We start from the raw sequence: 288,358 nt of genomic DNA on the forward strand, positions 1-288,358 counted from the left end.
AGAGTTCCGGGGCCTGGGTCGCAACTTTCAAGACATTTGTTCAGTGGGTCAACAGGTGCACGTGCCATCCCAGACGGCCAAGGCTGCCACGGGCCCTGGCCACCGACCAGAGCCCCCGGAGCTCACAGAGGCAGGGGGACTCGAGGCACAACGCCGTCCCTTCCCCACCAGGTTCAGATGGCAGCGGCCGGGCCGCCCGCTCTGATGTGACCTCCCGCCCACAGGATGAGACCTCAGCCTGGGGGTCACACGAGCCAGGCCTGTTGGGAGCTTTGCCTCTGTCTGCGCCCAGGCTGAGGCAGACGGCCGTGGCCACGGGTCCCACATGGCTCCTGCTGAACAAGCCCAAGGAACAAGCCCTGGAGTCGGCCATTGTCTACCCGACACCTCCGACTGAGAAGCCGCAGCCCGACTCGTCTGTCTGTATGAACCCGCGGAACGCCGCTACCAACAGGCTGCGCGTCTCGTCCTCCTATCCACAGGGAGCCTTCAGAAGGCTGCAGGCGTGGAAGAGATGAATGAAGGGAGAGCCGCTCTGCGCAGAGCGGAGCCTTTTGTTGTAAACTCCCCCATTCGATCCACAGAATTATCCTGGAGGGAACAAAGTGGAGGGAGATTTGGGTACCCATTTTGGGGGAGGAGGGTACCAGGGATTGAACTCAGGGGCACTCCATCACGGAGACACATCCCCAGCCCGGTTTTCGTATTTTATTTTATGGGATTACAGGTGAGTACATTTTATAGATGAGGATACAGAGGTTCAGAGAATGAACCAGGCCCAAGGTCATGCAGTCAGAAGCCAGAAGCCAAGGCCAAATCTGCAGGCCGTGGGCCCGTGGGTGCATTTACCTGATCTGCTGTTGATGAAGACACAGATTTCCCCTGCTTCACTCCGAGGAGTCAGTGAGAAGGGCACCACACCTGTTCCGTGGCCACATCTGACACCAGAACTAGTTCATTCGGCTCGGGGCCTCAACCAGCACTGGGCCTCCGGGAGGCCAGGGCCGGGGCGGCTGTGCTGTTTGCCACCGGGTCCCGTCTTGGGGAGGCTGGTGAACATTCTGAGCTCCCCGCCACCTTCTCTGACTTTTGGTTTCCTAAACATAACAGGGGTCTAAGGATGGGGGTTAAACGGGAGGCACCCAGGGCCCCCCAATCCCCTGCCCCCACTGACCTCAAGCATGGGTCAGCAGGCACTTGCCTTGTGCCACATTGCCCTCAGGACACCTGTCCCTAGGATGAGTCCTACCTTTCCAGGCCAATTTCAGGAGACAGATGTGCCAGCTCCTCTGCAGCGGGGCAGAATGACCCCAGCAGGCGCCTGGCGATCAGACCTGCCCACGAGGAACAGGACCAGAGCGGAGCCACGTGCTCTGGCTGCCCCTGAGGGTCTGAACTTCTGGAAAACACCGTGGCAAGGACGTTGGTTCCCTCGGGGCACAGCGAGAGCCATGGGCATCCGTCCAGCTCCAGAGGGCTTGTGTTGCCGGAGCAGCCGGCCACGGGCAGCGGTCTTCCTGTGTGCCTGCTGGAGTCCAACCCCCCTTCGGCTTAGGAACCGCTTTGAACAAACCCTTGTCCCGCTCCAAGCAGCCAGGTATGTCTGTGGTGGGCAGCCCATTCCTGGCACACAGGGCAGCAGCTGCCACACATCCTGCTCTCCAAGGCCAGGGGCACCGGGGGACGGCCTGGCTCATCCCACAGGCCTCGGCCGCCGTCTTGGTGGGCAGCCCAGCCCTGTGGGCACCAGCGCCTACCAGCGCGCAGACGACCGGATCTAAGCACAAAAGATGAGTCACCCGTGAGGAAGCACAGGGCGAGGGTGGGCCTGGGTGCCAAGCAGGGGACAGGTCTGTGACGGACAGACGGGAGGCCACCTGCAGGCCCGTCCTGCACGGCAAGGCAAGGCCACATTGCAAGGACGACGGGAACTGACTCTGGGGCCCAGCAGGCCAGCCTAGGATCCGACAGGACCCGTCAGCCCAGCCTCCCCATCGGCTCAGGGCTAGAGCCTGGGCGCCTGGTCTGCTCTTTCTGCCTCCCTGGATGACCTCAGGCCTGGTGCTCCGCCACTCTGAGAAGTGACCCCTGGTGCCTGGCTCTGGGCCATGCCAGGGTCATGCTGGATGTGGGCTGGGAAGGCCCAGGGCTCCTGCCGCAGGTGGAAATGGGGACCGTGCCCCCCCCACTCCCCCCTCTAGAACTCTCCATAGCTGGATGGGCTCTGGAGGCCGGGCCTGGGCCCCCTCCCCACCACACCTGCATGCCCTGGGCGTGTACTCCAGGGCCAGCGAGGTCCTCAGCCCCCCTGGGCACCCGGATGCCCCTCTCCTGCTTCCCTCCCACGCAGCAGCCAGGTGGTCTGCGGAGCGCCTTATACAGGCAATGACCCCCGACTGAATTGCAGTGGTGCTGGCCCCACTTGGGGACTCTAAATATCAGTTGATGGTGCATCTAAAGTGGGAGACGTGGTTCTATTTTACATACCTTATTCCTCAATCAAATTTTTGTTTTGTTTTGTTAACTACCCACGCCAGACCCACGGTTGACCCACGAAATCAGAATCTCTAGTTTGGATCCAGGCTGAGGGCCTGGCTCTGCTCTGTCTCTTTCCACCTCCACCATCGACCAAGGGAAGAGGAAGGACCCCTGCTGGGTGCATGGGTTTCCTAGGGCTGTCATGACAATACAGCAAATGGTGGCTTGAAGCAACAGCAATGGCTTCTCTGGTTTCTGGCCATCTGAAGGCCCCACACCTCTTCCAGCTGGCGAGGGCTGCCGGGAGCCCGTGGCAATCCATGGCCTGTGGCCACGCGACTCTGGTCTCTGCCTCCAACACCACGGGCCCTTCCCCACGGGCCTCCGTGGCCCTTGTTTTGTCTTCCTCTAAGGGCACCAGCCCTCGGCTCAGGGCCCACTCTAACCCAAGTGTCACCTCGTCCGAATCCCTTCCTTCTGCAAAGACCCTCCTTCCAAATGAGCTCACACCCCACCTCTCTGGGTTGACATGAATTTGAATCTGGGGCCCAGCAGTCCCCCCAGCATGGTGGGAGTGGGAACTGGGGGGTCTCCTAAGACCCAGCTGAGAGACACAGCCTCCTCCCGTGGGCCCCGGGGTTGCCACCCTCCAGGGGCCACCAGGAGGCCGAGCAGGTGGGCGAGGCTGACCTGTCGACTGCCTAGGGTAAGTACCAGCTTTGGAGACTCCCCGGGCACCCAGGCTGGGGGTGGAGGGTGGGGACCAGGAGAAGCCCGAGGTCCAGTCCTGTCCCCTAGCCAGCTTCCCAGGAAAGAACCCCGCATTGCTACTCTTCACCTGACAGCCCCCCAAGACTGCTCCTAGCTTGGTTCCAAATTTGCAAGACAGGCGGAGAGAACGGGGATTAATGATCCTCTCTAAAAATAAGGACTCACAGCCCAACTCAGGGCCACCAAGGGCAGCACTGTGTATCAATCCACCCATTTCCACCATGACCTCCTGGGGACCCCCTTTTACGGGTAAGGAAACTGGGGGTTGGGGAAGTAAAGGACTTGCCCAGGGTTCCTGTGGTGACGGCTGGGGGCCTGACACTTGAGCACCAGGCTCTGGCCCCCATCGGTGCCCTGAGCCAGGGCTCAGCCAAACGCCGCCCACGAGCCAGACCCAAACCACCTGGTCTGCTTGCGCTCAGTCCCTGAGCTAAGAATGGCTCTTCCGTTGCTAAAGGGTTGTTAAAAACAGAAGAAGATGCAGCAAAGACCATATGTGCCCAGAATGCTAAACCTAGTCACTCCCTGCCAACCTCCACCCAGATCCTGACACTAGGCAGCCAGTCACCCCCCAACGGCCCCCGCCAGACGTGCTGGGGGATGCGGAGGCCAGAGGCAAGTCTGCACCCCCAGAGGTGTAAGACGGACGACAGGACGGCAAACCACACAAGTCCCCGCTCGGGCTGTGACCCTGCCAAAGCCAAACACAGTACCAGGTGACATGTCCCCAGGCTCAGCAAATAGGACAGGGACAGACCTGTGAAATAAGCCAGTTGAGGGGACGCTATTCTGAGAGCCCTGCTTAAAAAAAAAAAGAAAAAAGAAAAAAGCTTAAGAGAAAAAGGAGAGGGGAGATTTCTTTGGCTCACATAACTGGAAAATTTATTAACTGTCTGGCTTCAGGTACAGCTTGAACTAGGTGTTCACACGTGTTCCTGTTTCTGTGCTACAGAATAAGTTCCCTCAAATTTAGCAGATTAAATCAACCCGAGGTACTACCTCACAGGTCCCAAGGGTCTGTCCATGGGCCCTCTGCTCAGGTCATAGCAGGCGGAAATCAAGGCCTTGGCTGGAAGTGGCCGTGGTTGTAATTGTGGCTGAGACTCAGGACACTTTTCCAAGCTTGCTGGCGGTTGAAAGAATTCTGTTCCTATGGCTGTAGGACAAAGATTCTGCCTGTTGGCTCTCAGTCAGGCAAGGGCTGCTCCCTGCTAATGTGGCCTTCGTCCTAAGACGGCTGTTGGCCCTCATAAAGCCAGCTGGAGAATCTGATTCTAAGCTGAGTCAGCCCGTCTGGGGCCCTCTGCCTGATTAGGTCAGGCCCAACGAAGACAAACCTCCCTCTGGATGAATTCACAGTTAACTGATTCAGGGCCTCAGAATCCCTTATCATGGGAGTGAACTCAGAGCCTCACAGTCCTGCCCTCACCCAGGGGAAGGGGCTTTGCAAGGGAGGCTGGGTGCCATCTGGAATCTTTCCGGGCCCAGCGTGGCCTCTGGAGTCTTCTCAATCATCACCAAGTTCAAGCCCTGGAAGGAAAGCTGCTCTGAATCAATAGCTTAAATGAAAATCCTAGGCCTGATCCTCATTGGCCCCCAAGGGTCATGTGCCCATGCCCCACCAATCACCGGTCAGAGTGCAGAATGCGTGGGCTGGCCCGGCCTGAGTCCCATGCCCAAACCTTGAGCAGGGGGTCAAAGCTATCCACCAGCAGCGCCAGGACTGAAAATAGGGTCCAGACTGTTTCCCAAAGGAAAGGGGATGCCTGCCATGAACACTGGCCCCCCAACTCCTGACCCCCCAACAAGTATGTAAATCACACCACGCACAAGCCTGAGCTCTGGGTAGAGGCATGGTTTTATTTGCAGTTAAATGCGATTTTCACGTCCAAATCTCCAACGCTGTTCTTGGTTCCCTGACTCATTTTTATTTGCAACTTTAGCTGAGAAGCCCCTGCTCCTGTGTCCTTATCTACGGACACCAGTGCTGGTCACGCTTCACTTAAACACACACAGGCTGGCGCTGCGATCGCGGGTACCTGCCAGCGCAGCCCGAGAGGAGCTCGCCGGGGCTGTGCCGGGGCTGGGCCCATGCTCCTCCACAGGGAGGAGTGTGTCTGTCAACCAAGGCAGCTGCCAGGGCTCGGCCCTTTGTGAGCCTCCCAGGACTGGTCTCCGGGGAGAGAAGCAAAACATCGAACCACAAGCCTCTGCCCATCGGCCCAGATGCCTGCTGTAAACAGCCCAAATCTTTTCCAGGCCAAACGCTGACCTGGCTGGTCCCTCCCAAGGCAGCGTGTGGCCGTGGTCTGGCCGCACCAGCACTCCCAAGAAGATCTCTGGGGCATTCTGCATGGAGACGAGCTCAACGGGGGCCTGTGAGCGGCCAGTGGTGCTTAAAAGCCACAGGCCTCGAGCCAGCTGCTGCCACAGTCATCGCAAGTGCCCCAGGAAGGCTGGTGGGAGGGACCGGGCACTGCGCTAGGCACTCTGTGCACAGAACCATTAAGGGGAGAGGGGCCCTAACACTGGTGTCCTGATATCTCAGACGCGGGGTGCGTGGCCTTTTTCTATGTCCTAGAAACAGCCATAGGAGATGGGGACTATCGTCCTCGGCCCCATTTGTCGGGGAGTTTGAGGGACATAGGCCCACGGCGACACACAGTTGTGTTTGGCCCCAGGCAGCGCTGGGGCTAAACTGTGTGGGTTTGTCTCTAAACACTGGGGACCAAGCCACGCCCCTCCACCACCTCTTCTGCTTGAAAACATCACCAACAGGCTGAGCACGCGTCCACTCCACACGCGTCTGTGGAACGCCGTGTGCCGGACAGTGTCCTGGGCACTGAAGTCACAGTGATAACAGCCGCAGCCCCTGTCCTCCTGCAGCGAGTGGTGGACAGGGGAAATAGACAGTTTAGGCCGCAGACATAAATAAAAATGGATCCCAGCCAGCAGCCTGTCTGAGGAGGACCCTAAGGTGGGGAAGAAGGTGGATCCAGGAAACATCTCTAGGCACCACAACATTGAGCTGAAACCTAAAGGACGACAAGGTAAAACCTGGAGAAAGAGTCTTCCAGGGAGAGGGCATGGCGAGGGCAAAGGCCCTGAGGCAGGAAGAGGTTTGAAGAACAAAGAGAAGGATCCCTCCGTGGCTCTATTAGTGGAGCCCACTGAGGGGTGATTATGGAATCCGTTAATTTCCTGAGGTGCAACGGTGATGGAGAGGTCATCTGGGGAAGCAACGTATCCTCAGGAGATGCCCGCCCAGGGCCTCGGGGGTGATGCGTCATAATGTCTGCAACCTCCTCTCAAGTGGCTCAGTGACAGGAGGCCACGCGGCGGCACATCAACACCTGCAGACCCCGGTGGAGAGCAGCCGTGTGGCCCCTGGGCTGCCCTCTCAACCTCTCCACTGGGGATTTTCAAAATGAAAAGAGAAGCAAGTGGGCAGGGAGAGGAGCCGGGCAGCAGCTGGGGCGGGCCCACGCTGGTGCCCAGAGTCCAGATTTCCACGCGCCAGAGCGGGGTTGGAGCCCAGGGGCACGTGGCCTGGTTTGCTTTGGCTTCGGAGGGCCACCTGCCCTGGCTCCGTCCTCCAGCTTCACGGGCCTCGGGAGAGTCTCCCTGGGCCGGGCACGCTCTTCCGGTTCTGACCTAATGAATGCTCCCCGGGCACCTTCCGTAGCCTGGCACGCTCTCCGTGCCCATTTCACCTTCCTTAATCTCACCTCATGCACATGACAACATATAATGTCCTTGTCACCATCTCCATCCTTAAGGTGAGGAAACCGAGGCCCGGGAGGTCAGTGGGGTCTCCAGCCGGTGCTGGCCGAGCTCAGGTGGGTTAGCTTGGCCCTGGAGCGGCACCTGTCATCCTTTGACTCTCACCAAGTCGCCACCGTCATGAATCATAATCGATGAATTCTAACCAAAGCTCAGAAAGCCACTGTGGAACCGGACGTGCTGTCCCCGAGAGAGCCCTAGACTGAGTCACACTCTTGGTCAGTGGATCCCGGTCTACCCTTTGAGAAAACACAGGTCTGCCCGCTCCACCTTGTCACGGTGGCCTGGCCGTGCTGCCCAGGGGCCGTTACTCATCTGAATACCCGGGCAGCACCCGGCTCCTGGGCATCCCGTTGGTCACAAGGTCACAGATGGAAACCTTCCTGCCTGTTTATCCAAAAGAGAACCACTGGTCTATCATTCAGCAAGAGGACAAATAGCCACGGTCATCAGCGGTCTTTGAACTGTGTCTTCACTGGTGACAACCACAGTCTGTCCTGGTAGGAAGTCAGAATGAACACCCCGCCCCTGGAGACGGCTCATAGCAGCCCCAGGAGATGGCAATTATATCCGTTTATAATTCCCCTCCCTCACGAACCAACCCTTGATTCATAAATGTGCACTCTTAGGAGTCAGGCGTTAGAATAAATTAGACTATACAATTATGTGTAATTAAAGGGGAAAATGGGTACCGCGCTGCAGAGATGAGCCGTGCTTTGCCCAAGTAAATCACGTGCGTGTCCGCAAGCTGGCCCCACGGAGGCGGCGTGAAACACAATTAGTGTTCTATTTAATGGGGGTTTACGGAGCTGGTTTTCATTATCACAGTATCTCAGGACACACAAACAGTCTTCCTCTACTGACATTGCATTCCCACTGACAGGACAGCTTGGGTCTAACCGAAAATTCTGCAGGACTAACCACAAATTTATGTCATCATGGATGAGACTGGAATTTGTATTTTAAAACCCGTGCAAAACCGTCTGTGCTCAGGAGCTGGGGAGTTTGACACCACGCCCCCGAGAGTGACTGCGGGCCCCTCTGCTCTGGGAGAAGCACGTTCTAGCCAAGCCCTGTGCATTATTAAAGCCACCTGTGCCCCAGTCCTGAGGCTTGCCTGCCCAAGCCTCCCGCCTGCAGCTCTGGTCCGACTTTTAACGTTCCTCCTTGACACGCCAATTTGTTTAAGACATGTTAAAAGGTTGCATTTTACGACCCCATAAAATCCCGACCATGCCAGCCCAGATCCAGCCAGAGGAACACACAACCAGACAGCTTCAGCCTCGGGCTGGAGACGCAGAAACACACCAGGAGTTGTGTTTCACGGTCCCGTGGAGCCACGGAAGACACAGCCACTGGCTCTGCAAGGTAGGTGGGACCCCAGGGCTCCCGCTCACGGCCGCCAGGGGACACACAGAGGGGAGGCCAGGCGTGGAGGTGTTGGGAGAAAGGCCCCCACCACCTAAGCCAGCAGTGGGGACATTAGGCCGAGGAGCTCGGAAGGCCTGACTGGGTAGTCCAGAGAGGACAATGCGGGGGGGGGTCAGCGACACAAGGGACTCCGGGAAAGCCACCCCAGACAGTGTGGTTGGAGGCAGAGGGACTGGAGACTCAGGGTCCTCAGCACTGTGCTCAGCCCACCCAGGCCAGGCGGGGACATCCAGCCCCCAGGCCCCCACATCTCCAGGAAGACCCCGAGTGGGGCCAGCTGTCCCCAACTGACTGAAAGGGATGGCAACATCAGGCTGAGGCCCGGACCCCAAGGACTATGGGGTCTTGGGGAATTGTGGAAAGGTACGTGGCCAGAGGACACATTGCAGGTCCTCTGACCCCATGGGTGTCTGAGCTGGTGACGGCCCCTGCCTGCAACAAACCCGCCTACGGGAAGGCCCACACCTTCCAGACCTGTCCCCTCCTCCCAAGGAAGGACAAGGGGCAAAACCCGGACGTCACTTCAGGTCTTTTCATAGCAACAGGGAAGCCATGCACATCTAAGGAGGAGCAAGACACCATCAGGCACACACACAGCCCACGGGCACTGTTATTAATAGTCTGATAAAGCAGGAAGGATCCGGTAGAAACCCACCAGCAGGACCTTCGCAGGGACAGGAGAGCCTGTTCACCTCCCCGGAGTCGGGAAGCATGGCCAGGCTGGTTCTGAACTTCTTGGTGGTGGAAATCCCCCCACCTCTAGAACAGTCTCCAGAGCAGGGCAGCCCTACCCCAGCGCCTCCCCTCCCACCCTGGGGCCCCTGGAGCTCTGAGGACTTGTTAGAAATGACCGCTCCTGTTGGGTTCCAAAGCCAGGCTCAGCCTCCAAAGGGCTGAGATCCACATGTCAACTCTGTGCCTGGGGACAAGACCCATTACCTTTCTGGCTGCTCGAACGGACATGTGCCACAAAGAGAAAACACCCCCGGGGATTTACCAGAATAAGAAAAAAATGCAAAATATCTCATGATTTTTTTTTTACATTGAATACGTGTTGAAGACCCCTGGACACTCAAGGTTAAAGAAACTACATGATTAAAACCCATTTCACCGGTTTCTTTTGATTTTCTAATGCCATTAGTAGAGATTTCCAAATTACATAGGAGGCCTGCCACATACATCTCCTGGACAGCACTGCGGCCAAGGTGTCCCCTTCTGCAGAGATGAGGCAGAAGGGGAGGGGTCTCCATAGGTTTGGGTCCACGGAAGTGAAGAAGCTCAGCCAGGCATCTTCCCAGGCTGGCAGTGGACAGGTCAGCGGCCTCTGTGGCAAGTTCAAGATTTTTCTGATTTATTTAGACTCGAGATTAAACTGGAATGACCAAGGGACACTCTGGGAAGGGGACTAGAGCCCCTAAGCTAGTCAGGATACCTGTTTGAATTTCAGATAAACTTAAGAGAACTTGTCAGCATTAATAGGCCCCCACAGTGGTCATTTATTCGTATTGCTTAATCTGAAAACACTAACTCAAAAGATAATACCAGGGCAAGGAGGTGTTCAGTGGGAAGAAAACAATAGCCAAGGGTTTAAGCACGTAATTCTGGGTTCAAATTCTGGGTCCACGGCTAGTATGCCTTGGGCCAGTCACCCAACCTCTGTGATTTGGTTTGCACGGCTGTGAAATGGGTATAACCACACTGAAGAAGACCACGGGGTGCAGGCACGTTCCTCCTGCCTACAAGTGCTGTTTCCCCACCAGGGTCGGTTTCCCCCTCGCAGCTCAGCCCTAAGTCCTGGGGCTACTGGTTGGGTGGGCTGCTCTTCGCCCACCCTGCAGCCCCTTGCCCCTCTTGCCCGGCGTGACCGTGGGGACGGGAAAGCGCGGCCGACAGCGCCACCTTGAGTGGAGTTCCCGGCTTTCGCGGGAAGCCCGTTTCTTCTTTCTTTTCTATTCTCGGGCCATCTCTGGGCAACGCTGCTGTGTTCACTTGGGCTCAAGTTAATTTCCGGGAGACCTTCCGAGGCGCGTGGGAAGGTCCGGGCGCGTGGGTAGTTCTCCCTGCGATCCCGCTTGGGGCTCGGCCTGGAGCCGGCTTCTCCAATGGCACATGTGGGTAGTTAGAGGCGAGCGCAGGGCTTTGAGCAAAAGCAGTCGGGTGTTTGCAGACCGGGGTGAGCCCTTGTGAAAACAGATAAAAGAAAACATTTATTAACGTGTCATTACGAGGGGAGCGCCTGGCCGGGCTGCCGCACGCCCCGAGGACACTTGGCTCCTTCCAGCTCGGAGGGAGGAGAAAAAGGAAGCAGAAAGGGGGCAAGGATCTCTCCGTTCCCAGCCAAGTGGCCTGATCGATGGCCCTCCGACTTGATTACGATGTTTGATTTATTAGAAATGCCCCTCGTCTGTGTGGCTGGCGCGTACACACACACACACACACACACACACACACACACACACACACACACCACACACGCACACACGCACGGCTCTGGCTCGCGTCCCTCCCTCGTTTCCAGCTCCTGAGCGAATCCCACATCTGTTTCAACTCTCCGCCGAGGGCGAGCAGGAGCGAGTGTGTGTCGGTGAGTGTGCGTCTGTGTCCCAGCGAGGGTGCGCGCTCGGTGGCGGGAGCGCGGCCAGCCGAGTCCGGAGGCAGCGGAGGCCGGGAGCCGCGGGACCCCCGCTCCGCGCCGGCTGCCCGGTCCGAAGCCGGACTTCGCGGCGAGGGCCGTGCGCGGGGGGCCGCAGGGCCGGATCGGCGGGCCGTGCGTCCCCGAGCTAGAGGTAAAGCGCTCGCTCTCCAGGGGCGTGGGGAGGCCGCCGCGTGTCCCCCGGCCCCGCCGCTCCCGCTCCGGCCTGGAGCCCCCGCCCCGGCGCGCGCCCGCCTCCCCCGCGCCGCGGCCGGCAGGCGGGCAGGCGGGGGCCGGCCGTGCCGTGCCCAGGGCGGGCTCGGGCCGCGCGGTCGGCCGGGCCGGGGCGATTCGGAGCGGCCGGGCGGGGCGCGGAGACGGACTTTGGCGAGGGCGGTGCGCCGGGCGGGGGCCGGGGCGGGGAGAGGCGGAGGAGGAGCGCGGCTCTCGCCGGGGATGCAGCAGCGGCGGCGGCGGCAGCGGCGCGGAGTCCCCTGCGCCCCGCGGCCCGGCTGGGCTGCAGCAGAGGCGGAGCGCCCCACTCCGGGTGAGGCCCCGGCCGAGCGCGCGGGTGAGTGAGCGGGCGCGGGGCAGGGCGGGCTGGGCTGCGGGCGGCGCGGGCTTCTGCAGCCGGAGCCTCACCCGGGCGAGCATGGCCGCGAGCGCCGCCCAGGTGAGCCGCGCCGGCCCCGGCCTCCCTGCTCCGGCCCCAGCGCAGCGCGGAGGTGGGACCCGGCGGGCTGGCGGGAGGCTCCGGCGCCGGCGGGCCGCAGGGGGGTGACCTGGTTGACCCCGCCGGCGGGCTGGGCGTGCAGGCCAGGATTTCCCGCCGCGCCCCTGACCCGTGGACGCGCCACTCCGAGCCCTGGTGGCCGGGGGGGAAAGCGCGCTGGGGCCCACCGGCCGCTGGGGCACGGCCTCGTTGACCCCTCTGGGTTTAGACCCAAAGGATCGACTAGAAGCCAGCGCACATGGGGCTTGTCCGGGCAGGACCCGAAAAAGCAGTGGACGGGATCTTCAGAGTGAGTCGCAGATACCGAAAGGACAAACAAGACTGAAAAGGCAAACTTCCTCCTTAGACCAGGTCAGAACCCGTTTCCACGCCCTGTAGAGAGATGCGCCCCTCCTGGGTCTCCAGAAGTCTACGGTGAAGCTGCAGCGATACTAGGAGTGCATTTTATAAAAATATTCCTATAGTAGTTCATTCATTCCTTCTACAAACATTTTATGGGGCATCTCTGGTGCCTGGAGCTGAGCTTTTCCCAGGGAAAGGGGATGAAGGAAGGTACCAGCCCGTGCACAGAAGCCCCGGTCTCTTGGAGGCAGCTGGGGAGATGTAGCCTCGGGGGGAGCGTAGGGAGACACCCCCAAGCCTGGCTGGGCACTGTGGCCCTCTGCCCACTCTTCCCTCCCTGCGGGACCCTGAGGACCACGCCCCCTGCACACAGTAGGGCGAGCTGCAAAGCCTTCTGGCCACAGCCCTCCCCCTCCCCCTTCTTAAAAGTTCTGGCTGGCCCCGCCCCCTTGCTGGACAGTCTTTCCTGCAGCTTGTTCTAATCACTTTTTGAGTTAAAAGTCAATATTTAATTAACCAAGTAATTACATTCAGCTGACGTCTGAATCTGGGTATTTGCTCATCTGTGCTTGTGGGGACACCGTGCTCTCCCCCTCCATCTGTCCCCTGCTCCCCCCCCCCCCAGGAGGCTCTAGAGCCAAGTCTCTGGGGTGACAGGGAGCTGTGGAGAAGGGCTTTCTCTGGAGGACACCCCAGATTTGTTCTCCCCTGAATTGTTCTTGCAGTTGGTAGTAAGGGGGGCTCCTCACTGTGACTCACCTCCCCCTACACAAGGAGTGGGGTTAATTAAAGCCATTTGTGAAAGACGGAAAGGGGGAGGGCACCGAACACCCCTCCCCCTAAGCCTTGCAGGTCCAGTTATAGAGGGGGAGAGCTCAGGGCCACCAGCCCCGGGGAACTTAGTCCCAGAACGGGCAGTTTGGGGACATGCATCTTGGCCGAGGCACATGGGTGTCTGCTCAGGAGGACACCGTCTTCCTCCGGCAATCGTGTGTGCAGAAAGGCACAGTGCTGGTATCTCTGCCACGGCTGAGGGTCAGTGTGCTTTGGGCTTTGTGTTTACTTCTTGGGTTTTTTATTTGAATTTATGGCTTTTTCTGAAACCCCTAATAACATGTTAAGTTTTCTGACTTAAGGGTTGACTGATGATTTGATTGAAAAAACCTGGGCTTGGGAGGCACTGCGCTCTCTGTGGCTGTGTGACCATGAATACGCCAGACCTGCCTCAGCAGCCATCCCGAGGCCGGTTCACAGCCTGCCCTGTGAAGTCCGCCTTCCACTTGGGATCGTGTTTCCCCTTCTGTTGTCCTGGCTTGAGTGGACTCCTCTGCCCAGGCCTGCCTCAAGGGGGCAGCTTCTAGGCTCCTGGGTCAGCCAGAGGGGACAATCATGCTCTCCTCAAGCCTGTGTCTGTTCTGAGAGTTTCCCCTCCCCCCACCAGAAGCCCTGACCTGCGGAAGGCTCTCCATCCTGGCCAGCTTGTAGTCACAAGAAGGGTTTGTTGTGAGCTCGGTGGACAGCGCTTGGCTAGTGTTAGTGGCCAAGTACATTCAGAGCGCTTCGATGTGATATAAGAAACTCTGAGGGGCGGGTGCTGGACCATTGTCATGGTAAAGACGAGGCTGCTGGGGCGTGGGGCGTAGAGAGTGTGACTTGCTGGCAGGGTCAGTGGTGAAGCCCTGGGGCTATAGGTTCCACTCAGAACCTCTGGGTCCTCCTCCTCCACGACCTTGGCCTTTTTATCCAACTGGAGGAAAAAGAAAAATCCATGCTCAGTGAAGAGTTAGTAAAACTGCTCTTTCTCCCTCAGAAGCCTCCGCTGACTAGGGAGTCTCGAGTTTGCCTTGGGGTGTTTTTTGGTTTGGGTGGGGTGGAGTTTTTTGCCCCAAGGAAAGCAAGCAGCTGTGAGATGCTTTTTCCTTCCGCTGTGCATGTGTGCACCCCCCCACACCCGCATCAAAATGCAAAGTGAAACACCAAATGGGGCTCAGGAAAAAAGCTACCAGGATCTGAAGTCATGACTTTAGTCCTTAAAAGCACCATGGCCAGAGGATGGACAGCCTCCTGGAGGAGAGGCCCCCTGTGGCTGGTGATGGAGTCCGGGGTCCTGGGTGGCTGGGCTCAGCCCGGCCACGGGTGTGGAAGGTGGAGCTCAGCACCGACGGCAGGTGAGGGGCCTCCCTGGGGTCTGCCTCTGCAGGCCGCCTTGCCACGGGCCCTGGTGGGCATCCTGCAGATGCCCCTGCTCCAGCCAGACCCAAGGCTGTACCTAATTGGGAGATCATTAAGATCATTATAATTAATTGGCATCCTGATAAATGGCATGATTGCCTAATGGGGTGGTTGCTAGGGAACTAGGCCTCACTTGGAGCCTCTGGGGGGAAGATGCGCTGGGCTGGCTGCAGTTGGTGTTGGGGTTACAGACCCGGCGGTTGGTGGGCAGGAAGCCAGGGCTCACCCGCCTCTGCTGGTGTTCACTGAGCAGCTGCTGTGTGCAAGTTGCGAATGGAATTGGAGGGGTATTTTCCTAGAAGGACTGTAGAGCAATCAGGATCCTTTCTCTTGGAAGCAACAGAAAGAAAAAAAAAAAAATCAAACCAGCTTAAAAAGCAGCAGCCTGTGGGTTTTCATAACCCCACATCTAAGGTGACTCTGGCCCGAGAGCAGCTGGACCCAGGGCTCGGGTTTCGTGTGAGAACCGTTCCTCTCGTCTCTGTGCTGTGTTCCAGCCTCTCCAGCTCCGAGGGCGGCAGGCTCTGGCAGCCACGGGCACGGTGGTTAGGACAGCCGGTCCTCCTGGCCACCTGCCCAGCAGTGAGACGGGGGCGTGTGACCAAGCCTCTCTGGGCTCCAGCGTTCTCCCACAGATGATGCTGATCCTAGCACCCAGCCCCCGGTGTGTGGTGAAGGGTGACATGAGATCATCAACGTCAAGGGCTGAGCACGGCGTCTGACAGGTGACCGCTGGCCGTGGTCATAATGAGGGGCAAGGCTGCTGCCAAGGAGCTGCCCTCTCATCCCCTCTGGCGGATCCCAAAAGGAAAGAACAAACCTCTTTCCAGGTAGATCCCCCGAGCCCCAGGTACCCCCTCTTGTGCTACTGTGCTGTGCTCAGGCAAACCAGTGCCCACCCAAGGAAAGCCTGACGGGCATTTGGCTGAGGCCAGCCTCAGGCTCCACCCTGGGAAGCTCACTGCCGGGCCCCCCAAAGCCTCAGGAACACAAGCGGGGGTCCTCGGTGGAAGGGAGCCCTGGTTTGGGGGGAAGCAAGTGACCACACTGACGTGAGCAGCCACGGCCAGAGGCACCTGTCTCCACCCCTGGCCCAGGTGAGGGCCCAGGAGCCCCTCCTTCCCCTCCACGAGGGTCCTCAGGCAGCAGGGGCCTGGCTCAGCTCTTCCACACATGAGGGATGCAGCCTGGCCTTGACCCTGGGCCTGCTGGGGGCCAGGCCTGCCCAAACTCCCGCCACGAGAAGCATCTTGACCTATTTGCTTAAAAAATGCAGACTCCAGGCCCGTGGCCAGTCCCTGCTGAATCAGGCTCCGGGGAGTGCTGGGCACACCACCTGCCTCAGGAGGTCTGGGAAAGGGGCCCCGGAACAGGGTTTGCCTTCTGCTGCCGAGAGCCAGGAGCTGAGATGAGATGGGGGGTGCTCGATGGGCATCCGTCACCTTGAACCTGACGGCAGCCCAGGACCCGCAGAACCCGAGAGGGCATTGCAGCTACCCACGTGCTGGCGGACATCTGCCGCGAGCCAGGCCCCGTGTCAGGCCCTGGGACCGTCAAGGGGGCCAGAAACAGAGAGGTCCCAAGGAGACATGCCCACGGACCTGGTGGCCTCAGCGAAAGGCCCTACTGTGGAAATAGGATGTGATGAACCATGATGGCACTGGGGGGACAGTGGCTGGGGACTCTCTGAGGAAGGTGACCTTTGGGCTGTGCCCTGAAGTCTAGGAAGGAGCTGACCTTGGGGGAGTCTGGGGGAGAGCTCTCCAGGTGGAGTGCAGCCAGTGTCCGGCCCAGAGGTAGGAGGGGTGCATCTGGGCCGCTCAGAGGGGTTCTGGCAGGGAGTGGCAGGAAGGGGGAGGTGAGACGGTTAACTTTGTTTAAATGAAAGGGAAAGCCTTGGGGACTTAAGTCCAGGGTGGCATGATGGGAGTTTCAAGGAGATCCTGTGGCTGCTGCCAGGCGGGTGCTTCTAGGCAGAGCTGGGACCGGGCCAGGCGTGTCAGCAGTGCACTGGGAGCCGACCGAGACCTGGTGGTGACAGTGGACACCCTGTGAATGGGTCCACTACTCTTTGCCAAGGGTGGTTTGTCCCGCGGGGCACGTGGAGCGGGGTCCCGAGGTGTTTTTGCCTGTCTGCTGTGGGGGGCGCTGCTGGCCCCTGATGGGTGAAACCCGGGTTGAGCACCCTGCAGTGCCCAGGAGGGGCCGCCCCCCCACAGGAGTGGTCCAGTCCCCAGCCCGTCCCACAGCGACGAGGCATCGGGTGATTGGCAGCCTGGTTGCTCGGGGCCCTAATGGGGAAACCAGGAAAGGGGGCTTGGGGGAGGGGGCGAGCTAGCCTGAGCCTGGGAAGGGTGGGCTCCGACTCTCCACGGTCCTGGGGAAGCTGTGGGTGGTGGATCTGGGGCCGCCGTCTGCTGGTGACCTGGATTTGGGAGTCGGTGCATATCCGTGTTATTTTAAGCCCCGGCTGGACACGCTGGTCGGGGAGAATGGTCCGGGAGAATGCCTCGTGTTCCCAGAGTGGCGTTCTCCCTCCACCCCTGGCCTCCCGGCATCTATGATGAATATTTTTGGCACGCCACCTGCTCCCCTCGGGCCGTGCTCCCCGCCGACGGTCGAGAAGTCACGGGGGCTCAGGCTGAGCCTCCCCTTGTCCGCAGCCCCTCCGCCCCATGATTAGCAGAGAGAACCCAACAGTGGGCACTCCACAGGGCCCTGGGAAATTGCCTGGGGTAGGGTGGGCTCCCAGCCCGGAGGGTAGCGGGAAGCCGCCTTGGTGGGGCAGCGGTGGCCCGGAGATGCTCCTCCACCCGACCAGGCCTCAGGATCCTCTCCAGCCGGAGGCTTTGATTCCCCACAGTCTCTTAATGCGTTTCCAAAACACACGGTGCCCGGTGGCGCTGGCCTCTGACCTGCAGCCTCGTCTTATGAAAGGCCTCCCCTCTGCCCCGCGTGCACCTGGCCGAGATGGAGATGGATTCCACCCCAGACTCGGGAGTTCTTAGGAGCAGGTCTGGAGGGGGGTGGGGGCAGGGCCGTCCCTGGGGACCAGCAGTAGCCGAGGTATGTTTGGCCAGGTGGGTGCCAGATGTGTCCGGGAGGGATGTGGCCGACAGCTTTCTTACTGGCTTGTGGTCCAGACCCCAGTGGGCGGGTCTTTAAGGGAACCGTCCGCCTTCGGGAGTCCCGGAGACACTCGCGCTCGGTTAAAGTTGGACTGCACAAGATCTGCGGACAAAAATGCTGTCCACAGGCCTGACCAGAGACCAGAAACGCCTCCTGGGGTTCTTATTGACTTGGAGTCTTAGGTATTTGCTTGTGGATCTAGGTGTATTCACTTGGAGTAGCAGACTACTGGCCCCGAGTGGCTTACGCAGTAGAGACATTTATTTCTTGCATAGCAAAATCAGGGGAGTCCAGGGCTTAGTCATCAGTACATCCCTGTCGTCCAAAGCCCAGACTCCTCCTAGCCTTTGTCCCTGTGTTCTCTTCTGTCTTCAACTTTGTTGTCTCATGGGGTCAGTGTGGCTGCCACAATCCCAGCATCACATCCCCCAGCAAAGTGGGAACAGAGAGGAGTACTCCTGGCTGACTCCCTTTTACTCAGAGAAGAAAATCCTTCTAGAAGCACCCACTGTCCGGCACACTTTGTTTTATGTCTCATTGGCCTGGGGTTGGGTTCTATGCTCACCTCCAAACCAAACATGGGAGGTGTTTGGTTTGCTGCTTGACTTAGCCCAGTATTTCCCAGATCAGCAAACCGAACACTGTCTTCTTCCAGCAAATACTTTCCCCAGGTTTGCCTGAAGCAGACTCATAGATCACACGAGCCACCTCCACACCTCACCAGAGAGGTGCCCGTGACCCACAGGGAGTTCCTAAGTGCCCGGCTCTGCACCAGCAGGCCTGACAGCTGCCAGTCAGCTGGACGCCGGTGGGCAGTTTGGGCAGCTCAGGTGCTGTAGGCAGGATGGCCATGAACAAGGGGGGCTCCAGAAGTCCCAAGTGGAACCAACCCGTCTTCCCGCGGTTCACTCCGGGGTAGGGTAAAGCCAGGCCAAATGTTGTCTACCTGAGAGTCAGAGCCATGTCTCGGCTCAGAGACCACATGTGGCTTTTCCACCTGCAAGAGGGTCCCCTGGGAACTTCGAGGGCTGTCTTGGAGGTGGGGGTTCTCCACGGTGAAGCCTCAAACTATCCAACATGCCTGTGCCCCCCACCAGATGCGTCCCATCAGGTGATGACCAGAACGATGACCATCAGCCTGTCCCGAGGGGCTCAGAGCCGGGGCTCCGTGACCTGGGTTCAAGGCCAAGCCCACCCTCGAGGGGGCTGTGTGGGGCTGGGCAAGTCACCTACCCTCTCTGAGCTGCACTCCCCTCTGTAAGCTGGGGAGGGGCTGGCAGCTTCCTCTGGAGTTGGGGACCCTGGAACAAGGCCAGTCACATGGAAGCCGCGTTGTCACGGTGGTCGTCACTGTCACATTTGTAGGTCCTTTCGGAGCTTTTTGAAGTGCTCTGGCACCTGGCCAAAGCCCCTGGTCTTTCGGCCACTCTGCCTGCAAGGAAAGCCATTGATCTCCCTGTGACAGACAGGGAAAGCCAGCTGGAGAGGTGGCAGCCATCGGAGGTGACCTGGGCCTCGAGCTGGATTCTGCAGCTTCTGGCCGGTGTGCTCTGGAGCCACCCGGCCGCAGCCATCCCTTCTTTGGGGCCAAGTCAGAGAAGACGCAAAGCCCCGGGCCTGACCTCCAGCCAGGACCCTGCGCCCCCTGGGGGCCCGAGGAGGCCGGTCACCATGTGCGTGGGAAGGTGCTTGGGAGTGGCGCAGGCGTCCCCCGCAGTCTCCAGAGGAACTCTGCGCCCAGGCCACACCCAGGCAGGCTGACCCGGTGCCTTGGGGTTGGAGTCGGGGCCCAGCAGCTGCCCGGCAACTCAACGTCCAGGGAAGGTCCTGGCGGGGTCCTTCTGCAGGGCATTTCCGCCAGGTCCCAAGAGGGCTCCTGGAGGGAGGGAGCGGTCCCGAGAGGCTCCTTCCAAGGGCCCGTTGGACCTAGTAAAGCCCAGACCCCTGGCTCGGAGAGGTGGCTCTCCCCGCTCCTGTGCCTGTCGCGCCTGCTCCTCTGGTCCCTCTGGTCCTCGACACAGCCAAGCTCCTTCCAGCCTCGGGGCCTTTGTACCTGCTGCTCCTCTGCCTGGACTGTGCCCCCCACAGCTCCCAAGTCTGCCTCCTGTGATCCTTCCAGTGTCACCTCCTCAGAGTGCTAGGATGGCACTTTGTTGACGTGCAAGACACTTGTCACACTCAAAGGGCTTATCCTTGTCCTCTCCCTTGCTGGACAGTAAGCTCTGGGGCTGGGGGGCTTTGCCGTCTTGTCCCCTGCTGACCCTCAGCACCTGGGGCAGGCCTGGCACTCCGCAGGGGCGCGGAGTCTGAGTCGGCGTCATGGGGTGCCCTTGCTTCAAGGTGACTGCTGGGGCGAGGGAGTCCGAGCCCGTCCGTCATTGGTAGAGCCAAGGTGGGGACAGGAGGCTGTTTCTCACACTCCCCAGCCGCTCTCGGGGACCGTACGCTTATGCCACCGCAGGGACTGTGGGGTCCGCTGCCAGGCCCCCTGGGCGTGACAGTTCATCTTGGGGGGCTCCAGGCCAGCTTCCTTCCGCCTCCTCCCTGACCCCACGCCCACGGCTCACTCGGGTCCAGCGGAAGGCGTTCCTGGCCGGGCGCTTGCTCCTGTGCAGCTGAACAGCTCAGCTGAACAGGTCCGAGCTGACTCCGCCCAGACGGCCGGCAGCTCGGCTGGTCACCAGTCAGGAGCTCACTCGGGGTCAGCGGCCACCTGGCCCCTCCTCGCGGCTGCCTGGCTTCCTCCCCCCGTGGTGGCTGCAGGGAGCTCAGAAGTGAAGGCTTCAGGCCTTGGCCCCAACCTGGCCTCACTTCTGCCACCTCTGGTCCCACCTGGCCACAGAGCCAGCCAGGCTGCAGGGGTGGGCCTGCCGGGCGTGAACGCCGGACAGTGGGGCCTTCAGGGTCTGCTGAAGTCACCGGGCACCACAGGCTACGAATGGCCTTGGCTGGCCTCCCACCCACGCTGAAGCAGGACTCGGCGGCAGGAGCTGGGAGACCCAGGACGAGGCTGGGAAGGCCAGGGCCAGGCTGGGGGAAGGACCGGGCAGGAGCGCCAGCTACACAGGGCCCTGGACACCTCGCCCTGGAGGCCGGGGCACAGCGAGTCCCATGGACCGGGCTTGGTCACAGGGTCACCCTTGGCAGGAGAGGGAGGCCCCCTTGCAGGAGGCCAGATGCTGGACAGAGGAGGGGAGCTGGAGGTTTCTGCATGGCCCCTGCCGAGTGCCCCCCCCCAGAGAAGAGCTGGCAAAGTGGACCACGTCCTGGAGGCTGAGCAGGCGCCCACGTCTGCGTCGCGGCCCTTCTGGTCAGGGTCCCTGTCGTCCAGGTGCCGCTGGGACCCCGGACCCCTTCTCTCTGTGGGTGATGCCGACGCCCAGTGGCACCCCAGCGTCCTCATCTGGAAAATGGGGGACTTGCTGCTGGCCCCTGCGGGGGACACCTTGACCTGGCTGACGCCAGCTGGGTGCCCCCACCTCCGGACCCACTCTGCGGGGCATGCAGCCTCTCCATCCCCTGCTTCTGGAGGCCGTGGCGGGGACGACGGGGACTGCGCGGGGACGGCCGGGTGACTGGATTATTGATACTGGGGCTCCGAATGTCCTTTTACCCTCTCTGTGCTCTTCCGGGGGGGAAGTGGCAATCCCGGGGACACACGCATGTTCCGTGGGGTGCACACAGGCCAGGGGCAGGTGGGGTTGAAACACAGGGGCGAGGTGGGGCTCCGGTGGCGGGCGGCTCTGGCAGTCCTGCTGAGCGCCAGCCCACAGTGAGGCATGAGTAAAGACTGAGCCCAAGTTCACTGTTTTTGGCCAAAGGCCTTTTGTAGAAGTAACTTTGTGACTAACCAGGAGCTTTGTCCTCAGTGAGACAAAGAAACAAAGAGCGGAGGTGGGAATGCCTGTATCTGACTCCCATTTCCTCTAGGGCCCAGGGAGGACAGAGGGTGTGGCCTGCCCGCAATCCTGGGCTGGGGAAAGCCACCCCTCACCATGCCAGCTTGTCACTCTTGCTCCCTGCTTCTGCCATGTCTGGCTTCGTTCTGCTCATTCCCACCACAGGGCCTTTGCATGTGCTTTTTCTTTGCTTAGGAAGCACTTTGTCCGTAAGCAGCTTCTCACCCACCTTCTGGTCTCAGCTCCAGGGTTTCCTCCTCCAAGAGGCCTCTCCCAGATTCCTCTCTCCTGTCACTGTGACAGCGTCCTTCAAGCTCACAGGACAATCCAAATCTCCGCTTTGCAGTTTGTCTTCCCCCCAGAATGCCGGGACCTGAGGACAAGGGCCTGCCCCACGCCCACTGCCTGGCACACACAGCCCCCGGCACATAGTAAGTGCTCAGGAAAGACAGAGGGCGCTGAAGGTCTGCAGGGAGCTCCTTGGCCACCTTCCGAGGCTTTGCTCTCCCGGAGTTTAACACGGACTTGAAGTTCTCACTGTGAATCGGGGTCTGCCGTGTGGTCCAGGGCTCACCTCCCTCCTGCCCCAAATCTGAACCCTCCACCCCCCAGGCCTCCGCCTGGCCCCTGTGGGCCTGTGTCCCCACTCCACCCAAAGGCCACTGCAGACAGGGGTCTCCCTCCTCAGGCTGCCTGCAGGACCCCCCATCGAGTCCCACGGGGTGGGGACGTGGCTCCCAGAGGGGGACACAGCAGTCCTCAGCTCTCGTCAGACATGGACAGGACGGTGGCCGTGACCGTGAACAGGCTGCTCCTTTCTGAGGAGCAGTGGGGGCCTTACATGTCAGACGGGAGGGTACGTCTGACTCTCCCGGTGGAACCAGGAAGCTAGGTCCGCAGGTGGACGGAGAGGTCACCGTGGCCACCCCTGGGGCCAGCCCCTCCCTTCCTGTCCACCCAGGACCCGCTGGACCCCAGCACCCTGGCTTTGACCCCCCGGGTCCTGAGATGAAGAGCGGGGCTGGGCCTCACATCAGCCCACGACCCGCGAGGCCCAGGAGGTCGCTAGAGGTGTGACACCAGCTCCGGCCCCGGCAGACGCAGCGCGGGTCCCCGGACCCCTCGCTCCCAGAAGGGCCAGGTGCTGCGGGTCGGCCTGGGCTCCTGCCCTGCCTGGCCATGGCCCCAGACCCCCTCTGCGGGTCTCCAGGGCGACCCCTCTTCTGCTCCGTGGAAATCTGGGTCCCCTCCCGGGTTCTGGCCGGGCCCCACTCAGGAGGACGTCTGGGAGGACCTCCGCGGGACGGTGGGGGGGACAGCAGCATTGCCGGGGGCTAGGATCCAGGGTCAAGGAACTCAGACCCCACCCTGGGGCCAGCAGGGTCAACACGCTGGTCCATGCCAGCCCATGCCCACCACAGCCTCCAGGTGACCCAAGGGACCCCGGAGACTCTCCAGTGGCCCAGACATTACCAGGCGGAGCCCTGTGTTCCGTGGGTCCTGCTCAGTTTTTGTCACGGTTTTGGGAACGTTGTGACACAGGGCTGGTGACTGCAGCGTCTGGCAAGTGTAGTCTCTCCGCCACCCAGAGCTGTCCACCCCTGGCCCTGCACTGCTGCCGCCTGGCCCCAGCCCTGCCCCCCCGTGGACTGTGGCGGACATCCCTCAGGCCCTGGGGTCACCTGTCCCAGGTCACCTCACCTGGTGAACACCTCCAGGCCCTCGTCCACCTCCCAGCCCACTTGCCCATTCAGCCCTCAGACACGCAGATTGTGCCTACCAGGGCCCTGGCACCTGCTGGTCCCCTAAGTCCCCACAAAGCAATGTCCTCAGAGTCCTGGCTGAGGGTCACCTCGGAGAGTCCTTGGTTGGCCACCTATTCAGAGTTCCCCACCAGCTGTCCCCTCCCTGTTCCGTCCAGGGGATCATGGCCATCGGCTTTGAGTCTGAGCCTTGTAGGTGCTCAGGACGTAGGTGCCGACTGGCTGCAAGAATCGGGGCTGCGCCAGAGGTGGGTGTGAGTAAGACAGCGCCCTGCCTCGGAGCTGCCAGGGGACCAAGGGCCCTGCAGTAAGACCAAGCAGAAGGCCCAGGTGGAGGGTCCGCGGTGCCAAGGGGAGGCCAGGCAGGAAGGCCACCCACCCCACCAGGCTCCACCCCCCAGCACCAGCGTGGAGCCCCAAAGCCACGCTCCGGATGGTCAGATGGGGAAACCGAGACCCAAATTGCACTTGGCCCCACGAGCTGCCTTCCTCGCGCTCTGCCCTGGGGGCTCCTCTGGTCGCAAGCGATGGGAACAGCAGCTCAGTAAGACCGAGGGAAAAAGGGATCTGAATCGGGTCTCTTGTGAGTCCCAAAGGGAGGAAGTTGACCTAAAAAGAAAGAAAAGAGCTCACCCTCAAGGAAGGAGAAAGAGGAGCCAGAGGTGAGCTTCCTCCTTCAGGCTCCGCGGGATCCAGGTCTCAGATGTCGTCCCAGGCCCACCCTCTTGTGTCGGCTTCCCTGTCCTCTCCACGGGAGGCAAGGGGGCACGGGGCCTACCCATGGTCACTCTGGGATGATATGGAGCTGGTCGGCCAGTAGGAAAACAGTGGGAGCTTCTTCCTGATGTCGGGCCAAAGCGCCCCCCCCCCCCCGCTGCTCTGATTGGCTCAGGTCTGATCACATGGTCGGGCCTTGGGCCTCCCGAACCTGGTTCTGACCTCAACCTCATGGACCAAGGATGGGGAGAAGGGGTCCCCAAGGGGACATTGGGAGCTGTGGGTGCTGGGTGGCTTAAACCCAGCAAATAACACTAGCCAGCATTTATTGGGTGCCTATTGTATACCAATTTGTTCTAAAGACGCCTGGAGGAATAAGCCATCTTGCCTTCACACCTGTACTGGGTGATGCTGTACGTCCCCCCTGTGCAGATGAGGCCACAGAAGTGACTTTCCCAGGTCCAGTGAGCACAGAGCCCGTTCAAACCCAGGCCCTGGGCTGGGGACCCTGCCCTGCCCCTCCAGTGCCCTGGGGCCTCTCCGGGTGGGCTTTGGTTTCCTGCTGCTCTGTGGCTCTTGACTGAACCGGACACCCTGCGGCCAGGGAGTGTTGAGAGCCACAACCAAGTCCAGATGGCGCCTGGCATTTTGCCAGAAGGAGTGGTTGCCAGGTAACGCTGGGAGCCATTGGGATGATGGTAATTGGTTAAGCTGTGTGTGATTATTGGGGTAATCTGATGGCTGGGACTGATGATGCTAGATTGAAGCCAGCTGTGTATTCAGTTGTGTATATAAACCTCTGCTGTCCGGCAATAAGGCGGCTCCTGCTCCTCAGGTGCCCACTACTTTTGAGTTCTCGCGGAGTTCCCGTTGAGTTCCGTGGAGTTCTGGAGAGTTCCCGTGGGGTTCGGGCAATAAAGTAGTTCCTGTTTGAACCTACAAGTGGCTCGTGACCTCCTGGTTATTTGTGCCCAACCAGACTGCGGCAAGGGAGCAGATGCTCAGGTGTCTGAGAGAGTGAACTCCAGCCTTTCCACCGTCTGCTCGCTGGACGCGCGGAGCATGTTGTTTCCAAACTCGCCGTGCGCTCTGGTGAGCCACCCGCTCCGTGCACGGGTCCGCCAGGCCCGTGTCTCACCCTTCCCGCCCCTGCTGGAGGCTTTCCAGCTTCTGATACGTGGACGCTGTGTGGGCGCTGTACAGTGTCCATGCCGCGAGGTCAGGGCTTGCTTTCCTGCTGTCCCGCGAGCCCTGCGTGGCTCGCGGAGCCTTGGGGACTTCCTTGTTGCATCGTAACTTCTGCGGGCAGCGGGTGGCGGGCCCTGGGGCTGGGCTGCTTTCCACCGACTCTAAGCCCCTTTCCTTTCCAGATCCTGAGCCCCGTCCTGAAACCTCACCTTCTCCCCTCTCTCTGAAGGACCCTTGTCCCCTGTCCTGCCCTAGGGAGCGGCTGGGTCCTCTGCCTCACCTGGGTTCCAGGGGCAGGTGGAGAGCCTGCCCGTGGGCTGGGCTAGGAGGCTGGGCTGGGAGGGACTGTCCTTTCTCTGTCTGCCCCAGAGAGGGGAGGAGGCTGGGGAAAGCCTGCAGCCAGGAAGAGGGGACGGCCGGACAGATGTGTGTGTGTCCCCTCTGCCCAGACAGCCTCTGGGCCTGTGAGGTTCAGGACCGCCCCTCATGGATGTGCAGAACTGCATCCTGTGAGACTTCTGGCCTTGACTCTGAGGCCTCCTCCGGGCAGCCCTCCCTGACTGCCCTCAGTCCCGTCTCCTCCTTGGTTTCTACGTGAGCGTGTGGGCCCCGGGGCCGGGACATCCAGGTGCCTTGTGAGTCGGGACTGCGGGGGCAGATGCTGCCCTCCAGGAAAGGGAGAGCAAAGTGGAAGGGCGTGAGTGGCCCACGTCCCTGGGCAGGTGACATCGGGGAGCCTGGAGAGGGCTGCCTCCTGGAGCTGTGAGTCCCCAGCAAGCTGCCAGGGACGGTGCCTGGCAGCCACCACCTGGGCCCCTCCTCCCGCCCCCTGGGTGTCTCCTGGGCCAGCCCAACCAGGGAGCCGGACCCGGCCGTTGACCTGCTGCATGGGGGGCCTCCCGGGCCACCGGGCAGAGACAGCCGACAGGGGAGTGCTTGGCAGCCGGAAGGTTCCAGAACCCCCCCCTCCACCTCTGCTTCCTCCCGTGAGCAGAGCGTCTGAACTCAGGGTGTTGTTAGGGGGGCGCCGCCAACACAGGAGGGGCCTGGGGATTGGGGCGAGGTCGGCTCCTCACGTTGGTGGTGGCCCTGGCGCCTCCCACTGTAAACTGCCGCCGCGTGGACCAGGTGGCTCCAGGGGACCCTCCCCGAGGCCTTGGATTGGCTCCAGGGTACACCCTGGGTTCTGCCAAGGGTCTTCCGCTTCTTCTCTTGGGCGCCACGTACCTGGGGTGTCTGACCGTCTCCCTCCCTCTGTCCCTCTGCCCGTCTCCGACTGCTCTTGGACACCCGGTTGGCAGCCATCTGCCTCCAGAGTAGGCCTCTGCAGGCTCCGGGACTCTGTCCCCTTGGCCAGACCCGGTGCCAGGTCCCACATCTGTCCTGGGCCAGTTGCTGGAGCCCGAGAGATGGGAGGTGCTGCTGGCTGCCCTGGCCCACGGGGTCCACCCCACAGTCGGGGTGAGAGGGGGAGGGGACACAATGACGGGGTGGGGCGAGGGCGGGGACCGTGGCCAGAGGAGGGGGACCTTTCTCTGCTAAGTCAGTCCCTGTGCCGGTGCCTGCTGGGAGCCAAGCCCTGTTTTAGGTGCTGGGACACGGAAATAAACCACGTTGGCAAAACCCCGCGTCCAGGAAGGTGACATTCTGCAGGGAGACGGACAGTGAGATAGCTAGTTGCCAGAGGTGACGAACGTGCCTGGGGATGCAGAGACTGCACTGCCAGGGGGGGAGCCGGGCTATCGGGCAACCTGGATGAAGCTGCAGGCGGAGGGAAGAGCACGCAGAGGTCCTGCGGCAGGGCTGGCCGGCTCCACAGAGGCCCTGTGGCTGGAACCCAGGAGAGAGGGAGGGCATGGAGCCGGCGGTGGTGGGGCAGGCGGTGGAGGGACCAGGCTGCGGGCAGAGGCCCCACTGATGTGTTCAGGAGCCTCTGGCTGCAGTGAGAGCCAAGGTGGAGGAAGGAACCTAAGGAGACTGTGGTCACCACCCGGGGGTCATCCTGCCCCCTGTGCTGTGCTCACACGCAGGAGGCCCTGGCTGGACGTCCCCAGAGCACAAGAGGGAAGGGGCCACAGGTGGGCCAGGCCAGGGGGCCACCTGGGAGGCCCTGGCCCCGCTCCCAGGGCACCTCTGCACACCCCAGGGCCCCCCACCTCGGGCCATGTCCCTGATCTGTCCCAGCCCCCCTCCGCTCCTCTCATTGGACTTGGGGGTCTCTGAGGACACAGCCACCTGGGTCCCCTGGGGGCCTGGATGGCCGGGCATCTCCCCACAGTGGGGGGCACCTGAGCTCGCCCTGCAGGCAGGCAGGTGGATCCAGAGGCGGGGGCTGTCTGGACGCCAGGGCGGTGGGTGTCCCCCGAGCCGTGCTGCTCGCTGGACAGAGGGGACCAGGGGGCCTTGGTGAGGAGCCTGGGTGAGTGGCGGCGGCCGCGGGCTGGAGGCCTGCGGTCAGGGGGCCGAGGGGTGGCCAGAGACCCCGCAGGTTCAGCTTCTTGGAGTGCTTTACCAAGAAGGGGAAACGGAGGCGAAACCTCGTGTCACCTTTGGCTGGTTTCTTTGGCAGAGGCCAGGAGGGGCCGAGCCGGGGTTCGCCAGGGATGGATGGGGACGGGCGCCAAGGGAGAAATCAGCCCGTTCTCCGCAGCCTCCATCCAGGTCCCCTGCCCGGGAGGAGGGGCTCCAAGACCAAGGGGCGGGACCAGAGTCCAGCGGACCTTGTCCTGGACACAGCCCCACCAGCCCAGAGCCCCCGCTCCCTCCTGCACCCCCTTACGGCCTCGCTGCAGAGGCGGAGGCTGGCTCTGGGGACCTGCTGGCGGGGCTGCCTCCAGGGGGACTGTCCAGCACCCTGGGTTTGGGCTCTTCCCTCCACATGACCTTGGAGAGTGGCCTTGCCTCCCCGTGCCGGCTTTGCCATCCACACCGCGGGCACAAGAGCATGAGTGGCTGCGCGGGTTACGCGGGTGGCACCTGCGAGGTGCTCGGGGCAGGGCCAGGGCGGAGCGGGCCTGGGGCCCTGCGAACATGGACCCTTCACTGCGCTGAGCCCCCTAGGAGCCCGGGCAGGCATCGCGCTCAGGGGCTTGGCGGGGCCTCCCTGTGCCCTGCTTCGCGGTGTGAGCGGCTCCGCGGGGAAGGGACGTCGTCTCCACTGGTGCCTGGACACAGTCCTCCTTCAGAAACGTGTCTTGTAGTTTCAGTTTAAAATGAGGCCATCTGAAGAGGTGCCTGGGGACGTTGCCACCGAGGGCCCGGGGATGGCCCTGCGCTGTGTGATGCGAGGAGCTGGGAGGGGGCCGGGGGAGCTGGCGCCGGGCAGTCGGGGGACCCGTGCAGACTCCCTGTGGCGCTGGTGGGGCCGTGAGGAGCCTCGTTTTCTGGTGAAATGGGGACGGTAGCGCCTGTAGCGGGGGTCCTGCACTGAGGGAGGCTGCAGGGTGGCCACGCGGCCTGGTGACGCTATGCTGACCCTCCCTGTGCCGTCCAGCCTCAGCAGCGAGGGGCGGGTCTCATCCTTCACACCCAGTTGGCTGATGAGGAAACTGAGGCACAGAGGTGTTGAGTTCCTAGCCAGAGTCCCCAGCAGGGCACATGCTCTCCGCCGTCACACGGGGTGGCACAGACCGTCCTGCAGGGCTGGCAGAGACCCGGGTTTCAGGTGAGGAGGCTGAGGCCAGAGTCCGTCCCCCCACCAGGAGCCCTGGCTCAGGTCGGATTCTGCCGTCCAAGTCCCCAGCTCTGCGTGTCAGGACGGAGCAGGTGGCCATTACAGGAGGGCAGAGTGCCCAGCCCTGGACCCTGCCTGGGGCCGTCCCGTGAGAGCCCTGCCCGGGGACCCAGAGCGGCTGGCTGGAGGGTGGTGGGGCAGGGCGACCGTGACTGGCCCCTGAGCCTCGGAGGCCCAGCTCCTGGGTGGCCCTGCCCAGCTCAGCAGCCACCGCAGCTGCAGAACCCACAGGACTCCAGCAGCATCGTGGCAGGCACTACCCAGGGGCCGGGGCCGGGGACCACCACAGACCATCTCTGCCCTCACGGGGCTGCCCCTCCCGGGGGTGATTGAGGGAAATCAATGGATGATAAATACAGAGAGAGCCTGGGACACCGCCTTAGACGGGCCTGTTCAAGGAGCTGACATGAGTCTCTTAACTTGGCAGAGGAGACTGAGTCCATCGTGCAAACCCTAAGAAACCCTTAACAGTTATATGAAAGCGGGGAGTGCAAAGGCCCTGGGGTGGAAATGAGAAGTGGGTGTGCTAGAGAGCAGTACGGGTCAGGGAGAGGTTCCCCAGGCCCTGCAGGGAGTTCACTTTTATTCTGTAAGCCATGGGGGGGCGGGGCTTGGGCAGGTAGACACAGGAGGGCTCTTGTAGGTGAAAAGCACCTTCAACTTGCACAGCCTGGGAGCACACGCCCCTTCTGATTTGGGGCCCTGTGGCTCTCACCCCAGTCCAGTCACTGTAGGAGGATCCCCCGCTGCCCTGGGGGTGTATGCAGGACGGGGCGGGGGCTGGTGGTGGAGAGACCCCCCCAGCCACATCGCAGTCCCCAGGAGAGGGTGCAGGCAGAATCCTGAAGCCTTGCTGGGTGCCCAAGCTGGGGTTCTGGGGTGGTGGCCAGGCTTTCCCCATGGACAGGAGGGACAGACAGTCTCCTTCAAGGTCATGCCCCATGGTGCAGCTCAACTCCCAGGTGCTTGGTGTCTTCCCTCTAGTAAGTGAGACCCTGGTCCGTGTCTGGATGGGAGTAACACGCCCGTATTCCCTCTAGTAAGTGAGACCCTGGTCCATATCTGGATGGGAGTAACACACCCGTATTCCCTCTAGTAAGTGAGACCCTGGTCCATATCTGGATGGGAGTAACACGCCCGTATTCCCTCTAGTAAGTGAGACCCTGGCCTGTATCTGGATGGGACCTGAAGGATCATTTCCCCAAGAAGGAAAAAGAAAACTGTGGCTGCGAGCCAGAGAGGCCAGAGACCACGCAGCCCAGACTGCTGCCCCCCCCCAGCTCTGCTGTGACCATGACCTGGGGTCAAGGGGAGAGGTCACGGTGGGAGGTGAAAGTTCACTCCTCCCTCGGCAGCCCCCCAGCTCCTCTTTCCTGTTGTCACCCGGCCACTTCATCCTGAGGCCCCTGTGCCCACCTGGAGGTGCCAGGGTCGGGCCCACGGATGGGTTCTGGATGGCCGCTCACCTGCTGGCTGGGGGGACTGAGGGGAGGGCAGGTCTGGGACAGGGACACCAGCTGCGTCTAGGAAGCCTGGTGATCGTCCCGTCCAGCCCCGTGGAGCCCCCTGCAGCCTGCACCTGGTGGTCCTTTCCCTGTGCCGGGCAGAGGCCAGGTGGCCTGCTCGTCCCCTTGGGCAGGGCCACCACTGCCCTTCTCTGTGCCGGGTCTGTGGGTTGAATCAGAGTAGCTGGCTGTCCACCTTGGGCCAGGGCTGTCCCCACACAGCCCAGTGGCCCTGGAGTCCGGGGGGCCCACGGGCTCTGCTCCAGGACAGTGGCCCATGCCTGCCCACCCAGGCCACCAGGCAGAGGACAGCAGCACCAGGTGGCACGGGGCTGACCCGGTTCCTGCCTCCTCCCCAGGTCGTGAGTGAAGAGGGAGCAGAACCCGTCCGCAGAGCACGTCAGCCTCGCCCGGGGAGGGTCGCGGGGGCCCTCTGAGATGGCCCCGCCCCGCCTGCTGCTCTGCCTGCTGTCCGCCACCGTCCTGCCGCTCCTGGACGGCAGCGCCGCCTTCCTGTCACCCCACCGCCTGAAGGGCCGGTTCCAGAGGGACCGCAGGAACATCCGCCCCAACATCATCCTGGTGCTGACCGACGACCAGGACGTGGAGCTGGGTAAGCTGCAGGCGCGGGAAGGGCGCCCCGGGTCCTCGCGCGGCGGGGAGCTGGGTCACGTCCAAGTGCATTCGACCCCCGCGTCGGGGAGCAGCGCCCGGCAGAGCCTGGGGTCGGGGTCCACTCCGCAGAGCCGCTCCTGGGGGCCTGCGCAGGCCAGGACCAGGGCCTCACCCCACCTCTTTCCCCACCCCATCTACCTGGGCTGCGTCCACGGCCACCACAGACGGTCCCCCACTCCTCCCTCTCCCAGGCAAGGTCCCGGGCTTCTGCACCCGAGCTGTGCCCTTCTTTATTTGTATGAGGAAGAAATTCCAGAAATGAGGCCCCCAAGAGCCGGCCTCAGCCAAGGTCAGCCAGACCTGTGTTCCCGGGGCCAGACTCCGCCTTCGGGTCTCACTGACCTCTGCCCTCTCCCCCTGGAGTCCACTGTCCCTGCGGGTGTCCTTTCTCCAGGGCAAACCCCGCTGTCCAGCCCACCCCCATCCACAGGTCCACTCACAGATGCCGCCCCGTCCACCAGAAGTACGGGAGGGGGGTTGGCTTTGTACTGAGTACACACAGACCTGGACGTTGTTCCCAAACGGTACAGCCCAGCAACTGGTGACCCCGCGGTGACACCGAGTCAGGCATCCCAAGTGATCTGGGTTATACAGACGACAGCCCTGGGCCTTCCAGGGGTTTGGGTACCAAGGAGGGAGCTAGACCCCATCCCCCACCCCAGAGGAAAGGTCAGCTGTGAAATGCAGGCCACAGATGCAAATAGGATGCAAATAAGAAAGGTCATTCCACGGGTTCTAAGAGCCACATTTTTAAAAAGTGAAAGGATACTGTTGAGCCCAGTGGGTGGCGCACGCCTTTAATCCCAGCTGCTCTGGAGGCTGAGGCAGGAGGATCACAAATTGGAGGCCAGCCTGGGCACTTAGCAAGACCCTCTCTCAAAACAAAAATAGGCTAAGGATGTAGCTCAGTGGTAAAGGGCCCCTACGACAAATCAGTGAAGATAACAGTGAAGTTGACAATGTTCTGTTTAACTCAGTGTACCCCGACTACTGTCACTTCCACAGGCAGCGAATATGGAAACTCAGGACACATTTGCATCCTTTAAGCTGGTTTTGATGATGTATGTGTCTCAGCACAGCCACTCTCAGGTGCTCATGGCTGCAGTGGCTTGAGGCCACTACACTGGTCAGTGCTGGCCTTATCGTTCCCTGCTCATCATCAGCACCACCCTGTGTTGTGAAAATGTGGGACACGTGTTCCAGCCAGTGGGAATAGCATGTGCAAAGGCCCCGAGGCAGGACCAGGAAGGCAGAGGTGGCTGAGTCTGGAAAAGGGGGGTAAAACATGAAGATCGCGGTGCCATCCTGGAAAGGACTGCCCGTCAAGTGGTCACTGGCCAGGTGAGGGCCGAACCCTTACCTCTGGCCACCGTCAAACGTCACAGCATATTGTTTGCCAGGTAAACCTTCACAAGCCAAATCAGTCTTTTTGCTGCCAAAGAAATTCTCAGGGTAAAACTCAGCGGCTCCCTGGTCCGTACGAGGGTCAAGTGCAGACGTTTCTCAGGAGCTTCTCTGAGCAAGAGGAACTGGCAGGAGGCAGCAGTCAGGACCCGAGCTTGTGCTGACCGCTGGACACAGACGCTGCCCGGCTCCGGCAGTGGTCAGAAGGAGCTGCTGCTGGTGATCAGGGCATCTGGGGACCAGGGCCACGAGGGGGGGTCCAGCAGAATTTGGCACAGAGGACTTGCGGGCACACCTGGACCTCAGGGCCCCTGGTCTCCCTGCGCGTGGCCCTCGGGGCTGTTCTGATGGGACGTTGGGGACTTTGAGAGGCCCTGGAGGTCCCTTCTCTCACCCAGCACAGACTCGGCGGCCTCCGTCCTGCGCAGCCCACTATGTCAGGGCTGGGGACTGGGCAGTGTCCTTGCAGGACAGGGGGGGCTCTGGGCGGGAGTGGAGGGCAGGAGCTGCCTGGCCAGGCCGCCGAGGCCTGGTGGACACGGGGAGGGCTGGCGAGTCGGTCTCAGTGAAGTGGACAGCGCGGAGGACGAGGACCTCACCGTGTGCCCCGAGATCCCTGGGATTGCAGGAGCAGACTCTCCAGGAAGCCGGGCAGTGACCGGGCAGGTGACCGCGGACCCAGAGGGGACAGAGGCAATGGCTGGTGAGACCGGGTCCCTCTCGGTGTGAGCTTGGGAGATAGAGGCAGGGATGGATTGGAGGTGAGGAAAGAGAAGAGTCGAGGTCGACGTCTGCATGTGGGGGTGGGAGCCGACAGGTGAGTGACTGAGCAGCCAGCCAAGCCGACTCGCGCCAGGATCCAATTTGAATCTTGCATCTGCGACTCTTAATAAAACCATCGGAATGAGCCAACCTGAGGACAGGAGCTGTGGGTGCACGGGGAGGGTAAGAAGGAGAACTAACTCAACCATGGCTGACTCAAGGTACAGATCCACTCTGTCCATTTTGCCCATGGAGAAACAGAGAAGTTAAGCCCCTCGTCCAAGGTTGCACAGCTAGAATGCAGTTCAACAGAATTTGAACCCACAAGTCTGAAGCCCTGCTCTGCTTCACCAGATTCCTGGGACGGGTAGTGAGTCGCTTCCAGATCTGGGGCATGTTGGTTAGATAGCTGCACACGCGAGTGAGCATTGCTGAAGGCTGAATCCTTGGTCGCGTGTTCTGTGGCGTGTCTGTCCCCTCCAGCGACACGGACGGCACAGCCCTGTGCCTCCCGGCCTTCCCCGCCACGGGCAAGCCAGGCCTCCTCCACGGCAGACCTGGCTTTGGAACCAGGCTGAGCTCTCGGGAGGTGAGGGGTGGGGAGGTGGCAGCCGGGCCGCTGGCTTTTCATAAGCCCTGAGACAGAACGGGATCAATAATGCATGTTCCCAGCAGCCGCCCATCATCTCACAGTCGGCACAACTGCCGCGCGGAGGGGGGTCCTAAAAAATTCATCACCTGCTATTTTCTGCTCACCCATGCGGCAGCTCTGCCGGGCGACTTCCCCACAGAGACGGGCCCAGGCTTCCTTCCAGCCCCGGGGCGGAGAAGAGCCGTCCACCCTGATTAGGGTCCGGCCGAGAGGCCAGCAAGAAAAGAAGGGCCCCATCCCTGTCCTTGATTGAAGGCCGGGGCGGCCGCCTGGCGTCCCGGGCCTTGGGGCGTGCATCTTAACCTGAGCTGGGCCTCGGCGGTGTCGCGTGCCGGGAGCTGGCTCCAGGGGCGTATGAATTAGTAAGGGACCCAAGTCACCCTCTGGTTCCAGGGCATTTGGGAAGAGCCGCGTTTCCAGGGTCGCCCTGGGGACCATGGGCTGGTGGCCGTCCCCCCCCCCCCGGGAGAGTCCAGGGCAGCAGCCACCGTGTTGCTTCGTGGGGGCCTCCGGTCAGGGAGGCCCGGAACCAGGGCCTTTGCCGGGTTCACTGGTTTAATTCGGCCAAGACCAAACCCAGGGGCCCAGGCCAGGCGGCACGGCTCGGCAGACCCGCGGTCCTTACGCAGAGCGGCCACCCTCCTGCATCCGTCCTGCACTCGGGATCCTCTCCACCTGGACTTGGTTTTTGAAGCTGGAATATCACTGTGAAGGGAAGCGGGAAATTCTGACCTCAGAGAAAGACCCGTGTCCACAGAGTCGCCGCAAAACCCAGGGCCTCGGGGACGGCACAGCCGGTGTTTAGGGCCCCCAGGAAGCTGCCCCCCTCCCCCCTGGAGCCGTGCGCCTGCATCACGAGGACAGGGCGGTGGCGGGCAGCTCCCCTTGCGGGCAGGAGCGGGTGAGGGAAGCCGTGAGCCCAATGACCGGGGCTTCCCGTCCGGCCCCACTCAGGCCACGTCACTGCTGCGGTGCGTCTGCCCCAAGGTCAAGGACATCAGGCGTGGACTGTCCTGCTCACGCTCCCAGGTCCAGGCCAGGCAGGAAGAGACTGCCTTTCGGGGCTCCCTGAGGCTGGTAGACTCCAATCAGGCCCCCCAAAGCCGGGTGAAGCATGGAGAGAAGCTTGAAGCACCTCTGAAGGACTCTCTGCCTTTTCAGAACATCTCGAAGCACTCCAGCATCGGGCGAGGCTGGGCTGTCTAGCCAGATGGCTGGGCTCCATCACCACTCCGCCACTGGCTGTGCGGCTTTGGGAAAGTTACTTGACTGCTCTGTGCCCTGGCTCCCCCGGGTGTAAAATGGAGATGCCATCCGCCTGTTGTCCTGTGGTGGCTGAGCCCAGGCAGGCTGTGCCTGTGTGGTGGCTGGCTCACATTCCAAGTCCAAAGCCGTCCTCCGTCGGTGCCACCTGGGCCGGAGCCCGGGTGCTGCTTGTCCATGACCCTGCTAGGTTTAGGAGTCATTGCCAGCGTGAGTCTCTTGTGGCACCACGTAGCAGGATACCATGGGCTCCTCCCAGCCCACCCTGGGGTGAGCCTGCCGCTTGGGCACGGTGCACACTGCCAGGTATGTGAGCCGGGCACGTGATGTCCCCGGGCTTGAGTGATACCTGTCAATCAGGTCGACTGTAGCTGCTTCCTCTGCCGATGCTGCGTGTGCTGGGGACAGAGTCACGCATCATGGGTGCAGAGAACAGCCGAGTGGAGGGTCAGAGGAGCTGCCAAGGAGCCGTGGGAAGGAGATGCCATTGGATGTAAAGTCACATGAGTCACAACCCCTATGTCAGGGACTTAGCAGAGCTGAGCCAGTTTAAAAAGGGCATTTATTTGACTCATGGGAATAAAGAGTCTGAGTCTACTTTGAGCTTCAGGTGCCGTTGGATCCAGCAGCACTATCCTGGGTGCCATTTGCCTCTCTGTCTCCCGGATCTCTGTTTTCCTGCAAGTCGGCTTCCTTCTCAGGCCTGCCCACCACAGGGCACTCCTGACCATTGCAGACCCGGGTGGCACTCTAGCAAGCCATCTCTGTACTAAGGGAGCTTTCCCACAAGTGCAATGAAGTCCCCAGATTGAGTCTCTCGGGCCTGGATTCCTGGGACATCTGGTCAACCGTGAACCACCCTGCAGCCCGGGAACCACGCGGAGTGGAGTGGACAGGCGCGGTTCTGCACAGGAGAACCCAGAGCCAGCGCCAGAAGAGGAGAGGGGCGGGTGTGGAGTCGAATCAGGGAGGGAGACCCCCTTCCTGCCCGCACATGGCGTCTGCAGCGGGGCTCAACCCAGGCCAGACTGGTTCATCCATCAGGGTGTGCAGGTGCCCACTGTGTGCCAGAGGGGACCCAGCAGCACGAGGAGTGACAAAATCTCTGCTTGTTTACATCCTGGTGGCAAAGCCAATGAACAAGACACATAAATACAGAGCCCACGGGACAGTGCGAAGTGGCGAGGATAAACCAAGGAGAGGGATGTGGCTTCATACAGGGTGGCCTCCTTGAGAAGGGACATCCGAGCAGAGAAGGTACGAACACCACCAAAGGGATCCCTGGGAAGAGGTTCCAGGCAGAGGGAACAGGATGTGCAAAGGCCCCGGGGCAGGAACTTTCCCACAGGTTAGCAGAGCTGCAGAGAGGCCAGGTGGAGTGTGAGCCGCTGGGGGACAGGAGGAGAAGGTTGGGGGATGAAGGGGCAGTGTTCGGGTCCATCATGCAGGGCATGAGCCTTGAACCAAGGGGAGGACTTGGGCGTTCTGGGTGAGATGGAAGGCACCGGTTCTCTGCACATTAGCAGAGAAGGACGTAGCCTGACTACTCTGACCCTCTGGCTACTCCATGAAGAATGGATAAGAAGGGCGTCCATTAAGGAGGCTGCTGCCAAGGTCCAGGTGCAAGGTGAACCCAGCAGGGAGTCTGCTGGCCAGGTCCAGGCACATACGGTCAGACCACAGAGAGGAAGACGGACACCGCCGTCCCACAGGCCCAGCGGACGAGACGTGCTGGCGGGTGTGCCGTGCGGGAGAGAGGACCAACAGTCATTTCAGGGTGTGGACTGGAGACTGCGAGGGTGGACCCCCTCACAGAGCTGGGGAGCCTCCCCCCCCACAGAGCTGGGGAGCCGCGGGAGGCGCTGAGGTGGCAGGGGCCTGTGAGGAGCAGCCTGTCACCACAGGGGACCATCTTGGTGTGGGGACAAGGAACCACCGTGTGCAGCCCTGTGGTCTGGCCTTCACGGGTCGGAGGCCCTGGCCAGCCTCAGGGGGAAACAGGCTTTAGAAAGAAAGGTGTGGGGTTGGGCAGCCCCTGTGTCGCGCCCTGCAGAGCGGCCCTCCTTGTGACTTGCAGTGACTTGCAGCCACCTCCCGACGTTCCTGCCGCCACTCGACTCAGGAAGCAGAGCCTGTGGCCACAGGTGAGCTGAGGAGGAGGCCCACCGCCCGTGCCTCGCGGAGCTCATTCCTGCAGGACTTTTTGGTTTTCAGTCCAGGAACACTTGGGGAATCTCTTGGATTCTGGAAGCGACTTTGGCAGCACGTGAAAGAAAATGGAAGTGTAGCTGCTCACCCAGCACGGAGCTGCCTCCTGCTGACAGGGAAGGGTCTGGGCCACCGGGGTCTGTCTCGCGGGGAGCGCTCACACGGCTCCCAGCGCTCCAGGCCTCAGAGTGGGAGGCGGACATGAGCCCCTCCACCCAGCGGTGGCAGACGGGGGTGCTGGGAACCTTGAAGGGCCCGGCACCTGCTCTGACCCAGGCCTTTAGAAAAGGGCTGCAGCCCTGAGGCCGGTGCCTGCGCAGCCCCTGTGAGCCCTGGGGCCCAAGGCTGCGAGAGACGGGACTTAAACTCAGAGGCAGCTGCCTCAGCTTTCCTGGGCCGTCCGCCCTGCAGGACTCAGGCCTGTGGGCAGGCCAGCAGCACCGCTGTCACCACCCGCCAGCGTACTGTGCCCTGCGTCAACAGGTGGAACTTGCACGTTACACCCATGGTCTCACGGCTACTTGGAATCGAAGGGGTTTTTTTACATCACTTTAAAGAAAAATAACGAATAAGGGCGTAGCTGGTTCATGGGGAGCCCCCCAGGCTGTCAGGGGTCGGTTGGCATTGAGCGTCCCCGAGACTGGCTTGGGGCAGTGTGTGGTCTGGGGCTGGATTTAAGTCCCGTGGGTGGGGGAGGGGCCCCAGGCCATCCGTCACAGAGAGAGGTGTCAGGGTGACCTCACCCCTGGCCCAGCGCGTGGGACGGCTCAGTCATGGAAAGAAGCCGGGTCCCCGGGTTTGTGTTGGAGAGTCCGTTGGGGCTGGCGGCCCGGCCTCGGTGAAACATGAAGAGCTGGCCTTTTGAGCTCTGTGGCCACGTCCCCCAGGTCTCTCCCTGCCACCCGCTGGCCATCCGCATGGGGATCAGATCAGGTTTGTGTGTGGCAGATGTGGCCTCGGAGGGCCTGGTGGCTGAGGGACTTTGAGTAAAGCAGATGACGTTCCTGGGCGAGGCCCAGCACGGGGCGCTTCTCAGGTGCAGATACCAGGGTCCCTCGGGCACTGCTGAATGTGCCTTCATCCCGGTGACAGGCCCCTCTTTCCGCAGGGCTGGCTCGGGCAGGGGGAGTGTGGGAGGGGGCACAGCCTGCCAGGCACGAAGGGGACGGAAGCCAGTGGACCAGGGTTCCGGGTCCACTAAAATAAGCAGCAGGCCCACCGCGTGGGGCCCCACCAGGGCAGCACCCAGTGCCACCTCCCTGGGCCCTTCAGTGGGGCCTCGCCAGCGTCTCCGCAGGAGGGTCTGGTGGGTGGTGGGACCATCTTCTGTCCCCGTGTGGTCTCCGGGGGGTGAGAGGCTGAGCGCCCGCTGCCAGCGGCTCCATCCTTTTCCCTGAGCTCGTGAACCAGGCGCACAAAATCCGTGCACCCAAGGAATAGTCACTGAGTAGCCACTGAGCTCCCAGCACCTCCAGCTGGGGGCCAGAGCCGTGGAACCGCCCACGACCCTGGCTCTGACGTTCCAGCCCTTTCCAGGCAACAAACAAGGTGAACAGGTTAATCTGGGAAAGCAGGGTACTTGACTGTAAGGAAAGGTCTGTCTCGGGGCCACAGGTCCTCCCAGGGATCCCGAGGGGCCCAGCTGTGCCTGAGGGCCACTAGGAGTCACCCCAGGGGCAGGGGGAGTGGCTTCCCCAGGCTCCTGTCACCCGCTGGTGCTGCTCAGCACAAGCAAATAAGCCTCCCTGCTGGGGTACGCAGAGCCCTGGGCCTCGCCAGCCTCAGCCCCACACAGGCTGCAGAGTAGCACCAGGGGCTCAGGTGGCCCTCTGCAAGCCCCCTCCTCCAGCCCCTGCAGCCGGAGGCTCCACACCTAGAGCAGTCAGAGCTGGAGGGCACCAACAGTTTGAGACCTGAATGATGGGCTTGGCCAACTGAAGCCGAGTCTTGGAAAGAGAACCCTGGACAGAGGTGACGGCCAGTGCAAAGATCCTGGGGCAGGATGGAGCCTGCAGCACTTAAGAAATGTCCAGGTGGCCAATGCAGGCAAAGCAAGGTGAACAAGAGGGGGCCAGAGAAAGAGGAAGGCAGGTGGGGTCACCAGGGGTCTTCCAGGCCCCAGGAGGGGATCTGGGCCATCTGGGTGCAGTGGCAAACCACCGGAGGGTTGGCAGGCCGAGCTCTGGGGAGCAGCGATATTATCTGTTGGCCTGGGGGAGGCCTGGCTCTGATCCTTCCCCATCTGGCAGAGAGACAGGGCAAAGAGGCCTAAATCTCCTCCCACTCCAGCCCTGAGGGAGGCCTCACACCTGTTGTCCCATCTCTAAGGAGGTGCTGGGTTCAGCTCTCTCTAGGGCCCTAGGCTCCAATGCTGTCCTAAGGAATGGCCGGCACTTAGAGCAGCAGACATTCACTGTCCCCAGCCCCCAGGGCCCCAAGTCCAAAACGGGCCGCGCCTCCAGGCTGGGGGGGGGGATGGGGGATGGGGGGTCCTCCCAGCTCCGTGCTTTAGGCCGCCCCTCCCCCGTCAGAGCCTGCCCTGTCTGTGACTTTGACTTCTGTCTCCTACGTGGACACCTGGGTTGGACTTGGCACCCCCCTGGGGGAGCCAGATCAGCTCACCTCCAGGCCTGGGACTTTTTCCAAATGCGATCACACAGATTCCAGGACTTAGGTTTGACCTGGTCCTTTCGGGGGTCACCGTTCAACCCACCATAGACCTAAGAGCTTCAAGGAAAGGGGGAAGCCCAGGGGTGGCAGTAGGAGGAGAAAAGGGATTTGTGCGGACTGTTCCCTCCAGGTCTGCTCCGTGGGTGTAGCCATAGCGTCCCCTCATCATGCAGCTGTTGAGCACCTGCTGTGTCCCCCGACGGTGGCTGTGCTGGGGACCCAGCCATGGGCAGAGCAATGGCTTTTGCCCACGTTCATCCCCTCCTTCCTAAGTGCCTAGCTCTGCTCCCAGCCTCGTGGAGAAACGGGAGTAGAGAAACGGGAGTAGAGAAACGGGAGTAGGCACGGGCATCCACTGCCTGGGGTATGCGTGCTCCGGATGAGCGCTCAGAGGACAGAAGGCTGCGGCTCCAGAGGAGGTGCAGCCGGACAGATGGGTTAGATCTGGGCAGAGAAGGAGGGTGAGTTCCAAGTGGACCAGGGAGGAGTCAGCGCCACTACTGCTGAGCATTTTGGCGGAGACACACTCAGGGAGTTTGGCCAAGGGTTGGCAGGACCGGATTTCAATAAGTGTGAACAATTCTTGGGGAAATTCCAAGCCAAGCAAAATACCATCTTTCCCCTGTTTACATGGTGGTTGCTTTCAAAAAAATAGTCAGTATATACCAATGCCCTGAAAAACAGCCACCAAAAAGAAAAGCTCCTATGTAACACATTGCGATTCTGAGATCTTTTAAAACGGGTTTCCACTTAGCCGACGTAGGTCTGGGGACAGAGACTTTGGTTTGCTTGTTCATTTGCAGTCCTGGGGGTGAACCCTGGGCCTTGCACAGGTGAGCAAGCTCCACCACTGAGCGACACCCCCCCAGCTTTTTATTCTGAGGCCGGGTCTTGCTAAGCTGCCCACGCTGGCAGGGCCCCTGGGGTCCTCCTGCCTCAGCCTCCAGAGTAGCTGGGATCACAGGTGCGCCCAGCTGCACCCAGGGTATCTCCCCACTGGGCCGCACCATCCTCCTGCCCCTGTGGATTCCCTGTGGTGCCCTTGGAGCATGGGGCGGGGTGGCCGTCCCCCCAGCGGTCTCTCTGTGCCCTCTGCAGGCTCCATGCAGGTGATGAACAAGACCCGGCGCCTCATGGAGCAGGGCGGCGCGCACTTCGTCAACGCCTTCGTGACGACGCCCATGTGCTGCCCGTCGCGCTCCTCCATCCTCACGGGCAAGTACGTGCACAACCACAACACCTACACCAACAACGAGAACTGCTCCTCGCCCTCCTGGCAGGCGCAGCACGAGGGCCGCACCTTCGCCGTGTACCTCAACAGCACGGGCTACCGGACAGGTGAGCGCGGGTCGTCCCGGGTCGCACACCCGACCGCTTTCCTTCCATTTCAAAGTGGAGCGTTTATTTCTGTGTGTGGAAATCAGAAACGTGCAGGCCTGTCAGAGTAGGGATAAAGGGACCTTTTCAAAAAGTTGAGTTCTTAAAAAAAAAACCAAAAAAAACCCGGCTGCAGACAGAGCTCAGTTGGTGGAGTGGTCACCTCGCATGCACAAGGCCCTGGGGCCGGGAAGAACATCCGTTTAAAATATTGTATTCCAGGGAGACCACAGAGTCCCAGGCACGAGTTTGTTTTCTGGTAACTTTTTAAAGCCATCGGGTGGGGGAACAGCTTGACACGGGGAGATTTGAAGAGATGTAGGATCTGGGGCTCTGTATGGGGGCGACCCGGATGGCTCAGGTTCCCCTGGTGCTGGGCCTTTCATCCACCGCTCCCCAGGGAGGGCCCCCCTTTCAGCAGGGCAGAGTGCCCCGGGCCACCACCAGGATCCTGTTGATCTTGCTGGAGGGACTGTGAGTTCCAGAGGCGCCTCTGCTGGGCGGCTGCCGAGATAGGGGTGTTCTTAAGCACAGCCGCTCGCTCCAGCCCCCTTGCAAAATCCTCCAAACTCTATTAATTTTACTCGCTTTAAAAAAATAAATAAATACACCCCACCATGGGCCAAGGGCCAAGGCAGCTGTGAAACCAGATGTGGTGGCCCAAGTGTTGCAACCCGGGAGAGCTGCATCCAAGTGGCTAGAGGTTGGTTTGGGTGGGAGGGAAGGGAGGGAAGGACAGCCTGAGGTGGGGCAGCGTCTTCTGATCCACAGTGTGGGCTGGCGGCAGCGGAGCAGCCAGGAAGCCGGGGTCGTTTCCTGCACGCTCAGCCCGCCACCAGAATCACCTAGAAAATGGGGCAGCTGCAGAACCAAGAAGGCCCGCTCCCTCCTCCGGCCGTGCATCATGGGTGCCAGTGTGTGAGCAGAACCCCTTTGGTTTCTGGGTCTCTGCAGAAGGCTGTGCATGGCCAAGGTCACCTGGGCTACCCCTTCAGATAATGAGGGGCCTGGCCTTGCTGGTGGAGGCAGGTAGGTGGGCCACCGCAAGGCCTCAGGCCCTTAGGAAAGGAGGCATCTGCCACTCAGGTCCACAAATTATAGCTATTTCTGTGCAGAGTCACTGAACTGCAAATATTTTTACATTGAATTTTTAGCAAAAATCTCCTGATTAAAAAAAAAATGTTGGCAAAACTCAGTGTTTTAAGAATGCATACCGTGAGCCAAGGAAAACGGGGACAGGTGCGGCCCACGGCCCCCTTTCATGACCCCTGGCTGCACAAGGCGGGTGAGACCGTTAGCTTTGTGGATGCCAAAAGAACAGTAAAGACCCTGAAAGTGTTCTCTGAGCCCCTCACGTGCGGACCAGGACAGCCGCAGCCCAGAGAGGGATTTGTCCAGAGCTACACCGTGAGGTGCTTGTGCGCGATCAGGGTGGAGACCAGGGGCGTGGAAAGCCAGTGGTGCAGGCGCGGGATCTGACCCACGGAAAGGAAGCTCGCTTTTCTCCTGGCATTTGGGGGCTGATGCCAGGGGGAGCTAAAGGCTGGGGGTCAAAATCACCCAGGTGACCCTAAACATGCCTTAAAGCTGAGGCTGCAAACTCCATCCTTGAACTTACACGAATCACCAAGAATCTGCCTCCCAGAGGACTGACTGGGCCCAGCTGTACTTTGTGGGTACCTGTGTGGTCCTGGGAATGGGACCCAGGGCGCTCTACCACTGAGCCTCCCCCCTGGCCCTTTTTATTTTTTTATTTTGAAACAGGGTATCTCACTAAGTTGCTGAGCCTCGTCTTGAACTTGTGATCCTCTGCCTCAGCCTCCCAAGTGTCTGGGATTACAGGTGTGCGCCCCTGCACCTGGCTACCCAGCTCTACCTAATTATTATATCCTCAGTGAAGACAGGAACATGTCAAATATGAATAATAGCCACCCACATAGAACAACGGGAATTTTCAATGGCAGTGTTACAAAGTATTCATTTTATTTAGAATGTCCCCGTGTACAGAGTTAGAACTCAGAACCCGGAAAACCCCTGTTCACTTTGAACGGATGTGCTCCTGATTACTAATAAGCAAGGGCTTCCTGTATATTTTTTCCTCTTCACCCTGGCACTAGGGAGTTCAGATTTGAGTTTTATGTTGCTGTTTAAGGTAGAAACATTTTAACTGCATGATACTAAGTTACACTGTTGATTGAGAAAATGACAAGAACAAATTGTAACGAATTCAGAATCCCTTCAATGTGATTCATGGTACACATTCAGATTTTAATCCCCAAGGACAGAAGGTCAATTGTCCCTGCAGGGTCTTGATCCATATTAAACTGTACATCTCTGCGGGTGCCTAGGGATTGATTGAGTGGGATTTAAGATGATATCTCAATGTAGAATCCTTGCTGCTCTGGGGGACCCAGCTTGGTCTATAGGTCCAAGACTCAGATTCCTTCCTTCCCATTGGTGAGAGCCAGTCACATGGGCACATGTGGCTGCAAAGGCATCTGGGAAACACAGTCCTCATTCTGGGTGAAACTTCGTTTACTTTGAGAGAAAAATAAAATGGATACTGAGGGAAAATGAAGTGTGAACCATAGTCATGTTGTTGATGGACCTTTATTTTATTTGCTTATTTATATGTGGTGCTGGGAATCGAACCCGGTGCCTCACACGTACGAGGCAAATGCTCTATCACTGAGCTACAACTCCAGCCCCTAGGTGTTTTATTTTAAGAAATGAAACAACAAGACTTTGAAAATAACTTTGTTATATCTTATAATACAGAGGCTGGGCTCTAATTAAACTAATGGGATTTTTTTTGGGGGGGGGTTGTACTGGGGATTGAACTCAGGGGCTCTTGACCACTGAGCCACATCCCCAGCCCTTTTTTGTGTTTTATCTAGAGATGGGGTCTCACTGAATTTCTTAGTGCCTCGCCATTGCTGAGGCTGGCTTTGAACACCCAATCCTCCTGCCTCAGCCTCCCAAGCTACTGGGATTACAGGCGTGCACCATGGTGCCCAGCCTTATTTTTTTTATTTTGGGAAAGGGCGCTAAGTTCCTTAGGACCTTGATAAGTTGCTGTAGCTGGTCTCAAACTTATGATCCTCCTGCCTCAGCCTCCCTAGTTGCTGAGATTGTGGGTGTGCACCACCACACCCTGGGATGGTTGTTTAAGGAAATGAGTTGGTGAAGTGTCTATTGGGAGGAGTGTAATTAGTCCAACAAATTTAAATGGTAGCACAGTGACATCCTTTCCTCCATCTTCCGTTTTCACAGTGGATTCAAAGAAGGTCACCTTTGCCAGAGTATTTGAGGGTCTTATCCGTGTTTCCTGGGGCTTCTCTTAATCCTTTGACATTTGGATTTTCCCCAGTGGAGAGCTTATTACCTCATCACCCCTCTCAATAGTCTCCTCTTCACTTATCTCCCAGGCCAGATTATTATTTGTCAGTGGATTTACCTGTGTTTCAAGCTGTCCTCCGGCATCACTTTAATTAATTTCACAAAACCCTGCATCTTTTAAAAGATGAGCAATTTCATCTTGCAATCATCTTGCTTCATGTTTCCCGTGTTTGCAGTAGAGATTGACACAGGATGAAGTGAGGGATGCTAAGTTTAAGCAGGATAAATATCAATTTGTTAATGGATCTTTCTAGATGTGGCTTCCTGTAACTTCAGTGACTTGAATCTTGGAAGGATAAATGACATGCTCCAGTTTTACAGAACGTATGTAGTCACCCCTCATCACATTTCAGCAGGTGACCACCTGCTGCCCTGACTGTACTCATGGGTAGGTCCTGCAGGATTCTCAGGGTGTGGATACCTCCCTGTTCTTTACAGAGTGGTTGAGAGCAGGTATTTGGCTCCCGTTCAGGTCTGAACTCTGCCACTTCAGGCTCTACAAACTTGGATGCGTTATTTAGCTTCCACGTCTCGGTTACCTCAATCACAGATGATGTTACTTGGCTCAGAGGGTTTTGTGAATTCTTAAGACAGTGACTGGCATGTGGTAAGCACTTGAGAAGTGTCGTGATGACAATGACGATTCACACAAGTACCCCAGCATCACACAGACTGCCTCGGCCGTGTTTAGTAAATGTCACAATAATTGCACATGGGGAACGAAACGTGGCAACGTGCCCCACCTCTAGCGACCAGTAAATCGCTTCAGATCAAGAGACAGAAACCTCAACTGCGACTGTTTGGACAAGCTATGGAATTTTTCTTTTCTTTTTTTTTACCTCCCTCAACTAAAGAGACTTAGGTGCTTCAGGCAGAATCTGGACCCGTGGTTCAGTGCGTGGTGATGTGGGCTGGGGATGTTACTTGGTGGTAGAGCACGTGCACAGCATGCCTGAGGCCCTCTGTGCAATCCCTGCATTGCAGAAAAAGGGAAAAAGAAGTGTCGTGACTTCATAGTAAGGCCCAAGGCCTTCCTTGCAAAGCTCTTGGCCGGTGTGTCCAGGAGGAGCCTAGGTCTGGAGACAGTGGCTGGCTCCCGCCCGGGGCCCCTTCCATCATATCCTGCAGGAGCAAGACGAGGCTTTCCCCAGATTGCAGAAGTCGTGAGATTCTGATTGGACCAGCTCCAGTCACGTGCCAGCCTCTGAGCCAATCACCGTGGAGAGCGCCTGGGTGAGCGCATTAGCTGAGCTGCCTGTCCCGGCTCAGCCCGTAGAGCCGGTTCGCCCCGGGCCCGGGATCCCTGAGCGGAGGGAAGGATGAGGAGGACGGGCCTGCTGGGCTGCCAGTCTCAGGCTGGAGGAAAAGCTCATTTTCTGGTACTTTCTGGCAAATAGGCCAGAGAACCCAGTTACCCCTCCGGGGGGCGCCGCATTACCATCTGAGCCGGCAGCTCCCAGGTGGTTTCCCGTCCCCGCTTCTGTGGCCAGTGCTGACCTCGACCCCTCCCCCATGTGTTCTAGAATGTTCCTGGGGAGCGAGGGGAGCTCATCCCTCATTACAAGCCTGGGCTTTGCCAGTTGGAGCCTGTTTTCAGATTTGGCCCTGAGCACCCAATTATTTTCACTCTTCTCCTCCCACAGAGCTGGAGTGGGGGGAGGTCAGCCGAGGACCTGGACTTGGCCAGCAGCCATGGTGGCCACCTCACTGCACCCTGACACCTGCCCCTGCAGGATGTTGGGACATTGGTGAAGCTGGTGCACCAGTCACCCCCTACACACACACACACACACACACACACACACACACACACACACACACAGGGCACCGGGCATCTACTGCACCTGAAGGCAGGCGCGTGTGACTCGTTTGCTGTGCTGGCTTCAGGGTGTGAGAGCTCAGGTGTCTTCCTCTGCTGTTTCTGTGATACTGTCCTCACACCACCTCTGTACCTCCCACCCCCTGTGTCTCCTATTTGCTTTCTTTCCCTTCAGAGCCCTTGACCCCACCTGAACACATTTGTGGATTTGTTTATTGTCCGTTCTCCCATGATAAATGACGTCTGACACTTCCCGTGCTCCCTACCCGGTTCCCCCGGGCTCTTCCCAGAACTGATTTTATATTCTACCTATTCATCTTTTTGACTGTTTTGATTTTAAAATTCTGGCTCCTGGAAGGAGAGACTGTCCGTTTCTGCCTGTGCTCCTGTGCCCAGGAGAGTGCTGGTCTGTAGTAGGTGCTCAGTAAGCCTTGGTAGGGTGGGTGGAGGTGTGCGCATGCTCCTGGTGGGGCCGACAGCCCCTGCCCCGTCTGTCCTGTGCTCCTTTCTCCTCTCGGTTTCTCTCCACCCCCACTCCCCCCCCCCCAGCCTTCCTCCTTTCTCTTCGGCCCTTCTGCACACACACAGAAGAGAGGACTGAACCGTCCCTGGGCGCCCGGTGCAGCTGCCTCTGTGCTCACAATGACGGCCTTCTCTTTGCTTGGCTCCTCTCGGCCTTTGTGCCCTGCACACTTCCTTCCCCTCAAGTGCACACAGTGCCCACCCCGCACACACGGCTCTCTTCTTCCTTCTGTTCAGCTGCCCCGTCCGCCACTGCCTCCCCTCCAGCCCATTGATGTGAGGGCAGAGCTCCCCATCTGCCCAAGGAGCCCATGCTCCTCCGGCAGCGGGGTCCTCCCAGGACCCCAGCCTCCCCCTACCCCGTGGCCATCTGGTCTCAGCTGGGGTCCCACAGCCCTCGCAGGGCCCAGGCTGGCCCGGGCATCTTCAGGAGACCCAGGTTGGCCATGTTTCCTACACACATCTTCCTCCTAAGCGTCTTGAAACTCTGGGGACCGTGCCCTCCTCAGACCCCCAGGTCTCTAAGCAAGTGAGGCAGCAGCAGGAGTCCAGAGAACTCAGCTCAGCCTGGGGCTGCCTTGCAAGCTTGGATGAGACCCACCCTGTCTGGGCCTCAGTGTCCTCTGTACCCCCGTGTTGCCACATGCAGTAAGGGTCATGTGACCAGTGGTGCCCACAAACCTGGTGGGAGGAAGAGGAAGTGGCCTCTGGGAAAGGGAAGCGGCCGTGAGCCTCCGCCTTCCAAACCGGGCTGTGAGGCTGGGGCGAGGTTCTGTCTGAGTCCAGCCAATGCCTTCTTGTCCACTGTGGCTTTCCTGAGGCTGCAGAAACAAAGTGCCACCAACTGAAGTCTCAAAGCAAAAGTCATTCCTTCTCCGACAGCTTTGGAAGCCAGAGGGCAGAGTCGAGTGTCCGCAGGCCTCGCTGGCTCTGGGGAGAATCTGATCCTGACTCCTCCAGCCCCTGGTGGCCCAGGTGTCCTTGGCTTGTGGCTGCTTCACTGCAGACCTTGCCTCCACTTCCCATGGCCCTCTCCTCTCCCTGTCTCCTCCTCTTCATGTGGCCATTTCAGTGTGTGTCTGAATTTTCGTTTTCTCATAGGGACCCCGGCCACTGCCTTAGTGCCCACCCTAATCCTGCATGGTTACAAAGGCCATGGTTCAAATAGGTCACTCTGCAGGTCCCTGGGCTGAGGACTTGTTCATGTATTTGGTGGGGGGTGCAGTTCGGGCCAGCGCAGCTGGTTCTGACCCACGCCAACCTTCATTGAGGCCTCGGAGCCTTGGTGTTGAGCTAGAGCTGACCCTGCAGGCCAGCAGCTGCTCAGGGCTGGGTCAAGGCCCAGTTTCAGTCCTCGGTGTGGCCACCCAGCTGCCAGCTCCACACACTCTGTTCCCTTCCCACTGTTGGTCTCCTCAGGACCCTGCTTCTCTGGGCACTAGAATGGCTGTGGAGGCCAAAGTGAAGGGCAGGACCACCGTGGTGGGTGGACACACCGACCGACCCTTCTGCCAGGCCTCCAGAGGGCACATGACCTTCCACTGTGGCTCCCGGGGAATCAAAGAGTTGCACTAGAGCCCCGCGACCCAGCTCGACTGCTGGCCACAGGGAGCTACTTAACTTTAATTAAAATGAAATCAAATTAAAATTTCAATTTCCCAGGCGCAGAAGGCACGTTCAAGTGTTCAGTAGACGTGGGGACCATGCTAGATGGTGCAGACAGGAGCTTCTGTCACTGTAGAAAGGTCTGTGGGAGAGCCGAAGAGCCTAATTCGAGCAGAATCTCTTTTGGCTGGGATGTGCCCTCCTACGTCTCTGAGAATATAACGACATCAACATGATAAAGATGCTTCTGCGGCCCTCACTGCGCTCCAGGCTGTGTGCCAAGCCTGACTCACACGCCCGCCGGCAGATCTGTTCCCCTTCACCGGCCCTGATCTGCCCTCCCTCGCCTTCCCAAGCCATCCTGCGACTGGGGGCAGGGGTAGCACCTGGGGACCCCATCGGGCCGCCCCGTGTCATCCAGCGCACACAGCAGACCTTCTCTAATCCATCACCAGGGATGCAGGGAGGTGTGGTGAGGTGCAGGGAGGCAGGAGCAGCCCAGGGATGCATCAAGGCAGGGAGGGAGGAGCAGCCCAGGCGGGAAACGCCCGGCCCGCCAGGAAGGGCTGGGCTCTGCCTTGTCTGTGCCCAGCTCAGATGCCAACAGGGCAGGGGGGCTAGATTTCATAGGTGGAGGATTAACTCTGCTTTTTGAAAACTAATAGCTGAAAGCGCCGGGCAGGCTGCGGCAGGCACCTGGGGATGGATTAAATCACCGAAGGCGCTCACCTGCAGGTTCTCAGGCGGCACAGCGCCCCCTAGGGGTTGGCATCAGTGAAGGCGGCGACAAGGCCAGGGGGGTGTGGGGGTGGGGGTGTCCCCAGGGCAGGGACCAAGGACTTGGATGCCTGCTTGGCACAGAGAGCCCATTTGTCCCCACATTGCCCAGCATCCCACATGGCTTCTGAATTTCCTCCCAGATTATTCATCAAGTGGGGTTTTTGTTTACTGTTACCTGAGTCTATTTTGTATACAAATACTGAGAGTTTTCGTGGTTTTAATATATCCTGGATTTCCCAGGAATTGTTATGTGGTAAGAAAATGGAGGGAATATTATAAGTGAATGCGGAACTTTCCAAGAGTCTTTATTTCTGAAAATCCCATCCCTAATGGCAGTGGCACCCAAAGCATCTGAATTGCAAATGCCACCCGCCCACCGCATTTGTAGCTGTCACCCTCCCAGGGAACCGTGTCAAGGTGCAGGCATCTGGCTGCTGCAGCGTCTCCTTGATGGATGTGCTCCAGAAATTTCATGTTGAAATCTCCCTTTATTAAAAATTGCTTTCCCTTTATTTTTCTTGTGGATTGTGGTCAGAGCCTTATGTCGATCGTTTGAAAGTGATGCGCACAGGTCGCTTTTGTCACCTATAAATTTCCTTTCAGGGAAACGAGGGAGCCTTATAAAATGCTTGTCACAGATGTGGGACAGGTTGAGAAGGCTCTGGAAGGATCAAGTTAGTGTCAGATTCCTCCAGAGCGGTAATTACACACCCTCTGATTGACAGCGCCTCAGGCCTTGTTCTGGAGGGCTCCTGTGTTCCCCCACCTCCTGCATCCTGTCCTTCTGGACAAAGCCGCACATCAAAGGGGACAAAGGAGATGTTAAGACACAGCAAGGCCAGCATAAACCTGTGGCCGAGCTGGGGAGCCCTCCCTGCCCAGCTAATTGAGTTCACAGGAAATGAATGTCTGGGCCCTGCCCTCATTTGCTGGAGCTGCGTGACCCTCACAGGGAGTGGTGGAGAGCTAAGGCCAGCATTTAATTAGAGGCCCGTGCACCCCACCCTCCATGGCACCTTGACTGACCGCTGTGCCGGGGCTTGCTGCTACCGGTTGGCCTGGGCCACGTGGTCCCCTGCAGCCCAGCTTTGCCCTCTACAAGCAGCCTCTCCAGGAATAGGCAGGCAGGAAACAGCTTGTTAAGGGACCGGACAAGCCCTTGCCCTGGTTATCTGCTGGTCCCTGCCTCTCCCCAGCAGTTAACCATCCTTCCTCTCCACCTAGAAGCCAGGCAGTGCTTCAAAAAATGGATTTCTAACTCAGTCGCTCTCTGTTTAAAACCCTCTGCTCATCAAATAAGCTCACCTCTGTGCCTAGCCTGCTCACCTCCGTCCACATCTTGCCTCTGTCTTTCTGACGACACTCTGGCCTCTTAGCTGTTTCTCTAACATTTCAAGGTCATTCCTGCCACAGGGCCTTTGCACTTTGCCACTGTTTAAACACTGTTCTTACAGCTTTTTCCTTGTCCTCATTCACCTTCCGTGGAGAACTTCCCTGACCCATCTGCTCCTCTGGCCTGGCCTGCCTGCTTCAGTTAGCACCCACCCCTGCCGTTCTCTGCCCAAGACACCTGTCCCCCTTCTTAGGACTTATCTTCTCAAAACCATCCTACATATTTGTGAACTTATTTCGCACCATTTTTGTTTGCTGCTCATCTGTGAACGGTGCCTGGTGGGTACTGAGTGCTCAGTAAAGAGTGGAATGAGTGGCTGACTCTTAGGCTGGAAATCAGCAGAAAATGGGGACGGAATGAAATCTAGATTTCTGTGTCACTTGTCCCAGGTCAAGAAATGTGATTGATTCAGGCAAACTGCAGGTCCCGTGCTGAACACCGCCAGGAACCCCTTTCTGCCTCATGGATCTCTTTCCTTAGAATTGGCCTTCTTCTCAGGAAGGGTCCGTCCCTGGTGGCAGGATGGCCTGCACAGGTGGCATCTCCTGGGTGACCCTCGCTGAAAGAGAGGCCTCCTCCCAATGACTCCAACAAAAGTCCCCAGAGGCTGTCATTGGCCCAGGGCTGGTCACATTTCTCCATAACCTGATCACAAAGGTTGGATCTTGTGCCAGGCGGGCGGGGAGGGGAAGCCGGAGTCAGCCTGCAGAGCAGGTGAGGCTGAGAAAGAGGACATGATTCCCTGGACAGCAGAAGGGTGCTGGGCCACCGTCCACTGCAGAAACCCAGCCAGCCCGGGAGGAGGCGCCTCTGCAGCCGCAGCCTGTCCTGCAGCCGCAGCCTGTCCTGCAGCCCGGGCCTCCTGGCAGCCAGGTCCGCCGTCCCCCCACTCCCCTTCGAGTTTCACTTCTCAGTGCAGCAGGATCCTGTCACTGGCATCAGAACCACATTGATATATCAGGGCAATTTTCATTTGGTGTCTTTTCAAAAACAGGAGAGAAGCCATGCTGTGACCTTGCAAGGCCCCAAGTGAAAAGGATCGGTCCTGCTCCCCACGGTCCCCGCTCCCCATGTCCCCGCTTCCCACGTCCCGCTCCCCAAGGTCCCTGCTCTCCACCTTCCCCACTCTCCCTGGGCCCTGGCCCTGCGCCCTGGGGCCCAAGCTGTGTTTAACTCATTCCTCTCCAGCCCTGACTCCTCTGTCAATTTGTCTGCCCCAAATCACCAGGACTCCGCCCGCGGTGTTGCGCGTCTGGTGTCTGTGGGGCTCTGGGTTTGCAGAAGAGCCTCTTCCCGTTCACCACTGTTGCTCAGGGGACCCGGCTCCCCCAGGGTCATGGGGGTGTTTCTTCTCTGCTGCCCGAACGAGGAGCCCCCAAGAAACCCAGTGGCAGGTGGTGAAAATCGCCCAGTTCAGGCTCCTTCTACTAGTGGCACGAGAGGGACCACTTGTCGGGGACCAGCTCAGCCAATATGTCCCCTGCGGGACCAAGTTTGGATCTTGCAAAATGGCAGCTGACAGCGAGTCCCCACTTCTGTCCCAAGGATGTTCTGACTTAACGAGGGTTTTTTTTGTTGTTGTTTTGCGTTGGTTTGGTTTGGTACTGAGAATTGGACCAGCAGCGTGTTACCACTGAGCCACATCCTCGGGCCTCCCAAGTGACTGGCATCACAGGTGTGTGCCACTGCGCCCAGCTACAAAGTGCTGTTTAAAATCTGAAAATGACTAGCTCTATTCTATTTAATATGGAATTAATAAATTTTCACTGGAATTTGGGGGAAAGTTCTGATAAGTACCTCAAAAAGATCCAGATTCCAAGCTTCTCTTTCCAACAAGAAGCTGATGGCCGTGGTGGTCTCACCAGTATTGACAGTATCCCTACCTGTCGGGGTCGGTGGGCTGCAGCCCGTGGGATCCAGCTCTGTTCTTACAAACAAAATTCTATGAAAATGCCCATTAGTTCAGATGTTTTCTGTGGTGCTCTCTCTCTCTCTGGTGGCAGAGTTGAATAATTGCTAGAGAGACCTCATTCCAACCGCAGCAGCTGAAACGGTTACAGTCTGGCCCTTTCCGGAAGATTCCTAACCCCTCCTAGGTGACGTTAGCCAGCTGGTCTTACGTCACTGCCACCCCATGACTTGTTGGATGGAGGTAGAGCCGCTGTCACCGTGTCCACATCCTGATCCAGACGGCAGGACGCAGGAGACAGACACACCCACTTCCTTCCCTACCAGAAGCGCCTCCCTGGCTCGCAGACAGAAAGGCACGGAGCGCACAGGAAGCCCGTGACGGCAAGGCACAGCCACCGTGTTCTGCAAACTGTGATGTGTGTGCTTCTGTGCACAGGAAATGATGCCCCGCGGCGGTCACCCTGACGGTTGATGGGGTCCGATGGCCTCCGTGACCATGGTGTCACCCCCGTGTAAAGGGTCTTTCAAAATGGTTCCTGGAAGGTGATCTGGAAGTGCTGGCCGAGCCTCGGGTTCTGCTGGGGTTCCTTGTTGGCAGGATGCTCATTGGGACTTACCAGGAGTGTTCTCTCCCACCCGCCTCACGGGCTGTCTGAACCCCTCTCTGGGCGGCAGATAGAGACCCCCATCCCGTGGCCTTGGATGCCGTCACGCTGCTTAACACCCCAGACGTCTGCCCACCCCACCGTGCCCTGAACCTGGTCCTCTGCCTCCAGCTGCCCACCCAGGTCCCCTGGACGGCTGACCGGCTTCTCAGGGTGAGCACGTCTGACCTCTTCGCCGTCCCACACCCCAAACTGCCCCTGCCGCAGCCCCTTCCTAGATTTGGCCACAGATGCCACAAAACCCCTCGGCCACCCCAGCACGCTCCCCCGCAGAAAGGCCCTCGGGTGGACTCGGGGCTCCTTCTACAGCCTGAGGTGCTGGCGAGGGCCGCGAGGCCTGGCCCTCGTCCAGGCCTTTTGGCGTCCCCTCTCCTGACAGGTCCCGGTAGGGCCACAGTGCCCAGGCAAGGGCCCTGTCCCCGGGGCCCAACATCCACGTAGAGATAAGGGGGCGAGTAGGAGAGTCTCCGAGAGGACTGGCTGCTAGGGAAAGAAGGGTCATCTGGTAGTGCACAGGGACAGTCGGGTCCGCGGCGCAGGGAGCCAGTTCAGGAGTGTGTGTGGGTCCCCACACACAGGGACGTGGCCAGGTCCAGTGACTGCAGTGACCTGTCAGCCGCGTCCAGCAGGACGCAGTGAGCCGGCCCGATTGCCCCAGCTCCTCCTGGTTTATCAGTTGCACTTAATGCTAGGTGTGGGTGGAGACGGCGTGGGATGACCATGAACCAAGTCACCAGTGTCCCTAAAACAGCCCTGTCCACAGCTCTACCCAGATGGCCCAGGATGGGGGAGAGGCTCTCCTCAGGCAGGGCCCAGGACCTGTCACTGCTGCCAGCCCAGGCATGGGGTGACGTCACTAGCGTGGAGCCCCACCACAAAGGGTGGCAGATCCAGCACCTTGGCCACTGTGCCCTGCGTTGCTGGGGGGGGACGAGATGCTGGGAGGGACCAGGAAGAAGTCCCAGCCTGGCCCGGCCGCCCTCTGGCTCTGAAAGGACCGAGATTCCGGCTCACCTCCCCCGGCTCCCCCGGCCTTCAGCTCGCCTGGCCTCCGCCCGACGCCTCCCGTGCCCTCTGCACCAGGCTCACCGCCAACTAATCTCAGTCCCCCGTCACCGCAAGACACGGCTCTTAACAGACCACAGATGCAATTTGCTACGAGGCAATTTCAGCTGGATTCGGGGCCGGGAGAGGGAACAGGAGGGCTGAGTCCCCTGGCAGACTCTGAAAGGTCCCCGCAGCACTTAACTCAAAGTGAGGGACACAGCGGCCAGGAGGCGAAGCGGCCCCGGTCCTTCCTGCATGGGAGCGGCGGCCTGTGGGGCAGGAACAAGGGGGGACAGGGGCCAGCACCCTCGCAGCGGGAGGGGAGAGCGTGGTTCTGACCTAGGACTCGCAGGGAATCTGAGACCAGGTGCTAATGGAGGAGAAGCCGGGAGAGCAGAGGACCAACCCTGGTGACAATGGAAACACCACCCTCGGTGACCCTGGGTGTGCTTATGCTTGGTCACATACGTGTGCAGTCGGACCTGTGCCTCCGTGGCTTCCACGTCCACAGATTCAACGCAGAACCCGAAATACTAAAAAACAAAACAAAACGAAGCCCTCTGTGCTGACCGTGCCCGGACTGTTTCCTCGCCATCGTCCCCAGCCACGTGGCGTGGCCGGGAGGTCCTGGAGGGCGTTCACACACCTGTGCATCCCACAAGGAACTGAGCCCCCGGGGATTCGGGTCGGCACTCGGGTGCGCTGGCAGGTCACGGAGCCAGTCACCTGCAGGTACCGAGGGACGACGGTCAGTTACCACGGAGCCCCACGAGGGGGACGGTGGTCATCCCCAGCTGAGCGCCCAGGAGGCCCAAGACGTGCCAAGGACACACAGCGTTCCCAAGTGTCTGAGCTCTGATGTGACGGGTCGGGGTGTGTCTCCGTCAGCGTCCCCTGCTCTGGGACACTTCTTTCCCGACAGCCTCTCGTCTTCTCTGAGGTCACTGGGGTTGGCCCAGTTTCCCGGCTGTGGAGCCGCCTCTGGAGCAGGGCCGCTGGCAGCACCGCCCTGCAGCCCCCGCACCTCTGTGGCTCTGTGGCCTTGGAGCCTCCGTTTTAGTGTCGTGACTCTCACGTCCTTGCTGTGATGTGACCCCTCGCGGCCAGCCCCCTCCTGCGATGTCCAATTTTATACAAAACCTTGTCGGAGGTGTCCCTGGGAGACCAGGTGACCACCCAGCTACCAGCTTTGCTGTCCGTGCGTGAACTGAAGAAGGTGCACAGTGACCCGGCTGCATGAAGGGACGGACTTGGCCATCGGTCCTGGTGTGCTTCTGTCACTGACAGGTGGTGCCCTGCGGAGTTTGCAGCAAAGCACCTCCTGGTGCAGCGACGAGCGGGCAGGGGACTTACTGGTTTATGTCACTCTTTGTGTTTCGGCTTCGGTGCCTTCGATGCCCTGGGCTGGGGCGTGTGTCCAGCCTCCCTGCCTTGGCTCCCTGGAGGCCAGCCCTGTGCGATCGTGACACCCACCCTGTGTGTCCTGCCAGTGTTCTCCTTGATTGGAAAACTCTGGCCTGTTTGAAAATGGCTCAAGATGGCTCCAGGTGAAGGTGGACACCGGGACCCACCGTCTATCTCTTCGCTGTGTCTCCCGCCTCCCAACTCAGCTCTTTCCACGCAGCTTCACACGCAGCTTCACACACAGGTAGACGCTCAGTGGCAAGATGGCTGCCGGCAGCCCCGAGCTCCCAGCCCCAGGATGAATAGCTCCTCTTTCCCAGCAGCTGCCTCAAACTCACAGGGCTGACCCTCTCCGACTGGCCCAGCCTGGGTCACGGGGCTCCCTGAGCCAGCCTTGGTGGCAGGACGTGCCGCGCTGCTTGGTCAGTAGGAGACTGTGCACCCGCCCTGGGCCAGGACTTGAGGTCAGCCCCGTGTGCTTAACGAAGTGGCCGTGCCCAGAGGACCACAGTCAGGACCTGACGGGACAGCGGGTCTCCACTGCAGGCGGGAAGCCCCAGGGCCTGTCAGAGGCCCCCGAGCTCTGTCCTGTCGGTGGATGCCAGCCTGCTTCCTAGGGACAGTGACAACCAGCACATAGTTAGTGGCCTGGCCTGGCCCAGGATCAAGCCTGTCAATCTGCCTGGCAGGTGGCTCTGCCTGCACTGGCCAGCCTGGGGTCCCCTCCCCGGCCGCAGCTTGGAGAAGCCGGCTCCCCAGCCGCAGCCAGGCCCTGGGCTGAGCTGCTCATCTTGGTTTGAATTCCAGCTCACTCTCTGGCTGTGTGTCCCGGGCCCTGGGCTCATGCTAATCGGGTTCTCCACCTCGACTGGCGCTGGAGTGGCCGTCTGAAATCTGCCCTGGGGAAATCTCTTCAAATGGGAGCAGAATCTAATTTGGCACTAAAAGCTCCTGACTGAAGCCCTGTTTTCTAAGGTCTGACGGCGGAACCTGAATAATAAACTGTTCCTGGATTCCGTGAGGATTGGAGTCGGAGAGCAGAGAGGGGTGGAGGGGGCCATCCCGTGGAGGAGGCAGCTGGGGGCTCTGACACCCACGGGGGGGGGGTCTCCCTCAGGAGGGACAGGCCCTGCCCACCACGCCCAAGAAACACCAGCAACACTCCCCGGCGTCCCAGGCCGCACCTGGTCAGAGTGGCCTTGGCCCGGGGATCTCCCTGGACAAGCAGGGGATGACCGGCCAGTGACAGGAGCCCTGGGAGAGGGCGCGGCGCCCTGTGGAGCTGGGAGCCTGTCTCTCCGGGCTCTTGTTTGCTTTTCTGAAAACCCAGGGGAGAACTCCCTGCGTCTTGAGTGACCCGTGACCCTGGGTTTCTTTCAGAAGGTGTCAAAAGCGGCGAACCCGTTTCCGGGAAGATGTCTATAAAATATAAAATCCGACATGTCACGTTTCAGGACACGTGGGGCCCCGTAGGGCTCCCTGTCCCAGTTCGTGACTTCTCACCGTAGCCTCCAGGACCCAGAGCGCCTCAGCCTGTCCCCACACGTCGTCACCTCTGTCCCCCTCTGTGGGCCTCAGGTCCCCCCATGGGCCTTTGTCCACTGGGGTCCCCTCTGCCTGACACCGTCTGCCTGGTGTCCCCTATTTCCTTTAGGCTCCCCCTCAGGCCCCAGAGAAGCCCCCCCTGACCACTCAGTCCAGTGGCCAGTGTCGGGATGCCTCATGGTGCCGCGTGTCACGTCACTGTCCTTTATTTTCTTTGTCCCTGTTACCACCAACGTCACCACTTCATGCGTCACAGTCCCTGCTGGAACGTCATTCCCGGGAGGGAGGGATCCTCAAGGTCTGGGCACTGCGGCCTCCAGTGGTCAGGCTAGCTCCTGCCAAAATACAGTCACGCGTCATTTACCAACAGGGACACGTTCTGAGAAACGCGTCATTAGGCTGTTTGTGGTCGTACAGTCACCACGGGGCGCACACCTAGACTATGGCGTACACATTCGTAGGCACAGTGTGTCCTTGAGATGTCCTTGGGGGCGGTGACTGGAGCTGTGGGTGGACACGTGACACACACACACCCTGGGGCTGTGACCCCCACTCAGCAAGGCTCGTGCCGCCCCCCCGGGTTTGGGATTCGTGCCTCGCCGGGCCGGGTCGCGATTCTCTTGTTGACTTCACGGTTTTCTTGTTTCCCTCCTTTGACTTCAGTTATTTCAAAAGGAAATTCTCCCGTCACCACTGACCATAATTCAGGACCAGAAAGTGCCGGGCCCCTGCGGGGGGCTGCTGGACCCCACCCCCTTCCTTGCCGAGGTCGTGAGCCCATAGAGAAAGGGGACAACCAGGTGGCAGAGGGATGGCGAGGCTGGGGACGGCTTCCTTCTGAGGACACAGGTTTCCTGACCAAACTGCAGAGCTAGAGGCCGAAGCAGCCAGTGGCCCTCGCTCCCCGCCCAGGGAGAGCAGGCCCCCCGAGGCCAGGTCCCCTGCAGGCAGTGCCCTGCACACCCTGCCTGTCCCTGCAGCCCTGGTAGCCACCGGTGCCGTGGTCACAGACTAGTGACGGCACACACTCGGCCCTCGTCTGTCTCTAAAAGTAAAGTTTTATTGGAACAGAGCCGCGCCCATTTGTTCACGGCCAGTCCAGGGATAGTTCTGCAAGGACAGCGTCCCCTGAGCAGGTGCCACAGAGACTGTCCGGCCTGTGGAGCTGAACATACGTGCCCTTCACAGGAAGGGCCACCGGCTGCCCTGTCCTCCTCTCGCCAGGGCCGAGAGCAGCAGGAGGGCCTGGAGGGGCCGGGGTGCTGGGGAGAGCTTTGGACGGAAGGCAGCGCTGGGGTGGGGACAGTCACAGGCCTCAGCCTTGCTCCCTGGCCAGACGTGCTCTCTCAGGTCTCTTGGCTCACAGAGGAGAGCCGCCAGGAGGGCTGCGGTGGAGTTTTGAAACAAGATCAGGGTTTCTCTCGACCTCAGCATTGACATCTTGTTCTGGATCATTCTTCGCAGTGAGGGGGCCGCCCTGTGCCTTGGAGGAGAGTTAGCCGCTCCCTGGCCCCCGCCCCCTGGACACCAGCGGCTCCCCGTGTTGTGACAGCCCAGCAGTGTCTCCCTGCAGACATGGCCAGGGGTCTCCTGAGGACCAGGTGGGCCTGGCCTGCCGAGAAGGGGAGCCCTTGACCCCCCGCCTTCCGGAGGACGAGACGGGCAGGGCTGCTGCTCCGGGGACCTGGTCAGTGCTCACCGCCTGACGTGGGCCAGGGACGCAGCCGTGTTTAATCAGCCACCCCCACCCCCGACTGCATCTTCAACACGCTGGAAACCACGCAGGTCCCATGGCACGGCCATCCTCTGCCACCTCCCCGGAGGCCGGTCCTTGCATTTCTTTCGGCTCCGCCTCCCAGGTGGAGGAGGCTGCTCCTCCCTGGGGCTGCTGGGGGGCCTTCCCTTCCTGACCACCCCCCCGGCCCCCTGCGGCAGGCCAGCACTCGGCAGAGCGCCCCTTTGCCCTGTTTCCTGGGACTCCAGCATCCAGCTCCCTGAACTACGGAAGGGTCTCTGCTTTGGGGCAGCACCTGCCAGGCCCCAGGGAGACCCCACAGAGGGACCCCGCTCCGTCACAGCCTCTGGGCCACAGGCTGCCCCAGCTCCTGGTGTGTCCTCCAAGGTCCCAGGCAGACCTCTCCCCTGGGCCCCTCGGGAGCCAGCCTGGCCCTCTCTCCCCTGCTCTGGACAGCCCGGCCCTGCCTCTTGCCGTCTCGGGTGATGGGAAGCTCCCTGCTACCCAGGGCCAAGGGTCCCACCCACCATCCTCCCTACAGCTGCCTGGAACCCTGGAGTCTTGAAGCATCTTGGGCACTCACTGGTCCTTGTGGTGCCTTGGCACCCCAGCGTCCCCCTCTGGAAAGGGGCGCTAGAACAGGACTGTGTCTCTGCTTCACGTTTCTGTAAGATGTCTTTACAGGTGATGATTTTTTAAAGGGTCCATTATCACTGAGCTAAAAAGATTAAATGGGACAGCAGAGGCTCGCTCAGAAGAGCTTGTCTGTGTCCCTACTCCACAAAGGGTTAGGTGTCCCCTTCCTGATGAAGCAGGGTCTCTAATAAGCTCTGCTGTGACATGAAGCACACACAGAAGCACACCATGTCCCGGTCCTTGGTTCACCAACAGAGCCACCCATGTTCCGCAGGAGAGAGAACACGATCGTCCCCCGAGAAGCCCGCCCTTCTCTGCTCCTCTCGCACCCTGAGATCACCACGGTCCCCGTGTCCAGCACCACAGATTCTCTGGCCTGTTTTTGAGACCCATGGGGCTCGCGTCCTACCTCTGGTGTAGTTCTCTGGCCTGTCTGAGGCTGCCGAGCTGCGTCCATCTTGCGGGAGCACCAGGGCCTCCCCGTGGCTGAATGCACGCGCAGGAGTCTCGTTCCCCCGTCCTTTGGTCGATGGACATTTTGCTTTTAGTTATCTGTTATGGCAGATGTGCTGCCGTGAACGTGTCCGCGTGAGACTCCTGGTGAACGTGTGAGTGCGTTTCTGTTGGGTAAATACCCAAGATTCTAATCCCTGGCTCAGAAGTGGTGTGTTCAAGTTTAGCAGAGATGGAGCGGGGTCCCTCTGCGGGGTTTCCCTGGGGGTCTGGCAGGTGCTTGGTTACCCCAAAGCAGAGACCCTTCGGTAGCTCAGGGAGCTGGATGCTGGAGTCCCCAGGAAACAGGGCAGAGCTAAACTTCTGTGGTGGTGGGAACAGTTGGCCCATTTGGCAGCACCAGGCAGGAGTTCCGTTGCCCCGTCCCTGTCGGCTCTTGGCATTCTCCACTTTTTGTTAGCCATTCTGGTCACTGCAGCACACAGTGTTTCAGGCCTCCACAAACTTGAAGGGGGAGAGAGATGCTCTTATTTCTCACTAGTGTGCAGTTAACACTCAGCTTTTGCATACAGGCCACAGAACACTGTATGCTGGCAGAATCTAAGATTCTGTCATCCATGGAAATCGCCGATATCATTTCCTATCCCATCGCAGCAGTTCTTGCAGATATTGAGAAGTCTGATATGATCACTCTCTGCAAGTCTTGCTTTTAATGTGTGTGTGTTTTAGTGTGGGGGTTGGAACCAGGGCCTCACGCGTGCTAGGCAAGTGCTCCACCACTGAGTCGCCTCCCTGACCAGATGTGCTCATTTTTAAGTGATGTGTTACTGTGTGGCAAACTCTTTTAATATTCGGATAACCGTATTTCAAATAGTTGATTTTCTCGACGACCTATATACTTAGTGCATGTGGAACGCTAGAGATGGCGTCCCTGGCCCGCAGCCACAAGGTGAGCGTGGTGGGGGACGCCCAGAGGCTCTGCTGGCCCGTTTGCTCACCGCCCTCTGATCTGTCCCCTGCAGCTTTCTTCGGGAAGTACCTCAATGAGTACAACGGCTCCTACGTGCCGCCCGGCTGGAAGGAGTGGGTCGGACTCCTTAAAAATTCCCGCTTTTATAACTACACACTGTGCCGCAACGGGGTGAAGGAGAAGCACGGCTTCGACTACTCCAAGGTAAGCGCCTCCCCGGCCCGCCATGCTGCATAGCCACGGCCAGCGCAGGCCCAGGACCGGCGCCCAGGGTCCCCTCGGCTCTGACCTACTCAGTGCTCGACTGCAAGCCTTTGAGCCGTTCACCGAACACCCTCTGCGTCTCGGGTCGTCTCCAGTCTGGCTCTGAGCGTTCGGTCGTCTGTCTGTCGGTCTGGCTCTGAGCGTTCGGTCGTCTGTCTGTCGGTCTGGCTCTGAGCGTTCGGTCGTCTGTCTGTCGGTCTGGCTCTGAACGTTCCGTCTTCTGTCTGTCGCCTGGCTCTGAGCGTTCGGTCTTCTGCCTGTTGGTCTGGCTGGCCTCCTGTCTGTAGGTCTGGCTCTGAGCGCTCGGTCTTCTGCCTGTTGGTCTGGCTGGCCTCCTGTCTGTAGGTCTGGCTCTGAGCGCTCGGTCTTCTGCCTGTTGGTCTGGCTGGCCTCCTGTCTGTAGGTCTGGCTCTGAGCGCTCGGTCGTCTGTCTGTCAGTCTGGCTGGTCTCCTGTCTGTCAGTCTGGCTCTGAGCGTTGGGGTCTGAGCATTGGGCTGAGGCAGGATGATCCACAGACGGCGCCCGCAGAGGACGAGGGATCACTGATGGCCACACATGGCGCCCGTCCAAGCTGCTGATTCCAGGGCACAGAACATATTTGTTCTCCTGTTACTGGGCCCTTCCACTGGGGGCTCTTGAACTAGAGCTGTGGAGAACAGTCTGCTGTGTTTCTTGACGTTTCCAGGAGCAGAGCCGCTGGGTGTCACGGGTGGGCACGTTGGGTTGGCGGGTGCTGCCTGAGAGTGGCCGACGTGGCCTCCCTCGGACGCTGTGTCTGTTGAGCTGGCGCAGTGCGCGGTGTGGAGCGGCTGCTTCGGGGAGCTTCTCACCCACGTGCCTCTGTGTAAGCCCGACCCAGATCAAGGCTGCGGCCTTCCCAGCCCCAGAGGCCCCCAGGACCCCTCCTGTCCCAGCCTGCACACCCGAGGTGACCCCTGACCTGCAGGCCGCGGGCTGCTCCCGCCTGATCTGGAGCCTTGCAGGAAGGGAACCCACGGCGCACCCCCCTCCACTTCTGGTTTTCTGCACCCAGCGTGAGGCCGGGAGGCTCACCACCCTGTGAGTGTCGGCAGTGGTGCTCTCTGTCCCCGCTGCAGACGGCCAGCTGTCCATCCCTCCAGAGGCCCAGGGGCCCTAGGGTTGTCTCCAGTTTGAATCTATGATGAATCAAGCTGCAGTGAACACTGACCTGGACATTTGCACCATTTCTCTCCATGGCCTTCCAGGGGTCGAGTCCCCGGGACACGCTGGGCCAGCTGGCAGCCCACTCACTGGCCCCACGGTCCTCCCCAGCACTTGGTAGTGTCTCCCTTATCAGAGGGGCTTTGCTGGGGGAGGGACGGTCATCGTGGCTTGACCACCGTGTTTGGGGATCTATTAAGGGGCCCCTGGTGTGCAGCGTGCACTCCGCATCAATAGCGCAGACCGTGGGCTCACCAGCCACTGTCTGAGGATGCCCTGAGTTGGTCGTGGGAGGACCGCGGAGGTAAAACGGGTCGGCGCGGCCGCTGTGTTCCCCGGCTCTGTCACTGTAACAAAATACCTGACAGAACCCAGAAGAAAGAAGGTTCTTTAGGCTCACGTTTCAGGCCCTGGTTGTCTGACCCTGTGACCATGTGGTCACATCATGGTAGCAGCCGGTGTCAAAGGAGGTCTGTTACTCTATGGCAGCCAGGAAGCAAAGAGAGTAAGGGGCCTGTGTGTCACCACCAGTGTCCCTTTCAAGGACACTTCCCCAGAGACCCACTGCTTTCACCAGTTCTCGCCCCCTATGCCTTGGCACTCCATGGGCACACAGACTGGGGACCCTGTCTCCAACACAGTGGCCCTTCATCTGCCAACCGTGACAGCGGTGTCCCCTGAAACTTCCTGAACAAAAACAGACAGTGGGCCTGGTGTGGCCCTGGGGTGGGAGTCCCCTGGCTTAGACAGTGACGCTGGTATGGGGATGTGGCTCAGTGGTAAAACGCCTCTGGGTTCAGTTCCCCATCCTGGGGGGACACGGATAAGCCTGGAGGACATTGTGCTGAGGGCAATAATGCAGACAGGAGACACTCAGGCTCCCCGCGTTCGTGCAGAGAATCCAGATCTGTAGGAGCAGGCGGGGCTGGCAGCGGGGCTGGCAGCGGGGCTGGAGCCGCTGGTCAGCAGACGGAAGTTCACGTTCTGCCAGGCAAAGAAGTTCTCCAGATCCGCTGCACCCTTAAAAATTTAAAGGGCAGATCTCATGTTTTATTTTTAATCACAATAAATTTTTAAAGGACTAATTTTCATGACGTGAAAAATATATGAAATTAAAATTTTAGCGCCCACGTAAAAGCTTTCCTGGAGCAGTCGCGCTGGTTCCTTTCCTGGCGGCCACTCCGTGCTGCCTGAAGAGGGTCACTAGTAGTTGCAACTGGGACGGCGCCTGCAGGGCGGACACCTTACCACCTGGGCGCGTTGCTTATCAACTTGGTGGCCTCGGTTTCCTCACCTGTAAAGTGGGTCACCGGTCACTACCTCCCTGGCCGTGCACAGGGAGCCTGGCACCTGGGACACAGTTTGTTCAGCGAGCACACAGCGCCTTCAGCGGCTCGGAGGAGCCCAGGCTTCGCGCAGGCAGGAGGTTGCCGTCTTGGCCCTTGCAGGCTCCGCCCCCAGCGCGCATGCGCGGCCTGGCCTGCCCCTGCAAGTGCCTCCTGGGGGAGAGGGCGGTGGAGCCAAGTGACTGCTGGGGAACCAAGTGACTGCTGGGGGAGGCACACTTCCACCCAGAGCCACCGATCAGCAGCCTCGCCAAAGGCTCTGTGTTACGTTGATGGAGTTTGCAGGGCCCCCCAGGAAGACCCTGGAGGCTCGCACACTGTGGGCAAGAGGAGGTGTCCCAGCCGGGCCCTGGCCCTGGCTCAGCTGTGACTTCCAAAGGGGAAGTAGAGTCCTAAATCCCTCAACAGCACCTGCCCACACGGGCCTGGTGGGGTGTGCCAGGGCAGTCGGGCCCTCGGCTTGCTGTTCTGCCCCAGGTGTGGGGAGGAGCTGGCTCTGGCTGCTAGGGAGACAGAGGGCCACCTCCTGAAGGGTGACGGTGGCCAGTTGGGCTTCCCACCCTCCCACCTGCCTGTTCCCAGCTCAGAACCTTGAAACCTTCCCCGTGGCCCCAGGCACCCAGCTCAGCTTGCCCCTGTCTGAACTAAGCATTTCCTCCCGGTCCTTTTTCTCCTGGGCTCCCATCTCTGCCCCTTCCCCAAACCGCCCAGACCACAAACCAACAGGGGTGGGGAGCTGCCTGCCCCTCTCGTACCCCTCCACCAGTCAGCAGCCAGTCCCTGTTTGTCCCCTGTATCCCACGTGTCTCTGCCTGCTGCCCACCCCAGCCCGGACCCCTCCACCCCGTCACCTGATCTTGGCTCTGGTGCTGTGCAGAGGGGCAGCCCTTCTCCCAGGCCAGCCCCGCACTCACCGCCCACAGTGGAGCATGGGTGGTGCCGCCACCCAGTCGAGGGACGTGGAGGGAGCTGTGTGTCGGCTGTCACTGCAGTGTCCCAGGGAGCAGTCGGAGATCTGGGAAGACTTCACTTAGCAAAGGAGTGGCCTTGGGGGAGTACTGATAAGGACGAGTTGCTCTCAGCCACCAGGCCAGCTGTAATTACAGACTGATCTTATCAAGAGCCGGCTACGTGCAGGGCACCCGTGGCAAGAGCTTAACATCTATTAGCACGTTAAAGCCCTGTGCCAGCCCTGAGAGGCAGGCACAGCCATCTCCCCACACACACCACCAGGTGTAAGGCCAGGACGTCACACGGCCCAGAGGAGCCCGATTCGCTTGGCGATCCCACGCCCGGCCTGGCCTGCCCCCTCTCCTGGAGGCACCTGGCTTCTGAATTCCATCCTTCTCCTTCCCACACACCTTTATCCTTTATCTCAGGCGCAGCCATTGCCAGCTTTGGAGAATGTGATGTGTGGTCCTAGACTTTGATCTAAGTGACCTTGCCTCATCCATACCCTCCCACAGCCTGGTTTCCCACCCAGGACCTGCAGGATGGCCCCTGCTGCAGCGTCAGCCACGTGGGGTCCATGTCGGTCTTGGCTGCTCTCATTTATTCTTTTTTGTGTTTCATTACCCTGATGTCCCTCCCTTCCTGGGAATGGAGGTTGACGGTCACTGGGTGAAACTGTTTCCCAGCAGCCAAGCCGACACCTAGTTCTAATAGGTGACTTTATTATGAAGGGCAGTGTTTCTCTCCCAGCCATCCCGCTGGCCACAGGTTGCCAGCGGCTCCCGCCACATCCTCCCCCAACTCCCAGTTCTCCCACCAGGACACTGCTGACTTCCACAGGGCAGGCTCTCCTCTCACCCCAGGGGGCTCTGCACTGGCTTTAGATCCACTGTCAGATTCTGTTGTCACTTTAAGAATTTTTCTAACACCTTAAGCTCCTGTCTCCCAACTACAGCAGGAGCTCTTTGATTTTATGTAATATTTTATACAATGGGTTCCGCAGAGCCCCCTTATGAAGCCTTTTCTTACCTCTCAAGGTTTTTCTACAAAAATCATTCAAGGATAAGTATGGCAAGTAGCAAGTGACCTTCTTTCTGCCCTTCTCTCCCCTTTTCCCAATCCTCAGGCAGCAGCTTAATATCCATCCTTCCAAATTTTTCCTTGATGTTCATAAACATGAGATTAGTGATTTAGCTTTTCCTCTCCACCTTGATCATCCCCTGCCCCAATGTAAAAAAAAAAAAACAAATACATTTAGGGGGATATTGGTGATTAAACTCGGGGGCACTTGACCACTGAGCCACATCCCCAGCTCTATTTTGTATTTTATTTAGAGACAGGGTCTCACTGAGTTGCTTAGGGCCTTGCTTTTGCTGAGGCTGGCTTTGAATGCACAATCCTCCTGCCTCAGCCTCCCAAGCCCTTGGGATTATAGGCGTGCACCATTGTGCCTGGAAATACATATTTTTAAAAAGGAGTCCTCCTGAAGTTGAGTCCATCACTTGCTTTTTCTCTTCAGTGGACCTTGGACAACTTTCCACATCAGGAACCACACATCTGCCTTGTTAATCCCTGTAGGTGTTGCATGGTTGACAGCAGCAGAAGTTAGTGGGTGGCTGCAGTGTGCTTGTGCGTTGGGAGCAGTGTTGCTGCAGCCACCTGCCTGCTATGGACGGGCTGGAGAGTACCTGAAGGAGCACATTTCAGGCTCGTGACTCTTCATAGTGTGTACAGTGGTGTGCCCTCAGTTCAGGATGGATCCTACAGCCCCTTCACCTTTTTTCTCTGATCTCTTCTTGAAAGTGACAGTTTGGGCAGAGCTGCTTTCTAGGAAGCAGGGTATATTTTAAGAACTCAGTGTCGTTAAGAGGAACTAGCAGCTTAAGATTGACCAAGTGTGAATTTAAGTCTCCACTTCCAGGATGAGCTTTTAAAGCCCCAGCTTCTGGCCACGTTCTTACCTCCTGCCCAGGAGACAAGCTGCCGTCTGGTTTTCTGGAGACACCTCTGCAGGCCTTTGTTTGTGCTGCTCCCTGTGTCACCTCTGCATTTGGACTGTGACATTGACCCTCTTAGGAGCCAGTTGCCACCCTGCCCTCCTTTCTCTGCCTGGAAGACGTGGCACGCGCGCTCCACCTCCAAGCCCTTGTATTTGCTGCCCTCCACCTGGACTCTTCCTCTAGATCAGTAATTTTCAATCCCGGCTGCCTGCTGGCGTCCTCTGGGGAACTCTGATACCTGGGCTTAGGAACAGTCTAATCACATGGAATCTCTGGGTGAGCTCAGGCATCGGTAAAGCCCCCAGGGATCCCAGCAGGCAGCAGAGTTGGAAACCCAGTGATACAGAGCTTCATACCCGCCCCTTCCGTCACTCTGTCTCACCTGAAAAGCCACCTCTTCAGAGAGGCCCCCCACTGTCCCAGCTAAATCATGTCTCCACCCCAGCTCCCAGTCACCCTTTGTTACATCTCCGTATTTCCTTCAACTGTCATACCTTGTAACTACCTGGTTTACCTGGTTCTTTATTTATACTTTTTTCTGCTTCTGCCCCACACCACGGGCACTCCAGGGACACAGAGATGTACCTCAGTACAGTCCTAAGGCTTCAGACTCAGGAATCCTGGCTTCCACCTTTACCAGCTATGTGACGTTGAACAATTCACTTAACTTCTCTGTGCCTAAATTTCCTGTTCTGAAAAGTAAGGATTGCCATCAGACCTGTTTTCTGTGACTATGTAAAACTTACATGAGCTAAGACGAGGACACACAGGTGAGTTCTTGGCACATCCCAAGTACTCAATGGTCTTAGCTGTTATTCTTTTAATATCTGTCACAGGGAATGACAAATTGCAGTCCCCCATGCTCCCTAACCTCATCTGTGCTTTATTTTTGGCCACTGAGCTTCACGCCATCCTGTGAATTTTGCTTCTCCATTGTCTCTCTGCCCCAGCAGCAGCTGGACCAGGGCAGGGACAGTGTGTCCTGTTCACGGCTGGATCCCCGATGCGTAGCAGGGTGCCTGGCCGGGCACTCAGCACAGTGCCTGCCCCTCACCTGTTGTCCTCTCTGTCCCCAGGATTACCTCACAGACCTCATCACCAACGACAGCGTGAGCTTCTTCCGCACGTCCAAGAAGATGTACCCACACAGGCCGGTGCTAATGGTCATCAGCCACGCAGCCCCCCACGGCCCCGAGGACTCGGCCCCCCAGTACTCACGCCTCTTCCCCAACGCGTCCCAGCACATGTAAGCCTCAGTCCCTGTAGGAGCCACCGGGTAGCACAGAGGCCAGGCTCTGGGGACAGTAGTATGGCAGCAATGACACAGCTGCCCCTTTAAGTGTACTGGCTAAAGAACCCAGGAACACGCTGCTTGTGGGTGGTGACAGGGGGATCCCAACCCAGCCAGCGAGGCCACAGACGGGAGTGGGGCAGTTCTTGACTGGGATCCCCGTCATCGTCACACCGCGAGGCCTGTGGACGGGACGTGCTGGGTGGGTTTCCTGTGCACTCCTGTGTGTTCTATTTCCTGCATTTAAAACACACTTCTGAGAGGGCAGACCTGGGCCCACCTAGGTCACAGCCAGTCCCTTGGTACTCAGTGACCTGCTGCTGCTGCTGCTGCCGCCGCCACACAACTAATCACCGAGACATTTAGCAGGTGGAGCGGCAGATGCTCGAGACCTCACTGTGTCCGTGTGTCGGGCACCTGGGAGATGTGTGTCTGAAGTCCGGGTCTCCCGGGGTAGAGGTCACCACCAGGTGTCATCGGGGCTGTAGTTACCTGGCACTTACCTGGGACGCGCCCACCGAGCTGGTTCTGGCCACGTGGGCCTCTCAGAGGAAGCCGAGGTTCCGCCCAACATGGTAGCTGGAGAGACAGAGGCCAAGTGAAGGAAGCCACCGCCTTCTGTAATCTCCCAGGGACACGCCGTCACTCTGCTGTGGTCACCTGTGTGACACGGCGTGAAGACCAGGAAGTGGGCATCATCCAGGCCTTCCTCGAGGCAGCCTGCCGCCCCACTTTAGAGATGGGGAAACCGAGGCACAGGGAGGCGAGGGAACGGGGATCTGAGGTCACCCGTCTGCTAAACGGCAGAGCAGGGTTCAAATCCAGCCCCACCCAAGCTTCCCATCTCCCTGCCTGTCCCCCAAGTCCTCCTCCATCCAGCTGACTGGCATGTGTTTCTAGAAAGTTCTCTGGCTTCTCTGCCTCCTGCCATCTCCTGTTGAGGAGCAGTACTCTGCAGTCCTTGCTGTGACATTCCAGGGCGACAAGGACAGGGCGGCTTGGAATCTGAGTGTCCAGGTGTTTAATTTTCATTACAGTCAGACGCACTGTCCTCCTCGGCCCCTGGCTGTGATCACCTCTGACCGCACTGGAGAGGCTGGGAGGAGGGTAACCTGCTGAGCCCTGGTCTTTGGGGAGGGGAGTTGACAGAAGATGACCAGCTGAGATCCGGTCAGTGCTCGCCCCCAGCTGGAGCTTGGCCTCTGCACATCTGGCTGCCCAGTTCCCACACACCTATCCACCCAGGACCCGGTCCCCCAGCCCCACCTGCCCGTGGCTTCTGTGGCCAGCTGTGTCCCCTTGAGAAGGTGGGACGCGTCCCTGCTGCCGCGGAGGTGCTGGCTGCTCCCAGGCGGCCGGGTTGCTGGGAGGGGTTCAGGTCCCCTGCTCCTTTATTGAGTTGAAAATTCCAGAAGTTGAGAGTGAGCAGCGCCCTCTGTTGGAGCAGAGAACCCCCTGCACCCCATCAGAGGTGCGTTTAGAAGGCTCTTTGGGCTCTGGGGTGTGATCATTTCCAAAACAAAACCAAAAAAAGAAAGTCTCTTTGCAGCTGGGTGTTCAACCTTGGGTGGAGGGGGACCAGAGACAGTCCTGCCTGGGCCGCGGGCAGCTCTTTCCACCTGAGTCTCCGCACCTCGGCCCCCCTGCAGGTCGGCCTCATCCCTGTTCCTGGGGCAGGCTGTGCGGGTTCTGTCCCTGTCCCCTCCACTCCACCAGCCCAGGGCCCCAGTCACCATCCCTACCCCACACACAACACACCAACACGTTCAAACATAGACACAGAAACACGCGTGCTGACCCACCAGTGCATGCGAGTACACACACGTGCAGACACCACACACACAAATACGTACAAAGACGTGCAGACACACACAAAGACACAGATAAACACAAACAGACACGCTGACAAAAACAGTGTACACACACAGACACAGCCACCAAAGCACAGGCCTGCAGACACACTCAGATACACACACAAACAGACAAACCTACAAATGCCCAACGCCAGACACACAGACCCACACCCAGCAGCCCTCGGCCTCCTCCTGAGCTGTGGCCTCCCACGGGGCTCGGGCTGCCCTTCCCAACCCCAGGGGTGGCCAGGTTGAGATGACCAGGTGTCGGGCCTCCAGTCACAGGGCACGAGGGGCCAGGTGCAGAGGTTGTGAGGGTGAAGTCACCCTTCTCTGCACCCCCCAAAGGCAAGGGATGTCCTTTGGGTTCTTTAGGGGACACCAGGTTCCTGGGATGCTTGAGGAGGTGAGGGCTTCACTCCCGTCTTCCATCTCCAGGCGCCTGGGGCCATGTGGAGCCCAGCTTGATGCAGGTGGCCAGCAGCTGGCTGGGCCCCACGTGGGGCCTGGCTCTGCAGCCTCTGGCCTCAGAATCCTCCCCAAGAGTCCCCCGCTGCAGACCCTCCAGGGCAGGCTCCAGCCTAGCCCCAGGCCGACTAGGGAGTGGTGGCCCCTTGGCCTGCGGGTGGTCTTCCCACAGGCCACAGGCCCCACCCCGGGACCCCCCACCTCTCATCTGCTCAGCCCAGGAGGGGGCCTTGTTCTGGAAGTGTTCTACACGGGGTCAGGCCAGCTACAGGGGACAGCAGCTTCTCGCAATCAGAGGAAGCTGGGGAGGAGGATTTAGCGGCGGGAGGCTGCGGATCAGCCTGCGGGGTCCAGGCGGGTCGGGGCTGGGGACCTCCGCTGGGCGCTTAGCAACCGTCTCCATGGCTGTCAGGAGCACTGAGCGGCAGCGTCTCTACCCAAGCCCTTTTGGAGATGGCCCTGAGATGTGGCAGGTGGGGGACGGAGGGCGCGCCCCGCTCCTGCAGCCCTCCTCTCCCGCGCTGTCCTCTCCGCCTGTGTCAGCTCTGACTGGGGTGGGGTGGGGTCAGGGGACCCAGGAGGGTTCCACCTCTGGGCCGTGGCGTGCCCTACCAGGACACCCTCCGGCAGCCCGAGCTGAGGTGACCGGAGGCGCTCTGGGTTGGGGTGGAATATGTCACCATCTAGAAGGTGTGGAGGCCCTGAACCGAGGTGACCTGTGTGCCTTTGCCACCTGACCCTCCACAGGAGTGTCCCAGGGGAGATTCAGCCCCAGCACTTAGGATGCGAGGACTCCAGGCCCAGGGCCAGGGCGGCTTTGGTCACAAGGTGGCAGCAGAGGCCATTCAGCTGCTGGGCTTTCCAGCAAGTTAGCTGCCCGCCCTGGGGCCCAGTGCCCTCATTTGTCACCCATGGAAAATGAAGACAGCGCCCGCTCCTAGAACTGTGTATGAAGGAGATGACAGAAGGTGGCTTCAGACGGTGCCTAGCCTGCGGTCACAGCCCGGTGAAGGTCACCATTTATCTGTTCATTTGTCATCAGTAGTCACAGTTGGCCACACAGCAGAAGGCCCAGGACTCCCCACTCACTCGGGAGGAGCCCGGGCAGGTCCTGAACCTCTCTGTTTCCTCTTTAGTAAACGGGAGATTGAACCACAGTTGGAAGAGTAATTGTGACAATTGTCAGTGGTGTATCCAGATGTGGACATTTGGGTATTAGCCTCCCGTAACTGTATGTACTTAATTTCTAAATCAGTTTCCTATTTTTTTAAACCAAAATCTAATGCAAAAGAATATTTTGTAGCTGGGCGCAGTGGCACACACCTGTAATCCCAGCAACTCAGGAGGCTGAGGCAGGAGGATTGCAAGCTCAAAGCCAGACTCGGCAAAAGCAAGGCCCTAAGCAGTTCAGTGAGACCCTGTCTCTAAATAAAATACAAAATAGGGTTGGGGATGTGGCTCAGTGGTTGAGTGCCCCTGAGTTCAATCCCTGGTACAAAGATTTTGTAGTTCCACTTTGCCACAGTGACTGCCACTTGCCATTCCTTGAAGGTGACTAAAAAAATCCAGCACACGCACAGCAACAGGGCTCAATCAGAGTCATCTGCTGGGATCTGCTAGAAGCTCTAAACTGGAGCTTCTCTGGATTTTTTGTTTGTTTGGGTTTTTTTCCTAAAATATTTATTTCTTAGATTTAGGTGAACACAATATCTTCATTTTACATTTATGAGGTGCTGAGGATCGAACCCAGTGCCTTGTGCATGCTAGGCAAGTGCTCTACCACTGAGCCACAACTTCAGCCCGTTTGTTTGTTTGTTTGTTTTAATTTATTTTTTAGTTATTGGCGGACACAACATCTTTGTTTGTATGTGGTGCTGAGGATCGAACCCGGGCTACACACATGCCAGGCGAGCGCGCTACCAATTGAGCCACATCCCCAGCCCCAAGCCCATTTGTTTTTTAAGACAGGGTCTCATAAGTTGCTTAGGGCCTTGCTAAATTGCTGAGACTGGCCTCAAACTTGAATCCTCCTGTCTCAGCCATCCAAGGGGCCGTACAGGCCTGTGCTACTGTGCCTGGCTACTTCTTCATTCTTTTAAAAGGAGAGGAGCAAACACCAGACAAGAGGCAAAGAAAAACTAGCTCCTAGTTGAGACTTTGGCCTGAGAGACAAAAGGGGCCTGTGTTTCGCAGTTCTGGCTCAATGTGACTTAACACTGGGCCTCCCAGAGGCGCCCCTCTCATGCGGAGGAGGCCAGGCCGGTGATTAGCAGAGCCCCTGACCTGCCGGTGTTCACTTGCCCCCAAGTGGAGCAGGCAGCCCCCCACACCGGGTGGGGCACACCCAAGGCAACTCCGGGGCCTGGGCCAGGGGCCTGACGCTATCTGTCTGTCTGCCCCCAGCACGCCGAGCTACAACTACGCACCCAACCCAGACAAGCACTGGATCATGCGCTACACGGGGCCCATGAAGCCCATCCACATGGAGTTCACCAACATGCTGCAGCGCAAACGCCTCCAGACCCTCATGTCTGTGGACGACTCCATGGAGACGGTAGGCCTCCCGCCAGGTGTGGCCAGACCCCCAGCCAGGCCAGGGCTGGGCCTTCCTGCCTTCAGGGTTCTCTTGAAGGTCACTAGACAGAGGGGGACCAGAAGCCAAAGGCAGAGTGCGAGGCACTGCCCAGACTAGGAAGAGGGCTTGGAGCCGCCCAGACGCCAGCTCCGCCTTCCTGAGACTTGAACCTGGGCTCTGGGCTCTGGGCTCTGGGCTACTTTTTCTTTCTTCTTCTTCTTCTTTCTTTATTTTTTGTTTTGTTTTTCCTTCATTGCATTTTTACCAGCTTTGAGAGGTGACTCACACGCCATTCAGTTCACCCAACTAAAGGGCAGAGTTCAGTGGTTTAGCACATTTGCACCACTCCAAGAAGAAACCCCATTGTGACCCTCTGCCATCTCCCCCCAGCCCCTACCACCACCCCCAGCGCCCGCTCAGCCCTATCTCTGTGGCCGTGGTGTTCTGGACACTCATAAACGGAGTCACTGTCCCTGGGCTTGCGTGCCTGGCTTCTTCACTTCGGGTCTGCGAGGCGCCGGGGTCTGGCCTGTTAGAATTCATTGGTTTTTGGTTTGGGTTTTTCCTGCTGAATCTCAGCTGTGTGTCTCACATTTTGTTTATCTGTGGCTCTTTGAGTTAAATGCAATAAAATGTAAGTTCCCCGGTCACACGGGCCACCCTCAGTGTGCTCAGCCCTGTCAGCAAGCAGCCACATCACCGGGGACCGCTCAGACCTGTGGCTGCCGTCACCACAGCCTCGACTGGACAGCACTGTCCTAGACCCTGCCATGGGCCACGTCCGGCCCCTTCCACTCATTCACTCATTCAGGAGCATATGTTGCAGGTCAGGGTTCATGAGATACAGCAGGTAGGGGACAAATGTCCGTCTCTGCCCCAGTAAGCGGCCAGAGCATACAGGGGGTCAGCAGGCCCAAGTTAAGGAAGAGACAGAGTGGGGCGTGCTGGAGGACCAGGGGGCGGGGCTGCAGTTATCAATGGGACAGTCCCAGGGGCCTGGCTTAGGTGACCTGAAGCAGGAGAGGAAAGGGCCCTGGGATCTCCAGCACCTTGTCACCCTGGGCCGGGGCAGCCAGGCACAGGGCCCCATGCCTCAGCTCCCGTCCCGCGTCGCAGATCTACAACATGCTCGTGGAGACGGGCGAGCTGGACAACACCTACATCCTGTACACCGCTGACCACGGCTACCACATCGGCCAGTTCGGCCTGGTCAAGGGGAAGTCCATGCCGTACGAGTTTGATATCAGGGTTCCGTTCTACGTGAGAGGCCCCAACGTGGAAGCTGGCTCCCTGTAAGTGCATCAGCCCACGGCCCCAGGTCCCGGGGCCTCCAGGTTTAGCTCGGAGCTTACAGCCAGAGCCGCACCCCTGGTGGCATGGACAGCTCAACCCCGTCCAGCTCCTGGTAGCTGGCATATCTACCACCTGTGGCCACAGCTGTCTCCAGCTCCATCCCCAGCCTTCAGGCCCACCTCCTGTGGCTTCAGCCATTTCCCCGGCCTCACCACCAGACCCCCGACACACTTGGTGACCTGTCCAGTACTCACCCAGCATGGGCCTGGGGAAGAGAAGGGGCAAAGATGACTGAAGCCCCAGGCCCCAGACCCACCTCCCATCCTGGGAGAACCAGGTGGGAGGGAGAAGGCATCCTCCGTTCACTCAGCAGGAGCTGGCCCTGTGCCAGGCACAGCCCTGATGCCACTTGTCCCCAGGCAGGAACACCATGGTGGAATCAGGACGGAGAAATGGGGCGCATGGGGATTAGATCTCGTGGGCCTCTGGGAAGGAGCTCACACCGGGCCTCTGTGCTCAGAACAGGGGCCACCTGCACAGTGGCCCGAAGCAGCACGTGTCCTGCCCACCACACTGCAGACAGACGTCTGGGTCCCGCTTCCTGGCAGGGCCTCTGATTGGGCTCGTGGGGTTGGACAAGTTCAGTGTGGAGGACGCGGCCCATGTAGCCTGCCACCCTGGCTGTGCCCAGGGGTCCTCGCTGGGGCAGAATTATGACATCTTTGCTTCTTCAAAGCAAGCATGGGGCGAGCGGGAGACGGAGCAAGATGGCTAGACAGAATTGAAGACCCGCACCTAACCACCAGGGTGACAGCCGGGTCCCACCGCTGGTTAGCAGCAAGTCCAGACTGGGCCACACTCAAGTGGCCAGTGGCTAAGATGGAGCCCAGGGTTGTGCCCTGGGGGCAGTTGGGGTCTGTCACAGGCCTCCTTAGTAATAGTTGAGCCAAGACCTACAGGGTGGGGGGGGCGGGGAGGAAGAAGGTTCTAGAGGGGAACAGCAAGGACTCGGCTGGGCTCGGAGGTGGGGTTGGTAAAGTGGGGTTGGCTTGGCCTCTGCCTGGAGGCCCAGGGCAGGACCCTGGCTTTGGGGTGGCTCCTAAAGTGAGAGGGGAGGGGTGGGAGGCGTTCCTGCGGGAGGCGGGCTGCCAGCCCACAGCGCTCTGCTGCATCAGGAAGCTCTGAAGGGAAATGGGGGGCACTGAATCTGGGGAGATGCTGGAGTTAAAGCAGCACAAACCCCTCAAACCCTACCCCCTGCCCCTGTTCCAAGTGAGGCAGGTACCAGTGACCAGTGGTGAGTCCCCACTCTCCCTTTCCCCCAGGAACCCTCACATTGTCCTCAACATTGACCTGGCCCCCACCATCCTGGATATCGCTGGCCTGGACATCCCCACGGACATGGATGGGAAGTCCATCCTCAAGTTGCTGGACACAGAGCGGCCAGTGAATCGGTGAGGAGGGGAAGGGGTGCTGGGCTCCCCAGCCTGTATGGGCTCAGGGCCCAATCACATGGGCTGGGGGCATCTCCCAAGAGTCAGGAGCCGGAGTCCCTCCATGCTGACCACTGACCTGCTAAGGGACAGGATATCCCTCTCCAGGATCCCATCTTCCCATCTGGAGCTCAGGACCCTCCCAGAACTAAAATTAAACAAATTAAACATCACAAGAGTGAGCTCTAATTGAGGGACTGTTGCCTACCAGGCCTCCTCTAAGTTCTCTGCAGGGCATTATATCATTTTGGTCCTCCAGTTACCCAGCGAGGCGGCATCCCCATCGTACCCTCTGGGAATTTGAAGCCCAGGGAAGTTGAGTTGGCTTGTCAGCAAGTCTGGATGCAACTCCTGGAATGCAGGCTCCTCCTGGCCGTGCTCTGTGGCTTAATGACAGATAGTGCCAGAGGACATGTTCCTAGGTGTCCTGGGAGACTTAAGGGAATGGCAATGGTGGGCGAATCAGGGCAGGGACAGAGGAGAGCAAGGGCGACATCTAGTGGCCAGTCCTGGAACTACCAGCACGTTACTGGCCTGGAGGCTTTATTTCACCTTGGGCTTCCTCAGTGACCTCCCACTGGGTCCAGTCCTGAGGGACATTGTCCTCTGCTGCCCTGAGGGGACCACTTCCACTTAGCCTCCTCCCTCTGACGGGGAGCCGAAGCGGCTGTATAAGGTGGTCATGCCTGGAGGGCGGGGACACTGGCAAGCCAAGACACCTAGGGGTCAAGTTGCCGGGGGAAACATCGTCTCTGGGCCTCAGTGTACCCACCTAGGAATGGAAAAGACCCATCTCAAGTGGAGCAAAGAAACCCCCTCCCCAGACAACGTGATTAGCCTGCTGTCCAGAGCCCCCTAGAGAGCCGTCCTCCTGGCATGGGGGAGCTGCACTCCTGGAACGTGAGGGCATCCCGGGCTGAGTGGGACTCTGACCAGCCCATCATGGAGAAGGAGCGGCTCTGCCCAGAGGAGGATCCGGGCCAGCTGGGCCATTTGCCCTGTCCAGCCTGGGGTCTGGACTGACTGTGGACAAGGCTGGCCTCAAGCCACCTCCCCTGCCCTGGGGAATGGGAGGGCATGGGAGGTCCCGCTGGTAAGAAGCTGGAGAGTGCTCTTTTTCCAGGTTTCACTTGAAAAAGAAGATGAGGGTCTGGCGGGACTCCTTCCTGGTGGAGAGGGGGTGAGTGCTGGGGCTGGGAGGGGGACCAGCAGGCTCCTCCACCCACACCTCACAGCCGGGCCAGGAGGGAGGAGGGCGTTTGTTAATTTATGGTCAACTCGTGCCAACTGGGACGTTTCTTATAGTTCCAATTTCTTAAGTCTTTTAAAAATTAGCAGCTCTGGTCAGCAGGTCCCACATCCTCCATGACAAAGGTGACCCAGAGCTGAAGCCAGGCCCATGTCCCCCACAGGAAACTGCTGCACAAGAGGGAAAGCGGCAAGGTGGATGCCCAGGAGGAGAACTTCCTGCCCAAGTATCAGCGCGTGAAGGACCTGTGTCAGCGCGCCGAGTACCAGACGGCCTGTGAGCAGCTGGGGCAGGTGAGCAGCCAGGCCGCCCCTGTCCTGCCCGGCCGCAGCCTGGGCTGCAGCCTGCGCCTGCGTGGGCCTCTGGGCCGGCGAGGCCAGCCCCCAAAGTGTGGTCTCCTGGTGCTGCAATCCCCAGTCCTGTCGAGTGGTACACTGGAGCCTGCAGAAGGCAGCCCCTGTCCAGGCAGCTCTGACCCATGTCAGAAGAATGGTGACCCCTGGGTCCTTGCCAAGGCCATTTGCACAAAGGTCCCAGCAGGCAGCCAGGGGATTAAACAGCTCCCTTTCACGGTGTTCACTTTTATGGTGTCCTCTTTGTGGCTGGGTTTCCATTTATAGGAGCCATAGGAAATAGCCTTTTTTAAAAAATTAAGGTTAAAAACTTGAATTAAACACAAGAGAAATATTAAGAAACTAGTCGTATTCAGAAAGAGCAAACACAGCTGATTTCCAGGGAGCCTAAACTGGGATTTTTTCAAGGCTGAGGAGGCCGAGGTGGACTCTGAAGCCTCAGAGGAGTGACCCCAGGCAGAGGCCTGAAGAGCTGGGGAACAGCAGCCCAGACCCCAGGAGGGCGGGAGGGGGAGGGGCAGCTGCCAGACCATGCAGGATGGGGAGCTGGCACCTTCCTGGAAAGGCGGCAGGGCTCTGGGGAGACTTTAAGTAGGAGAGTGACGCGCTCCAACTTGCCCTTTAAAAAGAAAGCTGTAGCCGCCAGGTGAGCGCGGTTCTGAGGAGTGGGGAGGCAGGGAGTGGAGGCTGCAGCAGCTCTGGCTGATGGGACCTGCGGCCATGGCACAGGCCCTGCAGGAGGCAGGGGAGACCTGGGAACCTCTGGACACGGGAGGGAGAGGGAGCCCCCCGAGGCAGCCGAACCATGTGGAAAGGTGCCTTTGGTGAGCCTGGGGCCCAGGCCCTGCACCTGAGGCCCTGCTGTGTCTGCAGAAATGGCAGTGTGTGGAGGACGCCTCGGGGAAGCTGAAGCTACACAAGTGCAAGGGCCCGGTGCGGCCTGGTGGCAGCGGCAGAGCCCTCTCCAACCTGGTCCCTAAGTACTACGGGCAGGGCGGCGAGGCCTGCACCTGTGACAGCAGGGACTACAAGCTGAGCCTGGCAGGACGAAGGAAAAAGCTCTTCAAGAAGAGTAAGTGTGGGTCCCGGCGGGAGGGGGCGGGAGAGTCCTGGGGAGCCAGTACTTTGGCTCCGAGCCAGGTGTCATGCTAGGAGTCCAGGGCACAGCCAAACCCCTCATGAGCTGCCCATCCGAGTGGGCAGAGCAGCCACAGGACCCCTGCACGGCATGAGAGGTGCCAGGAAGAGCCGGGCACAGAGAGGAAGCCCAGGCCAGAGGGCAGTAGAGAGCACTGAGGTGGGGCTCCTCACCAGTACTGAAGGCCAGAGCCTCTGTTCCTGAGGGTTCTGGGCAGAGGGGACAGATCAGATTTGTGTTTTCCAAGGGTCCCTCCAGCTGCCACTTCAGTTGGCTGCCAGGAGGCAAGAGAAGCAGAGCCTGGCAGACCCGTTGGCAGCCAGGGTGGAGAGGGCTGGGCCATGGTGTCCAGAGAGGAAGGGACCGTGTTCTGGATGGGATCTGAGGGGCAGCCACAGGACAGGCTAAGAAGCCGATGCTCACCATTCAGAGTCCACATGTGCAAACTCACACGCCCTCAAATGCGCCCGTAGCTCCAAAATCCACCTCAAGGCACTTTCAAGGTCATTCTTGACCTTGAAATGCGGACGTCTTGCGTTGCATGACCCATGGCCCCAGCAGAGGCTGGGAACCCCTGAAACACTCCCTGCTGCCTGGTGGACAGATGAGTGTCCTTTTTACTGCCAGGCGTTGGGGGCAACTGCAGTTTAAATGTCCGAGGTCTCTGCTGAGGTGCTGGCTGGGCTCGCTGAGAGCAAGAAGCCCGTCTCATGGAGGGAATGTGGGGTCAGAGGGGCGTCCCTCAGGCGGGAGCTGTAGCGTGGGGCCTGAGTTGCCCGTGGACCAGCAGCCCATGTGGAACGAGGGGTCTTCACAGTGACGCACAGGCCAGCCGGGTTCTGTATTGGTCACTTAATGAAGATACCACCCAGAGGCTCACAGGAGCCTGACCCTGGGCTTCCTCGGGACAGGGTTCCGTTTTTGCTAATCCAATGTTTGCGGTGACTTCACTGGGACATAAGTATTGGGAATAATGAGGCGGGAACCCAGGGCAAGTGAAGGGCAGCTCAGTCCCCCTCATAAAACAAGAGGAAGATCCCGCCTGCCCTTCAAGGGGGATGAAACCGTGCTTTGAAAGCAACTCTCGGGCTCCCAGGGCCTGGTCAGCTGGCTAGTCGTGTCCCCCTCCAGAGTGGGGCAGTCGCCCTGCAGCCCACTTCTCTGGTCCCCCTGACCCAGAGACAGCCAAAGCCTAGAGATTTGGCTCTGTTTGTTATGAATTGTAGCAAAATACTCATAAAGTTCACCATCTTAGACATTTAAACAGGCGTGTTCAGTAGTGCGTGTTGGAACACGGTCAAGTGCATCCCCACTTCGCACAACCCGCTCCAGGGCTTGTTCTTTTGGAAAACTAAACTCTGTGCCCGTCCCCAGCAGCCACCCTTCTGCTGCCTTTCCTCTGTGTGTCTGACTGTCTGGGGACCTAACAGAAGTAGAATTATAAGGTATTAGCCTTTTTGTGACTGGCTTTTTGTCACTTGACATGATGCCCTCAAGGGCTGTCCACATGGCAGTGTTGTCGGAAATCCCTTCTTAAGGCTAGGATACTGCTCAGTAGCCCACTTAAAGACGCGGGTCCAGAGGCAGGCACAGCGGCCACCTCCCAGGCTCCCTGGATGGCGCCCCCCCTCCCCGCAGCGCACGCCTCCCTCATGCAGCAGACAGCTGTCTCCATCGGACTGCTCCTGCCTCGAGGCTGCCCAGTAACGTCTCCAGGTCTATACCCTCACAAGCCGATGAGTAACTGCTAAGCTATTTTGTTTTTCAACTGAGTATGACTGGCTTCCGGATTCAATTATGCAGCATCCAAAGCATCCAATGGCTTCAGGACATGACACAGTCAACAATAATCCCCGAATAATGCAAGAACTCACAGCTCAATTAGGCTCCCCCAGCCCTGTCTATTAGTGCAGGAAAGAAAAATGCAACTCAATAGCTGAGACTTGGCTCAGCCATGGTGTACTGAGTCCTCACCTGGGGGCCGGGGAACAGCACGGGGTGAGCTCCCCTTCTGATGGATGGGAAAGATATACTCCAGCGCCTCTGAAGGGTCTGCCAACAAGACACTCTGTCTCTCCTCTCTGAGCAGCCAGCATAGAGCAGGCTCAACTGGAGGCAACCAGTCCCCCCAGGAGACACTTGGTAATGCCTAGGGACAGTTGGGAGCACCTAGGAATAGAGGCCTGGGATGTGCCTAACCACCTAGGACGGTCCACCCAGCAGTCAACAGTGCCAAGGTTGAGGAGCCCTGGCCCAGCAGGATTGCAGCTAGGGTATGGGGAGGCCAGGCAGAGCCAGCAGCTGCAGAGTGACCAGGTGGAATGTGGTAGCAGGTCCACAAAAGGTGGCCGGCTGACATTCAAATGAGCACAGAGCAAGCCCTGTAGGTAAGGGGAAGGCGAAGTACAGAAGTCCTGTGGTCAGAAAGATCTTGGTGGGTCAGCCACAGAGAGGTGTGGCCTGGGGGTGGGGGTGAGCATGGTTTTGACTTTGGGCAAGGATATGACAACTGTCAAGTCCCCAACCCCTAGCAGCTGTCGATGCCAGTTCACACGGTACTGGAGAATTTGCCAGCACTGCTCCATGCCACCCTCCTCAACCTGTGACACCCTATGAGAACCTAGCTGCCTGGAAGTGAAGTGACTCAGCACTTGAGCCAAAGGTCCCGGCCGAGGGCTTATGAGGTCCCATCCCACCCTGTGTACCAAGAAGGTGCCTCTGGGGCCCAGAAACCAAGTCAGCAAAAGTGGTGAGGTGGGCAGAGGGTGTGGCTTCTGTGCTGGGGAAGGATCTTTCCCAACGGGAACCCTCTACAGAGAGCTGAGGGTCACTCACGGCCTACTGTCCCCATCTCAGTTGGTCGGCTCTGTCATTGCAGGGAGCAGCTATTTTCTAATGAAGTCATGTTCACGACAACAGGTCCAGGGCCACGCTGGTGGTTCAGGGACCCCTGGGCTTAAATCTGGGAGACAGACGGGAGAAAGATCCAGAGCAGCTAACTCCTGAGACAGGTGCGATGAAGGAACACAGGAAGTCAGGGATGGCCTCGGAGCTCAGCGCTGTGCACTAGGGGAGGGTCGCGCCAGGGACAAAAGGAGACAGCTGCCCCGGGGCCAGACGAGGACCCAGGCCTTGGGGAAGAGGATTAGGCTCTCAGGGACCCTGTGGATCCTTTGGCACTGGTGAGCCTGTCCCAGGTCGGAGCAGCAGGCCAGGCCTGAGGCTGCCGCCAGGTGGGAAGAGAAACCCTTCCTCCCTGGCTCTCCAGTGCCACCTCTGTCCACTCCAGCCTGTGTGCCTTTGTCGCCATCTAGTGGTCATTTGGGCCATACCTAGTTCGTTCCCTTCTTTTCAAGAACAGTGCACCTTTTGGAGAGGGCTTAGGCACTTCAGGAGGGGCGGCTTGAGAAGGGAGCCCTGGGGCTGCAGCTGGGGGCAGAACATGCTGCCCCACCCCCAAGGCTCTGCCCGTTCCACCCTTCAGGACTGGGGGCCGTTTTCCATTTCAGAAGCTACAAGTGCGGACTCCTGCCTGACCTTCACTACTACATTTTTTTTCCTTTGTCAGCAACTTGATCAAACTTGTTTTAAACAAATCATATGAAAGATCCAAGATGTCCAGGGTCTGATGCGACCTACCTGCCCATGGTTTTTACCTCGCGAAAAAGTGCTCTGCCCTGGAGGACACCTAGGTCACTGCTGGTGGGCAAGAGTGACTCAAGCTGAGGGCCACCACAGGCTTCACTTTTTTTTTTTTTTTTTTTTGGTACCAGGGATTGAACTCAGGGGCACTTGACCACTGAGCCACGCCTCCAGCCCTATTTTGTATTTTATTTAGAGACAGGGTCTCACTTGCTAAGCACCTCGTTTTTGCTGAGGCTGGCTTTGAATTTGCAATCCTCCTGCCTCAGCCTCCAGAGCCACTTGGATTATAGGTGTGCACCACAGCACCCTCTGAAGCAAAGTTTCACAAAAAAAAGTCATACTTTTTTGTAGTTTGGATGCATTTTTTTAAAATTGTACTTGGACACAATACCCTTATTTTATTTATTTATTTATTTTTATGTGGTGCTGAGGCTCAAACCCAGCGCCTCACATGTACTAGGCCAGCTCTCTGCCTCTGAGCCCCAGCCCCAGTTTAGAAGCGTTTTTATACAGTGTTGTACCACTTCTAACAAGTTCCAAAACATTTTCATCACTCATCACCCCAAAAGGAAATGCCACACCTACAAAGCAGGCACTGCCTCACACTCTCTCCCCGTAGTCTTTCTGCCTTTAAAGATTAGTAACAGAGACCTTTGTGTCTGGCCTCTTCCACTTGGCATAATGCTGGTGACATTCATCAGGACAGGAATCAGGACTCCTCCTACTGCGAACTAACCCTCCTTGCCGTGGCTGTCCCCCTCCATGTCTGTCCCTGCATAGCTCTTGAAGTTTCCCCAGGTCAGGCCCTTCTTAGCCCTAGGGCTTGGGACTCAGGACCTGCTTCCAGGCTAGGTTTCAGGAGCCGCCAGCCTCACCCCAGCCCTATCTTGATGGAGGAACTGCTGCCCAGGGGGCCTGGCCAGTCTTTCCCAGCCTCCTTAATCCAGTCACCCCCTTGACCCCCCACAGAGTACAAAGCTAGCTATACCCGTAACCGCTCCATCCGCTCCGTGGCCATTGAGGTGGATGGCGAGGTGTACCATGTAGGCCTGAAGGACGCGGCCCCCCAGCCCCGCAACCTTACCAAGCGGCACTGGCCAGGAGCCCCTGAGGACCCAGAGGACAAGGACAGTGGGGGCTTCAGTGGCACTGGAGGCCTTCCTGACTTCTCAGCTCCCAACCCCATCAAAGTGACCCATCGGTGAGCGTCCGACAGGTGGGGTGAGGGGGCAAGATGGGCCCCTGGGCTGATCCCCTTCTACCCCTCAGGGCTACACGTGACCCCTTCTCTTGAGCAGGTGCTACATCCTAGAGAATGACACAGTCCAGTGTGACCTGGACCTGTACAAGTCCCTGCAGGCCTGGAAAGACCACAAGCTGCACATAGACCACGAGGTGAGCAAACCAAGGGTCAGGGGTGTCTCCTCAGGCACCATGGCTTGGTAGCCTGAGGGGGACCTCAGCAGGGCCAGGGCTGGGGGTGCGGAGAGGCCAGGGGAGAGGCAAGAGAGATCCCCACAGAATCCACCACCCAGGGCAGGGGCATCAGTCCCGGCACCTGCAGACAAGCTCCTTGCAGAGGTGGCTGAGCCCAGACGCCCTCTGAGTGACAAGCCATCCATGCTGCTAGTTTTGAATTTAGAGACAGGGTCTCACTAAGTTGCTGAGGCTGGCTTTGTCCTCAAAATCCTCCTGCCTCAGCCTCCAGAGCCACTAGGATTATTGGAGTGTGCCACCACGCAGAGTTCACGGGCTTAAAAATGACTCGCTGCTTCGCGTGCACCAGGCCCTGGATTCAATCCCCAGCACCACAAAAAAAAAAAAAAAAAAAAAAAAAAGACTCGCAGCCCCTCACTAGAGCCTGGCCAAGGGGGGAGACTCCCTTGGCACCCACAAATGCAGGTGCAGCTATGCCATGCAGCCCAGGACACAGGCAGGAAGGCGGGGCTGGGGCAGCCGAGGGGCCAGGTCACGACCCCCTTTCTCCCCTAGCCCACCTTTCCTGCTCCCTCCCTCAGATCGAAACCCTGCAGAACAAAATTAAGAACCTGAGGGAAGTCCGAGGCCATCTGAAGAAAAAGCGCCCAGAAGAATGCGACTGCCACAAAATCAGGTGAGGTGGTAGCAAAGGCCCCCTTTCACTTTTCCCCACCTATTATCCTCCCCACCTGTCTTTGCCTCGCAAAGTGGGGGGGTGGCAGTAATAATTCACAGCTCCATTTTCAGCCAACTGGGCACAGGAAGCCACCCCCACGGGGTAGGGGGCAGCCTGAAGCCCAGTTTATGTAATGTTAGCAAGAGGCAGGTACTTGCCATGTGGAGCTGGCTCTAGGGAAGACAGGAGTGACCGGCTACTCTGGAAGTCACCCTTGAGGCTCAAGGTCCTGCCCAGGAGCCCTGGCCCAGGGAAACAAGCTTTCTAGGCTCCTGAGATCTTGAAAGGTGCTGGAACTTTTTAATTTACCTAATTTGAAATGAAGTAGCCCCATGAGGCCAGTGGCTGCTGCACGGGACAGCATGGCTACACCATCTCTGCTGCCTTCCAGGAAGACTTAACAGTCACAGGTCCCCTGTGTCAGCCCCCACCAGGCATGAGGTGGGGGGGCATGAGGTGGGGGGAACCAGCCTCCAGAGGCCAAGGCTGCCACCACCTTCAGCCAAGCCTGGCTCTGAGTCTTGGCTGGACCATGCACACCCCAGCTCAGCCCAAGGCCATCAACCGGGGGCCCCGGGGCCACGTGTGGAATAACAGGCAGGGAGGGAGGGAGCCACCAGCCACAGGACAGCTAGTAGCTTCCTGCCACCATCCCAGGGCAAGGGCCAGGGTGGAACAGCAGTGACCTTTGGGAGCCCAGGTGTCCCTGCAGGCTTCTGAAGCCAGAGTCTGTTCCAGCTACCACGCGCAGCAGAGAGGCCGCCTCAAGCACAAGGGCTCCAGCCTGCATCCTTTCAGGTAAGCATCAGGCGAGGCAGGGAGGGGGCATTGCCCCCGGGCTTGGGTGGGGGGGTGTCTGCCTCCCTTCCACACTGAGCAGGCCTCCAGGTACCCCTGTGGGGCCAGGTGAAACTGCTGAAACCCCACCTCTGGGGGGGGCAGGACATAGATGGAGGGACTGGGTGTGAACAGGAGTCCGGGGAGCCTCCCGACTCCTCCTCAGGTCACCTGGGGGGCTGAAGGAGGCTACAGGAGGAGGGGAGCCCAGGGTTCTGGTCCCAGCTCTGCCTCGGACCAGCGGTGGGACCTGGGGCCACTGATGGCTCCACCTGTGTCTGTTGGAGAAGGTTAGTCCCACCCCTGGGGTAGACAGGAAGAGCAGAGGCTTGTGGTCTCGGGTCCCTCAGAAGCCCAAAGTGTCTGTGGCCTACATGCCCCCAGGAAGGGTCTCCAGGAGAAGGACAAGGTGTGGCTGTTGCGGGAGCAGAAGCGCAAGAAGAAGCTCCGCAAGCTGCTCAAGCGACTGCAGAACAACGACACTTGCAGCATGCCAGGCCTCACGTGCTTCACCCACGACAACCAGCACTGGCAGACCGCACCTCTCTGGACACGTGAGCAGGCCAGGGGCAGGCACAGGACAGGGACAGGCAGGCGGGGGCCGGGTGACCCACCTACCTCAAGCTTTGTGAGAGCTTCACCGCCAGACCCTGCAGGTCTCAGAATCAGGTGTTCTGTCAAGTGGCACCTGAAAAACGGTTGGGACCAGGAGGGGGGTGTCCCTTGGCAGGCATCGGCAGCTCAACTGCAGCGCGCTCAGGCATGCCCTCTCTTCCTTGGCAGTGGGGCCCTTCTGCGCCTGCACCAGTGCCAACAATAACACATACTGGTGCATGAGGACGATCAATGAGACCCACAACTTCCTCTTCTGTGAATTTGCAACGGGCTTCCTGGAGTACTTTGACCTCAACACAGACCCTTACCAGGTACAGCCGCCACCAGCTGCAGAAACGAGGTGTGGGTATACAGGAACTGCCAGTTAGACCCTCACTGAGGTTATGACGAACTTCCAAGTGCCACTGAGTCCCTAAGACAGGAAGAATGAGTTCTGAGGCCACTGAGAACTTGGGGACGCAATGTCCCGTCTGTCTCTGTCACCATCATTTTTTATCCATGACATATGGAGCTGCTTCCCTCTAGCTTAGGCACATATCAACTTCCAAGAGGCTTCACAGGACTCCTAGAGCTGCCAAGCTACAGGGTCCCGCCACCCACTGCACACCCCAGCCTACAGGGACCGTTAAGATGGCTGTACTAGCTGCGGCAAGAGAGTTCTGCTCCAAGCTTTGTATTTTCAGTCACCTAGACGGATACCTGATTGAAGTGAGCCAGTCACACATGACAAATACGAGCAGCAGAGGGACGATTAACGGGAACACCTGAGCCCTGGTGCCAGGGAGCACCATGGAGCTTGGCTCCAGAGCTGCTGTGTGGTGCGGCCTTCATACTGTCCAACCGCAGCCTTTTAAGAAAAGCCTGAAATAACTTCTTGACCTCGATTTTTAATTACCTGCAGCTCAACTGATTTATTAGGGTGGCCATCCAGGCTGACAGTCTTTTCTCCTCGGACAGGTACCTCCCATGGGGCAGGAGAGGACAAGAAGTTAGCTGGCCACTAGTAGTCCCAGACTAGGCAAGGACCCAGTCACCTACCCACCCTTTCACCAGATGGCCATTTTCTGGTCAAGAAGAACTGAGGGACTGTGACAAAAGGCTGCTGACCAAGCCGAGGCTCGGAAGGCTTCTTTCCCACTTAGGGAGCTTCCTGACCCGAGGCTCTTGAGGTCAGCACTGAGTACACAGGCATGGCTTCTGTCCTCACTAGGAGAAGACCTGGTGGGGACGGAAGTCAAAACACCACCGAGCTCTTCCAAACTCGGGAACAATCAGGACACCACACAGCACCTTGTACTCCCAACCTGCCTGAAAAAGTGCCCCAGTAGGGAGAAGAGGATGGGAGACGGGGTCTCAGGACTCCCTGCTGACAATCTGCCTTGATCCCAACCAGCTGATGAACGCGGTGAACACGCTGGACAGAGACATCCTCAACCAGCTGCACGTGCAGCTCATGGAGCTGAGGAGCTGCAAAGGTTCCAAGCAGTGCAACCCCAGGACGCGGAACATGGACCTGGGTAGGTAGGGCCCAGTGTGGGGCCCACACACAGCAGGGTGACCACAGGAAGGACTCACGTCTGCCCCAAGAGTGACCCAGAATCACCAGGAACTGGGGTGATATAATTTGAGACTTATCATCTGGAGGTTACAGAAAGTTCCTACCCAGGGCAAGCAGTAGTTAGTTTCTGATGAACTGTGCTTCCAGGGAGATGAGCACCTTGACCCTCCACACCAGAAACACCCGATCCCCTCTTTTCTCTTTCCTCCTTTGTTCAGTTATCCACTGACCAAGTGCCCTTGGTTGGCGGCCCTCACACCCATGTCTGCCTACTACCCCACCACGACTAAGGTCAGTGTTGAAGCAAGGAACACCCTGCAGCTGATACTGACAGGCCATCTGCAAGGCCACCTAGATTTAAAGGAAGTTCACCTGATCATTCAGGCCACTCCATCTCACTAGAAAATGTTCACAGCATCTTGATCTCAAGACAAAAGCCCAAGGTGGTTTTCTGGGTGGTAGTTTTTTTTTTGGTTTGTTTTTTTTGTTTGTTTTTTTGTTTTTTTCTGTAGAAAACAATTATAGAATTTGTCATTGCTTATACCATTTTTATCCTAAACAATCTTTTCCTTTTTGGTCCCTTTCTTGCTCATTTAGGACTTAAAGATGGAGGAAGCTATGAGCAATACAGGTATTCTGTTTTGTTATTAAGTTGGAGGACAGTTCCCCCACGTTGACCCACCTTCTAGTCTCCCATCTGTGAGATTGCACCTGGAGAATGTGTCCTTTCTTGGTCTGCTGGGAGCCTCAATCGCCCACCGGTGATAGGTTTCACCAGAGACCTTCTTTGTGTAGTTCTTTGGGGGTGACTTTCTTTCTTGGTGATGGTTAACACTCATTCTCTTTTTGACACTTGAAAACATAGGCAGTTTCAGCGTCGAAAATGGCCAGAAATGAAGAGACCTTCTTCCAAATCACTGTGAGTTGAGGAACAGTTCACAAGTAGAGGTCTGATTCTCACTTGCTTCCTCTTGCCAAGGCTGTTCTATGTGCATGCCAGCTTGATATTATCACCTCCCTCCTCCATCATCCCCCAATTCCCATGAGGAGGGGAAACAGTAATGTCAGTCTTTCCTGTGAGATAACAAGTAAATAACTTCGTTTTTAGATTAACACCTTATCCGTACACTGTTCTCTCTGTGCTTAGTAAACTTGAGCTATGACTTCGAGGTTGAGACGCATTTAAATAATACAGTTGCCAGACATCTTGAAGGCTGTGGCTGCAAAAGCACCAAGTGGTACACAGTCAGCCACAGGGTGGCCTCATTGAATGGTTTCCATCCTTGGGGCTAGGGATATAGCTCAGTTGGTAAAGTGCTTGCCTTGCATGCACAAGGCCTTGGGTTCAATCCCCAGCACCCACACACACACAAAAAAAACCTCCATCCTATGAACTGTCCTTCCAGTGCCAACAGAAGCTGGCAACCTGGAAAGCTCACCTCACTCTAAGGGAGCAGCCAGTTTGTTCTGTGCACAAGTGGGGTATAGCTTGTCTGAAAGAATTCACTGCGGAAATCAAAAAATGCAGATGTGTGTGAATTCATTTTAAACACAGGCAACAAATTTTCCTACATGGGTAAACCTAGTGAGCTGCCATTTGCAACCTCTGGTCTACTCATGCATATAAACTGATGTGGTGTCATTGGGACAATAGTAATGAGCCAGCTAAACATTTATATGGGGCTTCCAGAATTTATATTTTGTTCTCCTCAGCCACTGTTCTGTGCATATCCTAAACACCACCCTTGCCAGCTACTGGGTGTATAAAGGAGCAACTAAAAATTGGGACAATTTAAAGAGAAGTAACCTCAGGGTTACCTAGAAATTCTCATTTTCAGCAGCCACATCCTTGAAGCAAAGCTTACTCAGCTGTAGGCCTGGCTAAGGCATCTAAGCAGCAGGATTATCAAAAACTAAAGAGTTTTGTTCTTTCTACAGGGGACAACTGTGGGAAGGCTGGGAAGGTTAAGAAGCAACAGAGATGGACCTCCCAAAACCAAGAGGCCTCGCCTGATCGTACAGGCCTTGAAAGACAACATGTGGCGAGCCAGGAGTCCTGAGAGCACCTACTTTCCGTCAACATGGCAAATTCTGGGGGATAACCGTCAGGAACAGAGAACTTCAGGAAGTCCACTTTGCCCCTGCTTTGCTTTGGATTATACCTCACCAGCTGCACAAAATGCATTTTCATATCAAAAAGTCACCACTAACCCTGAGAGTCTCACAGGGAAAAAAGAACCAAGAGATTTTCGTGGAAATTTTCCCCAAGGGTGAAAGTCACTGGAATTTTTTTAAATCACAGGGGAAAAAACAACCCTGTTTTAAACCCTCTTTTTCTTTTAGTTCATTACAAAGAAACTAAGCAGCAGGACAGGGACAACTTAGAGATGCTGAAAGCAGCACACAGAGTTTGACAATGAGTCAATAGCACAAAAAAAGTGACATTTACCTAGCTTGATAACCCTGGTTGCCTCTGAAGAAACTGCCTTCATTGTATATATGTGACTCTCCACATGTAACCAACAAGGGAACGTTTAGGGGAATCTAATAAGAAATCGCAATTTTCGAGAGTGGTGGTGTCAATAAACGCTCTGTGGCCAGTGTGAAAGAAAACTCCCTTGCAGTTGTGGACATTTCTCTTCCTGCCCATTCTGCCCAGAATTGCTTTGTTATATCTATCCCAGAACTGATATTTTTTAAGGTACTAAAAAGAAATGAAGTTCATGTATGTCCCAGATTTTAACGACACTGTATTTGTAAGAAATTTTGTAGTGTAAGTATTGTCTTACTATGTTCAAAATCCTAGTCAATGACTAGTCATTGCTATGAAGAAACCATTGACATTTTTGTAAAAAGCTATTCTTGGGAGTTTTTTTTTTTTTTTTTTTTTTTTTTTGCAGTGCCTGTTTTTTGTTTTTTCACTACCAGCCAACATCCTTTTGGATGGAGATGCCTTGAAGTTAAAGGGATAGTCATGAACAAAAATGTACCATTCTTGAAGGGACCTCACAGGTAAGCCTCACATTACACCAGCTACAGGACAGCAGTTCACTTCGAAAACCCTTTTTTGTGTGCCAGGTAGCATAACCTGCTATCAGTGGTTGTCAGAATTCTATAACAGGAGGAGGAACCCCATCAAACCAACCCATCTCTCTCTTAACAGATGATCTCTAAGCACTCACAGTCTGTAAAAGCAGTTCCAAGCCTTTCAACGCCCCCAACAGGCCCCCTAACAAAACAGTGCTCTACCACATAAAAACAAAGGTATTGTGTCCAACTACAACTAAAAAATAAATTTAAAAAACAAAACACTAGTAAACTTCACAAAAACTGCTACCATTATTTGATTTGAAAAAAGGCTTCCTCAAGCATCCCTTATACCATTAATCCAACAGTGATGAGTGGAGGAAACATGCTCTTAGGCTCTGGTTTTAAATAGAAACCTTTATTTACAAGAACATCCAAAACTGTCAGCAAAGCAGTCACAGCTCACCACCCCATTTCATGAGTATTCCCATGTAGTTAGATGCTTTGCAATGTGAAGAATGACTTAATGTAAACTTGACTGAAACCAAATTCATTCTCAACACTGTTTGGTCAATTCCTGAGAATTTCAATATTGCTCTCAGAATGACATTTCCATCTTCTTCAAAACTCCATACACTGGAAAGAAAAAGAAAGAAGGGAAGAAAAAGAAAACACCCTGCCTGTTTGCAAATAGTATGCCTTGGAGTTGAAAACAACCCAAATTCCTCTGCTGCAGGGGTAAAACCTCATCTGTCCTAGAGCTCTCGCTCCTGTGCATTTTCTCCTTGGGAACATAACTCATGGCTTCTGCAAATGAAGAGACCTGGGAAGGCATGTGGGCAGCTGTTCACAGATTCATGCTATCTACTTCCAGCTGCATCTACCTCTGGTTCAAAGAACTTCTAGGACACCAGCCAACTCTCATCTTGCGCAGTACACAACTCCCTTGTGTACCCCCAACCCACCTTAGATATTCAACACTGATAAACTAAGATTGTTGATATTTACACCTTTCAATCCAGATGCACAATTTAGAAAAATGGCATCATAACATTAACAATGCAATTTCTATTTTCTAAAGGAAGAAACATGTATCTCCTTTATATCATTTTGATCTTCATAAAATATATTTTTATTTATATAATAATCTTTGGATTCAGCAAAAAAGTAGGTACTGGAAATACCCCACATCCTAAAAGCAGATGAAAAGATATACTGTTTACTCAACAGATACCTATGTTTAAAAAGAGGGGGCTGAAGGGAGAGTTTAAGAGAGGTAGGCAGCAGGAATACAAAAAGAATTATCCAAAAATGATAAAAGGACAATAAAGGTTAAAAACAAATTATCTCAAAGACTGCATCCATTAAAAGGAAACCAAAATCTTGAGTTTGCACCAATAAAATCAATAAGTAGAAAATATAAAAACTTATAATCTCATTATTTTCCCCATACAAAAAGTGGGTGTTGCTGCCTTCCATCGGCCTAGAGTCAGGACTGAAAAAAAGTTTTGTTTCAATTTTTAAAAGTCAAGAAAGGTAGGAGCACCATTCTGTCCTCCCCATATATACAATTTGAATGAGGAAAGTTCAGACACACCCAAAACCACTAGATTGAAAAAGACTCACTTGGTGTGGCTCTGGCTCCACACAGGAGACGATGTCATCTGAAAAGCCTGGGCCAATAAGGTGGAAGTTCATGGATTTACAATCTGAGATTTATTTTTATCGCAGGGGGGTGGGGAGGTAAGAGGCAAGCTCATGATGGTCTACACACTGTTGAAAATATAAAACCCACTCTAGTGGTAGTTTCTGGAAATGGGGCTTCACTTATTCAAGTATGTCAAAGAAATTAAATGATCTTACCTTAAGAGACATCGAAAAAGGTTGGCTAATCATGTGAAAGTTTAAAAAAAAAAATCAAGTGGCTCTTAGTTATTGCTAGAAAATGACACCAAGGCTAGCAGAGACATTTGAAATTCATAAATATCCCAAAACCCAATTTATTCAACTATTTGAACCCAAAAAAAAGTAACCCAGATAATGAGAATTAAACTTGATTTTTCTCCTACTCCAAAATGATTAGAACAGTATCAGAGAGAGAAAAGTGGCAGGTGTGTGGGGGCAGTGCTCAGACTGGCTCCGAGTCACGGCAAAACTGGCTATTATGGATACTGAAGTTCTGAAGAAACAACCACGACACTGTCCTAACTTTCAGGGAAGCCGTGAGAACACCACACATAGCAGCAGAATGACCAGACACAGCTGAGCAGGCACCAGAAACCACACACCAAGGATTTGACTCCTGTGGTGACAGTGTGGGATTCAAGTCCCAGCAATCAAATTCTTAGAGCACTCCTAAAATGGATGAAAAGGCAGCATATACAGTTTACATGAAAAAAGGAAGGGAGGAATTATTGTTCATTTATGGTCTGCTTAAAATCCAAAAGATTCTTTTTAAATCAAATTGCTTAATTTTTAATTGCTGATATTTTAAGTTTATTTTCCCATATCTATTCTTTCCCCAAAAAGAAAGTGCTTAGTTCTCTGGTAGAGGAGCTTAAAAAAAATTTTTTTAAATGATTACATCTAAACAAATGATCTCTTTAAAAAGCATTTAGATTAAGAGATTGAAAAAAAAAAAAAATGAGGTGACTAATGCCGGCGGGAGGAAGAGCCGTGGACCACTGCTCCTCCTCAGGCCACGAGACAGGTGTCTCTGCTGTTTGTAGCCTCACCACAGAGTTTACTAAAATCAACAATGTTAAATATTCAGCTTCACGAACTCTGTAAAAATGAGTTGTTGTGACCTACAAAAAAAAGGTATATACATATTTTACATAATACAATATCTTAAAGGTCATATTTACAAAAAAAAAAAACTTATTCACAGAAACACTGCAAAATTCTGATTCAGAATGCAGTACCTGGCCTTGGGTTTTCAGAAGTTTATTTTCAAAACGCATTATTGCTCTACCATATAGGCAAAGGGTGACACCAGCACTTTAAAAAAAAATAAATCATAGTTCTTGTCCAATAGAATAGTGTGGACAAAACCAGGAATGTGGCTCCTCATTCCTCAAGACCTCAGGAATATTGCATTTATCCATTACTTTTTCAATAAAGTGCACTCAGCTGCACGTTAGCATATGAAAAATTTGCCACTGCTGCAATTAAATACTGTCAGCTCATGTTCCCTTCTGCACAGCCATTTATCATACACGACAAATCCTGGAGGTGAAGTGTTACAGTACATTAGGGCCAAATGAACATCTTCATCAGGAAAAGGCCTAGGACAATAAAAGGGACAGAGCAACTCAACACCATCAGTAAAGGACAAGGATTCAAATGACAACTCCACTGGACAAAGGGTCAACACAAAACTGCTTGGTGGTGACAAAAACACTTAATAACTGGGACTATGCTTTGTCCAATACTGCCATTAAAAAAAAAAAAAAACAGGTGTTCTGGTGGTCCCTGGTTTCTCCAATGCTCTCTGGTCCACTTACATCTATTTGAAAGACTGGCTAGCAAGGCAGAAGGAAGTGACACAGGAGTTCTGTAATAAACACTCCATATCTCCAGATTCACATCCCTAGGAGGCAGAATGCTAAAAACATTTGTTTTGAATACCATGATATACAGAAGTGGGGGAGCGGGGGAGGGACAGGTAGATGTCGCACTTCAGCTTCAGATCCAGTCCTGCCCAAGTAACATCACTTGGAATAGCCCTGCGGAGATCAAAGCTGGTCCTTGCTTCAAAGCTGGACACCTGGACAATGATTCTTTACCTCCGGATTATCCTAGTGCAGTGTCATTTGTACAGTGATTTCCTCAGAGGTCCAGGTTTGGAGACATCAGCAATATTTCTGTCAGCAACCAGAAGGAAACATGAGTAAAACATCTGCTCAACAAAACATGAGAAAGACCTATATTTACACTCAGGGCTTGTCATGTGGCTCTGACTGACAGGTTCAGACTCCTTTGGACCTAAAGGGCCAAAATTTTGGCAAGGCATTCAAACATTTTTTAATTTGTTTTGTTTTCGTGGATTGAACCCTGGGATGCTCTACCACTGAGCACTGAACTACACCTCCAGCCCTTTTTATTTTTTATTTTGAGACAGGCCTTGCTAAGTTGCCAAGGCTGGCCCCAAACTTTCCAATCCTCCTGCCTCGACCTTCTGAGTCACTGAGATTACAGGCATGGGCCACTTACCTGGCTTCAGTTTCAATATTTTAAGTTATATGTCTAAACTGAAATCTACCTAGAACCTTTAGATTATAGTTGAGGCTTTGGTTCTCTACAAAGAACAAGAAAAACTGAAAAAAGTAAGAAAGAGATCCTCATACCTGATCAGGACCCATGGGCATGCCAGACATGGGCATGGAATTCATGTTCATCTGTCCCAGGTGACCACTACCGCCATTCATGTGCACCATGCTGTATGCTGCAGGATTCCCCTGGTGCGCAAACTGCTGCTGGGGAAATGAGCTGGAAAGAAAGGATGACATTATCCAGAGTCATTTTAGAACACAGGGCACACACATTATATCATGATTTTGTCATGTATCTCTATACTTAAGCACAAAGAGAACGGCTAACAGCTGGCCTTCCATTTTTCACAGTTGTCTGTCCTCAATACCTTAATAGATATCTACCTGTTATAAAGGATTCTCAAAACAGACAACCTATTTTTTAATATGAATGTAGGCCTTTTGCTCTCTCCATCCAAACAAGGGTGACAAAAATAGAGGTTTATTTCCTGGATTCTTTCTTTTTTTTTTGTTACCGGGGATGGAACTCAGAGGCACTTGACCACTAAGCCACACCCCCAGCCCTATTTTGTATTTTATTTGGAGACAGGGTCTCACTGACTTGCTTAGTGGCTCCCTGGTGCTAAGGCTGGCTTTGAACTCATGATCCTCCTGTCTCAGCCTCCCAAGCAGCTGGGATTACAGGCAGGCGTCACCACACCCAGCTATTTCCTGGATTTCTGGAAGTAGAATATAAGTGACTTTAAAGTCACTATTGTTTACCTGTTCCTGGCCACATTTCCTGATGGCCAGCCCTTCATTTCTGAGGACTGATACAATGCTGTCTGAGGATGCTGCATCATGGGATTCTGAGAGGGGCCCATTCTTGATGATATCATTGCATTAGGAGGACTGGACACTCGACCAAAAGCTGGATCTGGTTGTTGTCCCATTCCTTAAAAGAAAAAGAAAATTACAATGTTCAAATGCTACCTCCTTGGAATCCCATTTTCTATAGTAATTTTATGTTCATTTTTAGAAAAGGTATGGGAGGAGGTGATAAGTACAGAATATCGAGTCCTACAAGAGGCTGCCTTCCAAGTATTCTTGCTTTTGCAACAAGATGACCACAGAATCATGGGCTCTCTGCAGAAAGGCAGACCATCTAGATCACTTGAAAGGTGTTGCTTCAGTATCCTCTCTAAATAAAAGGAACTCCAAAAACTCTACTCACATCACTCTGTCCCCCTTTAGAGGTCAGGGAAGCCACTGTCCCCAGAGGGTAGGGGTGCATCCTGAAATGTAAACCCCTCCAAGATACCTGTTCCCCTACCATGTTCCTGGAACCTTGCAAAGGCTGAACTAAAGCAGTTCATCTACATTATTTCAATTAATAGTAAAGGCAAGTCACTGAGGAAAGGAACTTAAAAGTCCACACAGCACATTCCTCTCACTGACTGGGACAAACTTTCAGAGATGACGGGATTCTATTATACGGAGACATGTGAGAATGGATGGGGGAAGGATTTTGTAGTCTTTCTCCCAAATGAAGAGAGAGGGAGGTGAAAAAAGCAAGACCTGGGAAACACTACGAGAGAATACATTTGCCTCAGTAAACTGGACACTGTGGCCAACATTCTTATTCTCTGTTATTTTTAATTAATTTCACTTTTCTTGGGAAGTAACAGCATTTGTTTTTCCTGAGCAACGGCTCTAGGGAACTTTAGGTGCTTGGTCATGTTATTCTGGGGAAGGCACACTTTCTTTGTCAAAATTACCATAATTTGGTGGATATGGAAATTGCTGTGGTGGAGCTTGTGGCATGGCAGGTCCTGCCAAAACCCCATCCATGCTGGGGGAAGCAGTCACATTTGGGGGTGGGCTGAAGGCCTGGGTCTGCTGCTGCTGCTGCTGCTGCTGCTGCTGCTGCTGCTGCTGCATCATCATCGCCACCCTCTGCTGTCGGAAGTGGTGAGTTAGCAGCTCTCTGCTGCGTTGGGCAACCATCTGGGCATTCAGAAAACCCTGCTGAAAGCCAAGAACAAATGCAATTACCCATGTGCAGCAGGACATGGATGTTCCATAGACACAATACAGTAGGTACCAAAGAGAAATACCTGAGACCTTTCTTCATAATTAAAGGGAAGAGAGAATACACAGTTTTTTGTTTGTTTGTTTAAGGCTTTCTTAGCTGGGTACAGTAGTCATGCCTACAGTCCCAGCGCCCAGGAGGCCAAGTCAAGAGGGCTCACTTAAGCTAAGGAATTTGAGGTCAGCCTGGGCAAAACAGAAAAAAAGACAGACAGACAGACAGAGAGCAGAACTGAGTATGTGTTAGGGCAGTGGTAAAAATGAAACAAGAAGGGAAGCCCCTAAAGGGGGGGAAAAAAAGGGACAAGTTTAGGGACCGGGGTTGTGGCTCAGCAGTAGAGCACTCGCCTAGTACGTGCAAGGCCCTGGAGTGATCCTCAGCATAAAACTAAATAAATAAAGATATTGTGTCCAACTACAACTAAAAAATAAATATTTTAAAAGGGGGCAGGTTTATACTCCAATAAGCAGGGGTCTTAGAAGGTCTCGTTGTTTTCTTTAACCTCCTAAAAGAAGAGGTAGAGGACAAGGAGTAAGTTAAGGTGCTAGACAATCATAACTAAGGTATTGATTTAAGCTCTACCAACTGAGAAAAATCATCTCCAAAAGGCCAACTTTTATCATTTATTTCGAAGGCAACCTAGCTCAACTTATACAGGACACTGATTATCAAGAAAATATAAGTATCTGTACTTCCAAGTAGGCAAAAGATGTTAAAAATTAGGCATTTCAATTTTTAAAAAATATATGAGTAGTACTTGCAACCACAGTAAAGGACTGTCATACATCTACCTCACATTAAGAGAACACCTTGATGCTGCCTCTACTCCTGCTGGAGGTACAGAGGAATTTTCTCCTCAGCAAGGGAAACAGGGTATCTTCTTACCCAGTGAGTATGTGGTTTCATAATCCAAGAACAGAAACATTCATGGGTTACTACTAGCTAACTGATAGTTTCTCTCAAAAAAACAGCAATTGATCACAAGGGAAATTTGCTTTAAAAAACAAAACAATTCATCAATGGTTTTTAAGGTAACCCACTCTCCTCATTTCTCCCATCACCAGCAAGTCAGAAGAGTTAAAAATGAAAAAAGGAAAAACTGAAATGGAACTGTGGAATGGATTCTTCTGCAAGAAAACCAAAATTACTCTCCTTGCTTAAGGAACACTGAGAGCCAGCATAAGCTAGCCAGTGTTGGAAAGTGGCTCGTCCTCCCAGGGAGCTCACCTGGGGCTGCATCATGGGCCTGATTGCTGCAGCAGCAGTGGCGGCGGCAGCAGCAGCAGCAGCGGAGTTTTCCATTTTCATTTCAAGCACCTGCCGGCTCTGATTCAAGAACTGAGAAGAGACTGGTGGTTAGCATGCACAAGGAAAGGGTGATGAGCCCCAGGGTTTCAAACCCTCAGCACCACCCAGTGAGGTCACAGGGATAACTGCAAACCCACTGTTCTGGTTAAGTCACATCTGAACTGAGCTCATACTACTTTCACACTGCAAAAAAATTAATGCTAAAAAGTTCTTGCCTGGCCTGTGAATCTTTACCACCCGGCACTGAGAGAGAGAAGCACAAATGTGCAGTTTAAAGAGCACCTCGAACAGGTACTCAGGATTTATAGTCAGGTTTTCCCAGGGATTACTGAGGCACCTGAGGAAAGAGCTTTAACTTGGTCAGAGTAATACTGAATAAATTCCTCCTCCAGTATCTTATCCTAAGCACCTTCTTTTTTTGGTGGTGGGGTAGGGTTACCAGGGATTGAACTTGAGGGCACTCAACCACTGAGCCACATCCCCAGCTGTTTTTTTGTATTTTACTTAGAGACAGGGTCTCACTGAGTTGCTTAGCGCTTTGCCACTGCTGAGGCTTGCTTTGAATTCACGATCCTCCTATCCAGCCTCAAGAGCTGCTGGGATTACAGGCGTGAGCCACCACACCCAGTCTAAGAACCTTGTAGTGGAAAGAAATCATAAAAAGCAAAATGATCAGCCTCAGCAACTTAGTGAGGCTCTAAGAAACTTAGGGAAACCCTGTCTCAAAATAAATGATAATTAGTGTTTAAAAGGTTCTGGGAAGGGACTGGGGTTGTGGCTTAGTGGTAGAGTATGTGAGGCCTTGGGTTCAATCCTCAGCACCACATAAAAATAAAATGAATAAAATAAAGCTATTAAAGGGAGGTAGGGGAGCTGGGTTTGGTTTGGTTCAGTGGTTAAGTGCCCTGGAGTTCAATACCTGGTTCCCAAAGGGGGAGGGGGCAAAATGATACCATGTACTCCTGAACTTAGAAATATTACCTATTTATATGTTTTAGTTCTGCCACATTTAATAACTCAGCACTTTAAGACACAAGCTTTATAGAAATAATTATATTTTTAAATGATTAGAGAACCAGGTGCGGTTACACACACCAATAATCCAAGCAACTCAGGAGGCTGAGGCAGAAGGATTGCAAGAAGGTCATTTCCAGCCTGGGTAACCTAGCAAGATCTACAGCAACTTAGGAAGACTCTGTCTCAAAATTAACAAAAATCAGGAGGAGAGGAGAGATGAAGCTTGATGGTGGAGTGTTCCTGGGTTCAGTTCCCAGTACTGGGATGAGGGGACACAACAGAACTCCCATTAGTTGGTGACTGAGGAAACAATGGGAAAACCAAAGTTTTCTCTTGGAATTCTCGAAGAGAGTTCCAGTTTTATAGACATCTAGAAGCACGGGTTCTATTTTAAAAATGATGAAATTAAGAAGGTTTTTGGTTTTTAGTATTATAGGTCTTAATTTTTTAAAAAGGATCTATTAGGCTATAAAGACATTAAGAAGCACCGCCCCAACAGCAATCATTTCTGACATTTTTACTCTTTAACCTATACAATGGAAATGCATTCAATTCTAACAGAATCACTCCTTAACAAGGAGCCATCTGCACAAATATAATCTTACCAAAAAAAAAAAAAAAAAAAGTGAAACCAAGGTCATTTCCCTAGTTGGTGAAGGTCAGAAAGCCAGGGTAAGAATTCTGAGGACAAAGCCTGAAAACAAATTAAACAAGGTGAGGCCAAAGGAAAGCCACTTGGGGCTGAAGCCAAGCATAGACTGATTACCTGCTGGCCCTGCAGCCTCTGCTGAAGCTGCATTCTAAGTTGCTTGGGAGTGTTTGTCCGGGGTCTCATGATGTTGGCCCTGGGGTGCATTCCTTGGAGAGGGAAACTGCCTTGCTGGTTCATCTGAGTCATCATAGAGTTAAAAGACGGCGATTGTCCCTGAAGATTAAAGCCTCCTTGCACTGGAGGCCCCTGTGCTGGATATGTCTGCCCATACAAAGCTGCCTTCTGATCCATCAGTACTGCTGCTTCTTGGCCTTGGAAGGCATCTTGTTTGGGCTCCAAAGCTTGTCCCTTAAACAGACATATAACAATGAATTACACCTGGGAAAGCCACAAAAATCAAATGCTCTCAAGAAGGTGAAAAATAAAGCCAACATGTTTCAGAATTCTAAAAGCAAAGTCAAGTTTGCTCTTATTGTCTAAAGTTCTATGAGAATACAAACTATACCCCCTCTTGCAGGGACTGTATCCTAGGACCTAACAATTTCACACCAATCCACACTCAAACATTTTTAGTCAAAGAGCCACAATGTATTAAATACTTTAAAAAAAAAAAATCACTCATCAATGACTCCCCATGTAATTTGTTCAGAAATATTTTTGAAGGTAATGTGGTAATTTTGGTAATGGCAGATGAAAATCAAAAAACACTTATGCCCTTAAAACCTAACCATCAGGGGCTGGGGATGTGGCTCAAGCGGTAGCGTGCTCGCCTGGCATGCATGCGGCCCGGGTTCGATCCTCAGCACCACATACCAACAAAGATGTTGTGTCTGCCGAGAACTAAAAAATAAATATTAAAAATTCTCTCTCCCTCCTCTCTCACTCTCTCTTTAAAAAAAAAAAAAAAAAAACCTAACCATCACTACTGGGGTTGGCAGAGGCCCATCTGTTCAAGTATTTATTAAATATTTGTTAAGTGCCAGTCAACACTTCTCAATATCCTAAGGACATGAAAAAAATGATATCCAGCATGTGATAGGAAAAGTAAAAACCATTCTGAAGGGTCAGCGTGCCGTGCAGGGGCAGAGAAGCCCGTCAGGCACCACACACACCTTCATCTTTTCAAGGACACAGAAGGCCTAACCTGCAGCCAACAGCCTTGACAAGCTTCAGCTTAAGCACAGCCAGGCCCACTATACCCTGCAATACGGCCCTTGTTCTCCTCCACTCCCTGGCCTTCCTTTGGTGAACTCCTAGCACTCCTCCAGGGTCCTGTCCCTGTCTCCTCTGCTCTTCATACACTTCTTACCTAGGTGCTCTCAGCCACTGAAGAAAACCATCAAATTTTTGTCTCCAGCCCAACACCTCCAAACATTTAATAATACTTACCCAACACCTCCAAATAGTTATGCAAATACATACTTAACATCTTTACACAGATGCCTCAGGCATCTCAAATCTAACATGAAGAAAATAGAAGTCATGCTGCCCACAGCTAGCCCTTTCCCTAAAGCAACATGCTTTCTTTGAACCTTCCCTCCATCACAATGCATCGTGTGACCATGCACCACCCTGGAACTCCAAACCACCAACCTGGATTCCTCAGTCCTCCTCTCCACACAGTCTACCAAATCCTGTCCACTTTTCCTTGACAGCATGTTGTATGTCCTTCCTCCTCTACATTGCCCCACCCCCTGTTTTTTTTAATACTTTTTAGTTGACAATGGACCTTTATTTTATTTATGTATATGTGGTGCTGAGAATTGAACCCAGCGCCTCACACATGCTAGGCAAGCACTCTGCCCCTGAGCCCCAGCCCCAGCCCTTCCTCTACATTCCTTTGTGCAGACCTTTTCCAATACTTTTTAGAAGCGTTGCAGTACCCGACATCGGTGCTTCTACTCTATCCCATCAGACCGGCTCCCTTCTCTGGAAAGACACCAGATGTCTCTTAATTAAGTAAATCACACTTGAAATCAACACCTCTGTCCTGCTAACTCTACTAAAATGGCACTGAAGAATTTGAGAGGTCACATTTAGCCACAAAATAAGGAAACAACATAACCAAATATTTCAACAGGTTTTGGGAAGACAGAGTGTGAACAGAGCAGAGAAACTTAGACCTAACGTGCCTAAAGAGGAAAAACAGTGAGCATAAGAAGCCCAGGAACAAATGGAGACTCCACCAGGCATTAGAGAGGATGAGACAGTTCAAACAGGCAGCTGCTTAGGAGCCTGGTATAGATGAGGGGATCAGCTCCTCCATGCCTATCCCTACACTCCTCAAGTGGTTCTTTCTTCTACCCGCCAAGCAGCCCCCCACCCACCCAGGGCTGGGTTCAGGGACACAAGCACAACAAAGGGCAGGGGGAAGCAGAGGCTGAAAACAGGAATTTAGTTCTATTTTCCTATTTGTACTTTGTAATAAATTTTATATACTATAAGATCATCCACTGGCCTCCTAGTCCAGCTACCAAATGCAATGGACAATAAAAGATTTCCAATTAAGAAGAAAGTGTAAAGGTGGTGGGTGGGGGGATCCCCAACACAACAAACAACAAACAAAAAACATACACAGTGAAACCTGAACTAAACTTACATTGCAACAATACATCTATCTTCACATTTAGTTAACTAATTAATTCTCTATTTTTCCACAGATGGATTAGCCTGTTTGGTCACAAACAACTGCCCAAAAGAACACTATTACTCAAAACTCCACCAGAAGTCAGAGCATGCAATACCGGGTATATATACTCTTTCTAAAATCCACACATTCCTGAATTCCAAAGCATATTTGACCCCAAGATTCTCAGTTAAGGGGCTATGAGTACGTAATCACTGTGACATCAGGAATTCAAAAGATACAGATTGAAGTTAATAAAGAAATAGCTGCAAAAATATGTTACTAAGAAATATGACAAAATAAAGAAGTAAGTTTGTACAACTTCAGAAGAGGGCAAGTAAACTGTGTACATATACTTATATACATATAATTATATTTTTAAGTTACGAGAATGTAGATTCTTTTAATTAATTTTTATTTTTAGGAAAATAAACAAGGAAAGCAGGTCTCATCACCACCCTGCTTAAAAGGCTTTCCTGGCTTTGCTATGCAGCAGAGCGTTCCCAGACCCCTTCCTGGCTTTATGGAACCTGGCACCTCCTGCCTCTCCATCATCATCACTTCCTCTCTGATCCTACTTTCAGTCCCTTTCTGAAACCCCAAGTTCTTGACTGCCAAAGGACTTCTGAACTTGCTGTTCCTCTTCTGGATCCTCTTCCTATAGCACTTTGCACAACTGGTTCCTTCTTATCCATCAGGTGTCAATTTAAATGTCACTGCCCAAAAAGAGCTACTCTGAATTTGAAAACAAACTAAATAACAAAATTAAAATCAGCCCTCACCAAAGAGGGAACTAAAGCAAACTGTAACATTTGCTGCCCACCATTCTGAGTATCACACCACATATCCTTAGTTTGGAAAAAGATCAGAATTCAGTTTCTAATGAACGCACACTGCCTTTGCACCATCAAAAGTCAAAAAAAATTGAGAGCTGCCCCATTGTGAGTCAGGTAATGAGTATTGTATAAAGAACTCTTGTAAACCAACAAGTTAAAAACCTAGCCAAAAACTATGAAAACATATACACAATGGCCAATAAACACAAAAGATATTTCATCTTGCAAAACAATGAATTACAATTTAAAACAATCCTTTTTTATCTTATCAGACTGGCAAAGATTTAAGAAAATAATCATAGTTTAGGGGTATAGCTCAGTGGTAGAGCACTTGCCTAGCATGTAGGAGGCCTGGGGTTTGATTGCCTACACTATAAAATATAATTTAAAAAATCATAGTAAACATGCTCAGTATTTGTTTAGTCACTTGCTCATTCTGTGTTCCTTTACTTATCAGAACCACACCAGCAGAGTACTGATGAAGAACTCCTATCACACTGTTAGAGGAAAGGAGCTAGTATTGTCTGCTATAAAGCAACCTGAAAATAAGGAGTAAAACCTTTAAAATATGTAGTCTCTTACCCACTAATCCTTTCTTAGACTGTAACTAAGGAAGTAGAATCAGTGAATGAGAACTGGGTAATTCATAGAATTATTTATGATATAGAATACTAAGAACAATTTAATATTTCACTGATAGAAGACTGATTAAATAGTGTTCAAAATTTTTAAATTTGGCCATTAAAATTAAAGATGTATATGTTAAAAATATGACTGACAATGATGCTTTTCATAAAGCAAAACTGATTACAAAAGCATTTTGAAGTCTCTCATTTAAAAAAAACGTACACTCATGAATATTTTCATGTATACCTTTTTAAAATCTGAAAGCACTATAAGCCAGCAAGTTACTAATGATTCTCCCTGTGCCACTATTAGCTTTTTTCAACATACTTTTTGCAATTATCAAAATTTTACTTACCAATCACTAATTTCAACATCAGGACAAAGAAAGCAATTTCCAATTTAAATTACCATTTTAAATGACAGTTCCAGCTTTTTGCAGGGCGGGGGTGCTGGTAATTGAACCCAGGGGCACTTAACCACTGAGCCATACATCCACAACCCTTTTTTCATATTTTATTTAGAGACAGGGTCTCACTGAGTTGCTTAGGGCCTCACCAAGTTGCTGAGGCTATCTTTGCACTCACAATCCTTCTGCCTCGGCCTCCCAAGCCACTGCAATTACAGGTATGCATCACCATGCCTGGCTCAAGCTTCTTGATCTTCGGGTATCACTCACATACCCCTAGTCGAAGTTTGACGTGCTCTTCAGTGCCAGAATCAGATGTCATTGATATCCCGGAAGCATATTGTCACAACTGCTCAGTGTTTTCCATTAACCTTTTTAAAAGTTCTGTAAGCCAGGCATGGTGACCATACCTGTAATCCCAGTTACTCAAAAAGCTGAGGAGGATCTTGAGCTCAAGGCCAGCCTCAGTAACTTAGTAAAACCTTGTCTCAAAATATAAAAAGGTGGGCTGGGGATATAGCTCAGTTGGTAGAGTGCTTTCCTTGCATGCACAAGGCTCTGGGTTCAATCCCCTGCACCACAATAATTTATATATATATATATATATATATATATAAAAAAATAAATAGGGTGGGACCAGGGCTGGGGCTCAGTGGTAGAGCGGTCGCCTAGAGAGTACTTGGTTCCAGCCTCAACACCACATAAAGATAGATAGATAGATAGAGGGGCTGGGGATGTGGCTCAAGCGGTAGCGAGCTCTCCTGGCACGCATGCGGCCCGGGTTCGATCCTCAGCACCACATACAAACAAAGAACTAAAAAAAAATAAATATTAAAAATTTTTTTTAAAAAGATAGATAGATAGATAGATAGATAGATAGATAGATAGATAGATAGATAGATAGATAGGGCTGGGAATCTAGTTCAGTGATAAAGCACCTCTAGGTTAAATCATCAGTACAAAAATTTTAAAAAATTAAAAAAATAAAAGTTTCTGACAATGTTTCCAACATTATTGTTCAATTCCTTATATACAAATCTGTCTCCCTGACAAAAGAATGAGAAAGCCCTGAGGTCTCCTGCTTATTCTTAAATGCACAGATACCTTTTAAAATAAAAATAGTCACTACAAAATTTGCTTGTTTCAAAAACAGATTTGTGAATGGCGTATTTTCATACAGTCAGGTATGTAAAAAGGAATAGGAGAGGATGATGTTGGAAGACTCATGGTTTACCAATGCAAATGTATTCTGTACAACCAACATAAAGACAGCTTGCTTCTCAGCATACTCACTGGTTAACTAAGTTGAGAAGAAAAGTGGGTGTAAAAATGAGACCTCTTGGCTGGGCTTGAAGGCACACGCCTGTAATCCTGGCAAGTCGGGAGGCCAAGGCAGAATGATCACAAGTTCCCTGTCAGCCTCAGCAATTTGGCAAGGCCTTAAGCAACTTAGCAAAACCCTGTCACAAAATAAAAAGTGCTGGAGATGTGACTCAGTGGTTAACTGCCCCTAGGTTCAATCACTAATGACAGAGAGAGAGCAAGAGACTGACTACAAGTAGCATCTAAAAAACCATATAGTAGGGTTTTTCTTTTGTTGATGGACCTTTATTTTATTTATATGTGGTGCTAAGAATCAAACCCAGTGCCTCACACATACTAGGCAAGTGCTCTGCCACTGAGCCACAACCCCAGCCCTACATAGTAGTTTTATTGGATCGTTTCTATAGTTGTCTAAAATATAAATCTTTTTTAAAAAGTAGGTTGTTAGAAATAACAATACAATCATAAAGTACATATTCTAAATTTAATGCTGCTATCCACACATATAGTAATGTAACAAAAGTAGTAAGAAAGACACAAGCATTCCTGTGCTTGGCTTCATGCGTGTGCACCACACGCACTCTCCTATTTCCATATTAATGCAACTTACCTGATTTACAAGTTCAGGGATGCCCAAAGCTCTGTCAATTTCCTCCAGGCCTGTGGCATCTGTATTACTCAGGAGTGTGTGTAGCTGGTCCAACAATGCTCTCTCATCACTCTGGCCTTCTGGGTTAGAAGGTGGCCCAAGGAGATCATCCAGGGAATTCCTGAGAAGAGGTCTAGAAAAAGACTTGCAATCAATTTTAATGTTGTTGGGCGGGAGGTGTAGCACAGTAGTAGAGCACTTGTTCAGTATGTTTTCAGTCCTGGGTTTGATCCCCAGAACACAAACCATATTAAAGGTGTTATTTCTATTTTTAAAAATAATGACAGTGGGGCCAGGTATGGTGGCGCACACCTGTAATCCCAGAGGCTTGGAAGGCTGAGGCAGCCTCAGCAAAAAGCAAGGCACTAAGCAACTCAGTGAGACCCTGTCTCCAAATAAAATACAAAATAGGGCTGGTGATGTGGCTCAGTGGTCGAGAGTCTCTGAGTTCAATCCCCAGTACCAATAATAATAATAATAATAATACTAAGAACAACAACAACAACAGTAGGGCTGGGGATATAACTCAGTAGGTAGAGTGCTTGCCTCGCATGTACAAGGCCCTGGGTTCAATCCCCAGCACCACAAAAAATAAAATAAAAATAATTATACTAACCATGCATAATATTTCAATATATTTTTAACATATAATAACTCCCATATACTACAAGTACAAATAAACCAAGCAATAGAGAACAGCAAATGGCCTCAATTTATATTTAAGGCCCACCACATATATCTTTTGTGTATGTGTGTGTGTGTGTGTGTGTGTGTGCGCGCGCATGCGCTCACGTGTGTGGTACTGGGGACTGAACCCAGGGCCTTGTGCGTACAAGGCAACTGAGCTATATCCCTAGCCCCCACCACATGTATCTTATACCCACAATCCCACCACCCAAGTGAAACTGCAAAACCCTAGGTATTTGGGAGATAGGAGAAATGGGGTGAGAGGGGTTGGAGAGAATGGAGAGGGAGCAGTTTTCAAGACAAGAGTGGAGGTGGTAGTCATCAGTAATGATACTTGAAAATTAGGGGAATCAAAACAAAAAAAACGAAAAGAAAACTGAGGAAATCAATAAACAACAAAGGAAAAGATCAAAATATTGATCTATATAACTATGGTGTAGAGAACTGCTAAGATAACTTCGTTATACTTGCCCACAAGGCTTGGTCAGAAGTATGACACAAGCCCACACCCCCACAGTGAGGTGTGTGACTATTATCCAGCACGTGGAGGGCATGAAGTCAGGCATTAAGTAAGCCACATCTTTCTTTTACAAAACTATAGAAGAGCACAGTAGTTCACTTTACCATTATCCCTGAAATGTTTTAGAAAAATCATTAGCCATTGCTTAAAAATCAATTTTCAGAAAAACTTGAGGCTTACTCTCTGAACACTATGTAAAAACATATTTATCTTGTCAAACTGTGGCTAATTTATCCTCCTCCTCATGAGATTATCATTATGAAAGACAATCATCTCATAGAGAGGCTCTCAGAAGTCTGACTGCTGAGAAGTCCTGACAGCAGGACAGGGCACTTCTGGCTCCTCCCCTTCCCTCGAAGGCCTCTGCTTGCTACTTCAAATGGATGGCAACCAACCACCTTACTTAAGAGAATTTTTCACCTTCTCTCTCAGAATTGTTCCAATGTTGACTCTTTTCTAGATAATCCAATGTGGATCTTCTTCAGAGTTACAAAACAAAGGCTCACCTATTTTGAGGCACATGGGGCCCTTGTTCCATGGACAGCATGCCATCTGGCCAGGAACCTGGTTGATTAGCTGGTGTTGCTTGGCCATAGGGATTGACCCCCATTCCCATGGGAATCTCACCAGGCCCTGGGGGAACAAAACGAAAGTACAAATTTTCCAATAAGCCAGTAGTAAAATCACGCTAAAACACCTTTTTTATTTTTAAATGAAGGAGACACTTACTTATTTGAAGCATATGCTGTTGCTGTTGCTGCTGCTGCTGCTGCAACATTGGCCTTGCACCTGGTATACTATTAGACCGAAGAGGCAAAGTGGGCACAGAGCCCCCCATTGCAGGTCTGGGTAAAGAAGCACTGTAATCTCCTGGTCTTCCCATGGAGTTAGAACTCATAGGTTCCACTCTACTGGCCTTTGAGTTTGGTAAGCCCCACTCTGGAGAAGGAGTCTGGTTCAGTGTCACATTTCTGTTTGGTCCACCTGAAACAGGTAGAAAATTATTAGGATTTTTCCACAGCATAACACAATCCTCCTTATATCATACTGCTATAGCTATTTAGATACAACACTGGCTTTGACATCATAAGAACAGGACAAGGTAACTATGAAGACATTACATGCTAGAAAAATGTCAGACCAAAAGATTCTTCAAGAGTTTAAATAAACAAGACATAAAATATACAAAGGATACTCATGAAAGTAACACGTTAATATTATAAAACTTGTTAATCAATCCCAATTATCTACATGACTTTAAGTATTTTAAATTTGCTTTTCCCAAAAGAAATTTTTAGTCCTAAATACTAATTATGAATAACCTACCCATATTTGAGCCATAATTTTCCTGACTATCCATCATCCTTGGATTCCCACCCAGCACAGGCTGCTTTGCTAGCATGGGGAAAGCACTGATATTCTTTATTGGAGGACTTGAGCCAACAGAAACAGGGCTATCTAGAGATGCTGCACGGTTATACGGAGGACGAGCAGACTGCACAGACTGTGGGCTTCTCAAACCTACTGGGAACACATAAGCACAACACGTAAATATCCCTTGCTAATTTAATACATAAATAATCAAGTATAACATATAAACATACCCATCCCCACAAACACAAATGTCTTTCTCACAAAAGCAAACACTATCTTCCTTTAGAAGATAAACACTATATTTAAAAAAAAAAAAAAAAAAAGCCTGTATTCCAAATAAAGTAGAAACCACAACTTCAATGTTGGCCCAAGAGCTGGGCACTCTTTATATATAGCCTGATATGGTCATTCATATTCTGCTTTACTCTATATTGAAGAATTTGCGAGTCTGAGGTTAGCTGAGAGATAGAATGCATGCTCAGCAGGCATGAGGCCCTGGGAACAACCATTTGACCCAGCTACCCTACTCTTTGGTTTATACCCCTAAAGGACTTAAAATCAACATACTACAATAAAAGACTTAAAATCAGCATACTACAGTGGCGCAACCACATCAATGTTTATAGCAGCTCAATTCACAACAGCTAAACTATGGAACTACTGTAGATGCCCTTCAACAGAGGAATGAATAAAGAAAATGTGGTACACATACACAATGGAATATTACTCAACCTTAAAGAACAATGAAATTATGACATATGCAGGTAAATGGATGAAACTAGAGGATATCATGCTAAGTGAAATAAGACAATCCTAAAAAAAAAAAAAAGCCAAATATTTTCTCTGATAAGCAGATACTGATCCATGGGGGTGGGGGGGGTGAAGAAACTGTTGGTTTCTGTACAGGGGAATGGGGGGAAGGGTGGGGCTATGGGAGTGAGAAGGACAGTAGAATGAGACAGATATTATTACACTACTGGAGTGACTCGGAGCACCATGTACAGCCAAAAGAATGAGAAGTTGTGTTCCATTTATGTATATATCAAAATGCATTCTATTGTCATGTATAACTAATTAGAACCAATAAAAAGAAAAAAGAAAAATCACAATAAGTAAATAAATAAATTGATGAATGAGTAAAACATACAGCAATAAGAAAGCACATAGGTAAGAATCCGAAAACGTCAAAAAAGAAAACTCTCCTGGTTAAATGACAAGATTTCTTAAATACCAAAGGACAGGTTTTAATCTACAATTTGGGTTGTTTTTCAATCCAATTCTCTGAGGCTTAAGGAAAACATATGCCATGGTACCAGCTACTCAAATGAATATCAAAGATGAACATTTTCTTATAAGTACCATGATTATTGGCATAATAATTACAAATTTTCTCAAAAAGAAAAACATGCAAAAAGCTTTTTAGAACTCATATATTATGAATCTGCATAAGAAACTGATACGTAGAGCATGTGTTCTGAAGTTATAAATGTTATTTACATCCTGGTCTTGGTGTGAGCATCCATACATATGCATCCATACATATATCCATACATAGTTCTTCCTTACCCAGAGAATTTGTTCCTTGGAACATTGGTTGCTTGGTCCCTAGATGACTGCCATTTGTGGATATGGGATTATTATAAAAGTCAGAACTAGTCAGATCACCCAGAATAGCATCTAGATTATCTAAGTCTCCAGATCCCTGAAAATAAAAATTTAAGAATTAACCTGTATGCAACACAAGATGTACAGCTACAAATATATTCATCAGAAGAAAACACATGAGATAGGAGCAAATGAAATACAATAATTACCTGAAATTATTAGGCCCAGTTTAAAGGTTGTTTTCTTATGACTCTCCCACCCCTAATCTTCTTCCTTAAAATTATGAACAATTTGAACCACTGAGAAAAATTACTGATTTGGGATGTTCAATAGAGCATTGTTTTTCCCCTTAGGCTACGCATTTAATTTTCACACTGGAAGATATTTTCCAGCAGTCACTAGGAGAGAACTGATCCCCTTGGCTGACAGAGGTCTGCTCTACACATACCTTCTATAAACAAATATGATTAACAGTAAACACATAAACACATGCTTATGTTCAACAAGATAATTTTGGGCATGATCTTTAAAAAGGCTTTGGTCAATAAATCTGGTGAACAATGTTAAACAAAGTAAAATCCATACTCTAACCAGAAGACTTTGGCAAGTCTTGCCTTTGCTCAGGTTCATATTACACCTCCTAGAGCAAGGTTCCTCCAGTGAGGCTGGAAAATGTTGACCCAGAATATGATCATGTACATGAAACTTCAAAACTCTGATAAAAATCAAAACTCTTTGTTTTTTTCTGATTACATCTACCATACCATTGGGGGCCCAATCTGCTCATCTCAACACCTCAATGAAAAAAAAAAAAAAATTTTAATGGACAAATTTTCAAATTGTCCATTAAAAAATCAGTCATGATTGTGGGGTTGTGGCTCAGCAATAAAGTGCTTCCCTCAAACGTGCAAGACCCTGGGTTCAATCCTCAGAACCACATAAAAATATATGACTAAAATAAAGGCACTGTGTCCAACTACAGCTAAATATTAAATATTAAATAAATATTTTAAAAAGAATCAGTCACATTTCAGAAGAAACATATATTTCTCTGTTGCATCATAATATTTTACTGATGTCCAAAGAATTATAAAGAAATGAAAGCTCACTATTAACTTTCCTTAAATAAATCTTAAATTAGAAAATAAGGATTTGTATACAATACATTATATTTCTAACAGAGATGATAAGACAGATGACTGAGCTGGAATATAGGGAAAAAATAAAATTACCTCTTCACTTGTTTCTGTCTTAATTTTCGAGTCTTTTTCTTGACCTGAGCTAGGAATGGTGGAGCTGCTGCACTGACTCATTTTATTGTCCATTCCTTCTACCTGGGGCTGAGGTTCTTTAGAGAGCGCATCACTAGGATCATCCCTGTCCAGCAGGTATCTAAGAAGTGCATTGTTCTCCTTCTTCTTAGGACTTAGCTGCTCCTGCTTGACATTTCCTTCACCACAAGTAGTAGTACTGCTGGTATCTTTCCCAGTGGCTTCTGCAGTAATCTTGGCTACCTCAGCTGGTGAATTCCCATTCTGCAGCAACTTGTGCAAAATACGGTGTTTCTCTTGCAACAGTGACCCATGCATATTGGATGTGGAGGACACTCCTCCTGATGTTGAGGAGGAGACTCCAGAGGGGCTGGTGACACTAACAGAAGAGTCTTTACAACTTGAATCCAAAGGGGAGTTGGTCAAGGAAGAATGACCTCGGTCATCAGAAGAGCAGGTCAGTAACTGCAGTAACTTTTTATGACCTTTGCTTTCCAAAGGACCCCGTTGATTCTCTGACCCTTCACCACTGCTCTCCTTACTTTCTTTGTCATTGAGGTGATCTCTGCTATTTGACTGACACATTGAGCTCTCTACCGGATTTTGATCACAGTACAAACCCAGGGGACTCTTGGAATCTTGACTGGTCACTTTACTTGGTTGCGTTATATTCATATTGGGCGAGTTATCCAACTTGGGGCCTGGTGAAGACAGAGTAGATAAAAGGGAGGTGCCCACACCCTCACTGATGGCTTGCAGGGCACTGAGAGAGCTGCTAGAAAAGTTGTGGCTCCCAGTGCTGCCAGAAGACCCCATGGGAGAGTGCACACCTGGATTTGTTGGAGAAAAAACAAGAGGTGCTATCAGACTAAAACAAAAGGCTACGTCAAGGTTTCTATTATAAAACTAATTCGCTGTATAAGAATTGAAGTGGTATAGAGAGAAAAAAGAAAATGCTGAGATGGATACCTGCAACAGGAGAAAACTGGTGTGACGCCATCTTCGGGCTCCCACGATTTCGAGGAGAAATCATGATGCTCTGCTGGTTGGAGCCAAGACCTGGACTGCCATGTGGGGGGCTACCCATACTGAGCCCATAGTTATTATTCTGGTAGGAAGATGGTGACTGCACGCCTGGCCCAGGGGTCAATGAGGCTATGTTACCGGAAGCCCCATACCTCGTTCCACTTATCTGCCCTGTGGCGTTGGGATCTGTCAAGCCGTAGGCCCTGCTGCTCAGCATCTGTAATCCTTGGTTTGGTGACATATTCATGCCTCCTACTGAACTGCTGCATCCAGCTACAGGAGGTCTAATGCCTTGTCCCACAGGATTTGGGTTTGGTCTATACCCATTCTGTTCTCTGCAAAGAAACAGAATATCAAACTTTTACTAAAAAGTACAGGCATGCATTGAAGCCCTGAGTAAGATTTAGGGAAAGTAAAGTGTCCAGGAACATAACTTCTTTTAGGCACCACTCTATAGCTGGTGACAAATCCAATTTAGACACTGGTCACAAATTAACCTAGTAATATATTTTTTAATAAGCCAAAGAGTCTAAATAAATCATAGCACCATACCACTGTGAGGAAGCAACAGCTATGTTAATTGCAACCTCAGAGGCTTTACTAGAATTGCTACATATCCAGAGTTTACCTGGAAATACTTGCAAACTGCTCAAGATAATACTAAATGAACAACACAGGAAGGTTAACAACATCAGTAGATGTTGTTAAAGTGTACCTTCTAATTTGAAATTCATTTCTTAAAAGCAATGTAATATATTATCTTAGAAATGAAAGGTAATCAGCAGAGCACGGTGGCACACGACTATAATCCCAGCGGCTCAGGAGACTGTGACAGGAGAATTGCAAGTTCAAACCCAGCCTCAGCAATTGCACAATGCTAAGCAACTCAGTGAGCCCCTGTTTCTAAACAAACTACAAAATAGGGCTGGGGATGTGGCTCAGTGCTCAAGTGCCCCTGGTACCCAAAAAAAGAGAGAAAAAAAAAAAGAAAGGTAATCAGAGGTAATTGGGTTTTATGTGCTTTTATGCACCAGCCCTCCCACTCTACTTCTGACTAGGAAGTATTTAATTAGTAAACAATACTCATTTTTAGAATGGGATACTACACATATGTAATTTAATGTGTCACAGTATACCTAAAAAGAATAAAAATAACAAATGTTTTAAATACTCATTTTTACATAAAATATAACTCTAAAGGAAATAGAATCTACGAATCTAACTCACCTCACCAAATTCAATAGCCTGCCTGGTTTTTCTCTCATTAAATTTCCATTCTTCTTACAGTAATAATAAAGCATCCTGAAAACATGGTTGCATTTAACATGCAAATACTCGGTAATTCATCATTACCTCTGAAGAAAGTGGGTTGAGACAAAGCCATGACGGTCATTTGTCACAGGATTCCGAAAGAGCTTGCTTTTTGTTTGTGCAGTCACTATAGTTCCATCAGCCAACGAGAATCGATACACTGGGGTTTCCGCGTGGCCATGAATATAAGCTGTAGGAAAAATATACTATTACTACTAACTACAGTTGGCAAAACAAGTACACATAAGGAGAAGAGAGGAAGGAATTGTATATCTCAATGCAAAGGGTTTTAAACCAGTGAAAGAGGTTTTTTCCAGGTTAACCTCTATGTATGTAACAACTCTAGTAAAATTATCAACAAAATCTAAGTATGTTCAAGGATCACTTCTCTCCCCCACACCCACAAGATGACCGCCATGGTACATGTGTAGTGCTTTACATATACCCAACATAATGATGAGACCAAGAATCAGCCCCAAATGTCTTTACCTTCTTGATAGTGACGTTTCTGGGACCATGACTGGCCATCATTAAGACTGAAAAATCGCTGGATACACCTTCGGATTATATCTTCAAAACCAGGCCTCATGGAGGATCTCAGTGAATTTGTGTCTATATTGACCACCTTCCCTATTGTACAAAAAATAAAGTTTTAAATCCCACCCACAAGTATTTACCACTGCCTAGCCATCGATTAGCTCTAAAGAATGAAATACAAGATCTTTACTTTCTCTGGTCCAAGTTTCTGTTATGCATCTTTTCTCCTTAAGAGCACGGTCCTACAGGATACTCTCACATCGATCTACACATTCTGCTGTGGGGTATGATAATGTATTTGTCTTGATCCTGTTCCTGATGCAAAACTCCTAAAATTCTTGAATTTCTTACTAAAAGTCTTTATGAACATTTTAATGATTCATAAGGAGTTTCTCTGATCATCTGCATCTATTCTAATAAGGTGATTTAGTATAGTACTCCTAGATAGCCTTGGATTGGGGCTGGTCACTAACAGGACAAAGTGATTACAGGACTGGAAATTTCAACCACTTCCACTGATTCCCCAAGGGAGGTGGGGTGTGTTCTAAAAACAAAAAGATTTGTGGAGCTTCCAGTTTGGCAAATACATCAAGCTAAGGGGAAGATGTAGGTGTCTGGAGAGGGTATGGAAGCTCTCAGGGAGAATAAAACTTAATAAATCTGCAGAACAATGAAGTTGCATTTAAACAATTCAAACTAATTACCCAGGATGTCCAGAGCAAAAAATGGGTGATCAACTTCCATGACATGGATCTTGGTCAAGAAAAAAATGTGTTCCATGGTCAAAAATTGGGAGATTATGATTGAACCTCCTGTTGATGTCAAGACTACCTATACCTGCCTATCTATTCTGTGCAGGTTTTACTAAAAAATGCAATAATCAGAACAAAGAGACCTCTTACATTCACCACCGTATGACTACAAATCCTAAAAATGTGGAAATCATGACTAAAGAGATACAAATACTTGTAAGAAGTAGTTAATAAGTTGATTCCAAACTGTTCCGTTGATTCATTCTCTCTGTATGTGTAATAGAAAACATGCTGAAGAAAACCAAGTTTAAACTGAGAAAACTCACAGAAATTCATAGCGAAAGGTAGTTCTGGGAAAGCTACTAGAGGGGAGAAAGGTACTAATGCAAAATGAGCTAACAAAGATAAAACCAGTAGTCCAAGAATCTGGGAATCAAACCCAAGGCCTTTAGCATGCTAGGCTCTACCACTGAACTACACTCCCTATTCTTAAAATTCAGAGTTTTAATGGTGACTAAAGAACCTTGTGCTTGCTCTGGCAGCACCCATATTAAAGTTGAAATGACACAGAGAAGATTAGGATGGCCCCTGTGTGAGGATTACATTCAAATTTGTGAAGCATTCCATATTTAAAAAAAAAAAATCTTATTAGTGCAAAGGGATGGAGGAGACACGACTCTGAAGAAAAATCAAGTACATTACAGGAAACAGTAAATAACTGTGCCTTGTGTACACAAAATAGGAAAGATCTGTCCTCAAACACTTCCTCTGAGCTTAGCCCTGAGACACACATCAAACATAAAATAGAAGATCAGAAAGAGTTTTATTGAATGAAACACATCAGGGACAGAGGAGAAAATATCTCTGTAGGTAAAAAAAAAAAATTGTTGAGCGCCAACAAACCTGCTGTAAAACACAGAGTAACTGGAAGGCACCAATTATAATTTGCAAAGATGACTCTCAGTTCTAAATAATATTATCCAGACAAAAAGACTTGATTTTATTGTTTGGTGATTTCTAATTTTTATAATAAACGTATTTTGCTTTTATAATAAAAGAAAGCACTAGATAATTTTTAAAGATGCTACTAAGTTATTTAGAGAGAAAATTAAATCAGCCAAATCCTAAGAAGTGTAGAGAAAGGCCCACTCTAAAATAACACAAAAATGCCTGTTACCATATTTATTAGAAGGCAAGTAAATACAGAGAAATTTTTCCAATATAAATTAATATCCATTGATGTAAACAAATTGACAATTCAAAACACAAATTTCATTTTTGCTACTTCTTTCACTTGTGATAATCAATACCAAGCATCCTCAAGACAACTGGGCATGACATAAGGAGATCAAGTGACTGTAAAAATAACTAAATTTATAAAATATGATATGTGCATTACATGTGTGTACATAGATATATGATACACACACACCTATAATAGCCAGAGCTATGCTTTGTTTAAACTACTCCACTTGATTAAATCATTTATTGAGGGTTCACAATCGGTATATAAAATCAGTGTTACACAAAGCCAAAACTATAGACTTTTAAGTCAAGCAGACACAGTGCAAATTCTCTTATTAGCCATGATCTTGGACAATAACCCAAACATATCACCTATATCACCAGACTTCCATTTCCAATCTCTGAGATGATGCAGGTATGACAAACACTTCACATCATACTTAGAGGTTAAATGGTCACAAGAGCAACCCTGAAGATGAACACAAGTAATATTTTTACCAGTTTAAGTTGTTCCCCAATGTACCTTCTCAACAGTAATGTCTTTAAGTCTCAATTCCCACATTCAAAAAATGGCAGACCAAGACTGCAACTCAACCAGGCACAGTGGATCAAACCTATAATCTCAGCAACTCTAGAGGCCAAGGCAGAAGGATTTCAAACTCAAGGATAGCCTCAGCAACTTAGTGAAGCCCTAAACAAATTAGCAAGATTCTGCCTTAAAATAAAAAATAAAATGGTCTAAGGATTTAGCTCAGTGATGAAGTGTCCCTAAGTTCAATCCTCAGTACCCCCATACACACACAAAAAAAGATTGCAGCTCATTTTGATGCCAATAATTATATAATAACTCTCATTAAATTACCTGTACTTTTGAAAACTTCTTTCTTTTAATACATAATTTTGAAGCTAAAGAAACACTAACTTATGGAATAAAATGCTATTTGGAGCTGGGCACAGTGATGCACACCAGTAATCTCAGTGGCTCAGGAGGATTGCGCATTCAAAGCCAGCCTCAGCAACATGGAAGCACTAAGCAACTCAGTGAGACCGGCTCTCTAAATAAAATACAAAATAGGGCTTGGAGAAAAAGCCAGATGCCCCTACTTTTGCTTTTTAATTTTTTTGCTTGGGGGATTTTAAGTGACAAATAGATTCAACACAAATGCCAAGAGTTTTAGTGAAATTAATTCACTTAGGTCTATGTAAGAAACACAGGATATAATATACTTAAAACATCCATCACGGGGCTGCGGTTGTGGCTCAGTGGTAGAGCACCTGCCTCATATGTGTGAGGCACTGGGTTCAATCCTCAGCACCATATAAAATAAGTAAATAAAAATATTTTGTCTATCTACAACTAAAAAAATTTTTTCAATTCATCACAGAGGATATAAGCATTAAAATGATAATGTACACTAAGTTAACTTTTTAACAATTTCCAAAATGAAAACATACAAAACACACACACACACTCACACAGAGTTTTACCTGAAAGATCATGTCTAGTAATAAAGCTCTCAGGATTTGACTGAAATGCTCTTTCTCCTGTAGTAATGCGACGAGCCACACAGATCATACAGGACTGCAAATCTACAATCAAAAATTTGATCAAATAAGGATTCTATTTATCTTAGGACATATCTATTGCAGGTGAACAATGACATGAACTACAGTATGAAGTTATTTATAGCAATGGAAGCCATATGCTCCAAGTTTGCTGCTGTGTTTCATAAATATCATAAATCTGATTACTCTTACCTTCCCCCTCCTCCATCATAGCTCGTGGCTGAGACAAGGCAAAGCACTGCATTGTTTCATATCTCTGGCGCATTTCAGGACTGGTATTCATGTCTTCCAGAATATCGTGTGTTGTTTTCATCAACATACGGCAATTAAATGTATGGCTTTTTTGTCTCTGGGTTTCACTTGTCCAGGAAACTCCATTAACTTTGGAAAATAAGTGGAAATAACTTTTTAAAAATCTAAAAACTCAATCCAAGAGTATCATCAAGAATTCATGCTACGGGTAGCAGAGTGCTTACCTAGATGCACAAGACCCTGGATTCAAAATGGAAAGGAAAGGGGATAGGGTGCAGCTCAGTGGTAGAGCGCTTGCCTAGCAAGTGTGAAGTACAGAGTTCAACCCTCAACACCACATAAAAGAATAAATTAAAAAAATAAAATCACTAAATAAAAAATAACTAAAAATATTTTTTTAAAAAGGAAAGAAAGAAGAAGGAAGGGGGAATGAAATGGAAGAAGGGGAGAAAGGAGGAAAACAAGAGAAAAACACAAAAGAAAGAAAAAAGGGATTCAAGTGATAAACCAGGCATGATGGTGCAGACCTATAATCCCAGCTACTCTGGAGGATTCACTTGAGCCCACCAGGTTAAGGCCAACCAGAGCAACATAGCAAGACTCTGCCTCCCCACAAAAAATTCAACTATGTTTTCTCATTACATATACTTTCCATGGTAATGCCTATGCTAACATTTAGAATGGTAATATAAAAAACATTTGAATAATTTCAACTTCAACAGAAATATCACTGTATATTTTTTAATGTTTTTTTTAGTTGTAATCAGACACAATACCTTTATTTCATTTATTTATTTTTTTGTATGTGGTACGAAGGATTGAACCCAGGGCCTTGCACGTGCTAGGCGAGTGCTCTACTGCTGAGCCACACCCCCAGCCCCTCACTGAATATTTTGACCCCATAAAATTTACTGAGACCATATCTAAAAATTTAATTAACCACTTACCTCTAATCCCTACATTTCTAAAAAGTACATTCAATTTTCTTAGAAATCATTTTTTAAAAATTGTTTAAATATTTAGAAAAATCACATTAAGAGCCTACCTGTAGATTTTGGTAAGTTTTTAAGAAAATCCTTTCTATCTTCTTCATGCAAAATATTATACACACTTGTGTTAACCAAGTCCTCCTGTTTATATTGCAGGTATTGTGTGACATTTTCTGACACAAATACAATGTTTCCATCTCGATTCACCACGAACAGGAAACCATCCAATGCCTAAAATGGGATGTTAATATCTATTAATACCTATTAATTAATATGTTAATACCTATTATAGACCATATGTTAATACCTATTATAGACCAAATTGTATCCCCTCAAAATTCATATGCTGAAGTCCTTGCCCTCGGTGTGACTGTTTTGAGGGGGGGTAATTAAGAATAAAGAGGTCATAAGGGTGGGATCCTAATCCCATATGACTGGTGTCCTTATAAGGAGAGAGGAAGAAAATACCAAGGATACACACAAAAAGAAAAGGTCACATGAAGACACAGTGACAAAGGAGAGAGGACTTAGGAGAAACCCATCCTGCTAACACCTTTATCTTGGACTTCCAGCATCCCAAACTGCAAGAATAAATTTCAGCTGTTTAAGCCTCTCAGGCTGTGATCTTCTGTTTTGGTAGCCTTACAAGACTAAAACAACAGCCTTATTACTAAGTAGGACTTGCAAAGATTGGGGGGGGGGGTTAACAATAACTACAAACAAGCATAAGCCACCATCTCTATTAACATTAACAACATTATTACAGGACTTATGAAGAGTAAAAAGAACAATTTGGGAGGAAAAAAGATAAGTAGTATCCACATAAATCTCAATTAATGTATAACCTATTTTTTTTTAAGAACTGCATTTTCAAAGGAGCTTTTAAAAGAGAAAATCATCCTTCATTCCTTCCTCTCTTCCATTTGATATCAAATCATACCACAGAAACTAACATACTATTCCTTAATAAAAACTTACAGAGAGGAAACAAAAACAAAAACTTGAGCAGATAAAAAGCAGTTGGAACAAACTAGCTGAAAACAAGTAAACTTGATGAAGGGATCAGCCCCTGCCTTGAAGTAAAGCACTCTGTGTTAAGAGAGTGATAAGATCTAAGACAACTACTTAAAACACAGTGCATATTTTAAATGTTATAAACTTATCAAGAATATGGAACCTGAAGGCTGGAGGGTGTCAACTCTGTTTTAAAGCATTTGCCCAGCAGGCATGATGAGGCCCTGGGTTCAATCCCCAGCGGTACAAAAAAAAAAAAAAAGTGAAAAATGAAAAAAAAAAACTGTATGCCATGTGATCAAATATGCAAAAATGCACAAGACTAAACTAAAAATGCATGCAAATATTGCCTCTATAAAATACTTTGTGAAATTACGGTTACCATTTCTCTCCTACGTGTGTGTGTGTGTGTGTGGTTTTTTTTGAGAATTTTTTTAACATTTATTTTTTAGTTATCGGTGGACACAACATCTTTGTTTGTATGTGGTGCTGAGGATCGAACCCGGGCCGCACGCATGCCAGGCGAGCGCACTACCGCTTGAGCCACATCGCCAGCCCTGTGTGTGTTTTATATCAGTTTGCAGCTCCATTTTTATTAAGGGGACAGGACTTCCGGAGCTATGTTACATTGTAATTTTTACTATTATATTCTGAACATTGATTTATGTTCTCACAGAAAGAAATGTTTTCTACATGTTCTCATTTCCTAACCAAAATTTTCTTTTTATCTTTTTTACTTTATGTTATAACCAAAGTGCAATATATTTTATATTTACCTGAAGTAAAAGTGGTCCTAAAGAGTCTTTATCAATAACACCTTGTCCTGTAGAAGACACATCCGCTTTCTGAACATCATCATCACTAGAAATAGCTTTTCCTGGAAAGACAAAAGGCAGCACTATGCATAGCACAGATATCAGCTGTAGATTAAATATACTTTCAAACGGTTCTCAGAAAACACATGCACGCGTGCACACACAGGCATGCCCACATTTTTTATATATATTATATATATATTATATATACAGAATATTTCCTGATAAGAAAATGCCACAATTTAAAATATTAAACTTCATATTTACTCAGGAAAGCAGAACATACCTAAATTTTCTTCCACTAGCACTAGCCGTTGGCTTCCTGAAATTACGTTAACTTTTTTTTTTAATTAGTTGTAGATGGACACAATACCTTTATTTATTTTTGTGTGGTGCTGAGGATCAAACCCAGTGCCTTACTCATGCTAGGCGACTGCTCTACCCCTGAGCCACAACCCAAACCCCCATGCAGTTAACTTTTAACAGCGACACTGGCCTTCCAATTCTCTGTTAACTATTTCCTAAAAAAAAGCTTTTGTCCATTATCGTACTCTCTAGCCTCAATCATTTGTAGTGCCCCCCCTAAAAAAGTAGCAACGCAGCAAATACAGGGGCTGGGGCTTGCAAAAAGCCCTGGGTTCTGTCCTCTGAACCCACCTATACACAAAAATCAACACAGCACAAACTCCTTCCAAAGACTTTAGAGTTTTTCTTACTTTGTATTACCTTGCTCTTTTATTTGACGTATCTGTCTTACTGTTTCCTTTAAAATTGCACATTTATCTGGTTTGACGTTGAAATTGTCAATATCACTAAGATTTGCAGATATCAGTTCAGCCAATTCTTCAATATATTTACTCTCCTGCTCTCGTCTCCACTTTTCACCACTGCAGGTAAGACTAACAAGAGAGGAGAAAAGCCATGTCACACCTGCCACAAGAGCTATAAGCAGAAACAACCCCCACACACCATTACTTCATGTGTAAAGGAACTAAACTCAGCCAACAGGAACTATGAAAACATTGTTAATGGAGAAGTAACACAACACAGTAGAATTTCATGCAAAGCTAAATTCAATTGCACCTTTTTATTAGCCAGGTGGCCTTGGGAAGAGCAAGCCTCAGTTCCCTCACCTGGAAGGCAGGAACAATCTTTACCTTGTAGAGGTAAACAACTAACAAATAATAACAAAAACAGGCACTTATTATTAATGATGAAGCTTTATGAATTACAGATTTTTTTATTTTTTCAACTATTACTTTAAAGTTAACATTAGCTTTGGCAAATATTTTAAAAATTACAGAGCAGTACTACACAGATTACAGCATTTTAGTTCTGATTTTGTTAAGCTTCTAATTTCATTCAGGAAAAAGAAAGTAATGTAACCTTTAAATGCCAAAACATGAAACTTACAACATATTCTTAAAGGATATCAAAGATTCTTACTTATAATACAGTCACCTATTCCTAACTCCTAACTCCTATACTGTCCATCCAGAAATTCTTTTTAAAGTAACAGACTATTAAAATAATATTCTGCCTTCTGTCTGAATCAGTGATTCCTCTGATGTGAATCTTTAATTCTTTCATATCATAAAGATGTCCACCTCGTCTTCACTGCACTTGATATAAAACAAAATCACATTTAAGAAAAAAATTTTAATCTAATGAGAGAACGTAAATAACAAAGTTGAAATGGTATCCTTAAACTAAACAAAACAGAGGGGAGAAGGGAAGGGCTGTGGGGAAACATCTGGAAATAAATCACCTACCCCTGTCCTGGAGTATCACATGGCAATTTGCGTTTTCGTGAGTCACTGGCCAGTGGATCCAAATTTTCTCCTAACCCACTCATCCTGATTATACATTAGTGACTAAGAAAGAATGATGACAGATAAAAGCATTATAAAATATCCATTTCTCCATGAAAATGTCATTATAATTGCATGCTATAATTCAGTAATACTTTCTCAATATTCTTTATCATAAATCAGTATAATTAAAAACCTCAAAATTCATCTTTCACATTAATTATGCAGAACATCCAATCTCAAGACAGAAATGTTTCAGGCCCTGTTTAAAATGTGCATATTAAATACTTCAGAGTATAAGGCTTTTTATTCATATTTAGTAACATAAGACTGCCAACCCTAATATTGATAAAATTCTGTATTTTATTTATACCCCAGTGGAAAGCACAAATAGTTCTTATCTTGTGATTTGATAAGAACTCTTCAAATGATAAACCTAAATTATTCAGCCTATTTTGGCATTTTTCCTTCAAATCATTTCATTAATATTTATCATCTAATATGTTTTTCTTCTATTAAATTAGAATAAGCCTGGACTATATAAACAATATTGTAAAACTCCCCTACATTCTGCTTAGAAAGAAGTAGGAAAACAGTAAAACCAAGGGGCGGGGGAAATATTTTGACACTAAACCACACAGTAACAATTATTTTAATACTGACTGACTGAAAACTCTACTAAAACATATTTTTCTAAGATAAAGATAAAAAGTATTTTATTGAAAAAGAAAAATGAATTTTTAACACTCAGTGGATTATAATTTAAGATATATACTAAGTCTTCATTTACTAAGAATTTCATGTATACTAAACTCATTTATAATAGGATAAGCACTGTTCTTTAATTCCAAGTCCTTGAGTGCAGGGTGCACAGGAGGCTGAGGCAGAGAAACACAAATTTCATATCAGCCTCAATGACTTACACTGTCTCAAAATAAAAAAGACTAGGGATGTACCTCAGTACCTAGGTTCAATTTTAGGTTAAAAAAAAAAAAAGAATTCCATGTCACCAATAAAGTTCAAATCTTCTAATTTTTTTTTTAAATGTTAGGATGTATCTGGCATTCAGTTGGGTCCACAAGACATATCCTGACATGCACATCCACTAGGTGGCAAAATAATACCAGAAAAGACGACAAAAAAATGCAGGAAAAAGATGCCAATCAAACCTAAAATATGTAGCTTTAAAAACAACCCTAATCACGATTACTCAGGAATTCTAGACTATAGAATTATTTTACATATTCACTTTGTATAAATTAAATATAGACTAAATTCCACACTCTAATTTTGGTAGTAAAATGTAAAAGCTGACAAGTATTTTAAAGATATGCTGGGGAGTTTTTTCTCCCTGACATAAATCTAAGTCAAGAAGAGAAATAAAATAACCTTAATTAATCGTATTCCACCCCCCAAAAAATGTGGCTCAATACGATTTTTAAAGCATACTCGGAACACACAATCTCAGGAGTACTGTATTTTCAAAACTATCAATGTCAAAATAAAAGGTCATTGTCACAAAAGATACTCTATATAAACTATCCAAATTAAAAGAATCTAAAGAAAAACTACCATTAAATATAATATTTGATCCTAGAATGGATCCTGTACTGTAGGGAAAAAATTCTAAAATATACATAACTGAGTTAATTGACAAATTACAATGTGGACAATAAATAAAGGTATTCTATCAATATTAAATTTACTGATGTTGACATATGAACTATGGTTATTGAAGAGTATCAATATTCTTATATTTAGGCTCAAGAGGCCATTATGTATGCAAATGGCCTTCAGGTGGTGGAGGAGGTATTATAAGTAAAAACTAGGAAGGGGAAGAAGGAGTGGAAGGGATTAAATCGAAAAATTGGCACTGGGTCAATCTTGGGGGTAGGGGAGAGAAATTACAAAGCCATTGCATTTTTCTTTTCCTTGTAACTTTGTTACTGGGAAATAAGCAAAATTGAACGCAAAAGTTTTAAAATATGTTCAGGTTTGAATTTCTACTTTTCATATTTAAAAAGAGCAATGATTCATAAGTACAAAAATAGATTGATCTAGCTACATATCAATTGGGTTTTCATCTGGGTCATTCAAAAGTTATCTTTAAATTGAATGGCAAACCATCCAATGAGTAATAACATCTCTATTTTAAAATACAATTTAGACTACATTCTATACAGTATTTTCCTACTCTGGTGACAAACAAGCTAAATCTCAAAAACTGAGTGGAAAAAACTATTCAGTGATCAGTAACATTAACTTGAAAACTAATCTATATTTTCAATATTATGCCTTATACTTTGCTATGAAATCTAAGCTGAATCCTCAGTATAGCGTAATGTGCCTAGCATATAATAAGTGTTGAATGAATGCATTGAATAAATACTGAATGAACATTCAACCTACCATATTTCAGAATTTCTTTCACTTTGATCTTAAAAATCATTCAATGCAATCCTATTACTTTAAACTTAATTTTCAATAGAGAATTTACACCAGGATAATCTCAATATGGAATTATCATATTATCAATCAAAACCAGAAATGCACATGTCATTGGTGCTAAGTCAATGTTTAAATGCATATTGAGAAACTTAGAAATGTCTACTATGTCTGTACATACAAAAGGCTCTTTCTCTTGACCTTGGCAGATAAACAAACAAGCTACAAGGTACACATAAGCCTGTGCAGTCTCTGTGCTACCAACTTATTCTCACTGAGTTCAACAACACCTAGGAACACAGGTAATTAATTCTCTAGAAAGGTGCTAACACAAAATCCTGGTAAAACAGGGTAAAGATGTATATCCAAACATGGACAGTATAATTATTTAAGACACATTATATTTCTCCTATTTCATTCTTTTAGGAACAGATTTGACAAAGTTTTTTAAGACATTGACAAATCTTGGTACGTTCAGCCTTCAGTTATATAGAACCACAATGTCCAAGAGGGAATGACACACTACTGTACAGCAAAATTCCAAGTAGAGCAAATCTCCAAAATCATTAAACTAAAGAAAATGGCCAACATAAGAAAGTATTTCTTCCCCCCCAAAAAAAATAATAATAATTTTAATATATTCAATAACTAATTCCGGAGGACAAATGACTGGCACTTTTATGTCCAGTTCTCTACTTGATCTTAGTTATAAACAAACAAAAATTATAAATAAACATTTGTTTTACTTGCCAGGCATGTCTGCTTCTAAGAGAGTACACCTTCTAACTTGATAGAGAATCCTTTTTTAAAGTAAAAAGGTAAGCGCCCAGCATACAAACACTAAGTCTCATCCATTTTCAGTCAGTAGTCAAGAAAGGAATGACAGAGAGGGCATAGCATGTACCAGAACCCTGAAGTTCTAAAGGTTAATAATTGCAGATCGTAACCAGATAGCTTACATTCTTATTTTACATCTTAAATTAGTTTGGAGGATATATGAAATTGGAACACTCCATCTTCAAAGGAGAAATAACACAAGAATTTCACAGCATACTTGATTATAAGACTAGACTTTCAATAGGGCATGAAGGTGTATGCCTAGAATCCCAGCTATTTGGGGGACTGAGGCAGGAGGAACACAAGTATAAGGCTAGTTTGGCAACTTGGTGAGATTCTGTATTAAAAATTAAAAGGGTCAGAGTGCAGCTCAATGCAACAGCACCTGTCTAGCATGTGTGAGGCCCTATGTTCAACCCCAGTATCACAGAAAGAAAAAAAGATTAAGGCTTACACAGATGAACAGAAATAATACAACATAGACATGCCTGTGTAATATACATAAATATTATTTTGAAGTTTACAATGAAGATATTCCCCCAATATACTGTTAAAATGGAAAGTTGCCCCTAATGCACTTCCAGATAGACCACAAATCACAAAGATCTTTTAAGCCCTTGACTCTACAGTATAGAAAAGAACTAGAGTAGAGAACTTTTCATTATATCAGAATCAAAAACAAACTCAGTCTTTCAATGTGAACAGATCCTTAAGCCATTCTCACCATTATTTTGTCTGAAACACTTCTACTGAAGAGTCCTGTGCTATACTAATCAAGTGCACTAATGCAACAATACACACTTGAAGTTAGGATTACATTTAAGATATTTTATGTAATTACTTTAATTATAGAATAGTAATTTAGAGTATCTTTCAATGCTATAAAAATTCAATCTCATCTGTTTTCTATATTATTCAAAAAAACCAGAAGCATATCCATGATAAAATTTAAAATGACTAAGAATCTTCAACTAGGTAGAATTCTTCACTAGTCAGATGAACAGTAAGTACTCCTTATCCAAAAGAAAAAGATCTTCATCAACAATACCAATGTCCACTCTGAATTTTTTACTCTGAGTAAAAAGTTATTTTGGGAACCTAAGAAAACTGATGCAGCACCAAAAGAGTAAGAGATGGGCTATCCAGTAAATCCAAATTGGCAAAGAGACCAACTAAATATTTTGCTTTTCCTAAGTTAATAAAAAGAAGGAAGGCGATCATTTCTGTGGCATCATGGTGTTAAGCATCTCACATGATAACATATGCCTTGGAGGGCCATTATGAGTAACATTCAGTAATGTTACTCATAAGGCTTTTCAAGGCATATGTTACCATTCCATTACAGAGAAGGAAATGGCTAAATAACTTTTCACAAGATCTCACAGGGATGCTGGATGGCAGAGCTAGGACTGCAGTATTTTTTTCAGACTTGTTTTTTGTCTTTGCAGATATGGGAACTGACTCAGGGCCTTGTTCTTCTATACAAGGGCTCTACTATTGACCTACATATATCCCCAATCCTTTTATCAGACTTCATTACCAACAAAATGTTATCAAATGTTTCTGGGGCATTTTATTTCCCACAACTTATTTACTTATACCACTGAATCATACTGTCTCTAACCAGTTTGCCACAAATTTCTTAGCTCGTCAATAAGAACATTGAAAAACTATAGCATGCAGAATTTAGGGACATGCAGCATAAGGGTCAGAGGCCAGCTCAGCAGTCACTAATGCTGCTATTCTCTCCATCCCCTTAACCTAACCCTAATCATTGCTCCCCAAGTCACTGGGTAAACTGAGCTCTGTGGTAGTCTAACATTATCCACAGCCCCTATTTCCATTTGAAATGAACAGTCAGTGGCTACACAAGAAAATTTGAGATCAGACAAGCAAAAACTATAACCAAAAATAACCTGTCAAGTATTGTTGTTCTGGGTTTTTAAAATTAAATGTTGGGGCCAAGAACTGTTGACTATTCCATGAGTAATTTAGTTTATCCATCGGGTTTGCCTGTCTGACTTATATAAGGTATGATTAAGTACACTAATTAGGGAGAGTTTCTGGGTGTCTCCTGAGAATCACAGTAACTTAAGGAAAGAAATTTCCAAACAACAGCTGTGGATTTGAATTGATTTACTGAAAACTGCTTGAAATGCTATGAAAAGTGTGAGAATGCTCAAGTCAATTGGGGGGGGGGGGGCAGGGAGCACTCCTGGGAAGAATTTGAGACATTCATTCATTCATAAAGATTCTACCCAAAATTCAAGTTTCTAATTGGCACTCCTTCTCAGACAATTCAATAGGCAACACTAGGTAATCTAAGGGCTTAATCCTGCAAGATTATTTCTTCCAAAATATCAAATGTGGATTTTTCTTCCCAGTCTGTTGACCATACTAAAAAATGTTTACAGTTCCAAGAAAACTGGCACTGTGAAGGGAAGGACCAAAGATAAATATAACCCATTACATGCTTAAGGGGCAGAGGGAGACAAGAAGGACACAAATCCATAAACATGGAGCCATTATGCAAGCTTCCTCATCAATTGGATGATATGTTCAAAGAAGCTCCTTTTAACCATGGTAAGAAGGATAAAAGTCATGAAGAGACAGCAGGAGGGTAAAGAGAGGCAAAGTTTCAGATAAAAACAATCTTCAGTTAAGTACGGTGGCGGTGGTGCACACCTGTAATCCTAGCAGTTTGGGAGGCTGAGACAGGAGGATCATGAGTTCAAAGCCAGCCTCAGCAAAAGCAAGGCACTAAGCAACTCAGTGAGACCCTGTCTCTAAATTAAATACAAAATAGGGCTGAGGATGTGGCTCAGTGGGCAAGTGCCCCTGAGTTCAATCCCTGATTCAAAAAAAAAAAAAAAATCCTCAGTTAGGGGTGATGGTAAACACCTGTAATCCCACAACCAAGGAAGTTGAAGCAGGAGAATCTCAAAGTTTTAGGCAAGCCTTGGCAATATATCAAGATCCTGTCTCAAAATAAAGAGGACTGGGGATATAAATCAGTGGTAAAGCACTACTACCCCAGAACAACAACAATCTGGCAATATCCTTTGCTTCTATTACTGATAATTTATTCTGTTTCTGGAATAAAGTATAAACCACCTAATGAATTCATTTTTCAATTTAATTCCCTCTCAGCTCAAACACTTGCATGCCCAGGATCAAAGATGAGTGACACCACAAACTGCTAGAAATCTCAAGCTAGCTGAAAAGAAAACCATATAAACAAATTTGGTACGTGTTAAATTGAAAAAGCCACAGAAAGACAGCCAAGAGAAAACCTACTAATCTACAGCTTTTTAAAAACAGAAAAACTATACACCTGGTGTCTATAATAAACTATCTTTGCAGACACATATACAAAAAAATGGTATAACCTTGGATCCTGGTAATTTCTTTTCCTCTTACCTTTAGTTTATTGCCAACATGTAGGGAAATGGGCAAGGAAAATAAAGTAAAATGTCCTATTATTTTTAATATATGAATTAAACTGAAAAGCACCTGAATGTAAATTGACTGTTTAATTCGGAAGGTCACATTCTCTCTCCTCTCTCTGTATGCCTCTCCTTTTCATTCTTAATCAACAGGCTGACTCCAGTGCTCCTTCACAATTTTGCTCTGGTTTCAACCTGACAAAGTTGAATTCAAACACAAACTCCCCAGAGGCTCTAGTACCAGAAATGGGCATACCAATTAGCCAACGCAGGTGTTAGCTGCAACTGGAAGCTTGTTGCCAGGAGACTTCTCAACCTCCACGTGAGCAACAGAGTTGAAGTTCACAAATATACACTGTGCAGAGGGAGTTAAGCAAGCCAATTCCATCTAAATTGATAATCCTCTCCTGATAGCATACTAACTAGCTGTGTAACTCTTGTTTTAAAGGTTACATTTGACTCTATAATTTAATACACTGAATCTATCTCCCATACAGAACTAAATCTGAGCTTCGTGAATTTCATTTTCAACATCTTATTGTCAGCTGTACTTCATCCTCATCACCACCATCATTAGTAGCCTCATGAGCCTAAAAGTTTCTAGCAAAGGATGATTACAGAAACATTTCCTACTTTGTTTGTAATCTTAAGTCATTAATTTCTTTTTAAATTTCTCCTATACCCCCTCTTCTATTTAGAATATCCTGCCTCTAAAATCAAACTCCACTGCCAACTTTGGTGAAACCATCCCTAACTCTTCTGGTTAGAGAAAGTTTTCTCTTTTTTATCCTGATGTTTTTGTGTTTTGTTTTTTGTTTGTACTGGGATTTGAATTCAGGGGCTTGTACATGCTAACTGAGCTCTGCATCCCCAGTCCTTTTTGACACAGGATCTAAGTTGCCCAGGCTGGCTTTGAACTTATAGTCTTCCTGTCCCAGCCTCCCAGGTTGCCACAATTACAGGTATGTGTCACAGCACCCAAGTAGCTTTTATACTTACATTGTAACATTTTAAATACTATACTATTTCTATTCATTTTTCTGTCTCTACTTCCTATACTGTAAGTTCTACCTGTAAATGCTTTTATATAAGATTCTTGTTTATTGCAAAACTCCTCTTTTTTTTACTAACACCACTTCCATTGTTCCTTTTTCCACCTCCAGTTTCTCCATTTCCTTCCCATGGGCTGTACTTTTGACCAACTCCTCATCTTCCAAAAATACAGAGAAGGTTTATAGAGGGGAAGTAAGTAAATACTTTGTAGAAAGTTTCTTCTTTCAGAATTGTTATTTTTCACTTAGGTCTTCCCATTCCAAGAATATAGTGGCTTCAAGCTACCTATAAAACTCAATCAAGGGTCTGAATCCTTCAGCTGATTTACTACGATACAATAAAGACGATGAGGCTTTTTTGGGATCAAACTTGAGAAATAAATCTCAATTTCATCGATTCACTAAAGGTAAACTCTCATCACCTGTAAAAAGCTTACCACTTGTAAAAACTGGGGATAATCATATCTTACATATTCATGTTTACTGGGAGGCTAAGAAGCAACACATAGCAAGCAATTGGTGTAGGGAATACTGTGATTCCCCCCAAAAGTACAGGACACCAAGAACAAAGATGCCCATTCAGCAACATTCATACTTCTCTCATTTGAAGAACAAATAGCTACAAATATCCCAACTGAAAAGACTCAGACAGGGCTGGGAATGTGGCTCAAGCGGTAGCGCACTCACCTGGCATGCGTGCGGCCCAGGTTCGATCCTCAGCACCACATACAAACAAAGATGTTGTGTCTGCTGAAAACTAAAAAAATAAATAAATATTTTTTAAAAATATTTTAAAAAAGAAAGAAAGAAAAGACTCAGACGAATAACTAAGTAACCAGAACTATTCAGGCTATCTTCAACTTACAAATAGCTAACCAGAATTCAAAACATTTTCTCACTGAAATAGTGTGGTAAATGGTAGATAGGAGCTACCATGTTGTTTTCATACAACCATGAAAACAGAATAAATCAAAAATATTAAGTATGTGTTCTTATGATAAATAGGTATAATTAAAGAATAAACAGGCATATTTTAGTCTGAAAAGACTCTCCAGGTACCCCAGATACAGTACACAGTGTGGGGTTTTGGTGGCTTGCTCATTTTAAGGATCTCTTTTTACCTCTGAATTTGTGTTTTAACTTTTCTTTGACAGACATAAATATCACTATATTATTTATACCTAAGGTTGTTCCTCTGACCCATAATAAAAACATAAGTAGCAAAGAGAAATAAAACAAAAATCAAAGATTTTAGCCCCATTAAGGTAAGTTCAAAGGGCTGGATAAAGAGAAGCAGTGGGAATGTGAGCAGGATATTAGCACAAAGCAGAAATAAAACATGATATAAATTCAATTAGTAAGCAATAAAGGTAAAACTGATGATATACCACATGCCCCAGTGTCTTCTAATCAGTTTTTTAATATGCCTCACAGAAGACAACACAGGGGTGGTGGGGTGGGGAGGGGAGGGGAGTTAGAACTGAAGAGTTATGTTAGCCACCTGTTAACCTAACAGTCGGGAACAGCAAAGCTGATACAGTAGATGGCACTAGGAAAATAAGGAAGGTAAATGGTAACAACAGGGAACTAATCAAAGGCAAAGGCAGAACCTGTAGAGAAAAGAACTAAGTAGAACACACTTCGCCCTGCATTATAAAGTTGTCCCTGTCCACCAACATCCAAAAATATAAAGAAACTATGTGGGTTTACCTGTGATACTGACATTATAATTAACAATGTGGAGATTTAACTGATAAAACACTGAGTTATTTTTCAATGATAAAGTACTGAAGGTGGGAAAGGGAATAAGATGTATCATGGAAAAGTACATTTTGGGTAAACTTCCTCCTCTATAAAAGCAAAGAGGTTGAGGATTGAGATTTCCAACTCCAGCAACAGGACTCAAGGAATCTGACTCATAAGATTTCCTGAATAGGTCATCATCTTTACTTCTGACTGTGGCCTCGTCCTTTTCTTCCCCTGTGACCTCACAACTTATTGTTCAATGATTATAATTCCACTAGTACTTTAAATAACTTTAAATAACTTCAACAGAACCATGGGGGGGGGGCGCATTTATAGGGGATTGAACTCAGGGGCACTTGACCATTGAGCCACATCTCCAAACCTATTTTGTATTTTATTTGAAGACAGGGTATCACAGAGTTGCTTAGTGCCTCACTTTCTGCTGAGGCTAGCTTTGCACTCCCAATCCTCCTGCCTCAGGCTTCCAAGCCTGGAATTATAGGCATGCACCACCACACCCCCGCAGAACCATTCTTTTAAAACAATGTTTCCATATCCCTAGAAGATACATGCTAGTAACAGAATTTACCTTTTCAAATAAGTCTCTAAGACTACAGATATCAATAAGGTACTATTCATTTCAAAAAGCTATAAGGATGGGCTGGGGCTGTAGCTCAGTGGTAGAGCTCCTGCCTCGCACTTGTGAGGCACTGGGTTTGATCTTCAGAATGAATGAATGAATGAATGAATGGCAGCTATCTACAGTAATTAAAAAAAAATACTTTTAAAAAAAAAAAGCTAAAAAATTTCAAATGACTTTACTCTCAAGTAAGAGCCAGGCATTGTGGTACACACCTATAATCCCAACTACTAAAGAGACTGAAGCAAGAGGATTTCAAATTCAAGGCCAGCCTGAGCAACTGGGGTGGGGTGGGGGGGGGTTGTAGGGTGGTGAGAGACAGAGAGAAAGGAGACAGGTATATCTGACCTGATTTAAACTCTATGCAATATACAGAAACATCTTGTTACCCCACTATTAGGGATAATTTTTGTTTCCATGTACCAGTAAAAATTTTTAATTAAAAAGTAAGCCAAGCCTGGAAGACCACACCTGTAGTTTCTGCTACTTGGGAGATGGGCAGGAGTTCACAAGTTCAAGGCCAGGCTGGGCAACATGGTGCGATTTAGTCTCAAAAAGGGCCAGGATGTAGCTCAGTGGCAGAGAACTTTCCTAGCACGTGTAATGCCCTGGGTTCATCCCCAGCACTACACAAATAACTAAATAGATGAATGAATAAATAAATTTCTAAAATCATTATCCATCTCAGGATGACAACAACAAATAATCCATGAGAGCATATATAACAAAAAGAAAATGTTTGTGGTGTCATTTATTTGTTGAAGGATGAGGTAGAGTTGGTAGAAAAGTTAAAAGTTATCAGAACTTAAGTTCAACAACCTCACCCAGTTATTTCTATATACTGTGTGGAGCTAAAAATCTGTATCTCTAAAGTCACGATAATTTTAGGTAAGAAAAAATAAACAATACTGAAGAATAGCATGAAAGGCACATTACTCAACTTCTGTGAAGTCATGCAGAACTGGTTAAAACCAAAACCTACTTCAGCACATATCTTAAGAGTGGTCTTCAACACTCTTCAACATATTTGGGTATTATCCACATAAACAAAGGAAAAAGCATTCCCCATTTTATGTGTCTGTAATGTTGATCATAACAGACAAAGCTTTTTGCTTTCAAGGAGCTAATGACCCAGTGTCAGGGATCAAACTAGTTAGTGTGTAATCACATACTATATTATGTACTACCAAAAGAGATTAATAAAAAGCAGTAGCTGATCTGATTCAAAGGCAGGAACAACAGCCAGGCATGGTCATGAATGTATACAGTCCCAGCTACTCAGGAGGTTGAGGTGAGAGGATCACAGACCATGTCTCAAGAAAGCAAAAGCACTACATCTTTTAGTAGTAAACTGCAGATTTACATCAGAGATTAAGGAATTTGAACAGCTAAGTAACAGCCTTATACAGCTGTTCAAATTCCTTAATCTCTGATGTAAATCTGCAGCTTACTACTAAAAGATAAAGTGTAAGGTTGATGACAACTAAATTGTCCTTGAAATTGGCCAGACCTCATTGGTTAGCTCAGGCCTCCTTCATGTTTCAGCAAAACAGAACAGAAGCAGCTGAAACAGAAACTGGGCTGTGCTGCTGCACAGAAAGAGCAAGGTAAAAGATTTAATTCAAATACTTCAAGCACTGCAGCCAAATTCACTACATCAGTGTGCTCAAGCTTTTTGTCTTGGGATTTCTTTATCTCTTAAAACCTGGGAGTCCTGGGGGTGGGGCTGTATGTAGCTCAGTGGTAGAGCACTTGCCTATCGAATGTGAGGCACTGGGTTTGATCCTCTGCATCACATAAAAATAGACAGGCAGATAGACAGATGTATTATGTCCATCTACAACTAAAAATATATTTTTTAAAAAACTGGGAGTCCTAAGAGCTTTCCTATGGAGTTATATCTACCAATATTTACCATATTTGAAATTAAAACTTAGAAACATTTGAAATATTAATTTTTAAAGCCTATTACATACCAATAGTTTTTGTGAAAAACAATTTTTCTGAAACCAAAAAATTCAAGGAATGGCACTGTTTTAAATTTTTGCCCAGCATATGCCTCTATTAACAGAAGACATTTATTGTTTCAATGTTATTATGAATAAAGCTATGAAGAAAATTCACCCTCACACAGACATGCTAGTTAAAGGAAAGAATATTTTAATAGCCTTTCACAAATAATTATGAATATTTTCCCTTAATATTACACAAAAACTTCACACATGGTAGTTTTATGTCTGTTTTGAGGTACTGGGTAGTTTTGTTTGTTTATTTGGGCAGTACTGGGGATTGGACCCAGGGCGTTGCACATGCTATGTAAGTGCATTACCAAGAAGCCATATCCCCAGCCTGTGTTTAAGACTGGGAGGTCACTAGTCTTGAACCTACAATCCTCCTGCCTCAGCTTCCTGAGTAGCTGGGATTATAGGCATTGCCCCTGCACCCAAGCAAGCAGTGATTTCTTAAAGGTTAACCAAGTAGGAAAAGAAAAACATTTCCCTCTATCCTAAATTCTTAGCTAGAAAAGATCACTGTAAGAAAATACAGATCAATAAAAGAAAACAAACCAAGTTCTTAACATGCAAACCCGATGCATACATGGGAGACACCCAGAGGGGAAAAAAAAATCTTTTTTAAAGGGTCATTGAGAATTGGAGTGAAAGAAAGAAAGAAGGTATGAGGGGGAAATAGCTATGGGAAGGCAACCAGGGAAAAACATAGTCAACACTAGTTACGGTCTGTTAAGTCAGTGCCTTCTCCATTGATAACTTGGGTGATTTAGGCATCCTGCTCTTCCTGGTCTTGAGAGAGAAGTTCTTACAAAAGGAGTTCTAATAGGGTAAGTGCCTCATTTCAGAGCTTTTCCTGGATTGTATCTCAAAATAATCCTTTTTTTTTTTAACATTTATTTATTTTTAGTTTTCAGCAGACACAACATCTTTGTTTGCTGAGGATCGAACCCGGGTCGCATGCATGCCAGGTGAGCGTGCTACGGCTTGAGCCACATCCCCAGCCCCCAGATGTTTTCCTTAAGTGACAGGTTCACCTCAACTTTTAAGACATAGTCGGCCAAACACCTAACTTTGAGAGGAAAAAAAAAAAGCTGTCATTCTTTCTAGTATAACTATATTCCATGAAAAATGTGGTTAGTTCAACTCACAACAACTGCCCAAGTGCTCTTCATCCAGACAATAACCAACTTCAGCAGGCAGAAGTACTTTGTGCACATTTCCCATTCATAACAGAATATTTTTTTAAAAAAAAATAGTACTCAAGGGTCAAAATTTAAAAGAAATGAACAAATTTTGCTACTTCATCAAAAACAATTTTTAAAAACATTTTTAAGTTATAGATGGACACCATACCTTTATTTTGCTTATTTTTAAGTGGTACTGGGGATCAAATGCAGTGCCTCTCATGTACAAGGCAAGCACTCTGCCACTGAGCCACAAAACTCACCCCACCGCACCCCCTACCCCCATCAAAGACAATTCTTAATTGTGAAGTTGTGCATGGCAATAAAGGAGTTACATACTAGTAGAGTCTGGTGCTACCTGATTCATGCTAAGGTGCCAGCAGCTTTATGCATCATTGTTTTGCAGCTCCAATGTAAACACCAACAGTATAAAAATAGGAAATAACATATTAGTATTACTATGAAACTAGTTTTAACCATGTGAACTCCCAAACAGGTTCTCAGGGACTCCCAGGAATCCCTGAACTACACTTTGAGAACCATTGTACTAGACAGATTTAAGATTGGGGTTGAGAGGTTGAAACTAGTGCTTTCTCCCAAGTTCCTCTACATGTCCATTTAATAATTATTTTAGTGTGTAATCTCTGCAGGCCTATATATACCCAAGCCACGAGACCAAAAGAACATGGGGTTTCTCAATAAAACGACACAGTGAATTAATACTTTCAACCAACACCCTCACACCTTGCTCTGAATATAATAATCACAAAATGTGCACATTAACTTAGAAGACACCGATGATATGCTCAAACATGACATGTCTTTGGACTAAGACACAAAGCAAACCCTAAAGCAATGAAGTGGTCAACTCTCTGAACCTAATGAGCTTCAGGACCAGAGACAAGCAAAGGTGGTCAGGAAATCAAATCATGCACCAAATAACAGAACCAAAAGCAATGCTTAAAAAAAAAAAAAAAAAAAGGCTCATAGTCAGAAATCAAAATAGAAAACAGAAAGCACAAAGGCAATAAATATGGAGGCAAAAGTGGCAGAAAGGAAAAGTTAACTTCCCACGGAAAATGAAAACCATAAACTAAAATTCCAAGGTGTATTTAAAAACTAAACTAAAACAAAGACAGCCAAGGCAAGAAAGTCATCAATATGAGAAAACAAATTTAATACTCAATAAAATAAAATCTTCAAGTGAGTTTTAAAATAAATGTTCATGATCCTTAATGAGAAAAAAAACTGATGAATGTTGAAAAAGAAAAATAAAAAAGTGAATGCAGAAAATTTTGTAAATTTACATAAATGATAAATAATAGCTGGGTGCAGAGATGCACATCTATAATCCCAACTACTTGGGAAGCTAAGCCAGCATTGCAAGTTTAAGGCAAGGCTGGGCAAGTTAGCAAAACCCAGTCCCAAAATTAAAATAAATTTTTTAAAAATGGCTGGGGATGTGCTCAGAGATAGAGCATTTATCTAACATGTAGGAAAACATGGGTTCAATCTCTGATATCCAAAAAAAAAAAAAAAAAGATAGTGCACTTCCCATATGATCAACGCTGGATAGACTTGATTTGCATGGGATATTTGTTGAAACCAAAACTTCCTATAATAAAGTTAATTCCAGGCAAAATGAAAACACACACACACACACACACACACACACACACACACACACACACACACAATTAGTGAATCAGCTAAGAAAATTGATCAAACAAATGAAGCATGAGGGGGAAATTTCAAAGAGATTTCAGAAGTAATTTGCGCTCCAGCATGATCTTACCAAATTTACATTTCTGAACTTCAATTTCTTAAAATGGACATACCAACACCTGACAATTATTGAAAGGATTAAAAAACATATTCACAAAAAGTATCTCAGTATCAAAGCTCTTAAAAAATAGCTCCCTTGACAGGGGATATGGTTCACTGGTTAAGCACCACCAGGTTCTTTCCCAGGTACCAAAAAAACAAACAAACAAACAAAAACAGAGCTAACTTGAAAAATGGCTTCCTTAATAATCTATGACTATTAAGACAAATAGAATAGTTATTTAAAAAGCAGATTTTTGCTGCTAACTATAAAGCAACAAAGTCTATAACCTAGATGAATTAAGGAAATGAATTACTTGTGCTTTTTAATTTCTAAATTAGCTGAATAACTGAAGCATGCTGTCTAACCCTCAGTACCTAAAAGAAGTACCAAGATGCTGTCCTTAGTTCTTTTTCTGCTGTAACAGAATACCTGAGACTGGATAATTCATAAAAGAATAGAGATGTGATTTGGCTTCTGGCTCTGAAAGACAGGAAGTCCAAGAGCATGATGGTAGCATCCAGTGAGGGGCTTCATGCTGCATCATTCTCTGGGAGAAAACATGCAGTGTGCAAAGCAAGAGGCAAGCAGGTAGAACTTCCTCTTTTTAACAAGGGCCCACTCCTTAACAACTAACACAATCTTATGATAACACATTAATCCATTGCCTAATTATTTTCTAAAGGTCCCACTTCTTAATACTGTCACAATGGCAATTACATTTCAATCTGAGTTTTGGAAGGTAAACTGAAACCACAACAAATGTTAAGATCCACGGTTAAAGATTTGGTTTGTGGTACTGAACTGTTCTTATGCAGACACTTAAAGAGTTTTTTGGGGTTTTTCTTTCTTTCTTTCTTTCTTTCTTTTATTTAAGACAGCACCTTACTATGTTGACGAGCGTGGTCTCAAATTCACAGGCCTAAGTGATCCTCCCGCCTCAGCCTTCCAAGTAGCTAGGTCTACAGGCACAAGCTGCTCGGCCAAGTCCAAATATTTTCTTTAAACCTCTCTAATAAATGTGTATTTCTCCGTCAAAAGAATTTGTAGAAACAGAAAAACTCTTATTAAAAAGGGCACTTGGGTCACAAGTGACTAAAAACTATTTCTTCCTTGAAAATTCATGTGAATGTTTGTAGTTGATGCTCTGTGATTTTTTTTTTTTTTAATGTAAAGACACTGGTGATTTAACTTGCCCAAGTTTACATTCTTAAGAAAATGGCTTTTCAAATGCCAAAAGGAAAATGAAAAGGGAGTCAGGCTTCTTATATTTCAAATGGAACTAGGGAGAGAACTAATTAAGTAATGAAATAAACAATTTACATGGTACCTACACATCACAGAACAGGCTTATTTAAAAAACCCAAATAAAAATTATCATACACACACATAATTAATTTCAACTTCCTTCCAAGACTATAGGAATCCAGGCCCCAAACTATTGAACCATCTGTAAATGAAAAAAAACAGTAGGATTAAAAATGTGCATGGCCAATTTATTTTCTGAAGTCAAAGCATGTCTTCTGTCATCTTGCAGCAAGTCAATGTGATCTGCATACTGATGTATCCAATGAGTCCTCATGTCTGAAACTAATATCAACCATAAAATCTGTTTGTTTGTTTTTTTAATTGTTGGTCTTCTTTTTCTTGTACTGGGGATTTAACCTAAGGGTGTTCTATCGCTGAGCTACATCCCCAGCCCTTTATTTTTATTTTGAGACAGGTCTTGCTAAATTGTCCAGACTAGCCTCAAACTCAGAATCCTCCTGCTTCAGCCTCTTAAATTGCTGGGATTAAAGTATACACCACTAAAAAATGTTATTTTAACAAGTTTGCCAACACATTATGACCTTAGCAGTTTTATCCTAGAATTCTTTTCAAGTTATTATCACAATCTAAAGAGAATTTTTAAAACCTAAGAACCAATAAAAATCATATCATTCCAATTCCATTTGTCACCCTCCAGAAAAATAAAATAACAGACCCTATAAATATCTTTTCAGGGCTGGGGTTGTGGCTCGGTGGTAGAGCACTTGCCTCGGATGCATGAGGCCATGGGTTCGGTACCCAGCACCATAGAAAAATAAAGATATTGTGTCCATCTACAACTAAAAAAAATTTAGTTTCAAACAGAACAGCAAATATACCAGTAGTTAAGAGGGTGGGGGGTGTTATATCTATAATTCCATTTTCTACATTGGATCAAATTTTGTGTTAGGGAAATGAAAGAAATGCCAAAATTACAATTATGTCACAAAAGTACTATCTGGAGAACGTTTTAGTTTTGGGTTTCTTTGGGGGTATTTTTGGTTTGGTTTTTGTTTGGGGGGGTTGGTTTTTTTGACATACGTTACCCAAACTGGACTTGAACTTGTCATCCGCCTGCCTTGGCCTCCCAAGGAGCTGGGATTACCCACATGTACGATAGTGTCCAAATTACAAGATAAAATTCCAAAGAAATGAATTCAATAACCTGCACTGTTGATCTTCAGGTGCTTGTATACTCATAACTTTAATGTATGAAGCTCATTGAGAATTTATACTTAAGTTTTTTATTAACAAGCTACCATGATGGAAAATACATTTAAAGTTTAGAAACATATGTTGACCATGTGTGCACATGCAAAGCTTTCAAAGTTGCTTTAAAACGTGAAAATGAGTAGAGCTCCTGTTATCCTTGATAAATATCAGCTGTCATGTACTTATGTCCAATACACACTATTTTTCACAAAGCAGAGATCCAGAAAGGCCAATTATGAATCCAACAGCTGTGTGCAATGGTTATACACAGCAAATTCTATTCAAGGTCAGAAGTTTAGAGGTGGTTTTCAATATCAACTTCTAAATAATACATCTCTATATGTTCAATATTACAGATTCAGAAACATATTATTAATAACAGTTTGTAAAAATAAAGCTAAAATCACAAGAAGAAAGTAATCATAAGTTTGGCCCATAAGAAATAAGACCATTTATAACAGAGATATAAATGGGACTCTTTGTATAGTGATTCACTTTTTAGATCATTTCAGCTGATGTTTAAGCCAAGAGCATTTATTAAAGTTGCAAAATTAAGTACCTCAAGAGCTGTATTACTGGCCTGACATTTTTTAATAACAAGATCTGTCCAAATTCAATAAAATTATCAGGGAGGAGTGGGGAACAGTGCTGGGAACTAAACGTAGAGTCTTTGTAGGAAAATGCTCTACCACAGAGCTACATCCCCAGCCCAAAACTTTTCAATTTGATGTATAATAAACAAACAGAATAATGGGTTTCATTGTGGCTCATCCATTCATGTACATAACATAATTTGATCAATTTCATCCTCCAGTATCTCCCCTTGCCCTCCTCCTCCTTCTCCCTAATTCTCTTCCTCTGTCTCAATAGCCTTCCTTCTATTTTCATGGATCCCTTTTCTCCTTCTCTAGCTTCCACATGACAGAAAACATAAGACCTGTGACTTTTTGAGTTGGGTTTATTTTGCTTAACATGATGCACTGAATTCCTCAACCAATAAGCATAATGGCATCAAATTAAAAAGTTTCTGCACAGCAAAGGAAACAACAGCAGGGAGAGAGTCTACAAAATGGGAGAAAATCTCTGTTAGCAATTCTTCCAAAAGAGGACTCACATCCAGAATATATAAAGAATTCCAAAAACTTAAAATTTAAAAAAAAAAATTTTCAATCAGAAACTGGGCAAATGACCTAAGCATACACTTCTAAAAAGAAGTACAAATGGCCAACAATTATATGATAAAATATTCAACATCCCTAGTCATAAGGAAAATGGAAATTAAAATACCACACTAAGTTTTCACCTCACTCAATTTAGACTAGCAATCACCAAAAACACAAGTAAGGGGCTGGAGATATAACTCAGCTGGTAGAGTGCTTGTCTTGCATGCACAAGGCCCTGGGTTTGATCCCCAGCACCACCCAAAAAAAAAAAAAAAAAAAAAAAAGAAGACGATGACCACACAAATAATAAATTTAGAGAGGATGGGGGATGATTCTTATACACTGTTGATATGAAAATATAAATTAGTACAGCCACTATGGAAGTTCCTCAAAACACTAGGAATGAAACCACCATATGAACCAGGTCTACAACTCTTCTGTATTCATCCAAAAGAATTAAAGCTCCAGTGGTGCATCCCTGTAATCCCAGCAGCTCAGGAGACTAAGGCAGGAGGATCATAGTTCAAAGTTAGCCTCAGCAATTTAGTAAGACCCTGCCTCAAAACAAAAAATGAAAAATAAGAAAAGGCTAGGGATGTGGCTCAATGGTAAGCACCCCTGGGTCCATCCCTGGTGGGAGATAGGGGTGGGTGGGAAGAAATATTAAGCAAGCATACTACAGAAAGAATACGCATACCTGTTAATGGCAGCACAATTCACAATGCCCAAGTTATGCAATTAGCCTAGGTGTCCGTCCACAGATGAACAACAACAAAAAAAAGTTGTTTTTTTTTGTTTGTGTGTTTGTGTGTACACAGAGACTATAAATGTTTTTTATATATTATATACACACATATATACAAAATGGATTTTTATTCAGTCATAAAGAACAAAATTGTGTTGTTTGCAGAAAAACTGATGAATCTGAAGACCAAAACTTGTCTTTTCTATGAACAATTACTAAAACTTCATCTCCACTGGTTTCCACAGCAGGAAAAAGGGAAACAGATCAGTATCACAACTACTTTTCAGTTTTCTTACAACTTTACAGTTTTCAATATATACTGTGAAAGCTTCACCATTAAAGTAAGCCGACTTAACCTTTGGTCTTTGACTTTAATAATAAAATACAACTATTAATAGGAATTTTCTTTTAAAATCCTCCCCTATACAGTCTAGAACCCATGCTCAAAAAAAAAATTACATTTTAAAGTAAACTGCTACATCAATATTTTATTCAAAATATTTAAGCTTTTAAAATTATAAATGCATTGAGTTTCTCTTATCTAAAAGTTAATAAACTTAATAAATACATAAAATTTTAAATTTTAAAAAGGGGGGATGAGGAAACAAGCACTCAGATAATCTTAAGTAAAATAGTTGTAGCTTCTCCACTTGTATCCACAGCCTACCAAAAGTATGGTAAATGTTTTTTACTGTAGTTATAAGCTTGAAAATAATAACTGATATCTGCAGGTACTGTGCTAAATAGTCACAGGTGTCTAACAAACATTTAATGGACAAATAGGCAAAAACAAATCAGTCTGGAGATGACTTTTTTCTTTATTTAGGAATAAAGTCCTCTCAACATAAACTTAATACATGGAAAAGTTACGCTGCTAGAATTTACATTGGCCCTATAATCACAAGTTAACTTCTAAAATAAAGACTCATTTATAAAAACTGAGGTGACAACTGGGAATGTAACTCAGGGTAGAGTATATGAACAAGGCCCTGAGCTTAATCCAAGAACCACACATTAAAAAAAGAAAATAGTAATAATTAAGGTAAGTGCAATTAAAGCATGTGTGTACACACGAGCATTGCAACTTTGGAGACACAACCTAGAATCTCATGAGCTCTACCACTGAGCTACATCCCCAGCCCAAAGCATTACTCAGGAAACCTAGAAATGTTTGAGAAAGACAATAAGCCTTTTGAAATCAGTCTTATGAGACAAATACCATAAAATTCGTCTATGACATAATGCTCTTAATAGTCTTGAATATATTTGCTACATTCTTTAACAGCTTTACTGAAATGTGATTCTCATATCCCATGCTGACAACACATAATCGATGGCTACTATATTAAAAGATGTGCAACTGTTACCACAATCAATTTTAGAACATTTTCTTTTTTCTTTTTTTTTATTTCTTTAGTTAGAGGTGTACACATCTTTGTTTTACTTTATGTGGTGCTAAGGATTGAACCCAGTGCCCCACGCATGCTAGGCAAGCGCTCCGCCTCTGAGCCACAACCCCAGGCCAGAACATTTTCATCATCCCAAAAAGAAACCTAACATCCGTAGTTGTCATTTCCCCAATCCTCAAAATTCACTCCCTCCCATCCTCATACATACTCCCTCTCTCTCTCAGGGCTACCTTGGGCAATCACTGATTTATTTTTTGTCTCTATGGATTTACCTATTCTGCAAGATTCATATAATGAAATTATATAATATCTAGTTTAATATTTCCACTGGCCTCTTTTACATAGCATGATGTTTTCAAATTCATCCAAGTTACAGCATATAATGCTTCATAGTATTGATATGTATTTTATTTATCTATTCATCAGCACACGAACTTTTAAGTTGCTTCCCCTTGGGCTAATATGAATACTACTGCTCCAAACATATATGTACAAAATTTTGTGTGGTCATCCATATTCTTTTTTTCTTCTTTTTTTTGAGGGTGGGGGCAAAGATTTGAACCCAGGACCCAGGGCTTAACCACTGAGCCACATCACAGCCCTTTTGTAAATTTTTTTAATTTCAAGACAGGGTGTCACTAAATTGCTGAGGCTGTCTGAACTTATAATCCTCCTGCCTCGGTCTCCCCTCAAGTAGCTGGGATTATAGGCATGCACCACCGAGCCCCACTGAGCATCCAGAAATCAGTGAGCACTAATAAATGAAAACAGGTTTTGGTGATATAAGCAAAGAAGCCTCAGAAGAGTGGTAACAAACAGAAAGAAGCCAGGTTCTTTAAAAAACATTTCTTCTCAAAGCACTAGAAATCAACAGTGAGATTTTAATTATGATTAATACACTAAGAATTCTAATTGAGAAAGTGGACAACATGAAATAAAACATGGGTATTTTAGGAGAGATATGGAAACTAAGCAAAAATTCAAACAGACTATAATAGAAATGAAGAAAGCCTTTAATAGGCACATCAGGACACTGAATATAGCTGACAGGTAAATACCATTAAACTTAAGATATAAATACAAGCCAGGAGCGGTGGTGAACGCCTATAATCCCAGCAGCTCGGAGGCTAAGGCAGGAAGATCAAGAGTTCAAAGCCAGCCTTAGCAATAGTGAGGTGCTTCGTAGCTCAGAGAAACCCTGTCTCTAAATAAAATACAAAATAGGGCTGGGGGGCTGGAGGGCTGGGGGGCTGGGGCTCAGCAGTAGCACACTTGGCTAGCATGTGTGAGGCACTGGATTTGATTCTCAGCACCATATATAAATAAAAAATAAAGGTCTATCAACAATTCAAAAATTAAAATAGGGCTGGGGATGTGGCTCAAGCAGTAGCGCACTCGCCTGGCATGCGTGAGGCCCAGGTTCGATCCTCAGCACCACATACAAACAAAGATGTTATATCTGCCGAAAACTAAAAAAATAAAATAAAATAAAATAAAATTTTAAATAGGGCTGGGATGGGGCTAAGTGGCAGAGTGCCCCTGAGTTCAACTCCTGGTACCCCCGCCCCGAAAATAGACATCATAATATAAACTTTCAAAACTGAAATGCAAACAAAAACAAACAGAACATCCAAGAATGGAATGACAATCACAAAAGGTATAACAAATACATAATGAGAATACCATTTACATGAAATTCTAGAAATAGCAAAACTAGTGATTTAAAGCAGCTGAGATGGAGGTTTCCTTGGGTTGCCAAGGATAGTAGAGAGGATTAACTGCACAGACATACATGAGAACTTTAGGGACAATGGGAATGATTTGTATCACAAATGTGACTATTACATTTGCCAAAACTCCTTAAACTGTAGATTTAGCTGGGGGAGATGGTACATGCCTGGAATCCCAGCAACTTGGGAGGCTGAGGCAGGAGGATCTCAAGTCTTGAGACTAGCCTCGAAATTCAGTGAGGCCCTAAGCAACTTAGTGAGACACTGTCTCGATAGAAAAATAAATAAATAAATAAGGGCTGAGGATGTATCTCAGTGGTAAAACCCCTGGGTTCAATCCCTCGTACAAAAAAAAAGAAATGAATAATTTAAGATTGCTAAATTTTATTATATAATAACTAGAGTTTAGTAAATCTTTTATAACCAAGTATTTAAACTAAAGGGAAAATAAACAATGTTTACTGCTAATCTACTGATAATAAAGTGAATTTGTTTTAATAATAAAGCAGGATTATCAAAAAGAAGGTGTACATTTTCTAAAGTATCACCAAATTGAAAATAAATGTTATATTCCTGGTTAAAACCAAGTTTATGTTCAAAACTTTAAGAGCAATGAAAATATTCTATACAAAAAAGAAAAAAAAATATTCTATACAAAAAAAGCAAAAAAAGGGGGGGGGGTTATGTCTCAGTGGAGGGGGCTTGCCTCAAACGCATGAGGCACTGGTTCAATCCTCAGCACCACATAAAAATAAATAAAATAAAGATATTGTGTTCACGCTGCATGCCTGTATTCCCAGCACCTCAGGAAACTGAGACAGGAGGATTGCGAGTTCAAAGCCAGCCTCAGCAACGGCAAGGTGCTAAACAATTCAGTGAGACCCTGTCTCTAATAAAAATACAAAATAGGGTTGGGGATGTGGCTCAGTGGTTGAGTGCCCCTGAATTCAATCAAAAAAAGATATTGTATCCATCTACAACTAAAAAATATATTTAAAAAAAGAGGGGCTAGGATTGTGGCTCAGCGGTAGAGCACTCGCCTAGCACAGGCGGGACCGGAGTTGGATCCTCAGCACCACATAAAAATAAAGGCATTGTGTTGTGTCCATCTATACCTAAAAAAAAATAAATATTAAAAAAAAAAGAAGCATACACCAAAAATGTTCACTGCAACATTATTAATACATCAAAAAACCAGATGAAACTGTTTATGTGGGCTTTGGGGGGTTTGTTCTATTTTGTTTTGCAGTAGCAGGAATTAAACCGAAGGTCTCACATATGCTAGGTAAGCACTCTACCACTCACTGAACTACATCCCAGCCCTACTGTATGTGTGTGATGTAATATATATATATTTGTAGATGAATACAAAATCTTTATTTTTTTATGTGCTGCCGGGTATCAAACCCAGTGCCTCATGCATGCACTCTACCACTGAGCCACAACCCTTGCCCCTGCCATATGTGGCTTTTAAAAAAAGTACCAAATGAACTCCAGACAGTTGTTACTTCTGGAATAGAAGCACAATAAACTCAAGAAGAAAAACACAGAGCAGATACCATGTAAAGATCTTCTTGTGTCTTTCAGGACATATAATATATAATATACAATTATGTATATAAAATTTTGTATATATTTTTTCTAGTTGTATATGAACAGCATGCCTTTATTTTGTTTTTTAAATTTTTTTTTTAGTTGGGGCACAATACCTTTATTTTATTTGCCTATTTTTATCTGGTGCTGAGGCTTGAACCCAGCGCCTCACACGTACTAGTTGAGCGCTCCACTGCTGAGTACAACCCTAGCTCCTATTTGTTTATTTTTATGTGGTGCTAAGGATTGAACCCAGTGCCTCACATGTGCCAGCCCCCATATTGCATCACTTTAATGCTCTAAGTTTAAAAACACATCATGGTACACACCTATATTCCCAGCTAATCAAGAGACTGAGGCAGAAGGATGCAAGAAGATCACAAGATCAAGGCCAACCTGAGCAAGGTAGCAAGATCCCATTCGTGGAATCTCTCTCAGTATAACAACATCATTTACAATTATTCTAATATTTGTATTTGAACTGGGGGCTGTGCGTGAAGCACAACTAACAGAAATTCATTCTTACCAGCCTAAAATAAAGAAAATAGAAATTACGGCTCTTAACAAGTCATTTCATTAGTTATCATGCATTTATAATGAGTGGGGGAGAATCTAATCTATTAACAGGCAACTAATAGCTCTGTAATAAAGAACCAGACCTGTCAAACACAGAAACTTAAAGCTGCTAAAAACTCTGAGCTCTTCCATAAAATGTGTAAATTGATCATGATGAAGAAACTGATGGCAAGATGAGACTACTACTCCTATTAGCTTCCATGCTAAAAATACTGGTCTTTCTGGTTTTAAGTTTGACAGCTATTATATCCAAGTAGTTAACTTTCAAAATTAACAAGAGGTGATTTTCCTACACACAAATTAAACCTAAAAGGAATTCACTAAAATTGTTTGGTTTTTAAGGCAGAACAGTTTTACAAAATTTCCACAAATATAGTTCATATTTTAATTAGAAGACAAAAGCAGAATTTGTAATCAATACAGCTATCTTAAAACTTTAGTAATTAAATTTCAAATGAAACTGAGGGTCAGGAATTAATAAAGTTCTTGCAACTTAGAAGGCTATTATTGTGCCATTAATACATATTTCACATCAAGATTCTCGACAAGATTATGGCAGAATACTAGAAACCAGAATTTTAATTGAATGATATATAAAGGCAAATGATAATTATCCTGGCCTTGATAATTACGTTTTGTTCATTTGCAGTTGCTGGGAACAGAACAAGCTTTCTGAGTATGAGACAAGGACCCTACAAAGAAGCTACTTTCCCTGCCCTTTCTCTATTATGAGGCAGGGTCTCTCTCATTAAGTTGCCCAAATTGACCTCAAACATGAGATTCTCCTGCCTTTGTATGCCTAGTAGCTGGTATTATAGGTGTGAGTCACTGTGCCTATCTTGAACATTTCTTAAACCAGTTTTTCTATCATCTGAGTTAAAAACAGGAACACTAGAGCTGGGGATGTGGCTCAAGCGGTACCGCACTCTCCTGGCATGCGTGCGGCCCGGGTTCAATCCTCAGCACCACATACAAAGATGTTATGTCCACAGATAACTAAAAATAAATAAATAAATATTTTAAAAATTCTCTCTCTCTCTCCCCCTCTCTCACTCTCTCTTTAAAAAAAAAAAAAAACAAAACAAACAAAACAAAACAGGAACACTATACAGTTAAATGAAGGAATGAAAAGCATTGCCAAGTCCGGGAGAGGTGGTTCATGCCTATAATCCCAGTGACTCCAGAGGCTGAGGTACAAGGCAACTAGCAAGACTATCTCAAAATAAAAAATAAAAAGAATTGTGGATATAGCTCAGTGACAGAGCACCCCTGGGTTCCATCCCTAGTACCACATTAAAAAAAGAAAACTGAAATTTTCATGAAGTAAATCCTTCAACTCTGAAGAGACTGCAGTTCAAAAAGTCAATTTTAAGACAATGAATCATATCACAAGCTAAGATTCCAAAAATTCAAGATTTTTGATGAATAACCACAGGCATATTTTCATTGCTGGCGTAATATCATCTAAAAAGATTAGTTCAAGATATTAGGGACCAGGGATGGAGCTCAGTAATAGAGCTTTGAGAAGTTATCATGTGAAAGGCCTTGGGTTTGATCTCCAGTACCACAAAAAAATAAAGGTAGGAAAAAGAAAGATATTAGGACAGGGATGTAACTCAATGACAGAGTGCTCATCTAGCATGTGCACAGGCCCTAGGTTTAATCCTCAGTGTAGCAAACAAACAAAAAAAAAGAAGTTCAAGACTATATGCCTTACAAAAACCTTCAGAAGTTATTCAATTAAATATATGCAAAGGGGCTGGGGATGTGGCTCAAGCGGTAGCGCGCTCGCCTGGCATGCGTGCGGCCCGGATTCGATCCTCAGCACCACATACCAACAAAGATGTTGTGTCCGCCGAGAACTAAAAAATAAACATTAAAAATTCTCTCTCTCTCTCTCTCTCTCTCTCTCTCTCTCTCTCTCTCTCTCTCTCTCTCTCTCACTCTCTCTTTAAAAAAATAATAAAATAAATAAATAAATAAGTAAATATATGCAAAGAAGCTTAATAGTTAATAAACATAGCTTTTTTAAAAAGGCTAAAACATACAAACAGCCTTTCTTATAAGTTCTAAAATAAATTTTAGGGCTTCTACTTTAGAACATGAAAGAAGAATAGGGTCTATCCCACAATGAACAAGTGGGCAAATTATGAGAAATTATTCACATATTGAAAACCAGGCAGTGAAAAAATCATGGTTCCTGAGAGTAGGGAAACAATATGGAGAAGGGTATAATACAACATGAGGTCCACCTAAAACCTTCTACCAGGAAGCAATTTCCAGCACAAGGAATGAAAATCCAAACAAGCCCAGCAATCTTGCAAAATTGACAAAATAACCAGACTCAAAGTGGCCACACTGGCTAGACTGACTACACAGCAATTTACAAATGACTGACAAGACTGGCAAAAGGATTCCAAAACTTGTATTAAAATGTGAAAGATTATAATCCTAGCAACTTGGGAGGCTCAGGCAGGAGGACTGCAGGTACATAGTGAGCCCCAACAACTTTACAAAACTTGTCTCAAAATAAAGAGGACTGAGGACATAGCTCAGTGGTAAAACACTCCTAGGTTGAAACCCAGGACAAAAAAAAAAAAAAAAAGATTAGATTAGCCAAAAGAGTAAACAGGAGTGGGGATGGGGGGTTTAAAAGACTTAATACCACTTGATTTTTTATTTCAAGTCCTACTATAAAAAGCTCTACAGGACTTACTATAAAATTCTGTAATCCAGATAATGTATATAGGCCTAAATATACACAAAAGACAGAGACTGATCAAATATGGTCAACTGATTAGATTACCAAAAAATCCAATGGAAAAAGGAAAATCTCAACAACAAATAGCCCTAGAACTGAATATCTGCATTTTAAAAACTGATCCAGTATGTAATTATGTATAACCCTGAGGATCTCCTTCCATTTCCATGCAATTTCCCTTCTCTCTCCCTTTCCCTCTCACCTCTCATCCCTGTTTAATGTTAGTTGTCTTCTCATGCTCTTCTTCCCTACTCTGTTCTTAGTTACTCTCCTTATATCAAAGAAGACATTTGGCATTTGTTTTTTAGGGATTGGCTAGCTTCACTTAGCATAATCTGCTCTAATGCCATCCATTTCCCTCCAAATTCTATGATTTTGTCATTTTTTAATGCAGAGTAATACTCCATTGTGTATAAATGCCACATTTTTTTTATCCATTCGTCTATATTGAAGGGCATCTAGGTTGCTTCCACAGTCTTGCTATTGTGAATTGTGCTGCTATGAACATCGATGTAGCAGTGTTCCTGTAGCATGCTCTTTTTAGGTCTTTAGGGAATAGACCCAGAAGGGGAATAGCTGGGTCAAATGGTGGTTCCATTCCCAGCTTTCCAAGAAATCTCCATACTGCTTTCCAAATTGGCTGCACCAATTTGCAATCCCACCAACAATGTATAAGTGTACCCTTTTCCCCACATCTTTGCCAGCACTTGTTGTTGTTTGACTTCATAATGGCTGCCAATCTTACTGGAGTGAGATGGTATCTTAGGGTGGTTTTGATTTGCATTTCTCTGACTGCTAGAGATGGTGAGCATTTTTTCATGTACTTGTTGATTGACTGTATGTCCTCCTCTGAGAAGTGTCTGTTCAGGTCCTTAGCCCATTATGAATTACAGTAGAGGGGGTAGAGAGAGAAGAGGGGAGGGGAGAGGAGGGGAGGGGAGGGGGGATAGTAGAGGATAGGAAAGGCAACAGAATACAACAGACATGAGTATGTCAATATGTAAATCAATGAAGTGTAACTGATGTGATTCTGCAATCTGTATACGGGGTAAATGTGGGAGTTCATAACCCACTTGAATCAAAGTGTGAAATATGATATATCAAGAACTATGTAATGTTTTGAACAACCAATAAAAAAAAAGAAAAAAAATGATAATTATGAAGATGTTGCACAGACACATAAAAGAGTTATTATAAAATTTAAAAGAAAAGCAACCAATGGATCATTGTAAATGCTGTATAATTGCAATTATGTTAAATATATATACAGCTAAATGAAGAATTCAACAAAATATTTTATAGGCATGATTTTATGGTGGTAAAATTATGGTTGTTTTTAATTTTTAAAAATATCTTTCAATGTTATAGTATTTAAAATAAAGAGGAGAAACATACAAAAAAAAACTGATCCAGGCACTGAAGAGATAGCTATAGCGTAGACTCATGTCTAGCATACACATGCCCATGGGTCAATCCCTAGCACCAAAAAAAAAAAAAAAAAAAAAAAAAAAATTAATCCCCAACCCTTTCTTTGCACCATTCACAAAGTTAAATCAAAATGGATCATGGATCATAGACCTAAATATAAAGCTGAAACCATAACCATAAAATGTCTACAAGAAAACACAGGGCCAGTCTCAGCACCTTAGCCAGATCTATCTCAAAATAAAAAATAAAAAGGTATAAGGATGTAGCTCAGGGATAGAGAGAGCCTCTGGATTCAGTTCCCAGTGAGGGGGATGGTGGAGAGAAAACAAAAACTGATAGTACTTTCAACACATATCTTAAAGGGCCTAAAATATTTTCAAAAGAAAATTACACACCTCAATGAGAAAGCAAATCACTCAACTAAAAAACAATGACAAAACATTTAGACACTTTTAAACAAAACATACATGTTAATAAACATAAAAAAATTATTCTCAATATCATTAGTCATCATAAAAATGTAAATTAAACTCATGATGTGATACCACCACTCCCCCAGTAGAATAGCTAAAATTAAAAAGACTAATAATATTAGTCTACAGGGAAAGCTGTAGAACTTGAACTTTCATAAATTGCAAGTAGATTATAAAATGGTACAGCCACTCTAGAAAAATTAGAAAAGTTTCAATTTACTATAAAGATTAATATATACTTAAGACCCTGCAATTAACACTCTCGGGTCTTTTACCCAAGAGGGAAAAAGAGAAAAATCAACCCAATGACTTATACTGAATGTTCACATCAGTTTTTTTCATAATAGCCTAAACCAGAAATACAAGTTGTTATACTCAACACAATAAAATATTACCTAACAATAAGAAATAAACTATTGATGCACATAATATCAATGAATCTTAAAAATAATACCTATGCTGTCAGGCGTGGTGGATCATGCCTATAATCTCCGTGACTCGAGACTGAGACAAGAGGATCACAAGTTCCAGGCCAGCCTCCACAACTTAGCAACCCCCTAACCAACTCAGTGAGACCCTATTTCAAAATAAAAAACAAAAAGCTTAGGGATAAATCTAAGCATACAGACACCAGTTTTTAAAACATTTTTAGTTATACATAGACACAATATCTTTATTTTGTTTATTCATTTTTATGTGGTGCTGAGGATCAAACCCAGTGTCTCACATGTGCGAGGCAAGCACTCTGCCACTGAGCCACAACCCCAGCCCAATATAGATACCATTTAATCTAGCAGTCCTACTTTCAGTAATGGGTCCCCCAGCAATACAAAAAATATACACTCACAAGTTTATTCACTGTAGCATTATTTTAATTACAAAATATGGGAAGCAACCGACAGTACTCATACATAAAAATTGTTTGAATAAACTATAAAAGTTAATGAGATGACGTAAGTAAAGGGAGAATGAGAAATAACTATTTAATAGGTATCCAGAGTTCTGCTTTAGGAAGATAAAATGTTCCGGAAATGGAAGACTGATGGCTGCAGAGCAATATGAATGAACTCCATGCCATTGAACTGTATACGTCAACATGGCAGATTTTGTTATGCAAAATTTACCATAATTAAAACAAAATGAATAGGAAAGGTCTCTTTGATATAATGCAGCATTCTTTCCAGGAAAACTCAGTAAGGGGATGGGGAAGCAAAATGCAAAGACTATATACTATGCCATCTTTTGTCTAAATATATATATATATCTTCTTAGAGAGAGAAAGGGTGGGGATAAACCAGAATGTTACTTATGAAGAATAAGAAAAGATAGTGTAGAAGGGATACAGAAAAAAATACACCTTTAGTGTAATTTTGACTGGGGCGGGGGTGGGAGGGGTAATGCTAAGGATAGAACCCAGGGCCTTAGCATGCTAAGCAAGCACTCCACCACTGAGCTATGCCCTCAGCCCCAGTTTTGACACTGAAAGCATACTAACATTCTACACACTCAAAAAATAAAACCAACCAAAATAAAAAAGGGCACAAAAAACTTAAACTCAAGCAACAAATAAATTAACCTAATTTCAATTCATATATAGACCATAGTTAGATTATACAGAAAGTAAGGTAGAAAGTAAGGATGGGAAGGAGAACATGGAAGAAAGGAAGGAGGGATAAGGAGGGATACATGGTCAATCCAAGTTTTGGGGGGTGTGTTTTGTTTGAAGTGGTATTGGGGACTGACCCAGAAACTTGTACATACTAGGCAAGCACTCAATCACTAAGATACTTGGATTGAGGGCTGTGAGTGTAATTTAAGAACAAAATTTAATGATTCACTCTTGTCATGAGCAGAATTTGAGGGTAGAGGGATTTGCAAACAAATCTTCCACTCATCTTAAATGAGTTTATTAGGACTAGGGTGTAGCTCAGTGATAGATTTCTTGCCTAGAATGTAGTACCCAAAGTGCACCCAAAAAAACAAAAGTTTATTGTAGTAAAATGAACAAAGCAATTCTAAAATTATAGAGTTGATGTGTAAATGTATTAATAATGTTGAAGGCCAGAATTCTCACAGCATAAGACATTTAAAATATGAAATACAAACCCTAAGAAAAAACACTAGACATAAAAGTTGGGAATACTGATATAAACTCATGATTTCTAAAATATGTATATGCATGTTTCTGTGAACATGACTATGCATGTGTGTGTACAGCCTGCATATTTCCTAGCTCTGTCTACTAAAAGGGCCAAGATGAGAAGACAACTCAAAAGCAATAAGGACATTTACCACCCATAGTTCCTGGGTCTCTAATACATAAGGACACAGGAACCCAGTTGAAAGAGTGTAATGGGACCCAGACATGGTGGAATAAGCCTGTAATCCCAGCAACTCAGGAGGCTGAGGCAAGAAAATTCTGAGTTTCAGGCCAGATGTGGCAACAGAGGAGAGCCTGTGACAAGAAAAGAAGAAGGGAAGGAAAGGGGAGAGCTTCACTGGCCAAACCTACAATTTCAGCAACATAATAAGGTAAAGTAATTAACTGTAAACTATTCAAAACAAAATAATAATTCATTAGTCCATACCAATAAATAAAGCTCTTGATTACAGAATAATGCTAAGAGTTCACTGGCAAATGTAAAAGGAATGCTGAAAAGAGAAAATAACCAATTTGCAACCATCATAGTAAAAAAAAAAAAAAAAACTGGATCAAACAAGATTCATCAATGAATACTAAATCTAGGGAAAACTGAGTAGAATCACAATATCTATATTATCTCCTATAGTCACAGTTTATTGCTGGGGTCAAGGACAGGCAGATTACACAGTGGAGAAGCCTGGCAACACCTTGGCCAAGTGGTCCAAATTAGCATCACAGCAAAGGACAGATAAACATGTGCCTCCAGAATTTATGTTCTCAGGATATAACATCACCTATACAATATTTCAGCCAAAAATATAAAACCTAAATCTAATCACAAGGAAACTTCAGACAAGTATAAAACAAAGGACATTCGGGCTGGGTTTGTGGCTCAGTGGTAGAGAACTTGCCTAGTACATGTGAGGCACTGGGTTTGATCCTCAGCACCACATAATAGCAAATAAATAAAGATACTGTGCCCATCTACAACAACAACAAAAAAAAAAGTTCAAATAAATAAATAAATGAAATGAAGAACATTCTATTAAATGGGGCTGGGGAGGTAGCTCAGTCGTAGAGTCCTTGGCTAGCATGCAAAAGACACTGGTTTCCATCCCCAGAACAGTTCATTGCTGGAGATGGGGGCTTCAAAAATGTCAATATCATAAAAAAAATAAAGAAAGGCTGTAGATATATCCCAGGAAAAAAAGAGATTTAAGAAAAATAGTAACTAAGTAGTACCTGACCTCAGGCGGGATTCTATACAGGAAGAAAATATTATGAGACTTAATTATATCAAATGGTAAGGCTGGAAAGTGGACAAGTTTGTAGCAATGTCTGTTTATGAAGCTGTTAACTGTATAATGGTTATATAAAAGAATTACTCTGTTCTTCAGAAATACAATAGAAACATTAGAGAAAAGTAGCACAATCTTATTACCCTCAGATTGCTCAGAATGTAGAGGGAGAGTGGCAACAGGAAAAAAAGAAGAGGCAAGAGAGCCAGCACACACGAAATCAAATAATACAAGTACGTGAGTCTAGACAAAGGATATCTCAACTTTCTTCATACTGTATTTTTATAACTGTTGTAAATATGGAAACCAATTTCAAATAAAGTTGAAAAAACTACAGAGAGAAGGAGAAGGAAAAGGGGAGGGAGTGTGGAATGAATTTAATAAAATCCTGTTATATGCATACATAAATGTACCAAAGGGAATTTCACCTTTATATATGTAGAAAGTACCAATTAAAAATAAATAAAGGAGGGGCTGAGGCTGTAGCTCAGTGGTAGAGAGCCTGCCTAGCATGGGTGAGGCACTGGGTTCAATCCTCAGCATCACATAAAAAATAAATACATAAATAAAGTTATAAAAACATATCTTTAAAAATAAATAAAGCAGGGCGCTGGGGATGTGGCTCAAGCGGCAGCGTGCTCGCCTGGCATGCGTGCGGCCCGGGTTCGATCCTCAGCACCACATAAAAATAAAGATGTTGTGTCCATCGAAAACTGAAAAATAAATATTAAAAAATTCTCTCTCTCTCTCTCTCTCTCTCTCTCCCTCTAGAAAAAAAAAATAAAGCAAAAGGAAGATCAATAGAGTAAAGGAGGGAAAGTGGAAGAGGAAGAAGATAGGGATTAAAACCAAATTCCTTGTATATATGATATTGTCAAAATGAACTCCAATATATAATTAAAATGCTCTAATTAAAAAAAAAAGATGGAGATTATTCTCTGCTATGTCCAGAACAGAACAGAATGTGTACATATCATATTTAATTGAGGGATTTTGTAGGGAAGTTGAAAGAGCTAAGGCTGGTGGCTTACATGGATTCCCAGATAAAGCACCATTTTGAATGTCAAGAGAAGGGAGTTTATGAGTTACATACACATCTCCCTCTACCTGTGATGGGAATGGAAAGCAGGATTTCCTACATGCTCAGCAAGTATTTTACCAAGGACCCCAGTACTTGTACTAATTTTTCCCCTGTAAACCAGAGAAAAAAATTTATTTAGAAAGATCTAACAAAATTATAATCAGGTACAAAAACAGTAGATAAGTAAGCCGTAAAGACCCATGAACAAAAATAAGCATGAAATTATGGGGTCTTGGCCTGAAGGAAGCTAAAATTAGAAACAAAGTAGAACAAATACAAAAGACAGAAAAATAGCAAACCAGATAAGTCCTGTTTACTAAATATATCAAAGAGGAGTAAGATTCAAAGAAAACTCAGATTTCCAAATGAGCTAACCAAGAGGATGGTATTACTAACCAAAATAAATTTAACTAGCTCAGCAAACATAACTGCTTTCTAAGCTATCAAACTTTTTATATTTTTTTGTCCTATTCTGCTGCAACATTAAAGTGAAGAAAAGGGTTAGATAAAATGTTATTTGCCAGTACAAGATGGGGAAAATAATTTTCACAAGGTAAACAGTCAACACGGGTGAGGGCTGATTCAGATTTTGACTAAACACCCTTAAAATAGTGGCTATGTGTGTGGGTGTGTGGGTGGGTGTGGGTGGGTGTGTGTGTGTGTGTGTGTGTATTCACTTGAATATTCCAAGTCCACTCATTCAACTAGTATTTGGTAGGGGGAAGAGGGAGTACTGGGGATTGAACCCAGGGTCACTTTGCCACTGACCTACATCCCAAGCTCTTTTTTCTTTTTCTTTTTCTTTTTTTTTTTTAAAGACAGAGTCTCACTAAGTTGCTGAGGCTGTCCTCAATCCTCTAGCCTAAACCCCACCCGACCCCCAACCCCAGTTGCTAGGATCACAGGCGTGAGTCACTGCACCTGATCTATTATCCTTAAAAAGAAAACATCAAGCACCAAACAACTTTAAACAAAATTACAAATTAAAGAAAAGGGTAGTATCTTCAGAAGATTAAAGTCAAAAAATTACAATGAATCAAATAGAAAGGAATTAGTTACCTGGCTATGCAGTCAAATGATATTCAAGTGGGAGTTTATTTTTAATGGTCTCCGAGTCCACTGTTGAGCAAATATTTTGATTCTGTAGACAAAAAATAAAGAAGGTTCAATTTTATTGTCCTTTCTTCACGTAAGAATTAGTATTAGTCAAACTAACCGTTCCCATCTGTCCCTTCCCTGAACATGTGAAACAAACTAAATGTATCAAGTACAATGCCAATCTTCCTAGAATTTGAGTAGATACCTTACTTAGCCATCTATAATACTTCCACTGGCTTGGGGGGGGGGGCGCCAGGCATGACATACAACAATACACTTCCATCACTGTTTCTACACATGGATAGTGCAAAATAGGGTATATAGAGGAGACCAGCTCCAAGTCCTGAGAAGTAATGAAAATTATGAGTATTCAGAAACTGTAGGTATCCTCATACGCCCAAATCCATGTTCAAAAGAGAACAATTAAAGCCAACTTAATGCATTGGCAGAAGCTAATGCTTAAATACCTCTATCCAAAATAACCTATACTAACCACATAAAGGGAGAGAAGGAGAAAGAGATAAAAGGAAAAGTACAAAGGAAGAAAAGTCCCAGATGTTTCTTACCCTCTATTAAAGTGTGCATTTAGGTTACCAAAAATGAGTGTGTGCGAGTCAGAGTGTGTGTTGTATGTCTGTCTGTCTGAGGGGGCGGGGAGTTTACAGGATATTTAAGCCAGAGACACTATATTACTGAGCTACATTCCCTAGCCCTTATTTTTTATTTTGACACATGGTCTTACTAAATTTCCCAGGCCAGCTTCCAACTTTAAATCCTTCTGCCTCAGTCTCCTGAATTGTGAGATTACAGGTGTGCACCCAAGTGCCTAGTCGAAAAAGAAATATCTTTTTTTTTTTGTTTGTTTGTTTTTGTTTTGTTTTTTTTTTTGTTTTTTTTAAAGAGAGAGTGGGAGAGAGGGGGACAGAGAGAGAGAGAGAGAATTTTAACATTTATTTATTTTTTCTTAGTTCTTGGCGGACACAACATCTTTGTTGGTATGTGGTGCTGCTGAGGATCGAACCCGGGCCGCACGCATGCTAGGCGAGCGCGCTACCGCTTGAGCCACATCCCCAGCCCCCAAAGAAATATCTTAAATGGGGAAATTAGGGGCAATTTTTCAAAATAATATACACTCAAATACATGATCATATAAATAGCAGGATTTTGCAGATCAAGAAATAGGGAGCAGGGGGCTGGGGATGTGGCTCAGCGGTAGAACGCTCACCTAGCACATGTGAGGCCCTGGGTTTGATCCCTCAGCACCAAATAAAAATAAAGTCATTGTGTCCCTTTACAACTACAAAAAAATAAATTTATTTTTTTTTTAAAGAAAGAAAGAAATAGGGAGCAGATTCTGGTAAAACAAAGAAGTAAGCTAATAAAAACATTCACCTCTCCTTATGAATTCACAAGTTTAACAGTAAAGTAACATCGATATCAAGACAACAACCATGACTACCATATGCCCTAAAGTTAAAAGCAGTCATGCTAGAATTGGCAGGGCTAACAGGAAAGGGCATAGAAAAAATGATACATTCATAAATTCCAAGGAACAAACATATTATAGGCTATGGTCAATTTACAGAGAGTACACAGGGGCCAGACAACCACAATCCTGATGCAAAGTATGAATGGTCATTGCACTTTTGAAACCCAAAATAAAGAGGAGAAAATGGAGGCAGGAGGGAAGCACATCATATATGGTTTTTGCAAAAGGTAAGAGGAGTAACAGAGCTGTGCAATGACATGCCTATTTGCAATCACAGCTCCTAGTTTATAGTGAGATATATGCCAAAAGTAGGCTGGCTACATTTAGAGCCTGGACTCCATCTTCCAATCTATAATAATATGATTAATTGTTAACATAACAGTTACAGAACAGAAGCTTTAGAGCAGTCCAGATCGAAACTCGATTCCCAGCTCGTTCACTTACTTGCTAGGCTTGTAATCTAGGCTTACTAAGCCTGGTCAATTTAAGATTCTAGGGCCTCAAAAGAGAGAAAAAAGGTTAAATGGAGGGGTCATTTGATAAAGCTCTTGTGAGAATTAAGTGAAAATACATATAGGTAATTTAAGTAATAAGTAATTAGTACCTAGCATAGCCCACAAAACCTCAAAAAAAATTATTGTTAACCAAACAAAATGCAGACACACAATATAACAAGAATTTCCAAGCACATTTAAATAAAAGTAAAATTTAAAATAAAAAAAGTAAAATCATTTGTTTCTGTTTTCAAAATTGTTTTTGAATTTTTGTGCTGTCCCATTTAACTAGAGGAAAACATAGGGGAAGATAGTCAGAACTTCTTTAAAGAACTTCTAAGATTTTTCTGGCCCTCATTTTAAATCAGGTTTCACTTCAGATTTTTTTTTTTAGTTGTTTTTGTTGTTATTGTTGTTGTTTATTTGTTTTAATATTGTTGCTGTTGTTCTGTTTTTTAGAAGGGTGAGATGAGACAGTAGTGAGGTGGGTAGCACATAAGTAAAAGAATTTTAAGTAAGGAAAAGAAGTCAAGTCAAAGTGCCAAGTACCTAACAACTGACCCAGGACACAATCAATTACTGCTGCCTACTATGGGAAGTTAAAGAGAACCCAGTTAATATTCCAATATCCTACAACTGGTTTTCATAACTTTTCCTCAAAGAAATGTTGACACTGCCAATCTGCACCCTCAGACAAAGACACACCATCTACAAATTTCTTTCCTCCCAGCCTATAGTTCTTCCAGCTAGACTACAGATATTCCTAAATTGTCAACACCTGATGATTGGCTTGTCTACCAAGAAACAACATGGACACAGTCTAAAAGTACTACACAGCAGGATTCTGTAAAGCACGGAACCATTAGAAAAATTGGGTGAGTTAAACTTGTCTAGAACCAAGATTCTCTCTACAAAGTCAATAATACCAGGTTTCCCAAGACATGTTTTATCTTTATCAAAAACACGCTGATTTTACCACTTTACACAATTATGACTTTAGATAATCACACATACAAAAACCTAATCACACCGACATAAAAACTAAATATGATATTTTCTAAAATATTAGATAACTAAAAAGGAGGGAAAAAATTAGTTTATCTACTGTAATTAACAGAAAGGTAACTGATGGACCCACATTATCAAAACCTGTATTACCAGTGATCAAAATCCCTTCATCAAGAGCTAAAGGGTAAAGGTGGGGGAAGGTAATACTGCTGAGCTCTGTTAATAGCCAGTCTGAGAAGATGTGCCTCCAGGACAGAACAAAGAATCAAATTGAGGGAGGAGAGTTAATAGAGGAAAATCCAAACTATAATACTAATGCTTAGAAAGATCAACAGAACAAAAAGCAACCACTGAATATTATGAATATGTTTTTCTTTGCTGTGGAACATGGAATGGGGTGAGCAATCTACTATCAATCATATTTAAGTTCATTGTTCTTTCCAGGCCATTTGCTGGCACGACTCAAGAGACTGCCTTCTCAATTTCTGAAATCATGGAGATGGGAAGTCACCATCTTTGGGAAAAAACAGCTGTTGTCCACTAATCTTCGAAGTATTGCAGAATAAGTTGGTTCATCAATTAATTTTCAGGTTACTTAAAGGTTGCATAACATTAGTGTTAAGTTTAACATTCTTTCACAGGATTATTTATCAAGTGATAAATATAGCCTTTGTTGAAACTGCAACAATAGGTTTCACTTGGAACAATCTATCGCAACCAACCTGTAGCTATACTGAAAGGGAAAGAAAAGATCTGATGTAAATTTAAGATGCCATTTATTTTGAGGTACACAGACTTAACTCAGTGAAACTTTTTTTTTTTACTACTTTTTTTTTTTTTTAAAGAGTGAGAGAGGGGGGGAGAGAGAGAGAATTTTTTTAATATTTATTTTTTAGTTCTTGGCGGACACAACATCTTTGTTGGTATGTGGTGCTGAGGATCGAACCCGGGCCGCACGCATGCCAGGCGAGCGCGCTACCGCTTGAGCCACATCCCCAGCCCAATACTACTTATTTCTTAGTCCATTATTGCGTGTTTGTTTTGTTTGGGGTGGGGAAGGTTAGTGGGGATTGAAGGATTGGAGCCAGGGGCATTTTGCCACTGAACAAAACTCCCAGTCCTGTTTTGTTGTTTTGATTTTTAAAAGAGACAGGGTCTCACCAAATGCTGCAGCTGGCCTTAAACTTGCAATCTTCCTGCTCAGCCTCCTGAAAGGCTAAGATTACAAATATGCACCATTAAATACTATCATCTTTTTGACAGAGGAGAAGAACTGTTGCAATAGGTAGAGTCAACCTGAAAATTCAAATGATGCAATGAAAACAGAAGCCTAGGGTTCAGAAAATGTAGGTTTTATAAAGTTGAGATTCTCGAAGTGACTTATTTAATGCAATTAAATGCTTGCTGTGTATCTATCAAATGCCAGGCACTGCACTAACACTTGGAAATATAAGCAAATCATGGTTACTGTCATTAATTAAGAAAGCAGAAGCAGGCATAAAAAGCCACCAAAATTCCTATAGTGAAAAAAATGTTCACATAATAACCACTTGAGCATCAATATATCATATGCCCAGGGATAAAAGAAAGAATCAAAGTGGAAGAGAGTCCCATGATAGTACTACAGAATAAAACAAAACTTCCCTACCCTATTCATAGAATTATTGTGTTCATGATAAAGCACTATGTAGATTTAAAAGAGGGGAGGGGAGAGAGACACAAGCCCAAAAGCATTTCAATAAAAAAGATAAATAAATCGGAATGTGCAATTTCTGCAATTACTGCTCAAAGTTATCATAACCAAAACGCCATAGAGTTTCTTTATAAAACGCAAAGAAAAAACTTTTGTAAAGTTTAGGACATTTATATAAAAATTACATGGGACACAGGAAACCTAAACGGGTTGTGTAAAGGTAGCTGAAAGTAAAAACTAGTTTCTACTCAATATATCCAGGAAATTATGTCATACATTTTGCTTACATGACACTGCCCACTGAAGAACAATGGCATTGAACTATTCTGTATTTTTGTAATTTCCTTGAGAACAGAACTAAAAAATCCAGTCAGCAGACCAGTTCATTAACACTTCACATCTTTGGCTGAACTGGAGTTGTAATGACAAGGTTACTGAAACAGGCATGCCAGCGAGCTGCTAGCTGGTGCTTGTTCTGCTTCTCTCCCCCCTCCTGGAAAAACTACATGCAGTGCTGCACGATCACAAAGAATAAATACAGGAAAGAGGGTGGGAGGGCTGGGTGGGGAGGTGAGCAAAACTCTGGGCTCCACCAGTGGAAGACGTTCCACAAGAATTGCTACAGGGTCAAAAGTTTACAGTGGTTTCAATTTCACCTTTTAACAGCCAATCAGGAAACAGACTGCATGCTGACCCCTCAGGCTGCAAATGAACATTAACTCATTGACTTCCAAGACTGCATATATTGCTTTTTTTGTAAGGCTTTCTTCTTTTTCTCCTTTTTAAGGGTGGGGAGGAAGAGAGAAGGGAGAAACATCTTAAGTTCAAGGTGACAGTTTTATTTTAAACTGCTGTTTCAGGGGAGAAATAATCAAGTAATTATCCTCTTTCTCCTTGAAATAAGTTTTTTTTTTTTTTTATCCTGTGGTATCTAAAACAACCAATCATTAATGCTAGTATCAAGATGAAGAGTGAAATTTAGGCAAGTCAAGGAGCCAGTTTACCCCAATCAGACAGCAATTCTCATACCAATTTTTGGTTTTAAAAAATTATACATAGGGCTGGGATGTGGCTCAAGAGGTAGCGCGCTCGCCTGGCATGCATGCGGCCCAGGTTCAATCCTCAGCACCACATACAAAGATGTTGTGTCCGCTGAAAACTAAAAAATAAATATTAAAATTCTTTTAAAAAAATTATACATATACACATGTATAATGTGTGTTTGTATATATATATATTTTTTTTCTTTTTGGGCTAGTTTTGTTTCCAGCAAACTCAGGTAATGAAGAGTTATTTAAAAGTACTTACACATCAATTTTTTGTTTGCAAAGATTCCCCATCTCCTCCCCAAGATTTATTAATATAAACCTGCAGTGTGCCTACCCTCTTCATGCAGTGGATCTGCAGAAATCAGGTAAAGATCCACAATTTAAGTTTCCTTTTCCTATACGTTTCTTGAAACATTTCAGGAGTAAACCCAGGAGTAATCCTTTATACACAAACTCAGGAGTGAACCATTCTAGCAACAGAAATAACTTCTCCCCTAATTAATTTTTTATGTAAATATCCTCCAAATGAAAAAATCAATAAACTAATCCATCAAATGCTATTTTGAACATTCTATATTTAACATTGAGCAAGAATAAAAAAAAAATCTGATTCCAGCTATTTGGGAGACTGAAACAGGAGGATAGCTTGAGTCCATGGGTTTGAGGCCAGCCAGGGCAACATAGCAAGACCTATATCACTCATTCATTCCTTCATACTCACATATATGCATAAATGTCTATATTACATACACCTTAACTGTACCACATTTTAAAACTAGATTCCTTTAAACACTGCAGGATAAAGTGAAATAGCTACACAAACTGCTCTACCAAGAACATCAAATAAATACAAAATCTGCAAATCGTGAATACCTCTCTCACTGATATAACAGCTGGTTGAATTCTAATAGTCTTAGTGACTTAAATTTAAGCTTATATTTAGAAGTCCCAATAGGCACCACCACTGCTGAAGGAAATGATTTCACACAGGATATTAGTTCTTATTCAAACCAGCAAAATAGACACCAGTTATTTCTGAAAACCCAAAAGTAGTCAATATACAGAAGTCTTACTTAACATATAACTGCTAAAGGATCCCATAGTACATATTATATTTCATAATGTATAGTTTGTACAGCAATTTAATGTTAGTTTCAGATAAATAAAATTAATGCTGATGTATCATTTTTCTTAATTCAGCATTTAAGAGTAATTTTCTAATGACTCCCAAACCCCCATGATTAAAGTTTGTGCATATTTACTAATAAAAAAATCTATAATTTTATGATAGATTTTCTTTTTTTTTTTTTAACAGCAATGGTTTGAAGAAGCCTTCTGTGTGCAAGTATGTATATGTGATTAGAGGAGCCTTCTATACATCTTTTTACAAGATGGCTTCATTTTAAAAGAAAATGGATGTGATAAAATTTTACATCAAGTCAGCATGTTAGCAAGAAGCTTTTTGGTGTGTTCTGAATTTGATTAATACAAGCCAAGGTCACTTCCTGAAAGATGCCTACCACTGCAGCTGCCAGCAAACTAGGCTTTAGTACAAGGCTGGGGGGAAGGGAATGGGTGATGGCATTTATTAACACTCAGGACTCCAACCACAGACAGCTATACTGGGAGAAGAATGAGTGGCAAGGAAAATCCCAGAGTTGAAATATTTCCATTCCTTAATATTTAAAAACAGACTAACTCAACATGCATAATGTTCATGTCAAAATTATATCAAAATTATATTCACTGCTACAATGTGTAAAAGCTTTTACTTAATGCTATACAGATAATTTAACAGACACTGAAGTAAACTCAACACTTAACACAATGTGACCTGTATTTGCCATACAAAGCATCTACAAAGGAAGACATAAGCCCTTGAAGAAAACAGAATCAGATTCAAATTTCTTTTTCTCTAAAACCAAGTGTGGCCTAAAAGTCATGAAAGCATAAATCCAAAACCTTATTGGAAATTAACTAATTTTGTTCTGAAATTCGACTTGATTTTTTTTCTTACCGCCATTAATACAAATGTTAATGTGCCTGTCTCAAAAAACAATCATTAAAACATCATTACCTACAACTTGAATAAATCCTCTCCCTGAAGATTATTCAATGATTTTATTGAGCAGTCACAATGAACTGCTAGGAAACAATACTAAACACTTTGCCTGTACTCTCTGAAGTGCTATACACATTTCAATGAACTGGATAAGAATGAATATTAGGTAGAGTAAGGAAACCTACACATTCCTACACATTTTCTCCATATAACCTCTGATAAATCTATTGATTTTGTGTTTTTTCCTGTCCATCAAATGAGAATTCTACTCAAACCATGATATTCCAGAGGCATATAATTGCCAAAGCATCTCTGTTTTTAATGGTTGTAAAGAAAAAGAAACCAAAAAAAAAAAATGGGGGGGGGGGGGAAACTGGCCTTTGTTAGCTATACCACACTTGTAATCCCAGTAACTTGGGAGGCTAAGGCAGGAAAATTTCAAGTTCAAGGTCAGACTCAACAATTCAGTGAGACCCTAAGCAACTCAGAGACCCTGCCTGAAGTAAAAAAATAAAAAGGGCTGGCTCAGTGGTTAAGTGCCCCTGAGTTCAATTTAAAATTTAATTTAAAAAAAAAAAAACTGGCTTTTTAATCACTTTTTTAAATCAAGTCAGTTTTATCAATGGCATTATTGCTGTGTTCTACATAAACTAAGAATATAATTTTGTCCTTCCCTTTGCTCCTCATCCTTTCTCACTGAGATGAGGCTCAGTAATTTCAGTAAAGTACTTTTTTAATCATGTTAGGAAAAGGAAGTCAAACAGTGAAAACATAATAAGAAGAGTCCCTGGGTGGGGCTAAGAAAGGTACTTAGGAGAGTGCAACAAGATCTTATCATGTGCTGCCATAGTATGTATCTCAAGTGTCCACCAAAGGTCCACATGGGGAAGGCTTGCCCCAGCACTATACTTCTGGGAGGTGGTGAAACCTTAAAATATGGGTCACTGCAGTGTGCTCCTGAAAGGACATTGGAATCTGCCTCTTTCCTCTTCCTCTCTTTTGCAATTCTCAGTCCTGAAGTGAGTGGTCAGATATGTGCTCTGGCCATGATGCTCCCTCTTCCAAAGCAACAGGCCAACCAATGTTGGTCTGAAACCTCTAAAATTTCAAGCAAATAAGTCTTGTCTTTATAAACTGGTTATCTCAGATATTTCCTAAAGTAACAGAAAGCAGTTAACATACATGCCTCTGAGATGGTGCAAACTCAAAAGATTGTCAGAATAAATTTAAATCAGTCATTCATACTCCTTCTCCCCAAGACACCTCCTGGGACAGTGAAGAAGGAGGAATTTTCCCTCAATTTCTCCTTGTTTCTATCTTTTTTTTTCCACCATGTGAATTATTCCACAGATAACACACAAAAAAGCACAGAATTAAGCAGTCGTAAGCTAGCATCTTGCACAGACTGAGACCAGGAAAGAGCAATCATTTCCTCACTTCTCCAACTAAACCATTGTCTCCCCTGGTTTTATCCAAGTATCCAGTACATTCCTCAGTTGGCAAACACGACAAATAAATCTGGGGCCACAACAAACTGTTGCCTGATATTCTTCCTGGACTAATACAGCTTATGTGCCAAAAATAGAATCTGAGGGCTGGGGATGTGGCTCAAGCGGTAGCTCACTCAACTGGCATGCGTGCGGCCCGGGTTCGATCCTCAGCACCACATACAAAGATGTTGTGTCCACCAGAAAAAAACTAAAAAATAAATATTAAAATTCCCTCTCCCTCTCTCTCTCTCTCTCTCTCTAAAAAAAAAAAAAAAAAAATAGAACCTGAAAGGAAATATTGACTATAAAACAAAAGCAAACAAAATAGTGGTCTGTGTCTTCTTGCTCTTTCAAAGTGTTTTTTTAAAAAGATAAATATTTCTTACAACATCAAACTAGACAGTTTTTTAGTTGTGGGATAGCCAGTCTATCTTAAAAAACACAAAGTACTATACATGCGAACTATACCACTCAGTTTAGTTTAAGTATGTCATAGGCTCCTTCCCCTTCCCCCAGTAGTAGGGATAGAACACAGGGGAGCTTTACCCCCTGGACTACACCCTGTCTTTTTTTGTTTCTACACAGGATCTAATTAAGTGGCCTTGAACTTGTGATCCTCATGCCTCAGTCTCCAGAGGTGCTGTGATTACAAGAGTGCACCACCATTCCCAGCTCATATGCTTACTGTTTTAAAATCAAATTAGAAGCCATACCTGTAATCCCAGCTAATTGGGAGACTGAGGCAGGAAGATCCAAAGTTTGATGCCAGCCTGGACAATTTAGCAAGACCCTGTCTCAAAAATAAAATAAAAGGGGCTGCAAATGTTGCTCAGTGGCTGAATCTCCTGAGTTCAATCACTAACACCACTACATATTACATATATAATATACATAATATTATATATGTATATGTACATATATATAAATTTAGATTACAACCTCAGCCATACCTCAAGTGAAAAAAGCCAATATTCTGGGCCTCGCAAATACTGCAAGTCATCCATTTCACAGGTGTTTGCTTCGAGTATACCACACTCTGCACTACTGCTATTCTAGGTTCTATGGATGCAGAAGTCAAAGAGGCACATGGTTCTCAAAAAAGTTTCTAAATTCAGGCAACCTAATACAGGAATTCAAGTGCTTACTTGAGTTCAAAAGACCTAACATAAACCCTTGAGATGAGATAAAACCTAAAGATGGACAAATAATAGTGGATATTACCAAATAACATATAGAGAAAAAAGTTATTCCCAGAAAATGGGAAGAGCCAAAAGGAAAATAAAATATGATACAGAAAAGGGAGAGTAAAGTGAAGGAGGCAATTTTTCTCACAGGATGGAGCATTTCATGCAAGGTGAAAGAAACAACTATACAAGGAGTGTTCCAGACAGAATTGTATACAATGGTTAATTTCAATATCTGTTAGTATTTATTATTATTAATAATAATAACAATAAATTATCTATTCTATTATCATTAAATCCAACAGCCCTAAATGTCTTTCCACTTTCAGTCTGGGAACCCAAATGACAAACCAATGGGAACTTAAAAATTATGTTCCAGGTAATAAACTCTAGAAAATAATTTGCTTCAGCTGAGCATAGTGGCATACACCTGTATTCTCAGTGAACTCTCAGTGACCTGGGAGGGTGAAGCAGAAGGTTCATGAGTTAAAGGCAGCCTCAGCAACTTATTGAGGCCCTAAGCAGCTGAGCAAGACCCTGTCTCTAAATAAAAATATTTAAAAAGGCTGGGGATGTGGTTTAGTGGTTAAGCACCCCAGGGTTCAATCCTCAGCACCAAAAGAAAAAGAAAGTAATATGCTTCATTTCAAAATTTATATTTGAGCCAAGTGTGGTGGAGCGCACTTGTAATCCTAGCAGTTTGAAAAGCTGAGGCAGGAAGATCCCAAAGTCAAAGCCAGTATTGACAATTTAGTGAGACCTTGCCCCAAAATAAAAAAACGGCTGGGGATACAGCTCATCAGAACAGTGATTGCCTACCACGTGCAAGGCCTTCAGTTCAATCCCCAACACAACAACTAAAACAAAATCTTAAGTTTTATAAACCCGATAAAAACACTACACTTAAAACTAATATATATCATCCCAGCAGCTTGGGAGACTGAGGCAGGAGGATTGCGAGTTCAAAGCCAGCCTCAGCAAAAGCGAGGTGCTAAGCAACTTAATGAAACATTGTCTCTAAATAAAATATAAAACAGGGTTAGGGATGTGGCCCAGTGGTTGAGTGACCCCGAGTTCAATCCCCAGAAATACCAAATAAATAAATAAACTAATACATAAACCAGGCTTGATGGTATGCATCTATAATCCCAGTCACTTAGAAGGCTGAGGTAGGAGAATCCCAAACTCAAGGCTAGCTTGGGCAACTGAGACTATGTCTAAAAAATTAAAAGACTGACCCAGGATTCCACAGTTCAAGTCCCAGTACAAAAAATAAAAATAAAAAAGCCTAGTGTGCAATACAGGCTTCTCAGAATTATTAGAACAGGAGTTTTACTAAAACCTTTGCTTTTCCTATGGATTTTTAGGAAAAGAACTCAAATTCCAGCTTTTCTAATTACTAGTTATATTACCCTGCCCTGCTCCCCCTTCTCAGTTTTTTCCTTAATAAAGATGAATAATATACCTTGCCCTACCTATTTCCAACTCAATTCTGAACACTGAATGACTGAGGTCCTCAATGCCATCAGCATTACTTTTAGGTCAAGCAAAGCCATATCTCTGGGTACAGAAGAACATACAGTCCACCCTTCAGTACAAGATTCCTCAGTCTCACAGTGGAGTTTATCTTAGTTAAACCCAGCTTATTAGAACTATGTGTATCTGGTATCCCAACTCACAATAAATTAGAAAGAAGAGACTTACTGAAAGCAATAAGGTACTGACAATCGCAAGAAAGTACAGCTAACAGGCCCCCCCCAAAAAAAAAAGTGTATGAAATGAGAAAAAAAAACTCAAACACGACCTAGAGTTGCAGTTCAGCAGCACCAATGCTAGTCCAGTCACAAGGCTTTGAGTTCCATTTCCAGCACTCTTAAAATTACAAAGATCCAGATTCAAGAGTTATTCATCTTAAAACAAATACTACTATTTAAGGAGGTACTCTTACCCATAGGGAATGGGAAGGACAATAGATGAACAATAATAATCCACCCCACACCCTGAAAAGACCACATCACAGAACATTATAACTAATTGCCTGCTTTAAAATGGCAAGTGTGGATACACTTAAGAATTTCAATTTCTAAAAATAATTAAATAGATTTTCCAGTTTCTGATGGTTAACTTTTTTTAAATAATTGTTACATTTTTAAAATATTTTTTTAGTTGTAGATGGACAATACCTTTATTTTATTTATTTATTTTAATGTGGTGCTGAGGTCAAACCCAGTGCTTCACACATGCTAGGCAAGCACTCCACCACTGAGCCACACTCCAGCCCAAGTGTTACACTTCAATGGTTGTGTTTGCAACCATCTCACTATGGAAATCTCTGTACCTTTCTTCTCCATTCCCAGCCACTCCCCAATGTGGTGTATCTCTAAGTAATGGAACTGTCTAAGGTCCAGCAGCACAGGTTACAAAACAGACTTAGTGATCAACAGTGAGTAATCAAATTTAAGCCAAGACAGGGCTTCCAAGTATACTTTGACATCCAGAAGCCAAAGAGATGAATATGTTTGAATACATTTTTCAAAAATGGCATGTTTTTATAGATTCCATAACAAAAAAAATATATCATAATCAAAATTAAATATCACCTGACCAAATATGATACAATTTGAGCATCAAGATAATGGTTAAAGGGCTGGGGATAGAGCTCAGTTGGTAGAATGCTTGCCTCACAATCACAAAGGCCCTGGGTTCAATCCCAGCACCACAAAAAAAATAAAATTAAAAAAAAAGATAATGATTAAAGAGTCATAATGTACCATATGAACTGAAACTTCATGAATCTACAATAAGTATGGGGGGGGGATATACATATATACAAATGAAACTTGTCCTTACAATAAAGTCTAATACAAAAGGAACAAAGGAACTAGAAAGTCAGCATTTGATCAAAATTATAAAGAATCAAAGGAAGCTGAATCTAGAGATAAAAGCTCAAGGAGTATATGGATATTTCTATAGTCACTGGCTCAAAAACCCTACAGGATACTTTTATAGTATCTTCCCACGAGCAAACCATACTATGCAGAATTAATACTATCAAAATGGCCATACTACCAAAAACCCTACACAGATTTTAATGCAATTTCTATTAAAATTTCAATGACATTCTTCATAGAAATAGAAAAAGCAGTCATAAAATTTATTTGGAAAAATAAGAGGCTGAGAATAACCAAAGTAATCCTTAGAGGGAGAAGCGCAGCAGGAGGTATCACAATACCACATCTTAAATTATAATACAGAGCTATAGTAACAAAAACGGCATGGTATTGGCACTAAAACGGACATGAGGAACAATGGTATAAAACAGAAGGCCCAAAGAAAAACCCACATAAATACAGTTATCTCATACTAGACAAAGGTGTCATAAACATACATTGGAGAAAAGATAGCCTCTTCAACAAATGATGCTGGTAAAACTGGAAATCCATATGTAGTAAAATGAAATTGAACCCCTCTCTCTCACCCTGTACAAAATTCAACTCAAACTGGATCAAGGACAGAGACCTGAACCTACTAGAAAATAAAGTAGGACCAAATCTCCATCATGTTGACTTAGGAACATAATTCCTCAACAAGACTCCTAAGCGCAAGAAGTAAAATCAAAAATCAATAAATGGGGGTCTGGGGTTGTGGCTCAGTGGTGGAGTGCCTAGCACACGTAAGGCACTGGGTTCAATCCTCAGCACCACATTTTTTAAAAAATGAAATAAAGATATTGTGTGTCCACCTACAACTAAAAAATATTTTTAAAAAATAATCAATAAATGGGATGGTATCAAACTAAAAAGCTTCTTCAACCAAAAGAAACAATCAAAAACATGAAGAGAGAGCCTACAGAATGGGAGAAAATCTTTGCCACCTACACCTCAGATAGAGCATTCATCTCCAGAATATATAAAGAACTCAAAAAAACATGAAAAAAAATTTTTTTAAAGAGAGTGAGAGAGGAGAGAGAGAGAGAGAATTTTTTTTAAATATTTATTTCTTAGTTTTTGGCGGACACAACATCTTTGTTTGTATGTGGTGCTGAGGATCGAACCCGGGCCACGCTACCGCTTGAGCCACATCCCCAGCCCAAAAAAAAAACATCAAAATTAAAAAAAAAAAACAATCAATAAATGGGCAAAGGAACTGAATGTGCACTTCACAGAAGAAATACAATTGGTCAACAAATGTGTGAAAAAATGTTTAACATCTCTAGCAATTAGAGAAATGCAGATTAAAACTACACTGAAATTTCATCTCATTCCAGGCAGAATGGCAATTACCACGAATACAAGTAACAATAAATGTTGGCAAGGATGTGGGGAAAAGGTACACTTATACATTGCTGGGGGGACTGAAAATTGGTGCAACCACTGTGGAAATCAGTATGGAGATTCCTCAGAAAACTTGGAATAGAATCACCATTTGACCCAGTAATCCCACTCTTAGGTTTATACCCAAGACTTAAAATCAGTTTACTAGTGACTACAGCCACAATGTTTACAGCAGCTCAATTCAGAATAGCTAACCTATGGAACCAACCTAGGTGCCTTTCAACAGATGAATGGATAAAGAAAGTGGTATATTAAAACAATAGAATATTACTCAGTAATAAAGAATAATGAAATTGGACTGGTTGTGGCTTCAGTGGTAGAGCACTCACCTCGCAAGTGCAAGACCCTGGGTTCGATCCTCAGCACCACATAAAAATAAGTAAGTGAAATAAAGATATTGTGTCCAACTACAACTTAAAAATAAATATTTTAAAAAGTTATTTAAAAAAGAATAATGAAATTATGGCATTTGCCAGTGCACAGATGGAACTGGAGACTACCATCTAAGTGAAATAAGGCAATTTCAAAAAAAACAAAGGCTGAATGTTCTGACATGAGATAGTAACACACAATAAGAGGGACAGGGAGAAATACAAGTTTATTGGATTAGACAAAGGGAAGGGAGGGTGGGAGTAGGAAAGACAGTAAAATGAATCAGACATAATTTTCCTATGTTCGAATATGAATACATAGCCAGTGTAACTCCACATCATGTACAACCACAAGAATGGGAAGTTATACTCCCTGTATGTATGATATGTAAAAAATATACTCTACTGTCATGTATATATAAACAGAATTTAAAAATAAAATAAAAATAAAGCTATACTATGAAAAATAGAATACAACCTCGACCAAAGTTAACATCACCAGAAATGGAACTAATCAACATTCGCCTCCTAGTTAGACAAGAGAACATGAATTCTGTGTACTTTCTCCCCTAAATATGCAGAAGACAAATTTAAATGTGAGAAAACATCACAAGCACAAAATGAGGGTCATCCACAAAATATGTGATCCAAAAATTATTAACTTTAAAGGGCTGGGATTGTGGCTCAGTGGTAGAGCCTACCACGTCACGTGCAAGGCCCTGGGGTTCGATCCTCAGTACCACATAAAATAAAATAAAATGAAAGTATTGTATCCAACTACAACTAAAAAATATTAAAAAAAGTTTAAAAAATTATTAACATAAAATACAAAGAAAAAACAATAAAAATTTTTTTAAAAAAGAATATTAAAAAAAATACAAAGAAAAATCAGAAAATGTCTCAGATTAAAGAAGGCCAAAGAGATGACAAATCAAAGCAATCTAAGAGCCTGGATTTCAGCAGGGAATAGTAGTGCACACCTATAATCCTAGTGACTAAGGAGGCTGAGGCAGGAGGATTGCAAGTTCGAGGCCAGTCTCAGCAATTCAGCAAATCCCTAAGCAATTAGCAAGACTCTATCTCTGAATAAAAAATACAAAGGGCTGAGGTTGTGGCTCAGTGGTAGATCGCTTGCTTAGCACATGTGAGGCACTGAGTTTGATCCACATAAATTAAATCAATTAATTAAAGTTATTTTAAAAAATGGTTACACTGGAGCTGGGAGTGATGGCGCATGCCTGTAATCCCAGCAGCTCAGGATGCTAAGACAATAGGGTCATAAGTACAAGGCCAGCCTCAGCAAAAGCAAGGCACTAAGCAACTCAGTGAAACCCTGTCTCTAAATAATTAGATATAAAATAGGGCTGGGGACGTGGCTCAGTGGTCAAGTGCCCAAAAGTTCAATCCCTAATATCAAAAAAAAAAAAAAAAAAGGTTGTACTGGTAAATTTTAAAAAGGGGTGGGGGAGTTAGGGATGTGGCTCAGTGGTTCAATGCCCCTGGGTTCAATCCCCAGGACAAAAAAATAATGATAATAATAATAATGGGGGGTGTGCATAACAAATATTATCATTAACAGATTTTTTATATATAATTTTTATTATATATAATAAATCCCAAACAATTTCTATTCCTTCTGTTTCTCCCAATTATCTCCTTTCACTATCAGGAATCCAGGAAAACAAGTTCTTTATTTTAAACTAGAAACTATCATAAAGGGACAGAATGGAACATTTATCAAATTCCTAAGGTACACAGCAATTCATTGTCCATACATAAGACAGCTAAAAGTTAGCCCAGTTACAACTTGCTCAAGGTCTCCCCACACAGCAGGAATAAATTAGATGCAGAGTAGCTTGAATTCAAGTTCATGCTTTTTCTACTACCCTCTTCATTTTTATTGTGATTACAAAAATTTCAATTCTAATATTACCCAATGGGGGGGGGCAGTGGAGGGCCACAAACAAAACAAGTCTTCAGTGGCTACTTAAAAACCAAAGCTTTTCCAATACATGGCTGAGGAACATTAGTTTAGCCCCATCCCTATTTTTCACAAGAATGAATTCAAAGTATAGAAGATCATTAGCTGATGACAAGATCCTCCTAAAATCAGAATCCCTATCTCCTCACCCCATATTCATTTAACTTCCCCTACCACACTTTGTCACAAAGCAGTAATTATCCAATTATGGTTCCCAAACCAGCAATAATCACCATCACCAAGAAATTCTAATGCAATTTTTGTACCCGACACCAGAATCACATACATGCTTAACTGATTTAACTGTCTAGGTGATTCTGGTGCCCTTTAAATTTCAAGAATTACTACTATATACAAACAGAACGTTATAGGACTGCCCTAGGAATACAGGCTCCTAAGCATAGTCTAATCATACACCTAAAAAGGAGAAAGCAATCAGGAAGCAATACTTCCTACCTCTAGACTATTCTAGATTAGTACTCTCAAACTTCAGGGAACAGAATATCTTGGGGATCTTTCGCTAGGTCCCACCCCCAGAGAGTACAACTCATCAGGCCAGGGGTAGAAACACCACCCAGAAGATACAAAAACTAAAGGAAAACAGAGTACACTTTTGTGGGCTAGAACAGATCTCTGACAGATCTCACAGACTCCAACCTGAAAAACACTCTCACCCCTCCTGCTTGCTCATTAAGATTCTCGATCTGTTCCATGAATAGTTTATTTTTTCCAGTGTGGGACAAGGTCTCGCTATATTACCCAGGCATTGAATTCCTGGGCTCAAGCAATACTCCCACCTCATCCTCCCAAACAGCTGGAACTATAAGCACAGGACACTACACCTGGTTTCATGGCTACTTTTGAAAGTCAGAAACAATTTTGTGAATTCAATTTCATATCTCAAAATTTACCAACTGAGATTAAATTATAATTAAGGTTGAACTTATTATAATAAAATACTAGCAAATAAAGTTTTCAAAGGGACTTAGATGAAATTTAATATAGTTCAATTTAAAAAAGTACCCGAGACAAAAAAGTACAACAAAGAACACTGAGTTTGACAGTCGGAAGACTTGAATTTTTTTTTTTTTTTGGGGGGGTGCTGGGAATTGAACCCAGGGCCTTGTCCATGTGAGGCAAGCACTCTACCAACTGAGCTATATCCCCAGCCCCCAGAAGACTTGTATGCTAATAGGAGGTCTGCCACTTACTATGTAACCTTAGAAGGAAATACAAAGAAATAATTCAGCAATTTGTTTTTCAACATCTTTTCATACTGACATGTAAAAATTCCATCCTACATTCCCATAACAGCAAATTCCAGATGTTTAAGAATATGTAAAAAGCTATCTATTTTATTTACTTATTCAACAAATGTTTATTAAATGTCTACTATAGGGCCGGGGTTGTGGCTTACAATAGTACAGCCCTTGCCTAGCATGAGTGAGGCACTGTGTTCGATCACCGGCACCGCATACAAATAAATAAAATAAAGGTATTGTGTCCATCTATAACTAAAAAAATATTTAAAAAAAAAATCTAGTGTAAGCAAACCAAGAACTCAAACAAAATACTCTTAGAAGCTCAAGTCTTGCACCTACAATCATCCCATAGTGTCAGTTTTTAAATCTCTCTCAAGTCTATCCATTTCTTTCTGAGCTTATTACAACTACATTTTAGTACTTCAGCTAGTCATTCTCCTTGGATTACTCTGAAATCTACTTAATCCTTAGCTGAATCAAGGCAATCTTTCCATCCCCAGAAACTATTCCAACCCTATATAAAGTCCAAAATCCTTTTTAAGCTCACTTTGAAACATTTTTTTTAAACTTCGCGGTCCAACCACAATAACTTAACATTTCCCAGATAACAATACAACTACTTTGAAGTCACTCTCTGTTGGGACACTACCTTCAGCTTGTTTTGGTTTTGGTGTTTGGTGGGGAGAGGGTGCTAAGACTGATTCAGGGCCTCTGAGCTACTGTCCCCACCCGCCAGTTCCAATTCATACCTCTTATTAATCCTCTTGGAAGTTTAGTCAGACACTACAGCTTTCTCTCTTTCTAACACCAATCCCAATTCCAAATTAGGTTATACACTTCTCCAATAAGCTTCATAGCATCCTGGTACATCTCTATTATACTTATCACCTGGTAACTGCCTCTCTCCTTGTAATTCTCCCTCTTAAAAGCAAAGTCTTCATTTCTTGCATTGGTTAGGCTACAGCACCTAACACATAGTAAGCACATAAAATTTTAATTAAATGGAGAGAAGATGGAAAGGGCCCTTATAGTGAATAAAGAAGATTCCCATCCTTGGTCATGGTGGTACATGCTGTAATCCCAGCAATTTGGGAGGCTGAGACCAGACCCTGTCTCAAAATAAAAAATAAAAAGGATTGAGGAGGTGGCTCAGCGGTGGCTCAGCAGTAGAATCCTCGCTTAGCGCATGCGAGGCCTGGGTTCGATCCTCAGCACCACATATAAATAAATTAAATAAAGGTATTGACAAATACATCTAAAAAATAAATTTAAAAAAAAAAAAGGTCTGAGGAGGTAGCTCAGTGGTAAAGCAACACTGATATAGATCCCCAGTACCAAAAAAAAAAAAAAAATAGTGAGAAAGATTCCCAAAGATCTTGGAGAGAATCATTCAGTCAGTATACAGAGGCTAAAACATGGAAGTTTCTTAACAATTTGTAAGGATTTATATCATTTCATTTGAGAGATCCTCTGAAGATATTCCATTGAACATAAGACCTTTGTTGGTGAGAAACACAAAGGAAAGCAAATTGAAACACTACTAAAAAATAAGAATAAATCTGTCATCAAATAATTTGCGGTATTGGTAGAAATCTCTTGGATCCAAGGTTAAGGTGTAGTTAAAACATGCCAACACTATACTACTGTAGTTTTATGGAATTTAAAACATATACACATATATTTATGAATTAATGTCATGCTATAAAACACCAAAGGTCTCCAGTTTTCTGTTCCAAGAATGGTGTTTGGAATTCTGCCAAAGAGGAGAAAACCTCTGACTTCTCCATTTTACAGTAGTAAGAAAACCAGCCAGCACAGGAAAGATGAAATCATGTATAATATGGTACATAAATCTGTCATAAAATGACAAACTTAAGTAAAAAATCAGAAGACAGTACAATAAAGATTATAAATTTGGGTACAGACAAACTAGTTCATCCTACTGAGGGCTTAACCATCCTAAAATGGACATGAAAAAAACTTAACGGAATTGTTATGAGGGTTATGAATTACATAAATCATTTAAAATAATGCTTTTATGATACATGTTCTAATTGCTCAGTAAATAGTAACAACTGATAGTATTATTGTTTTACACAAGAACCTAAAATTACTAAGATCAAGGTGGAAAAGTTACATTCTGACAGTTAGGACTTTTTTTAAAAACTTTTTAGTTGTAGGTGGACACAATATCTTTATTTTATTTATTTATTTTTCTACCACTGAACCAAACCCCAGCCCAATTAGCCCTTTTTTTTTTTTTAAGTTGTCAATAGACCTTTATTTTATTTATTTATATACAGCACTGAGAATCGAACCCAGGGCCTCACACAGGCTAGGCAAGTGCTCTACTACACAGCCATAACCCCAGCCCCAATTAAGCTTTTTTCTGTTACTTTTCCTCACTCTCTTATCTTTTCTAACGCTAAATATTTCTAAACAGTCTCCCTACTCCCCTGACCCCCACAAACAGTTTTAAATAAATATCTGTTTTGGGGTCACTCATGGTGGTGCACACTTGTAATCCCAGCTACACAGGAGGCTAAGGCAGGAGGATCACAAATTGAGACAAGCTTGAGCAAATTACTGAGAACTTATCTCAAATTAAAAATTAATAAGGGCTAGGAATGTTGCTCAGTGATACAATTTCACTAGGTTCAATTCGCCGGTATCACCCAAAATTTTAAAAATTTTATATACTGAATTGCGGTTGTAGCTTAGTGATGGAGCAGTAGCCTAGCATGTGCAAGGACCTAGGTTTGATCCCAAACACTGCAAAAAAATTTACTTTGAAGTTTTTACAACTATTGACTAAACTTAAGTTTGATTCAACACAGCAAAAAATGTGCCAAAAAGTAATAAATATTTTCATAATGCTAAATCAAAGTTACTTCAAGGGTAAACAAGGCATATAAAAATCACATGTTCAGGGGCTGGGGTTGTAGCTCAGTGGTAGAGCACTTGCCTCGAATGTAAGAGGCCCTGGGTTTAATCCTCAGTATCACATGAAAAAAAATATATACATAAACCAAAATAAAGATATAAAAAAAATCACATGTTCAAACGTTACAAAAAAAAGCACCTGAAACCCTCAAATTCTGGAAGTTAAATGATATATGGCGTATGTTAGAGGCCAAATTGTGTCCCAAACTTTGTTGAAATTCAAACCTCTACTGCCTTAGAATGTGACCACATTTGAAGATAGGGACCTTAAAGACATAATTAAGTTAAAATTATAATTTATCATTAGAACTTTACTGGGTTATGACTAATATCGTTATAAGAGGAAATTTGGCCACATACAAGTACAGAGGGAAAACCATGTGAAGACTGAAGCAGAAGTCAGTTACCTACAAATCAAGAAAAGAGTCTTCCAAAGAAAGCAACCCAACAAACACCTTGCCTCCAGAACTGTGAGAAAATAAATTTATACTGTTTAAACCATGCAGTCTGTGGCACTTAGTTATGGCATTCCTAACAAACTAACATAGCCTACTCTTTTTAAAACCAGATTGGGTTTACAGGAGTACATTTCTAGCTGTAATCAAGGTTCATCAAGGTAATCCCAACGCTACTTGGAATTAGACATCTGCAAAGTCAAGAAATCAAATATCTAGCCAGGTGTGGTAGTACACACCTATAATCCTAGCAGCTTGGGAGGCTGAAGTAGAAGGATCACAAGTATGAGGTCATCCTCAGAAACTTAGCAAGACCATCTCAAAACAAAAATAAACAAATAAAAAGGGATGGGGATGTAGCTCAGGGATAGTGAGTGCACGCCTGGGTTCAATCCTCAACACAAAAGAAAGGAAGAAAAAAAAAAAAAGATCAAATATCTGAAGCCACAGTTAGAAAATACCTTTTCCAATAAATTACATCATCTATATGCTATTTAGACTATGGCTATTCTGAAGCATTGTGAACATTTTATATGACTAAATCACTTATTTCAAAGGAAAAAATATATTCTGAATTTATACTCACACCTTTTAAAGATGATCTTCTCAATTTAGCAACATTACACTATTCTTGGATAGAGGTAACAGAGACTTTGGAATCTGACGAAAGGGGATTTAAGCCCCAGGGTTGCCAGGGTTTACTAGTTGTGTAGCTTTAGCCAAGTTATTTCACCTCTGATCCTTAAATTCCTCAACTGTACATGAGGATTAAAAGAATATCTTATGGATTATGAGGATTAGAGAGTGCTAAATTAAGCACCTGGCACAATTCCTAACACAAGGTAGGCACTCATATGGTAGCTATGATAACATCATCCTCCAAGGAAATGTGCAATGAAAAGTAGTTGTCACTGTTAACAAGACTGTAAACTACCAATTTCTGGAAGGCAATTTTGAAATATTTATCCAAACATGAAGGATCTCTCTCAGACTTTGACAAACCTAGAAATACGTCTTCAAGGAATGTGCTCCATGGAATTTGCACAAATCAGTAAAGAGAAGAAAGGGGATGTTCTTTGTAACACTGTTTTAACAGCCAATCAACAAAGGGGCTAGTTTAAACTATAGCACTATTTTTTAAGTGACAGCCTGGTACAGTGGCACATACCTGCAATCCCAGCAGCTTGGGAGGCTGAGAGAATCACAAGTTTGAGGTCAGCCTCAGCAAGTTACCAGGGCCCTAAACAACTCAGTGAGACGCTGTCTCAAAAAAAAAAAAAAAAAAGACTGGGAATGTGGTTCAGTGGTTGAGCTCCTCTGGATTCAATCCCTGGCACAAAAAAGAAAAGAACTGGAATATAAAATTACTCTAATACTACCTAAGGAATGTAAATTTAAAATGTTTTAAAATTCTACCTAAAGAAATATAAAATAAATTGGCATCCAAAATTAAACAAATCAATTTGAAAGACACAATGTTTTAGATTAGTATGAAGGGCACATCTCCTCCATTACTGAAGTTAACCCAAATTTTACTACTAATAGTGGAATCATGGAAGGTCACAATGAAAATTGGACCACTTTAATTTAGAGATAAGGAAAATGTAGTACACCAAATGACCTGATCAAGTTCATTCGGTAAGATATAGATGAGTGGTCAAAATAGGATACTGGTCTCCAGGGCTAATATTTTTTCTAGATCCATGTTGTCTCATATCAGAGCTTACAGTTTTAAATAAACTCCATTTTCCAAATAAATTAACAAAAATAGCAGCAGATAACATACTTTGCTTCATAAATATGCATAAATGAAACAATCGTTAGTGTTGCAAATATGCCAACTATCTACAGAGCTCTTGGTTCACGGAAATTTCAAGCATGTAAAACTATCTTGATTAGACATTGCAAAGTTGTCTGCTCTACAGAATCAGAGATGAAAAGGCTTTATAAGAACCGGTTCATCCAACAGTCCTGAAAGTACAGCAACTAGTTAGATTTTAACTAACTAAAACACCAAATTTTCTAGCCAGATACTTGAACAGCATTTTTGTGGTTGATGATGTTACCGTAGTAATGCTTCTAGTCTCCTATTTCAAAGTCACCTTCCAGCCTGATAGAGGCATATAGCTGATTCTTCTCACTAGATCAAGCCCCATAATAAAGAATAACACAAGTGTGCATTTTTTCTCATGTTTTCCTTCACTAAAAACCAGTTTGATAACAATACGTAAAAGCCTTTAACAAACAGCTTTTCTAGACAACACAAATGTTTAACTAAAAACCAAAAACTCAAATGAGAACAAGCAAACTTAACAGCAGAATGAGACAAAGAGTACATAAAACAGAAGCCAGGTAGACAATAGATCTCTGAAGTCAAGTTTGGAATAAATAAAAAGATCATAATATTTTCATATAAACAAAGGCTGAAGCAACTAGCAACTTCAAGATAAGTTTACCAAAAAGAAAAGAAATATTAAAGAATCTTTTCTTCTGTCTTATATAAAGAATGTGTGTGTGTGTGTGTATATGTGTACAAACACGGAGATTTGTTTAGATATCTTCAAACATAAATATAATGAAAATTAACTTGTTGCACTAAAAAAAAAATCACAAATTGAATAATATCAAAATATTACAATATCTGGTTTTAGCTACTTTATAGGTTTATCATTAGCCTAATATGGAGGGTTAAAATTCAGTATTGAAAATAAGTATAGTCTATTAGTACTATTAACACAAAATACTGTCTATAATTTTTCTAGAATTGCTTGAGTAAATGCAACATAATAATTAAGTTTTATTTTATCTACTGAGTGTTGATATTTCTTTAACGAAATCCAAGTATTCAGTGCTATGAGTGATGAGTGACCTTGAGACAGCACTAGGAAGGCAGTCACCATGGCAACATTACCACAAAAGTGTATCGTCCTCAGCAAAAGGACCAACCTGGTGCATCGGGATTTTTAAAACCTAGAGAAACAGAGCTTCCGTCAAGCCAAAAAAAAAAAAAAAGCTTTAAAAAATGTTTACATTAACCTTTCTATTTTAACCTTCCTATTTATTCATTATTAATTTAACCTATTTTAATGGTGAAATATTAGGCCATACAAAAATTATTTTCCCTTCATTTCCTAAAAGGGCTAATTGAAAGATATGAACAAAATAACCATGTTTCTTTTTTTAATGTATGTGTTTAAATTTTTTTCTACTGAATCACCATTATTCTAATCATCTTTTAATCACTGTCAAGAAGAAACAAACATTTGCCTTAACAGAAACCTTTATTTTCCACTGCACTTGATAATGAAAATATGTAAGGAGATGTGACCTAAAATGCCAAACATTAAAAAAGCATTTGTAATTCTTTGTACATAAAGTAAAGATCTTTACATTTAATTTTTTATAAACTTATGTGTCTTTAGATCATAAATTAAATAGTTTTTTTCCTAGAAAGTATTCTCCCAAAAAGCTAGAAATATGAAAATTTAGGTATTTTAATCAACAATAGAACCAGCATAGAGACCAAAACCAAATATGTACCAAACAACTTCAAACCTGACGTACCTACCAAAAGAATCTAGAAAAACTACATGCCCCAGTACAAAAAAAAAAAAAAGATACAGATATAGAAGTAAGAGAATGAGGAGTCAAGGTTTCTAGGTCTGAGCAACCACAAGAATGGGGTGTCTAGAAGATGAGAAAGACAAGGCTTTTGGTAAAAAACTGGAGGAGATTAGGAATTCAGTTCGGGACATGTAAAGTTTAAAATATCAAGGGCTAGGGATGTGGCTCAAGCAGTAGCGCGCTTATCTGACATGCATGCGGCCCGGGTTCGATCCTCAGCATCACATACAAAGATGTTGTGTCCGCCGAGAACTAAAAAATAAATATTAAAAAATTCTCTCTCCCTCTCCCTCTCTCTCTCTCTCCCCCCCACCCCCACTCTCTCTAAAAAAAATATATATATATATCAATATCAATATCAAAATCTAAATGAAAAGATTAAAAAGATAGTTGGATGAACAAGTGAAATAACTGAGGTTTATCCCAAATAAACAATATGCAAAAAAGATCCAACACATTGTATGCAGGAGTCCCAAAGGAGAAAATCAAGGTATGGGAAACAAGAAAAAAAAAAAACAAAACAAAAACCTAGCAAAAGTCAAGAAAACCTACACTTGAAACTGCATATCATAAGGACTCAGGGCATGCCTGAAAAAAATGAGTCAGATGAACACCAATATGTAAAACTATGAAGCTGAGTGCAGTGGTATACACCTGTAATTCCGACTGAGGAGACCAAGTCAAGAGGATTACAAATTGGAGGCCAGATTCAACAATTAGCAAGATTCCATCTCAAAAAGTAAAAAGGACTGGAAATGTAGCTCAGTGGTATGGTATCCTGGGTTCAAGCATAGTGCGTGCGCAAGCGCACACACACACACACACAAAAAAAATACATACATACATGCTATTAAAATAATGTTTTGCCTTTCTAGACACAAAAAAGCTAAGTCACTAAAGCCACCAAAAACTGATTCGCATCAGACTGGCAGCTCTGCTCTATAAGAAAAGACAATGAAATGACATATTTCAGACACTCTGGAAAATTCTTATCATACAAATCAGCTCTGAAACATTCAAGCTATACACACATTCCCCAAACACAGTGAGACTCAAGGAATACTATTCCCTTAAGCTCTTCCTGAGGAAATTATTAGAGAAAATGAAAAGTCTACTATATAAAATTGGTGGAGAGAATTAAGTACTTATCTATAAAAAAGTTATTGATGGCTATGAGCCAAACCTGGTGGCATACTCCAGTATTACCGCAACTTGGGAGGCTGAGGCAGCAGGATCACAAGTTCAAAGCCAGTCTCAGCAACTTAGTGACACCCTGCTTCAAAATAAAAATATATAAATAAAATGGTTGGAAATGTAGCACAGTGATACAGAGCCCCTGGGTTTGATCTCTAGAACTGGAAAGAAATAAAGAAAAATTGAGGAGAAAACAAGAAGAGATAGAAGGTAGAAAAACTGGCTAATTGCCATGGCACCAAGTATTCAAAGTAAAAAATATATATATTACTTTAAATCAAATGCTGGGGAGCAAAAAGAGGTTACTTCATTATTTTAGTAGTATTCAAAGTAAGAAACCAACAAACCACCAAAAAAAAGCAGAGGGACCCAAGCATATTATGCGTAAAGGTCTACTATAAAGGCAACAGCTAGGATAAAAATACAAACTGCATAATTTTTTTAAATCAAGATGAATTATGAAAGTCAAAGATATATTGAAATATATTATCACAGATATTCCATTCACAGCTGAAGGGAAAAACAAGAAAAATAACAAAATAAACCTGAAAGGGCAAAAAGGAGAAATTAAGTATAGGACGGGTATTCACACACATGCCAAAATAAAACCCACAATTCTGTGCAATTAATACAATTTTTTAAAAATTATAGAAACAGAATCCTAGAAAAGAAAAGGGGTGTTCTGGGAATGTAGCTCAGTGGTAGAGCACTTACCCAGCATGTGCAAGGCCCTGGGTTTGACGCCCAGCACCAACAAGGAAAAAAAAGAGAAAAACAACAATGGAAAATTATGAAACTTGTGGGGCTGGGGTTGTGGCTCAACAGTAGAGCGCTCACCTGGCACGTGTGAGGCCCTGGGGTCCATCCTCAGCACCACATAAAAATAAATAAATAAAGTTATTGTGTCCAACTACAACTAAACAATAAATATTTTTAAAAAGAAAATTACGTAATTTGTCTTATTTAAACAGTTTTGTGCGAATGTTAAACTCTTAGTTTTCGTTACTGTAACAAGATTATACAAGCTTTTAATGTTAAGGGAGCCGAGTCAAGAGTACACGAGAGAGCTGGGGATGTGTAGCATAGGGATCAACGCTTGCTTCCCTTCAATACAAAAGACCCTGGGGTGGATGGAGCAAGAAGAGATACAAGAATTATTTTTTTGGTGGGGAGGAGTACTGCGGATTGAACCCAGGAGTGCTTAACCACTGAGCAATATCCCCAATCCTTTATTTATTTTTTTTTTAAATAATTTTGAGACAGGATCTTGCTAAATTGCTGACGCTGGCTTTGAGCTCGTGATCCTCCTGTCTCAGCCTCCTAAGCCGCTGGATTACAGCTATGTGCCATGGCACAAGTGAACACAACTATTTTTGCCAGTCTAAAATCATTTAAAATGACTGAAAAGACATATTTCAGACACTCTTTTTTTTCATATTTATTTATTTATTAGTTTTCGGCAGACACAACATCTTTGTGTGTGGTGCTGAGGATGGAACCCGGGCCGCACGCATGACAGACAAGCACGCTACCGCTTGAGCCACATCCCCAGCCCCATATTTCAGACACTCTTGAAAACAATTTTATAATCAGACAACCCAGCTTTAAACCATTAAAGTTGCACACAAACTTCTCACATGGTAGACTTCAAGGAATATTGTTTCCATGAGCTCTTCCTGAGGAAATAAAAAATTAAAACTATGAGGGAAAAAGTTTTTCTTTTAAGCACTGGAGAATGCTAGTAAACCAACTTATTTAAGTAAGAACTAGTGAGTAAAGAGAAAGAATGCAACATTTATCCCACCTTTCCTATGTGAGCTGTACTCACACTGCATCACCAATTGTGAATTAGAGGAATTTTCTCTTTATAGAAATAGTACAGCTATTAAGTCAAAGTAGCATGAATTCAAATATTAGCATTTTGCTGCCCCCTAATAAATACAGACTACTGGTCAATAGTTGCCAGTATAACAAAAAACACCAGACACCATATGTCTCCTGATAACTCACGCGAACATGAAATAGTCTCACAAGAGTAGTAAGTCTCCAAGATGGCATCCAGCAATCCTCATCTCCTGGAATTCGTACTCTTCGCCCTCTCCCACCCAGTATCAGGGTTGGTTTGTGCAACCAAAAAAAGGTGCAAAAGTGACATAGTTTGTCACTTTGGGGGGCCTTATAGAAGAATTGCCACTTTTTTCATCCTCCCTTTGGCCCCCTCTCTGAGCACATACCTGCAGACACCCAAGCAAAGAACCATCTCCTTTCCAATGGATAATAAGTACGTCAACTTGAAAACAGCACCTGTCAAGCCTTCAGATCCTTGCAAATCAGAGCTTCAAGACCTCAAACCAGAACCACCCAGCTACAACCAGAATCCTAATGTTTGGAAACTATGGAACATAAGAAATGTTTAAGTTACCAAGTTTCAGGATACAGTCAGCTGTCCCTACCCCCAGGAATCCACATTCACAGATTCAAGTAATCTTAGGTCAAAAATATTCAGAAAAAAATTCCAGAAACTTCCAAAAAGCAAAACTTTAATTTGCCCCATGTGGAATACTAAATCCACATAAAAAGTGATGCATAGTGTGCCCACTGTAATCCCACAGCATCATAGAGAATTTTTTAATATTTATTTTTAGGTTTTGGCGGACACAACATCTTTGTATGTGGTGCTGAGGATCGAACCCGGGCCACACGCATGCCAGGCGAGCGCCCTACCACTTGAGTCACATCCCCAGCCCCCCACAGAATCATAGAAAGCCTCAATCTCTCTGTAGTAGTTGTTAGAGCATTGTTAACTGTATGTCTTATTCATAGTTTGAGTTAAGATGATTGTATTTATAGACCATGTATAAACTTTCTTCTTGTTATTCTCTAAGTGATACAGTATAATGACTATTTACAGAGCATCCACATAACATTAGGTATCATAAATAATCTAAAGATGATTTAAAGTGTACAGAAGGAAGGCACAGCTTATGAAAATACCATGCCATTTTATATAATGGACTTGAGCATCCTCAGGATTTGGTATACCCAGGAGTCCTGGAGCCCAAGTCTCTGCAAATACTGAGGGATGACTGTAATTTGTTACAAAGGCAATAGAATTAATACACCTGCCAAAACTAATAACTGAATTCAACTGATCAAGTCTTGAGAACCAACTACCAATTTATTAACAGACAAAATACAGAAGACCAATATAAACAACTCCACAAAGATATACTCAGTGCAAAATCTAGACACTAAGCTCTACAGGGGGAAAAAAAAAAAAGATGTAAAAGGAAAGATGGAGGGGATAACCTATATTTTTAAAAGACATGATTACATAATAACCAAATTGCAATGTATAAGCCTCTTTTGGATCCAATTTTTCAGAAATAAAAAATCAAAATGAGAAGAGATGTAAAAAATTAACTAGTGACTATATTTAATGCTACTAAAGAACAGACATGATACTGTGATCATGCCTGTTTGAAAGTCCTTATCTTTCATAAATACTTCAGGAAATCACAGTGGTCTAGTATTTCCTTCAAAATTAGCCATTAATTAGCCAGGCACAGAGGTGGATGCCTGTAATTCCAGCGACTCCCGAGGCTGAGGCAGGAGAACTCAAGTTTGAGGCCAGCCTCAGCAATTTAACAAGAACCTGTCTCAAAATAAAAAATAAAACGGGTTATGAACATATGTCAGTGGTAAAGTGAAAAATTAGTCATTAATTGATAAGTTGATAAATCTGGGCGACGAGTTCATGAATATCAATCATGAAGATCAATACACCATGCTTTTCTTTATTTTTTTCTTTTCTTTGCAATACTGGGGATTGAACAAAGGACACTATACCACCAAGCTACATTCTCAGCTCACCCCACCTCACCATTTTTTTTTTTTTAAGATAGTCTTACTAAATTTCCAAGGCTGACCCAGAACTTGAGAGTTTCATTCCTCAGCCTCCAAGGTGACATGGCACCACTCTACTTTATAGTTGAAATTTTCCCTAATATAAAAAGAAGGAAAAAAGTATTGCTGAAGGATAAAGAAAATGATGACCTAAACAGAAACTAAGTATCAGAAGGGAATCTTAAGAGTACAAAAGGCTTTTACTCAAATATGTCTGTGTCAATTTCTCAAAGCCTTTCCTTCAAGCAAGGATATAGAGTTCTTTCTATATCTCTGCATGAAGAAAAGAGTTCCTGTGTCCCTCTAAATATGAGAAATAGTTACTAAGTCATAAATTGTAACTGCTCCCTAAAAACATTAGTCTGTTTGGGATGTTAAAGTTCTGGAAATAAGTAGTGGGAGGATGACTGCACAATACTGTGAATGTGCTTAATGCCACTGCATTATAAACTCAGAAACAGTAAATTCACCAGGCATGCTGGACACGACACATCTGTAATCCCAGTGACTCAAGAGACTAAGGCAGGAGGATCAAAGTTTGAGGCTAGTCTCAGCTTTATCTCAAAAAATAAAAAAGGGCTTGGGGTGTAGCTCAGTGGTAAAGCACTCTTAAAAAAAAAAAAAAGAGAGAGTGAGAGAGGAGAGAGAGAGAATTTTTAATATTTATTTTTTAGTTCTTGGCAGACACAACATCTTTGTTGGTATGTGGTGCTGAGGATCGAACCTGGGCCGCACGCATGCCAGGTGAGCGCGCTACCGCTTGAGCCACATCCCCAGCCCTAAAGCACTCTTTGATTCAACTGCTAGCACCAAAATGATAATAATAAAAATGGTAATATTGCATTATTTTACCACAGTAAAAAAAAAATACAGGGGCTGGGGATAAAGCTCAGTTGGTAGAGTGCTTGCTTCGCATGTACAAGGCCCTGGGTTCAATCCCCAACACCACAAAAAAAAAAAGAATTAAAATACCAAGTATGTGACATACAAAATTATATAAAGTGTAACTTTCAACCCCCAGCATTACAAAGTAAAAAACTCATATACCCAAAAACTATACACATACACACACCTTCTTCTTGTGATAAAAATGTGCAGTAGCACATGTCTGTAATCCCAGGAGCCCAAGAGGCTGAGGAGGGGTTCACAAGTTCAAAGCCAGTCTCAGCAACTTAGCAAGGCCCTAGACAACTCGGTGAAGATCATGTCTCTAAATAAAATACCAAAAAGTTCTGGGGATATGACTCAGTGGTTAAGTGCTCCTGAGTTCAATCCCCAATACTAAAAAAAAAAAAAAAAAAAAAAAATCAAATGATCTACAAGAAACATAAGGAACTAGGTACAGTGGCACACGCCTATAATCACTGTTTCTTGAGTCAAAGGCAGGATGTAAATTGGAGACCAGCTTAAGCAATTCAGTGAGACCCTGTCTCACAATAAAAAATAAAAAGGACTGGGGTTATAGCTCAGTGGTAGAGCACCTGCCCAGCAATGCACAAGGATCTGGGTTCAATCCTCTATACAGGAAGAAGGGAAAAAATGGTTACAAATGTGGCAAGAGTAGCACTCCAGAATTTAGGGGAGTTTCCCCTTTCAACCAAAAGTCCTTCTTCTAAAAATGAGTACTTATTCATCAACTTTATGACACAGAAGTAAATAAATGTAGGAAACACAATTCCTTTTACTTTCCTATAAAGTGGAGTTCCTGTGCTCTCAAACAGAGAAAGAAAGAAAATTAAGGTACAAAAGGTCTTATAGCCCACACAGTTTGCAGTTCCTCTTGTAACAAACATTAATACAATTTAAAAGTTAATAATCTATACTAACTGAAAATATCTCCCAGGAATTCACTGAAAACTTCCCTAGATTACTCTAGCCTCAAGCAATCTCTCATTTCTCTGAACTCCAAAAGCAATTATTTGTCCAATTTATTTGGCAATTAATCCTGCATTGCCTTGTTTAATTTCTTTCCTTATTCTCTGAAATGCTATTTAAATCTTCTCTAGTTATCAAACTTTGTATTCCTTTCTCATCTCCCCATCTCCCTTATCTCTTCCTATCATCTCCTACCTTGATAGGAAGAGATAAGGCCATATATTGTTTAGTATACACATAGATACACAGAGTAACTAGCACATAGTAAATACAAAGATATTTATTTTTTTAAAAAAAAAAGGAAAAATCAGTTACATTAAGGAAATATTTAAGGGTTGAGATGTAGCACTATGGTAGAATGCTTGGCTAGCATGCATGAGGCCCTGGGTTCAATCCCCAGTACTGAAAAAGAAAATGTTTAAAGCCACACCAACTAATAATCTTCAAGCCAAAAATTAACAGGTCAATGTACTGTTTTTTTCCTCTAATTCCTAAAGTAATGTGGGGTCATAAAAAGGACATAGCCTTTTATATCTAAGAATATATCTAAAAACTTCTATTTGAATCTTCTACCTTGAAAGCCTGTGCACCTGTGAGTTTCTAACCTTCATCTCAAAGATGACAACATCTACTTCTAGAAGTTTTTATTATTGTTAAGTGAGAATTTATATAAAATTACTGGTAGCAAAACAAGTTGAGATTCTTGGTTTTTTAATGTTTATATAGATTTCAAATCAGAATGTGTCATATTATTGACAGTATCCCATAGTATAATTGGCCAATTTACATTTGTTTCCTAGTGGTACATGAAATAGTCATTTGTTTAATAATTGAAGGCATCATGAGCTTGATAAAATTTGGTAACAGATGGCAGTATACTCAAATGATAACTAATTTTTCCTCCCTTACATCTATTCACATACTAGCATGTAGGAAAAAAACATTCAGTGGAAATACCAAGTCCACTGTAAGTGCTTAGAACTGTCAGAAAGTATATGCTCAATAAATTGGAACTAACATTACTGCTGTTCTCCATCTTAGTTTCATTTGAAAGAGGAATAATAATTTTGATTATTTATGAAATACAGATTTCTCTTAAGAGGGCAAATTACATTTACATATATAATATAGATAAATATAGATATTGCATGCTTATATGTTACTGAGAATTGAATTCAAGGGCACTCTACCACTGAGCTATATCCTCATCCCTTTTGGGGGGAGCAGGAGGGCAAAGGGGGCACTAGGGATTAAACTCAGGGGCACTGGACCACTGAGCCACTGCCCCAGCCCTTTTTTATATTTTATTTAGAGACAGGGTCTCACTGAGTTGCTTAGTGCCTTGCCATTGCTGAAGCTGGCTTTGAACTCACAATCCTCCTGTCTCAGCCTCCCAAACCGCTGGGATTACAGGCATGCACCACCGTGCCCTGATTATTTCTATTTTGAGACAAGGCCCTGCTATATTACTGAGGCTGGCCTCAAGTTTGAGATCCTCCTGTCTCAGTCTTCTGTGCTACAGGGATTGCAGGTGTGCACCACCACACTCAGCTATAAAACTATATTTTTAAAAGTTATCTCAACAGTATGTGTCCACAAGTCATTTTTCTAAAGACTTTAGAACTGCAGTTAAAGATCTGAACATCAAGCTCTTCTGGATAAAAGCATTACAAAGTCCAGGTTCACCACTAGTCTCCAACTCAAATAAATTAATATTATGAATTTTGTTTTTTAAAGATGTGCCCAAAAATCACATCATAAATTACTGTAGCATTTCCAGACCAAAACACTTATGTCAAATCAATTAAAGGTCACCTGAACAGGATATTTTAATCCTTTTGGTTTTTATATGTAGTCATTCATTGAGTTAACTAGGCTATCATGGAAATATGTGTGCTGTTACATTCTATAGTCTTTCTAAAGAAAAATACTCCAGTTGGGAGTGGTGGCACATGGCTTTAATTCTAGATATGCTGATCCCAACTATTCTGGAGGCTGAGACAGGAGAATAGTGAGTTAGAGACCAGCCTCAGCAATTTAGCAAGACCAGCACAAGATAAAATACTTTTAAAAGAGCTGGAGAAATAGTTTAGAATGTAGATAACCACTGGGTTCAATTTCCTGTACCAGCCAAAAAAAAAAAAAAAAAAAGCACATTTCTAATCCAAACAGAATTTATTAAATGATTATTTGAAGTACTTCTGTTTAAAAACAGTATAACAATGTTCCTACAGAAAAGTTTCCTACAGGGGATTGAGATGTGGCTCACTGGTAGAGCACCTTCAGAACATGTGTGAGGCACTGGGTTTGAATCTCAGCACCATATTAAATAAATAAATACAGAAATTTTAAAAAAGTTCTCTACAGATCTCATGTGTTCTAAAATCCTATATATATTACAGAAATTACTTTTAAATAAAGATTAAGACAAAGTTTTTAAAGCAAAGTTTAAAAGAGTAAGGAAAACGTGTTCCATAGAAGAGAGCAAAAGGATACACACACACACACACACACACACACACACACACACACACACACACACACACCCCCCACATGGGGAAAAAAAATTTTTTTTAAATGAAGAAAGAGTAACAGGGTGGAGGGAGTTAGCTCAATGATGTCAGCAGTTACCTAGCATGTATGAGCCCCCAGTTTTGATCCCCAGCACAACCCAAATAAATAAAGTACTGATGTAAAACAAGGTTCCAAAGAAACTTCATACAAGTAATACTAAACAAGGTAGAAGAGCAGGCACACTTATCAGTAAGCAAAAACAGCTAAGAATAAGTCTAAAAAAACTTTATAACAATAACTTTTCAAAACAGTAATAGGCATTTTACTACTGAGCAACATTTCCAGTCCTTTTTATTTTTTATTTTAAGGCAGGGTCTCACTAAGTTGTTTGGGGTTCTCTAAAATTACTGAAGCTGGCCTTAAACTTGTGATCCTCCTGCCTCCTAAGCCACTAGGATTATAGATATGAACACCACACCTGGCTTTTTAAAGAGTTTTTTAAAAAGGGACAGTGATATAGCTCAGAGGTAGAGCATCTCTAATTCAAGTCCCAGAACCCACCACACAAACAGTAACAATTAAGGCTGGGGTTGTAGCTCAGTTGGTAGAGTTCTTGCCTAGCACATGTGAGCCACTGGATTCGATGCTCAGCACCACATAAAAATAAAATAAAGGTATTGTGTCCATCTACTATAAAAAATATTTGAGAGCTGGGACTGTGGCTCAGTGGTGAAGCGCTTGCCTAACATGTGTGAGGCACTGGGTTCAATTCTCAGCACTGCATATAAATAAATTAAGGTCCATCAACAACTAAAAAATATTTTTTTTAAAAAAGAAAGTAAGTTACCTTTAAAAAATTTGGGAAAAAAAGTACAATTAAATTAATTAAAGCATACCTTTAGTCTTAGGTATTCAGGAGGCTAGGACAAGAAGACCACTTGAGCCAACAAGTTCAAGCCCAACCTGGGTAACAGCAAGACCTCAAGACCCTATCCCATGGAGGGTGAGGGAGAGGGGGTGGGACAGGCTGGGATGTAATTCAGTGGCAAAGGGCTTGTGCAGCAAAGCACACAAGAGGTCCTTGGGTTCAGTCCCCAGCACCACAAACAAAAAAAGAAGAAAATATTCAAAGTACTGACATTGACTACTATTTAATAAAGAGGCAAATAATTCCTATAACTTTTGTAATGCCAAAGGAATAATAATTTGTTTTCATTAAATCATAGTGTAATGTTATTATTCATGAAGGAGACAGAAATTTGTTTATGTTCCATTGTCTGCACCAAAGAATAAGATCTTCTCTGGGCAAACCTTTTCCAACTCAAATTTGTATGTCCTAGAATGCTTTACATAAATCAGGAAAACAATAAATGTTCATTATTTACAAATCAAGTCTTTGGGCTAGGGATGTATGTGCTTCGGTGATAGAGTTCTTGCCTAGCATGTGCAAGGTATGGGTTCAATCCGCACCACTTTAAGGAGGAGGGGAAAAAGAGTATGCAGCTAAAGCCAAGGAAATAGATACTATTTTATGAAAATAAAAACCAAATAATGGTTTTTATACTGGGGGGAGGGGGGCTGAGGATAATTATTCACAATAATTCATTCAAAATAAAAACTAAAGTAATCAAAATAAAATTAAAGTAGGGACTGGGGTCAGTGTAGAGCGTTTCCCTAGCACATGTAAGGCACTGGGTTTGACTCTAAGCACAATAAATAAATAAATAAATATCCATTGACAACTAAAAATTATATTTAAAAAAAAACTAAAGTAGGCATTTACTTCGAGGTTTTCTCATATCTTGTTTTATTTTTTTTTTAAAGAGAGAGTGAGAGAGGAGAGAGAGAGAGAATTTTTAATATTTATTTTTTAGTTCTCGGCGGACACAACATCTTTGTTGGTATGTGGTGCTGAGAATCGAACCTGGGCCGCACGCATGCCAGGCGAGCGCTCTACCGCTTGAGCCACATCCCCAGCCCATCATATCTTGTTTTAAAGCCTGAGGAACACACAATCAGCATGTACTGAATGTCCACGTGTACTCAAAAAGTTGTCAGTCACTAAAAAGACTTATAAATTCTGCATTATCTAGTAAAAGGATGCTCGTTATCTAGTTAGGGAGACTAATACCAGTGAAGCATTCATTATACAGAGCATCTTGTGGTAGTACCAAGTGCCAAACTGAACAGTTCAGACAAGGAGCTTGGGAAAGAACATAATGGTGGGGATATGGATCACTGGTAACATATGCAATTAGCATTCACTAATTATGTGGATTCAACCTCCACTGTGGGGCGGGTGGGGAGAGAAAGTATATGCCAGTGAATCTTGGATGGAGAGTTTGATAAAACCAAATGTTTCTAGTCATTTGGTCCAAAAACATTTGAATTACCTTTGATTCTCACCCCACCCCCAAGAGGATCTGTTACAAAAACCTATTGGCTATATCTTCAAAATACATACAGAATCTGCTGGGCACAGTGGTACAAGCATGTAATCCCAGCAACTAGGGAGGCAGAGGAAAGGAGAAACACAAGTTTGAGGCCAGCCTCAGCAAGTTAGGGAGACCCTCAATGACTTATCAAGACCCTGTCTCAAAAAATAAAATGGACCGGGGATGCAGCTCAGTGGTAAAGCACCCGGGCTCAATCCCTGACAGCAAAACAAAATATATACAATTTTTTAAAAGATGACTGGGGATAAGCCAGGCACTCCTATAATCCTAGTGGCTCAGGAGGCTGAGGTGGGAAGATTGCAATTTCAAAGCCAGTCTCAGCAATGTAGCAAGGCCGTAAGCAATTTAGTGATGTGGTGTGGTGTGTGTGTGTGTGTGTGTGTGTGTGTGTGTGTGTGTGTATAGAAATGTATCACTTTGTGTATGTGTATACATATACATGACCACTTCTCACCTCTACTGTCTAAGCCATTATCTCTTACCTGAATTACTGTAAAAGCCTTATTGTAAATCTTCTAGCTTGTACTCTTACAGGTTATTCTTCAAAGAGCAGCAGAGGGATCATTTTAAAGTCAGATTCAGTTATTTGCTCTGCTAAAACCCTACAGAACATGAGGCAGTGTGTACATGAACAAGTTCAAAGAAAAAAAAAGACTATAGAGAAATAAACATAGATGAGTTTATTGGTAATCCTTATTATTTGTACTTTTCTGTATTTTCCATATGAACATGAATTAATCATTTTACAATTTTAAAAATGGTTAATTAAGAGAAAAATCTTGATATTTCTGGAATAGCTATAAATATAATTAAAACCTATAGCAGTTCCTCATTTTGCTCAAAGTAAAAATTGAAATCCTTACAACTGCCTATGAGGTCCTACTGTTCTTCTCAAATTTCTTCTCTTACTACTTACCCTTTGTTCACTGTGCTCCAGCATATTGATCACCTTGCCTTCTTCAAATATACTAAGAATGCTCCTACTAAAGGACTTTTTTTTTTTTTTTTTTTTTGGTACCAGGGACTCAACCACTGAGCCACATCCCCAGCCTTATTTTGTATTTTATTTAGAGATAGAGTCTCACTGAGTTGTTTAGCACCTCATTAAGTTGCAGAGGCTGGCTTTGAACTTGTGATCCTCCTGTCTCAGCCTCACAAGCTGCTGGGATTACAGGCATGTGCCACCATGCCCGGCTAAAGGGCTTTTGCACTGATTGTTCTCTCTAAACACAATGTTCCTCATGCCAACCCTACCTCCCAATAGTCACAAGTCTTCATTTCACTCTTTGCTCAGATGCTACTTTCTCAGTGAAATTTACCATGACTACCATCTAACATGTAAAACCCCAATACATTCCAGTCAGTTCCCAGTACTTTACATGGCCTTACTCAATAGCCCTTCTGTTCAATGGTTATATGCCTAACATCTAGTGAACAGCTGACACACAGCTAGCACTCAATAGATCTTTGTAGTGTATATATTAAGACAAGGGAGGCAGAAGTGGTGGGCAAAGACTATGGGAGGGTATGAGGATATGCATTTTTGAAGAGACAGACTAAAAAAGAAAATCATTCTGCCAGGAGCAGAGAAGACTTAAGCGAAGAAGCCTTCCAAAGGTAAAGAAGAGATTTGGTTAACAGTGAGCAGCCAGAAGTAAGGAACTTGAAGGCTGGAAAGCTGTCAGAAGAAAAAAGGTTACAGGCCAGAAGGAAATTTAGACTGAGAAAGAAGAAATAAAATATTTGGAGCTAGAATGAGGAGTGAGAAGGGGAAGTGCATGAGGAGGTCAGAAGAGTTATAGATACACAAAAGAGGAAGGATAAGAGGGTACAAGGAAGAAGTAGATTACAGGGAAGGGGTGGAGGACACTAATATGTCACAACACGACTTTCATTCAAATCTAAGATCTAACAGTCTGGGGGATATATATATGGCTTTATTTCCAAAATGTTAAGTGATTTAAGCAAGAGGATCACAAATTCAAGTCTAGCCTTGGCAATTCAGTGAGACCTTGTCAAAGTTGGGGGGTGGGGGAGGCTAGAAATGTAGCTCAGTGTTAAAACAGTCTTGGGTTCACTCTCCAGTGCTAGGGACAGGGAACAAATGAATGAGAATTTAAAAGGTTAATTCATGGGGCTGGGAATGTGGCTCAGGCGGTAGCACACTCCTCTGGCATGCGTGTGGCCAGGGTTCAATCCTCAGCACCACATACCAACAAAGATGTTGTGTCCGCCGAGAACTAAAAAATAAATATTAAAAATTCTCTCTCTCTCTCTCTCTCTCTCCTCTCTCACTCTCTCTTTAAAGAAAAAAAAAAAAAGGTTAATTCAAAGTTCAAAATAGTGGCCCAAACCCATAGTCCCAGGTACTAGGGACATTGAGACAGGGAATCACTTGAAAACAAGAGTTTGAGGCCAGTGTGGGTAATATCGCAGGCTCCTGTTCCAAATATAAATAAAATTTTGAAAATAACAGGTTAATTCATAAAATCTGAATTCTTCTATCTTATTCCTTAATACCACTATTAAGAAATGAAACAAGGGCTGGGGATGTGGCTCAAGTGGTAGCGCACTCACCTGGCATGCATGAGGCACTGGGTTCGATTCTCAGCACCACATAAAAATAAAAATGAAAGATATTGTATCCACCTAAAACTAAAAAATAAAACATTTTTAAAAAGAAATGAAACAAGATAGACAACTACAATGTATTTGTGATCTACTGTTAAACATTCAGCTCTTCCTCTGCTTCTTACAGAACTATGCAACCTGGACCTCATCAGTGGGAAACAATATTGTTTGCCCTCCAATTTCTAAAAGCCTTTACTGGGGGTATAGCTCAATGACAGACCACTTACCTAGCATATGTGAAGCCTCAGAATCAATCCTTAGAATCACAAAAAAACACAATTTTAATATAAAGTCTACTAATCTTTTAAAAGATTGACGGGCACCTGAAATAGTTAAAATATTAAATATCTCTTGATTCACGAACTACTGAACTTCTGCAAATCTTTATAAAACTTTTACTTTTCTCAGTATTCTATACAGTATAAAACCCTGCAAAATTTGTTTACACAGTACTGTGAAAAAATTACTCTATCTCCTCAGATGCACAATAAATCTACTGAAATTAAAAATCAAACTTGGGGCTGGGGATGTGGCTCAAGCGGTAGCGCGCTCGCCTGGCATGCGTGCGGCCCGGGTTCGATCCTCAGCACCACATACCAACAAAGATGTTGTGTCTGTCCCCTGAGAACTAAAAAATAAAGATTAAAAATTCTCTCTCTCTCTCTCTCTCTCTCTCTCCCCTCTCACTCTTTCTTTAAAAAAAAAAAATCAAACTTGATGAAAACAATTAAGAATTCTGGAATCAGAAGAGTTTTAATAACTTTACAAATTCAGTGTTTATGCTACACTAATCAGGCAGAGATAAAACAAACATACGTAGTACCTTGGATGTGTGAATTTATGCACTGCTCACTAAAGCTGGCCAGATGCCATTTTATCATTGATAGAGTAGAGTAGCTTCAAATTCCACTCAAGAGGGCAACTGCAGTTGCACTGAATCCAGCAGCATGAGCATGCCTGCATGTTATTATGGGAAATAGTGGAAAATTTCACAGGCTGACATCCAGAATGTCTGCGGTTCTTTTTCATATTTCTTTCTTCCTGCAAAGCAGTTATTAGAGCAGTACTCTGATTTTTTTAAAGCTGGAAATTTCCACTGCTTTTTTTAAGAGGCCCTTCTTAAATGTAAATTGCAAAATGTTCCAAAATTCCAGCATGATAGAAATAATTCAGACAGAAAATAATTAAAATATGCATCTTCGAAGTAGAATGAATGGACTGAGAAAGAAATTGAGATGTATCTCTTCCTAAGAAAAAATAGATATATGTCCAGAGAGATACAAGAAATTTAAGGTCACAATAATTTAATATAACACTAAATATGAAAAATAGCATGTTGTGACACTCATATTTTCTTATTGGCTTATAGTGCATTCAAAAGATAATACATGTCACTAGGATAGTTAAGAAAACACTATGAAGAGACAGTATAAGCTTGGCATAGTAACAAAAGCCTGGAGTTCAGCTACTCAGAAAGCTGATTTGTGAGGATCACTTAAGCCCATGGACAGAGGCCAGCCTGGGCCATGAGATTCCACACACTGCCCAAAAGTATGTATCTGGGAGTAAAAGGTATACATCCTGCACTAATACAATAGTAAGCCATAAAAATTGGGTTTTTCAAGGCCAGTGGGTGCAACATCCTAGCATGCTTTGTTTCAACCAAAGGGAGAAAAAAAACTTTTTGAGTTTTTTTAGTTTTTCAGTGAGGGCTAGACAAGGAACAATGACAAGAGCTCCTAGGCAAAATTCAGTGTTTTTACTTTTTTTTTTGCAAGCTAGGCACCAAATCCATAAATTACACATGCTAGGCAAGCAATCTACTACTAAGCCAAACCCCTAGTATCACTTTGGTTTTCAGCACCTTCTCATTAAGAATCTACCACACCCACATGTGTGATTTTTTTCCATTTTAATCTGTAATAATAAATGAGAAAACAGACAAGGTCTTATTGATTCATTTTATTAAAGAGATAAAAGATTAAATTCCAGTAGAATGTGGCAGCTCACACTGGTAATCCCAGCTACTTAGGGGGCTGAGGTAGGAAGATCTCAAGTTCAAAGCCAGCCTGGACAACTTAGAGAGATCATTTCAAAACAAAAATAAAAAGGGCTGGGAATGTAGCTCAATGGTAGCTCAATGGTATAGTGGCCCCCCAAAAAAGGATACATATCCTTATTGGATGAATGAATATATATATATATATATATATATATATATATATATATATATATACATATAAACTTTTACATATCAATAACAAAAGCTGATTTTAAAAAGGAGGTGGGAAGGGGGAAAAGGAAAGGGAAAGACAGAGAAAGGAAGCAAAAGATTTCACCAAAGAAGGTAAAAGGAATATCAATTAAAATCATAAAGAGCCCAGCTTGGTAGCACAAATCCTTAATGCCAGTGACTGGTGAGGCTGAAGGATGAAGGATACCAACTTCCAGGCCAACCTCAAATTTAGCCCGTTCCTGCCTCAAAATAAAAAAAGAACTGGGAATGTAGCTAAGCTACATTAAACCCCTGGGTTTAATCCCCAGTATCAAATTATTATCATCGTCATCATCATAATGAGATACATTGCTCAAGGGGTAAACAAACCGTCATATATATTGTGAAAACATATTGCTGTATAGGGCAATAAACAGAACTCCCAATACATGTAACAACATGAATCAATCTCACAGAATTAGGCAAAGAAAAAGAAGCTTAACATAACATACTATATGACTAAAATTATTTGAAATTCTGAAAAGGCAAAGCTATAATGAGTAAAACCTATAACTAACACCTTACTTAATGCTTAGCCCATAAGCTTGAGAACAAGACAAAGATGTCTAACCATCATTGTATTCAAGGCACCAGCTATCACAATAGAGCAGGAAAAAGAGAAAGCACAGTGACTGAAAATGACAAAATAAAATTGTCTTTATTCCAACAATATAATCACCTATGTATAAAATCCTATTCAAACTACATAAAAGCTATAAAAATTAATCAGGTTATTAGCAAGATAATAAAGTATTAAGTGAATATACAAAAATCAACTATATTTCTATACACTAACAAATTATTTTTAAAATTTCAATTTCTTTTTTTTTTTTTGGTCATATCATCATTTTTTTTATTTATTTATTTTTATTGTTGGTCGTTCAAAACCTTACACAGTTCTTAATACATCATATTTCACAGTTTGATTCAAGTGGGTTATGAACTCCCAACTTTACCCCGTATACAGATTGCTGTGTCACATCAGTTACCCTTCCATTGATTGACATATTGCCTTTCTAGTGTCTGATGTATTCTGCTGTCAGTCCTATTCTCTACTATCCCCCCTCCCCTCCCCTCCCCTCCCCTTTTCTCTCTCTACCCCTTCTATTGTAAATCATTTCTTCCATTTGTATTATCTTGTCTTACCCCTCCATTACATAGTTCTTGATATATCATATTTCACATTTTGATTCAAGTGGGTTATGCACTCCCATTTTACCCCTTATACAGTAAAATTTCAATTTCTAATACTATTTATAAACACATTTAAAAATATGGAACTTAGGGCTGGGGATGTGGCTCAAGCAGTAACGCGCTCGCCTGGCATGCGTGGGGTGCTGGGTTCAATCCTCAGTACCACATAAAAATAAAATAAAGATGTTGTGTCCACCGAAAACTAAAAAATAAATATTAAAAAAATATGTAACTTAATGATAAATTTGACATGCTTTATAAAATTTGTACACTGAGGGGCCAGGGTTGTGACTCGGTGGTAGAGCACTTGCCTAGCATGTGTGAGGGAGGCACTGGGTTCGATCCACAGCACCATATAAAATAATTTTTTTTTAACATTTATTTTTTAGGTGTAGATGGACACAACACAACGCCTTTTTTTTATGTGGTGCTGAGGATTGAACCTGGGTCCCGCCCATACTGGGCGAGTGATCTACAGCTGAGCCACAATCCCAGCCCCAAAATAAAAATATTTAAGAAAAAAAAAGATTTGTACACTGATAACTAAAAAACACTAAGAGAAATTAAAGACTAAATAAATGGAGAGACATGTAAAGTGTTTATGGAAGAGAAGGTGCAATATTGTTATGTCAATTCTCTCCATATTGATATTCATTATGATTCAAAGCAATTACAATCAAAATCTCAACAGCCATTATATAGAAATCAACAAGCTGATTCTAACAATTATATGGAAATGCAAAGAGGCAAAATACTTTGAAAAGAATAAAGCTGGAGACTTGCTCTCTCTGATTTCAAGACTTCAATGTAGACAGTGTGGTACAGGGGAAAGACAAATACTGATATGCAGAGGTAGACACACAGATGCGTCCATATAAACAAATACTGATATGCAGAGGTAGACACACAGATGCGTCCATATAGACAAATACATGAAACAGAAGAGAGTCCAAAATATGATCTACATACCCATGGTCTATTTACTTTCAAAGGTGCCAAGTTTATATATTGATAGCCACATACCAAACATGAACCTCAACCCTAATCTCACACCACATGCAAAAAGTTAATTTAAATGAATCACACGCCTAAATTTAAGAACTACAATTGGGCAGACACTTAATCTCAGCAATTTGGAGGCTGAAGTAGGAAGATCAGAAGTTCAAGGCCAGCCTCACCAAATTAGCAAAACCCATTTCAAAATTAAAAAATGAAAAAGGGCTAAGGATGCAGCTCAGTGGCTAAGTGCCCCTGGGTTCAATCCCTGATACAAAAAAAAAAACACTAAAAATAAAATAATAAAACTTCTAAAGTCTTTTTTTTTTTTTTTTTTGGGGGGGGGGTAGAGGTTTAGCATGTATTGAACACAGGGGCACTTTACCCCTGAGCCACATGCCCAGCCATTTTCTGGTTTTGAGTTTGGGTTTTTAACATAGGGGTCTCACTAAGTTGTTGAGGCTGGCTTTGAATTTAGAATCTTCCTGCCTCAGCCACCCAAGAGGCTGGGATTACAGGCACGCGCCACAACACCCAGCAACGAAGTCTTAATGACTATGAAGTCAGCAAAGATTTTTAAATATAGCATGAAAAGTATAAACAGTAAAAGAAAAAGCAAAAAGTGATAAATGAACTCCAGAAACATTTAAAATTTTTGCTCTTTCAAAAATAGTTATGAGGTGCTGGGGCTGTAAGTGGCTCAGTGGCAAGGCACTTGCCTAGCCACATAAAAAATAAACAAAGGTATGTGTGTCCCTCTACAACTAAAAAAATTAAAAAAAAAAATAGTTACAAAAACAAAATAGGGCACAAACTCAAAGAAACTATGTACAAAATGTTTAAAAAAAAAAAAGTTTTGCACCTTAAAGAATCCTTACAGTTAAGTAAGATATGACAGCTGGGCACAGTGGCAGACAGACACCTCTAATCCTAGCAACTCAGGAGGCTGAGGCAAGAAGATTTCAAGTTCAAGGCCACTTAGTGAGACCCTGTCTCAAAATAAAAAAGGGCTGGTATGTGGCTCAGTGTCTAAGTGCCCCTGGGTTTGATCCCCAGTACCAAGGGAAAAAAAAAGGGAAGAAGATAAACACCCCAAATGAACAACAGGCAAAAGATGAGCAGATACTTCTTCACACATGCACACAAAATAAAGAAAAATATACTAATAAAAAAATAAGTAAAAGATGTTCAACATCAGCCATTAGAGAAACTCAAAACCACAATGAAGACTGAAGGTGCAGTACAGTGATAAAATGTTTACCTAGTATATGTGAAACACTCCTTTCAATTTTCAGCAGTTTCAAGAAAGAAGGAAAAAAAGAGCAATACAACACTATACACCCCCAAATGGCTAACATTAAAAAGACTAATCACACCAAATGTTCTTCAGAATGTGGAATTTTGCTGAGAGAAATGTAAAATGGTACAATCACTTTGAGAAACAGTTGGCAACTTTTTAAAACTCTTAACACTGAACATACACTCTTCATACAACCAATCCATTCCACTCCTGAGGATTTATCCCACAAAAATACAAGCACAGGGGCTGGGATTGTGGCTCAGCGGTAGAGTGCTAGCCTAGTACAGGCAGGACTGGGGTTCAATCCTCAGCACCACATAAAAATAAAGGCATTGTGTTGTGTCATCTACACCTAAAAAATAAATATAAAAAAAAAAACAAGCATATATCTATACACAGTCTAATGCAGAGAATTTCTTTTGATAATCAAAATCTAGAAACAATCTAAATGTTTATCACCAAGTAATGGGGAAACAGTGACATACCAAAATAATAGAGTAATATTAAGCGAATAAAAAAGGAAAGACTAAGCCAGATAATAGTGGAACACAGCCTATAATCCAGTTACTTGGGAGGCTAAGGCAGGAGGATCACAAATTCAAGGCCAGCCGAAGCAATTTAGCAAGGCCCTATGAATTTATTTTCCTATACAGGTCATTATTGAAACAATTGGTAAATCTGAATAAAACCTACAGGTTATTCTATTAACATTCATTTTCAGCACTGAGGATTAAATCTCTGCCCTAGATAATGATTTCCCAAATCAAGAAATGTGTTCTGTCCATATAAAATTCTTCAAAGTCCTACACACTGATCACTTGGTCATAAGTGATCCCTTTCCTCCTCTGAACATCTCTAAAACCAACTGATCACAGTTGGCCTTGGACTGAAGTACTGTTAAATACCTGAATGTGTGCACTTGAAGGTCAAAAAACCTTGTTAGTGTCTTACATAGTAAAAGCTTAATAAACACTGATTAAGTATGTATGTGCATGGAGGAGTAGGCAACAGCTAAACAGTAGCAAATTAAGGATAACTAAAGTTTAAAGGCCTCATAGCTAAGAGAATGACAGTATAAAAATTCAGTTTTTTAAAAAAAAGTCACAGCCAGGTGCAGTGGCACACACTTATAATCCCAGTGGCTCGGGAGATTGAGGCAAGAGGATCTCAAATTCAAAGCCAGCTTCACCAAATTATCAAGGGCCTAAGAAACTCAGTGAGGCCCTATCTCTAAACAAAATACAAAAAAGGGCTGGGAATGTGCCTCAGTGGTTGAGTGCCCCTGTTCAATCCCCAGAACCAAAAAATAAAGAAGACACATTGGTGCGCAGTGGTGCACACCTGCAATCCCATCAGCTCAGGAGGCTGAGGCAGGAGGATACCAAGTTCAAAGCCAGTCTCAGCAACTAAATTGTTTAGGTCCTATGCAATTTAAACAGACCCTGTCTCAAAAAATTTTTTAAAAGGACTGGGGATGTTGCTAAGTGGTTACGCACCACTGGGTTCAATTCCTGGTTCCCCCACCCACCTTCTGCAAAAAAAAAAAAAAAAAAAAGCCACACATGGGAGTGATTTTATACTTTAGCAAAGAAAATACTGCAGGTTATTGGCAAATTTGTGACTGCAGGTTTGCCTAATTTTGGATCTGTACACCCAAGCCTTCCTCCATTCTAGACATACTTATGTACTTGAAAGAAACTTCCTGAATTCCATTTTAGTAATTCCTGATGAAAATGTTTTTAAAACTTAATACAGAAATAGTCCTGTCTCGTTCTGGGAAGATGATGCCATTGACTATCCAATATCCAAATATAAATGTGAAGTTGTTTTTTTTCACTGATGGAGTTAGCAAAGGTTTGCTCCACTAGTGATGGAGACCACTATCTGGGCTGGGATTGAAACACTAACCTGGGCTGCAGTTGTAGCTCAGTGGTAGAGCACTTGTCTAGCACATGTAAGGCCCTGGGTTCAGCACCACATAAAAATAAAGATATCGGGCTGGGGATGTGGCTCAAGCGTGAGTGCGGCCTGGGTTCGATCCTTAGCACCACATACAAACGAAGATGTTGTGTCCGTCGAGAACTAAGAAAAAATAAATAAATGTTAAAATTCTCTCTCTCTCTGTCCTCCTCTCTCTCTCACTCTCTTTAAAAAATAAAAATAAAGGTATGGTGCTATAATCCCAGCGGCTTAGGAGGCTAAGACAAAAGGATAACGAGTTCAAAATCAGCTTCAGCAATGGCCAGGCACTAAGCAACTCAGTGAGACTCGTCTCTAAATAAAATATAAAATAGGGTTGTCCCGGGATGCAGCTCAGTGGTCAAGCGCCCTAAATTCAATCCCCAGTACTAAAAAAATAAGTAAAAAAAAAAAAATTTATATATATAAAGGTATTGTGTCCATCTACAACTAAAAAAACAAACACTGACCTGAGACACAAGGTCCAGGCAAGTAAGAGGAAACAGATGAGCGAAGGATGCACAGACTGAAGACAATCTGGTGAAGAGAACACTGGGTAATCCTTAATACATTTTCAGATAAAGCTAACAAATTTTAGTCTGGAAATAACTAGCTGATAAGCTACTCTATAGGGAACCTTAATTCAGTGATCCATTTCACTGACAGTTTTCCTAAGTAAATGACATCACTTTACTTTCTTACAGTAGAAGAAAGAAGCTGAAAATTCTCGCCCCTTTCCCTTCCAGTTTGTGTTTTACCCACTTACAGCACACACTATGGTGTGATGGAATCAGCAGTTCAAAGGCATTTTGTTCTCAAACGTTTTTTTTTTTTTTGGGGGGGGGGGTGCGTAGGAGATGTTCTAGGGATTGAACCAGGGGCACTTAACTGAGCCACACTCCCAGCCTTTTTTTTATTTTTCATTTTTTGTTTAGCGATGGGGCTTTACTAAGTTGCTCAGGGCCTCATTCAGTTGCTGAGGCTGGCTTTTTTTTTTTTTTTTTTAAGTAAAAAGGAGTTTACTTCTTTGCTAGTAAAGGAGACTGAGACTGGCTTTGAACTTGCAATTTTCCTGTCTCAGCCTCCTGAGGCACTGGGATTACAGGTGTGGGACACTCTACCTAGTTCTATCCCCAAACTCTTAATGATGAATCAGCATTGGAAACTGCATCTGACTTCACATTGTCTGGCATAAAGAGTTTAATGCACTTACTGTTTGATCAATAAAATTTAAACCGAGCTGGGGGTGCAGCAGTGGTAGAACACTTCTTGGGTATGCCAGGGCCTGAATTTGATAACCCACACAGGAAAAAAAAAAGAAAGAAAGAAAGAAAGAAAGAAAAAGTGAAAAGACTTAATAAAATAATAAAAGACCGTTTTAGCCAGGCAAGGTAGCACATCTCTGTAATCCCTGCTACTCAGGAGGCTAAGGAGAGGAGAATCAAGGAGTTCAAGAACTGCTTGGGCAACTTAATGAAACCCTGACTCAAAATAAAATTTTAAGTCTGGGATGTAGGTCAGTGGCAGAGCACACATGAAGCCCTAGATTCAATCCTTAGTGCTACCAAAACAAAACAAAAAAGGAAAAGCCATAAACCTGACAATTTTTTTTAAGGACTTATGATATAGGGAGAACACTCCTATGTTCAAATCCTCGCACCACCAAAAAAAAAAAAAAAAAAAAATCAATGATGCCTTAAATTAGTAGTATTTTCTAACATAAGGAGCCTTGAGGATCACACATGGCACCCCTTTGTTTTACAAAGTAAAGAACACTGACTTACTCAAAGCTTGCAGTATAGGCTTACAAGTTATTCTGAACTCTTTAAAAAATTATTTTCAAAGTAACAGGCTAACAAATGATATTGATCAGGTACCAAAATGAGAAAAATATCTAGTGATATTTTTTAAGTTGTTTGGAAACAAGTACATGATCATGCTGTGCTCTCCAACAGCAATTAACTTTCATTTATTAAAATGTCATTTAGGATATTTAGATTATGATAAACATTTACTATCAAAGTAAAATAATTTGGCTTTAGATTTCATTTAAATAGAAGAGTGAAAAATATTTATTTACATGAAAAGTTCCCCTCTTTTTGTTGTTAAGACTCTTTTTTCCCCCTCTTTTGTATTAAGGTTCTCAAATGCATGAGAGAGGAACAATACCTCAATACAAGGGGCAGGCTTCCTGCCTACTAGTCAGTCATTATTCTTAAGACTTGAGAACTTTCAAAACACTGCTTGAGTTGCTTTGAAATTCCTCTTTCAGATTTTCCCTCCTTCGTGGAACATCTATCTAAAAGAATGACTTCAAAAATGTCTCACTGAACTCAATCAAAATTCTCTAAGCCAACTAAAAAAAAAAATGACAGCTTTAGATACAAAGGTTGGATGTAAATGCCTTTAAATTTGTCAAACACCAACCAAACATACAGGACAAAAAGTAAAGTATATTTCTGGCCAGGCATAGAATAGTTTTTTCTCATTCTATAGAAATTAAACCTGTTTCTGAGAAATTCCATAGTTATAAATTATCTCAAAGTTGAAGACCACAATATTACCAATACTTTTTTTAAAAAATACCATTTAAAAATCTAAAGATCTCAAACTACATTAAACAAAAAGGACTAACTCAATTATTACCGACTTCAAGACAGCTTCACACTAAAATGAAGTACACTCATTCATTTTAAAAAGTTGTCAGGAACAGAAAAAATTACCAGCAGCAATCACCTGAGAACCTGGAAAATTTCTCACTTCCTCTGACTGCATTCTGACAGTGGTACTACTTACTAATAAACATACTAAAACAATAAGGTTACTTGCGACATGGGGCCGTGAGGTAGACAAATTATCTGCCCAGGTTAACATGGGTTCTTTCTTTTTCAAAGGCACAACATTAAAAATGAAAGATTCATGAGTAATGACTTGTCAAACTGTTACAATAAATACAAATTTTTCCAAAACCTCTAATGCCTCTAACAAAAACAAAAAGACTACTTTAAACAATACTTGATAAAGCCTAGCCCAATATGGTGGTGCACGCCTGTAATCCCAGCCACTCAAAAGGCAGAGGCAGGAGGACTGCAAATTCAAGGTCAACCTGGGCAATTTAGCAAGAACCTGTCTCAAATAAAAATGAACTGCAGGTGTAGCTCAGTGGTAGAGCATCCCTGGGTTCAATCCCCAGCCACAAAAACTTAAGTAAAAATTTAAAATAAAGCCTAATTCCAGTACAACAAAATAATTTAGCTATCCCCTGGCGTTTGTTATAATGGGATTTAAACTGTACACTCAACATTCAATTAACCATAAGGCTTATCCTAATTGAGGATTATGCTGACTTCTGTGGTCCTTTCCTATCTATCCATCTACCACTCCAATTTAGCTGCCATAGCTACCAAAAGCAAAGCCCCAGGGAGCAGATTATCCATTACTATGTGATACCCAGGCCAATATTCCTTTTTCATTACTATGTAGATAATCGAGAGTAAAATTTACTACTCTGGGAGGCTGAGGCAGGATAGCAAATTCAAGGCCAGCCTGGGCAATTTAGCAAGACCTTGTCTCAAAATAAAATAAAAATGGCTGGGAATGTAGTTCAGTGATAAGAATTCTTCCCTAGCATGCTGAAGGCTCTGGGTTCAATCCCCGGTGGGTGGGAAGGTGGGAGGGGGAGAAGGAAGGAAGGAAGGAAAAGAGAAAAAAAAAATTAGTAATCTACTCAGCCTGGTTTCCAAAAAGAGCAGCTGAACTACATAACCCTTACTTATATCTTCTAACCAAGGAAATCAAACATTTCAACAGAATATCTTCATGGAGATAACAGACAAAAAATGTCACATCATTTTCTAGAACGTATCAATTAAAAAATTAACAGAGCTAGGCTCAATGGAACATGCCTGTAATTTCACCAACTCAGGAAGCCAAGGCAAGAAGATATATAGTTTGATGTCAACCTGGAGAACTTAGTGAGACTCTGCCTCAAAAAGCAAAAAGAACTGGGGATGTAGCTCAGTGGTATAGCACCCCTGATTTCAATCCCCAGCACACACAAAAAAAGAATTAACAGAAAAGGAAAAATAGAACACAGCTGTTTCTAACAAAAACTATGAAAATAGGAAAAGGACTAGGGATGAAGCGCTACGATGTAGCTCTGCAGTGGAACACTTGCCTAGCAGACATAAGGCCCTTCAGACCCAGCACTGGGGTGGAGGAAGGATACAGGTCATGACACTGAACACTATGAAAAAAAGAAAAGACACTAGTCCAAAACCTGTTCTACAATCAGGCTGAATTCCTTCCTTTGCCTCTAGGACAGAGAGTTTACTACACAGTTAAATAAACCTTTATTACTGCCCCCACTATATATTGACCTAGAGCAGCAAAAATTATCCTAAACTAAGCTAAAGCTGACAAAATTAGAAACTGGCAATATGCTGTCTAATATTATTTAGTTTGTGACTAAACTGGCCTTTCTAGACAGTATAGGTCTTCCTTTTCTACTGCTGTACATATTCTGGCCATTTTTCTGTTCCTTTAACAACTTACTACTAGATGGCAGAAAAGTTAATTCCATTATTTGTTAGGGGTTTGAAAATAAGGTTAGACAGTAAATAAACTGTAGTCTAAACCCGAAATAATCTCCCATAAACCCTCTCAGAAAAACAATAAAGATATTTACCCAGCAAACACTAACAAACTGATGAATAAGCCTCATTACAGCACATCTCCTTCTTCACCTTAACCATTAAATGTTCATTTTGTAATCCCCCCATTCCAAAAAGCACTCATAAAAATCGAAGAAAATGCCAACATTAAACTGCAGCACTCATATCAAAACTATCCCTTAGAATCTAGTCACCTTTTTCTTCCAGTCTGCTGAACTTCACAAAAAAAAAAATTATCATATATTATCAATGCTAATTTTCTGCTCCCAGAGCTTCCACCACTAAATAATGCAAAAAAGAAATATTCTATAATATACTATGGAGTATAATAAATTCAACTAAAATGGTACAGGTATCTCTGCAGAGCTTAATGTATGAGAAACTGTAGTCATCTTCTCAATAACCCACAACTCTGTTTTACTGGTCCCAGGAAGCATTAACAGAGTAACTGTATTAAATTGTTGCCAATTTGCTATATAGACAATCAGCCACTGGAGGTTGCACTCAGTGTAAACTTGCAACAAATTAGAAGTTTTCACAAGTATTCTACATCCTCTGGTCAAGGTTTGAAATTATGTAGCTCAAAAATTTTTAAAAAGAAGTCCTAATGCCTGCCTGTAATGTCAGCTACCCCAAGGCTGAGGCATGAGAATAGTGAATATGAGACTCCCCCTTTTAGGGCTGGGGATGTGGCTCAAGCAGTAGTACGCTCACCTGGCATGCGTGCGGCCCGGGGTTCAATCCTCAGCACCACATACAAACAAAGATGTTGTGTCCACCGAAAACTAAAAAATAAATATTAAAAAAAAAAAAGAGAGAATCCCCTTTTTTAAAAAATAAAATTTGAAGGATAGGGGTGGCTGAGAGTATTGCTCAATGCTCTGAAGCATCATAATGTGAGAGACCCTGGGATCTGAGTACTGGAGTACTAAAAAAGAAATAACATAAATGACTTTGGGGCTTTTTTTCTTAACAACCAATTAGGAATAGGACAATAGTAGGTTGCTGGGTTTTGTTTTGTTTTCCATCTTACCCTACTGTCCAAATTAAAAGATATTTTGAACATATCATACATTTTAGTTGTAGATGGACACAATACCTTTAAAAAAAAAAAAAAGTGGTGTTAAGGATGGAACTGAGTGCCTCACATGTGCTAGGCAAGTGCTCTCTACCACTGAACTACAACCCCAGACCTAGATTATTTCTTTAAGTTGTTGATAAACCTTTTTTTTTAATTCATTTATAGGTGGTGCTGAGCATCAAATCCAGTGCTTCACACAAACTAAGCAAGCACTCTACCATTGAGCCATAACCCCAGCCCCCTATATTATTCTTTTAAAAATAAATTATTCTTTTTCAAAAATTACAGCAGGGCACAGTGGCATACATCTAAAATCCTGGCAACTCAGGAGGCTGAAACAGGAGAACCACAATTTGAGGCCAGCTTCAGCAATTTAGGGAGATCATGTCTCAAAATAAAAAGGCCCAGGATGTAGTTCAGTAGTACAGTGCCACTAAGTTCAATGCCCAGTACCTGAAATAAACTATTTTTTTCTTTAGTGTAATATCCCTAACATAGCAAAAAAAAAAAAAAAAAAAAAATCTTATTTCAAAAGAGTTGTCAAGAAGGCATTAGTGGTGCTAGGTATAGTGGTTCACACCTACAATCCCAGCAACTTGGGCAATTGAAGCAGGATCATAAATTCCAAGCCAGCCTCAGCAACTCGGTAAGGCCTTAAGCAACTTCTCAAAATAAAAAACAGCCAGGCACAGTGGCACATGCCTATAATCCCAACCACTTAGGAGGCTGAGGCAGGAGGATCACAGGTTCAAGGCCAACAGCAACAACTTAGGGAGGCACTAAGCAACTGAGAGAACTTGTCTCAAAATATAAAAATCAAAAAAATGAAAATAAATAAAGGGCTAGGGATGTGGCTCGGTGGTAAAGCGCCTCTGGGTCAATCCCCAGTACCACCCCCCCCCCAAAAAAAAAAAAGCAAGAAGAAAGAAGGCATTAATTAGCAACCATTTCTAGAACTTTAATTTATACAACTCCTGAGGGGAAAAAAGATCTAGGGTTCAACAGTACACTCACTCTTTACTGAATGAATTCTTATTTGCTTGGGATGGGGTTGCTTCACAGAAATAATTTTTTTAAATAACTTATCTCTTTTTTTAAAGAGAGAGAGAATTTTTTAATATTTACTTTTTAGTTTTTCGGCGGACACAACATCTTTTTATTTGTACGTGGTGCTGAGGATCGAACCCAGCGTCGCACGCATGCCAGGTGAGCATGCTACCGCTGGAGCCACATCCCAAGCCCAGAATTAATTTTTATACTAGTCGAAATACACAATATAATTGCTTTCAAAATATAGTGAAATTGATTGGGGGTGTAGTTCAACAATACAGCACCTGCTTAGCATGTATTGGTCCCTGGGTTCAATCCGCAGCACCCAAAAAAAATATAGATACACGCATAAGTTATGTAATGTTAATTCCTAATAACCTAGCTCTAATATCATTGAACTGTGATTTCTAATATCAACAAACTGTATTAATAAATTCTTAAAACAATATTCTAAAATGTATTAAAAATGGAATCTTTGTTGATTAAGCTGAACTTTGTATTTTCAAAGCCTCCATAATAAAGGGATATTCTGGTAGAAGCAGTTCATATAACTGCTCTAGAAACAATTACAGCCCCCCACTTAGTCCACAATCCCCAACTCCAAAATCTATTTCTATATGCCAAAAGCTGGCATATGCCTCTTTTTGGTTCTTTGATGCTCATTGGACAACTAAGTCATTTCTACCAGTATAGAAAATCCCCCACAATTTAGGATCACAGGCAATTTAGATTACTACTCTTTTAAATGCAGAACCTGAAGTAACCTCCAGTGACAGGAGCTATAGTGTTCGATATCATTTTACATTTTACAGAGGCTTTATCTTACATACAAACAATGACCCTAGTTGGGTTCTTCATCCTAAACACTCAAAGACTGTTATTTCTTTAAGATATGAGTAAATAAAGAAACACAGTAAGTTCAGAAGAACCTTTCTAATAGCTACCAACATTTTTAAAGAAAACAGCGTTCCCACCACATTTCCCTTTCCTTCTGTTCATTTTATTTCCCGGGTTTGGGTATCCAACATGCTGTGTTCAAATAAAAATTTTCAAATACTTAGCCTGAAAACCAAAGATAACTCTAGAAAATGATTAACAGTCACTGCCTCCGAAGGGGAATTATAGGGTTTGAAGGGAAAGAGATTGATTTCTCAATGTTTTTGTACTTATTCGCTTGTATTATATATGTCCAAATAAACTAACAGTAATTTGAAATTTTTTTTAAAGAACAGTTCAAGAACTTACAGGTTTCCATTAACATTTTAATTCAGGCAGCATTCGCTCAAGATCTATTTTTCCCCCAATCATCTTTTAAACAACCTGCCGCAACAAAACGCTTTCTTGCAGCCACATCAGTTAGTTGGAGCTGAGGGCAGGCATTTAAATCAAGGAGATGCAGCAATCGCACTCCACACTACTACCCTCACTCATCTCATTCAACTCCGCGGAAAACCACTGCAGCAAGACAGCTGTTCCGCGCCTTCCTGTTTCTTTACGGGCACAGGCTTAATAACAAAAACAGGTTGGCTTTGAGGCTCGGCTCAAAAACTGCAAAAAGGAAGTCTTGCCCGGGGTGGGGGGCAGTTTCGACTTGGAGCCAGTTTCACCCGCTGCGTGTCATTCCATCTGCGAGTCCTGAACTCCTCCTGCCAAGTGCGATTTCGAGATGCTCAGTCCCTCTCCTAACCTTTCTTCGGGTCCACTTCCCCCCCCCCCAGATGCCCTCCAAATGCCTGGGAAGCAACTAAGCCTCCCAACGCCCCACGGCCCCTTTTTAAGGCAAGTGCGAGTCACAAATTGAACCCACGAAACAAGGAAGCCTGGCCGCGAGGAGGGCAAAAGGTAATGGGGGTGGCCAGTAATCGCCAGGCTGACCCCGCCAACTGCCCGCTGCCCAGCCGCCGGCCAGCGGCAGGGCAGTAAAACGCCTCCTGACTGAGGAAACTGCCCAGAACCTGCCCGAGCCCAAAATGGAAATTCCGCAGAAATTCCGCGCTCCGGTCCCGTCCGCCGCCGAGTGCGGGAGGCAGCGCGCCGCGGGACCCGCCGACTCGGAGCGCGGCGGGAGGGCGGGCGGGGGTCTGCGCGGCGCCCCGAGCCCGGCGGCCGCGGCGGGCGGAGGAGGGGCGCGGAGCCCCGGGCGCAGCCCAGCGCCGCGAGGGCGGCGGGAGGACAAAACTTTGGGACCCCCAACTCCGCGGCGACCCTCGACGCGGGGACCCGCGCCCGCCCCGCCCGGGCTCCCGTCCGCCAGCGCCGGCTGCGGAGGCTGAGGGAGCGGCGTGGCCCCGAGGTGCCCGGCGCGCCCCTCCGCGCCTCGCCGGAGCCCCAGCCCGAGCCGCGGCTCGCGACAACCCGGGCGCCGCGCCCTCGGCCCCTGCCTCGCACCCACCCCTCGCCGGCCGCCGCCTCCTTTATCTCCACTCACCTCCCGCCGCCATTTTCCTGGCAGCTCAGCTTTAAGTCGGAAACTAGCCGCTCAGCCCGCAGCCACCGCCACCGACTCCGCCGCGGCCGCCGCCGTCGCTGTGAGGGGCTGAGGCGGCAGCCGCTGGAGCCGCGGCGCGGGGGCCGCTGGGATATGTAGTCCCGCGGCCACGCCCAGCACTACCGGTCCCAGGGGGCCTTGCGCGCCCCGCGAGGGCGTCCGCGGCGGAGGGAGGGCGTGGCCGCGCGGTACCCCGCGGCGGCCTTCGCCCCCGGCCTTCCCGGAGCCGGCGAGAGCTCGGGAGAGCTGGGGTGCAACCCTCGCCCAGCCCTGGGTGTGTATCATGCCTTCATCCGCTGGCGCCTTACACTTATGGAGGGTCCTCAGGATCAGCATCCCTGGAGACCCTCATTTGGCAGATGAGCCCACCGAGGCCCCAGGTCAGGACCCCGAGGTGCCCGTGCGACGCCAGGCCACCGGGAGGAGGTTGTTGGGCCACAGGATATTCACAGCATACTCGGTTCCTGGGGGGTAGCCCTCCCAGGGTTTCTGATTCACAACAGGGACAGCTGGCTTTGCCGTGGAGAGGCCGACGCCACCTCCACCAGGGGACAGAGGGAACCTGGCGTCACCCGCAGCCGGTCAGTGTGTGTGTCTCCTGCTTCCATGCAACAGGGAAGGCCCAGAAAGCATGACCCTACCTCTGAAGCGTGGTTAAAAACAAAAAAAAAAAAACCTTGATCCAACTGTAAAAAATAATCGTGGGGCCGGGGCTCAGTGGCAGAGCGCTCGTCTAGCGCTGCTGCGAGGCCCGGGTTCAATCCTCAGCACCACATCAAAATAAATAAAGGTGTCCAACTAAAAACTAAATATTATTTTAAAATCATACAAAATAATCATACAATCTGGAATATGGAACATTGTTTGACACAACTAGCCTAGACATTTAAAAACATCAAAGCATAGAACAGGTGAAAAACAAATGCAATATGAGATTCTGTTCGACCCAGAATAATCTTTCTATGTAAAGAGATTTTGGGGAGGAACGTTTTGTTGTTGAGAGCGTTGTTTTTTGTTGTTGTTTGTTTTGTTTTGTTTTTTAATATTTTTAGTTGTAGGTGGACACAATACCTTTATTTTGTTTATTTATTTTTATGTGGTGCTAGAGATCGAACCCAGGGCCTCGCACATGCTAGGCTAGCACTCTACCCCTGAGCCTCAGTCACAGCCTGACTGAATTAGAATGAAATGTCTTAAGCCTGAATAAAATAATCTGGTAGCTCCACTGTCACCACCATCACACCCACACCCCCCGGACTATTGCAGCAGCCTCTTCACCCATCTCCTTTTTCCATCCTAACCCTCCTGGAGTCCGTCCTCCATACAGCATCAAGAAGGACCCCTGTAAAAAACAACTGTGTGTTCCTACTCCATAATCTTGCAGTAACCCCGGAAGTCCCACGTAACCTGTCCCTCAACTCCCTTTCCTCCCCTGAGCTCTTTGGCCACTTGTCTTCCACTCACTGCTGTACCCAGGGAAACGGGAGCCCTCCAGGGTCTCCAATATGCTTAACCCACTCCAGCCTCAGGGACCTTACTTGCTGTTTTTCCTGCCTAAAACCTAAATGACCCACTCCCTCTTCTCCCCTTGAACACTGTCCACATGTGAGAGGCTTTTCCATAATTGCTGTATTTTTATGTTCTTGCCCACTTGGACCCCAGCTTTCCCTGCCTTCTTCCCTGATTTGTTCCTCTCCAAGGTACCTTTCATCATTAGGAACACCATATATCTGTACTTACCTGTTATTTAATATCTTCTCTCCTCACAAGAATCAAAGCTCCATGAAGGGAAAGTCTCCTCTCCTTCCCTGATGTCCCTTCAACACCCCCTGCAGAGCTTACCAATAGCAGGTGTACAGGCGCTATTTGCTGCATGGCTGCGTGTTGGTGGCAGTAGCCTATCATCCCAGCTACTTGAGAGACTGAGGCAGGAGGATGGCAGGTTCAAGATCAGCCTCAGCAACTTATGAAGACCCCATCTACAAATAAAAGTTCTTTTTTTTCCTTGAGCGTTGGGGTTGTAGCTCAGTGGTGGAGTGCAATATGCATGTATGTATGTACTGCAAGGATGAATTCACTCCCCTACCAAATGCGAGTAATAAGTAAATACCATATTAGGTACAGAGAATGCAGAGATGGAAACTAGACTTCAGGCCCCCATGGCCTTTCACCTGGGCAACTGCAACTGCCTCCCAGCCACTCTACGCTTCCTGCTTTTCTCATCGGCCCTCTGCAGCCATTTCTCACTAAGTAACAGAGGGATCTTTGTAAAATTATATATTAAGACACATCACCTCCAACTTGAACACCTTCCAATGGCATCCCATAAATTTTGGAATAAAACCCAGACCCTCACTGAGCTTTCTTGATCTCAAACAATATATCTCTACCCATTTCCACCCAGGCTAGGCCAGACACCGACTTCTGCATGTGTCTAGCATACTCCTGCCTCAGGAGCTTTGTGCGTGCTGTTCCCTTTGTCTAGAATTTTCTTTCCTCCTGACTTGTTCCCTGTTTTTTATCCAGGTATCTGATGCAGTGCCTCCTCAGGTAGAACTTACACAGCTCTACACAGAGCCTGGTGTGGTGGTGCTTGCCTGTAACCCCAGTGACTTGGAGGTTAGGACAGGAGGATGGCAAGTTCAAGGTCAGCCTGGGCAAATTAGTGAGACCCTGTCTCAAAATGCAATAAAAAGGGTTGCAGGTGTGGCTCAGTGCTAAAGCACCTGTGAGTTCAATCCTCAGTACCCACCCACCCCCAAGAAGAAAAGATCAATTTACAGTTCAAATGCACTATATATGTGTGCAGAAAATACACATAGTTAAGCAGATACATATATTTTCATAGAAAGTATAACTGATATTAACAGTAAAAACTATGTGCTCAAGTAGAGTCAGAGAAGATTCCAGGAAGAAGCAACTCCTGTGTGGATTTTGGTGGAGCTTCTAGGGGGATCCTTTCCTGAGTGCCAGCAGAGTGATGCTACTCTAGACCCAAATCCAAGCCAGCTGAGTCACAGGCACGGGTAGAAGTCTGTGAAGAAAAGACACCTGCCTTCATTCTTTCCTCCCTGTCTGCACAGGCCACCCCCCTCCTCCATGAAGAGGTTGATCGCATGTAGCGTTCCTTGCACTGGGGCCGGCTCTGTGACTATTGCCCAACGGAAATGGCGGAAGTAATATGGGGAGGACTTTCAAGCTTGGGCCTTAAGATTATTGGCAGCTTTCACGTCCTTCCTCCTGGAATCCAGCTTCCCTGCTATGGGAAGCCCAAGCCACACGGGGAGCCCACACCAAGGAAAACTGGGGACTCCAGGTTACAGTCCACGCTGAGATCCCAGGCAAGAGCCAGTAGCAAGTGCCAGCCCCATGAGTGAGCCATCTTGCATATTTCAGTCCTTCCAGGCCAGCTATAAGCTGATCTGCAGATCCCTGTGGACCTGCAACAGAAGAACCACCCCACTGAGCCCTGTCAACCTGCAGAGTCACGGGAGATTAAAAGAGAAGTGGTTGTTCTTTCAGTCATGAAAGTCTACAGTGGTTTGTAATGCAGCAATAAATGATTGAAACACTCTGTAAACATAGATTTTTTTAATATATATGTGTGTGTATGCATATGTAAATATTTAGTTGTAGATGGACACAATACCTTTATTTATTTATAGGTGGTCCTGAGGATCAAACCCAGTGCCTCACACATTCTAGGCAAGTGCTGCACCACTGAGTCACAACCCCAGGCCTAAAGCATAGACTTTTGTAGAACTGTTTTTAAAAATTCATTTTTTTTAATATTTTTGGTTGAACATGGACACAATACCTTTGTTTTAATTATTTATTTATTTTTATGTGGTGCTGAGGATCGAACCCAGTGCCTCATGTGTGCAAAGTGAACACTCTACCACTGAGCCACAATCTCAGCCCCTAAAAAATTTATATATTTTTTTTTGATTGACCTTTATTTTATTCATTTATTTATATGCGGTTCTGAGGATCAAATCCAGTGCCTCTCATATGCTAGGCAAGCACTACACAGTACCATTGAGCTACAACCCCAGCCCTGGTTGAGAACTTTCAATAAGAAGAAAGAATAGCTTTAAATTCTAAAATTGCTCCAAAGAAAACTGGCTTGACTTGAGAACTGGAAGTGTAAACTCTGAGGACAGGATCAGAAGCTCAAGCAGATGGGATTAGGAGTTGAAGCTCTGCAAACACAAAGACCTTCTGCCCGAGACATCCTGACCGTGTGAAAACCCTGCTTGCCTGCCCCAGAACAGAGCTCACTTCTCAAGGGAGCGGAGCAGTCAGGGTCCTTGGGCTGCAGCAACAGCAGTAGATTCTGAAATGTCATGAACTGAATGCAGGAACTCACAGACTCCAAGGGAGTGAGGAGAACCAGGCCTAGAACTGTCAGCAAGGGAAGAAAGGGTGCCTGGACCTCTCATCTAGGACCCACCCAGATCTAAAGAAAACTAGTCTTTTCCTCCTGAAACTTCATCAGCTCATTCCAGGATTCCATAATCTGTTCCATTGATCTACTTTGGTCATATGTTACACATGCAAATAACAGACCACTAGACTTCAAAATAAAAAATAGGGCTGGGGTTGAGGCTCAGTGGTAGAATGCTTGCCTAGCATGTGTGAGGCACTGGGTTCAGTTCTCGGCACCACATATAAATGAACAAAATAAAGGCCCAAATAAAACAAAATAACACCAACTTAAAAACAAATACAAACTAGAGCCAAACTTGGTGGCACATACTGTAAGGCCAGCTACTTGGGAGGCTGAGACAGGAGGATCTCAAGTTCAAGGCCAGCCTCAACAGTTTAGCAAGACTGTCTCAAAAAATAATAAAGGGGATGTGACTTAGTGATAGAGAGCCTCTGGGTTCAATCCCTAGTACCATAAATTTAAAAAAAAAAAAAAAAAAAAAAAAAAAAAACGCTAACAGCCTGCCAGTAATTTACTTCAAATGATTCAAGGGGGGGGGGGTTTGCTGCCAGGCACTTGCCTGTAATCCCAGTGGCTCAGGAAGCTGAGACAGGAGGATTCAAAGCCAGCCTCAGCAATGGTGAGTTGCTAACCAATTCAGTGAGACCCTGTCTCTAAATTAATACAAAATAGGCCTGGAAATGTGGCTCAGTGGTTGAATGCCCCTGAGTTCAATACCCCAGTTCCAAAACAAGAAAAAAAAAAAATGCTGGGCACAGTTGCACATGCCTGTAATCTCATTGGCTTTAGAGGCTAAGGCAGGAGGATCAAAAATTCAAGGCCAGCCTCAGCAATTTATAGAGGCCCTAGGCAACTTATCAAGACCCTGTCTCAAAATAAAAAAAATAAAAATAAAAGACCGTGTTCCTGGGGTTAAACCCACAGTACTAAAAGGGGGGGCGGGGGGTAGTGCATGTGAGCAAATGTGACAAAATGTAACCAATTAGTAGAGCCAGTTTTGGTATGCATAGGTGTTTATTATGTTGTTTGTTGCTGCTGCTGTTTTGGGTGCTGGGGATTAAACCTGAGGCCTGCTCTTCCATTAAGCCCCACCCCAACCCCTATTATATTGTTCTTACAAGTTTTCTATAGACTTGTAAATTTCCAAAATAAAATGTTGGCAAGAAGGGGGAGAACTTATGGCAAGAAAAAAAAAGAGCTGGTACTAACCAAGATGGTTATGGTAGCACACACCTATAGTCCCAGCCACTCAGGAGGCTGAGGCAGGAGGATCTCTTTTGCCCACCAATTTAAGGCCAGCCTATGCAACATAGTAAGAAGCCCATCTGAAAGAAAAAAAAAGATGCTAGTAACCAGAACTCAGAAATCTTTTCCTTGGCAGGCACCTTTGGAGATCACCTATCCCTTGCAATAACACTAAGCAGTAGGTCTTTTAAAATCTTCCTACAGATGAGTCAGTGGAGGCCTTGAACAATTCAGCAACTTGCCCAAGGATATAAATGCAGGTCTACAAACTCACGACCTTAACTACAATGTTACTGCCTCTCCACAGACACATAGACAACAAAGACGTTCAGTTATATCATTGAACATTTCTAGAGGTAAATAATTCAGAACCAGGGTAGGGGCTGGGGCTGGAGCTCAGTTGGTAGAGCGTTTGCCTTGCATGTCTGAGGCACTGGGTTTGTTCCTTAGCACCATATAAAAACAAATAAATAAAATAAAGGTATTTTTAAAAAAGAAAAAAAAAAAAAAAAGAACCAGGGTCTTGCAATTCTCCTGCACCGTCCTCAGTGTATTGTTTTTGTATCCTAAGCCTACAAGCCTCATGGTCACCAGATGGCTGCCACAGCGAAAGCATCATATCAGCTCACAATGGAGTTCAAATACAGGAACAGAAGAAGGAATGTTAAGAGAAATGTTACAACTTGCCTTTTTCTTTCTTTTAGATATAAAATCCTTTGCAAAATTCTTCCTTTCCTTACCCTTAAGGAAATGTCCTCTTTTATCTCTTACAATGGAAACTGAGGCATATGGCCATCCCCAAATCGAGGGAATGCTATTTCAGCCTTGGGCTGAAATGCCTCTTACCTGGGTCTAGTCCAAGGGCTCTATTTTGTTTTTTTCCTGCTGCTCTCACCGTGCCCCGCTTTCTTCCATCTTTTATCGAGTTATAATATAACTTAGTGGTCGGGCTGGGGATGTGGCTCAAGCAGTAGCACGCTTGCCTGGCATGCGTGCGGCCCGGGTTCGATCCTCAGCACCACATACCAACAAAAGATGTTGTGTCCGCCGAGAACTAAAAAATAAATATTAAAAATTCTCTCTCTCTCTCTCTCTCTCTCTCTCTCTCTCACACACACACACGCACACACACTCTCTCACTCTCTCTTTAAAAAAAAAAAAAAATATATATATATATATATATATATATATATAAAACTTAGTGGTTAAAAATAAAAGCTTTGCCCAGTACAGTGGCACTCACCTGTAATCTCAGTGGCTCAGGAGGCTGAGGCAGGAGGATTGTTGAGTTCAAATCAGCCTCAGCAAAAAACGAGGTGCTAAGCAACTCAGTGAGACCCGGTCCCTAAATAAAATACAAAATAGGGCTGGAGGTGTGCCTTGGTGGTCAAGTGCCCCTGAGTTCAATCCCCGCCTCCCCCTCCCAGAAAAAAAAATACAAGCTTTGCTGGCAGCAGTGGCCCGCGTCTATAATCCCAGTGACTCAGGAGACTGAGAGGCAGGAGGACTTCATGTTCCAGACCAGCCCTGGCAATTTAGCAAACCCTGTGTCAAAATACAGTTTTAAAAAGGGTTAGGGATCTAACTCACTAGCACAGGGCTTGCCAAACATGTGCAGGTCATTGGGGTCAATCCCCTGCACCACAAAAAAAAAAAAGAATATGGGATTTGGGACTCACTGCCTAACTTGCTAATCCTGTTCTGCTACTTCCAAAGCTGTGTGACAATGGCTAGTGACTTGAACATTATGTGCCTTCGTTTCCTAAAAGGAGAACAATAATAATAATGACAACAGTAACAATAATAATATCTGTATCTTAGGTATTTTGAGAATTAAATTCAACAACATACTGATAGCTCTAAAAAGTGTCAAGCACAAAATATACACTCAATAAGTGGCAGGTTAGTCATACCCTAGTAATAGGGGGAAATGACAGTGTCCTCCTTTGTCCTCCCATTTTGCCTCATTATAGTTATTACAGCCTGAAATTTCTCGGCTAGTGAAAATAGACTGCTGGGGCTGATGCCTAAGACCTGCACATGCCTCAGCTCTGGTGTGGAAATCCCTCCTCTGGAATGGGCCCCACGCAGGCTCTACCCCGGCTGGGGTCTGGACCTCTTCTCTCCCAGCTGAGGGGCAGAGAGACAGCGGCCCCTGGATGTGAGTCAGGCCGATGAATACTTGATTCGATGTTTTGCTTTAAAAGGAAAAAACACCTCTGAGAAGAATCACACTTAAGACGCATTCTTAGTAGTTGAGGGCAGTTTTTCAGGCCCCTGTGACCTTGTTCAGGTGGCTTCCTACAGCCCAGAGTGGGGTTGGGTGACCTGTGGCTTTTGTGCCAGGGATGGCATCGAAGCCAGCTGCAGTTGGCACTCAAGCTGGCCCAGCCGACTTGTCCTGCCCTGTGACCTGCGAACGGCTCTGGGCAGCTGGAAGGACTGGAAGGCCAGCTGATTTCCGGATTTTTTTTTCATGATTTTTTTTTCTCTTTTTCTTTCTGAGACTTACATATGAAGGGGGAAATAACTTATCATCAAATGTTAATTACCCATTGTAGAACCTCTAAATAAAAACACTAGAGTTGACAAGAATATGGAAAATAGGAACCTTCCTACATTGTTGGTGAGATGGTAAAACGAGGCTCTGCTGGGGACAGCTGACCAGTTCTTCCAGGGCTACCCCTGGAGCTGCCATGTAACCGCCAACCCCTCCTAGGCATATAACCGCCAAGGGGATGGGGATACAGCGCCCTGGAGAGCGCTCATCTAGCCTGGAGAAGCCTGGCTCTACGCTCAGCCTACCTGGAAAAAGAAAAGAAAACACGTCTACAGGAAAAACCTGTGCAGAAATACTCATAGCACTGGGCGCACCTGTGATCCCAAAGACTCGGGAGGCCGAGGCAGGAGCATCACAAGTCCAAGGCAGGCCTCGGCAATTTAGCAAAGCTGTAAACAATTTAGCAAGACCCTGTTTCAAAATAAAAAAGGGCTGGGATGTGGCTCAGGGGTTAAGCACCCCTGGTTCAATCTCTGTTACCAAAAAAAGAAGAATTAGAGGCAGTAGGGGGTAACACAACCCTGAATCCTAGGAACTCAGAAAGTTGAGACAAGAGAATTCCAAATTCAAGGCTGGTCTGAGCAATTTAGCAAGATCCCTGTCTCAACAACAGTTAAAAAAAAAAAGCTGGGGATGTGGCTCAGTGGTAAAACGCCCCGTGTTCAATCCCCAGTATCAAAAAAAAAAAAAAAAGGAAGAGGCACCTGGAGCGCTGTCCTGTCTTTTCTAACAAGATATACCATGATTGTTTTTTATTTTATTTATCTATTTATTTTTGGTGCTGGGGATTGGACCCAGAGGCACTTCACCACTGAGCTGTATCCCCAGCCCTTTTTATTTTTTTATTTTGAGGGTTAGGGCTGTGGGCTAAGTGGCCTGGGGCCTTCTAAACTGCTGAGGCCGGCCTTGAATTTGCAATGTTCCTGCCTCAGGATCCAAGTAGCTGGGATTACAGGCTCGCACCATCTTGTCTGGCTAATGAACTCTTCCTCAATGAGATTAGTGATGTCCAGTTTACGTCTTCCCAGTACCAGCAGAGGAACAGGACCAGAACAGCCAGGGGGAGAAGACCGGGATTTTCTCTAAAATACAGTGTTTTGAATGAAAGAAACTCGGGGTCTGGAAATTGAAGAATCACCAGGACTGGAGAGGACCGCTGGAGATTTTGGTTCAGATGTGAAAGAACATCTCTGAAGAAACTGAAATCCATATCCAGAAGTTTGGGCAGGGTGGCCCGTGCTTGTAATCCCAGCAACTCAGGAGGATTACAAATTTGAGGCTAGCCTCAGCAAATTAAGGAGGCCCTAAGCAATTTAGCAAGATGTTGTCTCAAAACAGGGATGGGGATGTGGCTCAGTGGTTAAGCAATCCTGAGTTCAGTCCCCAATTACAAAAATATGTATAACAAAAAATATATATTTTATATATTTTATAAAATATTATATATTTTTAAATTTAATTTAATTAATTTATTAATTTATTTTTTGCAGTGCTGGGGATCAAACTTCGCACAAGCTAAGCGTGTGCTGAATCCCTGCAGAATACCTCCCATGTGGTATAAGGAACTGAAAATTTGTCAGCCCCAAGGACAAATTCAAGTGGAAAGTTAGGCACACTGTCAGTGGTCATGAGGTGGCGGCTTTGAGGGGCCAGTTTAATCCTTACCCTCCTCCCCTGGAGAGAAATTTTAATGACTAGCCATTTTTCAGCAAAATCTCTTGGATGCTTTAATTTACATATTCTTTCCCTTCCCCCCTTTGTCTTCTCCGACCCCTGCTTTGTTTTATTTTATTTTATTGGTACCAGGGATTAAATCCAGGGGCACTTAACCACTGAGCCATATCCCCAGCCCCAGCTGTTTTTATGATTTTATTTTGAGTCAGTGTCTTGCTGAATTGTTGAAGCTGGCTTTGTATTTGCCATCCTCCTGCCTCAGCCTCCAGAGCAGCTGGGATTACAGGCTGCGCCACTGCACCTGGTCCCCCCTTTTCTTTTAAAATTACATAAAGGAAATGCACTGCGAGTCCCTCCCCCACAGGCAGCCAGTATCACCGATGTTTTAGGTTCCTTTTAGGGATGTGCGGGTGCTCTTCAGCTTACAGTAGGAATATCCTTATCAAACCATCATGAGTTGAAAACATGTCAAGTCAAAAAATGTTGACGCACTTAACCTACAGAATAGAGTTACCAAGTCCACTCAAGTATGGGCTGTTGACCTTCAGGTTAACGGGGATGACACAGAGCCACCACATTCAGGGAAAAGGTCAAAATTCCAAAACCAAAAGTACAGTTTCTATTGAATGCATATCACTTTTACATCATCATAAGGCAAAATTGTAAGTCAAATCATCATAAATCAGAGACCAATTGCATTTATAAAGAAACATTTATAAACAAGTGGGGGCTGGGGTTGTGGCTCAGTGGGTAGAGCACTCTCCTAGCACATGCAAGGCCCTGGGTTCGGTCCTCAGCACCACATAAAAATAAATAAGATAAGAAACACAATGTATACATACATAAATCATTGCAAAACAAGTCAGGGGCAGTGGCATGCATTTGTAATCCCAGTGACTCAGGAGGCTGGGACAGGAGGACCACAAGTTTGAGGTCAGCCTCAGCATCTTAGTGAGACCCTGTCTCAAAGTGAAAAAGTAAAAGGGGTTGGGATAGTAGAGCATCCCGGGGTGCAATCCTTAGGGGGGGGGAATTGTTGTAACAAATAACAACATACTGTCCACGTTACTTTGTTCTTGATTTTTTTTTTTAAGTTGTCTGGGAGGTCTCTTCAAACTGGACGGGTGGACAGCCCTGCTGTCTCATTGGCCACATGACGTCCATTATGCAGAGTCTCAGGCTTTTAAAGGTTTTAAAGGTTGGCTGATCCTAGGTCTGGAATTACACAGTTCCTTCTTTTTTACAAAAATGGAGTTGAGTTTTCAAGTAATGCCAGTGAGCTTATTTAAAAAGATAAAGCCTTCCCAATTATTAGGTAATTCTCGAGTAGGAACCTGAGGAGGCCGTGTTGGGGCATGCAGCAGTACTTATGCCGGGTGAACGGGAAGCCAAGCTAAGAGCCTGGCTCTAAAAGACAAAAAAGCAAAACACAACAAAACGCCCTCGGCTAGTGTCAATCAAGGGCCTCTCAGAGGCCCCGAGTGTGAGCTCCTGCAGGTGTCAGTCAGGGCGCCCTGCCCACGGGTCCCTCTACAGGAAGGGCAGAAGCCACTGTCACGTGACTGGCCACTTCTGCTCAGGGCCCATGGATTGGGTGAGCACAGGTATCCCCCAGGGCAGCCCTGCAGGCTGGTCATGATTTATGAGCTGGTTGGGCACAAAAACATGTGGCCAAACAGGAACGGGGAGCCGTCAGGTTTGCACTGGGGGTGCATCAGCTGTCACTGCAGGGCTTGAAGCTGAGGGATGAACGGGATCCAGACGAGGAGGGCCTGGGATTGGACAGGAAAGGACAGCAATTCTGAATCTTCAGATCCAAGAGGTAGAAAGAGGCCCCGGAAGAAAACTGCAGGTGGTCCATGGACACCAGATGGGACAGCCCAAAGGCCGCCTCCACCAGAGACAGGTGGAAATTCTGGGTAAAAGGTAGCAAACATTCATTTCAAATGAAAACTAAGTTCACCAGAAAGAAAGGGAAATCCCCGGAGGCCAAAACCCAAAAACAGAAGTAAAACCAAGCCCGTAAGTGAGAACCTGCACTAAGACGGCACAAGAGGGGCGCCAGGTCCCCCAAGCCAGGGTCTAGGTAGGAAATGCAAACACAGGGACAGGAAATGAGGCCCTGGGCTCCAGGACCCAAAGTCACTGCACAGAAACAAGCCTGAGGGGCCGGGAGCGGGGAGCTGTGCAGAGCCAGGCAGACCCTGGGACTGTGAGGAGTGGAGGCTGGGGTAAAGACCCTGGGTGAGGCCAGCATGGGGCAGACACTGCACTTCCAACAGCTAGGGGACCGGCCTGGGCACCCTAGCAAGACCCTGTCTCAAAGTGAGAAAATAAAAGGCCTGGGGGTGCAGCTCAGTGGTAAAGTGACCCTGGGTTCAATCCCCAGTACCAGAAAAACCAACCAACTGGGGGTGCAGCACGCCCTGCTTACACAAGGCCTGGATTCCGTCCTCAGCAAAAGAAAACAAGAAATCCTTGACTATCACAAAACCTTTTCACCATGAAAGGTAACATATACTTAGGCTCCTATGCCGGGATAGTAGGGGCGGGATGAGGCAGACCTGCCCTCCCAGAGCTCGGCTCCACGTAGGAGAGAGACTGGGAGAAGGGACAGATAATCCCAACATGAACAATAAAGGAAATCGTGGCACAAAGTGGTCAACACACCAGCATGGGGGTGCATGCTGGTAATCCCAGGACTTGGGAGTCTGACGCAGGAAGATTGCAAGTTCAAGGAAACTTAGCGAGATCCTGTCTCAAAACAAAGAATGAAAAAGGCTGGGGTGTCATTCAGTGCTGGAGCACCCTGGATTCAACCCCCAGAACTGCAGGGGTCAGAGGAATAGAGAAAGAAAGGAATAAAGGCCATTGGAGAACACAAGGTGGTATCAGAGACACTGGGGGCAAGTGGGGCTACTGTCACATGTCGGGTCAGACTCCCCAGGGGAAGTGACAAGTGAATGATGCCAAGGTGGCAGCCCTCAAAGTATCTGAGGCAAAGACACTGCTAGCAGAGGGAACATCAGGTGCAAAGGCCCAGAGGCAGGAATTGCTTTGCAAAAGGCTATATGGATGAGCTGGGTGCAGGGAGGTTATCCAGACTCCCTTCCACTGGCTAGACATCTTTTTTTTCTTTTCTTTTTAAAGTTTTTTAAAATGTTTTTTTAGTTGCCAATGGACCTTTATCTTTCATATATTTATTTATATGTGGTGCTGAGAATCAAACCCAGTGCTCCAAACATGCTAGGCAAGCGCTCTACCACTGAGCCACAACCCTAGCCCTCTTTTTTTAATTTTGAGGCAGGGTCTCCTTAAGATGCCAAGGCTGGCCTCAAACTTGCCTTGAACTTGCAATTCTCCTGCCTCAGCCTCCCAAATAGCTGGGATCACAGACATGAGCCACCAAACCCAGCCTGTGAGGCAACTTTATTTAGTTATTGTTGACTTCCTGTAAGGGATGATGCCACAGTGAAAATTCCTACAAATATCCTTACCAAAAACCCACTTTTTTTGCGGGGGTAGGGACAGTACTGGGGATTGAACCCAGGGCCTCTACCACTGAGCCACGTCCCCAGCCCTTCACCCACACTTTCCTAAGAAGATTCAGTGAGTCCTCATCCCCTGCAACCTAAACTCCAGACTACCACAGGACAGGAGGTATTATGAGGTATCACGTATCATGCAGCTGCTTTGGAAAACTATCTTGTAGGTCCAGGAAAGGTCAACCGTGGAGGTACACGTGACCCAGCAACTCCACTCTACGTACATGCCTCAGAGAACCAGAAACAGGTCCAACAAAAAATTGTGTATGATCACTCCTGGAAATACTCTTCATGAGTCCAAACCTGCGCACAATTCTCAAGTCCATCAACTGGTGAACACTTCAACAAAACGTGGCGTACCTAGGGCTGGGGAAGCAGGTCAGTGGTAAAGGCTTGCCTAGCATGTGCGGAGGCCTGGGTTCAGTCCAACACCACATACCAAAAAAAAAAAAAAAAATTAATGTGGTGTATGTACCAGGTGCAGTAGTGATCCCAGCTCAGGCTGGCCCTGAAGTTGTGATCCTCCTGCCTCAGCCTCTGGAGCAGCTGGGATGGCAGAACACATGAACACCTGGCTTAATCAGATCAATTACTGGAGATCGGGGTGTTGCTCCTGGTAGAATTCATGCTCGGTATGCACAAGGCCTGTGCTCCATCCCCAGCTCAAGATGGGAGAGAGAAGGAAAGGAAAGGAAAGAAAGGGGAAAAGAAAAAACTGTTACTCAAAATACATATTATAGGGGCTGGGGATGTGGCTCAAGCGGCAGCACGCTCACCTGGCATTCGTGCGGCCCGGGTTTGATCCTCAGCACCACATACAAACAAGGATGTTGTGTCCGCCGAAAACTAAAAAATAAATGTTAAAATTTAAAAAAAAAAAAAACATATATTATAAAAGTCAGGCACGGTGGTGCATTCCTATAATCCCAGTAACACAGGAGGATTGGGAATTTGAGGTCAGACTCAGCAACCCAGTGAGACCACGTCTCAAAATAAATTTTATATATATATATATAAATAAAAAGGACTGGGCAGGCGGGTGCAGTGGGGTGCACCTGTAATCCCAGCAGCTCTGGAGGCTGAGGCAGGAGGATAATGAGTTTCAAACCAGCCTCAGCTATTTAGCAACTCAGTGAGACCCTGTCTCCAAATAAAATACAAAATAGGGCTGGGGCTGTGGGTCGGTGGTGAAGTGCCGGAGTTCAATCCCTGGTACCAAAGACAAACAAACAAACAAATAAAAATCTATAGCCTCTGCTCTCATGGAATGGAAGTCTAGCTCGGACCAAAAGGTCAACTGTCAGTTGCCCTACAGAAACAACTCACGGGAATGCAATGACTATGCAGGAGAAAAGTTACCAATCCTGTTAGGACACATCCCTTGAGCGACACCATGCGCAGGCACTGTCCCAAGTATATGTTGATAGGCCTCCGATTATCAAAGCTTATGGTCTGAAGATTTGACGAATGCCTAAATGAATGCTCTGGAAAACGTCACCTATCATTCTGAACATCAGTTTCCCCATTTCTGAAATGAGTTACTTAGGCTCAAAGTTTCCTCTAGAGAAGATGAAATGATTTGGGATTTAAAAAAAAAAAAACACCTCCTTTTTCAATCCTCTTTCTGTAAAAAGACAAGGATTCAGCATGGCACAAGCCTCTTTTCTTAGAACTGGGGATTGAACCCAGGGCCTCCCACATGCCAGGCAAGCTTCACCACTGGGCTACACCTCCAACTCTTTTTTTTATTTTTTTTAATTTAGAGACAAGATCTTGCTAAATTGCTGAGGCTGGCTTTGAACTTGTGATCCTCCTGCTTTAGCCTCCCGAGCCGCTGGTATTACAGGAGTGGATAACCATGTCTGGTTTACAATCTCCTTTTGGGACAAGAAACAAGGCGACTTCCTGTTGTTTCACTATCTTTATTCTTGCTGTGACCTTCCAAGTATGGCAAGGGACATGGGTTTCATTTACATATCAATATAGTATTCCCTTTTTTTTTTTTAATAATGTTTCCTGAAAGAAGGAAACAAGAGAAGTTGGGCAAATGCAGATCTAGTTCTCTGCCGATTTCTCAGGCCAGAATAGCACCCACAGCAGGAAACCCCAGCAGTATTCTGCAGACTCTGGCGTGTTCAAGGAAGTCACAGAGCATGCCCACACTTTCAAAGCAGAGCTGGGCAAGGTGCATGCCAGCAACCCCAGCGACTCCGGAGGCTGTGGCAGGAGGATCACAAGTTCCAGGCCAGCCTCAGCCACTGAGTGAGACCCTGACCCAAAATAAAATAAATAAATAAATAAATAAAGGGTTAGGGAATGTAGCTTAGTGTTAAATCACCCATGAGTTCAATCCTCAGTACCAAAAAAAGAAAAGAAAAAAAGTACATTAGTGAAAAGCCCCTGGGATTCCAAGCTAGCCAGCCAACCGAGGCTCAGTATGCAGGTCCTGGATCCCCAGGTGATCTTATCTTACAAGCCTCTCCACCTCGTCCTCATTGGACAAGATCCATCATTCAACAAATATTGATTCAGCTCTTACCACTCATCTGGCACTCTGCTAGCCCTGGAAATGGGATGGAGAGCCACAGGGAGCAATGCTCCTGTTTTTAGGGAGTTATAAACTGGGGGGCAGGAGGCAGAAAATAAAAGCTAACACACACACACACACACACAACACACACACAAGCAAGATAGTTCAGATAGTGATCAGGGCTCCAGGAGAAGGGGACAGGCACACAGCGGCCACAGGGCTGATTGGATTGACTTGTTTATTAACTTTGACTACATAAATACGTGGCTCTGACACAAGATTCAAAATGAAGAAAAGGGGCTGGGGTTGTAGCTCAGTGGTAGAGCACTTGCCTGGCACGTGTGAGGTACTGGGTTCGATCCTCAGCACCACATAAAAATAAACAAATAAAATAAAGGCATGCTGTCCACCTACGACTACAAAAAAAAAAAAAAAAAAAAAAAGAATAAGAAAAGGCTGGTGGGGCGGGTGCCATGATGCACGCCTGTAATCCCCATGGCTTGGGAGGCTGAGACAGGAGGATCACGAGTTCAAAGCCAGCCTCAGCAAGGGCAAGGCACTAACAACTCAGTGAGACCCTGTCTCTAAATAAAATACAAAATAGGGCTGGGGAGGCGGCTCAGTGGTCAGCACCCTGAGTTCAATCCATGGTAGGGGGAAAAAAAAAATTATGATAAAAATCTTCCACTCTCCTCTGTGTTAGTTTCCCTCCCTGGGGGCAAGCAGTTACCTGTTTCTTTTTTATATAATTATTATCATCATCATCATCAACATCATCATCATTATTATTAGTTGGTACTGGGATTGAACCCAGGGGCACTTAACCACTGAGCCACACCCCCAGCCCTCTTTTGTATTTTATTTTGAGACAGGGTCTCACTGAGTTGCTTAGGGCTTTGCTAAATTGCTGAGGCTGGCTTCCAACTTGACATCCTCCAGCCTCAGCCTCCCAAGCCACTGGCATTACAGGCATGGGCCACTCCTTCCTCGGTTACCTGTCCCTTGGGTATCTTTTCTGAGGTATTCTAATTGGGTGTCAGGGAAGGGCACCGAGGTATGTTTTTTCTTAAGTGATGACATAGGATGCGCATCTCCCCCTCCTCCTTTTGCCTCCCACAGCACATCTCCAGCGTCGCTTCATTCATCCTTTACATACACGAAGAGAGCACCGACCAAGTGCAGATTTTGGGGTGAGAGTGGGGGACAATTCCAGCCAATCACAAGTACCCGTGGCTTGGTGTCTGCAAGGCAGGAAGACTCCAGCGCCCAGGCAAAGCCAGAGAGCCAAGCGACGATGGCAGAGGCCGGGCAGGGGCGGGCGGGCAGGCAGGCGCTTGCTGGTTGTAAAGAAGTCTGCAATTTATTCCCAGAGCGCAGCTGCTGGGCGGGTTTTCAGCAGCGTGTCAAGATCTGACTTGCAGTTTTCCAGGATCCTCTGGGCCACTGGTTGGGGGTGGGGGCAGGAATGGGAGAGGACACCAGACAGGAAGTGGCTACGATATTTTAGGTGAGAGGGGAGGTGAATTTGGACTAGGATGGTGTGGGAGAAAAGGACAGACGCAGGGTACATACTGAGGCCAGAACAGAAAACTTTTCAAGACAGATGAGGCATAGTAAAAAAAAAAAAAAAAAAGAGGAATTTGAGCCCATTTAAAATGGGAGTTGAGAGGGGTTCGGTGGCGCACGCCTGTGATCCAGGCGACTCAGGAAGTTGAGGTAGGTGAATCCTAAATTTGAAGCCAGCCTCAGCAATTTACTGAGATCCTGTCTCAAAAAAATAAAATAAATGACTGGGAGTTTGGCTCAGTGATAGGTACCTTGGGTTCAATGCCCAATTCTGAAAAAAAAGTACAGGCTGTCAGGTTTTAGGGTGTCTGTCTATAACTAGCTTATTTATTTGGTTATTTATTTAATTTTGTATTAAAGATTGAACACTGGGGTGTTTTTAGTTGTGACCTACATCCTCAGCCCTTTTTATCTTTTATTTTGAGACAAGGTCTCAGTGGCTGAGGCTGGACTGGAACTTGCGGTTCTCCCGCCTCAGTCTTCCTTCATTGCTGGGATTACAGGCATGTGCAACCAGGCCCAGCTTGTAATTCACTTTTAAAAAGATGTTTTTCCCCTTCGTTGTTGATAGATCTTCATTTTATATATCTATACATGGTCCTGGAATCAAACCCAGTGCCTCACACATGCAAGGCAAGTGCACTACCACTGAGCCAGTCCCAGCCCTGTAACTCACTTTAAAATACTTCACTACAGGCCAGACGTGTTGGCACACAGCTGTAATTCCAGCAATTTGGGAGGCTGAGGCAGGAGGAGTGCAAATTCGAGGCCAGCCACAACAACATACTGAGACCCTGTCTCAAAATAAAAGATAAAAACGTCTGAGGATGTAGCTCAGTGGTAAAGCACCCCTGGGTTCAATCTTCAATTAAATCAATCAAATACTTCAGTATAATCAATTGAATTATCTCTTCTATTTTTTGGCGGGAGAGGGTACCAGAGATTGAACTCAGGGGCACTGAACCACTGAGCCACACCCCCAGTCCTGTTTTTCATTTTATTTAGAGACAGGGTCTCACTGAGTTGCTTAGCTCTTCATTAAATTGCTGAGGCTGGCTTTGAACTTGCAGTCCTCCTGCCTCAGCCTCCTCTGGGATTACAGGCATAATTACAGGCACTTGGCTAATCAATTGAATTATGCAAATGACAATTGAAACCTGTGATTCTTGTGTCTGTGGACCACCAACACCAACATTAGTATCACCTGGGAACAGATTAGAAATACAAATTCTTGCTGAGCGTGGTGGCTTATACCTGTAATCCCAGTGGTTTGGGAGCTGAGGCAGGAGGAAAGCAGGTTCAAAGCCAGACACAGCAATTTAGCGAGGTCCTAAGAAATTTAGTGAGACCCTGTCTCCAAATAAAAATGTGTGCATTAAAAAAAAAAAAAAGTGCATGTGGGTTCAATCCCCTCCCACCCACCACCAAAAAAAAAAAAAAAAAGAAGAAGAAGAAGTGCAAATTCCTGGCCCATCCCCAGAGAGCTCCGGAATCAGCAGCTCTGGAGGAGGGGCCCAGCAAGGAGTGTCTCAACAAGCCCCCCAGGTGATTCTGATGCAGTTCAAGCTTTACAACCTTGGGTTTGAGCCATAATTCTGGGGATGGTCTGCTAACTGGCTATTAAGAGCATACAATAAAAAGACAGTTAACTAGCCTACTAACAGAAGTGGCCAGAGTGCGGACTGAGTCAGGAGTCAACCTCAGAGTGCCTTGGAGACAGGTAGGCGACAGAGGGACTGTTCTGTGCCCTGGAGCCTTATCAGAGCAGGGAAACAATGCTGGGCTGGCCTGGAACGGCTTCTCTAGGTGTGGTCCCCAGAGCCCTGGGAAAAACCGGCCTTATCTTGAAAAGAGGAAGGATCGGAAGAAAGGAAGTCTGCACCACAATGGAGTTCCTCTTGGAGAGAGGAGCTGTGTGCAGAAGTCACAAGGAAAAGGCTGCTTTCTGTAGTCTTGCTGACTGCTGACCAGGAAAAATAGCATGCAGCACTGGGGGAGGCGCAGTCACAGGGCACGTGCTGAGCATGCTCGAGGGCCTGGGCTTCATCCCCAGCACCAAAAAGCAAAAAAGCACGAGTCCATTTCTGTTGTTCTGTTATGGTTTTGGTTTTGGTTTTTGCCATACAGGGATTGAACTGAGGGGCGCTTTACCACTGAGCCACCCCCCAGCCCTTTTTATTTTGAACACGATCTTACTAAATTGCCCAAGCTGGCCTCTGATTTAAGATCCTCCTAGTCGGGCGTGGTGGTGGTGCAGGACTGTAATCCCAGCAGCTCAGGAGGCTGAGGCAGGAGGATCTTGAGTTCAAAGCCAGCCTCAGCACAGGCGAGGTGCTAAAACCCTCAGTGAGAACCTGTATGAGGATTAGCATCTGGGGTTACCAAGGAAGAGCCTCATATGATCTGGACAAGGTCCTTCACCTTTTGGTCATTTCAATGTCTTCCCCTTTAAGAGGCTGGACGGTCAATGCTTATAAATTTATTTATTTATTTGTCTATTTGATTTTGTTGGTACTGTGGATTGAACCCAGGGGTGCTATGCAACACCTCCGGTACTTTTTGGAAAAAAAAATAGTTGAGACAAAGTCTTGCTAAATAGCTGAGGCTGGCCTCAAATTTGCAATCCTCCTGTTTTCCACCCCCGAGTACTGGTGTGGGGTTACTGGTGTGGGCTACCATGGTGCCTGGCAGCTGCTATAAATTTAAAAGATCATTCCTTGAGGACCACACAGTATTACCTTTAAGTTGTTTTTTTTTTTTTCCCCAAATATGTTCAACCTGTATCTGGAGCTGTTGAAATAATCAGACTAATCCAAATTGAAAGACTTTCTGCAGAACTGGCTGGTGTATACCATGAGAAAAATCGCCCATATGAGAGACAAAGGAAGGCTAGGGAACTGGTGTCCATCTACAATAGGGTGACACAAAAGAAAAGTGACAGTGAAAAGCAATATGCAGGCCTGTGTCTGAATTTTTATTAATTGATTGAATGAAATGCTTTACCACTGACTTACATCCCAAGTCCCCCCACTTATTTCTTTTTCTTTTTTAGACAGGGTCTGGCTAAGTTGCTGAGGGCTGGCCTCAAAGTCGTGATCCTCCTGCCTCAGCCTCTGGAGATGCGGGGATCACAGGTCTACACCATAGCACCCGGCTCCCTGAATTCAAAAATAGAAAAATGTATACAGGACCTTATTGGGGAAATTTGAGCATGGGCGGTATATTTTAAAAGGTTTATGCTGTTAAGTAACTGTTAGAGAAGGCCATGGTTTCTGACTAAGCTCCTGGATGAAACTAAAAGTCAAAATGGAGTCACTTTCGCTAACATTCCAGTCCCCAAAGGGATACTCGGCTACTTATCTGACCTTCTGAGAAATCGGGAAAGAGAGATAACAGCCAGATCTCCCAAAAGGGCCGATGTCAGTTGGCACGATAGCAAAGTTCCCTTTGCCATGATCTTCGCACGCACACACACACACACACACACACACACACACACGCACGCACACACACACACGGGACACCTGATGTTCTTTTTCTCTCCTGTCTCCCTTTCCTGCTGCACAGTGAAGTCACTCTGAAGTGGCCAGTCCTCCTTTCAATCTGTCTACTGTGTCCAGCCCTCTTTGTCGAGGACACCAGCCTCCTCCGTTTGGCTCGTCAGCACATTTGTTCTACTTTACGTGATGAAGAGCCTCGCTGCTCTAGAACAGGAGATAAAGCCAACTACGATCTTAAAACTAAATTGTCACCTGGCCACGCTCATGAGGTGTTCCCGAGTTGAGGACCCTCTTCTGGACAGCGGGAGGGCCCTGGTCACCGCACACAGGGTCGGTGACTTCAGGGAGGAGCTGCTTGTTTGCCTGACCTTTCAGATGGGTTAGGAAAAGAGGATATCCTAAAGCTCCTGAGAGCGCTCAAGTGCTGTTTGTTCTCTTTAATCTTGTCTCCCCACGCTGCCGAGGCTGGCTTTGAACTTGCAATCCTCCTGCCTCGGCTCCCGAGTCGCTGGGACCACAGGCGTGTGCCACTGCCCCTGGCTCATGTTGGTCTTTTGAAATCCCCTCACTCCAGATCTCGGCTGGACCTAGGAGGGCCAACCCATCCTGATTTGCCCTGGACTTTTCTGGTTTGGGCACCATAAATCCTGCATCCAGAAATCCTCTCAATCCCAGGAAATTCAGAATAATTGGTCATACCTAAAGGGAGACCCAAATCCTCTCAGCTGGACATAATAAGCCTTCCCATCTAAAACGCGAAAATGAAAGTATTTCCTTTAAAGCCACCATTTAACCTCCTCCTGGTCAAGGGAAGTTGCTGTTCTAGGATCAGGGCCCTGCTTATCTGAAAACCCCTAGGAGATAAGCAGGGGACAAGGATGACTGCCACATTTCCAGTTCCAAATGTAGCTACAGAAACCAGAGAAGCAGGCCCTGGTGCCTGAGCCTTAGCTAAATCCTGGTAACATTTAAGAAGCCTTGAATTATTAAAATCAAATCAGTGAGAAATTTTTAGCTCTGTTCCAAGCATTATTCTCATAAGAAAGCAAATAACGAGGCTGAGGCAGGAGGATGGCAAGTTCGAGGCCAGCCTCCACAACTTGGTGAGACCCTGTTTCAAAATAAAAAGGGCTGGGGATGTGGCTCACTCAGTGGTAAAGTGCCTCTGGGTTCAATCCCCAGTACCAAAAAGAAAAAAAAAGCAAGTGACCCTGGGTTAAACTCCACCACCTCTCTGCTGTTAGAGACCCCTGTGCTCAGGAAAAGCTCTTCCCATTGCCCACTACCAGCTCCCCTGTCTGGACAAGCAGGAGTCCCCTTTGAATTTTTGTTTGTTTGTGGTTTTTTGGTACTTGGGATTGAGCCACATCCCTAGCCCTTTTTATTTCTCCCTAAATTGCTAAGGCTGAACTTGAACTTTCTATCCTCCTGCCTCAGCCTCCGCAGCCACTGGTAATACAGATGTGGGACACTGTGCCTAGCAAGGACTCTCAAAAGAGGCAGGATGGGTTGAAAGGCAACCTCGAGAGCAGGTTGTGGGCTTAAACCCCCACTCGGCTGTGTGACCTTGAGAAGATTTTCCAATCTCTGTATCTGTTTCTTTCCTTATTTTTTTGGAGCCCGGGGAGGAGAAGGGGTCTCTGGGGATTAATCCCAGGGTGTTTTACCACTGAGCCACGTCCCCAGCCCTTTTTATTTTTTATTTTGAAACGGGGTCTCACTAAGTTGTGGAGACTGGCCTCGAACTTGCTATCCTCCTGCCTCAGCCTCCCCAGTAGCTGGGATTACAGGTGTGCACCACCACACCTGTGAAGACCTCCATGTATCATTTTATAAAGCCAGTTCTGTCCAGAGAGCAAACACACACTTCCCCTTCCTCTCCGGGGTGGTTGGCATTCCCCACGCCTGTCCAGCCTCTCTGAAATGAACTTGGACTTTGCAGGCGTGAACCAAAGCAACTCCAGGGTGACAAGCCACCTTGGGATCAGGTACACATTTGTAATTGTATGAATGGGGCTGGGGTGTAGGTGAGTAGCGGGCACATGTGTAGCATAGCAAGCCCCGTGTTCAATCCCAGCACCAAATAAATGAGCAAAAGAGAGGAGGACCCATACCACAGACCAGCCAACAAAGCCAGAGTTTTGTGTTTTTTTTGGGTGCTGGAGATTGAACCTGGGGGGACGCTTAACCACTGAGCCTCATCCCCAGCCCTTTTTTGCGTTTTATTTAGAGACAGGATCTCGCTGAGTGGCCAAGTGCCTCGTTAAGTTGCTAGGTTTGAACTCAGTTGGAAATTGGTGCTCACGGTTCCTCCTCTCCCCAAAATGAAGGATTTTGATAATATAGAAAAGGGTTTTCTCATTCACAGGGATTTATGATGTTGTGACTTGAACGTGGAATCGTGAGTGTGTTTCGGTACCACCAGAGAGCAAAGCCAACGCGATGAGAAAGAGACGTGCAGCGCGAGTTAAGATCACTGGGCACAGTGGCACACACCTGCAGTCCCAGCCACTTGGGAGGCTGAGGCAGGAGGATCACAAGCTGGAGGCCAGCATGTGTGAGACCCTGGGTCTAATCCCCAGAACACACATCACCTGTACCCCAAACAGAAGAAGGAAAGAAAAGATGAATGAACTTGGGTCCTGACAGTGTTTGAGACCCTGGAACCCCTCTCTGCTGTGGCTCCTCACCAGCTGTCAGAGTCACCTGCTTGGCAAGAGTACTAGGGACCAGAAGCCTGGCCAACCGACACCACCACGTTGGAAAAGACAGAGAGAGAGAGAAAATACTCTGGGTGTTCTCTCTAAAGAAATTGCTTTCCTTCAGGATCCCAGACAAATATCTTGCATCTCAGTGCCTCAGACGCAGCTCCGTCTCCGTCTGTGAACCCAACACTGAAGCCAAGAAACAACCATACAGCAGTTGGCTTAACCCAGCCTGAGCAGCTCTGGCAGGTGGGTAAGGGGAACCCTCCCCCAGAGCACAGGGAAGTGGGGCTGGGCTGCAGCTAGTGGTGAAGCTCATCTGGCCTGCTCCAGGCCCTGGGTTCAATCCCCAGCGCCCAAGACGGGGACAACACCCACCTGGGACGAGTGCTGGTGTCTTGTGGTCCTGTCATGATGTCTGTGAGAGATTGCAAGAGAACACTTCCAACCCAGGAAGCCGTGTGACTCTAGTGGGAAAAAGCAAAGAAACAAGGCCCTTGGTCCTGACCCTGCTTTCAGGATTGAGAAGGTGTACATCTGCTCTCAGATTCTCAGAGGTTCACCACCCTGGAGTAGGTCCATGTGGGAGATCCGCCCTGCAGAGGCTTTAGTTTTGTGGCATATTCTGTTAGGCACTGGAACAAGCCCCGGCTTCCCAGAGCTTCAGATCCGTCCATCTGTAGTTCAGGGTGCAGTGAGAGTGGCCGGGTGACTGGCAGCAGCCTCCGTCCCTGGGGCCCCAGTACTGCTCATCCAGTGGCTGCAGGAGAAGGAATGCGGGAGGCACACCCAAGGAGCTTTCGTTTGGCACCAGGGATTGAACTCAAGGGCACGCAATCACCACGGAGACTTTTTTTTTTTTTTTTGTATTTTATTTAGAAACAGGGTCTCGTCTGGATGAGTTGTTTAGTGCATCTCTAAATTGCTGAAGCTGGCTTTGAACTCATGATCCCGATTCGTCTGCCTCAGCCTCCTGAGCTGCTGATTATGGGCGTGCACCACGTGCCAGTCCTTCTTTCTAAGGATTAGGCACTGAGCAGAGTGTCTGGTTCAAGGTGAAGACTCCACAGATGTCAACTTCCAGTGTCTCCAAACTGTCCCCTTCCCACTCCATCCAGACAGATGATGCGGGAAGTCGGGCCTGCAGGAGGTGCTCAAGCCTAGCAAGAAAAAGACCCGTGTATCTCACCCGTGATCCCTTGAGGACTCCCAGAGATAGTCTCCTGTTAAGGCAGTTCCACATGAGGTCAGGCGGGGCCTGCCTCCTGATCCCACTCACAGCAGATCCTGGAGGGCCACCAAGTCGATCAACGAGGCAAGAACAGCTTTCTTTCTCTTTTGGTACCAGGAATTGAACCCAGGGGTACTCTACCACTGAGCCACATCCCTAACCCTTTTTATTTTTTAAGACGGGATCTCACGAAGTTGCTTAGGATCTTGCTAAGTCACTGAGGCTGGTCTCAAACTTGCAATCCTCCTACCTCAGCCTCCCAAGTTGCTGGGATCCTAGGCGTGTGCCCCGTGCCTGGCTCTGCAGTGGTGCTAGCAGGTTTTCTGAGCAGAAGCTCCCCACCCCCCCGCCCCGCTCTTTCAGGCTGTGCGGAATAATACAAGATTACAAGAGCGTGTAGTGTCTTTATTTTATTTTTATGCGGTGCTGAGATCAAACCCAATGCCTCTTGCGTGTTGGGCGAGCGCTCTGCCACTGAGCCACAACCCAGCCGGTTTTCACTTAATTTTCCTGGGTGTCTTTTCCAGAAATCTTTCTCTTGCTGGCTGTGCTCACCCGCCGCAGACCAACCCTAGCATATTAACTAGGGGTTCTCAAACTTGGGGAGCGTCGGAACCATCAGCAAGGCTGGTGAAATCCCAGATCCTCGGGCTCCCCATGCCCCGCTGCCTGCCATGCCGGGGACAGAGCCCAGGGCCCGGCCTTGCCAGGCAAGAGTGCACCACCAGCCCTCAGCACCCCCACCCCGGGCTCCTGTACTTACTTTCACTTGGAACTTTACCAAAACTTGTTGAAAATCATGTCACTTTCACCTGGGCATGGTGGCACAGAGGTAATCCCAACTACTCAGGAGGCTGAGGCAGGAGGATCCCAAGTTCAAGGCCAATGCCAGCCACTTAGCAAGACCCTGTCTCGGGGCTGGGGATGTGGCTCAAGCGGTAGCGCGCTCGCCTGGCGTGCGTGCGGCCGGGGTTCGATCCTCAGCACCACATACCAACAAAGATGTTGTGTCCGCCGAGAACTAAAAATAAATGAATATTAAAATTCTCTGTCTCTCTCTTTTTTTTTTTTTTTTTAAAAAAACCCTGTCTCGGGGCTGGGGATGTGGCTCAAGCGGTAGCGTGCTCGCCTGGCATGCGTGCGGCCAGGGTTCGATCCTCAGCACCACATACCAACAAAGATGTTGTGTCCGCCGAGAACTAAAAAAAATAAATAAATGTTAAAAAATTCTCTCTCTCTGTGCCCCCCTCTCTCTCACTGTCTCTTTAAAAAAAATAAAAAATAAAAAAATTAAAAACCCTGTCTCAAAATAAAAATAAAAGGGGCTGGGATGTAACTCAGTGGTGGAACACTTTCCTAGTGCGCTGGGGACCTTGGGTTCCATCTCAAGCAACACACACACACACACACACGTGAAATCTTAAACTATCAATAGGAAATGAGAAATTGGTGAATGAAAGTTATCCAACCAAGAACTGGGTGGTTTGTTCTCATTTGGGATCATCTCAATGGGTTTCCATTGCCCCAAGTGTCAGATGAAAGCAGAGTCTGCAGCATCTGAAGAACACGGCTCCCCGGAAAACCAAATTCGCATTTATGCTGCTTTTTTAAAATTTTTTTTTAGAACCGGGATTGAACTCGGGGGCACTTGCCCACTGAGCCACACCCCAGCCCTATTTTGTATTTTATTTAGAGACAGGGTCTCACTGAGTTGCTTAGCGCTTTGCTGTTGCGGAGGCTGGCTTTGAACTCGCGATCCTTCTACCTCAGCCTCCCAAGTCTCTGGAATTGTAGGCGTGCGTCACTGCACCGGGCCACATTTATACTTCTATGTGCTTATCAAAATACAGTTAGTGCCTGTGTAACACTGACCACACGCCAATCCTCTTGTTAATACTTTGTGAGTATTAACATGTTAAATTACCTCATCAATCTCAAGAAATATGCACTCTTGGCTGGGGGTGCCGCTCAGTGGTAAAGCGCGTGCCTGGCATGTGGGTGGCACGGGTTCCCTCCCCAGCACTGCAAGAGAAGAAGGAAACATGGACTATGACTATGCGGCCTTTACAGAAAGGAAACAAAAACATAGAAAGCTCAAATGACCTCTTCATGCCTTCGTGTCTAGCAAGAGGGTCCAGGGTTCAAACCCAGGCAGGTTCCACAATCACACGATACTTCCTTGCTATTTAATTTGTTCATTTCTGATTTTGGTACTGGGGATTGAATCCTGCCGCAGTCTGGCTGGGCACAAGATCACGAGCCACTCACAGCTTTGTAGATTCAAACAGCAATTCTTTATTCCCCAACTCACACCGGCCTCTACACACGTTCTGGGAAAATCCAAGTTCTGGGCTCAAAATTCACCTCCTCCACCAGGCTTTGAATCCCAAATACCTTCTGAATTCCACGAGAACTCAACGGGAACTCAGGCAGCAGGATACGCCCTAATCCCAGCAGGAATAATCTTAAACCTGGAACGCCCTAAACCCAAATTGTCCTAAACCGAGAACACCCTAAACCCAAGGAGCGGGATACTTCCTAAAACCTGCAGGATACACCCTAAACCTGGATCCACCCTGGTCCTTGAGCAGGGTCACCTTTCTCAAACACACATGCAATGTCACAGCGAATGTCCAAGGCAAGTCCATTTCCACGACTCCTTCCTCTAAGCAACATGGGGTACCTACCGCTGGCAGGGAAATTTCGATGTGTCATTCCTACTTGGCAATGGCCCTCAGCAGAATCCAGGGGTGCTTTTAGCACTGAACAACGCCCCCAGTCCTTCATTAAGTAATTGATATAAAGACAGGGTCTCACTAAGTTGCCACCCTGGCTGGCCTCCAACTTATGGTCCTCCCACTTCAGCCTCCCAAGTTCCAGATGACAGGGTTGCTCCCCACCCGGCTTTCACAACCATGTTCTCTCACTTCTTTATTTGGTCAGGTGTCTCTGGTAATTTACAGGACGTTGGATATTGGGGACCTGGAGGTGGGATGGGGAGAACAATGAAGACTAGCGCTCAGTCTGTGGGAATCTGATCGTATTATTCCTCATCCCAGGAATGCAATCACGTAGTAACCACCATTTAGGGGTCTCCAGGTAAAGCACTGTGCTAAGGAAACATGCTCTGTTTACATCAACAGTGTTCCATGTCCCAGGCTCGGTCTCTTCCGCGCACTGGACAGATAACTGAAAACACTGACCTGGCTTCAGCTCACGTGGAGCTTCCTGGGACTTGGAAGAGACTAGAAGGACACTGCACAAGTCCTAGGGCTTCTTCCTGGGAACACCTGGCAGCGTCCACTTTCACTGTCCTGCAACTCTGCACAGAGCCCACCACACCAGGAAAAACCCTAAACGAAAGACCCCGGGGGCTGGGGCGGGGGCTCAGGGGTAGAGACTCGCCTGGCATGGGAGAGGCCCTGGGTTTGATCCTCAGCACCGTCTATAAACAAATAAAATAAAGTCCATCAACCACTAAAAAAAATAGAAAGAGCACAAAGTGAGAGAGACTTAGCACCTGGTAGTCCTGGCTGAGGCCCCAGCTGATCCTCCAGCCAGGGCAGCTGCGGAGCAGATCCAGAGGGACCCACAGGAGAGCCTCCAGCCAATCCAAGGCTCACCAGAGATGATAAGCGATTGTTTCAAACTACGCTTTGGGAGCCAGGTGCAGTGGCACACAGTGTAATCCCAGCTACTCAGGAGGCTGAGGCAGGAGGATTGCAAATCCAAGCCCAGCCTCAGCAACTTATCGAGGCCCTGTCTCAAAATATAAATAAAATGGGGGCTGGGGACATAGCTCAGTTGGTAGAGTGCTTGCCTCGCATGCACAAGGCCCTGGGTTCAAATAGATAAATAAATAAATAAATATGGGATGGGGTTAGAGCTCAGTGATAGAGCACCCCTAGGTCCAAATCCCAGCCCTACAAAAAAGAAAATAACAAAACAAAAAAACTACAAAAAGAACAACATCAAAAAAATCAAAAAGCTAATTTAGGGCAGATGATTATACAGCAACAGGTAACTACAACAATATGGTATAATTATGAAATTGTAATAAATATGATGCAGCAAAGCTACTGGATGCTATAAAATCATAAAATAGAAGAATCCGACCCATCTGGGGAAGCAGAAAGAACATGAGTCCTAAGCCAGGCAGGCTTCACGTCAGCTCTATCATTTATGTGCTGTGTGACCTCAGACATGTCACAGCCTCTCTGAGCCTGATCTGCAAACAGGGATCATTACCCTGTAGATGTCTAAATGGGTCATGGATGAGCTAATACATGCAGACACTTAACAGAAAACACGCCTTCAACAAGCAGCGGTCACTTCTCTCCTTAAACAAATCCAGCGCCTGGTTCAGCAGCCGCCCTGGGGAGGGGGGGAGTGGGTGACCTGATTCATCAGATCACAGAGATCTTTAATCCCCAGCCCAGAGAGCGGCTGATTTACTTTTGTTTTGTTGCTTTTGCTAATTCACCGCTACAGCCTCCGAAGTCGAGGCCGCGGGAGGCTGGAGAGCAGCCCGGTTTCCCGCGTTAGGAAGGAGCACAAAGAAAAAAAATTGCATTTCATCGCCCCCGCGGCGACCAAGAAAGGGACCGCGAGCCAGTGCACGGGGACCGCAGCCCGGTCACGTGGCCGAGGAGGACCGGCTGGAGCCGGGCGGGGCGGGCGTCCACCTGGGGGTGGTCCAGGTGTCCAGCAGCGCGGTGTGCGGTCAGCGCGGGCCATTGTCACCACCCTGGTCTGATTCCGCAGCTCAAGCTTCCAAGGCGGCCTTGGGTGACGGCAGGAAAGGGTGGGCTGGAGTCTGCACCCCCAGGCGTCGGTCCAGCAGCCTTCCCTGGGCGGGGTCCTGCTTCAGACCCTTCGCGGGATCCCCCACCCTGCCTGGTCCGGAGACCTGCTCTGGGACCAGGGATGATCCGGGTTTCCACACTAACATCCACTTGGGAGAGCTGCCTTCTGTGTGTGTGTGTGTTGGGGGGTACCCAGGATTTAACTCGGGGGTGCTCTACCACCGAGGTACAACCCTAGCCCCCTGCTTTTCCAAAAAAAAATCTAGAGATGTGGTCTTACTCTGTTGCTGAGGCTGGCCTTGAACTTCGGATCCTCCTGCCTGAGCCTCCTGAGTCCCTAGGAAGCTACATTCTGCCCACAGCTCCAGCTCGGCTCCCCCTGTTCTCAGCCTCCTCAGCAGGGCCATGCCACGGTCCAGGAAAAGTTTAGGAGTTCTCTGGAGAATGGTAGGCCCCTCTGCAGATGGCAGGCCCCACTCACCAAAGCAGATCTGCAAAGCCATCTGCAAAAGATGAATCTCAGAAAGGACTGCTATCCAGAGAACGCAACAATGATTCAGAAAAAAAGAATCTGATCTAAAGGAGGGCAAGCTGCTCCAGGTGTGGTGGCACCATCTGTCACCCTAGCAACACAGGAGGCTGAGGTAGGAGGAATGCAAGTTCAAGGCCAGCCTCCTTAAATTAGCAAGGCCTTGTGTGAGGGGGGAAATTTAACAAAAGGACTGCAGATGTAGCTCAATGGTAAAGTTCCCCTGGATTTAATCCCCAGTGCCAAATAAATAAATAAAGGGTGAGGATGTAGCTCAGTGACAGAGTGCCCCTGGGTTCCCTGGTACAAAATATATATATATATATATATATAGGCAAAAAAAAGAAAATTAAAATTCTGGACACCTCACCAAAGCAGATACACAGACAGCAGATACACATAAACAGGCTTTCAACATCACATGTCTTTAGGGAATTGCAAACTAAAGTAGTAAGATACCACTGTACACCTATCAAAGGGACTGAAATTTAAAATAGTAATAGCACCGAAGGCTGGAGATGAGGATCTGCAGGGATTCTCTCATTCATTGCTGGTGGGAATGCACAATAGCACATCCGTTTTGGAAGACAATTTGGCACTTTCTTAGGAAGCTTAGCCTAGCATGGTGACGAACACCTATAGTCCCTGCGACTTGGAAGCCTGAAGCCGGAGGATCACAAGTTTGAGGCCAGCCTCAGCAATTTAGCAAGACCCTAACAATTTAGGGGATGTGACTCAGTGGTTAAGCACCTCTGGGTTCAAGCCTTAGTACCAAAAAAAAAAAAGCCTAAAATACTCTTACCATAGGATCTAACCATTGGACTACTTGTTATTGAACCCAAATGAGTTGAAAACTCACATACATACAAAAACCTGCACTCAAATGTTTGTAGCAAGCTGTGGGTGGTGGTGCAGGCCTGTAATCCCAGCTACTTGAGAGGCTGAGGCAGGAGGATCACAAGTTTGAGGCCAACCTGAGCAATTTAGAGAACCCCTGTCTCAAAATAAAAAGGGCTCAGGATGTAGATCAGTGGTGGAGTGCTCCCAGGTTCAATTGTCGGTATCACACACACACACACAAAAAAAGTCTGTAGTAGATTATTTAAAATGGCCAACATGGAAGCCGCCAGGATGTCCTTCAGGAGGTGAATGGGATAAATAAACTAGTATATCCAGAAAAGAGAACTGTGTCTGTATTCAATGTCACAAAGAAATGCACTGTCAGACCAGGAAAAGGCATCGCGGAAACTTGAGAATGTTCCGTCCTGAATCCACCAGACCTCCCAGAACCGCACAGCGCTGAGAGTGAACCCCACTGGCGACCGTGGACTTGGGCTGATGAGCATGGGTCGGTGAGGGGTCGGTGAGAAATGGACCCCTGGGGGGCATGTGATGGTGGGGCGGTAGTCAGAGTCAGGGGTGGGGGTGTGGGGGGCTTTCTGTGAGTTTCCCTCAGTTTCGTTGTAAATCTAAACTGCTGTAAATGGAACAGTCTAGTGAAAGCAGTGGGTGGGCACAGATTGGCCCTGACGGTCACCTTGGGTCACCTGCCGGTCTCTGGCCTCACAGGTGTGGTGGCCAGGGGGTCTGGGCTTACTGACTGGCCGAGTCCAAGGGCATGCCCATCTCCGGAGCCCGGAGTGGGACCAGCCTTCCAGAATGCAAGGGACCGGGGCAAGGAGGGTGGGATCCTAGACAGGAAATAAGTCTGGACGGGTGAAACCCACAGACACGACTCTCTGAGGCAAAGGGAGGAATCAAATCCTCAAATTAAGAGCAGAATCCTGCCGGACGGACGCAGTGGCGCAGGCCTCTAATCCCTTCAGCTCAGCAAGTTCAAAGCCACCTCAGTAACTCGGGGAGACCACTTCTAAATAAAATAATTTTTTAAAAAGTATGAGGATGTGGCTCTGTGGTAGAACACCCCTGGGTTCAATCCCTGGTACCAATAATAATAATAGTAATAATAATAATAAATCCTGAGAACTTGGGGTTATAGAAGTTGCGCTCGTGGACTGAGTGATTCATTCTCTTTTAGGTGTCTAATTAAGTCCCTTTCAAGTCAACAACTTTATTAATTTATTGAGCACCTAAAATGTCCCAGACCCTGTGCCTGATGCCAAAGAGACTTATGAATAACTCAGTGGACAAATCCGTTAACTTTCAAAGGCTTAAATGTTTCTTTCACAAACATTCAGACCTTGCAAGTTCTACCACTCCAAAATCTAATTACACTTGGCCTAATTAGGATAGCCACAATTCTTCTAACTCATTGCAGTTTCAGAGAATCAGAGGGTGCAGGGGAGGCTAGAGTAGTCACAGGACTCACAACCTCCAGGCCCTGGACCCTCCTCTGACTTTGACCTTGACTACAGAGAGACTTGGGAGGAAAGGGCTGAGGGTAGCCTCTTGTGGTTCTCCTGCAGCGGGACCCAGTGTGCTTCAGTCTGGAGATTTTGTAATTGTTCAAAAGAGAGGGGTGCAAACCACAAATTATTTTGCATAGGCTTTAAACCCCGAGGGACATCAGCTTTTCTAATATAATGCATGGAATGAGAAACAAATCCTTTTTGTCCCAAATTTTAGTCTCTGGGCACTTTTGAAGTGGTTTTGCCCATTTTCTTTTTTTTTTTTTTCTTCACAAAATACAGTACTCACTGCAGAACTGATTGCGACAGTAATCCATCATCTCCTCTGCCCCTCCCTCTCGTCCTTGTTTCTACAGTAAGGAGACATTCACCTTCACTGAACAAGGACAAGCCACAAGCCACATCGCTGATTTTTCAGTCAATCTGCATTTATTAGCATCCACTGTGTATCTGGTTCTATGGAAAGACTTTCTGCTGAGGGGTCAAGACTGTTCGTCTCTAGCTCTGTGATCTTAAGTTAGTTACTTAAGTTAGTTACTGAGCTTCTGGAAGGGCGGGGATTAGTTGGTTTGTCTTGTCCCTAGAATTGAACCCAGGGGAGCTTAACCATTGAGACACCTCTCCAGCCTTTTTTCTTTTATTTTGAGCTTTTTTTGTTTTTGTTTTTGTTTTGAAACAGGGTCTCACTGAGTTGCCCAGGGCGTACCTAAATGGCTGAGGCTGGCCTTGAACTTGAGATCCTCCTGCCTCAGCTTCTGCAGTCGCTAGGGGCACAGCTCCGTGGTGGAGAGCTTGCCTAGCAGTCCCAAGGTCCTGGGCTCCATCCCCAGAACAGTGAAGTGTGAATAAATAACTAAGGTAGAGGGGCTGAACCCTTGTTGCGAGGGTCTCTTTGTTCTAGACGGTGATATTCACTTATGAACATGTGGTGCTGTGCATCCAGCCCCATTCCTCACACATGGAGGCAAGCGCTCTGCCCCTGAGCCACACCCCAGCCCTGTGAGCGAGGGTCTTCTTTACTCCTGATTCAACAAGTGCAGCTGGAGGTCCTGCTCTGAGCCCGGCCTCCTGTGGAAGGGCGGGACTCCACAGCGCTGCAGCCACACGGGGTTGGGGTGGGGAGGGAAGCCAGGCACAAACAGGAAGCAGTTCTGTGTGAGTATTTTTACAAATTACCCAAAGAGCCTCAGAAGACAAGAGCAGCCGCTGGGACAGCCACTGTGCTGAGTCTCGGTGGCTGCGTGACAAACCCACTCACAGCCCAGCAGCTTAAAGCAATAAACATGTGTCACGGTGGGTGACTGTGGGTCAGGACCCACGAGCCACTGGGCTGGTGGCACTGACTCAGGGCCCGGCCACTAGCAGTCCTGCTCTGGCTGGATCTGATTCTGAGCTTGTTCATGAACCTGTTGGCCCCAGGTCTCTGTCCCTCACTACCAGGGCGCGGGCTTCCCCGCTAAGCAAGTGATTTAAGAATCCGAGATGAACCATCTTGCCATGAGGCACCGTCACTGCCAAGTTCTGCAGATCACTCAGACCACCTGGTGGAACGTGGGGGACACCACACCTGAAAGCAAGGGGTCACCCAATCATTAGAAGGTGTTTTGGAGTCTGGCTCCTACAGCTCCCATAACTCTGTGTGTGTGTGTGTGTGTGTGTGTGTGTGTGTGTGTGTGTGTGTGTGAGAGAGAGAGAGAGAGAGATTGATCCCTGTCCTCATTTTAAATCAATATTCTCCTTCACACCTAATGCTATATTCATACTTTTATGATCTTTTAAAAGAAGGCTCTCCCAAGCCAGGCATAGTGGTGCACACCCATAATCCCAGTGACTCAGGAGGCTGAATCAGGAGGATCGCAAGTTCAAAGCCAGCCTCAGCAAAAAGCAAGGCACTAAGCAAGTCAGTGAGACCCTGTCTCTAAATAAAATACAAAATAGGGCTGGGGGTGTGGCTCAGAGCTTGAGTGCCCCTGAGTTCGATCCCTATTCCAAAAAAGACAGACCCAGGAGGGCTAGAGTAGAGAAACCTCACCTAGCAAGAGCCACGCGCTGAGTTTGATCACCAGAACTGGGGGAAAATCAGAATTCTATTAATATAGAGAAAGAAAGTAAATATTGGGCAGTAATAGGCGTTCTTGCCCATTATTGGTTCAAACTGGATACATTCACACTCTTCCTAGTGGCTTTTCAACAAATCGAGTTATTTGTTTTTTCTACTCCTCATTCTCAGTTCCTTTTTTCCAGATAAGGAAATGGAGGGTATTACAAATGAACACTTGCCCAGGGACACTGTATTAGTCAGAATCTTGACAGCAAGTGACAGAAACTAAAACTGGCTCATGAAAAAGAGGATTCGGAGGCACTCCTGATCTTAAGGGTACCAGCAGCACCAGCTTCAGGTACGGACGGATCCAGACACCCTCACGTTGACATCAACACTCTCTCCTGTCTCTTGGTTTGTTTTCTTGTATTAGCCTCATTCTTTCTTAGGGTTTCCTCATCTGGTGGACCACCGAGGCCCACAGCAGATATAATCCTACATCCACACCACTGAGCCATCACGGTTTAAAAAAAAAAATCTAGTATTTCTAGGAAAAAACCCAGAACTGGCCCTAATTGGACTGCCTTGGGCCACACAGCCATCTTGGAGCTGCACCAGGGACAGAGGTGGCCTTCACGGGCTGCCCTGAGTCACTTGCTAATTCCTAGAACCCAAACCGGCGAACGTGGGTAAAGCATCACCAACCACAGAGGCACGGGGGTGGGGAAACCCCAGGGGGACCTCAGTGGAGGGAGGAGGAGGGGGGAGGAGGAGGGGGGAGGAGGAGGAGGAGGAGGGGGAGGAGGGGGGAGGACGGGGGAGGAGGAGGGGGAGGGGGAGGAGGAGGGGGAGGAGGAGGAGGAGGGGAGGAGGAGGAGGGGAGGGGGAGGAGGAGGGGAGGAGGAGGAGGGGAGGGGGAGGAGGGCGGGGGAGGAGGAGGAGGAGGGGTGAGGAGGAGGAGGAGAGGGGGAGGAGGAGGGGGGAGGAGGAGGGGGGAGGAGGAAGAGGAGGAGGGGAGGAGGAGGGGGGGAGGAGGAGGAGGGGAGGAGGGGGAGGGGGAGGAGGGGAGGAGGAGGAGGGGAGGAGGATGGGGAGGAGGGCGGGGAAGGAGGAGGAGGAGGAGGGGGAGGAGGGGAGGGGGAGGAGGGGAGGGGGAGGAGAGGAGGAGAAGGAGGGGGAGGGGGAGGGGGGAGGAGGAGGGGGAGGAGGGGGAGGGGGAGGAGGGGAGGAGGTCGGGGGAGGAGGAGGAGGAGGAGGGGAGGAGGAGGGGGGAGGAGGAGGAGGGGAGGAGGGGGAGGGGGAGGAGGGGAGGAGGAGGAGGGGAGGAGGATGGGGAGGAGGGCGGGGAAGGAGAGGAGGAGAAGGAGGGGGAGGGGGGAGGAGAAGGAGGGGGAGGGGGGAGGAGGAGGAGGGGGAGGAGGGGGAGGGGGAGGAGGGGAGGAGGTCGGGGGAGGAGGAGGAGAGGGAGGAGGGGGAGGAGGAGAGGAGGGGGAGGGGGAGGAGGGGAGGAGGGGGAGGGGGAGGAGGGGAGGAGGGCGGGGGAGGAGGAGGAGGCTCTCAGTAGACTGGCTGCAGAGGTGCGGCAGCACCCCACCTGTGCCCCATGCCTCCCAGCTTTTCTGTGCTTTGGCCCACCTTTTGAGAAATCACAGAATGTGAGAAGCCATGGGAGGAGAACACGTTGGGCAGGGGGAGTTTCCGAAGGCCACGGGAGCGTGTCACCATATCTACCTTGTCCAAAGGTCTTAAACCCAGTGAGTGATGCCCTGAAGGACTGGAGGAGTGTGCAGATTCGCGGGAGGAAGCCCTGGACTTTGAGGAGACTAGAGGAAACAGCTAGAAGAGGAGCCAAGCACCTGCACCAAGTTCGGGTTTTGCATTGTTCTGTGGTTACTGGGGATTGAACCTGAGCCACATCCCAGCCCTTTGTAATGTTTATTTTGAGACATACCATACTAAATTGCTGCGGCTGGCCTCTAATGTGTGGTCCTCACACCTCAGCCTCCTGAGTCACTGGAATTACACAGTGTGCCACAACCACAGGTTTGCACACTGTTTTAAAAAGCTGGTCCCAATTCCCGAAGGCTGATGGCTTCATGGTGACCCCCACCTGGCTGCTGCTTCTTTCTCTGGAGGTACTTTTATTGCTGTGGAATTTACGTGTCAAAAATCCACCCCAATCTGATGATTCCTAGTGAATTTGGAATAGATGCAGCTGGGGTTTGTGTGTCTCATGGCACTGGATGGAACCCAGGCCCAGTGCACGCTAAAGGACTGCTATCCCAGCCCCAGTCACGCAGGTTTGTTGATCACTACTCCCAGCCCCAGCTACTGCCAATATCCTTTATAGATTCACCACACCTGGCTCAGCCAGCGTTTTCGAACTTAAGGCTCCACCATGAGTGGGATTGTGAAGTTAATTTGATGGAGCATGACCAACATTTTAGCTGGGCACAGTGGCACACACCTATAATCCCAGTGGCTCAGGAGGCCGAGCAAGGAGGATTGCAAGTTCAAGGCCAGCCTCAGCAACTTAGGGAGATCCTGTCTCAAAATGAAAACTATAAAGGGCTGGGAATGTCAGTCAAACACCCCTGGGTTCAATCTCCAGTACCAAGAAAAATATATATATTTTATTTATAAACCAGACTAAACTAGGCCAAATGAAATAGAAAGTAATGAAATAGAAAAACATCAGCATGCACTCAGCAACACATATTAAAACCAGTGCGTACTTCTGTGTATGTGTGCATTGTCTAACTGGGTCACAGTATAAAGTAATGTGCATTTTTTTAAATATTTTCTGTTGTCAATGGACTTTTACTTTATTTATTTTTATGCGGTGCTGAGGATGGAACCCAATGCCTCACACGTGCTAGGCATGCATTCAACTACTGAGCCCCAGCCCAGCCCCAATAATGGTCTTTTACTGTGGATCCTCATTGTCTGACTTTCCTTTCGTTTGGTTTCTTGCAGTGTTGTCGGGTTCCCAAGGGCATGCCGGTATGATTTTCATTTTCATTTCTCTTATTATGAATGTATTAATTTTCTGCAATGACAAATTAGCACAAACTTGGTGACTTTATTTTTTTATTTTTTTATTTTTTTTCCAAGTCAAGACAATTTATTTATTTATTTATTTTTAAAGAGTGAGAGAGAGTTAGAGAGAGGGAGAAAGAATTTTTATTATTTTATTTTATTTTTTTCAGTTCTCGGCAGACACAACATCTTTGTTGGTACGTGGTGCTGAGGATCGAACCCTGGGCCGCACGCATGCCAGGCAAGCGCGCTACCGCTTGAGCCACATTCCCAGCCCCAAACTTGGTGACTTTAAAAGACAGAAATTTGTTCCGTATTCTCTTCACAGCTCTAGGGAAAAGCCCACTGTAATCCCAGCCGCTTGGGAGGCTGAGACAGGAGGATCGTGAGTTCAAACCCAGCCTCAGCAATTTCGAGGTGCTAAGCCACTCAGTGAGACCCTGTCTCTAAATAAAATACAAAAAGGGCTGGGGATGTGGCTCAGTGGCCGAGTGCCCCTGAGTTCAATCCCTGGTAGGGAAAAAAAAAAAAATCTCTAGGGACGAGTCTTCTACCCTCTGGTGATTGTCAGCCATTTTTGTTGTTCCTTGTCTGATGGATGCATGGCTTCAGTCTCCGCTTCTCTCTTCACGGACCTTCTCCTCTGTGTCCAGTTTTCTCTGTTCTTACAAGAACATCAGTCATCTTAGATTTGGGGCTTGCCCTAATCCAGTCTGCCCTTATTTTAACTTGGTCACATCCACAAAGATTCTATCTCCAAATAAGGCTGTACTCATAAGTTGTGTGTGGACTTCAGTTTTAGGAAGACATTACTCAACTCGGTTCAGTGGGTGAAGCTGGAATCTTTTCACTTCTTGAGTTGCAAGAAAATTGGGTCAATCGGATCTCTCATTATTTAGATACATAGGCTCATCTGATCGTTGAAGTTTTCATTCTTTCAAGTATGCTGCTTCTTCCTGCACAACATGAAACCAGAATAAAAATAACTCCAACCAGGTGTGGAATCCTGTGCGCACCTGTCATCCTAGCATCTTGGGAGGCTGAGGCAGGAGGATCAGCAAATTCAAGGCCAGCCTCAGCAACTTAATGAGGTCCTAAGCAACTTAGCAGGATCCTGTCCCAAAATAAAAAAATAAAAATAAAAAAGGACTAGAGGTGTCACTCAGTGTTTAAGCACCCCTGAGTTTAGTCCCTAGTACCAAAAAATAAAATGACAAATAAATGTCAATTTCAACCCATTTGATCCCAAGCACAATCCAGGGTGTAGCCTGAGGCACGAGGACACTTCTTAGAAGTAAATTGAAAAGGCAACAAGGACGTTTTCTGTCTTAAAACTAAAACCTACCTTTGTTAGTTTTTAAAATATTAGACACCAAATGCAACCCACCACTCAGCCTCTGGCTTCCAGCCATTTCTTCCTAGTAAGGACATCTAGGCCGGCTGCCACCCTGACCTTTTCTTCTTTTTTTCCCTCTGCCCCACTTCCTCAACCCTCTTCCTTTAACCCAAGTAGCTGTCTCAGATCAGGAAGATTAAGAAGCCATAAATAACTTTCTGTGAATTATTCTACAGGAAGTTCAATCTGATCGGATCCTGCCTGACAGCACCAGGCAAAACAGACCCCTACGAGGCCCGAGGCGGGTTTCTCAGCACCCACACAGGGACCGTGACCAGCCGTCCCAGCTCTGCCAGCCCTGGGTGCTGCCCACAGGCTCACCGCGGCTGAAGAGGCGCGTCGCCCAGTAGCACCCCTGTGTTTTATATGTAACGCATTCATTACTGGGGAAAACCTGAAGGATTGGAAGTTGAGCAACACACTAGTGCGTTATCAGAGTTTCTGGTTTACTCCAGGCACAGGGGCGCACACCTTTTAAACCTAGCGACTCCGGAGGCTGAGGCAGGAGGATCGCAAGTTCAAAGCCATCTCAGTAACTCGACAAGGCCCTAAGCAACTGTCTCAATTTAAAAATAAAAGATGTAACTCAGTGGTAAAGAGCCCTGGGTTCAACCCCCAATAACAACAACAACAACAGCAGCAGCAGCTTCTGGTTTCAATGCTAGAAAATATATTTAAATAAATTTTAAAAATCTACCCTTACATTTTCATTTTAAGATAGCAGCCTTTCTGTCTAAGTTTCTTACTTAAATCCACTTGGCCAGCTTAACCAAGCCACTTTTAGACAAAGATAACCAATTTTTTAATGTTTGATTATCAGCATCATGATTTGGGGAGTTGAACCCACACCCGGGTGTGCTAGGCAAGTGCTCCACCACTGAGCCCCATCAGCAGCCCCACTCAGTTATTTGTTGAGCCCTGGTTATGTGTGGGGAGGGAGGAAGACAGAGTTTCCAGGCTTTTCCTGGTGTGTGCATTGGGTTGAATAAACGTGCTGATTCGGAGCCACAGTTCTTGAAAATGAAGGAGTCATGCAAACTGGAGTGTATCTGCCACCTACCAGCAGCAAGACTTTGAGCAAGCGATTTAACTTGCAGTAAGTAACATACAGTGTACACATGTATGCATATGTAATATGGAACAGTAAATACTGTACACATAATATACAGTGTATATACATAGTATATGTATGTACATACCTAAAGTAAACAACAATACTTAATACTTATGGTGTTTTGGCATTTATCTATTTCAGTATTGTATTCAATATGTAATGACTATTATAGAGTCTGTAGACTATTCAGTATTTACCTATCATTCTATATTATAAAATATATTTATGGAACATATCAATATTTTTTTTAAGTTTGACCATTTTTTTTGAGAGAAAGAGAGAGAATTTCAATATTTATTTTTCAGTTTTTTTTTATAATTTTTTTTTTTAAGAGAGAGTGAGAGAGAGAGGGGGACCGAGAGAGAGAGAGAGAGAGAGAGAGAGAGAGAGAGAGAGAATTTTAACATTTATTTATTTTTTCTTAGTTCTCGGCGGACACAACATCTTTGTTGGTATGTAGTGCTGCTGAGGATCGAACCCGGGCCGCACGCATGCTAGGCGAGCGCGCTACCGCTTGAGCCACATCCCCAGCCCTATTTTTCAGTTTTTGGCGGTGGCGGACACAATATCTTTGTGTGTATGTGGTGCTGAGGATCGAACCCAGGCCGAACGCATGCCAGGCAAGCGACATACCACTTGAGCCAAATCCCCAGCCCCATATCAATATTTTTAATAACATACAAATTACAATAGACAAATACATAAGCACAAATAAATAATATATAACATATGTATTATGTGCACATATTATATTACATATAATATGCTGTGTTTACCATGTATAATATATTGTTTTTTTTTTTAAAGAGAGAGTGAGAGAGGCAAGAGAGAGAGAGAGAGAGAGAGAGAGAGAGAGAGAATTTTTAATATTTATTTTTTAGTTCTTGGCGGACACAACATCTTTGTTGGTATGTGGTGCTGAGGATCGAACCCGGGCCGCACGCATGCCAGGCGAGCGCGCTACCGCTTGAGCCACATCCCCAGCCCCAAGTATAATATATTGTGTAATGAATTGTACATGCATTTATATTTATGTATGAATATATATGTCATATAGTATGTAATGTGTGTGAAAGTGTGTGGTGGCTGGCATACGTCGATGGCTCAATGGCTTAGCGTCATTGTTAGTATAGCCAGAGACTCACAAAAGACCTCCCTAAGCATCCTGTATTGCTGGAAATGGACCCTTGCACTTGGAGATGCCCTGGCCCCAACTATAATCCTGTGTGGGCCTTTAACTCACATGCAAAGAAAAGAGTTTTCTGAATCCCCAAGACCTTCCTGCAGTCCTGCTAAACACCTGTCGTTGCAGTGTTACGGGTGTGTGCTGGCCACGGGCCCACAGGGTTTCCTCAGCTCAGCTCTAAACTACGGGGCTCAGGAACAAGAAAGGAACGGAGATGACACCATTAGGTCGCACATTCTATGAATGTTTCTTCTGTTCCTTCTATTCCAGAAACACCTGGGGCAGGTGTGGAGCAGGGTCAGCCAGAGCTCCAGGATAGTTGTGGTGTTGGCAGAGTCCAGTGATAAGGAGGGCTCCAAGCTGAACCCTTAGGAGCTCCGCGTGGGGCTGGGTGGGGCTCAGTGGTGGAGCGCTTGCCCAGCACGTGTGAGGCACTGAGTTCAAGGCTCAGCACCACATAATAACAACTAAATAAAGTAAAAGTACTGTGTCTATCTACAACTAAAGAGAGAGAGAGAGGGAGCGCCCTGTGTGGAGGGAGGTGGCGGGTTGCAGTCCTAGCCCCCTGTCTTACCTGCTAGGGGCCCTGGACGGATCCTTGACTCTCTGAGCGCTTATCTCAGGCTTGGGTCATTAGGAAGAGATTTTTCACTCTGAAAGTTTATTGAAAACACCTCTGAGAACTCGCCTAGCACGCACAGGCCCTGGGGTCAATCCCCAGCTCCACAAAAGGCAGGAAGGAAGGGCGGGAAAGGAAAAGGAACCACTTAAGAGCTGTGACTGACCCAGGGACTTGGGAGGCTGAAGCAGGAGGACTGCAAGTTCAAGGCAGCCTCAGCCACTTAGAGGCTGGGGTGAAATGCCCCTGGGTTCAATCCCCAGTAAAAAAAAAAAGAATAGCTGTGCACGAGGCTGTGATCCCAGCTACTGCGGAGGCTGAGGTGGGAGATCGCTGAAGCCCAACGATCAGCCGAGGCAACATCAGCAGAGGCTGTCTCAGCCACAGTAAGGACAAACAGGAAAGCAGCCCTGGGCAGAGGGGAGGTTGGGATGCAGTCTCAAGGAAGCCTGCTGCGATGGCCCTCAGGAATTCCTCCAGGTGAGACCAGGGGCCAGGCCTTTTGTCCTGGCTTTATCTGGACATTTGGTACAGTCGTGGTTTTTGTTGTCGTTTTCTGTGTGTGTGTGTGTGTGTGTGTGTGTGTGTGTGTGTGTGTGTTACTTTGGATTGAATCCAGGAGCGCTTAACTCCTGAGCTACATCCCCATCCCTTTTAATATTTTATTTAGAGACAGGGTCTTGCTAATTGCTGCAGCTGGCCTTGAACTCCTGATCCTCCTGCTTCAGCCTCCCAAGTCGCTGGGTGCACCACCACACCACACCCAACCAGCAATGAGCGTTATAAACTGCTTCTTCTTCAGGGCCTTTTTTTCTTCTTTCAGAAAGTGCTTGAGGTTTGGGTTTTTTTTAATATTTATTTATTTATTTTTAAATTTTTGGCGGACACAACATCTTTGTTTGTATGTGGTGCTGAGGATCGAACCCAGGCCGCAGGCATGCCAGGCGAGCGCGCTGCCGCTTGAGCCTCATCCCCAGCCACAAGTGCTTGAGTTTTGACTGTGATCTCCACACCTCTCAACAGCAGCCCACGTGACTTAAGGAGAACTGAGTGCGCAGGACGCTCTCAGAGTGGGCACTAGAACAGACCCCAGCTAATCTGCATAAGCTGATCTCCCACCTTCAAGGATTAAGCCAGGGATGGGCACATGACTTGATGTGAGCCAATGAGAGCAATGAGATACTCTGGGGCACCTGGGAGAGAAATCTCCCTCCCTGGAGCTGGGCAGTCATCTTGGGATCATGAGGTTGGAAGCCACGTTTTGTTTCTAGCTGCTTCCTCAGGAGACAGATTAGACCAACTGAAAGAAAACTTGTCCTTGATGCTGTTGTACCAAACCCACCTTGAAACCTGTGTTTCCAGGTTTGTGAGCTGTCACTCCAAAAGCTGCTCAGCAGGTCTGAATTAGATTTTTTGTGACATTCACCTAACATACTCTCAACGGTCCCAAACCCCAGAATGTGAATATTCTATGATTCATGTATAACCATTCCCTTTTGAATGGACGTTTGTTTCCAATTTTTCCCTTCAACAGTGTATGTACTTGTAAGAGTCAGTGTTTTGCTTGTTGACCTGACTGGCCTGGAACTCCGGCCTCCTCCTCCTGAGTTGCTGGGACTACAGACGTACACCATTATGCCTGGCTTCATTTATCCATTCCAAAAACATTTTGATTTTTTTTTTTTTTATCACTGGGGATTGAACCTGGGTGCTTAGCCACAGAACTATATTTGCAGCCCTTTTTACTTTTTATTTTGAGACAGGGTCCTAGGACAATCCTGAGGGCCTTAATAAGTCATTGAGGCTGGCCTCAAACCTGCCTCAGGCTTCAGACATTCTGGGATTACAGGCATGGGCCACTGTGCCTGGCTCATGTTTTGAATTCTTAGCATGTACTCTTTTTTTTTTTTTAAGTGTTTTTGTTTCAATACCTTTATTTGATTTACTTATTTTTATGTGGTGCTGAGGATCGAACCCAGGGCCTCGCATGGCAGATGAGCACTCTACTGCTGAGCCACAACCCCAGCCCCTTTTTAATTTTTTTTTTAACTATAGATGGACACAATATTTTTATATGGTGCTGAGGATCAAACCCAGTGCCTCACATGGGCAAGGCAAGTGCTGCCACTGAGCCACAACCCCAGCCCCCTTACCATGTACTCTTGTAAGGGTCCGGCAGAGCGTCGGAGAAAGAGACCACAAGAGACCAGCCTCAGCAATACACAGGGGGAAATTTTATTGAACCAGCACGCTGGGGCTCTGTGCCCACTCAAGAAAGGAGAGCAGCCCAGAGCCCAGAGCAGAGGTCAAGCAGAGCTTAAGTACACTTTTTGGGGAGGGTGGGGGGCTTTGCATACATCAGAACAAATCATCTTGAGGCTCGGGAAAATTGAACAACAACTCTGAGTCAGGATTAGTACATACATTGGTGGGAACAGTCTGGGCAGGGGTGATTGGTCACTCCTAAGCGGGGTACACATTTAAACTGATTGGTTTTGGAGCCTGGATGCTTACGTGCCAAGCTACTTGGAGCCCTTAGCTAATAAACAACCAGGGAATCAATGGAAATATTTACTGGGCAGTTCAGGTATTGTCCTAACAGCTACAGAGATTACAGGTTCCGGGGGTAGCAGAGGAATTTTAACAATACCTGGTCTATTATTTTTTTAGCCCAAGCCTTTCAATTTAGAAACTTTACAATGCCCAGTCTTTTACACTTTAACTCAGGCTTTTGCAGCTTAGAATCAGCTTAGAAATTTTACCTTTACACTCTTAAAATGAAAATAAAGTGGTTTTAAGTCTAGAGTGGAGGATAACAAACAGATCAAATACAACATAAAATTATCGGGGCTGGGGATGTGGCTCAAGCGGTAGCGCGCTCGCCTGGCATGCATGCGGCCCGGGTTCGATCCTCAGCACCACATATAAACAAAGATGTTGTGTCCGCCGAAAACTAAAAAATAAATATTAAAATTCTCTCTCCCCCCTCTCTCTCTCTCTCTCTCTCTCTCTCTCTCTCTCTCTCTCTCTCTCTTTTTAAAAAATGACATTATAAAAGTAACGTGATAAACTAACATGTCACATGATACACTCAGGTCACATATATACTACATGGTAAAGTAGTACATATTAAGTCGTGGCAATGGCTGGTTTTGCCTGTGACAGTTTCCATGCTTGGGCTGCTCGGCTGTGGGGTCTGTCCTCCAAGGGTCTTGGTTGCGTCCTCTGAGGACAGAGGGCCTTCTTCACAGGAGGAAGATCAAACACTCAGTGGCTTGGAGCAGCCTCCAGGGTGAGGTTTCAGGAAGTGGCTGCAGGTTAGCAGCTCCCAGGGAGGTGGGTGTCCATGTCAGGCCATTTGCGCTTGTTAGCACTCTCTTTTTATGAAAGCAGCTAGGGAATGACTTACTAATTCCCTCTTTTATGCAGTCTGATTATCATCATTAATTAACTCAGCCACTGTGGAAATGTAGTATGAGCATTTCTGAACCAAAGATAGAGTAAAACAACGTAAGGAAAGGCTTTCAGATTGGAATCCCTGGAGGCTGAGAATGCACCACCATGGGTCCCCTTCAAGATGACGGGGAGGGTGGCTTCGAGGACTCCACCAGGCCTGGCCTCGATGGAATGGACATGCACCTAAGGTTTGCTTATTTCTTGTATTATTTTACATTTTCCCCCAGGCTGTTGAGCTCCATTTGCACTTTTTTTTTTTTTTTAAAGAGAGTGACGGGGGGGGGAGAGAGAGAGAGAGAGAGAGAGAATTTTTTTTTTTTTAATATTTATTTGTTAGTTCTTGGCGGACACAACATCTTTGTTGGTATGTGGTGCTGAGGATCGAACCCGGGCCGCACGCATGCCAGGCGAGCGCGCTACCGCTTGAGCCACATCCCCAGCCCTCCATTTGCACTTTTATCTGGAAAACAATTGTGCAATCACATCAATTAAAAAAAAAATCTGTTTGGGACCTGTCCCTCCTGTCTCCTCCTGACCAGTGGCATTATTCGGGCCTTAACTATTGAGATTTTACAGGTCCTCATAAGCAAGATCCTTTTCCCTCAGCTGAATTCAGAACAGATGGAAAGACTAATGTTGCTCTCAGAGGGAGAACAAAATGGCACCTCTACTCTGGTAAAGCCGATGGGAAGATGGCTTCTCACAGCTGGACAGCCAGCTTGCAAACCCTTCACCCCTGAGCGTGGGCAAGCTTAGGGTCCTGCCCGGGCATCCACAGGTAAGCCCCACATCTCGGTGGGCTGGCCTATGGAAGGAGAGCTCTTGCCTCTCTGAGTTCCACAGCAGGACCTGCTGACCCCTGGAGCACCTGTCCCAGCCAAGGGCAGATTCAGGAGTGCACACTGCTGAACACCCATCCGAAGGTTCCACTGTCCTTAGCACTGGGGTTGGAAAGCATGTAAGCCACAGGGACCTCTGGAGCATTCCTAGGTACAGAGAGGGACGCCAGGGCAAAGACCCCACTGTGTGTGCCAAGGTGTGAACACACATCCAGGAAACAGCATGGGGGAACAGGAGGTAGGAAGGTTTTAGGGCATAAGACAGACATGGCCTCTGGCTCATCCAGAGGGGCAGACACTGAACTAACGCGCCTGTAATCCCAGTGGCTGGGGAGGCTGAGGCAGGAGGATTGCAAGTTCAACACATGCCTGGGCACGTTAGCAGAATCCCGCCACATATTAAAATAAGAAGGACTAGGGGTGTAGCTCGATGCTAAAGGGCCCCTTGGTTCATTCCCCAGAGCAGGGCTGGGGCCAGCCTGGAGGGACTGGTAAGGAAAGGAGGAGGGATTCTGTGTCCCGCCTGGATGGCCTCAGGGCTGCGGGAAGAGGATGCTGGGAATCAGAGGGAGCGTCCTGAGGTCTCGGGAGGAATCAGCCTCTAGAATCGGAAGCAGTTTGTTTTCCGGATTTTCATATCAGGTGTGCCTCCCACGAAAATAGGAGATGATTGTGGCTGTTAAAAGACCTAAGCCTCCACCCGGATGGGCTGCGCTCCCTGACCTCCAGGTCACCGTCACCTGAGGGTGGAGGCTGGGGTGCAGCTAGGGGCGGGCACTGGGCACTGCCTGGCTCGCCCTGGGTTTGAGGCGCAGCGCTGGGAATGAGTGGGTGAAGTGAAACAGGACTTTTTTCCTACACAATGTCCCGTGGCTTTCCTGGGAGTGTGAAATGACAGCCAAGCGGGGACCCAGCCCTACTGCATAGGGCGCTGCCACTGCGCATGCCCAGAAAGACTAGCTGCCCAGAAAGGCAGCGTCTCCGGAATGTGCAGAAATGTGCGTCATGGGGTGGGATTCCACTAACTTGTACCTGCTGTTTGGGGGATGGTTTGATACTGTCCCAAATGTCTGCTTCCATTTTTCTCTCTGATCCCAACTACAAACTGGGGCGATTTTTTCATTTTCATTTTTATTTTATTGGGGATTGAACCCGGGGATGCTCATCCACTGAGCCACAACCCCAGCCATTTTTTATACTTTATTTAGAGACGGGGTCTTGCTAAATTGCTGAGGCTGGCTTTGAACCCAGGATCCTCCTAACTCAGCCTCCTGGGCCTCTGGGATTACAGGTGTGTGCCACCAGGCCAGCAGGGAGGAATCTTTGTGTAACAATTGTGGCCTTCAGCTGGGGACAAGAGCCCTGTCCTATTAACCAGCACGTTGGGGAATTAAAGATGAGTGAACACCTCACATGGTTAAGCAGGCACCACCTGTGCTGGCCTGCTGCTGCCCAGGCCTGAAGCTGGGCAAGAGGTCCCCACCTTCCCCCAGCCGTTTCCCTGGCTGTAAATGGTTGGGTGCAAGCCGAATGCCCAGTTACAGGGAGTGCTCTAAGGAAGACCGGGTGCACATACAGAGGGTTACTGTGCAGCTAGTTATTGATTTGTTCACGGTGCTGGGAATTGAATCCAGGGCACTTCACCACTGAGCTACATCCCCAGACATTTTTTAATGCCTCAGCCTCAGCCTTCTGAGCTGTTGGGATTACAGGTGTGTGTGTGTGTGTGTGTGTGTGTGTGTGTGTGTGTGTGTGTGTGTCCAACTTCCTATTTTATTTTTTGAGACAGGTCTCATCATTCAGGCCAGTTTTGGATTCCTGGGCTGGCCCTGGACACGGTGGTGTATGACTGTGATCCCAGCTGCCTGGGAGTGTGAGGTAGGAGGATCACAAGTTCCTGGTCAGTCTGGTCGATTTAGCAAGATTCTGTCTCAAGGGCTGGGGTTGTGGCTCAGAGGTAGAGCACCGCCTAGCATGTGTGAGGCCCTCAGCACCATGTAAAAATAAAATAAAGGTATTGTGTCCACTTACAACTAAAAAATATATTTAAGGGGCTGGGGTTGTGGCTCAGCGGTGCAGTGCTCACCTAGCACGGGCAAGGCCCTGGGTTCCATCCTCAGCACCACACACAAAAAATAAATAAATAAGATAAAGGCATTGTGTCCAACTACAACTAAAAAATAAATATTTAAAAATATATATATTAAAAAAAAGAGATTCTGCCTCAAAATAAAAAGCAGGGGTGCTGCTCAGTAACAGAGTACCCCTGGGTTCAATTCCCAGTAATACAAAAAGAGAAAAAGAAAAACCAGTATCCTTACCAATACTTAATTAATAGGCAGCTGTCGATTTCAGTCTCTTGCCTTTTCTCCACAGGCTGGGAAGGGACTGGGGATATGGCTCAGCGGGTACAGTGAGCCCCTCACATGCACAAGGCCCAGGGTTCAACAGGCAGAGGGGACAGCGTGTGTAGAGGCCCACCACCACCTGTCCCCTCTGCTTGCCGGTAGCTGTTCCCCTGCCTCAGTTCCAAGCTCCTAGATTGGTTTGGGGACCTTCCTGGCTGCCGGTGCTTGTGCTCCAGGCGGGTGAAGGTCCCTCCAGCCCTGGGGGAGGGGGAGGCCCGGGCGTGAAGACTGACTGATCCCAGGTCCAACCCCACGGTCACAGTGGCTGGCTCAGGGAGCGTCACAGGCCCCTCTTGGAGCAAAGAGCCTTATCCACAGGCCCCTTCCCGGAGCGGTGGGAGGGAGTGCGACTCCTTGTGGCACCAGGTGGCCCTCTAGGTGGCAAGCTTGGAAGCTCCCTTCCCTCGGGAGCTACTGAGAGCACAGGACCCTCGGTAGGCCGAGGTCAGTCCACACTGGGTTCCTGTCACCTGTAACTAGGGAGTTCTGACTCAGCCAGGACAGAGTGAGGAAGGGCTCGGTGCTACTTTGAGGAAGTGAAAGAAGTCACAGAGGCCAGAGAGGCCCCAGAAGGGCTGGCGGAAGACTGGCAAGCCACCACTCGGTAACCACAGGACCTCGGAAACAGAAGGTGTGTTGAGCTGTTACAGATGCCAGCCAGAAATCAAAGGGCCAGGTCCCGGGACAAGGACCTACAACCCAGGAACAGGGCTGGATCCCAGTAGGAACCTGTCCCCTGGACCTAGAACTCTGAGCATTTTGACAATGGAAATTTGGGAAGGAAAAGTACAAGTTGGTTCCATGGAACCTACACTGGGGACAAATAGTGGTGCCTTTTGCTCCCAGGAATTGAACCCGGGGGCACTTACCCAGAGCCACATCCCCAGCCCTTTTTATTTTTTATTTTGAGACAGGGTCTCACTAAGTTACTGAAGTTGGTCTTGAACTCGGGTCTTCCTGCCTCAACCTCCCAAGGCACTGGGATTACAGGCAGGTGCCACCATGCCCAGCTTTGACTTAAGTTTAACTTACATTCAGGAACATGAAACGCTCTTCTGTTGTTCTCTGGCCAATAGATGTTAGTTGATTAAATTAACCACCCCGTCTTTCCTCCCCGGCATCCTCTGGCCCTTGTAACTGAATCAAATCTCCCTCTCTCTCTCTCTCTCTCTCTCTCTCTCTCTCTCCTCTCTCTCTCTCCATCAGGGCCCTGTAGACCCCAGGGAGCATTTGGTCTTTAACTCAATGAATCAGGAAGCCACTGGATGCTCAGAAGCATGGGAGTCACATGGACATGTCTTCTTCAGGGACACAGAGCATTGAAACTTGTGGTCACTAGGTTCTCAGAGCCAACATGTACTCTGAGTTTCAATATGTCCAGCTGACATGCTGCTGTTGAAGGTACCAGCTGCCAAGAGTTTGTGTCCCAACCCCTGCTCTGACCCTGCTTGATATGAGCCATCAGGAAGAGGGCAGACTAATACAAAAGTATTTCAGGGACAATAGCGATAGGGACAAATGGATTTCATTCCTGGTTTTTGTTTTTTATTTTAAAGAAAAGGTGCTAGGAGTGTAGTTCAGTGGTAGAATGCATGCTTACATGTGCAAGGCCCTGGGTTCAACACGCAGCACCAAAAAAGTAAATAAATTGGGGCTGGGGTTGCAGCTCAGTAGTTGAGCACTTTCTTCACATGATGGGGCACTGTGAAAAATAAATAGATAAAAAATATTTTTTTAAAAAGTAAATAAATAGCTGGTCACAGTGCTGCATGCCTGTAATCCCTGTGAATCAGAAGGCTGAAGTAAAAGGACCACAAGTTGGAGGCCAGCCTCAGCAACTTAGGGAGATCATGTCTCAAAATACAAAAACCTTAAACAAGGACTAGGGGTATAACTCAGTGGTAGAGTGCCTCTGAGTTCAACCCCCAGCATAGCAAACAAAAATAAGTAAATAAATTGATAAGCTGGGCATGGTGGCACATGCCTGTAATCCAAGTGGCTCTGGAGGCTGAGGCAGGAGGATCACAAGTTCAAGCCAGACTCAGTAATTTAGTGAGGCCCTAAGAAATTTAGTGAAACCCTGTCTCAAATTTTAAAAAGTAAATAAAAAGGGCTGGGGAGGGGGCTCAGTGGTTAAGCACCCCAGGTTCAACCCTAGTACTAAAAAAATAAATGAATGAAATAAAGTGTGTGTTAATTTTACTGACTGGAGCAATTTCACCAAACTGACAACCGTGTTTGCAATGGAGGAGTGGGCTTTGTTTTTGTGTTTTTTCTTTTGTTTGATATTTTTAGTTTTGTAGGTGGACACATACTTTTATTTATTTATTAATTTATTTTCATGTGGTGCTGAGGATGGAACTCAGTGCCATACACGTGTGAGGCCAGCCCTCTACCACTGAGCCACAACCCCAGCCCAGGCTTTATTTTTTATACACTTAGGTATTTCCTTTTATTTTTGACACAAGCATTTATAACTTTTTTTTCCCCTTTTTTTGGTGGTGTTGGGGGTTGAACCAGGGCCTTGTGCATGCAAGGCAGGCACTCTACCAATTGAGCTATATCCCCAGACCAAGCATGTGTAACTTTAACGTTATTTTATTTTTTAGTGGTGGGGCTAAGCCCAGGGCCTCATGAGTGTGCTAAGCCTGCACTCTACCACTAAGCTTTATCCCTAGCCCCCATAACTTTTAGAATTAATTTAATTTAATTTTTTTTTAATTTTTAATATTTATTTCTTAGTTTTCGGCGGACACAACATCTTTGTTGGTATGTGGTGCCGAGGATCGAACCCGGGCCGCACGCATGCCAGGCGAGCGCGCTACCGCTTGAGCCACATCCCCAGTCCGAGAATTAATTTTTAAAAAATATACTAACTGTTGGGAAAAGATTAGGTCTATATTTGTTACAATTTTTAGAGCACATATTCTTTTAACCAGTATCCCCATAACAGGGTTGTAGCCCATCAAATGGGGGTTAGCAAACTTTCTCTTCAAAGGGCCAGGAGGTCAATAATTTAGGTTTTGTGGGCCACAGGGTCTCTGTCTCGAGTCTCAGCAATGCTGGGTAAGATGAAAGCTGATTTAGACAGTATGCAAATGAGCAAATTGAGCTGTGTTCCAATAAATCCTTATTTACAAAAAGAGGAACCAGGCTGGGCTGGGCTGTGGGGGATGGTTTGTAACCATTAAAATAGAAAAAATAATATATGAGGATATGAATCAGGACCTTTGTTAAAGGCTTGAAGGAATATAAAGTCAAAAGACCTAATATAACATAAATGTCCATCATTAGTTTATTAGTAGAATGGACTGCTGGGTAAACTGCTGCTTATGCCATAGAATTTTATGCAAATAGTCAAAAGAACCAGATGGACCTACACCTGCTGACTTGGGTGAGCATCTAGAATGCGGTAAGTGGACCGAGAGGTTTGCAGAATAGCACAGACAATATGTAGAGTAGTTTTTCACTCACTTGTGAATACCACGTGACTTTGCAAGGCCTCGCTGCGTGGGTGAAATGTACTTTTCAGTCCATTCAGGTTGAACTTGACCGTGACCTGCTGTGGCCAATGGCATCTTGGCATTGTCCTGAGAGCAGGAAACCTCTGTGTGATGACATGGGGTTTTTGTTTGTTTGCTGGCCTGTGGGGTTTATTTTGGTGCTGGGGACGGAGCCTGTAGCCACTGAGCTACAGTGTTGGACTAACCTGACAGCACATGCTCCCAGCAGCCACTGGTCCAAAGAGGATGAGGACTGCAGGGAGCAGACGCAGCCCAGTGCACCTATAGCCTGGAGCAGAACTGCCCAGCCTACCTGGGGGCCAGGCAACAAGAGGACAAGGGCTCATCATTCTGAGACGTGGCGGTCATTCTTTGTGTTGGTACATTGTGTGCTGCTATGACAGAATATCAGAGACTGGGTAAATTTTTTCCCCCCAGTACTGGGGATTAAACCCTGAGGCACTCTGTCTCTGAGCTACATCCCCAGTCCTTTTTTAAAATTTTTAAGACAGTGTCTAGCCAAGATGTCAAGGCTGGCCTGGAACCTGGTTCCTCTTGCCTCAGTCCTCCAGTCTTTGGTATTACAGGTGGGTGCCACTGCACTGGCTGAGACTGGGTAAGTATAAAAAATAAATCTGGGGGGTGAGCTGGTACATACCTCTAATCCCAGTGACTCAGGAGGCTGAGGCAGGAGGACGGCAAGTTTGAGGCCAGCCTCAGCAACTTAGCAAGGCCCTCAACAACTTAGTGAGACCATGTCTCCAAATAAAAGAATAAAAAGGGATAGGGATGTGGCTCAGTGGTCAAGCACTCCTGGGTTCAATTCCTAGTACCAAAAAGAAAAGAGCTGAAAGGTGATAAGAATTCTAGTCCTATTGACATTATTTGAGGTCCCTAATCCAGCACTACCTGAAATTACCATTTCCCCTACATCCCCAATTATACAATTGTGTGTGTGCATATGCTACTGAGGCCCTCTAGCAAATCCTCTTGCCCGCCTGAGGTCACAGCGGACAGGTGGTGCTGGTGGGCTCTTAGCCCCCTGACACATGTACCTGTGCCTCTTAACCCGAGGGCTGTCCTCAGCACAGCCCAGAAAAAGGACCAGGGACCTAATGCATCAGGGTCATTTTCAAGCAGTGAGATACAGGAGGCAGTAGATAAAGACCCCACTTTCTCCATCCTTTGGTCAGACGATTCTGAAGCAAGATGGTTTTATTTTTTTGCTTGGTGTGTGTGTGTGTGTGTGTATGTGTTTACCTTCATTTAAAAAAGAAAATGCAGGAAATATACCCACTACACCTTACCTTCTGCGGCCGGGGGATTTCTAGACTAAGGCTTTCCCCCCACAGGCTTACCACTTTCTGAGGCTCCGAGCTTTAGTGAAACTAAACTTTTATGTCCTTCAAAACCCTGGTACAGGGCTGGGGATGTGGCTCAAGCGGTAGCGCGCTCGCCTGGCATGCGTGCGGCCCGGGTTCGATCCTCAGCACCACATACCAACAAAGATGTTGTGTCCGCCGAGAACTAAAAAATAAATATTAAAAAATTCTCTCTCTCCTCTCTCTCTCTCTCTCTCTCTCTCTCTCTCTCTCTCTCTCTCTCTCTCTCTCTCTTATCTCACTCTCTCTTTAAAAAAAAAAAAAAACAAAAAAACCCTGCTACATCACACAAGAAGTGTCCCACCTGGAGAGATACTCTGTCCATGGGTTGATTTGCCCAGGAATAAATTCAGGCCCAAAATAGCAAACTAAAGTTAGCTGAGACGTTCCATGCCGTCCCGTGGCCTCCTCCAGGAACATCCTGTCCAAAGGAGAAAGGAAGCACCCAAGTTCAACTCAGCCAAGCAGCCGGGGAAGCACCTCCCGACACAACACGTGGTTCTGGTCTGTGTTCCAAAAAGGGGCACAACAAACAGCCACAGGTGCCTCCTGTGTATGCAGGTTCTCATCTCTTCTCCTTCTCCTCCTCCTTTTTTAGTTGTAGGTGGACCAATACCTTTGTTTATTTATTTTTATGTGGGGCTGAGGATGGAACCCAGGGCCTCACACCTGCTAGGTGAGTACCACTGAGCCACAGTCCCAGCCCCTCTTCTTTAACCTTCTCCTTCATGCTTTTGCTGTTCTTTTAGTTCACCTTCCTCTGCATTCACTCTCCCTTGGAAGTAACTTTATCTTTGTTCTCTACTGTGTAAAATCACTTTTCTTCCTGGGACGGCCATCCCACCCGGGGCCTCCCACATGCTGGACAAGTGTCCCACCACCGAGCCCACCTCCAGCCCCCTTCCTGGTACTGAAACTAAGACTCGGAGGGCTAAGTCACTGACGGGGACTAAGTAGTGACAGCCAGGATCTGAACCTCAGTCCCCTCCCTCCAGGGTGATAGGGTCATAATAAATATGGGTGTACAGGGCTGGGGGTGCTGCTGAGCTGGTAGAGAATGTGCCAGCATGTGTGAAACCCCGGTGAGAGACCCAGCCCCACTAAATTCGTCAATATTGGTGTACAAATAAATGAGGAAAGCCCCAATTTACATATAGAAATAGGAACATGAGATCCTGGGGAGGTAACTCACACAGAGCACCTGCAGGCTAGGGAAGTAGCTCAGTGGTAGAGTGCTTGCCTAGTATGCTTAAGGCTGTGGGTTCAAGTCCCCAGTGCTGAGGGGGAAGGAGGCTGGGGAATAGCAGGCACCCCTGAATCCAGGGACACACGTGGATCTCTGTCGCCTCTCCTGTCGCTTCTCCACATCCTGCTTCCTGCGTGACTCCCACCTGCGCAGCCACCCAGGGGAACACACCCCCATGGAGAGAGAAACCGTGTTCCTCACCTCACAGCTGGAAAGCCCTTGGGTGGTGTCTTGCCAATGTTTCCTACACTTCTTTAAGCAAATATAAATACAAGTTCCCTTTCACAAAAGGTGGCCTCCAGTGTGATTTTTACTGCACCTTCTTCTTCTTTTTTAACAACGTGTCCTGGAGCTCATTCCTATTGGCGACAGAGCTTCCTCTCCGTTGCTTGATCATCACATAATGTGCCGTTGCTGGAAGTTTAGGTTGTTTCCACAACAATACTGAAGTGTAGAAAGGGCGGGTACTTCCTTCCCTAGGGGCCCGGGATGCCCAGTAACATAGATATTGGGAAGTGGAATCGCTGGGTCAAAGGCAAAGGGCTGGGTGCTTTGGATACATAGAAATCACCAGGGGGTGGACCTGTTTGCACTGGCTATCGAAGATGCTGTCTGTTTAAATTTGAGACTCAGCAGTCACCACAGTGCCATCTACAGAGCACCAGTCCAGTGCCAGGTGGGCTACCATCCCAGATTCTGGGGATACAGAAGTGAACAAAATTAAGTTCCTGTACTCATACCTGACATTGTGTATTCACCACCAATTGATGGACTTTAGGATTGTTTCCAGTTTGGGGTTGTGATGATGAAAAAATTGCTATGAATGTCCTGGTACAGCTTGTGTAGACACAGGCATGCATTTATCTTGGGTACACACTCAGGAGTGGAACTACTATGTCATTTGATAGATGTATGTTTACCTTAATGAGAAAGCACCAAAGAGTTTTGTTTTGTTTTGTACAACGGATTGAACTCAGGGGCACTCAACCACTGAGCCACATCCCCAGCCCCATTTTGTCTTTTATTTAGAGACAGGGTCTCACTGAGTTGCTTAGTGCCTCGCTGTTGCTGAGGCTGGCTTTGAACTCGCAGTCCTCCTGCCTCAGACTCCCAAGCCGCTGGGATTACAGGCGCGCACCACTACTCCCAGCACCAAAAAGTATTCCAAAGTGGTTGTATCATTTTATGTCCCACCAACAATGTATGAGGTTTCTTTTCTTTTTCTTTCTCTCTCTCTCTCTTTTTTTTTTTTTTTTTTGTGGCTAACGATATTGAACTCAGGATGCTTAACCACTGAGCTACATCCCAGCCCTTTTTTTAAACTTTTCACTTTTATATAGGGTCTCTGTAAATTTCTTAGGGCCTTGCTACGTTGCTGAGGCTGGCCTGAACTTGAGCTCTTTCTGCCTCAGCCTCCCGAGCCACTGGAATTCCAGGTGTGGGCTACCACGCCCAGCAATGGACGAGGTTTCCTGTTGCTCTACATCCTCACCAGCACTTGGTATTGTCAGATTTGTATTTTAAGTCATCAGCTATATTGAGACCTAATTTACAAAAGTAAAATTCATTTGTTTTGGTTTTACGGGTTTTTACAAAGGTATGTTGTTAGGAAACCACCCTTACATAATTCAGAATATCTGGAAGTAGGATTGCGGGGTCATATGAGAACGGTGTGCTGGCATTTATTAGAAAACGCCAGCTGGGTAGGGTGATGCTCACCTGGAATCTTAGCCACTTGGGAGGCTGAGACCAAAGCATCTCAAGTTTGAGGCCAGCCTGGGTAAATATGCAAGACCCTGTCTCAAAACAAAAAATAAAAACAGCTGGAGGATGTGGATCACTGGTAAAAGGCCTGTGGGTCAATCATAGAAAGAAAGAAAGAAAGAAAGAAAAAAAGAAAGAAAGGAAGGAAGGAAGGAAGGAAGAAAGAAAGAAGAGAAAGAGAAAGAAAGAAGGAAGGAAGGAAGGAAGGAAGGAAGGAAGGAAATTGGCCATATACATTAGTCTGTTTGTCAGCTTCCTCTTACTGTAACAAATACCTGAGATAATTAACTGCTAAAGAGAAAATGCTTGTTTGGGCCCATATTTCAGAGATTTTAGGCTACAGGTGACCGGCCTGCTGCTCTGAGACAGCATATCGTGGTGGGCAGTGCATGGCAGGGCAGAGCTGAGCATCTCACAGCCTGGATGCAAGAGAGGAAGAGAGAGAGCACAGTCTTTTCAAGGTCAAGTGAAGGGACCAAAAGGTCAGTGAAAGGACCAAAGAAAGGAAAACATATCCATTCCTTTTTTGGTGTGACCTGGAAGGAGTGGCATCCTGCTGCTCATATCTTATGGCCTAGAACTTAGTCGCATGAACATTTAGATCCATAGGAGGCTCCAATAGGGAGCCACCAACTAGATCAACATGTGCCCATCTAACACATTGCTACACTAAAGAAGAAGAGAAGACGCGGCAGCTTCTTAACCAGCTCTTTCTGCCACAGACCTGGTTTGATTCACCCTTGACTCCTGAGAGCCTCAGGCAAAGCCTGGCACATAGTAAATGATGGAGAAATGGGAACAAAAGAAGAATAAATGAGCAAGGATGGACCCTAGAATTCTGGAGGTACCATTCACGGGGAGAGACAAGAGAACCCAGATGAAGCACTAACAGCCCACGGTCACTGCCAAACCATACTTGATGACAGGCTAAATCAAGAGGTCACATCATCTCTGGAGTTAGGTCATTTTTGTTGGACTGTGACTCATTCTATTGGGGCAAAGACTCCCTGGGCATACTGTGTCCACTTTCTAATGGAAAAAAAAAATAGTGACAACAATGGAAAGAGTAGCTGGACATTTGTTATCCTCATGAACTTGGAAATCCATGTGGGTTAAGCCTTGGAGAGATGTCAAGTTCAAGAGACACAGTATACAGCTAACGGTAATTAAGGAGAATTGCATTGATCCCTTACATATCTCAAGAACATTAAAAGAAATTCACAGCAATGCTAATTAAAAGTCCCGTTCCATGTAGTAATCATTTCACTACAAATGTGTATCTAGACATAATATTGGCCGGATATGGTGGCCACACCTCTAATCCCAGCTACTCAGGAGGCTGAGGCAGGAGAATCGCGAGTTCAAAAAAAGATGTACAGTTTAAATATACCTGGATCCCCAGCGCGCAGGACCTCAGGTGCGCAAAGATGCCATCAAAATACTTCACTCCTTGGTGCTCTGGTCTTGGTGTTTTATCAACATGGCAGCAAGGCAGCGAGCGGCCTGGAGCCCCCAAACAGGAGCGTCTCTGACAGTTTCTACGAGGGGATTCCTCTGATTGGCCCAGTTTGGGTCATGTGCCTGGCTCTGACCTATCACAGTGGCGAGGGGTGAATGGAGTCTTCCGATTGGCTAGCCCTGGAGCACACCCTCCTACCCAGACTTGACGGATTCCCACCAGAGAAGCCCGAGGGCTGGCGGAGGAAGCTCAGCTGGCGCCGCCGGCCTGGTCCTTCCTCTCCTCTCGGCCCGTCACAAAGTCAGGGGAGCCACTGGACACAGGGAGGGGGCCGAGCAGCCAAAGCCGCCCGCCCACTGCTTTGAGTGGAAAGAGAGTTGTAAGCACTTACGTTGATTATTGAGCCACGTAAGCTAACTTGGGGGATTCTAGATTTATTTTCAGGGGATTCTAAATAATTCATATTTGAGCTATGATGTATTCATATTCTAGGGCAGATAATTGGAGAATCATATGCCTGGAATACGGTTAATGCAAATGCACGTCTTTACACTCTGCCCGGAGGTGGCTCCACAGCAGAAGGATCATGCTGGAGCCCAAGGAACCAACCGTAATTTTAATTCTGTATTAAATTTTGTTTGATTGAACTGTATTCCATGTCACTTTGTGATTTAACGTTTTATATATGTAATGCATATGTATATGATTTTACATAAAATCACGAAGGTGATCATACCACATATATATTAAGGAGGAGGTTTCTTCCTCTAGAGAATTTTTTTTTCTTCTCTTTTTTTTTTTTCCCTGTGGGTTTCTCCCTAGTATTCTCTCCCTCCCGCCCCTCTCTCTCTCTTTTTAATTTTGGTTCCAGGGATTGAACTAAGGGGCGCTCAACCCCTGAAGCCACCTCCCCAGCCCTGTTTGTATTTTATTTACACACAGGGTCTCACTGAGTTCCTTAGGGCCTTGCTAAGTTGCTGAGGCTGGTTTTTAACTCACAATCCTCCTGCCTCAACCTCACAAGCTGCTGGGATCACAGGTGTGCACCAACATGCCCGGCTCTTATTTTCCTCTTTCTTCCTCACCCTCTGGCTTATATACTCCAATTTTTATTTTATTCATACGTATATAATTTTATATAAATACCTATACACACATGTATTTGGATGTATATACATGTAGATATGTAAGTATGTGATACACATATACACTGAATATATGGGGGGTTCTATAAATAGAATCATATCATCCCCATGTTTCTGGACACAGCTTCTGTCAGTTAACAGTATGACATTGAAATCCTTCTAAGTCACCCGGCAAAGAGCATTTTAATGGCTTTGCAATATTCTGTAGGATCTCAGGGCTGGGAGTGTAGTGCAGTGGTAAAGGCTGTGCTTAGCATGTGGGAGGCACTGGGTTTGGTCCCCATTTACACACACACACACACACACACACACCTTGCTCAAATGCTGGGACAATTTACGAATGTGCAAGGATTTTCCACGTATGGTCACAAGTAATAACTGTCAGGTTTCCCTCTGCCTTCTTTCCTCTTTCTCCTGTTTCGTCCCTCTCTCTACCATCTTTTCCTTCTCTTTCTCTTAAATTGAGGTGCAAATGGGCACGATGGCGCAGCCTAGAACCCCAGCCACTCGGGAAGGAGAGGCAGGAAGATGGCAAGTCTGTGGCCAACCTTGGCAATTCAGTGAGACCCTGTCTCAAAATAAAAATAAAATAAAGGACTGGGAGTGGGTAACTTACAGAACACTCCTGGGTTTGATCTCCAGTCCTGCAAGAAAAAATCAAATAAATAAATGGGAAATTCACATCACATGAAATTAACCATATGCAGTAACTGAGCTCTGTGTAGCCACCCTCTATCCAGGTGAAACACATTTCCAGGGCTGGGGATGTGGCTCAAGCGGTAGCGTGCTCGCCTGGCGTGCGTGCGGCCCGGGTTCGATCCTCAGCACCACATACCAACAAAGATGTTGTGTCTGCCGAGAACTAAAAAAAAATAAATATTAAAAAAGTTCTCTCTCTCTCTCTCCTCTCACTCTCTCTTTAAGAAAAAAAAAAAAAAAAGAAACACATTTCCACCCCCAAAAAGGAAACCCCATCCTAATTTCTGTTATTTGTGGAGCAAAGACTAGACCATCAAGCACTGCGGAGCAACCAGATGGACTTGGCAGAACACAGATGTGGATAATGGGTTAATTTCAGTTCATGAACACTGCATTTTAATAACCCTTCATAACTCACGTAGTGAACTGCTGCTCCGTTGCCCGTGATGTACGTAGACAGGAACATTTATGGCATTGTCCATCAGTCAGATGTGAGACTGGAAGGACAAGAGATTTCCAAATTCTCTGGTCTTTCTTTTTATTATTATTATTTTAATATTTTTATTTTGTTTATTTATTTTTATGTGGTGCTGAGGATCGAACCCAGTGCCTCATATGTGCGAGGCAGGCGCTCTGCCACTGAGCCCCAGCCCCAGCCCCAAATCCTCTGGTCTTTCACACAGCTTACTGGCTGAGCCAACTACCCTTCCCACCTCCTGACTTCCTCCTCCTGTTTTAGGAACTGTAAAGCTTCATGCTTGTCTTCCCAGGTTCCTTTGCAGTTGTGGTTGCCAACTATTCTCTTGGATTTCCAGGAAATGTTTGCTTTCCTGATTAAATAATAATAATAAAAAAAAAGGACAGTTACAGCTGGCTCCAGCCCTTTCCCTGCCTCTTCATGCCTTGAATATTGATGTGATACCTGGAGCTGCAGCAGCCATCTTGCTGCACCAAGAGGGAAGGGCCACAATGACCAGAGTAACCTCCTCTGATATTGTTCCTGTGTGACAGCAGCTACCTACCTCCAGATTTCTTGTTTGGGAAGAAAATGTCTTTTTTTTTTTTTTTTTGGAGGGAGGGGGATGCTGGGGATCAAACCCTGGGGCCTCATGCACATTAGGCAAGCACTGTACCACTGAGTTACACCCCCAGCCTGTAAGCCACTCTGAATCATGTTTCAGCTGTTTACAGTCCAAAACATGCCTGACTGACTCATTTCTCATGCTACTTCGGTGCAACAGCAAACAGGCCATAATTATCTTTCTAATTCCTTTAACTTGGTCATTCAAAAGCCCATCCCCCCAAGTGAAATCTTAATGGGCTACTTGAGAGCGGGTGCCCCAGGATTTCTGTTTTAATGAATTGGAAATGCAAGCCTGGGAAGTAGAGATTCAAAACAAATCAGATCCTCTTTACAGAGGCTGCTCTTCCAGGGATCTCCAAGTGCCTTGGGGGCCAGTGAAGCCCTCTTACCCAGGGGCTTTCTGCTCCTCTTATCTAGGGCAATAAGGGGACCCTGGGATCTGTGGGGACTTGGACAGCCCTGCCAGCAGCCGCAGGAGCTGCCAGCTTCTCCCAGTGTTGCGGTGTGCAAACGTCTCCCACTATTGGTTCACCATCTTTTTTTTTTTTTTTTCTAAACGCTCTTGGCACCTTTGGGTAACATAAATTCTGCCGCTCTGTTGTCAGAAGTGTAGGCGGAAGTAATCTCTTAGGAGGAAATTAAGCAAGACTTCTCAAACTACGAATGAAGAGACCCCTCTGCGCCATCTGATGGTGTGGGCCCCTGTCCTGGAGCATTGGGGTGTACTTCTGGTTATTGGGGTGTCCGGTGGCCAACACCCTGCCCTTCTCATTTCCTCCCGGTCCCCACCCTCCCTCCTGACTCCCATGAGTCCCCGCAGCCTTCAATCGGCCCTTCCCAGCTGGGCTCAGCCCACGTAGCCTCTGTGGCCTGCAGGCAAGAGCCATAACTGAGAAAGCTTGTCCACGCAGAGACCCTCAGGGGGCAGCAGAGACCCCGATGAGGACAGCTCCAGGGAGGGTGATGGTGGCATAGCAGCACTTGCCTGTAACCCCAGCCGCTAGGGAGGCCGAGGCAGAGCAAGAACCAAGTTCAAGGCCAGTCTGGGCACCTGAGCCAGACCCTGTCCTCCTGTCTCAGATTAAAAATAAAAAGGGCTGGGGACGGAGCTCAGGGGCAGAGGGTGACCTGGGGAGCGGTCAGAGGCCTCAGAGATCCTGGCCTCTGTCACACGTGCTCTTCTGTTCTGCTCCAACTTTTCTTGAGTGGGTACTAGGGATGGAGCCCTGGGAGCTTCACCACTGAGCTGTATCCCCAGTCCTTTTATTTATTTATGTTTTGAGTCAGGGTCTCACTACTTGCTCAGGTTGACCTTCAACTTGAGATCCTCTTGCCTCGGCCTCCTGAGTAGCCGGGATTACAAGTGTGCAGTACCATGCCTGGTGGATTTGAGTAATTTTAAAATTAAGTGGGCCTGGGGTTATAGCTCAGTGGTGGAGTGCTAGCCTAGCATGAGTGAGGCACTGGGTTAGATCCTTAGCGCCACATAAAAATGAATAACATAAAGGTATGTGTCCATCTACAACTCAAAAAATATTTTTAAAATATATAAATAAGCAAAATCCAGTACATTGGGCCTGGTATGTTGGCACAGTCCTGTAATTCCAGCAACTTGGGAGGCTAAGGCAGGAGGATCGTGAGTTCAAAGCCAGCCTCAGGGGCTGGAGTTGTGGCTCAGCGGTAGAGCTCTTGCCTAGCGTGTGCAAGGCCCTGGGTTCAATCCTCAGCATCACAGTAAATAAATAAAGATATTGACAACTAAAAAATAAAACAATGTAAAAAAAAAAGAAAAAAAAAGCCTCAGCAATTTAGCAAGGCCCTAAGCAATTTCGTGAGACCCTGTCTCACAATAAAAAGTAAAAAAATAGGGCTGGGGATACAGCTCAGTTGGAAGAGTGCTTCCTTGTGCAAGGCCCTGGGTTCAATCTCCAGCACCACAAAATAAATAAATAAATAAATACATAAATGAACAAACAAATACATAAATAATAAATAATAAAAAGGGCTGGGGCTAGGCATGGTGGTGCATGCCTGTAATCCCAGCAGCTCAGGAGGCTAAGGCAGAAGGAACATGAGTTCAAAGCCAGCCTCAGAAACTTGGGACAGGCACTAAGCAACACACCAAGACCCTGTCTCTAGATAAAATATAAGAAAAGGGGGCTGGGGATGTGGCTCAAGTGGTAGCGCGCTCGCCTGGCATGCGTGCAGCCCGGGTTTGATCCTCAGCGCCACATACAAACAAAGATGTTGTGTCCACTGAGAACTGAAAAATAAATATTAAAAAATTCTCTCTCTCTCTTTAAAAAAAAAAAGAAAAGGGGACTGGGGTTGTGGCTCAGGGGTAGAGCACTTGCCTAGCATGTGTGAGGCACTGGGTTCAATTCTCAGCACCACATATAAATAAATGAATAAAATAAAGGTCCACCAATATCTTTATATATATATATATATATATATATATATATATATATATATATATATATTTTTTTTTTAGTTCTCGGCGGACACAACATCTTTGTTTGTATGTGGTGCTGAGGATCGAACCCGGGCCGCATGCATGCCAGGCGAGCGTGCTACCGTTTGACCACATCCCCAGCCCCCCACCAATATCTTAAAAATATATATATACACATGTGTGGCTGGGGCTGGAGGTCAGTGGTTAAGTGCCTCTGGGCTCAGTCATCAGTACCAAAAAAGAAAAGAAAGAAAGCCCATTTTCTTACTGTATAATTTTTAAACTTTCTATTTTAATTGGTAAATAAATACTCTGTCTCAGAGTCCTCTTCCTGTGAACTCTGGGAATCACTGTGGGTGTGTACGGGTCGCTGGCGGGCTGTTTCCCAAGCCTCATTTATTCCCGTACATGGACATTCATTTAAGAACGCTCCTCCCGCTCCTCCTCCCGCTCCTCCCATGACTTACTGTCTGTCTGGCACCAAAAAGGGTCAGTCAAGGGCAGTGCATTAAGGGGACTTCTTTTGCCTGGGGGTGACCCCCACCCAGCTCCACTTGGCACAAGAAGGAACTTATGAGGGTAGAGTTCCTCCTTAGTACACAGGAGGCCAATTCCCAGGTGAGAAAAAACACCTTCAAGAAAAGGAGAAGCCCCCTCCCTCTTCTTTTCCCTGCAGGGGCTGGAGCAGCCTTGGTGGCCAAGGTGGAAGCCACAGGGTGGAAGGAGCCTGGGGCCTATCACGACGGAGAGCACAAGCCAAATAGCCCTGGATTCCTTTCCTGAGAGAAATTAAACTCCATCTTGCTTAATCTCCTCTTCTCTTTTGGCCTCCACCTCCCCCTTATTGAGCCCAGGGGTGCTTTACCGCGGAGCCACATCCCCAGCCCCCCTTCTTTATTCTTTATTTTGAGTCAGGGCTGGCTAAATTGCCCAGGCTGGCTCGGAACTTGCCATCCTCCTGCCTCAGCCTCCCTAGTCGCTGGGATTCCAGGCATGAGCCACCAAGCCCGGCTCAATTCATAAGTTTTAAAGAACTTTTAGCAGAGTATATTGTCTAATTGTTCTATTCCGTTGGTCATCGTTGTTAATCTTTTACTGTCCCTGACCTACAAATCAAACTTTGTTTTAGGTGTACATTGTCAAAGTACAAAATTGTAACTTAAAGATTATTTGGCTTTACTTTGCAATTCTAGAAGCGGGCAGTACTTGCCTGTTTAGAATACATGTCCCGCTGGGCCAAGCAAAGGAGGTTGGTTTTACAGACAGAGAGGGTTGAAAAACACAGAAACAAAAACACAAAACGCAGATTGTTCGGTTCAAAGTTATTTTCCCTGTAAAATAAAGACATTGGAAAATGAAAAGAAAAAAAAGAGACAATTACTTTTCCCATGAAACAGGGACAGAGACAGAACAATAAAAAAGCCACGTGATTGGTAAGGATCTGGTTTCTTATGTTCCCCTTTTTATGTGTTGGGTTAAGGCAGAGGGACATTACACCAAGGGACACTGGCCTGTGACCCCTCCTGCTGGGGAGCATCCCGGCTCAGCGTATTCCCAGCCCTCTCCCGAGGTTCTTTCCTTCTTTTTTAATATTTACTTTTTAGTTGTAGGTGGACACTTGTCTGTATTTTGTTTTCCTGTGGTGCTGAGGATCGAACCCAGTGCCTCTTGGACGCTAGGCAAGCGCTTCACTGTGAGCCCCGGCGCCAGCCCTCTTTCCTTCTTTTTATTTTGAATTCTGGAGCCGGAACCCAGGGTCTCACCCATGCCAGGGGCAAGCATTCTACCACGGAGCCCCTTCCCCAGCCCTCCTCTGATTTCCCTCTCTGTTTTTGCACTGAGGATTGAACCCAGGGGCGCTTTACCACTGCGCTACATTCCCAGCCTTTTTTTATTTTGAGTCAGGGTCTGGCTAAATTGCTGAGGTTGGGCTGGAACTTGGGATCCTCCTGCCTCAGCCTCCAAGCCGCTGGGATTTTTTGAAAGGTCAAATAACCCCTGAGCTCTAGCTTGCTGATACAGAGGTTTAGCACTGGGCACCCATTTCAGTCTGGGCTTTTGGCACCAGAGCGGGAGCTTAGTCCAAAACAGTGGCTCCGTAGTGTCATTTACCACTATGTAGAGGAGTATATGGGGCTTACTGTCCATGGGTCAGGCCTCCCGGGTCCCTGATCCCGCTGCCCAGGTGACCTCCCGGAGTTCCCATCCTGCCTGAATCTTGCTTATCTTTGAGGACAGGAGGCTTGGAGGCCAGAGTTCCTCTTCAGGTGGCTGACTGAAGCCCAGAGGATGGCAGGTCCCTGTCAGGGGAACCACTGTGACCTCCTAGTGCCATCTGCCTGCTAAATGTCATCCTCCAGTGCCACAGCCGTTGAGACTGCCATGAAAAACAACCAGAAGGAACCATAAAAGGAGCAAAAAGAGATGGCCCTGGGTTTCTGGAACATGTCCACCTATTCCCAAAAGAGACATGAAGAGTCCTCCCCTGTCTTGGGCCGGGCGCCCCTGGTTTCTTTCACCCCGTATCTGTAACCTCCGGCCCCAGCGGGCAGCGAGGCTGGCCTGTGAGCCTCCCTCGCAGGATTCTCCTATTTTGGGCCAAGAACAAACCTTTTGTGGCTGCTCTGCCAGCGGCTCTGGGCTCTACAGTTCCTGGGGAAAAGGACTCAGGGCGGCTGGACACAGGGCCACAGCCTGTTATGCCTATGACTCAGGAGGCTGAGGCAGGAGGATCCCAAGTTCAAGGTCAACCTGGGCAACTTAGAGAGGCTCTGTCTCAAAATACAAAGGGCTGGGATGCAGCCCAGTAGTAAAGTGCCCTGGGTTCAGTCCCTAGTACTGCAAAGAAGAAAAAAAGACCCAGTTTTGTTTAACAAATTGGTAACATGCCTATAATCCCAGGGGCTCAGACAGGAGAATCAGGAGTTCACAGCCAGCCTCAGCCACTCAGTGAGGTCCTAAGCAACTCATTGAGACCCTGTCTCTAAATGAAATACAAAAGAAAGCAGGGGGAGGAGGGGTCTGGGGATGTGGCTCAGCGGTGAAGTCCCCTGAGTTCAATCCCTGGTACCTCCCCCCCCCAAAAAAATTGGAAGCCCATACATACACTGCGGGTCTTGGAACCTATCCCACATGGCTAGGAGGGGACTGTTGTCTATTTATATTGAATGCATTACTAACACCATCGGTATTCTCTCCTCAGTTATCATCCCAGTACTTCTCGCACCCCATGGCCTCCTAACAAGGAGAGCTGCAGTCCTTGGGGTTCTTTAGTTAGTTACAACTGAGAGAAGTCACCTCTGGCTAATTAAAGCCAAAAAACAAAAGAAAGAAAGAAATGTATTGGTAGGACGTGGGGTTGTTTATTGCCTCAGAGGAAATGCTAGGAAGGGACTTCTGGGAGGCCAGAATCCCAGGCCAATCCTGGAATCCGGGTGGCGGGTGGCGGCACTGCTCAGCACCAGAGCAGCCGGTGAACTGTGGTTTGTGGGGCGAGTGAGCAGGGAGGCCGGGTTGGCACAAAGCATCCAGCTGTGGCATTTAAACTGAGAACAGAGGAGAGAAGGAACCCCAAGGTGAAGATGCTGGAGAAGCAGCCCCAGCTGGGCTCCCTTGGGAGGGAGTTTTAGTTTGAGAAACAAAAGGGAGTCCGGTTGGATATGGAGGAGGTAGAGAAGGTGGGAGATGAAACCAGAGGCCGGGGAAGGTCAAGGAGGGAACTGGAGGCCATGGCAAAGACATTGGGTTCACTCTGGCTGCTGCAGAACAGAAGGGCAATTTTCAGTGGAGGAACCAGGGGCCTGGGTGTACTTGTCCGGAGGTTCCTGACTTCAGACTGGAAACTGCTCACAGTGGGGCCAGAGTGGGGGCAGGGAGAAGAGGTGGCATGAATGGCAGGGAGGGGGCTGGGAGCTCCTGGTGTGGAGTGGGAGGGAAAGAGATAAGGACCACCCCAAGTCTGTGGTTTGTCAAAATCACATGGAAAGGCAAGAGTGGGGCAAGAGGTTCTCAAGAATTGTTTTAGACAACCTTGATGGTTACGGTTAGGGTTAGGGTTAGGGGGACAGGAAACCTAAGTAGGGAAATCATCAACCTGGAGATGCTTTTGTTGTTGTTGTTTGTTTGTTTGTTTGTTTGTTTGTTTGTTTTTGGACAGGAACTTAGAGGAGGGTGTAGCTCCTCAGTAGAGCGCTTACCCAGCATGATCAAGTTCCTGGGTTCCATCCCCAGCCCCTGGACTGGGAATGTACCGGAACCATCTAGAAAGAGGGCCCTCAGGACCCAAACCCTGGGGCCATCCCAGCTCAGCATGAGCAAGAGTCATGCTATTCACTTATTTTTGCAGTACTGGGACCGAACCCAGGGGCGCTTTACCGCTGAGTCACCTCCGCAGCGCTTTTTAATTTTTGAGACCGGGTCGCACTCAGTTGCTGGGGCAGCTCTAGAACCCAGCGATCCTCTTACCTGGGTCTCCCCAGTCGCTGGGATGGCTGCGGGCACCCCGTGCCCAGCTCTGCTTGTTTATTTCTCTGTCCCCCGCAGTTAGAATAATAATGCTGGCACCTGGCAGGCCCTGTCATATCTGCCAAATGAAAAATATATGAACAAATGGAGCAGCTCACGGGCAGCCACGGCCAGGGGCGCACGCATTCCTCTGCAGGCTTGGAAGGTCCAAGGTGAGAGCCATCGCTGCCAGCTGTGCTTGGGCCCTGCCAGCCCCCGAGATCCCTAGGGACCGGCCCACCGCCCGTCCTTTGCATTCCTCAGCTCTGAAGTCCCCGCCTTCTTTCAACACCCCGCGTTCTCCCTGCGGATGGAACGGACGGATAATGGCGAGTTAGTAACGGGGCCGCAGACCGCCTGGGACTCGGGAGACCCCCGCGCCCGGCCCGGAGCAGACGCTGCTGCAGAGCAGCCACCAGGGGGCGCCGTGTCTCCACGGAGCTGCGCGAAGGCCGGGGAGGGAGAGGCTGTCCGGGTGGGAGGGAGGCCGCGAGGTTCGCGACGCGGTAGCCTGGGGCGTGCCCTCCACCTTGGAATGTGCTGCAGTTTCCAAGAGAGTTTCTCAGATTTCGAAGAAACTGGTGGCGCCGGGGTTCTCCGGCTTTTGGAAAGACCAGCGTTCAGACCCAGACTTGGCTCCGCTGTGGCTGCCCGACCTGAGCAGCTCATCCCTAAAACGACGCTCCTGCAACCCCGCCGCCGGCTGGCTGTCGGGGTGCAATGAGATGAAGACTGGCAGGAACCCAGGACTGATCCGGAATGGGACCTGGGGACCAGATCCGAGGCTGTTCATCAAGTGCGCCCCCTGGCCCAGCAGTAGCACCTGCCAAGTCCAGCAGAACTTGCTACAAGCGCCAACTAGCAGCCCACCCCAGACTTTTGACTAAGAAGCTCTGGCGGTGGGTCCTCCATCAGTGTTTAATAACTCCTTGACCCTTGTTGGCACACCCTGCGGGGGCTCAAAACACAGCACCCAAACACAGCATTTCACCCCGAGGAAATGGAGAAAACCGCAGCAGCCAGGTCGCACTCTGCCCCTGTCCTGCCTTCCTCCTTTGAAGCAGGCCATAAAAAGGGTTCCTGTGACCTCGATCATCAGACCCTCATTCCAGAGGCCTCCTGCCTTACCCAGAGGCAAAAAGGGACCTGAAGGAACAGGCCTGGCTGTCCCAGGTGGCCTGAAGTCAGACCCTGGGCAGCTCCGTCCCACTCCTGCTGCTGCACACTCCTGACTTCTCCCTTGGCTTGGTCTTTCCCCCTCCCTCCCTCCTTCCCTTCAGATTGAGCTCCCGGCTCCTCCCACAGAGCCGCGCCCCCAGCCCTATTTATTTTATTATTATTTTCTGGTTTGCTCAGATGTTCCTTTTAAATGAATTGATCCTTACATTTCTAAAGTTCTGAAATGGCCCACAGACCGCAGAAAGGCTCCTGCTTGAGACTGACAGCTTTGGCAAACGGCGGCGGGGCTCGGTTCAGGGCCATCTATTATTTTTTATTTTGAGATGGCCTTGAATTTGAGATCCTCCTGCCTCAGTCTCCCACCTCAGCCTGCCAGGAAGCTGGGATTACAGGAGTGTCTGGCAAGTTTCCCCATTTCTTTTCTCTTTCTTTCTTTCTTTCTTTTTTTTCTTCTTCTTCTTTTTTTTTTTTTATTTTGGTACCAGGGATTGAACTCAGGGCACTCGACCACTGAGCCGCACCCCCAGCCCTATTTTGTGTTTGATTTAGAGACAGGGGGGACTCACTGAGCTGCCTAGTGCCTGGCTTTGCCTCAGCCTCCAGAAGCGCTGGGGTCACAGGCGGGCGACATAGTGCCTGGCTTCCAATGTTAGCTTTGACTGCACCAAAATCATCACCAGAATAACCTGCTGATCAATCAGAAGGCCTGTGGCAGGTCACTGCGGGCTCAGGAGTGGGAAGGGAGGGAGGACGCTGGCCGGTTTATGACCAGAGGTGGGTGGTTTTCACACTGGTCCAGCAGGGCAGGGACCTGGGTAGATTGGCAGACAGAAGAGTTTTGTGACATAATAGCTTTGGACTGTTGGTCTGGTAGACACAGCAAAGCAAGGGTTTTGAAGAAAGCCTTTAAAACAAAACAAAAAACGTTTTTTTTTTTTTTTAAATTTGGTTTGGGGATTAAACCCAGGGGTACTTTACCACTAAGTATATCCCCAGACCTTTTAATTTTTCATTTTGAAACAAGTTTAGTTGCTGAGGCTGGCCTCAAACCTGTAATCCTCCTGCCTCAGCCTCCCAAGTACCTGGGACTACAGGTGCAGGCCACCATGCCTGACCTGACCCAGGTTCTTGGCTGCAAGGATGCTGAGCCACCCAGGGGGCCACAGACGAGGATGGGCCAAGGGGTTTTAGTGCCCTCCTCAGAGGATGTCCAAGCACTGTTTAGTGACTTCACCAGAGGGGTTCACTGTTCAACCAAAGCAGAGCCGGCGGATTTCAAAGTGGTGGTTTCTGAGCTGAACTCAGGCCCTGGATCTGTTCTATTAGGTCCGTGTGGTGGATCTCCTCTTACTTGTTTTGAATTGTTGCTATCAAGGCCAAAGAGCACAACCCTATTACCATACTCAGTGTCCTGGTTAGTAGGCCTTAACTAGTTGTTCTACTAGTCCCCTAAATATCTGTTCTAACCACAGCTCATCACGTGGTGTCCTTGAAGACCTGCTCACCCAGGGCTTCTTGATCAGTGCTTTTCTTTTTGGAGGGGACAGACTCAGGCCTTGTACCTGCCACACAATTGCTCCACCTTAGATTCTCTGCAAAACCTGTCAGTGGTGGGTGGTCACAGTAGTCACAGTGGTCAGTGAACTTCAGAAGTGAAAGTTTGGGGCAGGAAGACTGACTTTGCATACCAGATCCCCCCAACAGATCTGTAATCACAAGTTAGCCCTAGAAGGAACAGGAAGGGGTTGAGGGAGATTAAAACTGGCGGGGGCGGGGAGGGGGCTGCTCATTTGCTTGAGAGTGGTTCCAGAAGGCTCAGTTTTAGGAACTCAAACCAAAACTAGCCTAAAAGGACTGACTACAGGCCAGCAGAGCACGGAGACCACCGAAGACAGCGCTCCGTGGGCTGGAGATAGAACGTAAAGCTAATGTGCCATTTTTTGCCTACTCCATATTTTAAGAAATGCCATGAGCCCTGTGTGGTGGTTCACATCTGTAATCCCAGTGACTCAGGAGGCTGAGGCAGGAGGATCGTAAGTTTGAGGCCAGCCTTAGCAACTTAGCATGGCCCTAAGCAAGTTGGCAAGACCCTGTCTCAAAATAAAAAGTAAAGAAGGCTGGAGAGCTGGCTCAGTGGCAGAGGGTGGGCTCGAGCCCCCGTACCAGTAAAGAAAGAGTTTGGAGAGTGACCCAGGGTACAATGAGGTGACGTGCGTCTTCATCAGGCCGCTCTACCCGTGGACGAGGTGCTGTGGGCAGGGTGGACATGAGTAGAGCAGGAAGGGGAGGGGACTTGGGCTTTGGGGGCTTCTGTTCAAAGTGCGTTTTGGAGGCACACATTTAGTCCATGGGAGTGTTTAAGAAAAGCAAAGCAGGATCCAGGAGTGGACTGGCTTGGGGCTGGTGGTGGCCATCAGGGATGGGACCCTGTGTGGAGACCGAGGTGAGGAGAAGCACCCCAGGAAGACCAAGGGGGAGCCCCGGTCCAGGGAGGGCAAAGGTGAGTGCAAAGGCCCTGAGGCCCGGGCCCTGGAGGATGTGAAAGTGAGAAGAGAAGGAGGTGCGCTTGGGAGGAGCGGGCAACCAGGGGAGGGCGGGAAGGAAGTGAAGTGGGGAGAAGGTGGGAGGACGGTCATGCCCAGCCCCGGGTCGGGAAGGGTGTCTTGTGTCCGTGGTTCTAGGGCCTGAACCTAGGGGCCCTAAGCTAGTTGGCAAGGCCCTGTCTCAAAGTAAAAAGTCAAAATTTATTTTTAAATTTGAGTCAGGATCTCCTCAAGTTGCTGAGGCTGGCCTGGAACCCGCAGTCCTCCTGCCTCAGCCTCCTGGACCTCTGCTCTCCTAGGAAGGCCCCATCACGCCTGGAGGAAATCCTTTTTTAAAATTGTGGTCAAACAGGAGTAACGTGAAGACCCCCGGTAGCTGTTTTCCACGTGTTCTGTCCAGCGTCCTGAAGACCTTCAGGTTGACTTCACACCCTTCTCCAGGATTTTCTTATCTTCCCAGTAAAACTCTGTACTCATTAAGCCCTTCCTCCCTCCCCCTCCTCCCTGTCCTTGGCCCCTGTGTGTGGTGCTGGGAGGGAACCCAGGGCCTCCTGGTGGCAGGCCGCTGACCACCCAGAGCAGCCTTCCCAGGCCTCCTCAAGAACCAAGGAAAGAGGAGTCACGCACACTGTGCTGCTGCCAGGGGGTCACGTGTTCGAGGTCTGTGTGCCGTTGATTCTCTCTTCAGTTCTGTTTTTTTTTGGTGGTGGTGCTGCTGGGGATTGAACCCAGGGCCCTGTGCATGTGAGGCAGCCGGCAGCCACTCCACCAACTGAGCTGTAGCCCAGCCCCTCTCTGTTCTGTTCTTTTTTTTTTTTCTTTTAATATTTATTTTTTTAGTTGTAGTTGGACACAACACCTTTATTTCACGTGTTTATTTTTGTATCTGGTGCTGAGGATCGAACCCAGGGCCTCGCATGCGCCAGGCGAGAGCGCTCTACTGCTGAGCCCCAGCCCCAGCCCGAAAAACTGCTTTTTAAATAAGCAAGAAGGAAAACCTCCGAGAGGCTGTTTCCCTGAGGAGCTGAGGCCCACGGCTGGATCTTCAGGAGCTGCTCTGCCGTTTACATGAGATGACACTACCTCCACCCACCACGCACCAGGCAGGGGCTGGAACAAAGGTCACCCATGTCCTGTCCCAAAACAGTGAGTGATATCAGCTCCCTGTTAGGACTTAGCGTATGGCCTTAGAATTTTATTCTTT

General features: G+C 46.8%; 2 protein-coding genes, 4 long non-coding RNA genes and 1 other non-coding gene across 20 annotated transcripts; 5 read left to right on the forward strand and 2 right to left on the reverse strand.

Annotated features, from left to right (window-relative positions):
* The first annotated feature begins 8,289 nt into the window (after positions 1–8,289).
* Positions 8,290–90,111, forward strand: Sulf2 (sulfatase 2). Of its 5 annotated transcripts, none has more exons than XM_078051985.1 (21): positions 8,290–8,400; positions 30,696–30,949; positions 41,069–41,308; positions 61,284–61,435; positions 68,052–68,221; positions 72,991–73,141; positions 74,279–74,454; positions 75,781–75,909; positions 77,072–77,128; positions 77,361–77,490; positions 78,424–78,622; positions 83,303–83,534; positions 83,632–83,728; positions 84,352–84,446; positions 85,227–85,286; positions 85,710–85,879; positions 86,109–86,251; positions 87,334–87,457; positions 88,096–88,129; positions 88,364–88,417; positions 89,437–90,111. In XM_078051985.1, the coding sequence occupies exons 2-21, from the start codon at positions 30,775–30,777 to the stop codon at positions 89,465–89,467; spliced, it is 2,619 nt and encodes an 872-aa protein (XP_077908111.1). In that variant the 5' UTR covers positions 8,290–8,400; positions 30,696–30,774; the 3' UTR covers positions 89,468–90,111. The 5 variants fall into 5 exon arrangements, with proteins under 5 accessions (XP_077908111.1, XP_013214104.1, XP_077908110.1 ...); XM_013358650.4 differs by lacking the exon at positions 8,290–8,400 and adding an exon at positions 10,642–11,047; XM_078051984.1 differs by lacking the exon at positions 8,290–8,400 and adding an exon at positions 11,110–11,249.
* LOC144378195 (uncharacterized) lies at positions 9,927–11,070 on the reverse strand. The gene is made up of 2 exons (XR_013439862.1): positions 10,950–11,070; positions 9,927–10,643 (listed from the first exon to the last, which is right to left on the reverse strand). It is a non-coding gene; the product is annotated as an uncharacterized LOC144378195 (long non-coding RNA).
* An 811-nt stretch (positions 90,112–90,922) lies between the features above and the next one.
* On the reverse strand, positions 90,923–215,483 carry Ncoa3 (nuclear receptor coactivator 3). Of its 8 annotated transcripts, none has more exons than XR_013439859.1 (25): positions 215,326–215,483; positions 158,316–158,397; positions 131,617–131,686; positions 123,111–123,212; positions 122,065–122,237; positions 121,300–121,400; positions 119,566–119,740; positions 118,461–118,649; positions 118,191–118,292; positions 114,658–114,798; positions 114,211–114,358; positions 112,801–113,192; positions 111,793–112,661; positions 110,522–110,657; positions 108,908–109,105; positions 108,311–108,565; positions 108,088–108,214; positions 106,336–106,507; positions 99,962–100,255; positions 98,098–98,208; positions 96,557–96,806; positions 95,562–95,733; positions 94,875–95,016; positions 94,314–94,391; positions 90,923–91,161 (listed from the first exon to the last, which is right to left on the reverse strand). XR_013439859.1 is itself a non-coding variant. In XM_078051976.1 (25 exons), exons 5-25 carry the CDS (start codon positions 123,191–123,193, stop codon positions 94,380–94,382), a joined length of 4,242 nt encoding a protein of 1,413 aa, XP_077908102.1. In that variant the 5' UTR covers positions 123,194–123,212; positions 131,617–131,686; positions 153,189–153,311; positions 158,316–158,397; positions 215,326–215,483; the 3' UTR covers positions 90,923–94,379. The 8 variants fall into 8 exon arrangements, 7 of the variants coding, with proteins under 7 accessions (XP_077908102.1, XP_077908107.1, XP_077908104.1 ...); XM_078051976.1 differs by adding an exon at positions 153,189–153,311 and having other exon boundaries at positions 90,923–94,391; XM_078051981.1 differs by having other exon boundaries at positions 90,923–94,391; positions 96,557–96,803; positions 108,908–109,102.
* Positions 115,984–116,090, forward strand: LOC120886955 (U6 spliceosomal RNA). The gene has a single exon (XR_005730140.1). It is a non-coding gene; the product is annotated as a U6 spliceosomal RNA (small nuclear RNA).
* Positions 215,484–215,523: 40 nt separating the features above from the next.
* On the forward strand, positions 215,524–218,965 carry LOC144378194 (uncharacterized). 2 transcript variants are annotated; one of them, XR_013439861.1, is made up of 4 exons: positions 215,524–215,765; positions 215,861–215,966; positions 217,912–218,032; positions 218,469–218,965. It is a non-coding gene; the product is annotated as an uncharacterized LOC144378194 (long non-coding RNA). The 2 variants fall into 2 exon arrangements; XR_013439860.1 differs by having other exon boundaries at positions 215,526–215,966.
* A 30,793-nt stretch (positions 218,966–249,758) lies between these two features.
* Positions 249,759–255,798, forward strand: LOC144378196 (uncharacterized). Of its 2 annotated transcripts, XR_013439864.1 has the most exons (3): positions 249,759–250,493; positions 251,878–253,138; positions 253,345–255,798. It is a non-coding gene; the product is annotated as an uncharacterized LOC144378196 (long non-coding RNA). The 2 variants fall into 2 exon arrangements; XR_013439863.1 differs by having other exon boundaries at positions 251,878–255,798.
* Positions 255,799–273,754: 17,956 nt separating this feature from the next.
* LOC120886874 (uncharacterized) lies at positions 273,755–274,198 on the forward strand. Its single transcript, XR_005730006.2, has 2 exons — positions 273,755–273,925; positions 274,039–274,198. It is a non-coding gene; the product is annotated as an uncharacterized LOC120886874 (long non-coding RNA).
* Positions 274,199–288,358: the final 14,160 nt, after the last annotated feature.

Source organism: Ictidomys tridecemlineatus, chromosome 5 (assembly GCF_052094955.1).
Source record: "Ictidomys tridecemlineatus isolate mIctTri1 chromosome 5, mIctTri1.hap1, whole genome shotgun sequence".
NCBI lineage: Eukaryota > Metazoa > Chordata > Mammalia > Rodentia > Sciuridae > Ictidomys > Ictidomys tridecemlineatus.

Excerpts from the sequence above, each read along its gene's own strand:
- Sulf2 (XM_078051985.1), top strand. The coding sequence starts at position 30,775 with ATGGCCCCGCCCCGCCTGCTGCTCTGCCTGCTGTCCGCCACCGTCCTG. Across the intron at positions 41,309-61,283 it reads CAGCACGGGCTACCGGACAG|CTTTCTTCGGGAAGTACCTC; the intron begins GTGAGCGCGGGT and ends TGTCCCCTGCAG. Across the intron at positions 74,455-75,780 it reads AACGTGGAAGCTGGCTCCCT|GAACCCTCACATTGTCCTCA; the intron begins GTAAGTGCATCA and ends CCTTTCCCCCAG.
- Ncoa3 (XM_078051977.1), bottom strand. The coding sequence starts at position 123,193 with ATGAGTGGGTTAGGAGAAAATTTGGATCCACTGGCCAGTGACTCACGA. Across the intron at positions 119,741-121,299 it reads TAGGACCACTTTTACTTCAG|GCATTGGATGGTTTCCTGTT; the intron begins GTAAATATAAAA and ends ATCCCATTTTAG. Across the intron at positions 95,017-95,561 it reads GGAAATGTGGCCAGGAACAG|CTCATTTCCCCAGCAGCAGT; the intron begins GTAAACAATAGT and ends CTTTCTTTCCAG.